Source organism: Gouania willdenowi, chromosome 5 (genome assembly GCF_900634775.1).
Source record: "Gouania willdenowi chromosome 5, fGouWil2.1, whole genome shotgun sequence".
Classification (NCBI taxonomy): Eukaryota; Metazoa; Chordata; class Actinopteri; order Blenniiformes; family Gobiesocidae; genus Gouania; species Gouania willdenowi.
In genome coordinates, this window is record NC_041048.1 from 1541770 (window position 1) to 1830127 (window position 288358).

Sequence of the window (288358 nt, forward strand, 5' to 3'; positions counted from 1 at the left end):
GTAAGGCTGTAGTAAGGCATTATTTTCAAAATATTAAAAATGAAAAAAAAATAAAAAAAATTGAGTTAAGACCAAAATAAAATCCTGAAAACTAGTGTAAATATAATGCACATACTTATAATGGCCTAAAAATGTAGTAAGGCACAAAAATGTAAATTCACCCGAAATCGGAGGTTAGGCTATAGTAAGGCATTTTTTTTCAAAAAAAAAAAAAATAAATAAATAATTGAGTTAAGACCAAAATCATATCCTAAAAACTACTGTAAATATAATGCACATACTTAAACAAGGCTAAGAAAGCAGTATGGCACAAAAAATGACAAAAATTAAAAATCACCCAAAAGGCACATTTATTAAAAATTTAAAAAGTAATGTTTCTGACTTTGTTAGACATTTATTTAATGAATTTCTCTTGGTACATAAGTGCATAGTAAAAAATCTAATGTCCATTTTGATATATGTATGAACATGATAAATCTGTTTTGTGTCCTGTTTTTAATGACTCCCCCTTTTTATTTTTTCAAAGAAAATTCAAAGCAATACATCCTGTATACAATACACATGACCTAAAATCCCTGTTATGTCACTAGGAATCAATGGACTTGAATGGTTCGCCAATAACTTTGGGAAACAAATTCAGTTTTACATGAATCACATGACGGTCAAACATTTTTGACTTCTGTTGTTGCAACTCTCTCTCTATACGACTCTGGTAAGGCATAAAAAAGGAAACATTTTGAAAAAGCTTTTATTTTGAAGGTAAGGCTATAGTAAAGCATAAAAATGGAAACATTTCTGAGTGAGTTTGTGTATTATTAAAGTTGTTTAAATTTTCATTTTGTGTAGTTATCTTGGGGACTGAGCATCACTGCTCACCCAGTGCACACTAGAGTTCAGAGTGGGACTTTATTTTGAAAAGTGACCATATTCTACTTGTGCCTTTACTGTTGGAAGTTGTTCTACTTTTTTTCTACTTTAACTTCAAATATGAGCAGAAGCACTGATGACAGAAACAAACTCACACATGGAGCAGAAGAACTTTAATAGAGCTGAACATGAAGACACAGAGCCACGTTAATCCAACAATAATCATTTATTTAATAAAGAAATGTTACCATGTGACTCCATGATGCGTGTGTGTGTGTGTGTGTGTGTGTGTGTGTGTGTGTGTGTGTCACTGCTCGTTCTGCTGTGTGTCTGTGATGGAGGAAACAGCTCCTTGGCCTTTGCTGACGTCACTGATACACGACCACTGGCCATCCATGGACTCCTTCCACAGAGTCACCTACACACACACACGCACACACACACGCACACACAGTAAATTACAAACTATTTCAGTTGTAGAAATCTCAAATATTATACAAATTCAAATAAACTCCACAATCTGGAACCATTGTCCCGTGTCAAAGGAAAGTGGGAGGAGGAACTTACAACTGTAATCCCTGAAGATGTATGGCAATCTGTGATAGATAATATATATTTTTCTTCAATTTGTTTAAGACATAGGGTAATTCAATTCAAAATTGTTCACAGATTACATTGGTCAAAAGTGAAACTGACAAAATTTAAATCTGACCTAGACTCCCATTGTGATCGCTGTGAAACTGAGCTAGCGACTTTATCTCACATGTTTTGGTCCTGCTCAAAACTGACACACTTTTGGGGATCCATATTTAGATTTCTTTCGGATGTATTTCAGATTAATGTCGAACCGGCTGCCACAACTGCAATATTTGGTATTGTACCTCAATTTTCTAAATTTAATCAAGAACAAAAAGATGTGATCGCATTTACTACACTTATTGCCCGAAGGCTTATACTGCTTAAATGGAAAGACAAACGCCCTCCATCGCTTAGAATCTGGTTTGCTGATCTTTTGTCTCATCTAACACTGGAGAAGATACGATATTCTATAAGAGGTTGTGTCAGTAAGTTTTTTACTCTCTGGCAACCCATCTTGGATGAAATCAAACAGGTGGATCCCTCACTTATTTTATCAGAATGATGTCGTATTCAAATCTCTACTCTATTGGTTAAAATTTATTTTATTTTTATTTTTTTTTCTCTTCTTTTAGGTGCAACAGGGTGGGAGTGTTCTGCGGGAGGGGGGAGGGGGGTTATATATATATATATATATATATATAAAAAAAAAAAGAGATTGTTGTATTTCCTTTTCTTCTGTTTTATATCATGCTTACAATAAAAACACTTTGAACAAATAAACTCCACAATATTATTACTAGGGCTGTACATTGCTATGAATCTGACGATATGATACATTTCAATAAATACTGTACTTTACAATATCAATAATTTCACTTTGCACCTTTTGTGAGAACAATTAAATAGTAAAAAACTGTAATTCAAGTACAAATATCAAAAACAAATGAAATGTTTAAAAAGTTTAACATTTGCTTCGACAACAGATTCTGATCCTGTTCAGTTCTTAAATTCTTAGTAATAGTAGTAATTACATCTTTCTTTTGTTAAAAAACATGATTTAAAAAAATTAATTTGGACATTTTTTTTGATGGATCTGATAATCTTGCAGTGAATCTTGTGATATATTGATGAGTATTGATAAGTATTGGTGAATGATGAGTATTGATAAATATTGATGAGTATTGATGAATGTTGATGAGTACTGATGAGTATTGATGAGTACTCATGATACTGGTGAGTATTGGTGAGTATTGACAAGTACTGATAGGTATTGGTGAGTACTGATGAGTATTGATGAGTACTAATGAGTATTGATAAGTACTGATGAGTATTGGTGAGTACTGATGAGTATTGATAAGTACTGATAGGTATTTATGAGTACTGATGAGTATTGGTGAGTATTGATGAGTACTGATGAGTATTGATAAGTACTGATAGGTATTGATGAGTACTGATGAGTATTTATGAGTACTGATGAGTATTGATGAGTATTGGTGAGTATTGGTGAGTATTGGTGAGTATTGGTGAGTACTGATGAGTACTGATGAGTACTGATGAGTATTGATAAGTACTGATAGGTATTGATGAGTACTGATGAGTATTGGTGAGTATTTATGAGTACTGATGAGTACTGATGAGTATTGATACCTTGTTGTCTCCTCCAGACACAGCCAGGATGTTTCCAGTGATGGACCAGCTCACGTGCCAAACCACGTCGTTGAACTTGTGCAGTAGTTTGGCCGTCCAGGTGTTCCCAGCGGGATCGTCACAGGTCCAGATGAAGACTCGTCCGTCCTGGAGGGGGAGGGGGAGGGGGGACACAGACACAACACTTAGTCTAGGGGTGGACGATATAGAAAAACATTCATATCGCAATTTTTTCTTTGTAAAATCACAAAAAAAAATTTTTTCAATCACATCATTTAGACCATTTTAAAGTTATTTATTAATAAAACAAACCAATTCATCGAGTTAAAATAATCGCCCCAAATGGAAAAAAGGATAAAAGTACATTTAAATCCGGGTCATAAAAATAAAAAATTAATTTAAGCAATTTATTAAACTGGTTCTAAGTACAATTAACATCAAACAAAAATGCTGATATGTTATTTTTGTCACACAGAGTTTTCACTTTGACTAAAGTAGTGTAGCATTAGCATTAGCATCGCTAGCTACATAACAAGGCAGTATATCAGTCTAGTGATTTCCTCATTTCCCACAGTTTGGACAATCATATCCTTTATGATTAAAATAATGTGACTTTTTTTCACCACAGCTGGCCTGCCATGGACCTAAAAACATCTGTTTACATATATATTTAATTATTTATTTGTATTCATTATTATGATTTTTTTTATATTTTTGCACCTCATCTTTCATTTGCACATTGTCTTTGTGTAGTTTTTCCTGCGTGTACACAATAATAATAATTATTAGTGTTGTTCTTTTTCTTTGTCATTCTCATAACCCCTGGGGGTTTAATTAAATATTTTCTGAATACAAGATAAAACGTTACTGCTTTGGTTACATTAAGCCTGGGTGATACGGACCAATATTCACATCACATTATTTTTCTTCTACATGGCAATAGACGACTTTTTTTTCTCTATGTAATTTTACATAAAAACAATAATCAGTCAAAGTCAAAAATGACACAAAAACCATTTTATTAATCACTAGCAGCTCAATATTAACACTTTTTACCACTTTTGAACTTTTCCTTCATTAAGGCTGAGATGTGTGATTACACTGTATAGTAGGAGTTAGTGAACCTCTAACGTGTCTCAGTGCTTTAACACTTAGAACTGATGGAGGTGAACACAGAACAGACTATCTAACAATCTAATATCGTCAGATCGCACACCCTAGCTAGTGTTAGCATTAGCTCTGTTCTGACCTGGGAGCAGCTCGCGATGGTGCTGGTGGGGAGGCCGATGGACGGGGCCCAGCCCACGTCTCTCACCCAATCACTGTGAGCCTCCAGCTTCTGGTCCTCCTTCCATTGGCCGTCCTCCTCTCTGCACACAGACAGGCCCCGCCAAAATAAGAGTAAGAAGGACATAAAAAAGAAAGATTGGAAATAATCCAAATAGAAATAAATAAAAAAGAAATCATGCTTAACAGAATAAGAATAAAAAGTTAAATGACGCACTTCCAGAGTTTGACAAGGTTGTCGCAGCCGCCGGAGACGAAGCGTTTCACACAGTTTGGTTTCTGAGCCGTGGGCTGATCGATCAGACTACCAGGAACTACAGCTGGAGCCCAACTGACCGCGTTACAGCCGATCTACACACACACACACACACACACACACACACATGCACACACTGATGTCATAGATTCATCAAATTATCACTGACCGTGTGTGCGCTCTAACCCAGTGGTTCTCAACCTTGGGGTCAGGACCCCATTTGGGACGCAAAACACTGGGAGGGGGTCGCCAGATGCCTTCAAGAACTCTAACAATTTGAGCACATTTTTAACCTCTTTCAATATTTAATCTATTTTCATCACTTTTTTGCCATATTTTTGCTACATTTCTCCCATTTCTGACACTTCTACATCACATTTTAATAACTTTTCTTCACATTTTTTCCACTTTCCAGACATGTTCAGCACTTATAAACTCTTTCCACCACTTTTACACCTAATGTCACATATGTTGACCCATTATTGTCACTTTTAACCTCTTTTCACCATATTTCATGATTTCTTTTTTGCCAATTTAACCACATTCACTATTTGTCATGTCCATTATTTTTATTTATTTAAACTAATTGTTCCATTATTGATACTTTGAACCTTTTTACCACTTTTTCAGTCCGTTTTTATCCACTCTAATTTACAACTTTAAACCAATTTCTGTGGTTTTTAAAATCCCACTTCACCATCTTTTCCACCATATTTGGACCCCAAAAATCTCTCCTTTATTCCCCCTTATAGATGGTCCTGTCTCCACATGACTGTTCTTCAATGTTCATGTCTGTGTTCAACCACCTTCAGCTACAGTAGGGGTCCCTGCTCTCTGGGACCTTTATTTTGGGGATTGCGGCCTGAAAAGGGTTGAGAACCACTGGTCTAACTGAACGAGTGTTTGTGTGTGTGTCTGTAACTTACCGTGTGTGCGTTGCTGATCTTCTTCACGTCCCACTGTTGATCTCCAGTGAAGGTCAGTATAGAAATGGCTCCGTCTGAGCTCCCACACGCTAAAATCAGCCCAAAGTCGTACGGACCCCAACACACTGAGTTCACTGTGGACAGACAGGCAGGACTGTTGTTATGTTGCAATATTGTTGGAAAAAAAAAAAGTCTCCGAGGTGGATTAAACTACGTTGCTATGGTAACGGGCTCTGATAACCAAAAGTGAAAGTAATGGATTCAAGTACTCATGTTACAGTAATTGAGGGTACTTGTACTTTTTTCAGTTTATTTCTAAATCAGTAATTTCACTTGTATGTAAGTACATTTAAAAAAAAAAAAAAAAAAAAGTCGTAATTTGATACATTTCTAAACCCAACCAATACTGAGTAAATGATTATTATTTATTTCCGTTTCATGGTGTTCTTAGTCGTTCCATTTCTGATCAAAGCTACTTTCTATGGTTCATGTTGTGGTTTCTACTTATTATCATGTTACTATCATGGAACATTTACCATGTTTTAGAGTTCATAAATGTATCTATACTTAAAGTCTGAGATTTTTTTTATTTTGAATTGAATTCAATGTTATTTTATATAAAAAAGAATTGTACATTTTGACAAACCTTGTATTTTATTACAGATGCCTTTGTGGTAGATTTGGTCTCTTCCTTTTTAAGTTTATACATGAGATGTTTACTGTATGTAATATAATAATAAACTACATATAACAAAAAGAAACACATAACATAAGTAAAATAAAATACATGTAATAAATATAAAATATCTTATATATGTACAGAGAACAGCTACCTTCGACGAACGAGTGCGTGTCTTCACTTCTGAAACGGAGGAACCACTCGCGTTAGTTTTTCTCCGGCACCGCCATCTTTGTTTTGGTCAGACGACGCATTGGCGCGCACATTTTGCGTCAACGTATTTTTTGCCCGGCCCTATTGATGAACAAATGATTATCACCTTAAATGCACTATTTCTGTATTTAAAGATAGCAAGAGAAAATAGCTTTGATGATCATTGATCTGCCTCAGAGCGAGTCATGAAGGAGCCTCGCTGGCTAGTTAGTTTATAGACACGCCCACTCATGAATATGCATAAGCAGGCAGCAAACAGGCCGTTGGTCAGAAAGTGACTTTTCAGAGGCTAAAACTCTGGAAAACAGACAAGTTTAGGAAAATAAACCTTAAATACTATGTTTTTGGGGTTCTTAGAACAAATGGAAATAGGTGAAAAATGCATGATATGGAACCGTTAAGTTCCAACTGTGTAAGATTTTGGTTTCTTCCTTTTTAAGTTTCTACATGAGATGTTTACTGTTTGCAAGGGAAGCGTACCAAGATTTATTACCAACAATAAACATGGGGGTGAAAGTAACTAGTAACTTTTACTTTGAGTAGTATTTCATTGAGCTCTACTTGAGCAGATGTATCAGTACTCTTTACTCCACTGCTGGTAACCGTTGCTATGGTAACCCACCTGAGGACTCGTGTCCCGTGTACTCGTACATCTTGTCCCAGGAGCCGTTCTCCTCCTTCCAGACAATGACCTTCCTGTCGTAGGAACACGAGGCCAGGATGTTTCCAAACATGGGGTGGGCCCACGCCACCTGCCACACCGGACCCTCGTGGCTGCACAGCACAAACAGCACAACACAATGCTAGCAGAGGTTTGCAGGTTCTCCCCTACCGAGGACCCTCCCACTCCTCACCCTCTGAGGTCGGCCACCAGGATCTGACCCCCGTTCCTCACGTCAAAGATCTTAACGGTGCGGTCGGACGAGCAGGTGGCGAGACGAGTGCCGTAGTAATCCATCTGAGCGTCGTGCTGAAACAGACGTGATCACATCATCTACACGTTAGAGCTCCAGTGAGAAAGGAATAGGAACGCATAATAATATTCTGTGTTTTAGTAAATATATTATTACTGCTGAATATTGTTTAACCAACAAAAGTCATATATATATATACACACACATATATACAGACAGACGGTGCCAGGAGAGATTAAGATTAAGATTAAATCGGGGTTTTCACACATTAATGGAATTCCTCCTCTGCATTTAACCCATCCGTGAGGAGCAGATGCCTTAATAAGTTAACAATTATTGACAAAAGTATCACAGTTTAAAGTGTTTCTGCTGAAACAAACTAAATCAGCTGCAGATTCTACAAAGCCTGGTTACAGCTGATGTTAATGTACTTTAAGGCTGAACTAGAAGCACATATGAGTTATAAAGCAGGCGTTTCTAATGCTAATGCTAAGAGCTAACGTTTGAGTTTAATACAACATCAGACAACTTACGATCATGTCTTCATGAGAAGTGTCCACTGTGTTGATGACGGAAACCTGACATGAGTAAACAAACACAGGTAAATAAAGGTAAACAGTGGGAGCCCGCTGCTAGTAGCGTTAGCCTCCGCGTTAGCCGCGGTGCTAACGGCTAAGCTAACAGTGAAGGCGGCTGCTGCGACTCACCATGATTCAGGTTGTTCCACCTGCACAAGAAAGACTAAAGTCCGGAGGATGTTCGTTAGTGAATAGATTAAAGAAGCTCCGAGAGCCGCGGACACGGACACGACGTGGCAACAGGAAACGGAAAAGGTCCGACACACACAGACCACCGTAGGAACTAACGCACCGTGCGAAGGTTCCGCTTCAATAACATCAAATAATATAAACTTAAAACCAAACTAATTAGACTCAACGAACACAACTTAATTTGTGAGATATAAACTGAATCAGTGAGTTCAGAACAAACCCGTAGTCTAATGTGTGGCCCCAAAAGCAAACACACAAAATGTCCCCAGAACCCCCCCCCCCCAGACACACACACACAGTTTTTTTTTATGTCCGTATTTATATTAATGCCAAATGTAGAAATATTTGTTAATTGAGTGCCAAAAATGCATAATACAAACACAAAACTATGCAAAAAACACACAAACAAAACAGAAACAGAAATAAAACCACAACAAACAGACTAAAATACAGAGGCCCTATGCTACGAAAGTAGATAATTATATCCTGGATTAAATTAGCTGGCTTCAACTAACCAAACATTCCCTGTCAGAGAGAAGCTGTCCTACGAAGGTGGATAACAACACGCTAATTTAGGCCAAGTGTTTTCAGCCTTGTTACGTGCGCATGCACATAAAACTGGTGAAGCTTGCAGCGTCTGATATTAATCCATTGGATGATGGGATATTCCATTCATTGGATAAATATCATAAATAATGTCACACTTTAATGCATTCACAGAGTCAGCTGATGAAGCCTGTGTCTTTGTATGCGCGGACGAGTGAAGTTGTATATTAATTAATTCTTATATGACTTAAACCGTCCGTACATACGGATCGAGACACAGGCTTCACCAGCTGACTATAGATCAGTTCATCAGATATATGTTTCCTATCGGCGGTCATCGCTAAATGAAAGGTTTGCATCGATGTCTAAATATTTTCTCTCCTGTCAGCATCAGATCAGATCCACACAGTGACGTGTTCACACATCACCTTTTATTGGACAACTCGCTTTCTAAGAGAAGTGATTGGTCAGGAGGCGGGACTTTAGCACTCGCTAAAATCCTAGCCAGAGTAAAACCGGCTCTCGACCAGGCTAGCCGTTTAGCCTAAGTTACCATGGTGATTTTGCTCCGTAAGACATTAGCGCTCTTCATAGTCCAGCACACACAGATTAAACCCTGGAAGTTAGCGCAATAAGAGAAAATGTCACTTTGTAACAAACCCCCAAAGTGACAAAAACATTAGAAAAAAACAACTAATAAAACATAATGACAAAAATTGTCAAAATTCGGAAAAAATATACTGGGATAATAAATCTAAACAAGATAAGTCTAATAACACAAAAACAAAAAGTAGAAGAAATGTAGAAAACAAAAACACCAAGATACTGTGTAAAACTGAGTGGCCACTAGAGGACGCCAACGCACCGTTAACGCAACTGTTCAAAAGATTCTGAAAAGTGACGGAAAAAGCCAAAGCTGGAGGTGAGTCCGTGAGAGGAGGCTGTGTGTGTGACCATAAATATCATATCAATTATAATAATGGCTTTATTATATAGATATCTATGGCTGTGACCCTGGATGAGGTTTACACACTGTGACGTCATCAAAACAGGAGGAGCGTGTGAATATTTCAGTGGGATGTATTTCTAACAGTAACATCATCAATGAGTCTCAACATTACCAGAAACAAATACAAGTTTTCAGTAAAGAAAGTCTTTTCTGACCTAATATATGTATACATATAAGAACAATGAGGTATCTCAGCTTGTTTAGGGCGGAAGATGGCGGTAAGTGTGCCCTGAGTGCTGCCTGCAGGCACAGTGGGCTGTGGCGACCTGAGGGACAGCGCGTTAGGGTGGGACGATATATCCGTATTTTAAAACAACACACGATGTATCGCTGAGGGTATGAGTGATGTCATGATATAGTGAGGTGGAAAAATTCACATGACTTCATCTATTAAAGAGTACTGATATATCTACTGAAGTAGAAGTACAAGTACGTCATACATAAAATACTCATATACAAGTAAAAAGTAGCTCATTTAAATAATACTCAGAGTAAAAGTAATACATTTTGGTATGGGTCCCTTGCATACAGTAAACATCTCATGTAGAAACTTAAAAAGGAAGTTAACTTTATTTATTTATTACAAAGACATCTGTATAAAATAAAAGGTTTGTCAAAATGTCCAATTCTTTTAAAAATAAAATAACACCAATTAATTCAATTTGAAATAAAACATTTCTCTAGGTATAGATGTATTTATGAACTCTAAAACATGATAAATGTTCCATGTGGGTAACAACATATGGATTATGTTCAATGTGCCTTCAAATGGAAATAATCTCAAAAATTATAATTTACTCAGTAACGGTTGGGTGTAGAAATATAACTAATTACTTTACTATTGTTTAATGTACTTGAGTACAAGTAAAATACTGATTTATAATTACTAGTGCAGTGCCCGTAGGAAGTATGTATTGCTATAGAAAAGTGGGAGCTTTAATATTTAGCACTGTATTATAGGCTAGCATACTGTACATCTGCAGCTTGATGAGAGGTGTGAGTGTGTGTGAGGCTAGTCGACTGTGCAGAGCATATTTAGCACTGTAATACTGACTGCATATACTGTATATAGTGAAAGCCTATTTTTGATTTAATTAAGTTATTTATTATTATTATTACTCAACTTAGTTATAAACGTTGCTCATTGAGGACACCTGCTGGTCAATATTTACAGGGTGTTTTTTTAGGATATTAGACCCACTTTAGTCATTTTTAAAAGCCCTTTGTGAGGTCACTTCTGTAGATTCTACGCAGTTTTCAACTTATCCCGAGTTACTATGACTACCGTGTAACATTGAGCTGTTATGCAAAGCTGCATTTAAGACATTTTTATGAAATAATTCATTAACAGTATCATTGCAGCAGCAGCAGCAGCAGCCATGTTGAAACTCTCAGATCAATCTGAGCCTGATTCACAGAGATATTTGAGGAAAACACACACACACACACACACACACATAGACCAGGTCATGTGACCCTACAGGATGAGTAGAGCAGCATTAGGCCTCATTAGATCAACACCTGTGGGAGATTCCTCAGCATCTCTGGGATCTGTTTACATCAGGCTGAGTGCTCACTGCTCACTCACACCACACAGTGATCACAGGAGTGCTTCTCGTCCTCATCCGTCCGTAGTTTGACTCTTCATGGACGGAGCAGCTCTGAGCTTTGTTTTCTTCTAACTCCAGTAAGTTCATTTTGACTTTTTCAAATATATATATATACAGTATATATATATATATATATATATATATATATATATATATATATATATATATATATATATATATATATATTTATATACGTTAAGGTTTTGTTTATTCAGACCAAGTTTTTTCAATAATTTTTTATCTCCTGACATGTTTCGACTGTGAGAAAATGCTTTGATGCTTTCCTTATCAGAGAACTATGAGGGACACATCAAGGCATATCACCTCTGAGGAAGACTGGCAGTTGACAATCAAAACATGTCAGGAGATAAAATTACCTGTAAAACATTGTCTGAATAAACAAAACCTTCACCAGTGACGTGCAGTCAGGGTAGGCAAGGCAGGCAGTGCCTACCCAAGGGTGAATTGATATTTTGATTATTTGTTTTAATTATAATATAATTATAAATTATTTATTTTTCAATTTCCGATAACCTACAGTACCTATAAGTTTGAAAGTGTCAGCATTTTGTGCGTTTCATAGCCCAAATTGCTAAACATTGCTGTTTTCTAACCGCTGTAAGGCAGGAGGAGGACACGCCCCTTCTCAAAGGCACGTTGCTGCTCTGCCTCTGTTCCTACAGTGTTTTTATGTGTTTGCACATGCTCAGTCAGTTCCCCAAGATAAAAACCATTTACGTCCAAAGGCAGCTCTCTACGCTGCCTTTGGACGTAACCGTGCTATGCTAAATGCTATATCTGAGTTCACAGTGCATTAGTGAATTGATATCACGTGACCACTGCCGCTATGTTCTTTAGCTAGTGTGCGGGAAAACACTACAGTCATGATGACAGCGCTAGAGATGATAAAGAAACTTTGTTTAGAAGAAAAGCAACAGTTTTTAAAAGATGGAGACCAACACCTGAGCTACCAGACCTTCAGCAAAGGTAAGGTCAGAACATTGTTGATACTTTCTACAGTGAATGGAACAAAAGGAAGGATTGACTTTGTGGATGCTCCTCACTGAGGCTGTTCTGAGTTGTTGTTGTTGTTGTTGTCATTTTCTCCATGTTTCTGTGTTTCCAACACAAACAACAGATGTGCTGTTGTGTCATGAGATATATGTTGTTGGGAGAGTTTGGAGACTATATTAAATCATTGTTTATGTTTCTTTAATGGTGTTTATGATGTTGATATTGTTAGATGATAAATACTTGTTCATGTAAATCTTGTTGGGTTTTTTCTTTATTATGAATTTTATATTTTGATTAGCGCATTGAGATTGTTGTAAATTGCGCTATACTAATAAAGTTGAATTGAATTAACACCTGCTAGTAGAAACATATGAAATTGTCATTGATGTTGACATTGGTGGTCTCGATTCGGAACGCCCTGCCTACCCAACCCTAGTGGTCACTGCACGTCACTGACCTTCACATATATTTGTTTTCTTCTGTCACTCATCAATGAGTATTGATCATGTTATCTGCCAAGCGCATAGCGGTAGGTTATCAGTGTTCATAACTTGAAAAGTTATGAACAGATTTGGATGAAATCTTTAGGAAAATTGATAAATGGGACAAGGAACAGGTGATTCAATTTTGGTGATGTTCTGGCTACCAAAAGAAAAAAAAAAAAAAGAAAAAATGTTCCAGAGGAAACCGAAATATGAGAAAAATGAATGCTTATTGAGGTAAGATATGCCCTATTCTAATGCTGACGCTAGGCTAATGCTAACGTGATGCTAATGCTAACGCTAGGCTAATGCAATTGCTGTTATTGCTAACGCTAGGCTAATTCAGTGTGACGCAGGCCAGCACTGCATCCTCACTTGCATTTTCTTCAGGAAATGCAAATATTCTATACATATATTCTTTAAGCGCGGTGGCTTATGGGTAATGTAGTAGTGGTAGGGAAGTGCATTGTGTGTATGTCCCGCTCAGTGCTCATGCTGTACTTGGTGGAGGTCTGCGCTGAGTGCTCTAGTTGATCATGTTATCTTGTTACTGATCATGTTATCTACTTGTGCAGATGAACCATGGTGAAGGAAAGTTCCTGGCTGAGCTCCAGTGTGGTCCACGTGAATGTTGGAGGTTTGAGACACAGCCTGAGCTCCAGAACTCTGAGGAGGTTCCCAGACACACGGCTCGGAAAACTGCTGTCCTGTTGTTCAGAGGAGGAGGTCCTGGAGGTGGGCAGGAATCACACTGCATGTGTCTCCTCATACGTGCACGTGTCTCCTCATACGTGCACGTGTGTCCGTGTCACCTTTTAACATTCACTTTAGAACCAAAATAAGATGAACCTGGAACGGATCCTCTTTCATTCTCAAAGGAATCAATACTGCTCTATCTAATCTGATCTAATCCAATTAAATATGATCTGATCAGATTTCATATAGCCTGATATAATCTATCATCTAATCTGATGTAATACAATATGATCTAATATGATTTGACCGAATCTAATCAAATCAATCTAATTGAATTTGATCTAATCTAGTCTAATATAAATGGATTTGATCTAGTCTGATCTAATGTAACCTAATGTAATATGATCTAATCTAATCTGATTTAGTCTAATCTAATGTACCCTAATCTAATCTGATTGAATCTATTCTAATATAATGTAACCTAGTCTGATTTTATGTAGTCTAATATAATCTAATGTCCATCTCCTCAAATCCAAAAACGTCTTTATTTTACTAAATCTGACCCTAACGTAATCAAGGGTGATGATGTGATGATGTCTGTGGATTAGTCAAGTAATGAAACAGTTATCGAACCAATGTATCCGATACTTAATTTTGAGGCCGATATTGATAACGAGCCGATAATATTGTGTATCACAAACTTTTTTAGTCTCAATATTTGAGTTTTTGAACGATTCCTTCAAACAGCTGCAGGTCGTAGAGAGATTTTATCTGACGGAGTTTCACGTGTGACCACAGGGCTGGTCAGTAACCGTGGCAATATTTTCAATCAATCAAAAAGCCTCATTCCCACCTAATGGGCGTTCTATGGAGCAGGATGAATCTCACCCGCTCATTTCCTCCTCCAGGTGTGCGACGACTATGACGTGCAGCAGCAAGAGTTTTATTTTGACAGGAACCCCGGCCTCTTCCCCTACGTGCTGCACTTTTACCAAACGGGTAAACTACACGTGATGGAGGAGCTGTGCGTGTTCTCCTTCAGGTCCGTGTCCTGATTCTCCTGCTTTCAACTAAACACAGTAGATGTCACCCTGGATCTGATGTTCTTCTAACCAAAAAAACACCTTTGATTCATCATTTCATTTAAATCAAAAAGCTTTTATTATAATTATTGTTTTCTCTTATAAATATTGTAATGAGGATAATTAGCCACCTGACTACAGCTGCAACTGTTTACTCATCAAAACCACTCCCTAAACCGCCCTCTCCTGTCCTTCTGAACCAACCCACAGCTCACATGTGACATGTTTAAAATATAAAATATGTTTCTAATGTTCATCAAAGATGTCTTAGAGATGATCCAACAGTGTTTTGTATCCGTGTCTCTGGCTCAGTCAGGAAATCGAGTACTGGGGCATCAACGAGTTCTTCCTGGACAGCTGCTGTAGTTTCCGTTTCCACGACCGAAAACTGGAGCGACGTCATCACAGCTGGGATGATGAGAGCGAGGCTAGCAGCATCGACACCTCCGAGGATGAAATATCTGACCTGAACAAGTAACACACGATTCATTCTTTATACATCTATAACTGAGGACAGGAACAGATCTATTCTGTATACGTCTGTAACAAAGAACATGAACAGATCTATTCTATGGTGGTTTACGTGTCCTCTCAGGGACCTGCAGCACTTCCATGAGGTTCGTTATGGGAACATGAGAAAGCGTCTGTGGCTGATTTTGGAGAACCCGGGTTACTCCATCCCTAGTAAGATGTTCAGTCTGCTGTCCATCAGCGTGGTGCTCACCTCTATCTCCACCATGTGCATCCAGAGCATCCCTGAGTACCAGGTGAGACCCACAGAACTAGGAGACCACAGACCAGGAGCAGATGGAGATGTGATGACCTGTCTGTGTCTCTCAGATCTTTGACTCTGACCTCCAGCCAACGTACGATCCCACTCTTCAGTCTCTAGAGATGTTCTGCACCTGTTGGTTCACCTTTGAGGTGCGACTACGATGACTCATCTACATGTTCTGTGTTTTTAATGTTCCAGAAAGCGGGTTATGTTCAGTAGTTCTGAGTTAGTTTGGGCTCAAATCAGGGAAACTCTGAGTTTCTGGTTGTATAAAGTTGAGCAGACAATCGTTGTACTCAACTTTAGCTCAAACTGTGCGACTCAACTGCAGAGTCTGAATATGCGCAGCTCACAATTCATGTTCTCACACTGTACAGACCGACACTCTTACACGATCTGACTGCTCACACTGTTCATACACGACACGTCAGGATCTTGTTTCAGGAAATGCAACGTACAAATTAGAAGAAGAAGAACTCTGAAGCTTCGTCCTTAAAACAGAAGAAGAGAAAAGACGGCGATGTGATGGACCAGGAGCTGGCTGGACAGACATGGGCAGTACGGTCCGTCAATTCTACAGCGGTCCTACGGTGTTCGCGCACGTGCAGTGTTCGCGTTTAAGGTAAGACGGTCTGTGGCTCTGCTTCAACAGTAATACCCTCACGAGGAGCAACTGGATTTATAACGTTTGATTTTCTTATGATTGTTGATTGTTGATTGGGAGGTGGTTGTGAGATGTTAATCCCTTCTCATGACCCCATGTATACTACACCATGTATACTACACCATGTGTACTACACCATGTACACTACACCATGTATATTACACCATGTATATTACATCATACTACACTATGTATATTACACCATACTACACCATGTATATTACACGATGGACAACACATGATTTAGCAGAGACTCGGCCCGATCCCAAAAATAGAAGCATGAGTTAAAAATCGGCTTAAAATGGGCCAAAAATCACAGTGTATGCCCACCTTATTGCGAGGTAAGTCACCACGGTAACATCTGGCAGGTTTTGTCTAAGAAACCCTGGGTTTCTACCTGGCTCCGCCCACCTGAACACCAGTCAGTAATGGATTGTCCATTCATTTCAAGGACAGGAGAACAGGAACAAGCCACCACTTCTTAAGGAACACTTTACCTTGACACTCTTCTCTGACCACACATTTGTAACATCGCACACCACAGACGTGCGCTCACACCGTTACTAATGTTGTGCTGCTTTATATTTTTTCTGCAAACGATAGTTTTCTTTCCAACATTGGTATCTCTTCCTCTTAGAACAGGTTCATATTCCACGAACACCTGCAGGAGAACTTCTATATCCATAGAGGTGAAATAATTTGCTCTCTTCAGGCTCGTTGCCATGGTAGCTCGTGTTATCTTTGCTCCACTGATGATGGTTTTTTATCGCGCTCATGCACGTGAGTAACTCAAGGTGTACATACTCAAGAGTTGATTGACCCACTTCATACCAGCTGTAATAGAACCGGATACTCAGAGTTTCCCATCACGGGGAATGTTAACATAAAGAGTTAATGGATAGACTTTGTTGAACCTACTTTCTGGAACACCCCCCTGGTGTTCCTGGTTCGTATAGGTGGTGATGCGGCTCCTACTCGCTCCAAACCAAAGGAAGTTCTTCTATCACCCTCTGAACATCATCGACATGGTCTCTGTGGTTCCTATCTACATTACGCTGATCTTTGACCTGTCCGTGGGTTCAGAGTCAGAGCTGGGAGAACTTGGACGACTGGTTCAGGTGAGCAGCCAATGATCTTGTTTTTATCGCTAATGAAGGTCACGTGATGAGACTCCCCCCAACACGCTCGCTCTCAGGTCTTCAGGTTAATGAGGATCTTCAGGGTTCTGAAACTGGCGAGACATTCCACTGGTCTACGCTCACTGGGAGCCACGCTCAAGGTCGGTCTCCAATCTATATACACACACATCTATAGAGTGCTACTGGGAGCTGTTTATCAGCCTGAAGGAACAAATACAGATGGTCATTAACCTTCTTTGGTTATCGTCAGATTTGCTGAAGATTCCCAGTAAAACCAGTAAAGTTTTCTTGTCTTTTAGTTGCTGGTAATTTGTGTCTTTTTAATATGTAATTACAGAACTCTCCAGGGTTGGGATCAATGGCATTTTTCAGTTACAATTACGTTCTCAATTACTAAAGTTCAATTACAATTACTGAGCCTGAAATAAATAACCTAATAAAAGTGAACCTTCCTATAGTGTTAGCTTTCTGTTAGCATCTCTAATGCTAACAGGTCCCAAATCAGATGTAAAATAAACTAAAAACAATTATCTATCATCTAATTTATTTCCTATTTCTTGGTTACCTTGTTATTCTACCTAATCAATGAAAATATAGGTTTTAATAATTTTGGTGTGGGCGTCTGGGAAAAGCTTGATCAGAATCAGAATCAACTTTATTGGCCATGTAATGTATGTTATACACACGAGGAATTTGACTTGGTGAACTAGATAACAATAACAAGATAAGATAATAATAATCAGAATCAGAAATGCTTTTAATGGCCATGTACAGTTTTAAGGACAGTACAAGGAATTTGTCTTGGTAGTTGGTGCACAAAACAAACAAAAAAACAAAAAACAAAGAACAACCCAGCAACAATAATAATAATAATGATAAATAAATAAAGGATAGATAGAGTAATAATACTAGTAATAATAATAATGTTGATATGAAACACATTTTAATAATTGTTAACTACATATGTGTAGAACTGTAAATAGAACTGTAACATGGTTCCACAGTTTTGCGTGAAATTCTAATTAAATTTTTTCATGACAATTCCAAAGTCCATTATCTGAAATCAATTACAATTTAATTACAATTACGATAGCAACAGATTTTTAAGATTACAATTCTAATTATGCCATAATTGTAAATAATGATCAATTACAATTATAATTGACTCTAACCCTGGAACTCTATCCTGGTCAGACTGCCCTAATCAGGCCAGATACCATCGTACACTGATAGCATTCACAAAGGTCTCTGCCTGAGGACGCTCTGCTATGACTACCGCTATTAGCGACATTCATAACATTGAGAAGACTGAACAGCAGCAGATTCACCAACTCACACACTGAAGGCTGGTTTACCTCTGAATTCAGACAGGTCTGTTCCCTAAACCCTTTGACATAATAAACCATGTCAGCATCTGACCAGCAACCCTAAAGCTGGTCTCATTCATCAGAGCCACTACAAGTGTTTATAGTGTCTTTCTACAGATGCATACGAAGACGTTCTCGTCCCTAACGATCGTCCTCCTCGTGTCTCCACAGCACAGCTACCGTGAGGTCGGCATCCTGCTGCTCTACCTCGCTGTGGGCGTGTCCGTCTTCTCTGGTGTCGCCTACACGGCAGAATGTGAGGAGGTAACTTCCCTCAGTGAGAAGAACATGTGTTTGGTCTTTCTGGTCCTTTTGTGTATTTATTTTGAGTATTTTTTGTTATGTTTCATATTCTTTCCAAATGTTGTCACTTTCTTAAACTTGAACCCTTTAGAGCAGTGGTTCTCAACCTTGGGGTCAGAACCCCATTTGGGGTTGCGAGACACTGGGAGGGCGTCGCCAGATGCCTTCAAGATACTACAAATATATGAACAATTTGAGCCCATTTTTGCTTATTTTTTTTACCATTTTTCCACCTAATGTCACATATCTTGACCCATTATTGTCATTTTTAAACTCTTTTCACTATATTTATACACTACAGGTAAAAGCCAGTGAATTAGAATATTTAGAAAAACTTGATTTATTTCAGTAATTGCATTCAAAAGGTGTAACTTGTACATTATATTTATTCATTGCACACAGACTGATGCATTCAAATGTTTATTTCATTTAATTTTGATGATTTGAAGTGGCAACAAATGAAAATCCAAAATTCCGTGTGTCACAAAATTAGAATATTACTTAAGGCTGATACAAAAAAGGGATTTTTAGAAATGTTGGCCAACTGAAAAGTATGAAAATGAAAAATATGAGCATGTACAATACTCAATACTTGGTTGGAGCTCCCTTTGCCTCAATTACTGCGTTAATGCGGCGTGGCATGGAGTCCATGAGTTTCTGGCACTGCTCGGGTGTTATGAGAGCCCAGGTTGCCCTGATAGTGGCCTTCAACTCCTCTGCGTTTTTGGGTCTGGCATTCTGCATCTTCCTTTTCACAATACCCCACAGATTTTCTATGGGGCTAAGGTCAGGGGAGTTGGCTGGCCAATTTAGAACAGAAATACCATGGTCCGTAAACCAGGCACGGGTAGATTTTGCGCTGTGTGCAGGCGCCAAGTCCTGTTGGAACTTGAAATCTCCATCTCCATAGAGCAGGTCAGCAGCAGGAAGCATGAAGTGCTCTAAAACTTGCTGGTATACGGCTGCGTTGACCCTGGATCTCAGGAAACAGAGTGGACCGACACCAGCAGATGACATGGCACCCCAAACCATCACTGATGGTGGAAACTTTACACTAGACTTCAGGCAACGTGGATCCTGTGCCTCTCCTGTCCTCCTCCAGACTCTGGGACCTTGATTTCCAAAGGAAATGCAAAATTTGCTTTCGTCAGAAAACATGACTTTGGACCACTCAGCAGCAGTCCAGCTCTTTTTTTCCTTAGCCCAGGTGAGACGCTTTTCGCGCTGTTTCTTGGTCAACAGTGGCTTGACACGAGGTATGCGGCAGTTGAAACCCATGTCTTTCAAGCGTCTCTTGGTGGTGGATCTTGAAGCACTGACTCCAGCAGCTGTCCACTCCTTGTGAATCTCCCCCACATTCTTGAATGGGTTTTTTTTCACAATCCTGACCAGGGCGCGGTGATCCCTATTGCTTGTACACTTTTTCTGACCACAGTTGTTCCTTCCCTTTGCCTCTCCATTAATGTGTTTGGACACAGAGCTCTGAGAACAGCCAGCCTCTTCAGCAATAACCTTTTGTGTCTTTCCCTCCTTGTGCAATGTGTCGATGGTCGCCTTTTGGACAGCTGAGTATTGTACATGCTCATATTTTTCATTTTCATACTTTTCAGTTGGCCAACATTTCTAAAAATCCCTTTTTTGTATCAGCCTTAAGTAATATTCTAATTTTGTGACACACGGAATTTTGGATTTTCATTTGTTGCCACTTCAAATCATCAAAATTAAATGAAATAAACATTTGAATGCATCAGTCTGTGTGCAATGAATAAATATAATGTACAAGTTACACCTTTTGAATGCAATTACTGAAATAAATCAAGTTTTTCTAAATATTCTAATTCACTGGCTTTTACCTGTATATTGATTATTTTTCCCAGTTTAACCACATCCGCTAATTGTTCCAATATTGACACTTTGAACCCCTTTTATTTGTGATTGAAACAAGGATTTCAATCACAAATAAATAAATGTCTCCACATGACTGCTCTTCAATGTTCATGTCTGTGTTAAACCACCTTCAGCTATCGTGGGGGTCCCCGCTCTCTGGGACCTTTATTTTTGGGGTTGCGGCCTTAAAAGGTTGAGAACCACTGCTTTAGAGAAACACACGAGTCACTCACTCAGTGTTAAACTTGTTCTCAGGACGTTGGTCTGGACACCATCCCGGCCTGCTGGTGGTGGGGAATGGTTAGCATGACCACGGTTGGTTACGGTGACGTGGTTCCCGTCACCGTGGTGGGGAAGCTGGCGGCCAGCGGCTGCATTCTTAGCGGCACCCTGGTGGTGGCGCTGCCCATCACCCTCATCTTCAACAAGTTTTCGCACTTCTACCGGAAGCAGAAAGCTCTGGAGGCGTCGGTGAGGGACAACCACCAGGGGAGCTGCGAGAACGTGGAGGGATCGGACGACGACGATGAGGTGGAATACGAGCGAGGGGGCGTGGTCAACTACAGCTACGTACATCCGTCCTACACGAGCGTCCTCAGGAGGAAGGCGCGGAGCGAAAGCGACTAATGACGATTAATGTGCAATGGATCGAAACAAATCTGAAATAAAAGCTCATGAAACAAACCTGAGTTTAACACATTAATGCTTTAAATGTTCGACATTTGACAAGTTGATCGTCAAAAATAAAATAAAAGAATGAATCCTCAGCATCACATCTAACCCAAAGTCACGCACACAAATATAAAATTCTATTTACATTTTTCATGAATCTTGATTAATTCAAGTGGTTAAAACAGTCTCGACTCTTTTACAAGATTATATAAAGAGGAATGTGAATCATTTTAAGGGTTAAATTAATTGCGATTAATTTATGTCGTTATTGAATAATTCCAAGTTAATCACATTAATAAATTAACTGTGACCAATTAAATTAAATTATGATTGATTTTTGTTATTGGAAAAACTGCATTTAGTTTATTTGATAAAATTAATCACCATTTACATTTTGAAATTAATCTATCATATAAAATAAATGATAATTCCCAAAACAATCAAAACCTCATACAAATTCATTTTGAACTTTGGCCCTTGACGGCCACAGTTCTGCATGTTGATGAAAACGTATCAGGACACACATTTGGTTTAATATTTCTTTATTTGGATAAAAAACAGAAAACAAACTGCAGCTCCTTTTAAAATCCAGTGGTTTCGACTTTTTTTCTGATTACAAAACAACATTCCTTTGAATCGTTCCTCTTTGTCTTTAAAGGCAAACCAAACGAGTGACGCTCACAGAGAAACAGTCATTGTAACATGTGGGAATTGTGCTCGTGATACCTGCAGGTTTTCAAAATAAAAGCTGGAACAGAACCGTAGCAGATTTAAAACCTGAGAGCTCGGAAACGACACAAAGCAGTGGAAACATTTCGGCCCAGATCGGATCTGAGACCGAATTCTTTTCTCGTACTCGAAAAAATGCCCAAACGTCACACCAAAGACGAAGACTCTGGTCCACTAGGTGGCATCAATGCACTGGTAATTTACTGATCCATAGAAGAAGAAGAAGCACATTGTGGATTTACATTCCAGTGGGTTAAACATCGAATTTGACCGACAAGTAGCAGCAGAACGCAAAAGTGAGACCAAAGATGTCCCTCCATCAGACCTAAACAACACAAATTATCCTCCAGAACGTTGAACGTAGAAAAACTCAGAAGTTGTGCAACCTTTAATGAAAGTAACGTCTACTTTTCTGCATCTACATCCTACAGTCCAGCAGATAGCAGTAGCATACGCACATTTGTCTTTTTTTAACCAGCTAAAAGAATCGGCTCAAAAAATTGAAAAAGCTAGTGGTGACAATTTCTTTAACCGTGATAAAGAAATTCCATAGAAGTAGAACGCTGATTATCGTAACGTCTTACTCAGATTAACACTAACACGAGAGAATGCTACGATTTACCGATTTAGCAATTTTACACAGTGCGACGTAAACCAGCAGCTAACGATGAAGCTATTGGTGAGTCTTGTCCGTGTGTTGGTGAAGGAAGTAAACAAATGTGTTTTCGTGTTTTTCTGCTGCATTTTAACAGTAATTCATCTCTGAGCATCAGTGAACGTCTCACACTGTGAAAGATCGTCGGTATCTTTTTTCGGAGACAAGAGGAACTCTCTCCATGCATGAACGAAACAGAAGAATACCAACGAATGTTTCTAGTGACGGGACTACAGCGGGCGGTTAGAAAACGGGCGAGTGCGGAGAAGTGCCATTGCTTGTCACAACACGTCAACGCTGAAAATCTGAAATCACCTTTTTCGTCATTGGGAGAAAAAAACATTTATTTGGACGTAAAATAAAAGCTAATCGAGTGAAGGAGTAATCAATGCCACCAGGTGTACACGTTAGGACCTCCTCAGGTCTCAGACTGAGGTATGAGGTATGAGGAAAACATCTGTCATTGGTCAGACCAAACGCCGTCAGGCTTCAAAATAAAAGTCATCACACCAAACGGCCTCAAATAAAACCTCCTCAGGTCGTAAAACATGACATGACGTGTTTTGAAGAAACCGGAAGTACACATGACAAAAGAATAAGTTTCTTCAAAATAAAACACTGTCGTGTTTTACGACCTGAGGACATTGAATCTGATGACTTTTATTTTGAAGCCTGAGACAATTTCATCTGACGTAGGTTTTTTTTCCTGGTACCTCACTCTGAGATCTGAGGGTCTCCTAACATGTACACATGTACAGGTGAGATCACCTTAACCAACTAAATACTAATAAAGGATGATTTCCACTTCTCTGAAAACATTCCGTCCAATCAGTGGCTAGGTTTGAGGTAGGGGCGTGACCTTAATTTTTACCAACAAATCCAAAAATAAATGTTAAAGACTGTTCTACATGTGGGTGTATCGGTTCATCTGGTGATGCATTCTTACTTTAAATTCCACAATAAAAGCACTGGCTCAGAAAAAAAACTCTCCGTTCTTGTGTGGAACATCGAGGTGGTCGTACCAATCTCAGAAGCTTGGATAAAACCTTTAGAGTGGGAACATTAAAGAATGGAGATAAAATCCAGTGAAGTTGAAGTACAGAACATCAGTGCTAGCTTTAAGCTAACAGAGGCACCAAAAGGCCAACATGTGCTAATCTCATGGACGGTACCTTCTGAAAAAGTACCGAGTGATCCAACAACGTCTGCTCTAATGAGTCCTGGCACCGTACCGTGGTCAGCGTCAGATAGCGCCTCAGTAGCTCTGCTGACGGCGTTTCTTGGCCTCGATGGCGTCTACGATGGGCTGCCTCTTGGCCTGGTACCGCTGACGAATCTCCTCGATCTCCTGCTCCATCTGTGGGTCCAGAGACGCCAGCCTCCGCCTCAGCTCCTCCACAGACCACGTGCTCACCTACACACACACGAAATCAAATCTTCAACCTTAGCTAGTTGCTACATGTTAGCATTGAGGTGCTAGCTGCTACAAGTTTATCATTAAGGTGCTAGCTGCTACATGTTTAGCATTGATGTTGATGAAGATGTTGCAAAAGCTCTGGTGATTGACAAACTCTTTCTTGCACAATTTACACACAACTGGGCTTTAGTTTTCCATCCAATTGTTTTTAGTTAAACTAAAAATTAACGCTAACATCTCTTGTTATTGTAGTCTGTGCATCAGTATTGTGGGTATACCGGGAACTCTTGTGATGAGAAAGGTTCTGCGTTGCTTAGAGTGGGAAAAAAGTGATAAACTGTTATTTTTTTTAGTGCATTATTTTTTCCTGTAATGAATCGCAATTAACGCGTTAAAATGAGAGCCCTAGAGAATCTATCACAACTCAAATTCTTCTCTAAATAGAATGTCCAAAAACATTCAGCCCGACTCAATCTTGTTATAGTCATGTCAAAAATATATCTTTTTTCGTCTGAGTCTCGACCAATAACCATCAGGTTTTCTTTGAGTCTCGTATCGTCTTCTCCAAGTCTGCAGACTCTTTGCTTTTGAGTATCAGGACTTTGAATAGAATTCTAATCCAGGTTTTTCACATCTCTGTGCTTTTCTAATGATGGCTGAGATATCTACAGCTGAAAGCTGCTGAGTCATGGTTATGGACCTTTGGTTTAAACCAAAGATCAATAGTTCTTTGTAACATTCATGAACCTTTGACCGTGTCCCAGCACCAGAGGTGACAAGGTACTGTACCTAAGTAGTTCTTCCTGGTATCTGTACATTACTTGAATATTTATTTATTTTTTGGCGACATTTTACTTTTACTAAACAAATATCTGTACTTTCTACTCCTTACATTTAAAAACTAGCTCATTACTTTTAAGACCTTTGAAGATGACGTCACAACGTAAAAAGATGCAAACCAACAACCGTGAAGCTGAAGGAGACCAAAAACGCCATGTTTCCATTTCAGAAACCTGGAGAAAAATAAAAAATGTTGGTAGTTTGAGCTTTTTTCTGTTAGGCAGGTCCCTTACTTTTATGGTTAACATTTTCAAGTTTTTAAAAATGCTAAACTCAAAGCTGCTCTAGGTTTATTTGAGCATTTACCCTTTTTTTTCTTGAAACATTTTATTTGCAAATGTTTATCTATAATGACTGAGTGCTAAATTCTCCAGGTGTTGATAAAGGGGAACAGATTGAATTGATGTCCATGTCCCAGTTTTCTACAAGATTACAAGGTTCAAAACCCTGTCTTATTTTTGAATGGACATTTGTTTTACTTTATGACTTAAGTGAGGGAGCAACTTAAACACTTTTATTAAAATATCAATACTTTTACTTGAGTACTGAGGACTAGTATTTTTACCACCTCTGTCCAGCACAGACTGAAGGTTCTCCTCAGCTTCCTGTGCTGATGGAGGAGCTGAAGATCAATAAACACTTCAGAACCATGACTCCACCTGAGAATATGTGACAGGTGGCAGCAGCTCCTGAGCTGAGTGGGTTTATTTCGGGGCGTTTCTTCGACCTTCTGCAGCTGCTCCCACAGGGACCCCCTCCCACTGGGCTCTTCCCAGCAGCCCCCGCCCCAGGGTATCCATTACATCGCTCGATCAGGATTAAATCAAACCAAGCCTGGTGTTTAAGAATAGAGCTCAGTCTCAGAATGTACACATTTCTGTTTCCTTGTCTTTCTCTGGTCAGACTCATCACAGACTAATCAATGTTATGACGATCAATAAAGCTAATTATTGGTGTTCATTTTAGATTCATATGCAGCATCGTTTGGCTGAAATCATGTGAGATAATGTAGCATGAGATGTGACACGCGTGTCTGTTTAAACCAGGGGTTCTCAACATTGGGGTCGCAAGACACTGGGAGGGGGTTGTCAGACACTAAGAATATTTTTTTTGACAGTTTGAGCCAATTTTTGGTTATTTTGACCCTTGTTCTGCAACTACACAGAACTTGTCATATTTTTGCTCCTTTTGATGCATATTTTGCTACATTACATTACATTACTCCCATCTCTGACACTTCTCCGTCACATTTTAAACACTCAAACCCTTTCCATCACCTTTCCACCTCATGCATATATTGACCCATTATTGTCACTTTAACCTCTTTTCACCATTTTTCATGATTATTTTTGCCAAATTAACCACATTCACCATTTGTCATGCCCATCATTTGCCAGTTTAAACAAATTGTTGCTACTTTTTGAATGACATTATTCCAACCCAACCCTTTCTGCCACTTTGAACTTATTTCTTTTACCACTTTCTTTTGTCCGTTTTTTCCACTTGTTACCCTAATCCCCCAAAAATGCCAACATAGCTCCAAATGTGTCATACAATAGATGACAACACATAATGACAGCTTTCATGACACCTTATTCATGCTAATGACAGGTGTCATGTCATAATAATGTCAGTACTTGGAGGTGATTGGTGCAACATAAATACTATTTAATTGTATTTTTTTAATTAACTTATAATGCATTTTTATGGAGTTTTCTTCTTTTTTTTTTACATTTAAAGTTGTGAGCTTTTGCTTATTTAAAATCCAGGCAGTGGTTTAAACACCTCAGCTCTACTCTGAGCTCCTCCCCCTCTCTCTGATCGCTTAATGCAAGAAAGCTAAGTGCTGCTCCTGCTAATGTCATGGACTGTGAGAGGCACAGCAGGAGGCCACAGGAGCTCAGGAATGAATAATAAATGTTCCCTTTGGGATCCTTTCATTTAAAGGTCACGTCATCGACTCGGCTGTCACACACACACAAATATCCTCAGGACCATTGGAGTTCAGGGAGAACATGCTAAGTACCAGAGAATAAACCATCCTAAGTTAATCTACTGCAGTATTTCTATATCAAACGCCTACAGCAGGACATGCAGGTGTGTTCTTGAGACACACCTGGTTCCTGAGCGATACGAGTTCAGATAAAAAAGCACTTACAAGGATGAGTTTATCATTCGTTTTTGAACCTCTCACTAAAGAGGCTAAAAATGCAGATGACCAACGCTAGCGTACGCCCCTGAATGTCACGCTGACTTTAGGCCTGTTTTTGTATGATTGAAACGAATGATGAAGAACATGAAGATGAGAGGAATTCTGTGATTGGTTCAAAGTGTAAGAAAGTCACTGGTTGGAGCCTCACAGAGAGAGGAAGGAGCCACATGTGGCTCCAGAGCCTGAGTCCTGATCTAGGGGGATTTTCTTCAACTCACCACTTCCAGATCTCCATCTGCAGGAAGTCTACGGTTGTCTGCGAGGTTCTCTCCTCGTCCTCCTCCATCCTGATGAAGGTTGGCCTCTTTCTCCTTCTGCTCAAAGTACTCGAGGAAGGACGGCTTGGTCGGCTGCATGGTCTCATCCCTCCCTGATGACACACAGAGGGAGGACTTCATTGTATCCGTCTGTGATTTGATTTTAATTTGGTCTCATTTTCATGTTTTCAATCTTCTTGTTTTTTGTCGTCACATTTTCTTTGTGTTTAAGTGACTTCAGTTCATATCGTTCAGCTCTGATTGTAAATTGCTGGTTGACGAGAAAACAAACACTAAATGAATAAATGTGTTCTTTTCTTTGTGTTCGTACAAACTCACTCTTCATGGTTCCGTCCTCGTCCTCCTCGTCAGAGTTGATGACCATGGTTCCCAGCATGGTTCCTGTGTCCTGGTGCTCCACCATCGTCCCTCCGATGGAGCCAACCAGCGAGCCAGCGGGACGGACAGTTCCTGAGTCGGCGTTGCCGGCTCGGACCATGGTTCCCTGATCCACCTCGTCCTCTTCCTGTGGGAGCAACGACCTCACGTCACATGGTTTATTCTGCTTTGACCAATCAGAGGCTGATTTAACCCGTTTGTCTCTCTTAAAGAACAACTTGGATTAGTTGTTATTTGAATAAACCTCCACTTTTAGGAACTTTAATTCATGATTGTTTCTTTTTATTTCTAAGTTAATCACAGTATTAGCCTTGACCTACACCATTTTGAATTATTTCTCCACTAACTTGATGCTTCTTTTCTTGGGTCAGTCCGCTCTCAGCTACGAATCTGTTCTCCTCAAACCCAGTGGTTCTCAACCTCAGGGTTAGGACCTCATTTGGGGTCGTGAGAAACTGGGAGGTGGTCGCCAGATGCCTTCAAGAAACCAAGAATGTTCTCTTAACAATTTGAGCCCTATTTTGCTTATTTTTATCTTTTTTCTGCAACTACACCAAACTTTCCATATTTTAACCTATTTTCATCATTTTTTCTTGCCGTGTTTTTGTTCATTTAAATGCATTTTTGTTACATTACATTTCAATTATTTTATGCACATTTCACTTTTAATCTTTTTTCACCATATTTCATGATTATTTTTGTTAATTGAACCACATTCGCAATTCACACATATTGCCAGTTTCAACTAATTGTTCCAATATTGACACTTTGAACCCTTTTTACCACTTTTATCAGTTTTTTGCCACTCTGATCTAATCTAACTTTTAACCTATTTGTATGGTTTTTAAAATCCCATTTCACCACCTTTTCCACCATTTTATTAGTGATTAAAACCAGGATTTCCATCTTTAAGATGACTATAATAATAATAATAAACGTTCCTGGATAACAGTGGATATTATTCAGATGAATAAATAAATGTGGTTATCACAGATTCATAGAACAATGGACCATCATTTTACTGACTTTATGGATGGACCCCAAAAATCTCTCCCCTTTATAGATGGTCCTGTCTCCACATGACTGTTCTTCAATGTTCATGTTTAGCTACAGTGGGGGTCCCCGCTCTCTGGGAACTTTATTTTGGGGGTCGCGACCTGAAAAGGTTGAGAACCACTGATCTAACTGATGTGTTTCCATCATAGCTGAATCTGACACTAGTCTGTACCGAGTTATCGTCGTCCTCGTTGTCCGGCTCCCTCTGCTCTGCCTGCTCTTGTCTCTTCAGTTTGATCTCAATGGCGTCTGTGATCAGCGCTCGCAGGACGGAGCTGGGTTTGGCCGCCTTGATGAATGGATGCTGAAAAGAAACAAACAAAATAATGAGAAAAAACCACTCTGATGTATTTTAATCCATCATTAAACCCCTAATGTTTCCTCTCTGTGTTTATGGAAGAGCAGCTGAGAGGTTGTCAGACAGGACGGAGGAGGAGGATAATGATGATGATCCAATCCAACATGACTAATAAAGCACTTTAAAAACCCAGGAAGAGGGGGACAAAGTAGTGTACAAGGTGACAACAGATATATAAAGTACACACACTATAAGACAAACAAGTGAAACTTTTTAAAGAAAGCTAAATATAAATAACAGTGTACATAAAAATGATGCATTAAAAACAATACGCCAAAGTCAAAAGGTGCGTTTTTACAAGAAGAAGATGATGATGAAGATGATGTGTCACCTGGAGAAGCTGCGTGGCCGTGGCTCTGTTCTCAGGGTTTTTCACCAAACACTGGCTGATGAAGTCGATGAAGGCCTCAGACCAGAGCTCAGGGTTCCTGAAGGTAGGAGGAGGGTTGGTGGGAATCATGAAGATGGCCTGGAAGAGGAGGAAGAGGAGGATGAAGACAGTTCAGAGACGTTAGATGTCAGGCGGCGTGAGGAGCGAGCGCGTCCTCGGTGACACTCACCCTCATGGGGTGGATGTCGGCGTACGGAGGTTTGCCCTCAGCCATCTCCAACGCCGTGATTCCCAACGACCACACGTCGGCCACACAGTTGTACCCAATCTCCTGAATGACCTCGGGAGCCATCCAGAAGGGTGTGCCGATGACCGTGTTCCTCTTCGCCATTGTGTCCTGATGACAAACACACAGTGAGAAATCAAGGGAACACTCCACTGTTGTGTTGAGCAACAATATTTCATTTATTTGGATGAAAAGCATAGATTTAATTCAGTTTTAAAGAATATCAAGTGGACAGCACTTACTTTTCTCATTGGTCTGACTTTGGACAGATCTATGTTAGCTAACTTAGCTAACCGTGTTTTAACTTGTGGTGGGACTCTATTGAAAAAAATTATCAAATTAATTAGAAACTTCGGAATTAATTAATCTAAATGAATGGCCTAACAATATTTGACACGAGAAGCAATGTTTTTCCAGTTTAAATGTATTTTGATTTATGAATCAATCAATGAAAACAATAAATGATCCCAAACAACTAAATAATGCTTATTATTTCCATCACTAAGTGCTAACATAATGTGTAACATGAATAAAGAATATTATGAATGTATTGTTCACAAAGCACTAACTTACATTTTTAGTAAACTTTCTAAAACAAACGTGTTTTTGTATTAAAATAAAAACATCACTTAGTCCAGAACATTCCAGAGAAATATAAACTGAACAGTGTAAAATATTTATAATACCTGTAAATATCATGAAATAAACAGAACAACTGATGAAGATGATGAATTTAGTCTCAAATAGTTTTTCTACATAACAGTTGATAAGTTGGGTCAGACGATGCTATCTGTAGCAGCACTTCTAGCCCCGCCCACATCCTCTACCACAGAGTGGTCGACTGTCACTACAGTCATTTATCAATGACTTTGTTCATTTGTCACTCATGGATTTATTATTGGTTCTGAACCCTGTCTGAGTGTCAGTGTGGATTGGAGACACTGTCTGCTCCACTAGGACCATTGTCCCTGCTAGCTGCTACATGGTTAGCATTGAGGTGTTAGCTGCTACATGGTTAGCATTGAGGTGTTAGCTGCTACATGGTTAGCATTGAGGTGTTAGCTGCTGCATGTTAGCATTGAGGTGTTAGCTGCTACATGTTGGCATTGAGATGTTATCTGCTACATTTTGCTGCTACTTGTTGGCATTGAGGTGCTAGCTGCTACTTGTTGACATTGAGGTGCTAGCTGCTACATGTTGGCATTGAGGTGCTAGCTGCTACATGTTGGCATTGAGGTGCTAGCTGCTACTTGTTGGCATTGAGGTGCTAGCTGCTACATGTTAGCATTAATGTGTTAACTGCTACATGTTAGCATTGAGATGCTAGCTGCTACATGTTGGCATTGAGGTGCTAGCTGCTACATGTTGAGCATTGAGGTGCTAGCTGCTACATGGTTAGCATTGAGGTGCTAGCTGCTACATGGTTAGCATTGAGGTGCTAGCTGCTACATGGTTAGCATTGAGGTGCTAGCTCCTATATATTTAGCATTGCGGAGCTAGCTGCTATATGTTTAGCATTGAGGTGCTAGCTGAAGATAAAAGATCCACAAACTATTTCTTCTTCCAGCAAGTTCATTTTGAATAATATTTTATCGTTTCATTTATTCATAGAACTTTTCTTCAGGAAATTTACTCATCAACACATCAAAGTGTTCAACAGATGCCTCCGTAGAAGACCAACAGTTGACAGTCAAAAAATATTATGAAATCAAAGTAAATTTTCTGGAAAAAAGTTGTCTGAATAAATGAAACCTTCACATAAAACTATTTCTACAATTTACACATAACTAGGCTTTATTTTTCCATCCAGTGTTTTTATTTAAACTAAAATGAACGCCCATAAAACACAGCAACGACTTCTTCTCTGGTTCTCCTGTTTCTTGTGTTGTGCTCTGTGCATCAGTTTTAGAGCATTTTGACTAATTTTAAAGACCCACAGAATATTTTGTACTATGACAATCTGAAATCTGACACCAGATTCTGAAAGAGTAAAGTCTTTACTTTCATCGGGGTTGAATAGAGTAAGTTTTACACAAATGGGCAGTTTCAGAGCAAAAAGCTGTGAAAACAGGCTTTTTCTAAACAAAAAAAAATCTCAGTGACTTAGAAGCAAATTTTTTTTTTGCTTTATTGAAAACTACAACATCTCAACATTGGTTTCCTTCAAAAGAAACAACAAAAAAAGAAAACTGAGACAAGGCTTTTGATAGAAAAAATATTATTATTTTGCTATCTGGCTCACAGTTGAATGTTTTGCTTACTGTATTTTGTATCTGCCCCACCCACCCCCCGTCAATCACACAGACATAACTTCCTCTTCCTCCTGACACGCAGAAATGACCCGTTTAGCCCGGTTAGTTGATGGTTTTATCTCACAATCGCAACATTATCAATAATCCACTCAGGTCCACACATGTTCTGTGTTAGTATGTGGTGCTGAGAGCTGCTGGATACTTTACAATGTCACTTTATAGCGCCGAAATGTCACTCGTCCCTGCTTCTTCCTCCTTAGCTAATGGTAGCATCAGTGGCTAATCTGTCATCCAAAGATGCGCTGCTGCCACCTTTAGGGCACAGTTGGTCACTACATCAACAGAGAAGCCTGATATTCACAGTAGAACTCCGTCACAGTGTATCCTAGCAACTTCCGTGAAAAAACGCAATTGATGAGTTTTCTCTTCAATGGTACTGAGTGAGTTAAAAAGGCGATCAACTGCGTTATTTTTTTTTGTCGGGCTATATTTTTTGCAATGAACGCGTAAATTAAATCCTAATTTCTACAGTCATGTATCCATTACGATGGTAGTGCTCACAGCTGAAACACAGCCTGTGTGTGTTTCTCTCCTTACCGTGAGCTGTCCGGCCACACCAAAGTCGGCCAGTTTGGCCTGACCATCGGCGCTCAGCAGGATGTTCCCGGCCTTGATGTCTCGGTGGATTTTCCTCATGAAGTGCAGATACTCCAGACCTTTGAGCGTGGACTGCAGGATGGTGGCGATCTCCTCCTCCGTCAGCTAACACACACGTCACACAATCTCACATAATTACACTTTTAACATGAGGTGATATGTTTTCACAAAACCTTTCCTATACAGAGAAAGTGAATCTATTCCAACTCATGAACAAACAATGTAAAGTTAACGTATGTGTGTGTTACCGTCTTGTTGCGTATCCTGATGATGTCAGAAACTGATCCAGCTCCACAGAACTCCATCACAATCCAAAGGTCACTGTTTTTGAAGTAGCTGCCGTAGTAACGCACCACATGTGGACTGGACACACACACACGTTAACGAACGGTGACTCTTTAAACTCCACGCTGACTTGCGTTAGTCAGATTTCAGCTCAAAGCGAACCTGTTGCACTGCTGCATGATGGAGATTTCCTTGATGATTTCCTGAAGGTCCGACTCCACGGGAACTTGTTTGATGGCCACGATCTCACCGGTTTCCTTATAATGAGCCTTAAACACACACCCGTACGACCTGCAGCCACAGCCAGGGAGGAGACAGACATACACAGAATAGATCCTTTCCTGTCTTTTGTTACAGACGTATAAAGAATAGAAATGTTCCTAAATGTACAAACGTGTTTGATTAGTTTAGCTTAGCATGTAGCAACTAGTCCCACATGTTTGGTTAGCTTAGCATGTAGCAACCAGTCCCACATGTTCGGTTTGGTTAGCTTAGCTTAGCATGTAACAACCAGTCCTACATGATTGGTTAGCTTAGCACCAAGCAACCAATCCCACGTGTTTGGTTAGCTAAGCATGTAGTGACCAGTCCCAGATGATAAGTTAGCTTAGAACGTAGCAACCACTCCTACATGTTTGGTTAGCTTAGCACATAGCAACCAGTTCTACATGTTTGGGTTAGCTTAGCACGTAGCCACCAGTTCTACGCGTTTGGATTAGCTTAGCATGTAACGCATAGCTGACGGGTCAAAGGGGCGGGGCTATGTTGTCAGGCCGATGGTAAATAATACATTTGCTGATATCAGTCGATGAGCGACATCAGCTACACACACGCACACAAAGAGAGCGTGGATAGTTTCAGAAACAGGAAGTGTATTGAGAAACAGGAAGTAGGCAACGTGCAGTGACCACAATCTGAGAGATGAGGAGCAGATGATGAAGGGGAGGAAATGTGACATTTATAAAGAGATACTAGTTTAAGAACCTCACACTTTATATCTTAGATAGTGCTTTCATTTGTTTTCTTTCTTATTCCTTCTGTAGTTCACAACATTTTTTTTAATTGGACTTCTTTGTGGATATAGGGTGAGAAAAAGTTGAATCTGAATAAAGCAGTGTAAAAAAAATATATATTTGTAGATATTGGTATGAGTGTAGATCTCTTATTAATTAAATGAATAACAACCTACTGTAATGATGATTATAGGTGTTATTAGATCATACAAGTCTAATAATTACAAATACAAATAATATATATAATTTATGAAATATAGATTAATCTAACTTCATATGTATAGAACTAATCAGGAGGAATATGAAGCGGTTGCTGCATAGTTGAACTAACACTTTGTAAGTCAGTTTTAAGTGTGAGATACTGTTTAATAGTATTATGAACAAGTTGTATGAGAAAACTATTTTAATATATACCTGAATCAGAAACACTGCTGACCAATTCAAGTCCTTTGAGGCCTGTACTATGAAGCTATATACAGTAATTATATTGTGGATTCATCTCCATTAGCTTCACCGAACTAAACATTCTCTGTCAGACAGAAGCTGTAGTATAAATACAACTCACTTAGTTAAGCGTCTTTAATTCAACCTGGCTACGTGCGAGCTCTAGTGACAGAAGAGGAGATTACAGCGTCAGACCGATCACAATCACACACAAACTGGAGAGCAGTTTACGTCACAATTGAGGAATAATTCTTAAAAAATATGAAGAATTAAAATCCTTAATTCAGACCAAAAACAACACTGTTGCTGCAGTAAAAGCAGGAACTAATAAATGCAGGAATTGATGAGTGTTAATGATTAAATTAGTGAGATTATGAATGGAGAATAAACAGACACTCTGATCAGTTTCACTTTCTCTTTTATGTTGTCCGTGTCTCTGATGCTGCGTTCATACAGATCTACATCATAAGGTGGAATATATTTATATTTATATTATCTACAGGACTGAAGCTCTCTGAGTCACCACAGAATACATTAATTAATTCATTATTTATTGGTTTGAAAGCGCCCGATGCACGCAGGTTTTATCAGCTGACTTCTTTTACTTTATCAATCTATCAGATATAAATGTATGTTTCCTACAGGATGTGATGGTAAATAAAGGATAAATATTCTCTCTCCTGTCAGCGTCACATCAAATCCACACAGTGACATGTTCACAATGATCCTCCTTTTATTGGACAGCTCGTTTTCTAAGAGATCTGAATGGTCAGGAGGCGGGGCTTTAATACTCGCTCAGATCTTATCCAATACAAAACCTGGTCCTGACCAATCACCATGGTAACTTAGACTGAACTACTAAGTTCAGTCTAAGTTACCATGGTGATTTCGCTCCGTAAGATGTTAGCTAGCTTTGTAGTCCAGCACACACAGATTAAATTCTGGAAGTTAGCGCGCAAAGAGTAAATCTAGTTTTGTAGTACAGGCCCTTGATGTATGTAAAGCTAGAACTCACCCTTCACCGAGCTTCTCCAGGACATCAAACACCTCCTCAGGCTGTTTGGTGAGGCTGTCCTCACTCAGCTTCTTCAGCTGCCTGCAACGTCAACATCAGCAGAATAGGAAGAATAAACAACAACAACTCATCTGGAGGAACATGAAACGGTCGCTGCACAGACAGGAACACTCCGTAATGCAATATACACAAAATGTAAATATTTATAAAATGACTCCAAAACAGAAAATAAAACAACACAATGAACTAAAACTATCACAATACACAAAATAGGACGAAACGATATGTTTTTTAATACAAATGTCTAACATTCACAAGTTGTTTTTAAGTTCTTTTGTTTATCAAAGTCAGTAAGTTGGGAAAAAAACAACATGTAAAAATCAGGGCTGGGACTTTAACGTGCTAATCATGATTAATAATTAATTAATGAAAAGCATGAATATAGTTTAGTTAGATTTAAGTTTGTACTTTGTGAACAATACGCATAAAAATAGTCTTTAGTCATATTACACATTATGTTAGCACTCAGTAATGGAAATAATAAACACTAGCATTTAGTTGTTTTCATTGATTCAGTCATATACCAAAATACATTTACACTGGAAAACGTTGTCAAATAATAGGCCATTAATTTAAATGAATTAATTTTAAAGTCTCTAACTAATTAGATACATTTTTTAAAATCGCGTTCCACCACTAAAATACTTAAAATGACTCCAAAACAGAAAGTAAAACAATAAACACAATAAACTAAAACTATCGCAAAACACAAAATATGACATAAGAATATAATTTTTATACAAATGTTTACCATTGATAAGTTATTTTACATTGTTATTGTTTATTATAGAGTCAATACGTTGGGAAATATTTCTATTGGTTGGCCTGTTTAAAGCAGTTGAAAACGATTGGTCGTCGGTGTTGATGATGTTAGTGCAGACAGAGGCTCAAAAAGCTTCATTTTTTTCCTGTTTCACAGTGAATTAGTGACATTTACCTCCGAGGATGGTTCCTGAGCTGCACTTTATTCTCCATGACCTCAGGCTGGGTGATGCTAACAGATGCTAGCTGATGCTAACGGCCCTCTCCGGGTCACAGCAGCTTCCCGCCGCTCACCTCCTCCACCGTACGGACCGTCACACAGTCTCCCCTGTGTCCGTCCACCATCCCAGGCCGAAGACAGCAGCAACTGCGGGGACGGAACAACTAGAACTCCTCCAGAGCAGAGAACAAACTTCCGTTTGACTGTCAGCAGGAAGAGGAGCACTGAGCATGCGCAGAGACCAGGGCAGTACCACAGACCGCCATTAGGGGTGCAAACAACTTATTGTTTTATAAAAGTACAGATAGAAACAAAAAGGCATCTTTCACATTAATACAGATTATAGACAAAATAAAACAGGGAGCTAGACAATATACTTACAAACAACTGTTGGGTTATCGAAGAACAAGTTTTTTATGAATAAAACGAGTCTAGAAGACAACTTATTTAAATTAAACAGTTTTTTAGTTTGATGTTTTTTTATTTTATAAAATTATTTGTTTTATTTAGTAATAGTTCATTCAATCCATTTATATTTTTTGATTTCATATCACTCCTTTTCTATTGAATGCATTTTTTTGCATTTCTTTTGACCTCGTGTTTTTGCAATTAATTTAATTTCAGATAAAAATATACATTTATGTAAAATGATATACTACTAATAAAACATTTTGATGCATTTTTACATTGATCTTTACTTGATGTTTTTGCGATTAATATTCATTTCAAATAACAATAAATGCAAAATAAAAAAAAAGAACGAATTGTATTTATGTAAAATAATAATATAAATACATTAACGAAATAATAATCAAATAAATAAAAGCAGAAAATTATTAAATGTCAACATATCACCATGAAGGATCATCTATAAATCACACACATTGTTTATTCAGTTGCAGTAAAAAGGCTGATAAACACCGTATTGTCATTAGAATAGTTTATTTGTGGAACAAAACATGAGAATCAAGTCAAAGGGAAAAAAGAGCGACTTCGGCGCGGGAACCTCACATCTGTAGAAGGTTAAATGGGACACGGCGTTAGTTAGAGATCCACCTCCTCTCGCTGGCTTACTCCCCGGTCGGCCGCACGCTCTCAAAGACGCCGGCTTCCCTCATGGAGTTGAACTCTTTGACGGCGTCGTAATGTTTATAGAAGTCAGCGTACGCCTTTTTTCTGGGCTCGGTCACCGTGTACTGAGCAGGACACACAAATAACAGAAATTTTAATCAATTTCTTCAGAAAACAGTTTTTAACTGCTGTAAGGAAACAAAATACTAATAAAAAAAGAAAACCATAATTAAACAAATGTGTCAAAAATAAAAATGTAATGAAAAATAATGAGTAAAATACAATAAAACGTAGATATAAGTTGTACTGACATTGATTATTCTGACTGGTCCTTTTTAAATATTCATATCATATAAAGATGTAAATGAGCAGCATTAATGTCACCCAGTGTCCCCTCAGGGATCAATATATTACTGAATCTGATCAGGTTTATTGATTAAGTTTTGATCAACCTAATTTAAATGATCCTGATGACATCATTCCAGACCGTAATGATTAAACAAAAAAAAAATGGGATGCATCAGTTATTTCAGCACTAAGGGCCAGAATAATAGACAGTATACTTATATACTATAAAGTATACTTCAGGAACACTTCAAATGTCTGAACCCACGTTTAACGCCGTCACTCGGAGCTAAAGGAAGGTTAACATCTGCTGCTACAAACTCAAATCAATCACTTTATTAAACTTTGTGTTACCAAAGTTAGTACTCTTTACTTTTATCGTCTCATATAATTCAGATATACTTATTATTCATATTTCAATCTGCTGATAAACGCAGCGAGTACCTAAATGTCACATTTTATTTTCATATTTCATTTAAAATGTTCTCAAATCTTTCCTTTTAAAGCTAAGTGTGTATTTATGTTTACTTATTTGAACAGAAACTGAACAGTTAATTAACATTAATTTTTTGGGTTTTGATCAAGGTTGGGGTAAATTATAATTATAATTGCATAATTGATAATTAATGATCAATTCCGCAGGCCTGGCCGTAGTTCATCCAAACTTGTTATTGGCAGCCGTCGTTACTACGAGTATTGATTGTGAATCGAGAGTTGTGGGAAGATTCACATCCCTCATAAAAATACTGTAAAAAAAAACAACACGAAACCCAACAAAATCAATACAAAAATAAAATGAAAAAAATACTCAGATTTAAAAATCTCACAAAACAAATTACACACAATAATCAAATCATCCAAGACAAAAAGTAGAGCTACTTTGTGTACTTGTGTGTGTTGTCTTTTCAGGTGAGGGAGGAGGACACTTCATATTTCATGTTTTGTTTTTTTTGCTATGTTTCTGGATGTTTCCATTTCCAGATTTTTGTGTATCAACGTTAAGTTGTTCAGTGTGGTTTATGAAGTGGAAAACTGTTGAAGGTGGAGCTGAACAGTGATGGAATCCTGTCAGATTGTACGGTCTTCAGAGGGTTTTACCTTGAAAGCGATGGCGGCCACCACAGACAGAGTGAAGGCGATGGGAAGGTGGAACCTCAGGCGTTTTCCCAGCAGGCCTCTCATCAGTGGCTTCGGCAGAGACATGACGATCACCTGACCCACAACCAATCACAAACATCGTTTTATTTTGGTTCTCTTCAATTATGATCATAAATACAAACAGGATTTATAAAAACCTTTTCTGGAAAATCAGATCAGAAAAGGTCATTTATAGCAGTTTAATGTTACCATGGAAACATCCAGAGCAGAAACTGACCTAATTTTGTTCAGCCCTCAAGGTAAACATACAAAATGACTCCAAAAAACAAAACACAAAAACAACATAAAATGACAGAAATATACACAAAAACAGGCAACTAAAAACATACAAAACGGATATTTACAAAAGACAAGGAAAAGAGAAAGAACTGATACAAAATATTTAAAATACACAAAATGACACCAAACTAAATTATAGATGACACAAATGAACGAATATACACATAAATTAGGGGAGGGCAATATGGGAAAAATATCACATCACAATTTTTTTAATTGTAAAACCATGATCACAATTTTATCACGATTTTTTTCGTTCAAATAATTTAGACTATTCTAAAGGTATTTACTAATAAAAACCAATTCACCTACTTAAAATAATTGCCCTAAATGAAAAAAATTAAAAAAAGATAATTTAAGACAAGGTAATTTTCAAATAGTGTGGGGAGGGAGAGCGTACTTCTGCCCTGTTTAAACGCTTAATAATTCTTCTGTGTCTGTAATGCTGACTAATAAATGGTGTGATTTGGCAGAGAAAAAAACCTTTGGATGTGCTGTGTATGGACCACAGACATGACAGACATGGCACCGCGAGGGTTAAAATGTGCACTACAGACGGTTCTACCATCTCTGTGATTTGGAAGATCGTCATCATGTTTTAATCCTTAACGATCAAATATCATCAGATTGCACACCCTTAACATGAATACACAAAAAAAAAACTCCAAAAACAAACAAAACAAGAAAATCCCAAACTCTTTGTTGCTTCCTGTGTTACTGCTCTGATTGGCTGTTATTCTAATGCTTTTCTTGTAGTTTTGTGTATATTTGAAGTCAGTGTATTTTTGTGTATTATGAGTCATTTTTGTTGCTATTTGAAATAATGTTCTGGTATTTGTGTGTACATTTGTAGCTAGGGCTGAAACGACTCATCGAGTAACTCGATTACAAATATTTCCTCGAGGCAAAAATTGTGCCTCAAAGCATCGTTACATTCCTATGATGCGCACTATACGCTCAAGGACCGCACACCACTAGCGCGTCATCAATGCGTAAGAGACAGAACGTCCTAAGTCTGGGATCATTACATCCTCAAAAATGAAGAAAACAAGGTGCAATCATGTGTTTACTGCAAACAATACCTGGCATACCACAGCAGTACGACTTCAATGATGCAGCATCTGAACCGAAAGCATCCACATAATGTTTCAACAAGCGTCGCTGAAACAAGGTCATGTAGCGCTAATTTAGACCTGGGCTGATAATCAGTACATAAATAAATTAACTGGACGATAAAGGAAAATGGAAGCAGAAGTTTTCCAGCCTCGATATATATATATATAACGTGTATTTGGCTGCGTGCCTGTCGGCTGCTGCTGCAGAGGTTAGCATTAGCAACAGATATAAAACCGCAGATAACTCAGTCAGTTCTAATCATTTATCAGTGAACCTGCAGCGTAATTACTCTAAAATAGTAGACGACCACCAGGCAATCTTAGATTTAGGTAAATCTAACAGTTATAGTCCAGTAGATGTGGCAACTCTAGCTTCGGATTGCTACAGCGGCTACACGCAGCGGCCTGTGTAGCAGCGGAGTCTTGTACCAGCGGTATCCCCCAGCGGAGGAGACGTCAGCGGTGTGATCGGAAGCACAAACAGCACGCGTTTACACACAAACCAGGATAGGTGACCTTTAAATCCTTAAAAGGGAAAGGTATTAAATTTGATGTAGCCAAATGTAAGGCCTTAAATACTGTCTCTGATCATCACTGTGACAATTCTAATAATGTGAGCAGCACAATATTTTATTATAGAATAGAAATACTTTATTAAGCCTAAGATTAATTAGTTTTCTCAGCTGCTAAAAACATAATTCCAGTGTTTGTCAAACCCATACACACAGGTTTCTAGGTTACCATAGCAAATAGGCTCACCCTAGAAATGATTATGTGTTAGTAGTTAGTTGGTTGACTTAAAGTTGTTATTTAATTGTTGGCACTAATAAACGCTACATGGTTAACTTGCAATAAATAGGCTTAGTTAGCCAAATGCTTAATCATTTTACAGCCGCGTCATTTGTTTTGATTGCTTAAAAACACATTTTTAAAAAATCCGATTTATTAATTGATCGATAGAGTGCTAGATTAATCGATTCCAAAAAGAATCGATAGCTGCAGCCCTATAGTAGTTGTTTTGTTTGTATATGCACGTACAAAAGTACACTGAACTAAAAATGTCTGATTTATTAAAGATTCCTTTTACAATAAATGTAACCAACAAGCAGAAATTTAAATCAAAACTGAAAAATGTCAACATCATGACACCTGAGATTAGTTACACATGTGCTTTACACCAGCTTTTTGATCATTATTTGATACATTTTCAGAGGACAGAAACATTTGGTTCATTCTACTCATTACACGTTGACTTTTGAAAATGATACACATGCTGCACTTTATTTATTTTTTGTAGAATATTTAGTGTGTGTTCCGTCAACCTTCAGGTTTAAGAACCGTGTTGATAATGAGGATCACACAGACGTTCACACGATATATTCTCACATTATCGATCGCATATTGACATTATTAGCACAACGGTAAACAAATAAGAAGCTCAAGTTCGAAATAATTCACTAAACAATGTTATTTCCCATTAAAAACTGACTGTCAGATAGTGGCTAACTCGCTACGAGCTAACGGCAGCTAACCCGATAGCATCTACTAGACTGCGGTAAAATAACCACGTTCCGTTGATTCATACGGGGTGAGGTTAATGTTACACATTACACTGAGTTTTAAAAACACCAAAGGAAATATAAAAACACAAACTATGTTAAATGAAGGGAGAAAACTCACCGTTTGGACTCACGACCTTCACAGTACGTGCTAATCAGAGCTCTGCAACGGGACAGATTCTACGGCAACTGCGAGAGGACAAAAGGTCCAAGAAAAAACAAGCGAAGCACGGAGTTGAGCTGAGGTCAGGGACACGCGGACGGAAATGCAACAAAATAAAAGAAACACAAGTTAAAAAAATTTAAAATAAATAATAAAAATATTAAGTTGCCAGTCACACTTTGTTTTTATTTATAAACAAGCCCAATTCACTCCACACACCACACTAATCTGAGAGCCTGGGAAATGTTCGATTTTAGATTTAATTCATTTGTGTTATTTTATTTAAAAAAATAAAATAAAATAATTAAATTAAAATAAGTTAAGTGATTACATTTCTACACCCAAGTAAGTAAATTATAATTTTTCATTTAAAATGATCAACAGACATTGTGAAACTACAAAAAAGAAATGACCAGACAACAATCAAAAACGTCACATCATAGCTGACCAATCAGATTAAACGTAATATATCACATCATAGCCGACCAATCAGATTAAACATAATGCATCACATCATAGCCGACCAATCAGATTAAACATAATGTATCACATCATAGCTGACCAATCAGATTAAACGTAATATATCACATCATAGCCAATCAATCAGATTAAACGTAATATATCACATCACAGCCGACCAATCAGATTAAACGTAATATATCACATCATAGCCAATCAATCAGATTAAACGTAATATATCACATCATAGCCGACCAATCAGTTTAAACATAATATATCACATCATAGCCGACCAATCAGATTAAACATAATATATCACATCATAGCCAACCAATCAGATTAAACATAATATATCACATCATAGTCAACCAATCAGATTAAACATAATATATCACATCATAGCCAACCAATCAGATTAAACATAATATATCACATCATAGCCAACCAATCAGATTAAAGGTACCAAAACAGCATTGAATATTTTCTGTTTTAGAGTTCATAAATGTAGCAATATTTAGAGCCTGATTTTTGTTTTTATTTAGAATTGAATTTATTGGTGTTATTTTATCTAAAAAAGAATTAAGTTTCATTTGTGCAAGATTGTGTTTCTTTCTTTTTGTTTCTTCATGAGATGTTTACTGTATGCAAGGGACCCGTACCCAGATTTATTACCAACAATAAACGTGGTGAAAGTAACTAGTAACTTTTACTTTGAATAATTGAGCCACTTTTTATTTGTACTTTAGTATTTTATGTATGACTCACTTGTACTTGTATTTGAGTACAATTTCAACTAGAACTGCAAGCAGTTATGAAAGGGGGCCAAGCCTTCCCACGTGACTCGGCCCCCAGGTTTCGTGGAGCCCGTGAAAGTACGTCACGAAAGATGACGGGCTTGGGGCGAGCGTCAAGACACAGGCCAACGTGCCATTTGCTGTGAACAAATGGATATGAAGTTTTGGAAGATGTGATTAAAAATATGAAAGTTACAGGCCAAAATGCATCTGCACCCATTATCAGAATCAGAATCAGAATCAGAATCAGAAATGTTTTATTTGCCATGTACAGTTTTGAGGACAGTACAAGGAATTTGACTTGGTGGTTGGTGCACAAAACAAGCACCACCTAAAGGTGCACATTTTGGTAATGGGTGGTCTGTGTACTCATATATATGTACCCTGTAAATTTCACAGCCCTCAACATAATAATTCAACTGAACACAGCCCCAGGAGTGACCCAAGGTCATACCCACCAAATTTGGTAAAAATCGGTCTTGCCATTTAAGAGATGTAAATTTCCCGTATTTGCAGCACCCCCTAGTGGCATAAATTATAAAAATTTTGCTCATGCCCCCACAGTCACATGCCAACCAAGGATCTCAGATTTGGTGTTGTTAGCATTTATTTTGACAAAGATATGCAACAGTTATACATTTTTATAGCTAGCTAGAAAACTTTACTCAGTAATTATTCGCGCATATTTTGAGCCAACAAAATTATTTTATCAACTTTAGATCAAGTCCAACTGAAGACTCTACGTGCCACACGGATTAGACAAAACCCCAAGGAGGAATTTGAAAAAGAAGATTTTTGATGTGTAGTGACTTACAAAGAGTAATATGCCGTGGGAGTGGGCGTGGCCTATGTCAGAAGATGCGACTCTATATAGGTACCCCCTTTGTTCGACTACAACATTTTGTATAGAAAACTATTTAAAAACAACAATATAACATAATGATGAAATGAACAAGTGAAAACACACATTTTAAAAAATCTAACTTAGTAAATAAGTGGAAAGAAACAGTATTTAATGCAGTGGTTAACAACCTTTTTTGGATCGTGACCCTATTTTGATAGTTTTCAATCATGTCTGAGGTCAGATATGTATTTATTTTTACTGCATTTTAGTTTAACTATATTCACAAAGTGAAAGTATAGAAATACAGTTGTTTAAGATTGTGTTGTTTTAATAATAAAAAATAATTACAAAAAAGTAATTACATTTTTCAGAAATTTCAGGTGACCCCACATAGGTTAAAAAATAGATTTAGTGGCTCCCGAATAGATTTATTTCTATAGTTTTTATTATTTCCAGTCATCTCATGCCTGAGGGGGGACAAAAACGGACACTTCATTTGTTATTTTTCCACTCTCTCCCTCAAGTCCCCCCTGTAGGGCCATTGCGTAACCCAAGGGGTATACGTACCCCCATTTGAGAAACCCTGCTGTAAAGTAAGCTACCCTCCAACATCTAACAGGCCCCCGCACTGAAGACTTTCAAATCCTGCTTTAAATCAACTTTTAATTCACCTGAGTTTTTATTTATTTATTTATTTATTGGTGGGGGGGGGGTTCTTAGCCCTGTTTAGATTTCTTTAATTTCATTATTTTATTGTTTGTTAATAAAGCAGCAGCAAATCATCATTTAGAATGTTGTGTTGATTGTAGCCATGGCAACAGAAATGAAAACAAACACAGGAGATGAAAGCAACATGACTTGAAAGTACCTGGATTCTTCTACAGTAGCACACACAGCTCAAAGCTCTAAGAACGACACTTTTTTTGTTGAACATTCTCTTGCTTTTGTTTCTTGAAACATTGACGATGGATCAAAAACCAGCGATGGACGTAACTTTTAGTGACTTTGGGGATTCTGAGCCCTTATTTAACAAATTCAGAGGGGCGTCATTCCACCCGCCAAAGCCACCTCGTAGGAAGAAGGTTCAGACCCAGAAGATGAAGGGAGACCAACCATCATCTCCCGGAGACAAGGGTGATGATGAACAGGTGAACCATCCACCAGCCACCGTACCAGTGAGTCCCTGTGAACCAGGCTGCACACTGGTACCTGACCAAGCACCACCAGGGTGTATCACATGTGAAGACATGAGATACAAGTCATTCTTTAAAACGTACCAGATGGAATTACTAAACAGGGACCTGGCCTATCTCATACTGGCTCTAGATGTTTCCAGAAAGGAGTTCCATGAGCAGAACATTGAAAACGATGTTCTGAGGGCCGATCTCAGGCAGGCGCAGGAGAAATTCAAAAGTCAAAGTGATCAACACGACCAACTGTTGGAGGTGAACGCCAACATGTTAGCAGTGGTGAAGTCAAAGGAGCAGGCCTACTGCAGTCTGGAGGAGCAGGTGAAAGAAAAGGTGACCATGCTGAAGAACGCCCTGGTCACAACACAGAACCTACTGAAAGCCAAAGATGTGGAATTAGAAGAAGAGCGGTCCAGACACGCTAAAAAGAAATCTCTATGGAAAAGAATCCACCAGTGGTTTACCAGGAAAACCAGACATTAGAACAATATAAACCTCAAGTTTGACTCTTTATCTCTACCCCCCCCCCCCCCCCCCATGATGATTTAAACCGTTCCTCTCTCATCTCTTTCCATTCTTTTCTCCTTTGAATGCAGGAAGAAACTTTTATTAAAAAAAGATGAAAGAACAAATAAATAAACAAAATGTTTATAAAAATAATTGCTGCGTTGAACTGAGTTATTAAGTTGGGTCAGACCATGAAAATCATAATATAATAACTTTTTTCCTCAAGAATTCTGACTTTAAATTAAGAAATCTGACATTTTTCTCAGAATTCCAACTTTAAAGTGAGAAGTCTGACTTTAAGGTAAAAAATCTGATATTTTTCTGATTTTAAATTTAGAATTCAGATTTTTTTCCTCAGAATTCCAACATAAGGGAATTGGTATTGAACTGCACACTTTTTTAGTAATCTCTCAATGAACAATTTATGTCAAATTTGTGTTTAAATTCTGTTAGCTCCATGAATTTTAATTTTCATTCCATCATTGTGCTCTATTGTTCTGTTTTCACAGTATTCTGAGCAAAATGTTGTCGATGGACAAATGGGGGCAGGGGCGCAAATCATGGTGGGGGACACAGAGGTCGTGCCCCCCCCCAAAAAAAAATCCCATTGTAAACACAAATTAAATAAATATTACAGTATAGTAACCTTATTTTACTTTAAAATACAAGTCATGCTGCTTAAAAACACATTGACGATTTTAACAATTGAAATATTATACCTCTCAATTAAAATAAACAATTTTTACATTATTTTTCAATTCTGATGCTTTTATACTGGCCATGTAGTTCATAGTGCTGTGGACTTGTAGCTACACATTCACACCAAAACATTTTTCATTGAGTAAAGTTTTGTATATTTCTAAGTTTTGTGGCATATTCAATTGTACTTTATAATTTGTATAAATGTTTGTGTATTTTGTAGATTTAGTTTAACACATATTCTGATGATAAAAAGTAGAGCCTGTATTTTCATGTCCCCAAAAAGTAAAAAGTGTGCCAAGTTTCACACTGATTGGACAAAATCCCAAGGAGTAAGGTTTTCCAGTTTTTGCGATTTTGCTCCGACAAAAGTTTAGACGGAAATGGGCGTGGCCTAGCCCAGGTGATTCAGTGCTACTCAGGGAATCTGTCCATATGAAGTTTTTGAATGTGCGACATACAGTCTGGGAGTTGTAGGCCAAAACGCATTGACCTTGGTTATAGCGCCACCTGCTGGCGGATATATGTGAATTTTTGCGTCCAAGGTCCCCTGGGGGTTTTGGACCCACCCTCCAAAAATTTCAGATAATTTGAGAAAAAAATATGTGCAGATTGTGACGGCTTTATCTTTATCACTGAAGAATATGATTAAACAAGATATAATACATTCCAAAGTTATCCCTGAATTAAAACCGCTTTATATCAAAGAAATTTTATAATAAATACATTTTTGAGTTCCTGTTACACTAACTCTGCTAAAAGTGATTATGTAGAAAAGGCTGTCTAAAGACTGGCATGCTGGCCCTTTAAGGGGCGGAGCCTAGCCCACCAGTGTGTAGGATGCAGGAAGAGAGAGAAAAGAAGGAGAAACGAGGAAGGAGACACATCAGAGTTTACAGTGCTTAGTTCTTAAGTACTTTAAGTTTAGTTCATAGTTTGTTTGTTTGTCAGTCACCCTACTTTGATGGTGTTCGTGCGTGAACTACAAGTAAGTTGTGTTTATTGCTATAAACCGAGTTTGTAGTGAAATGTAGTGTTTCCAATGTTAGTTGGTGCTATTCTCAGTTCACATGAACATTTAATGAGGAGCTACTTCTGCTGTTGTTTATTTAAAGTGTGAATATTGCTGTACCAGTAAGTTTATTGCAGTAGTATCTGTATTCATTAGAGATTGACACATTATTATTTCTGTTTTAGAACCACACATTAGCATCGAAGTGTAAAGGACAAACTACAAATTCAAGTCTGCATTAAAACCCATCTAAATCGACTACGGACTGCTTTTTGAGTTCTGACCGGACTCACCACAGTGGTTTGACCTTATCCACCAGCATTATACGTTCACTAGTTTTACAGATTACATCCCTAAAGATTTTAAAATGAACGAGAGGAAGGAGATCAGACGCAAATACTTAATTTATTTGGTTTTGCCCTTAGTGAACAAGCTTCAATTTAAGATTAATCATGAAATTTACCCCACAAAAGTATTACGGAGAGATATATTTAATTTTGATGCTGGTTATTGTGTATTTTGTGAAGTTGGGACTGAGGATTTAGATCATATTTTTCTTTTTGTGTGACATAGTGCACAGTTCTTTGAGCATTGTTCAGATTTGGTTTAAATCTAAAGGAATTCAACTTACTATATTCACTGTTTCAGATGTGTAATGTGGTTTGTTTGTTCGTGATAAGATGATTGATTTTGGTGTGAATAATAGTGTTTGGTTTGTAAAATACTGTATTTATAAATGTTGTTTCTTTAAATCCAAGCCTAACTTTACCCACTGGATAGATATAATTGGTACGAGAGAAATATATGGTGTATATAGCCCGAATTTGATCATCTATAGCAGTGTTTCTCAAATGTACCCTAGGGGTACGTGATCGCACTACTGGGGGTACTTGATACAGATATAAAGAGAGAGAGAGAAAGTAGAAAATTAAAAATGAAGTGTCAGTCTTGGTTCGGAAATGATAAAATCTATAGAAATAAATCTATTCAGGAGCCACTTAATCAGTGTCTTTCAACCTTGGGGTTGGGACCCCATGTGGGGTCACGTGGAGTTTAAATGGCTTTGCCTGAAATTTCAGAATTTTTTTAAAATAGATTTTTTTATTCTTTTTTTTTTGTATTATTTTTCTTTTTTAAATTAAACCAACACACAATCCTAAACAACTGTATTCATATACTTTCACTTTGTGAAATATAAATTGAGTTCGCTTAAAATGCAGCAAAAAAATATATAACTGAGCTCATACATGATCAAAATTTAATTCTAGAAAAACATGTCTTTGAGGTCGCCAGAAATTTTTGATATCAAAATGGGGTCAGCACTTCTATATGGTGCAGAAACCTGGACTATGTACAGGACACAAGTCACCGGGGCCGTAATGCTCCTTGTCTTGGTTGCCAACTGATGTAAAACTACACAGAAGAAGAAACTGCACAGATATATGATGTGTCAGCTAAAACACATCATGAATATCTCATGGCAGGATAGAGCACCTAACAAAGACATCCATCTATGGCAGACTTGCTAATAAAGAAGAATGTAAGATGTAGAACGAATGGATCACACAGCTGCTCTACTCTCAGTTGAGCAAAGGCATGAGAAACCAAGGAAGACCGAGGCTTAGATTTAAGGACGTGACTAAAAGAAATATGAAATGGAAAGATATAGAACTGAATAAATGGAAGCAGAATGCATTAGACAGGCGTAGATGGAGAAGTATGAACATGAAACAATCATAGTTGTTTTCAAATGATGGCTTATGATGATATGAACATTAAAAATGTCTGTATTCATGCAAATATTGTTGAGTTTAATTTACACAATGATTGAACTGGTCTGACCAGCTGACTCATGGCACTGCTATGAAACATGAAACTCACTGCTCATAAGCCGCAACCATTTCCCAGAACAGGTGAGGTGAAGCTCCGCCCCCTCACCTGGCTCAGAAAGAGCAAACACAAGAGAATCAGCTGCAGACATCATCCACCCCCAGAAGAGTCCAGCAGAGCAGCTGTGTCCCTCCAGGCTGAAGGTCAGTCCATATATACACAGAACATTAGCTTTAGCTTTATCTCTGCTCACGCAGGCACGAGAACATGAAGGAACATTAGTCTGAGCTGGTCTGTGAGCTTCTCCACCCCGTATACATTCCTGCTCAGCGTCTCAGCTGGACGTAGAAACAGAAGCTCAGATCTTTTTCTGCTAGGCTAATGCTAGGTTAGTGCTAATGTTTAGCTAATTTTATTGCTAGCCTAATGCTAGGTTAATGCTAATTCTGAGTTAATTTTATTGCTAGGCTAATGTTAATGCTAAGTTAATGTTAGGCTACTGTTATTACTAAGCTAATGTTATTGCTAGGTTAATGCTAACACTAGCTAATGTTATGCTAATGCAGTGCAGGCCAGTACCTGCATCCTCATTTGCATTTTCTTCAGGAAATGCAAATATTTGAGTTACTTTAGTGTTTAGTCTTGTTTTACGGATCTTATTTTATTGTTTCACTGTTGTTTTTTCCTGTGTACAGTATATTGTGCCAGCTGTGGATGTTTGAAAGTGCTGTATAAATAAAGTTGTGTCAGAATCAGAGTTTAGGATGCACTCACAGTGGCCAACAGTCGGATGTTGGTTTACTTCCTTTTCTATTTCTTTCCATTTAGCCTCATAGTTAGATTTGCACCAACAGTGGACAGGTCTTAGTTGGGCTGCATAGAAATACTCCTTTAATTTAGGGAAAGCCATTCCACCTTTATCTTTGATTTATCCCACCTAATGAATTGGCTCTGAGGGATCTCTACTGGTAATGATTGGAACAGGTATAAATGTCTGGGCAACAAATTCATCCTGACTATCCCAATTCTTGAATTAAAATCGAGTGGTAGGGTAGACCATCTCTCTATGTTGTTTTGTATATTTTTGTTTAGTTTTTCATAATTTTTTATTTTTTTGTAAAGTTCTTTAAGATCCTGTATAACTGACACACCCAAATATTTAATTAATTTAGGATTCCATTTGAGCTTATAGTTTTCTCTAATTTATTTTGTTAGTTAATTACCAGGATCTTAGAAATGTTTATTCTATATCCTGATAAATAGCCATATGTATCAAGAAGTTTCATCAGTATAGAAAATGTTGAGTTTGGTTGTTCGAGGAAAGCTATTAAATCATCAGCAAAAAGTCCAGTTTTGTGTTCTAACATTTTTTTTGTAATTCCCTTTATTTTGCCTAATTGCCAGAGCCAGGGGCTCGATACAGATAGTACAGAGTGCTGGTGATAGACGGCATCTGTCTGCTAGATCTTTACAGCTGAATTTTATCCATCAGATTTCTGTTTTATTTTGTTCTAGCCGTAGGTTCTTTGCATAATGATTTTAGTAACTGTATTGATTTTTTTTATTAAATCTTAGTCGTTCTAATACTTTATAAAGAAAACTCCAATTAACACAAACTCTTTTTTGGGCATCTATGCTTCCCAGGACTGTACTCTGCTTTTCTTTCATGTAATTTGATGTTGCTGCTCCAATTCCCTTAACCTTTCAGTTTGGTTTACGTATACATTTACCAAAGTGACAGGTTCATTTTCCAGTTTCCCTTTCACAATTACATATCGTCCCTCTTTATCTTTGATTTCTTTTTCACAGAGAAATTTAGTTGAGTTTGAAATTAATATGATGACTGTTTTAAGCCCTTGTTTACACGAGCCAATTTTTATTTAATTTTTTGTGTTCTGAGATAGGTGGGTCTCCTGTAGAAATATAACCTGTACCTTCTCTTTTTCTGTCTCTTTTCATTTTGTCATGACTTTTCATCTCTTTACCGGTGAATTTTAACCATTTATATTAAAGGTCCTATATCATGCAAATCAACATTTTTGAGCTTTTAACCGTGTTACATTGTTAATTCCTTATCAAAAACACCCTAAAATATTATTGGGCTTCCTTCCTGCATCTGAGAAATCCTCAGTAATCTGCTATCTGAGCTGCTCATAATGCTAGTGACGTCATTAGCATTATGAACCGCCCCCTCCAGGAAGTGCCTGCTGCCGGTGCCACGCCTCCAAGCTGAACACTGCAGTGTAGGCACCCAGTTGCAGACATCGTATCACCTTTGACTTGATCTGACGTGTTTGTGACCCAATGCGACGCAACATTTGAGATGATAAACAAATGATTATCACCTTAAATTAACTATTCCAGCGTCCTTAACCACTAGGCCACCACTCCCCAAAATATCTGCTGATACTTGCTAGCCCGGCTCCGAGGTTCTCGGTGCGGTCTGAATCAGCCTTCCCAGCTGTGTCGTCTCCAGGTTCCCCCTCACTTCAGTCTGGGAGCGGCTGCCATCACAGCTGGTTCCTGTGTTGATTTCTTGATTTTGCGGCTATTACGTTGTATATCTCCACTCATTACGAGATGTAACGCATTTGTATATTAAGTTAATTAGTTTTAGTGGGGCTATTTTACCCGACTTGATGGAGCTCCAAACAATGCAGCTACTCACGCCGCCATCTTACTGGAAGTCCTCAGCAATATTTACTTTACATTAACTTCTGGTGTTGTATATTGCTTTGGATTCAGGTATTCAGTCCTGCAGCATGACATTGTTAAGATGTATATGAATTATTTGAACAGTCTTTAAAGCATTGTTTTCTGAGCACTTGATGAAGTCGTATAGTATTTATAATCTGAAATAAATGCTTGGAAAAAAGGTTTTGAGCCAGTATAAATAAAATGTTAATTAGAAACATTTTCTCTGTCCTCTGTAATTTGAAAATACCCAATGACATAGTTGTCAAGAACTTTAATTAAATACTTAATAATAGATATTAAAGTTAAAAAAAATACTGATTAACAATAAAACTTATACATCAGTAACAAAAAAGAGAGATCAACATTTGCAGTATTTGATGTAAATAAAAAATATTTACATTAACAAATATATAAAAACTAATCTAAAAGATAAACAACAGTGATGAAAATAAACAAACCAAAATAAATCGGTAGTAACTCAAATCACTGACACACTGCCTCCTAGCTGGCTCGCCAGATCTGTAACCCTTTGTGTTATTGAGCTGTAATGAAGTAATTCATTAGAGGAAAATGTTTTACCACAGAGTCATTAATAACGTTTAGGACATTAACTCATTCACTGCCAGCCATATTCTGAGCAGCCAACCCCATACTGCCAGGCGTTTTAGATGATTTTCATTGATTTTTTTCTAAGATCCACAGAATATTTTGTACTGTGACAATCTGAATTCTACCAACCAGATTGTGAAAGATTAGACTCTCCACTTTCATCAGAACAAAACATTGTTTTGTTCTTCTGTAATCAGCAGTTGAATAAAGGCAAGTTCACACAAATCACCTGTTAGTGACAAAAAGCTGAGAAAAACGTTTTTTTCTGAAAAAAAACCATTAGTGGCTTTGAAGAAATATATATATTTTTTTTGCTTTAGTGACACCTCAACATTGGTTTCCTTCTATGAAACTACAAAACAACACTGAGACCAGGCTTTTGATGGCAGAATGATTATTATTTTACTATCTATATCAGAGTCGAATGGATTTCTTACTGTATTTTGGCCGTACTCCAAGTCTCTCCCCCGTCATTCTCTCCACACGCAACTTACTCCTCATCCCGGACATGCCGAATGTCACTGCTTGCCCTGTTTTTTGATCGTTTTCTCTCACCATCACCACACACTCAATAGTCCACTTAGTTCCACACATGCTCTGGTCTAGTGTGCTCTGCTGTGAGCTGCTGGGAACTTCAGCATCAACTCTCGTAGCACCATTTTTTGTCTCGTAAACTCCTTTCCTCTTCCTCTGAGCTCTGCCCATCACGGGTGATCTCTCATCGAAAGGTGCTCTGCTGCCACCTACATGTCACCAGGTGGTCACTACATCATTGTACAAGCTCCATATTCATGGGAGAGCTTCGTCACACTGTCTCCTAGCAACCCCAGCCAAAAAACGCAATTGACGTCTTTGACAGTCAACGTTACTAAACCAAAAGACGTCTTTGGCAGTCAATGAGTTAATAGATAGTAGATTAGTAGAATGAATTAGGGCAACAATACAAAAGTACAAACCAAAACCTAAACAAATCCAACTCAACAATAGTTAAAAAAACAAAAACAAAGTTACAGTTACTGAAAGGCAATTCCTTGACAATCTGACCAACACAGAGTAACCAAATAAAAATTAAAACCCACTGTGAAGGAAAGAAGATAAGGTCAGTCATTAGTCTGATGCATCATGTGTCTTCTACTTTTTTAGGATTCACGATGATCACTGAGTTGTTAGTTCTTGTTCTTATGATTCTTTAAAGAAATATTTTTAGAAAATGAAAGTTCAAAGTAGATATACATTTAGATCTGATGTTTGTATGAAGCCCATTCTGAGTTTTGAATGGATTTTTATCTAATTTCAGCTGCACTCTCAGACTACATGGCTTCCAGATTAAAGGAGGAACTCTGCTGCCCGGTCTGTCTGAACACCTTCAGAGATCCTGTTCTTCTGTTCTGCAGCCACAGCTTCTGTAGAGACTGTGTGAATACCTGGTGGAGAAAATCACGCTCACGTCCATGTCCACTTTGTAAGAGAAGATGCCCGAAAAAGGACCCAACTTGTGTCCTGGTCCTGAAGAACCTGTGTGAATCTTTGTTGGAGGAGGAAGCTCAAAGATCTGCAAAGGCTGTCTGTAGCCTGCACTCTGAAAAGTTCCGCCTCTTCTGTCTGGACCATCAGCAGCTGGTGTGTCTCATCTGCAGAGATTCAGAAGAACACAGTCAGCACACATTCAGACCCATCGATGAAGCTGCTCAACAGCAGAAGAATAACATCCAGCAGATGTTGGAGCCCTTAAGGGAGCAGTTAGAGCTCTGTATTAAAGTTAAGAAGCAGTTTGATCTAACAGAAGAACATCTGAAGGTCCAGGTGGAACACACAGGGAGAAAGATCAGGGAGACCTTTGAGAGGCTTCATCAATTTCTAACAGAGGAAGAGAAGATCAGGATGGCTGCACTAATGGAGGAAGAAAAGAAGAAGAATGAGATGATGAAGAAGAAGAAGGAGGCTGTGAGTCGACAGATAACAGAACTTTCAGAGACTATCCGAGCCACTGAGGAGCAGCTGAGAGCTGAAGACCTTTCCTTCCTGCTCACCTCCAAAGCTGCAGAGGAAAGAGTCCAAAACTGTCCTCTGTTGGAGCCTCCACAGCTGCCATCAGGAGCTCTGATAGAGCAGCACAAACACCTGGGAAACCTGAGCTTCAACATCTGGAACAAGATGAAGGACCTGGTCTCCTACACGCCCATCGTCCTCGACCCAAACACTGCTAACCCAATCCTGATCCTGTCTGAAGATCTGACCAGTCTGAGACCAGGAGTGAAACAGAAGCTTCCAGATAATCCAGAGAGGTTTGATGAATATTTTTCTGTCCTGAGCTCTGAGGGCTTTAACTCAGGAACTCACAGCTGGGACGTCCAGGTTGGAGACAGTGAAGCTTGGTTTGTGGGTGTGATTCCAGAATCTACTCTAAGGAAGGGAAAGATTCACTCTGGATTTTGGGTTTTAGTTTATTATGAATTTAAATATACAGCATTGTTCCCACCAGATCCAATAAATGAAGTGTCCTTCCAGAAGAAGCTCCAGAGGATCAGAGTGAATCTGGACTGGACCAGAGGGACGCTGTCCTTCTCTGATCCTGATACTAACACACACATACACACCTTTACACACACTTTCACGGACACGTTGATTCCTTATTTTTGGTCCTATGATCCTCTGAAGATTTTACCTTTGAAGGTGTCAGTGAGAACAGAGAATAGTTAAACACAGACATGAAGATGAACTTCATGTATTCTGATGTTCCTCAGACCTGAATCGTGATATGACTTTCTCTAGAACTCTGACCGTTTCTCTCCAGCTGTTTTACATCAGACATTAGTATTACAACACTGCTGGCCTGTGTCCTGACACACGCCCCAAGCCCGTCATCCTTTGTGACGTACTTCCATGGGCTCAGCAAAACCTGGGGGTCGAGTCGTGCGGGAAGGCTTGGCCCACTTTCATAACTGCTTGCAGCTCTAGTTTTAATTGTTTTTTTAAATTATTGAAATCATAGAACATACTAATTCTCCAGTCGACGGCGAGAAAGTTTTGACCTTTTTAGATTTACACCTTCAGACTGATGTCATCACCTCCATGCCAGCAGCTCTCCCTGCACTGTGGCCTCCTAATGCTCGTCTTAATAAACCAGATATTAGAAATAAAAATTGTAACAAGAATTTTGATAAAATACATTTATTTGTTAATATTTCCTTTTAATCAACTCTCCATCATTTAGCTGGGGACATTTCTCATGTTGTGTTTGTTGCAGATTTTGATGCCTTGATGACAGAGACGGGGGGCTCCCACTTAAAACACTGTGGCTCAAGGCTCGCCATCTTCACTGTCATGATGGATGATAGCGTTCCCTCAAGAGCCAAACTGTTTCTGATTTTGGTTTTGTTCAGTCCAACCACAGAGAAAAGTCGTTCTGCATCAGCATTTGAATGAGGAAGTACCAAGACCAACTTGGCAATACGAGACAGCCTGCCAAATCTGCTGATACCAGTCACCTTTAAAACATCCACATAGGAAGCTTAATTACTGTCAAGTATTTTTGTGTAGTATTAAGATGATTAAGTCAATGGTTATTACCATGAGTACAGAATAATTCTTACCTTATTGTTCATTGATGCCATATTCCCCCAAAAGCTCTCAAAGTCAAACATTGCTGGATCTTCAGGCATGGCAATGTCCATGGACTGGTAGTCCAGAAACTCCTCAATCAGTTTGTCACGCTCCTCAGGTCCATTGTACGGGAGAAGTTCAGGAAACCTAAAAAAAAACACAATGTGCACTGATCTGGTAAAGTAGTGTAACTGAAACAGGTTGTTTTTCAGATGTGGTCATTAAACAAGAAAATGTGACAACAGCCTGGTCTTAAGCCTGCTTTACTTGTAAAGCATATTGAGATAACTTGTGTTAGGATTTGACACTATAGATACAATGTACTTTACTTGATACTCCAACTAACCTGTCGACAAAGTAGAAGGCATCTTCCACTCCACACTCTGCTCTCTGCTGGACATCCAGAAACATGGCATGTTTTATCAGAGGCTCTTTCATGGGGAGTTTCTTGATGGCATACTCCACAGCCCTTTCCAGAAACGCCACTGCTGCCTGCTGGAACCTCTGCACTTGCTGCGGTGTAACGTCTCCTGCTTCAAGGAGCCTGTTGAGTGTAGCTCGAGTAGTGAAGCCAATCACCAACTTTTCTCCTACACAAGAAACAAATCAACAACTTCAAAGGTCATTAACGATGCAGTATGCACCAACATGTCAGCATGAGACGGGAATAAGACTTGTTGAGTCACTTTAGTCACCATCAAAAACCACAATAGCTAACTTGAAAGCACTACTTTAAGTATCTTCATCATATCAGTGATTGATTGAATAGTTTATTAGACACAAATACAAACAGCATCATCGGTCACACATTTGGGCAAAACAAAAAAGTCCTGGGGACTTGTTTCCATTGTGGTCCCATGTGTGTGACGTGATGACTGCAGCCCTCTAACAAACAGTGTGTTGAATGAGATCAGTGAGTCCATAGTGCATGTGCATATTCTGATGTAAAACAGTGACTAATTACCTGGTAGTTGGTTGGATGGCTCCTTAAAGCAGATTTCATGCAGTTCCCGGTGCTGCAATGCTGCAGGCTTCAGAAACTTTGAGAGCAGCTTGCGGATGAAACCCCTCATCTAAATATTTCAGAACATATTTACAAATTTACCTTTATTTCATGCTAATAAATAAGGACCAAAGATAGTACATCATACTAGCAAACTGTATCTCAACCTTCCCAATTTACCTCATCATGTAGAAGGAAGATGGACGACTTCTCTCTCTGGAGGAGGAGGTTGAAGGTGGAAAACACTGGAAACATTGCTTGATAGAAGAGCAGGTACACCTCTGTGATTGGGTCAGAAAATGCCTCCACAAGCCTCCTGAACCTTGGCTGTTTGTCATCTGTGGGAAAAAAGAGAAAAAAATGGCTGTGCTTACTACATATTACATTTATCTTTTAGTCTGTTCTAATAACCATGCATTTGGATCATTAAAATGTGATGCCTACTTAATGACTTCAAGTAGCTGGCCAGTGGTGCATACTGCTGCAGGATACGAGTCAAACACTTTTCCAGGCTCAACCATCGAACGGAAACGTGCATGAGCATTTCCATATAGTCACTTCCATGGAGCTCACAGAATTCTATGACAAGAATGTAACATATTAATGCCAATTTGATCAAAACTCTTCAGGATTTAATTTGTACTACATTGGTACTGCACATACATACCGGTCAGGTAACCTTGACGATTAGTGTTTCCTTTAAACCAATATCCGACATCCACAGCGAGATCCTCTGGATCAAATCCACACACCTGCAACACATGATTATTTATAGTCACAAGACATTGTTGTCATTGGTTCATGACACCGTACAGCATAACAACCTGTTTGACTTGACATTAAGCATAACGGATACGGTAGGTCTTAAGCACACGTGATTCAAATCACCTCCAAAAAGGCCTGGCCAGCCTGCTTAGCAGTGTTGTGGATGATGTGACAAGGACACCCATGGATGTAGATGCTGGCATGTTCTTGATGAATTCTGGATGCGATGGAGTTCTTATCTCCTGTATTGACAGGAGCATTATCAACAGACAAACTGACACAGTTTCTCCATGGTATGGCGTTTTTCTGCAAGGCCTCATCCATCTTCTTGTAGATCATTTCAGCTGTGCCACAGTTTGGTCTGCTAGTGGAGCACATATCCAGGAACCTGTGGACAACTTTGCTGAGGTCATTGTCATATACCCGCACAGTAAGCAGGTTCATCTTCTCACGTCCTGTAACGATATATATCATATATGTCAGATTAAAGGTACACATGGGACTGAAACTGTGTGTGTGTCTGTTCTGATTAATATATCTAAAACAGGTGCTGGAAAGTGTGGAAATTTTAATGACCTGTATCATTTGATTCATCTGTGATCAACGTGAAAGGATTGGTCCTCATCTTCATGACCAGTTCCTTTCTAAAGTGAGGAGCCACTGCTCCATTTATGATGCAGGACATTTTTGTGCAGGCAGACTTGAAGCTCTGTGCAGTAGGAGAATCTTTGAAGCATTCTTTTAGCAATGGGCTGAAGTGATCGGCTACTGCAAATGGCACATTGTGTTCCACCATTGACACGGCTACCTTTACCTCAGCTCTCCTTGTCTGCAACAGAAATGAGGTCATTAAAAAGCAAATCATATAAAAACATTAATAAAATATTAAGTGTTTTTTGATTGAATAAATGTCTTAGCAGCAGACTCAAGGTCTATAGAAAAACACTATTACATACAAAAATAAACAGTTCATAACACTGCTAGTAGCTGATTAGCATGTAGTACCTTGACTTCCTGAGCTGTCATGCCATCAACAGTGTCTGGGCCATGACATGGTGCAATGCTGGCTGTTGACTGTATTGCCTGTTCTTTGGTACGATGTGCTTTGCTTTTTATATGCCTTGTAACATCTGCCTTTCCTTTATGGGCACAGCTGTTCTCGTGTCGGCATATAGAGCACCAAAAGTAGGAGGAGGTTGTGCCTACAGTGATGAAGGGCCATTCTGCTGTCCACTCCCTTTTAAAAGCGCACCTGTAGATGGCTGCTCCACTTTTGGCCTTCTTCTTCTTCCCAGTGTCTATTCTCATCTTCACTGTTTTCTCTGCTGGCTCTTCTGCCTCATCCTCTGTGTTCTCAATTTGTTTCTCTTCTACATCTTCGTCCTCACTGTCTTCTGAAAAATTATCAACAATATTTGTAAAACAATGAGCTTTAAAACACAAATATACATTTGATCACAGATACAACCATACAAATGTGTGTACAGTATTTCAGCTACATCCACGCCCCGACGAGCAAAGATACACAGTTACAGAATAATCCATATCACAGCTTAGTGTGTACATTCCCCAACACTGAAACCTTTCTAAGCCATTTAGGACCAAAACAACCCAGTTCATCACATTTCACTGTTTTATACACAATAGTATTTGTTTTTGTTTATTTTAATTAAAAAAACATTTTTCTTTAAATAAAGTCAGTCAGGTCCGTTTCTGCACTGAGTCACAATGTTTACCAACGGAAATACACAAACCTGATTGGTTTAGCCATGTCAGGTGGGAAAGAGAACTCATGTGATTGGAATGAGCGTTTCCTTGTCGGCTAGAATGCTAACGTAAAGACTGTAAAAGCTGTGAAGGCTAAATATATAAGCACTACATTAAGTTTTCACTCAAGACTCCTGTTTAGTCAGTGGGTCCACATGGCGCCCCCTGTGGGTACAAACCCATGCTCAAGTGTGAATTATCATGTGTCGATTCAGGTTAGACTTGCAGTTAAATTATTTACCACACACATCACAACCAAAAGATTTCTCTCCATGTGGCCACTCGTGCTTGGAAAGATTCTTCTTAGAAGAAAATATTTTTTTCACAAACATCACATTCATAGGGTTTCTCACCTGTGTGAATTCTCATGTGATTAATCACATCACGTTTGGTAATAAATCTTTTCTGACAAACATCACAGCCATAGGGTTTCTCTCCCGTGTGAATTCTTGTGTGTCTTTCCAGATTTGATTGTCTGCTAAATTGTTTCCCACACACATTACAACCAAAGGGTTTTTCTCCTGTGTGAATTCTCGTGTGGATCTTCAGATGTGCTTTATTGCCAAATCGTGTCCCACACAGGTCACAACCAAAGCGTTTCTCTCTGTTGTGTGATGTTCCTCTGGTGTTGTTCTCAGATGTTTGAAAGTTCTCACAGCTCATGTCCATGTGTTCACTCTGAGCTTCAGACTGGGACAAAGGTTCCCTCCAATCCTCACTGTCTTCAGTGTCAGAGCAGTCTGTTTCCTCTCCATCAGTGTCTTGTGTACAAGTGTTTGCTGCTTCTGGGCCTTCACTGATGTCTCCATTTGGTTCTACTTTCATGAGTTTAGCTGAGCTGCAGGTTGCAGGTTCTCCTTTGATGTTCTCCTCACTTTGTCTCCAGTGTAGCAGAGAACACTGAGCTTCCTCCTCTTCATCTTCACTCTTCACAGTAACAGCCGTGATATCTGTCTCCTGCTTTTCCTCCAGACTTTCCCACAGTTCTTCCTCTTCCTTCTTTATGTGGAGATGATCCTGGAGCTTCAGTCCATGTTTACAGGAAACACCATCAGGAACATCTGCAGGAAACCCTGAACACAACCAGGACCATCAGAGACGTCCCTACACTCATTATTCTTTTTTTTTTTTGTCTGCACATGCTGTCGAAGGTCAACATTACCAGAATAGACAGCAATGAATGTTTTGTTATTGCAATTAAATAAATGTCATGTAATTTATTACATAATTGTGACCATCACCAGCCCTCCCTAAGGAAGGGTAAGAAAAATTTTATTAATAGGGAGGATATAAAAAAAAGGGCAGTGTTACACCGAGATGGGGGGAAGGGAACAGGGAAGAGGGAGTCCGGGTAGGAAATGGAAAGGGTGAGGAAGAGTTGACTACTTCATAGTGAGAGTGATATGTGATGTTATAGTTGTGTATATTATGCTTACTGTGTTGTGTAATCCATTTAGCCAGTCTGGTGGCAAGTGTGGAGCGTAGGTGTAATGGTGGTGACTGTGAACAGAGGAAAGGAGTGAGTGGTTATACTTTACACTGGTATTTGGGATCAACGTGTCTAAGGTTAAGCCCAGTACGAGTTTATCCCACAGCCCAAAGCCAGTCCATCCATGATAGTAATCGACCGATTCACCGACAGGCCGATTAAATCGGCCGATTTTTGTGTGTATCGGCATTGGCCAAAGTGGAATGTGCAAAAGTATCTACCCCACTAAGAACATGTGAGAGTGTAAAAAAATATATTATCTCTGCTTTAATTCATAGTATAAATGTTACTCTTTACATTACAATATAAAGGAAGGTTCTAGAGATACGTTAAACTATCAATAGCCCTCTGGGCTATGGGTACGTTTCCGGACATTTTCTACATAAACGTAATGTTACTGTGTTTTCACCGTATCAGGATAGCAGAGTGATCTAAGGTGCCTGGCTCAATGATTCTTCCATACGCTAACGTGGGTTCGAATCCCACTTTTAACATATAATTTTTTTAATTTTGACATATTTAACACAAAAAAAAATATCACACTTTTAAAAATACATATCCGACAAAAATAAACATTTTAGGGATAGGGTTAAAATAAAAGGGTTAGGGGGTAGCTAAAACAAATATGAGCTAAAATACAACTGACAGAACTTAAGTCACCGAAGTCATTCTGATGAAAAACGACATTATGGAATAAAAAAGCCATTGTGGAAATAGATATTTAAGAATAATAAAACGTATTTCATAATAATATTACCTTATTTAACCATTGAATGGCCATACCATATATTTGTCTGTTATTTATCAAAATGGTATCTATTTCAAAATGTTGTTTTTACTTATTTAATTATGACTCTTTTGGGCTTCCATATTTGTGAGCGGTGCTGCTGCTGGTGGAATACAGTATGAACTAATCACTGATAAATAAAACACAATAAAACTCCTGAAAACAATAATCAGGAATAAATATGTTGTCCCTGGTAAAGATAGTAGCTCTAACAACCGGTCCAATGCCTGTGATGCAGTACGGGGACACATTTACTCTGTCTCTGTATGTTTCCGGGTTTTAATATCACCCGATCAGATGTCCCATTGTGGGACTAACAGAGTATTATCTGATCTTATCTGATGATAAAAGTTCAAAAGTCCAAACCTGCAGAGTGTTCTTCAGCTGAAGAGTCTGTCATCATGTTGCTAAAGCTAAGCTAAAGACTGGACGGTGTAGCGGTCAATCTGGTAACCGTGTTAGCTTGTGAACGACCTTCGTTTACGTCTTTTCCCTCCAATGAAGAATGGTTCATTAAACACTCTATTGTACAGCACAGATGTGTGCTCGGTTTATCTGAACTCTTTAAACTGATCATTACAAACACACGGAGAACCGTTCATTTCTTCTTCTTCGGTGGTTTTTAATGGTGGTCAAAGCGCGCTTTACTGCCACTTAGCGGACGAGCAGCAGCTCTGACGTCAGAGCAACTTTTTCATTTATTTTCTTAATATTATAATAAAAACATCCACAGCCACAAAATATTGTGACAACAGCATCAATAATTATACAAAGACTGATTTAAACACTTTGAATAATAAATGCAAATAAAACTAAATAAACTAAGATAATCAATTCAAGAACCCAAATCTCAATAGTTTAGAAATGTGGTCGGATGGTGACTAAGAGAGGGAAGGTAGTCCACACAGAAGGGGTCTCACTCCCAGAAGGAACAATAGCAGACATTGAGGACAGTTACAAGTACCTCAGAATCCCACAAACAATTGGCAACCTCAAAGAGGTGACAAGGAAAGCGGCTACGGCCAAATACCTCCAACGAGTACGGCAGGTCCTAAGAAGCCAGCTCATTGGCAAGAACAAGTCCCGGGCAATAAACAGCTACGCCCTGCCAGTAATCAGATACCCTGCAGGAATAATAAGCTGGCCAATGGATGAGATACAGACCACAGATGTTAAGACGTGAAAGCTCCTAACCATGCACGGAGGGTTCCACCCCAAATCCAGCACTCTGAGACTGTACGCTAGCCGTAAGGAAGGAGGCCGAGGACTAGTGAGTGTGAGAACCACTATCCAGGATGAAACATCCAAGATCCATAAGTACATCAAGGACAAGGCTCCAAGAGATGACGTGCTCAGTGAATGTCTCAGACAATGGGGAACAGAAGATGAGGTGCTGGAGGTTCCATCATGGGAGGACAAGCCACTACATGGGATGTACCACCCAAACATAACTGAAGTGGTGGATATCAGGAAATGGTACCAATGTCTAGACAGAGCTGGACTAAAGGACAGCACAGAGATACTCATCATGGCTGCACAGGAGCAGGCCTTGAGCACCAGAGCAATAGAGGCCCAGATCTACCACACCAGACAAGACCCCAGGTGTAGACTGTACAAAGAGGCCAATGAGACAATCCAGCACATAACTGCAGGGTGGAAGATGCTGGCAGGGAAAGCTTACATGGAGCTCCATAACCAAGTGACTGGTATAGTGTACAGGAACATCTGTGCAGAGTATGGGCTGGAAACCCCAAGGTCAAAGTGGGAAACACCTCCAAAGGTGGTAGAGAATGACCGAGCTAAGATCCTGTGGGACTTCCAGATACAGACGGACAGAATGGTAATGAGAACCAACCAGACATTGTGGTGGTGGACAAAGAGCAGAGGAAAGCCGTTGTGGTCGACATAGCAACACCGAGTGACTGCAACATCAGGAAAAAGGAACACGAGAAACTAGAGAAATACCAGGGGCTCAGAGAAGAGTTGGAGAAAACCTGGAGGGTGAAGACATCAGTGGTGCCCGTGGTCCTCGGGGCACTCGGGGCAGTGACCCCCAAACTGGAGGAGTGGCTACAGCAGATCCCAGGAAATACATCAGACATCTCAGTCCATAAAAGTGCAGTGTTAGGAACATCAAAGATACTGAAGAACCCTCAAGCTCAGGCATCTGGTAGAGGTCCTGAGCTTGGAGGAAAAAGAGACCACCTGCGGTGGGTGAGCAAGAGTTTTATATATATATATATATATATACATATTTTCTTCCCGAGTTATTATTATAGAAATTAGTTAATTAAACATTTATATCATTTATTTCTTTAATGTCAGTGGGCTAAAAGGATGAGACTTATGGATAATTAGATTTAATATATTCTAATGGATCTCCATCACTGGTCCATCTTTTTTGCACTAGTTCTGAACCAAAATTAAAACAAAAAAACTTATATAAGTTAAATAATTTCCAAATGTAACTGAACCTTCAGCAAACACTGAGGATAAACTGGTATTTGTGGAAGAAATGTCTTTTTGAACAAGTTGATTCATTACATTTCAAGATGCTTTAATATCATTTGAATTATTGTTTATTTTGCTTTGAAAATCCTTCATTTTTCCAGATCTTAATGTATAGAGTTATTCCTGAACTTTTTGTAGATATTTAGATCAAGCAGAGTAGGATTAGAGACATATTTCTTGAACAATTTATTTTTGTTCCTTAACATTTTAAACAAGTCTGTTGTAAACCATGGTTTTTTACTTTTTTACCTCGATTTCTGGAACAATAACCAACTGGAAAAGACTCATTGAAGTGAAGTTTGATTAGTTGAATCTAATTGTTGTAGGGGTTAGATGGAGTTATTAATATTAATGACAGAGTTGATTTTGATGTAAAAACTTCATGCTAATGTGCCACTCCCCTTTTTGGGAAGAAAGAATGGTTAATTAAAATGAATCACCATTAAACTCTAATGAGCCAGGGTAGAGTTTGATCTCTATCTACTCTTTAATAACCAGACAAAACAATAACTTTAACCAAACCCAGAAATAAGGTTTACATTTATTATCAACAATTCAACAGTGCATAATGAAATCAGTGAGGTAGGTATCATGTAATTAAAACACATGTGAGAGATGAACAATTACATGATTAACTTCAAACTGAATTTAAGGTTATGAAAAAGACTATTGGATTATTAGAACACTTCTAATCTAATACTAATTATTGAATAAAGATGGACTATATATAGTGAAAAAATATATGAATCAAAATTAAGACAATGTGAAAACACAGGACAGCTCAAAGGAGCAGAATTATCATAACACATAGACAAACAAAGACATTACAAACATCACATCCAGAGGGTTTATCTCTAGTGCAGAGGTATTCAGGACGCCATCGTCCGAACCTGGACCGGGGTACACCGTTTGGTGACCCCTTCTCTAGTGTGAATTCTCATGTGTCGGCTCAGGAAACTCTTTTTAGTAAATCTTCTCTGACAAACATCACAAACATGGGGTTTCTCCTGAGTGTGGGTTTTCAAGTGTTGCTTCAGTTTAGACTTGCAGTGAAATCCTTTACTACAAACATTACAACCAAATGGTTTCTCTCCTGTGTGGCCACTCATGTGTATGGAAAAACTCATCTTATGAGTAAATCGTTTACCACAAACATTACAACTAAAGGGTTTTTCTCCTGTGTGAATTCTAGTATGGATCTTCAGATTTGTTTTATCACTAAATCGTTTCCCACAGACATCACAACAAAAGGGTTTCTCTCCTGTGTGAATTCTCAAATGTACGACAAGACTCGCCTTATGAGTGAATCGTTTAGTACAAACATCACATTCATAGGGTTTCTCTCCTGAGTGGATAAACATGTGAGGCTTCAGATGAGTCTTGTACCTAAATATTTTACCACAAACATCACAACAGAAAGGTTTCTCTCCTGTGTGAATTCTTGTGTGGAGCTTCAGATCTTTTTTGTCGCGGCATCGTTTCCCACACAAGTCACAACCAAAGGGTTTCTCCCCTGTGTGAAGTCTCATGTGGATCTTCAGATTTGATTGTCTGCTAAATCGTTTCCCACACAAGTCACAACCAAATGGTTTCTCTAATGTGTGGATGCTGGAGTGCGTGAAAAGACCCGCCTTGCGAATGAATCGTTTACCACAAATGTCACAACCAAAGGGTTTCTCTCCTGTGTGGATTCTTGTGTGATTGGAAAGATTTGACTCATGGTTAAACTTTTGACCACAAACATCACAACCAAAAGGTTTCTCTCCTGTGTGGATTCTTGTGTGTCTCTTCAGATTTGATTGTCTGCTAAATCGTTTCCCACACATGTCACAACCAAAGGGTTTGTGTGTGTTGTGTGATGTTCCTCTGGTGTTGTTCTCAGATGTTTGAAAGTTCTCACAGCTCATGTCCATGTGTTCACTCTGAGCTTCAGACTGGGACAAAGGTTCCCTCCAATCCTCACTGTCTTCAGTGTCAGAGCAGTCTGTTTCCTCTCCATCAGTGTCTTGTTGTGTACAAGTGTTTGCTGCTTCTGGGCCTTCACTGATGTCTCCATTTGGTTCTACTTTCATGAGTTTAGCTGAGCTGCAGGTTGCAGGTTCTCCTTTGATGTTCTCCTCACTTTGTCTCCAGTGTAGCAGAGAACACTGAGCTTCCTCCTCTTCATCTTCACTCTTCACAGTAACAGCCGTGATATCCGTCTCCTGCTTTTCCTCCAGACTTTCCCACAGTTCTTCCTCTTCCTTCTTTATGTGGAGATGATCCTGGAGCTTCAGTCCATGTTTACAGGAAACACCATCAGGAACATCTGCAGGAAACCCTGAACACAACCAGGACCATCAGAGACGTCCCTACACTCATTATTCACATCATTAGACTCAGCTCTACTTTACATATCAGTCTAATTATGTAATAATTATTATAAATAACATTTATAATACGTGTACGAGTGAATGGGTGTGTGCACTGATATTTATGTATGTGTGACGCTCCACAGTAAAACAAGCACAAACACTTAAGTTGATGAACATAAAGACTTTCTTCAGTTATTCACACGCTTTTGTCATTAGTTCGGTCTAATAAACTGCATGTTGAAGTAAAACATGGCTGCTTTAGCATCTATTCTGATAATGAGATGGAGCAAACATATGCAACACGTAAAACATGGTGACTATAGGGATGGCACGATACCACTTTATAGTTTCTGATACAGATATTGATGCAACAACTTTGATTATCTGCCGATACCGATAACAAACCACGACCTTTTCACTCTTAAAAAATAAAGTTGTTGAGTATTTATTTTTGAATGACTATAAAACTGACTAATACAAATACAACTCTTTGGCTCCAAATTTCAGACTGAAAAGCCTAAATAGTGCTGAGCTACACACAGACACTAAAGTGGGTCACATGCTAACATTGCTATAGGAGAGCCTGTGTCGCTTTTTGCACCAGTGACGCCAGAATTCTCATTTACCACAAACTTTAGAGAGAGAAAAAAAACATGGATTCATATTTTTATTGATATTTGAAATTCAAAAAATAAAAATCAGAGTTTGGGTCTGGAACATGTTTGGGTCTTCAGTAAACTACTTAGCATATGTCTCAGCTCCCTGTAATTTGATTATCTTAGAGCTATGAACATAGACTGTACACATCACTAATGATTAGTCACAGATATGCATTGGTTCTTGAGTGACACGCTCTGGAAATATGAAAAAATACTTTTGTGACAGATTTTTATTAGCCCATAACTGCATGTGGGAATGTGAAAAATATACATTATCTCTGTTTTAATTCATAGTATAAATGTTACTCTTTCTTGAGATATAAAACTAAGTTTCTTTGTGCGACTTCATTTTTATTTTGGACCCCAACTTTGGGTTATTTCACAACTCGCAAATATTGAAAATCCTTCACATGAGGCCATTATAGCTCGGCTCCGTCTAATAATCATTTATTGATTATTACTCTCTGGAGACCCAAGACAGAGTAAATGCACAGGCTGTAATATCACCAAGTTTATCTTTATACCAGTTGTTAGAGCTACTGTCTCTACCAGGGAGCAAATATTTATTTATTGTTGTTGTTATTGTTTTGCAGTGTTTTATTGAGCTTTATTTACCAGCTTATAGTTCCTACTGCATTTCACCAGGCAGCAGCACCGCTCGGAAGCACTTGGAAACCAGTTTTTTTTTTATTTATTCGATTTTATATTCTATATACATACAGTATATTCTATTCATTTATTTTTTAAATGATTGAAATCATAGTACATAATAGTTTTTTTTGTTATATTCAGTTTTACACTGGGGCGACCGTGGCTCAGGTGGTAGAGGGTCGTCTTCTGATCGAGAGGTTGGGGGTTCGATCCCAGTACCTGACTATGTGTCGAAGTGTCCTTGGGCAAGACACTGAACCCTAAGTTGCTCCCAGTGGTTGACTAGCGCCTTGCATGGCAATCCTGTCCCACTGGTGTGTGAATGAGCTGATATGTAAAGCGCTTTGAGACTGCTTCAGTGTGGGGATAAAGCTCTATATAAATCAAGTCCATTTACCATTTACTGTAAAGTGTCCTTGGATGGTCTGAAAGGAGCTTTTAAATAAAAAGTATTATTAGACCCGAGCGCCATGAGCTGGTGAAGGGCCTCTTGCTCTCGTAGTGGCTACACTACGAGGGAAGGGGCGGAGCCTATGCAAACGCCACGTGCCCGTCAGTGACCAGGGACCCTTGTCATGTCGTAGGCATGCACCCACGCTTTCTGAAAATGTATAGTTCATGGTACTCAGAAAGGGGGAAACATTGTTATTGGGTTGGATTATTTTTGTTTCTTCTTTGTTTCCCGGTGTTGGAACCAATTCACCTACTTTTCACCTACTGTAGAGTCTCAAAAATTCATAACAAAATTAAAATGCATGCTTCTCTAATTTCTATCTATATACAATTTTAAAAATGCAAAAATTTGACGCGCCAGCGCCCCCACATACCCCAAAACTGCATTACAAGATAGGAATTGCCAAAAAAAATTAATTCATAGTAGAATCAAGAAAATTGACACAGAAGTAGAACATGAGAAGACAAGTATAAAACATTAAGACCATGCCAAAAAATACACAGGAAGTCCAGAATCTTGAATTGAAAATTGCTATTTTCGCTCACGTTGTATTTTAACGTATTTCTCCTAGAACGTTTCACTGACGGGGTTCAAAATCACTGGAGATCATCTAGAGAAGTGAGACACCAAAACTGATCCATGGATTACACATACAAACTCCGATTTGTGTCAAATGTGAATCAGTTGTTAAACTCTCAGCCCTAAACCAGCTCAATGTAGAAAATGGACATTGGCACGTTAGCGCCCCCTACAGAGTGAAGACTATTTAATATGGGGCAAACGTATTCTAACGCACTCCTCCTAGGACGTTTCACTTAAAATCACTGAAGATCATCTACAGACGTGGGACATCAAAAGTTATCTATAGATTTTTGATAACTTGTATTTTGCCCAAAACCTTTTGGATTTTTTTTTAAAAAATGCTCCCAAATGTAAATCAGTTGTTAAACACTCGGCCCTAAACCAGCTCAATGTGGAAATACGGAGTGAAGACAATTTAAAATGGGGGAAAAAAATCTCCATTTTGTGTTAATAGGAAATTGAGAAAATCTTGAAAATTGTCAGCTCAACCTTGAACACACTGGAGCTACTATTATTACTACTATTACTACTACTATTACTACTAGTACTATTACTACTACTATTACTATTACTACTATTATTACTACTACTACTACCACTACTACTACCACTACTACTATTACTATTACTACTAGTACTATTACTATTACTACTACTACTACTACTATTACTACTACTACTACTATTACTATTACTACTACTACTGCGTCTGCAGTGATGCGGAGTCTGCACCAGTCCGTCATTGTAAAAAGGGAGCTGAGCCAAAAAGCAAAGCTCTCGATTTACAGGTCGGTCTACGTTCCAACCCTCACCTATGGTCATGAGCTTTGGGTCATGACCGAAAGAACAAGATCGCGGGTACAAGTGGCCGAAATGAGTTTCCTCCGTAGGGTGGCTGGGCTCTCCCTTAGAGATAGGGTGAGAAGCTCAGTCATTCGTGAGGGGCTCAAAGTAGAGTCGCTGCTCCTCCGCATCGAGAAGAGCCAGATGATGTGGCTCGGGCACCTAATTAGGATGCCCCCTGGACGCCTCCCTAGTGAGGCGTTCAGGGCACATCCCTCCGGAAGGAGGCCCCGGGGAAGACCCAGGACACGCTGGAGAGACAATGTCTCTCGGCTGGCCTGGGAATGTCTCAGGGTCCCCCTGGAAGAGCTGGAGGAAGTGGCCGGGGAGAGGGAAGTCTGGGCCTCCCTACTGAGGATGCTGTCCCCGCAACCCGGAAACGGCTAAGCGGAAGAAGATGGATGGATGGATGGATGGACTACTACTATTACTATTACTACTACTACCACTAATACTGCCACTACTACTACTACTAGTACTATTACTACTGCTATTACTATTACTACTACAACTTCAGTACAACAACAAATCATAAATATGTCTCAGTTTATATTAATGCATTGATTGTATAAAATTCACTGTTATATTATGTCTTTGTATGAACTTGAGGCAGCGCATTGAAGGCGGCGCAGATTGGTGAAGGTCGTTTATCGCCGCTTGCGGCTATATCTTATTATTATTATTATTATTATTATTATTATCATCTAATCAGCTAACTGGTAAATATGCTAGTTTATGGCATGAGGTTAACTTTAATCTTCAGCCACAATGTTGATAAACGCCAACTACAAATCAAACATTACAATATACAATTATAAATGTTACAGAAAAACATAATAATATGAAAAGAAATTCAGGCATTTAACTAAAAAGCTGGTTTCCAGTGTTTCTGAGCGGTGCTGCTGCTGGTGGAATGCAGTATGAACTAATCACTAGTAAATAAAACACAATAAAACTCCTGAAAACAATAATCAGGAATAAATATGTTGTCCCTGGTAAAGATAGTAGCTCTAACAACCGGTCCAATGCCTGTGATGCAGTACGGGGACACATTTACTCTGTCTCTGTATGTTTCCGGGTTTTAATATCACCCGATCAGATGTCCCATTGTGGGACTAACAGAGTATTATCTGATCTTATCTGATGATAAAAGTTCAAAAGACCAAACCTGCAGAGTGTTCTTCAGCTGAAGAGTCTGTCATCATGTTGCTAAAGCTAAGCTAAAGACTGGACGGTGTAGCGGTCAATCTGGTAACCGTGTTAGCTTGTGAACGACCTTCGTTTACGTCTTTTCCCTCCAATGAAGAATGGTTCATTAAACACTCTATTGTACAGCACAGATGTGTGCTCGGTTTATCTGAACTCTTTAAACTGATCATTACAAACACACGGAGAACCGTTCATTTCTTCTTCTTCGGTGGTTTTTAATGGTGGTCAAAGCGCGCTTTACTGCCACTTAGCGGACGAGCAGCAGCTCTGACGTCAGAGCAACTTTTTCATTTCTTATTTTCTTAATATTATAATAAAAACATCCACAAAATAATGTGACAACAGCATCAATAATTATACAAAGACTGATTTAAACACTTTGAATAACATCTGCAAATAAAACTAAATAAACTAAGATAAACAATCAATTCAGGAAACATGTGACGTATGCAATACCAAAGTAAGCGCATGCGCGCACTGACACTAATAATGACATTAAACCTCACAAAAAAATTATTTTCTCAGACACAGAGATGAACATTATTATTATTATATTGCGCATTATTTTAAATAGGGAGGAATGATACAGGTAGATGTAGCTGTGGGAAGACTGAGAAAGTGGAGAAAGTTATTTTTGAATGTGGGAAATATGAAATAGAAAAATGTATTTTGGTTAAAAATCTTGAGCGAATCAAAAGCCAGTTTAGTTTGTAGATATTAGGCATAGATCTGAAGGTAAATAGTATGATTTGTTATTTCAATATTTGAGGGAAATAGGTTTGTTTTTTCTTTCTTTTTTAGAAGTCAGGTATCGCGAGCCATACTCCACACCAGTTGGTGGCGGTAATGCACCATGAAGTTGTTTTGCCAACCGGAAAAAAAAAAAAAAAAGACAAACTCTACATAGAAGAAGAAGAATCAGAGACGTCATTGTTCTAGCATCAGCACGTGATTGAAAGACTTTTCTTTTCTTCTAAAAACAACACAATGCCATCGTGTTGTGTTGTTAGTTGCACAAAGAGGAGTACCAACAATCCAGGACTTAAGTTTTACAACATACCGGCTGGTTCACACCCTTTTCACAAGAATAGACGAGACTTATGGTTACGTGCTATTAAACGAGACAAATGGTCTGAAGCTGAGATCAAGAATGCACGTATTTGTGGTTCTCATTTTATATCTGGTAAGATTATTTTTATTTACAAAGAAACGCTGTTTGGCATGACATAAAATAATGTTATAAGAGAGTTACATTAATATAGTAATATTCCTGTTAGATGCTAAAAACAATGTTTAAATTGTGGTGCAGGTCCTACATGACTGTGTCTGCACCTCACGAAACTAAAGTTAATTCCAGTATTTAAGTAGTTACAGTTATAGCTAATGTTAGTCTGCAACATTATTGACCCAAATGTAGGTTTACATATGCAACAATCCTCTTCATTATGGACAAGATTAGGTCTAAAATATGACTTGTATGTAAATATTGTCAATTTGAGGGTTAATGGGCTACAACCTCTTATTTTCTACTTGTTTGTATATATATTATTATAGTGTGTGTATAATTATTAGTAGTGTTTTCATCTATTATAATTGTTTCTTTTATTTTTCTTTATATGCCATTCTGTGTGGCATATAAAGTTTTTTTTCTGATTCCTTGTATTTTATTTCCTAATGGCAGAATTGTATTATTTCTAGGAAAGGCATCTATGGACTTTGATAGTCCAGACTTTGTCCCTTCAATCTTTCCAGACAAAAGGAGAGAGAACAGCAGTTCTAATACAAAGAAAAAAATGGAGAGGTAAGGCTCTGTTACATTGCAATCTTTGTAAAAGTAGTCAGGCTTCTGATTAGACATTATTTTACATAAAACATTTGTACTGTGTGTAGAAATTGTACCAATTTTGAAAATAAACCCTGCAATCATTAAAAAAAAAGTTTCACTTTTTCTAAAGCCGAGGTTTCCTTTCTTTGCTCTGTCATGAAGGTACGACAGGAAGCGAAAGAGGGATGCTAACAAAAGTCATCACACCCCGAAGAACGCTAAGAGAAAGCTGGACGTTGAGACCATTCCTAATATCACCAACTCAGAAGAACCCTCTGTTGAGCAGCCAAGTAGAACAGGTATGCAACGTTTCCAGTGTTTATTAGCAGTTAATATGTGTGTAGGAATCACTTTATGCATTGATTAGACCTTGTTTATGGTGGAAAATTAAGACAAATATTGCCAGTGTTTGTATCAACTTCTGTTAAGGCAGGTTATGATTATATAATAAGATTTCATTTATTTTTGTGTGTTTCAGAAGGAGCTCCAGAGTTCATCCCTAAAGCACAGTTTGATGAGATGAAGCTGCTGTACGACCGTCTTCATACAGACCATACAAATCTGACCCAAGATTTTTTGGCACTCAGGAAAGAAAACGAAGAGCTCAAGAAAAAGCTCGGAATGTTAACGTTTGGCTATAACAGTGTTACAGTTGATAATGAAAGACTGAAATTTTTCACAGGTTTGACGAGCCTTACAGTGTTTGTTTGGCTTGTAAACATTCTTAAAAGAAATATACTTTTGGTCTCACAAAAGATGTCAGTTGAAGACCACTTGCTGTTAGTGCTAATTAAGTTAAGGTTGGGCATAAGCAATAGAGATATTGCATATAGATTTCAAATACCTGTCAGCACCGTTTCCAGAACATTACGGACCTGCCTTCCCGTATTGTCTGCTGTGTTAAAACCACTCATAAAATGGCCAAGCAAAGAGGCCGTACAGGAGAATATGCCAGTTGCGTTCAAGAGAAAATTTTGCAAGTGTCGATGTGTAATAGACTGCATGGAAATATGTATTGATCGCCCCACACATTTAACAGCTAGAGCACAAACTTGGTCCAGCTACAAGCATAACCATACAGTGAAATATCTAGTAGGTGTTACCCCTGCGGGTGCTATATCATTCTTATCGCCAGGGTGGGGAGGCAGCGTTTCGGATAAGCAAATAACTGTAGAGTCGGGATTTCTAGATTTAGTAGAAGAAGGAGATGAAGTTTTGGCAGACAGAGGTTTCTTGTTTGGGGATGAACTGGCTGCCCATGGAGCAACCTTGAAAATCCCATTTTTTACCAAAGGTGTAAAACAAATGTCTGCACAAGACGACGACTCATCAAGGCAACTTTCCCGTGTTTGCTTCCATGTAGAAAAGGTCATAGGGCGGTGGAAACGTTTCAGAATATTGCAGTCCATCATTCCAATTTCTCAAGCTGACCTTCTGGATGATATTGTGATAGTATGTGGGGGGCTGACGAACCTATGTCCTGGTGTCATTTAAAAAATAGTAAGAAACAAGTGACAGTGAAATGATTCAAACTTCATGTATTATTGAAAACATACAGAATGTACAGTAATTGTGGACAACTTTAGCATTAGTTATTTTCATTGAAAGTATTAATAAGCTTGCTTCTTTTACAATTGTATACAAAATAATAAAATTAATATGAAATCAAATTTCAACAGTTTGTTACATTGCTCTATGGTAAAAGATCACTATTTATGTCATGTTAATGCACAATGTGTACAAAATTAAACTGGATGTGTTATTTTGTTCAATCTGGGCATTTCCAATTTCTGCTGGCACAATGAATATGGTCAGACTCGTAGTAAATAATGAAAGGCACAATGTGCATTTAATGAGTTTCCTAAAATATGGGTTTTCACATTTACAACATACTTCATCTAGACTCGTACAATTGAAGTTGTGGAAGAATGTGGTCTACAAACAACTTCTCTGCTTTTTTAAGTATCCAAAAAAATTCTCATCAAATGTTATGAACCTGTAGACTGCTTCTGTTTTGGTTCGTAGGTATTGGTCACAGAACTGTAAACCACATACATACATTTGAAGTTGCACCTGATAATAATGATGTGTGTGTTTCAACTGCAGTGCTGCATCCATCCAAAATGATGGATCATCGTGACATCCAAGCCGCCCATCACAATATTTACATGGGGATTTCACTTCCAATACACCAGATCCACAGCAGGTACAGCTCACTAGTCCATCAGTCTGTAGGCTTCTGTTCCATGGCAGTGTTGTGAGCAGGAAGATCAAAGTCTTTTATTCTGTACTACATGATCATCTCTACATTTTTCAGCCTGGGGGTTGTTGTCCTGCAATGAAGCTACTCTATGAAGTACACTAACAGTTACTGTACCCATGCAGTGAACATGCCAGTCTTGACACTTAGCTTAATCCCTGGTGACCAATTCTAATTGGGCCAAAGCTTCTGCAATGGTGGAAATCTGAAAGGAATGCATAAGCCCATGTTGCACATCCTCAGGAGAAAGTGTCTTTAATGTAAGGGGTGTGGCTACAGTAAGGACCGCATCTCCTCCTCAGCTTCTGATGCAGTGTCCGTCTCACTGTTGCCACCACCGTCCAAACTCGTCAATACAGCTGCAGTGGGAAATATGGCCTTCAGCTCCAGTAGGTCTTGATCATTAACCACTGCAACATAAACATTTGATCAATTTCAGGTGAAGAGAAATTAGTCATTGGGTACTATAAATATTTAAAGAAGTCAGCAAATGGCCTAAATAAATATATTTGACACAATTATTAACAAATGTTATAAACACTGATATGTTTCATGCTTATGTTATACATAACGTAAGCATGAAGTCCACCTTACCTGTCAAATCTCTTTTAGGGCCGACTGATGGAAGGGATTGTGCATTCTGCTTGGGTCTGCTGAAATTGATTTTTGACAAGGGTGCGGGTTCCACCTCCGTTTCTGACATGTTGTTCCAGCTGCAGGATGTTGACGTACATGTTTTGTCCCTAAGTCCCATGCGAACTGCCAGCTCTACTTTTAACATCACAGCTGCTGCGTGACTGCAACATGAACCAAGTCTGATAACGGAAATATTTACACAACTTAAAGATTATAATGTTCACACCTTTACAATATACTATATACCCCATTTAAAAATAAAACAAATATTGTAGAGTGAAAGTAGCCTAGGTCTAACCCTAACATTTCTAGAAGTGGATCTATTTCTATATAACTTATTTTATATTTATATATGTAATAGATCTAGACCTATAATAGTCACATTCACTTGACAAGTTTTCCTTTATAAATGAAAGGTTTTCTACTTATGGCCTTATTTTTATTCAAATTCTTTATTTCTCCTACGCCTGGGCCTGAGAGAGAGCAAAACAGCCTACCTTTAAATACTCCATAAACGAAGAATAGGCTTATCGGTCAATCAATCACACACACTAAAGAGCTTACCCTGCTATGCATGAACAATTTGCTGTCAAAATGTATGGTTTCTGTTTGTGGATCTACACCCAGGATTCATACAACTTTGTTTTGTGACCCTGGAACACGTTTGCTTTAACGAGACCAAACTCTGCCGTTGCCGATATTGAATGACATTTGACAACTTGAACGTGTCCACATAACAAGTAGTTATAAACATCTAGAGACTGGTTTTCTTAATCAGATATGTATACACGTCTGGCCATTGAACATCGGATAACCACTATTTTTTGTGAATGCCTTCAGCTCCCAGAAAGGAGGCGTGTATGTTCACTGCGGAGGCACGGCACCAGCATCAGGCACTTCCTGGAAGGGGGGTGGTTCAGACTTCTGTGATGTCACAAAAGTTTGAACCGGAGGAAACGCTCGTTTTTCAGAAGAGGGCGGAGCAGCAGCTCAGAGAGCAGGATTAGAAAGGATTGCTCAGAGATGCAGGAAGGAAGTCCAATAATACTTTGAGGGTGTTTTTGAGAAGGAATGAACATTGTAACAAGGTTAAAAGCTCCAAAAAGTTGATTTAGGACGATATAGGACCTTTAAGATCTTACCCTTGTATGATGTCATAACGCCCGTCTTTTCCCTCTGAGTTGTGACGAAGCCGCATGGTTCCCTATAAAAAACAAACACATAAATAAAAGTTCACTTTGGTGAACAGATATGTCTATAAACTGCAGGATTGCAAACGCTAAACTTTTGATGTGTCTCTCAGGACCAAATATATCTTTGTAACTGAGCAAAAAGATTGTCGTGCCTCATATGTCAAAACAAGATGAAACGATACGACTTACACCTTACGACCTAATATTCAGGCTGAAGCAGCAGAGATAGACATCCACTTATAAAATGGATAAATCAATAATATGTTTATCTATATATAGTATAAATAAATCTATTTACCGCAATTTTAGTATTGTGCACCTGTCTCTGTCTCTTCAAATCGGAACAGTCACAGTTTGATGCTCTGGATTCCACAACTACTTCCTCCAGTGACGCCATTCTGGTCTCCATGGACTCGGCCATCTGAGTCAGCGGATGAGAAAGCCTGCTTATGACACCCAGCAGCTTCTTTTCACACACGTCACAACCAAAGGGTTTCTGTGTGTTGTGTGATGTTCCTCTGGTGTTGTTCTCAGATGTTTGAAAGTTCTCACAGCTCATGTCCATGTGTTCACTCTGAGCTTCAGACTGGGACAAAGGTTCCCTCCAATCCTCACTGTCTTCAGTGTCAGAGCAGTCTGTTTCCTCTCCATCAGTGTCTTGTTGTGTACAAGTGTTTGCTGCTTCTGGGCCTTCACTGATGTCTCCATTTGGTTCTACTTTCATGAGTTTAGCTGAGCTGCAGGTTGCAGGTTCTCCTTTGATGTTCTCCTCACTTTGTCTCCAGTGTAGCAGAGAACACTGAGCTTCCTCCTCTTCATCTTCACTCTTCACAGTAACAGCCGTGATATCCGTCTCCTGCTTTTCCTCCAGACTTTCCCACAGTTCTTCCTCTTCCTTCTTTATGTGGAGATGATCCTGGAGCTTCAGACCATCAGTAGATTCTCCTTTAGAGGAAACAAAAAAAGATTTGTTTGATTTTGTTGTCATTGTGTAGATTTTCTTATCAGTTTTGTTTATTTTAGTTGTTTTGTGTGTTTTTGGAACCAAAAGGCATGAAAAAGGTGACAAAAAAAATGAATAAAAAAAATCAGTCATGGGGGGTCTGGGAGGATCCTCCCCCAGAATTTGATTTTGATTTTAATACATAAATTATGCAATCTTTTTTTTTAAGATATCTTTATTATTTTTCAATTTAAAGACAAGCAAGAACCACTTCAAATAAAGAGTTTTTAGAATCTGATCATTGGTGTGTTTGAGTCTATTCTTGAGGTTTTTGTGACGTTATAATCTCATAATAAACTAGTTATTGTCACAAACGAAAAAGGACAGGACTCAAAAATACCAACTGAGGTCTGAAAGGCAAACTAAGGTTCAAAAACATAAAGTTCAGACACAAGAAAGGAACAAAGAACCCTGGATGTCTTGAAGCAGGGAACACTGACAGTCTGGCCCTGATACATGGGGAAAGAAACTATTATATATCATAAAAACCAAAGCAGCACAAATGATAATTCTTTCAGCACAAACCAACACTAACGCTGCACTAATGATTGAGACAATTTTTGTTCAATTTGGACGTTGTCGGGGGGCTGCGTGAACTTAGATTGACCTTTAAAATATTGTTTAATATCTTAAAAATGAAAGCATCACAAATGATATTTTTTTTGGCACAAACCAGCACTAACGGGCCTAATTCTCCCACTCAGATGTCGGGTCGGGCTTATTTATTAATAAACACAAAAACACTTCTATATTGTTATGGTATCATTTCTAAAGTGTTTCTGCTCGTAGTGTGACAGGATATTAACTGTGTTGTGTTTAGTTGTTCACATTCACTGATGATTATTTGCTGATTTTGCTCAGAGAACAAATATGATTGGTTCTTCAGTCAGGTCTGTGTTCCACACACGGACCACCTGGTCTGGTCTACATACTGTAACGGTTCTATGTTCTGGTTATGTTCCACTGTGTGTATTCAGTGGTTAACTGATAATGAGATTTCCCACGGCCATGAAGGCATCATGGTTACTGCATCTTTATCTGCCAATGTGTGTCTTTGTTTACATGTGTTCTGAGTGTTGATTGGCTGGGAGGCTGGGGAAAGGGCGGGTGTAAGCGGGAAAAGACTAGTGAACAATTCTGTTCCCACGGTAGTGTGTGTATGATGGTGTAGGACGCTTCTTTGTGTTTATTTATTTTTGGCGTGTTACTACGACCTCCATTAAATCCTGTAAAACTGTGATAACAACTCGAGTCACGTTATTAAAATACCTTTAGGGCTGTGGTGAGTGTGTGTGCATCGACAATAACTCATGCTGTTTGTAGCATTAGCTAACAAGCTAACAGGCTAATAGGTTAACTACTGAATGTGTGTCGAGCTGCTGCTGCTGGTTGGGCATTTAGGTTATTTCATTTATTTATTCAACCACATTATTATTTTTATTGAATTATATTTCATTGTATTTATTTTTTATTCAGATTTTATTTCAAACTCCTTGTTTTTCTTTTCTCTTTAGATATGGTTCTATCAATGTTCTACTGTTCACCATTCTATGAGCTTTTTCCCACAAGCTGTGATGTCTTTAAATATTAAAAACTGACTCTATTGTCTTATTTTTCTCATGGACTTTATTATGTATTGTATTTATTTATAGTATTGTACAGTATTTCTCTACTTTGTATTTTACGTGGCTGATGTTGATATTTCACTCTGAGCTCTTTGCACTTTATCTTCTAAAGTGGTTTTTATTCTGCAAATGGTTGATGAACTCAAACTGAAACAAGGACACCAGTTCCACCAAAACACCAGTAAACCTCCTTTAAAGTACCTGACTCCTGACACGCACCAAGACGCTCTCCTTCCCCACTTTCCCACAATTCCTCCTGTTCGTCCTTTATGTGTTTCAGTTCTCCCACACTGGAACCTGATTCACAGAAAACAGCATCAGTCACTGACGACACAGCAACGTCACAAACGACGAGGCCCAATCAAGCCAAGCTGGATCTTCTGGATTAACCAACATTGTTCATCTTTTAGTTTGACAAACCTTCACATTTCTATATAATCCATTTATTCCTGTTAATATCACAAACAACATGTTGATTATAGTGTTAAAGTGTGATTACCGTCAGTATGAGCTGTTTGTTGACGCGCTGCCATGAGCTCGTTCACTGACTGGAATCACACACAGAGAAAAGTGTTCACACATTAAAGTCCATCTTCAGAGAAAGCTGGAGCTCATTCCAGGAGCTTAACGGAGCTTTGTGGAGTAAAGGAATCAATCAACGGCTCGTGGAAGTGTTCCAATTTCACTCCCAGGTCGTGATGTTTGGTGTTCGTCTGCAAAGAAAGGCCTTAAAAAGGCAGAAATAAATGATGTCAGATGATGGACACTGATTAAAGTATTGTTAGAATGTTAGCTTATATGTGACCTGCTTCCTAGTTTAGGATCACTTTAGATCAGACGTAGTCTTAGACGTTTAAACATTCACAGCATCATAAAAAGGAGTCGATGACGAAAATGACAAAAAGAACCCAGGAAGTCACACCATCATGTTGTTGTTATCACAAGAATCTGCAGCATGGAGGGTCACCCCCCATTGCTTGGGCTCTGAACCATTGAAGAAACACCACATATTTGAGACCAAAAAAAAAAAAAACACTTTTTTTGTGTTCAAATCAAATTTTTGGGGTCTCAAATATTATTTTGCATAAAACTAATTTTTGATCGAAGTTAAAAAAAAATAAAAAATACTTCAATCAAAAAATGTTTGATTGAAGCAAAGAAAATTATTGAAATTCACTTCAATTAAATACGACATATTTTTCATTAAAAAAAGATTTAAACTTTTTTATTGAAAATATTTGTGGATTGATGTAGTGTTTTTTTATTCATTGTTTTTTTTTTTTTTTAATTTAAAATACTTATTGATTGAAAAGCATTTTTCAAAATAAAGACACAGGTTTACTTCCAGTTCTAAAAAAAAACAAAAACACAACAACACGAAAAAGTGATTAAAGAGAACAAACCTGATCTGTGCAGCAGCATCAGACGAAAACAAGAACTTCCTGGTAGCGGTAATTCTGGTGTCCGTGTAACCTGGTGACGGGGACCTAAATGTTTTGCTAGTAGCCGTTAGCAATGCCGGACGTTAAACATCAACAAAAATCTGCATAATTGTTAATGTCGTTACTTAGTTTTCTTCATTACGTGAGAAGCTCAGAGCAGAAACTGAAATCGAGGTAAAAACATCACATCGAGCCTAATAAACAGTATCGTGGCTTTTTAAAGCTGCTCTCCGCGTGCTCACGTTTGATCTGAGCGATCGATCATATTTCCTTACACGGTGTTTTCTCAGAGGATGTTACGTCATCATAAACCAAGGCTCGACGAAACGATCGCCGAGTGTTTAGTCAATAGTCCGACCAATAGGAAATATTGTTAAAAACAATGTGTGAAATGCATCAATATTCAAAGCAAGGCAAGGCAAATGTATTTGTATAGCGCATTTCATACACAAAGCAACTCAATGTGCTTTACACGACCAAAAAGTGCAACAAAAAACATTCAACAGTTTACAATCAATAAGATCAGCAGCAAAAACTTTTAAAATCATCAGTAAAAACATTTAAAATCATCAACAAACACATGACATCATCAACATGACCATAAATCTCTCTCAATCATATACAGTAGAGAAAAAAAGTTCCTTTAACTTTGATTTAAAAATGTTCACATGTGATGCTGACTTCAGCTCTGCTGCAGTTTGTTCCACTTCTTTGCAGCATAACAACTAAACACAGCATCACCATGGTTACTGTGAGCTCTGGGCTCCACTATCTGACCTGTGTCCATAGATCTGAGAGACCTGCTGGGTTCATACCTGACTAACATCTCACTGATGGATTCTGGATTAAAATAGTTTAAAAAGGTAAATCTGGTTAAAATAGATTTTTTTTCTCTAATTCTCATGCAATTAAAACACCACTTTTATAGTATTTTCCTGGTTCTATTGTTGGTGTAATAGCAACAAAGAACAGCAGAGGAGCAAAGTCAAAGGTCCATAAAAGCAGTGCGACACGTGCTCGTAGGCCTACCACTAAATCACAGCAAAAGCTTAAAGCTCATATCCTGAGTTTCTGATAAGTCTATGTTTATGGATTTCTATTCATCTAAATGTTGATGTGAAGAATTCTCCGTGGACACCTTGATATAAATATAACATTTTATTAATATGAAGTGAAGATCAGTGTCTGAGTCAAACCTTCCAGGGCAAGTTCTGAGAGCAGCAAAGCCAAACGCTACTTTGAACACTAGTTGGTAAGAACACATACTGTATATGAGAGCATGTGTTACCACAGGTGGTTTTAATTACATTAGCTCATAAACCTGAGAAAAAGCTTCTGCCATCCCTGCAATAGATTGGAGAAAAACCACTATCAATCATTCAGGGGGGGGGGGGGTCTTTGTCTGGACCCCTCTGGTTTAAATGAATACCAGATGGTTTAGGAGACATTTAGGTATTCTTCAACCATTATTAAAATATCATGATACACAACTAAAAAATAAAGGCCTATGTTCTTGCTTGTACGGACATAATGTATGTTTGTTCAATATAATATAAACCTTTAATAACCACAGTATTAAGTTCTTTAATACACTACATATGCAGTGCATTGTAGAGGCGTGGCTTCTGGTAAATTGGCAGAGACAGGGGGAGGAAGTGGAGCTGTTTAGGGAGGGACATCCAGACGTTGGCTTTAGAATTTTCAACAATGTTGGTCCTAAATGTAGTGAAGCAGAGCAGATGAGAAAGTGATTTATTTAAAGGTGTGAGAACACATTTCCCACTGACAGCATTCCTCCTCTGCTTCAGTGGATCAATCACATCTGAAAGGAAATGATGATTATAACTGACAACTAATGTGTTGAGAGATATGCTCTCATTTCTGTTATGAGTTATTATTATTATGCCCCTGAATATTTGTGTTTAATGTTGTCATTGGCAACCACTGTGATCGCACTGATCATGTGACGTGCAATCAGGAGATGACATGCATGTGTGTGAATAAATGAGGTGATCCCGTCGGTGCGGATGTTCACCGGAACCTGCAAAACGTGTGCTGTGTTATGTCACGTTAAACGCTGTGTAGAAGTGACTCTTCTAACATAATGAAAATCCCAAATTCAGTAACTCAGAAAATTAGAATATTACTTAAGACTGATACAAAAAAAAAAAAAGATTTGTAGAAATGTTGACCAACTGAAAAGTATAAAGATGAAAAGTATGATCATGTACAGCACTCAGTACTTAGTTGGGGCTCCTTTTGCCTGAATTACTGCAGCAATGCAGCGTGACATGTAGTGGATCACTCTTTGTGAATCTCCTCCACGTTTTTTAATGGGTTTAGTTTCACAATCCTCTCCAGGGGGCGTGGTTATCACTATTGCTTGTACACTTTTTTCTACCACATCTTTTCCTTCCCTTCACCTCTCTATTAATGTGTTTGGACACAGAGCTCTGTGAACATCCAGCCTCTTTAGCCATGACCTTTTGTATCTTGTCCTCCTTGTTCAAGGTGTCAATGGTCGTCTTTTGGACAACTGTGAGGTCAGCAGTTTTCTCCATGATTGTGTAGACCTACAGAACTAGACTGGAGACCATTTAAAGGCCTTTGCAGGACACTAGATGTCTTTAATATTGAACCTCTTCACAATATTCTAATTTTCTGAGATACTCAATTAGTTGTCAGTTATAATCATTAACATTAAAAGAAATAAACACTTGAAATATGTCAGTCTGTGTGAAATGAATGTAGACATTATACAAGTTTGACTTTTGGAATGGAATTACTGAAAATAAATCAACTTTTTCATGATATTCTAATTTTATGACCAGCACCTGTACACACGTGTAGCACTGATTCTTGAATGTTAAGACGTAAATTGGACGGCGTGTGATGTAAGATTAATATGACACATTATTACTCTATCACACTTGCTTCATCCCACTATCAGTTTAAATGTGTAGAAATGAACAAAATGGCTCCAAAGCCAAACAACACAACTCTACTGTAACAACACAGAAATACGAACAAATACAATGTGACACCTGAAGATAAATGTCTTACATTGTGTCTGAAAGTTACTTAATTAAGAGGGCTAATGTTTTTATAACAGGACAAGCCGTAAATCATTTTCTTTTATTTCTTCCAAAAAAAAAATATTCCTTCTTCCTAAAATCTCTCAACCATTGAAACAATGAGAAACATCTTTTAAAAAAAAGCCATCAAGGCTAGCAGCTTTATTCTGTCTGTTGTCATGGAGACGGAGGTGATGAGGTCTAGACCAGATGATGGAAACTTTACCTTAACTTCCTACATTCTGTTTCTCCCAGTGTCTCCTTGGTTTAAAAATCCCTTTTTGAACCTCCATGGAGGTTTGATCTTCCTGATGATACTTTTTAATTAAATTCCCCAGTATTTGGTCTCATTCTATCCATCTTGGACTTTAGTCTCTCTTCTCTTTTACTCGTGTGTGACAATTTTGTCAAATCAAAGCATCATCTTTAATGATTCCGTCACGTCTGAGTAAAATTACTGTAATAACATGATACTGGCTGTAAAGAACAACTCATTAGATTTCAGACGCTGTTGGAATTTCTCAGATGGAGAGTTAAGAAAGTGTCTATTTGTACGGTTGCCGTACGGACAACCCCCGTGCTATTGGTACCGAAGTACACGTACGTAGCGTCTTAGGGCTAGGGTTAGTCTTAGTCACGCAACCTAAACTGACTGATGACTGACCCATCTTGTCACTGCCTAATTTAAATGACCGTAAATCCACTAATATTTTCTCAGCAGTGGCTATCCGTACGATTGCCGTATCAATATACCAACATTCTATCCGTAAGCAGCGGCCCTATCATTGGCCAGTTTAGGTCACGTGACTAAGATTAAACCTAACCCTAAAAATTGTTGCGATATACGGTTATAACCTAACCCTACCCAAAGAGGAAGTAAACAAACCAATAGCACCGGGGGTTGTCCGTAGTTGTTGAGTCACATTGTTTACCAACAGTAATACACATCCCTGATTGGTTTAGCCGTGTCACGTGTTGTGGAGAACTTGCATGAGATTGTTTGAGCGTTTTCTTGTCAGCGAGAACGCTAGCGTAAAGACTGTAATAGCTGCACAGGTTAAATATAGAAAAGATACATTAAGTTTTCATATATAACTCCTGTTTAATCTGTGGGTCCAGGTCTACATGACGCACCACGTGAGTCTGGACCCAGACCGCCATTTGAGACCCCTGCTCTTTTGTGAATTCTCATATGTCGATTCAGGTCACTCATTTTAGTAAATCTTTTCTGACAAACATCACAACCAAAAGGTTTCTCTCCAGTGTGGGTTCTCATGTGTTCCTTCAGTTTATACTTGTGATTAAATCCTTTTTCACAAACATCACAACCAAAGGCTTTCCCTCCTGTGTGATTTTTTTTGTGACGTTTCAGATCAGATAATTTGCTAAATCGTTTCTCACAAACATCACAACCAAAAGGTTTCTCTCCAGTGTGAATTCTCGTATGGATCTTTACAAGACATCTGTCGCGAAATCGTTTCCCACACACATCACACCCAAAGGCTTTCTCTCCTGTGTGAATTCTTGTGTGTCTCTTCAGATCTGTTCTGTTGCTGAATTGTTTCTCACACACGTCACAACCAAAGGGTTTTTCCCCTGTGTGAATTCTCATGTGCTTAATCATTTCTTGCTTGGTAATAAATCTTTTCTGACAAACATCACAACCAAAAGGTTTCTCTCCGGTGTGAATTCTCGTGTGGTTGTTAAAATTTGTTCTGTTGCTAAATCGTTTCCCACACACATCACAACCAAAGCGTTTCTCCCCTGTGTGAATTCTCATGTGATTAATCATTTCTTGCTTGGTAATAAATCTTTTCTGACAAACATCACAACTGAAAGGTTTCTCTCCTGTGTGGATTCTCATGTGTCTCTTCAGACTTGATTGTCTGCTAAATCGTTTCCCACACACGTCACAACCAAAGCGTTTCTCTCTGTTGTGTGATGTTCCTCTGGTGTTGTTCTCAGATGTTTGAAAGTTCTCACAGCTCATGTCCATGTGTTCACTCTGAGCTTCAGACTGGGACAAAGGTTCCCTCCAATCCTCACTGTCTTCAGTGTCAGAGCAGTCTGTTTCCTCTCCATCAGTGTCTTGTTGTGTACAAGTGTTTGCTGCTTCTGGGCCTTCACTGATGTCTCCATTTGGTTCTACTTTCATGAGTTTAGCTGAGCTGCAGGTTGCAGGTTCTCCTTTGATGTTCTCCTCACTTTGTCTCCAGTGTAGCAGAGAACACTGAGCTTCCTCCTCTTCATCTTCACTCTTCACAGTAACAGCCGTGATATCCGTCTCCTGCTTTTCCTCCAGACTTTCCCACAGTTCTTCCTCTTCCTTCTTTATGTGGAGATGATCCTGGAGCTGCAGACCATGTTTACAGGAAACACCATCAGGAACATCTGCAGGAAACCCTGAACACAACCAGGACCATCAGAGACAGAATCAGTGATATTTTTATTTTCATTTGTGCTAAATATGATAGTTGAAGTCATAAAGAAAGAACTCCATGCTTCAAATAACAGTATTGGATGTTTTAAAACTAAACTTTGCTGAGCAGCTTCTGTGTTTCAGAGGAGGAGAATCCACAGCTGATGAACATAAAGACTTTCTTACGTTATTCACAAGCTTTTGTTATTAGTTCGGTCCAATAAACTGCACGTTGAAGTAAAACACATGGATACTTTAGCATCTATTCTGATTATGAGATGGAACAAACATATACAGCACGTAAAACATGGTGACTAAATATATATATATATATAGTTTATCTCTGTTACAGAACCACACACAATAGGACAACCTTGGGCTGGGCGATATTTTGCCCTTGCCTTGAGATGATGCATTGATGTTTTCCCTGTGATGTGATTGGGGTTTCCCCTAACTATTATAGCCTAGCATACCTGTTAGTTTAAGGGTTTACCTCTGAAAAAAGAAACTAAGGTAAGTAATTTAAAGCCCCATTCCAAATGTCACACAGGGACCTTTATTAAAATAAGTGTAGAGAACAATATAATAATTTATAAAAACAACTTCAGCTGACCAAAGTGCTGTACAGTTTTTTATCATTACAATTAACAATCACTTATCTATTTATTATTACTGACGTGTGAATTTATCAGACACTATTATCCAAAGTAATATAATAAAACAGTTACCACTGACACACGCACATGCTCGCACACACGCACTGTAATGATGGCCTTCTGAGGACTGTTCCTTTAAGGGCCCCCATGGTAACGTAAGATCAGAGTTGAGTCAGACCTGCTTATTTCCTGGTTTGTACTGAGCGCATGGCAGGCCTTATGCAGTTTTGCATTGTTTACTATAGAACCAGAATTTAAATTAATAGGCTTCTTCATTATTTGTATTATTCCTTTATTTATTTTATTCAAGATTTATTTTTAGTTAAATTGCATTGTTTTGAATAGTTTATCAAGGGACTATTTTGACAATGAAAAATAAAAGGAAAATAGCACTGTATTTTCTATTTTCTAGATTTTTTTCCCAAAAAATATAAAGGAATATTTTTCAGTCATTATTTGTCTACAGTCCCATTTTGTAAAATAAATCGTGAGAGAATCGTACCGTGAACCCAGTATCGTGAATTCAATCGTATCGGGAGTTGAGTGAATCGTTACATCCCTCGTCCTATGTTGTATCTCTTAAATAAATAAATCAGTATTTATAAAAGACTCGCTATATCTCCCAGCCTTAGGACAACCCCTTGTAAATATCTAATAAAGAAGACAAACTCTGAACCATCTCTACATCGCATTCTTAGCGATGCCCCCTGGCGGTCACAACATAAAACCTCGCCCCCAAAACAATTATCTAACCAGCTGATAGTGTGGGTCACATTGTTTTAATTAGAAAGTGTCTATTCGTACGGACAACCGAAGTACACGTATGTAACGTCTTAGGGTTAGATTATAACTTTATATCGCAACAATTTTTAGGGTTAGGTTTACGGTTAGGGTTTAGGCTACGTCCAAATAGTCCCTCTTATCTCCTTTTCTATCCACTGCTCTTTGACTCCCGGAAGTGTTTCAGTAGTGCCATGATAAGAGTCGAATTTTCTGGAAAAAAAAGGCGCGGCCATAGGATTATTACGTCACCTAGTGGAAGTGCGTCTGATCGTCAAAACAGACCTTTTCCTAACTCCTCTCCTAACACCTTTCCTTAACCTTGTGACGTCACGCACAAGGTTAGGGAAAAGTGGATATGGGCGCTTAGCCACTGCCTTTTACATGTTAGAAAAACGATATTTATAAACTGGTAAAAATGCTAGTTTATAGCGTGAGGTAAACTTTAACCTTCAGGCACAATGTTGATCATTGCCAACCACAAATCAAACAGACAACTATAGATGCTGAACAGAAGCAAAAACAAGCATGAACTAATCACTGGTAAATAAAACACAATAAAACTCCTGAAAACAATAATCAGGAATTTACTCTGTCTCTGTATGTTTCCGGGTTTTAATATCACCCGATCAGATGTCCCATTGTGGGACTAACAGAGTATTATCTGATCTTATCTGATGATAAAAGTTCAAAAGTCCAAACCTGCAGAGTGTTCTTCAGCTGAAGAGTCTGTCATCATGTTGCTAAAGCTAAGCTAAAGACTGGACGGTGTAGCGGTCAATCTGGTAACCGTGTTAGCTTGTGAACGACCTTCGTTTACGTCTTTTCCCTCCAATGAAGAATGGTTCATTAAACACTCTATTGTACAGCACAGATGTGTGCTCGGTTTATCTGAACTCTTTAAACTGATCATTACAAACACACGGAGAACCGTTCATTTCTTCTTCTTCGGTGGTTTTTAATGGTGGTCAAAGCGCGCTTTACTGCCACTTAGCGGACGAGCAGCAGCTCTGACGTCAGAGCAACTTTTTCATTTATTTTCTTAATAATATTATAATAAAAACATCCACAGCCACAAAATAATGTGACAACAGCATCAACAATTATACAAAAGCTAATTCAAAATGTATTTCAGGTTATTGGCAATTAAAACTAAATAAACAATCAATTCAAGAAACAAAATCTCAATAGTTTGGGAAATGTTGACAAAAGGAATCATAATCACACAAACATTTACTCACATATTAATTTATTATTGTCAAACAAAATTAATATTCTTCTTTTGTGGATGTTTAACATCTATCTCTTTGGCTCATTACCGCCCCCTTCCGCCACGGAGTGTAAAACGGTCATTAGCTCACACAAGGCAGTGGTTCTCTGATGATCAGGCTTCATAAACTGTGACCCAAACAAGAGAAAATGTTTAAAATATCATGTTTAACACAAACTTATTCTGAGATTGAAAAGACTAAGCTTGAAATAAGTTTGTGTTGAAGCCAAAATCTTTTGCGGTTAATCCGTAACTAAACGTTTAAAGTTAGGCAGCAGAATAAGAAGCATAATTTAAAAATGTATGGAAAATGTAATATTATGATTTTAAAATGGCATGCAATAAACAAACATGTACATTTAAAATATTGTAATTTAATTTGCTAGCGTGAGTTGTTAGGATGTGGTCGCATAGGGTTCTATCTTATTTGATGCCACCATCTTTTTTTAACACTGTCTGGTCAGAGGTCAGAGGTCAGAAATACACCACGGGACAGAGGGATACAAACAATCTTTATTTAATTAAGTCACTAAGGTGCTAACACAGCTCAGAGGAACTCCACAACAAGGCCCCGCCCCAGCCCCATTTAACACACAGGACCCTGATCAATAAACTACACTGCAAAAAAGCACACCACCACTTCACAGCACAATAAAACCAGGAACACACGCACACCCTACTGGACCACTACAACCAGGGTCAAACCCACACACTAGAGGGCGGCAGAGGACCACTTTTGCTTTGAGATTAACCCCGGTGGAGGTTAGATTGGGTGAAATAGGCTACAAACATATACAAAGTTCCCATATGACGTCACAGGTCACAATATACGGGCATTTCCTGACCCGGCACCATTGCTGTGGGCAACTGAAACAAGTTTAGCCTCTGTTCACAGATTTAAAAGCCTTTAACTGTTCCATAGTTAGAACAAACCAAATAGTTTAGAATGTCTATGAACATTATAACAGGAAGGTATTTGTGTTCAGCGGTATTTTGGTTTGACAAACTTTGTACGGATATATACTGATGCATTCCAACTTACTGTCATATCTGTGTCTCGTTTGTTTATCTAAACCATCTCTACACTGCTTTTTGGGTAGTTTTCTAGCCATTTGTGTTGGTTTGGTAAGACATTTTAACCGTCTTTTGTGATGTAGAATGCAGCAAAGCAGGTAAACAAGACAAGTGTGCCTCTAAGCTTGCCCTCAAAGATGGCGTCTCCGGAAAGGTCATGTGGCCTGTGAGAACTATGTATCAAGCACGTCATCAACCTGGAAGTCACCATTTTGGAGATAAGCAGCCGGTTTTCAAACAGCACACACAAGCAAATCCCGAATTTTGAGAGGAAATGATGAACTACTTAAACATTTCCGGGGGTTAAAAAACAGTGGATAGGAAAGGAGATAGGAGGGACTATTCGGACACAGCCCTGTTTAGTATGTGGGTCTGGGTCCACATGGCGCCCCCTGTTGGTCCAGAGCCCTGCTCAAGTGTGAATTATCATGTGTCGATTCAGGTTAGACTTGCGATTAAATTCTTTACCACAAACATCACAACCAAAAGGTTTATCTCCTGTGTGAATTCTCGTGTGGATCTTGAGATGTGTTTTGTTGCTAAATCGTTTCCCACACACATCACAACCAAAAGGTTTCTCTCCTGTGTGGAGTCTCAAGTGTTTTTTTAGACTTGCCTTTTGAATAAAGCTTTGATTACAAATTTCACAACCAAATGGCTTCTCTCCTGTGTGAATCATCTTGTGATGCTTCAGATGTGTGCTTTGGCTGAAACGTCGACCACAAAAATGACAGCAAAACGGTTTCTCACTTGTGTGAACAGAGATGTGACGCTTCAGATGTGTCTTGTGGCTAAAACGTCGACTACAAACATCACAGCAAAATGGTTTCTCTCCTGTGTGAACCATCATGTGACGCTTCAGAAGTGTGTTCTGGCTAAAACGTCGACTACAAACATCACAGCAGAATGGTTTCTCTCCATGGTGGATGCTTAGGTGCTTCTCCAGATACCACTTTGTAGTAAAACGTTGACTGCAAATGTCACACCCAAATCGTTTCTCCCCCGTGTGAACCCACATATGATTTATTACATGTGGCTTCTGTGAAAATTTTTGGCCACACACGTCACAGCTGAAGAGTTTCTCTCCTGTGTGAATTCTTGAGTGGATCTTCAGATAAGATCTACTGCTAAATGATTTCCCACACACATCACAACCAAAGCGTTTCTCTCTGTTGTGTGATGTTCCTCTGGTGTTGTTCTCAGATGTTTGAAAGTTCTCACAGCTCATGTCCATGTGTTCACTCTGAGCTTCAGACTGGGACAAAGGTTCCCTCCAATCCTCACTGTCTTCAGTGTCAGAGCAGTCTGTTTCCTCTCCATCAGTGTCTTGTTGTGTACAAGTGTTTGCTGCTTCTGGGCCTTCACTGATGTCTCCATTTGGTTCTACTTTCATGAGTTTAGCTGAGCTGCAGGTTGCAGGTTCTCCTTTGATGTTCTCCTCACTTTGTCTCCAGTGTAGCAGAGAACACTGAGCTTCCTCCTCTTCATCTTCACTCTTCACAGTAACAGCCGTGATATCCGTCTCCTGCTTTTCCTCCAGACTTTCCCACAGTTCTTCCTCTTCCTTCTTTATGTGGAGATGATCCTGGAGCTGCAGTCCATGTTTACAGGAAACACCATCAGGAACATCTGCAGGAAACCCTGAACACAACCAGGACCATCAGAGACATCTCTATACTCATTATTCACATCATTAGACTCAGCTCTACTTTACATATCAGTCTAGTTACATAATAATCTATCTATAAAGCAAAGAATCTCTGTCAGTGTGTGTGTTCCTCAAATATCTTTGTGAATCAGGCTCAGATTGACCCAAGACTTTCAACATGGCTGCTGCTTGGTTCAAAGGTGTGCAACGTTGGATTTGTTTGGACTGCAATGATACCGGGAACGGACAATTTTATCAAATTTTAGAAGTGATGACATCAGCACTGTGGATTGAGCCTTTGCTGGCTTTGATCACGCGGAACAGTTTGCTGGGTTAGAGGCAGCCTGTGGGTGCAGCAGCGCCAGTCACTCTCTGGGCAGCGGGTGGACGGTGTCCGGCCGGGGGGCAGTCTGTCCCGGGGCTGGGGTGCCGTCCGCATGTGTGCGCGTGTTTAATTTAGAATTAAATTTGCATTAGGAAACAAGTGTTTTCAAGGTCATTTTAAAGAGGAGTTTATTCTGAATTAAAGAGAAATTAAAACTTAACATCACACTTTTGTATAGCAAGACATACTTCCTACAGGCACTGCACTAGTTATTATAAATGACATGGCAAAACAAGCACCAACATTTTAGATTAATGAGAAAACAGTTACAATGTACAGATACATTTATGTAACTGTGATGTTTCTATATCATAAAAATGTGTTTTACTGAAGGTTACTTAACAACATTGTGTTAGAAGTTATTTCACATTCATTTCAAAATAAAAGTCAACTTAATTACCACACAGGACGTTGGCTGGAATCCTCTTGGTCTGGAACAAAGCTTTTATTTCCAGTTTCTGGGAAACAGTAAATATATTTAATCAGTTAATGATGAGCGTGAACAGCTGTAGAAATATGTAGGTTAGAGAAGTCTGCAGTAAACATGGTCATAGATCTGTGATGTTACCTCCTCAGGTTCTCTGTCAGTCTGCTTTGCCTCCTGGTTTTGCTGAGTCATGATCTCCTTTATCAACTGCAATTATTCACAGAGAAGAAGATTTAAACTAAAGGTCAACATGGAATCAAAAGATCACTGTACACATGTCAGGATAGATCAGCATAGATCTATAACAACAAGAACTAATCGCAGGTAAAGAAAACCCAATAAAACAATAATCAGGAATAAATATGTTGTCCCTGGTAAAGATAGTAGCTCTAACAACCAGTCCAATGGCTGTGATGCAGTACGGGGACACATTTACTCTGTCTCTGTATGTTTCCCCTCAATAGTAAGTAAATAAAGCAAGTAAGTAATTTATTATGTTTTTAATATCGATATCTGCCCCAAATATCCTGAATAGACAGGGCTCTAATAGCTATCATACATCTATATGAACAGTAGCACACGTATATAGTATAAATCTATATGAACAGTAGCATATATCTAATATAGATCTATATGAACAGTAGCGCTGAGCTGGTGTTACGGTCTGAGTTCACATCGTACTGAGTTCCTCTTAAAATCTCAGTACGTGACTGCTACGTACTTAGTTTTGAAATTAATTTTATCTCAGCACGACAGAAGTAGAAAAAAGCTAAGCGGAAGTAGCATAAATTAAATTTCCGGTAGTGCGCATGCTCACAACCGATCTCAGACCGATGTGAACTCAGACCGTGACAACGGTTCAACTGGTGACCGTGTTACCCTGAGGCTGGGCTGAGTGGAACCGTCAGTGTTAGGAAGATAAAAACGGTGCAGATGTTCTCCTAAAGGAGGTTTGACCGACAATAATCAGCTTTAAAGACGGAGAACAGATTCTTACCTTCTCCTCCTTGTTCTTCTTCTACGGATTTTTCCTCGTTCTTCTTCTTTGGTGTTTATCTGCTGCTTACATCCTTATTGTTGCTCTACCGCCCTCTTCTGGATCTGTTTACCTCCTACATTATCCAGGTCTTTATATTCTCTGGATCAGCCCAGTAAGCGTCTCTTTCCCAGTCCCACCACAGCCAGTCTGTCCTCTGAGTCCTCCAACATGTCCTGTTTAATGCACTTTTATTCATTTATTTAGTTAGAAAATCATTTAAAAAACACAGAAAACCCTCAGAGGATTATTTCAAAGCTTCCACTTTATATATATATATATATATATATATAAAGTTAAAAAATATATAACATCAAGAAATGGCACAATGTTACTGATGACAAGATTTGACCAATATTTTTATTTACATATTTCTTCCTGACATTATAGATGAGTTATTATAAAAATTAGTTAAACATTTATATCACTTATTTCTTTAATGTCAGCGGGCTAAAAGGATGAGACTTGTGGATAATATATTTTTCACTAGCTCTGAACCAGAATTAACTAAAAAGTTATTACATTTCTATGCGACAAAATAATTTCCAAATGTAACTGAACCTTCAACAAACACTGAGGGTAAACTGGTATCTGAGGAAGAAAATGTATTTTTGAACAAGTTGCTTTCATATTATTTGAATTATTGTTTATTTTGCTTTGAAAATCCTTAATTTTTCCAGATCTTAATGAATAGAGTTATTCCTGAACTTTTTGTAGATATTTAGATCAAGCATAGTAGGATTAGAGACATATTTCTTGAACAATTTATTTTTGTTCCTTAACATTTTTAACAAGTCTGATGTAAACCATGGTTTTTTACTTTTTTACCTCGATTTCTGGAACAATAACCAACTGGAAAAGACTCATTGAAGTGAACTTTGATTAGTTGAATCTAATTGTTTGTAGGAGTTAGATGGAGTTATTTATTAATATTAATGATTGAGCTAATTATGTTAAAACTTCATGCTAATGTGCCACTCCCCTTTTTGAAAAGAATGGTTAATTAAAATAAATCACCATTAAACTCTAATGAGCCAGGGTAGAGTTTGACCTCTATCTACTCTTTAATAACCAGACAAAACAAGAACTTTAACCAAACCCAGAAATAAGGTTTACCATTTATTATCAACAATTCAACAGTGCATAATGAAATCAGTGAGGTAGGTATCATGTAATTAAAATACATGTGAGAGATGAACAATTACATGATTCACTTCAAGCTCAATTTAAGGTCATAAAAATGACTATTGGATTATTAGAACACTTCTAATCTAATACTAATTATTGTATAAAGATGAAAAGTATATATAGTAAAAAAAGAAAAAAGTAATCAGAATTAAGACAAAGGGAAAACACAGGACAGCTCAAAGGAACAGAATTAAAACAAATTAGATCATAACAAATAGTAATACAAAGTCTGATAATTATAGCCTGGATTTATATGTTAGCTTCACTTAAACATTTACTGTCAGAGAGATGCTGTACTATGAAGCAGGATATAAATATGTTCACTAACCCAGGTGATTTCAGGTGAGAGCACATGGTTTAACTATAGTATGTTCCTGCTGATGCCGTCAGCCTCACTATAGAGCAGTGATGTTGCTCGGTACGCGTCCTGCGTCCCTGACGCATAAAAATCTAAAAGGACGCATTAAATCCACTATCCATGTGTCCCAGGGACGCACCTCATTTTTCCCATGAAAAACGACACATGGTGAACAACAACTTCTGTGTAAAATCACAGTAACTAGCAAAAGAAATCTAGCCATCAGTGGACCCCTTTACGCATTAACTTAGCACACACATGATTCCCTTGTGTACATGCTAGTTTAGCCACTACAACAACAACTAGCAAGTTAACACAGATTTCATTTCAAAATGTTTCCTGGGACCGCTTATTAAGTGCACCGCCCTCCCCCCTGAAAGCTCGGTCCGTTTTTTGTGTAGCGCCGCGGTGCTCCGTGAGAACGTGATCAGCTTTAATCATCTTCACCTGCTCAGTGTTCAAACTGTTGTGTCTGGTTAACTAAGAATAACTCAGTCCATGTTGTCATTTAGTTCTTTTTATTCCAGCCTTTTGACCGTGTCTATAGGTAAAACATTCAGTCAGCTAGCTACCTCAAGTACAACAGATTTTATGGGAACTTCCGTATACAAAATAAAAGTTAGTTTGAACAACGTTATTAGAATGTTACATTCAAACAACATCTCATCAGAGCTACAGAAGATAGGATCATTTAAAATAGGTTCATATAAACTAAGTTGATCAAAACTTAATCATTAATTAAACCTGATCAGATTCAGTAAACCATTGATCCCTGAGAGGAAATTGGGTGTCATTAATGATGTTCTCATACATCTTTATATAACATATAAATAATTAAAAAGGAGCAATTAGAATAATCCATGTCACTACAACTTATATCTACCTTTTAAATGTATCTCCCTTAATTTTTTACATAAATTTTTGTTTATGATTTTTTTTTTCATTTATTTTATTTTCTCACTGGATTTAAAAACAAATCTTTTCTTTAAAAATGATAAATATTTATTAAAAAACGGAATTAAAAAAAATTAAAGTGGAAAACACAGAATTTGGGAAAAAATAAAACGAAATTTGGAAAAAAATAAAACGGATTTCATAGGGCCCTAAGTCAAAGATACAAACTTCTTAGTAGTAAGCAGTGATGTTGCTAGGTACGATACATTGTAAACAACAACTTATGTTTAAGATCACAGTAACTAACAAAAAAAACCTAGCCGTCAGCGCGACCCCTTTACGCATTAACTCACGATCCCCTTAAGTACATATTAGTTTACCCACTACAACAACAATCAGCCAGTTAACTAGCTGCTGACAATACTCCACAGACATATCTGATCATTTTATTTTTATTAACAGATTTTGCATTGTTGTTAGTTAAGTTAAATTTTGTGCTATAAGTTTCATAGTGATTAACTCACTTCATTTGATTTAGTTGATGTTCAGACAAGAAGATTTTGTCTTATTTTGATGAGAATGTTTTGTTTGTGTTAAAATCAGCACTTTTATTGATAATTTATTTTTGTACAACAGACACCATTTTGTTTTAATTTGAAATAGTCATTTAATTTGGTGTTTTTTAATGTTGCTACAAAAGTGCAATATAACCTGTCACTGTGACAGTTATGCAATAAACTTTTCAGATTTGAAATTGTATTTGTTTAATTTCAGATACATTTTGAACATACATGAATATATCTGCTAATTATAGCCAAATCATACCACCATGAGGAGAGTTTAACACTACAATTTAAGAAATAGAAGAATATAAGAAATAGCAAAAAAAAACTTTTTTTATTGGGGACCCTTTGAATTTCCCATGGACCCACTCAAATCACCACCTGTGGGTCCCGGGGACTTACTACATTGAAAAGCTATCAACACCACTGATAGAGTATGAATTAATGAATGAGTTGATGCTTCATCAGCTGACTGTAGATCAGTCCATCAGATGTAAATCTGTGTTTCCGAAATGATGTCATCACTAAATAAAAGGATTAATTTAACCATTGATAATCTTTCTTTCCTAAACTCAGTTGTCAGATCTGTACCAACCAGGATCTTCTAACAATGGGCAGCTCATTTTACAAGAAAGCTGATTAGTCAGGAGGCGGGGCTTTAGTACTTGCTCAGATCTGATCCACTTCATAACTAGACCAGGTTGGGTGTTTAACCTAAGTTACCATGGTGATTTAGCTCGCTAAGATGTTAGCCAGCGTCGTAATACAGCACAGACAAATTAAATCCAGAAAGATACCGTGATACGAGGAAGTTCAGCTTCGTAGTGTAGGCCCTAGAAGTTTCTTGGAACTACAAGTTTTACTACAAACATCCCATCCAGAGAGTTTCTCTCTAGTGCAGAGGTATTCAGGACGCCATCGTCTGAGTCTCTCCCTTCCTTCAGCTCCGTCTGTTTCTTTTACTTTTTCTTCATAATATGATCTTCCTATTATTTTTTTCCACACATTTTAGTAAATCTTTTCTGACAAACATCACAACCAAAAGGTTTTTTTCCAGTGTGGATTATCATGTGTTCTTTCAGTGTATACTTGTGATTAAAAAGAGTTTCTCTCTTGTGTGAATTATTTTGTGACGTTTCAGATAAGATAATTTGCTAAATCGCTTCTCACAAACATCACAACCAAAAGGTTTCTCTCCAGTGTGAATTCTCGTATGGATCTTTAGAAGACATCTGTCGCTAAATCGTTCCCCACACACATCACAACCAAAGTCTTTTTCTCCCGTGTGAATTGTCGTGTGTTTCTTCAGATCTTTTCTGTCGCTAAATTCTTTCCAAGACACGTTACAAAGAATGGGTTTCTTCCCCTTGTGAATTTTCTTGTGAATAATCACTTCTTGCTTGGAAATAAATCTTTCATGACAAACATCACAGCCATAGGGTTTGTCTTCGGTGTGAATTCTCGTGTGGTTGTTAAAAGTTGTTTCGTCGCTAAATCGTTCCCCACACACATCACAACCAAAGTCTTTTTCTCCCGTGTGAATTATTGTGTGTTTCTTCAGATCTGTTCTGTTGCCAAATTGTTTCCAACACACGTTGCAAACAAAGGGTTTCTCCCCCTTGTGAATTTTCATGTGAATAATCACTTCTTGCTTGGAAATAAATCTTTTATGACAAACATCACAGCCATAGGGTTTGTCTCCGGTGTGAATTCTTGTGTGGTTGTTGAAAGTTGTTCTGTCGCTAAATCGTTTCCCACACACATCACAACCAAATTCTTTCTCTTCTGCATGCATTCTCATGTGACGTTTCAGAACAAACTTGTCTGTAAATCGTTTCTCACACACATCACAACCAAAACGTTTCTCTCCTGTGTGGATTTGTGTGTGTCTCTTCAGACTTCGTTGTCTGCTAAATCGTTTCCCACACACGTCACAAGCAATGGGTTTCTCTCCTGTGTGGCTTTTTGTGTGGCTCTTCAGACTTCGCTGTCTGTTAAATCGTTTCCCACACACATCACAACCAAATCCTTTCTCTCCTGCGTGGATTCTCATGTGAAGCTTCAGAAGACACTTGTATATAAATCGTTTCTCACATACATCACAACCAAAAGGTTTCTCTCCTGTGTGGCTTGTCATGTGGATCTTCAGATTTGATTGTCTGCAAAATTGTTTACCACACACATCACAACCATAGGGTTTCTGTGTGTTGTGTGATGTTCCTTTGGTGTTGTTCTCAGATGTTTGAAAGTTCTCACAGCTCATGTCCATGTGTTCACTCTGAGCTTCAGACTGGGACAAAGGTTCCCTCCAATCCTCACTGTCTTCAGTGTCAGAGCAGTCTGTTTCCTCTCCATCAGTGTCTTGTTGTGTACAAGTGTTTGCTGCTTCTGGGCCTTCACTGATGTCTCCATTTGGTTCTACTTTCATGAGTTTAGCTGAGCTGCAGGTTGCAGGTTCTCCTTTGATGTTCTCCTCACTTTGTCTCCAGTGTAGCAGAGAACACTGAGCTTCCTCCTCTTCATCCTCACTCTTCACAGTAACAGCCGTGATATCCGTCTCCTGCTTTTCCTCCAGACTTTCCCACAGTTCTTCCTCTTCCTTCTTTATGTGGAGATGATCCTGGAGCTTCAGTCCATGTTTACAGGAAACACCATCAGGAACATCTGCAGGAAACCCTGAACACAACCAGGACCATCAGAGACATCTCTACACTCATTATTCACATCATTAGACTCAGCTCTACTTTACATATCAGTCTAATTATGTAATAATTATTATAAATAACATTTATAATATGTGTACGAGTGAATGGGTGTGTGCACTGATATTTATGTATGTGTGACGCTCCACAGTAAAACAAGTACAAACACTTTAGATTTATGAGAATCAGTGATATTTTTATTTTCATTTGTGCTAAATATGATAGTTGAAGTCATAAAGAAAGAACTCCATGCTTCAAATAACAGTATTGTATGTTTTAAAACTGTAAACTCTGTATTGTTTTGAAGCTGAGCAGCTTCTGTGTTTCAGAGGAGGAGAATCCACAGCTGATGAACATGAAGACTTTCTTCAGTTATTCACACGCTTTTGTCATTAGTTTGGTCCAATAAACTGCACGTTGAAGTAAACACATGGCTGCTTTAGCATCTATTCTGATTATGAGATGGAACAAACATATGCAACACGTAAAACATGGTGACTATAGGGATGACACGATACCACTTTATAGTTTCTGATACAGATATTGATGCAACAACTTTGATTATCTGCCGATACCGATAACAAACGCTTAAATAGTGCTGAGCTACACACAGACACACTAAAGTGGGTCACATGCTAACATTGCTATAGGAGAGCCTGTGTCGCTTTTTGCACCAGTGACGCCAGAATTCTCATTTTGCTCAAACTTTAGAGAGAGAAAAAAATATGAATTCATACTGTCATTGATATTTGAAATTCAAAAAATAAAAATAAGAGTTTGGGTCTGGAACATGTTTGGGTCTTCAGTAAACTACTTAGCATATGTCTCAGCTCACTGTAATGTGATTAGCTTTAAGCTATGTACTGTATACATTTATACTTTTCATCATTATGATTTCTGATTTTATTTTCTTCTTCACACCAACTACCAATTTAAATTCCTTGTACTGTTTTTAAACTGTAGAAGGAACTTTTCTGATTCTGCGTAACTTTATTTTGAAGGCTTTGATACATATGAAAACACGGAAATTGACAGTAACAAAACAAGCACGGAAGTAAAGCAAGAATGTTACTGTATGATGAAAATTAGAAGTATAATAATTAGGTATGTAACGATTAATCGTATAGCAGTTAATTCATAGTTATCACGGTTCATATCGATTTTCTGAAAATCGCAGTACTTTTTTTAAACAGCAGAGGGTGCTATCTATTTATCCTCTTGTCCAAATGCTGAGGCGGCGGGCTTAATCTGCTACTACTTTCTTTCTTGCCGCCTTCTACTCTTAAACATGTTCATAAATTATTCCTTACCCCTTCAGCACCGAAAGAATATCTGTAATATTACGTGAATATCTGTAAAAGGCCCGTTTCTCTATTAGCTCTGTCTGATAGCATAGCATAGCATCTCTTCTTCACTGCACAGAAAAGCTGCATACCAACCGACCACTGGGTTACCAGCGCCCTCAGCTGGTCCAAACAATTATCTGACGTAAATACAGTGCAGACTGGTTTTTTTTTTAAAGTCCAAATTGTTAAGGCACAAAATAAATTTTTTGTTGCACTTTTAAAAAGAAAAATAACTATTATGCAGTTTTGCATTGTTTACTATAGAACCAGAATTTAAATTAATAAGCTTCTTCTTCATTTGTATTATTCCTTTATTTATTTCATTAAAGATTTATTTTTCGTTAAATTGCATTGTTTTGTATAGTTTATCAAGGGATTCTTTTGACAATGAAAAATAAAAGGAAAATAGTACAGTATTTTCTAGTTTTTTCCCCCAAAAAAATACAGGAATATTTTTAAATCATCATTTGTCTACAGTCCCATTTTGTAAAATAAATCGTGAGAGAATCGTATCGTGAACCCAGTATTGTGAATCGAATCGTATCGGGAGTTGAGTGAATCGTTACATCTTTAATAATACTGTAATAGTAATAAAGATAAACACATACAAACAAATAAAAAACAAAGATTCTATTGGTTCACCGAAAGACAAATTAAATTTCCAAGACTGGAGATCAGTTTAGAGAGCAGGATGTGGACAGAGCTTTTAGTCATTTTTTGGATACGTTCATGGTCTTGTACAACAAAAACTGTCCGTTAAAGAGGTACAGTATGTCCCTAACAAGAAGTTTGCAAAATGTCCTTGGATGACTAAAGGGTTGCAGAATGCTTGTAAAAAGAAAAAAAATCTTTACATAAAATCTATTAAACTAAAAACAAAAAAAATCCATAAATAGGTGTAAACTGTATGAGAATAAGTTGACTGATATAATGAGATCTAGTAAGAAATTATATTATAAAAAACTAAGTAACACCAAAAATGTTTGGGGAATATTAAATAGTGTAATAAAGAATGGTTGTAGATTATCCAAATTATTTTATGGACTACAATGAAGAATGTGATAATATAAACAAGGTAAACAGTTTTAACAGGTCCTAAAAATGGACCGCTCATTGACAGAAATCCAAAATCAATCTTTCTTACTCATGTAGATGAGCTAGAGATCATAACAGTCGTGAAAACATTTAAAAACAAATTTTCATTAGACTGCTTCGACATTGATAGGGCACTCGTCAAAAAAGTTATAAGTAGCATCACAAAACCTCTTGTAAACATCTAGAATTTATCATTCTCATCAGGAAAATTTCCAAGCAAAATCAAAAGTGCTAAAATCGTTCCATTATACAAAAATGGAAATAAACACATTTTTACAAATTATTGGCCAGTCTCTTTGCTCCCACAATTTTCAAAAATTCTAGAAAAATTATGTGATAGATTATAATGTTATTTTAGAAAAATGTGAATTATTAAATGAAGGTCAATACGGATTTCTGAGTCAAAGATCAACGTCTATGGCGATTATTGAAGCTATAAAAGAGATTAATAATGCATTAGATAAAAAGTATGCAGTGGCCATATTTATAGATCTAAAAAAAGCTTTTGATATGATCAATAACTCAATATTGTTAAGAAAATTAGAACTGTATGGTATAAGGGGAGTTGCTTTGGAATGGATGCAAAGTTATTTGTTGGGGAGAATACAGTTTGTAAAAATGGCTGAGCATGTATCAAAGTGTTTGGACATTTCCTGTGGAGTGCCCCAAGGTTCAATTTTAAGTGCAAAATTATTGAACTTGTATATAAATGACATATTTAAGAATTCTCAGCTGTTAAAAATGATTCTATTTGCAGATGACACTAATATGTTTTATTCAAATGAAAATTATTGTTAACTAATTAGTATCGTCAATGATGAACTAAGGAAAGTGAAAAAATAGATGGACGTAAACAAACTATCCTTAAATCTGAAAAAGACTAAAGTTATGTTTTTTGGAAACTGCAAAAATAAACCTGAAAAACAATAAATCATAGATGGTATACAAATTGAAACGGTATCTGAATGCAAATGTTTAGGTATAACAGTGGACAAACTATCATGGAAGCCACACATAAGCCTTAAACAATCTAAAGTTGCAAAAAGCATTTCAGTAATAAAGTTTAAAGCATTCTTAGTATGATGCTCTCCGCATGCTGTACTGCACGTTAATATTACCGTCTTTAACTTATTGCTTAGAAATATGGCGTAACATCTATAAAAGCTCACTACATCCTCTTTTTATTACAAAAATGTGCTATAAGAGTTATACATAAAGTTGGTTACATTGATCACAAACTGTCTATTTTTAAAATCTGGACTTCTGAAGCTCACTGATTTGGTAAAACTATATACTGTACTCCTTTTATACAAGGCAAACAATAATGTATTGCTATATAACAACCAGAAATGATTTTGTAAAAATGAAGGGCAGTAAAGCCTGAGGGGATGTGGTCACTTTAAAGTCCCATTGATGGATCCACCGGGAAAAGTTGGTGTGTGTCAGTAGGCGGAGTCCTACTCTGGAATGGTTTGGGGAACCATATAAAACACTGCACAAATATTTACAAGTTTAAAAAGAAATATAAAGGGAATATGTTGTCAGAGTATGGAAATGACAAAGAATATTGACTAATGAACGTGAATTTTGCAGGGAGTAGATCGAAAAAAAAATAAATAAAAATAATAATAATAAATGGCAATAACAGTGCTAAAAACATCATTGTGCTTGATGACGCTGAACTATAACAATAGCGCTGATTTTTGTGACTAAAAAATAAATCAAATAATAAAATATATTTATAGACTATAAAGGTAAAGGGTGTATCTGGGTGAAACATGTAGGAGGTGTTCTGAGTATTAGAATGATATTAATACATATTTAAAAAAAACTGTTACATATGAGCTTGACAGTAGATTGTGATCTAAAGTACTTAGCATTGTTAGTAACATTTCTTTTTGAATATTTATGTGTATACATATGTATGTTTCTTGCATGTAAACTGTTGATCTGTTACGTTAACTGTTTCGTCAATGTCAACTTTATTTATATAGCACATTTAAAAACAGCTACAACTGCCCAAAGTGCTGTACAACAAACATTATAAAGTACAATGTAAAAACAGTCACAAAATATACAACATAAAACAATAATAATGAAATACATGGGATCTGCTCAACTTGTGTTGAAGGCCAAAGCAAAAAGATGGGTTTTCAACAATGACTGGAAAACATGAATGGACTGGGCCATTTTGACATTCATCAGAAGGCTGTTCCAGAGACTCGGAGCCGCTACGGCTATAGCCCGGTCTCCTCTGGTTTTGCGCTTAGATTTTGGCACCACCAGAGTCATTTGATTGGATGATCTCAGTGTTCGACCTGGATCACGGATCAACAAAAGCTCCGAAAGGTAGGATGGAGCCAACCCATTCAGACTGTTGACAAAACCATCAACAGTATCTTGAACTGAATCTTAAAACTGACTGGAAGCCAGTGCAGAGAGGCCAACACAGGAGTTATGTGCTCACGTTTCCTACTTCCCATGAGCAAACGTGCCGCTGCGTTTTGAACCAACTGTAGACGCCGGATGGAAGTTTGATCGAGCCCACAGTACAGAGAGTTACAATAATCTAAGCGACACGTAATAAAAGCATGAATGACACGCTCCAGGTCGGCGTGAGGCAAATAGGGTTTGATTTTGCTGAGCAAAAGCCTCTGAAAAAAAGCTATTTTTGACGACTGAACTTATTTGTCTGTCAAACTTAAATGAACTGTCCAAAACAACTCCAAGATTCCTAGCAGACTCGTGGAAATAGATACTCAAAGGAGCAGTGACATCACATGAGTTAGCAAATACAACAATTTCAGTTTTGGAGTCATTACGTTTTAGGAAATTTTGAGCCATCCAGTCCTTTACTTCCTGTAAACAGTCAAACAAAACTTGAGCATTGTCTGTGCCTGGCTTCAAAGGCAGATAAATTTGCAGGTCGTCTGCAAAACAATGAAAGTCAATTTTATATTTTCTGAAAATTGACCCAATGGGCAACATATACATTGAAAACAATAAGGGGCCCAAAATGGAGCCCTGCGGCACACCACAGCTGAGTGGGGCAACTCCAGAAACATAAGGACCAAGGTGAACGGGAAGAGATCAATTTTCAAGGTACGATCTAAACCAACTTAAGGCAGTACCTTTAATGCCAACATGATTTTTGAGGCGTGAAAGCAATATTTCATGGTTGACAGTGTCAAATGCTGCCGTTAAATTTAAAAGTACCAAAAGAGAAGAGCAGCCTGAATCAACAGTTAAAATAAGGTCATTAAAAACTCTTAAGAGTGCAGTCTCAGTGCTGTGACGTAACTTAAAGCCAGATTGAAATTTTTCTAAAATACGATTTACATCCAGATAAGTTTGTATTTGAGCAAAAACCAGTTTTTCCAAGATTTTTGATAAGAAAGGCAATTTAGAAATTGGCCTGTAGTTTGCCAGGACTTCAGAGTCCAGGTTTTGCTTCTTAAGCAGAGGCTGAACAACAGCATGTTTAAAGGAACTTGGAACGCAGCCTGATGTCAGCGAGGAATTTATAATCGCCAGCATATGAGGCCCAATCGCCCCCAAAACATCTTTGAGCAGTTTAGGAGGGAGACAATCAAATGGACAGTTAGAAGCTCTTAATTTATGCACAACAACGGACAGGTCGCTAAGGGACACGGGTTCAAAATGCTCAAAAGCCGCACAACACACAGAAGTAACACAGGGATCAACTACTTTGAAAGAAGATGTTGAGTCCCTAATAGCAGTTATCTTGTCAACAAAAAATTTCAGAAAACTTTTGTGAAAGAAAACAACCACTGATATATGAATTATGACAATTACAGGGGTGGGAACTTATAAGTTTACTTCCTCCCACTCCTTTTCGAGTTCATGTATATATGAAAGTATGTTAGTTTGAAAAGAGTGATGTGTATATGTAATGTACAATGAACTCGGAATAAACAATCAAACTTTGGCCTGTGTTCTAAAAGCTAAGCTAACTGTTTAATTGTTTTCTTGTGGTTTATTTTCATCCAGCTCTTACGTTGATTTCGCAATAAGGAAAAGGAAATTAGAAGTCACTAAATCAGCAGTTCTGGCCCACTCATTTGACCTGACGCTACACTGCTCGTTCTCGATCCCTCACATGCACAAGCTCACACTGAAAGCGTGTCACCGCTGACAGGGTTAAAACACAGTTTTTAGTCGCGTTTTTTAACATATATAATGGTAACGTTTAGTGTTTACTTTGCGCTGAATGACAGTTTCTACATAATGAAAGGTAAAGTTTTATGCTTTAAGTCCAGATTTTTTGCTCTTCTTCATGCCATCTATAAAACAGAAAACCACCCCCTGCGATCAGATATTTTTTAGGCTCACGGATTTTGTTTATCAAATTTCGGTAAACAAAAGAGGTTTATATCGACTTTTTAAACTTTTACTGATTTTTAGATCAACCCAAAGTAGCACAAGTTGCTATTTTGATTGAAAAAGCTGCTGAAACGATCCTGAATGCTTCAACATCAATGGACTGAAAGGGACGATTAGCGTCATCAATGCCATTATTTCAACATGGCGGTGCACAGACTCTCAAACAGTAAAGTTTTCCCATTTTTAAAAGTTAATAAAACAAATATGGTGCAAAATAATGTGTTTTGTTAGGCACAGATTTTCTAATAAGGACATTTCAGAGTTCTAAGGCCACATTTGTAAAAACAGTGGAGTATCCCTTTACTAGATGAAAAAAACTAATTAAAGGAAAAAGGCCTACATAAAAACATCAAAGATGACTGTATGTGACATCTGTGTATTTGTCATAACCTTTTCTTTCAAGAAATATTTTATGTAACTGATGTTTCTACATCATAAAATGTGTTTTACAATGTGTTAGAAGTTATTTCAGATTCATTTCAAAATAAAAGTCAACTTAATTACCACACAGGACGTTGGCTGGAATCCTCTTGGTCTGGAACAAAGCTTTTATTTCCAGTTTCTGGGAAACAGTAAATATATTTAATCAGTTAATGATGAGTGTGAACAGCTGTAGAAATATGTAGGTTAGAGAAGTCTGCAGTAAACATGGTCATAGATCTGTGATGTTACCTCCTCAGGTTCTCTGTCAGTCTGCTTTGCCTCCTGGTTTTGCTGAGTCATGATCTCCTTTATCAACTGCAATTATTCACAGAGAAGAAGATTTAAACTAAAGGTCAACATGGAATCAAAAGATCACTGTACACATGTCAGGATAGATCAGCATAGATCTATATGAACAGAAATGTACGTAGTATAGATCTATATGAATTGTATATGTTTGTTGGTGTCTGCGACCCAACAGACATATACATATCTAGTATAGATTAGTGATCGACCGATTCAATAGGCCGATTTTTTGCCTGTTTTACGTGCATCGGCCAATGCGCTGCTGCATTTGCCAATCCACTTTATTAACAGAGCGGCTGCTCTGTAGCCTCCCCCCACTAGCACAGGATGAAACAAGCTCTTCAATCCCAAAGGCAGGTGTTAAACTTTCAAAGCATCTTATAACTGTTTAACTCTGTGGGTCCACGTGTTGTGTCGCATTTCTAGTTAATGATCAGCTGCTGGAGGTTTGGCTGTGTGTGTTTCTTTCCCTCCCCCAGACGTTTTTGACTTTGAGAAACAGTTTACTACTTGTTTAAATATTTATTCTCGTTAATGTTGATGAAATTCAGAACAGAAACTACAACAGTTTGTTGCTTAATGCGCATCTGACATCACGTTATTTTCCTAATTTATGTTCTGGGGTTGTGTTGGAATGGACTATAATTCATGGTTTCTTTTTATGTTTAATATTATAATTATATATCTTTATACTCAATCCTGTTAATAAAATATATCTTCAGTCAGGCCAACTTTTGTCAAAGCTATTTTAGGAAAAGGACGACCAGTTCTTTCATAATATTTCATGAGATCTCACTCTATTTATTACTTGTTCTTGTTCACCTGTTTTTATTATTTGTTAAATATTTTTTACTTGGTGTCGTTCTACCTCACGTTTGTTCATTTTAATAAATGTTCCTTTTTTAAATTGAAACTTGTAGCATATATTATCATCTTTGTGTAATTTTTATGATGTAAATTGAGGGGGAAAAAAGTAATATCGGCTCCAAGTATCGGTTCAAGAAAATCAGCAGTCTGTATCGGTCATCGGCTAAGCTGAAAAATGAGTATCGGCATCGGCCCTAAAAAACCCATATCGATCGATCCCGAGTATAGATCTATATGAACAGTAGCGCACATATCTAGTATAGATCTATATGAACACTAACACATATCTAGTATAGATCTATAGCTGCTACATCTAGCTAACACACATGCTAGCTCAGAGTTAGCTCCAGCTCCTGTCCGGTGGAAAAGGCCTAAGTGGTGCTGAGCTGGTGTTACGGTTCAACTGGTGACCGTGTTACCCTGAGGCTGGGCTGAGTGGAACGGTCAGTGTTAGGAAGATAAAAACGGTGCAGATGTTCTACTAAAGGAGGTTTGACCGACAATAATCAGCTTTAAAGACGGAGAACAGATTCTTACCTTCTCCTCCTCGTTCTTCTTCTACTGGTTTTTTCTTTGGAGTTTCTTCTTCTTCGTCTGTATTTCCGGCAGAATGGACGCTAGAAGCCGTTTTACTGCCCTCTACTGGTTTTTAGTTTAACTACTAGATCCTCCACGTGTCCCAGTGTCCTGGAGAAACTGCAGCACAGCTTTGAAGATCATCTGTTGATTCTAATTGTGACAAAGTTCAGTAAAAAAAAGAGTAAAAACCTAAACTCCTAATCCAGACGTTTGTAAATAGATGCTGCATTTCTGTGCTGTACTGATTTTATTCTAGAAACACATGTTGAACTGTTTGACACTGTCCACACTCACATAATTGTAGGGTGACCATATTAAGACATAATAAAGAGAAAGTATTCAACGTTTTTTTTTTTCTCGTTTTTTTCAAATCTACTTTGTAAAAAAATCTCTCAATCATTAAAACAATGACAAACATCTCCTCCTAAAAATAAATAAATAAAAAACTCAAAGCTTCCAGAGCATTAAATAATCTTTAAATATACATTTCTATGAATAACAGAGAAAGTTTCCATGATCACTCTGAGCTTCATTCTGTCTGTTGTCATGGAGACGGAGGTGATGAGGCCTAAACCAGATGATGGAAACTTTACCAAATTTCTATCAAGTTCCTCTCTGAACCTCCATGGAGGTTAGATCAACCAGGAGGATCTTCCTGCTGATATTTTTATTTAAATCCACCAGTATTTGGACTGTTTCAGTCCATCATAGACTTTAGTCTCTCTTCCTCATGTGACGATTTCGTCAAAACAAAGCGATAAATTTAAACACACGCATTGTTTTTAAAGACATTGGTTTTACCTTGTAGATTATATTTATGCTTAATGTGAAGTGTTTTATTAACACCTGGTGTAATAGAGTAGTCGACTAGTCGATAAGGAAACACACCACGCGTAGGTCCAACACTTGGAAAAAAGGCAGAATTATTAAAAATGGACAGATTTAAAAAAAAAAAAAAAAAATCTAAAATATTTGTAAAACAATGAGCTTTAAAATGCCAAAACAAATATTTGATCACAAATACAAATGTGTGTATTTCATCCACATTCACACCTTGACGAGCAAAGACACTGCAGCTCAGTCTGTGATTTATACAGTTACAGAATAATTCATATCACAGCTTAGAGTGTGTACATTACCCAACACTGGAACCTTTCAAAGACATTTAGGACCAAAACAACCCAGTTCATCACATTTCACTGTTTTATACACACTGACATTTGATGGTTTTTGTGATTTCTTCATTATATTAGCATAAAAGAGTCAATATTCTTTCTAATATTCACGTTTATTGCATAGGCTTCACACATGTGCCTGGTTAAACAGGAGGCTGGATACACATTAACTCATTGGTCAGAATACCACACAAATAAGAACATACCCAACTTCACAACAGTTTTTATTTATTCTAACATATTTAAAATTAAAGACTGATTGTCAATGTTAATCAATGGTAATACACAAACCTGATTGGTTTAGCCATGTCAAGTGGGAAGGAGAACTCGCACGTGATTCGTATGAGCGTTTCCTTGGCTAGAACGCTACCTGTGCAGGCTAAATAACTCATTCCCAGTCCCACCACAGCCAGTCTGTCCTCTGAATCCTCCAATAACAAACTGGAAAAGACTCATTGAAGTAAACCTTGATAACTTGCATGATATTGTTATATGCATTATTGGCATTAGTTTCAGAGTACAGTGTATCCACATTAGATATATTCATAATCCATTTTACCAGTATTTCTTTTTTAGGTTTATCGTTTTTTATATCCAGAGAGCAATACTGAAACAGAAGAAATGATCTGACAAGTCTGAATAAAAAACACCAGATTTGGTTTCATGATTATTATTTTAACAGCTTCTCTTTATTGAGGTCCCAACATTCATCATCACAATTGAGTCAAATATCAACAAACACTTTTTTCTTTTTTCTAATCAATGGAACAAGGTACTACAGTGCAGGCTATAAACAGACATAATACAAAAAAAATGTACAGAGACAAGACTAAATATACACACAACCACCTTGGCATAATGCTATCCATGTTGCTAGTATTTCCCGTAGGCATTACCATGTTGTCAATCAGATAAAACATAAGTCAGTCCATCATGGTCCACTCTCTCCAGGACCAGTTGCCATTTCATGATAAATCCCTTAACATTGACATGAAGTCAGTTTTTGCAGAAAAATAATTTTCAGTGTCGCCTAAAAGTTTTGAATGTTGATGATAAATAACCCCAATAACATGTTTCAGATGCGGCTCAACATTTTGTTAAAGTAACATCGCACCCCCGTGGGTCCGGACCCAGACCGGGGTCCGCTGTTTGAGACCCCTGCTCTTTAGTGAATTCCTATGTGTCGATTCAGGTCACTCAATTTATTAAATCTTCTCTGACAAACATCACAAACATAAGGTTTCTCCTGTGAGTGGGTTAACATGTGCACCTTCAGATTGTCCCTGCGAGAAAATGGTCTCTGACAAACATCACAACCAAAAGGTTTCTCTCCTGTGTGAATTTGCATGTGTCGACTCAAATCAGACTTATTATTAAATTCTTTACCGCAAACATCACATTTATAGGATTTCTCTCCTGTGTGGTCACTCATGTGATTGGAAAGCCTTTTCTTATAAGCAAAACTTTGACCACAAACATCACAACCAAAAGGTTTCTCTCCAGTGTGGGTTCTCATGTGTTCCTTCAATTTATACTTGCGATTAAATCTTTTTTTACAAACATCACAACTAAAGGGTTTCTCTCCTGTGTGAGTTCTCATGTGGACCTTCAAATTTGATATGTCGCTAAATTGTTTCCCACAAGCGTCACAAACACAGGGTTTCTGTCCTGTGTGAACTATTTTGTGTCGTTTCAGATCAGATATTTTGCTAAATCGTTTCTCACAAACATCACAACCAAAAGGTTTCTCTCCTGTGTGAATTCTTGTGTGGATCTTTAGAAGATATCTGTCGCGTAATTGTTTCCCACACACATCACAACCAAAGCGTTTCTCTCTTTTGTGTGATGTTCCTCTGGTGTTGTTCTCAGATGTTTGAAAGTTCTCACAGCTCATGTCCATGTGTTCACTCTGAGCTTCAGACTGGGACAAAGGTTCCCTCCAATCCTCACTGTCTTCAGTGTCAGAGCAGTCTGTTTCCTCTCCATCAGTGTCTTGTTGTGTACAAGTGTTTGCTGCTTCTGGGCCTTCACTGATGTCTCCATTTGGTTCTACTTTCATGAGTTTAGCTGAGCTGCAGGTTGCAGGTTCTCCTTTGATGTTCTCCTCACTTTGTCTCCAGTGTAGCAGAGAACACTGAGCTTCCTCCTCTTCATCTTCACTCTTCACAGTAACAGCCGTGATATCCGTCTCCTGCTTTTCCTCCAGACTTTCCCACAGTTCTTCCTGTTCTTTCTTTATGTGGAGATGATCCTGGAGCTGCAGACCATGTTTACAGGAAACACCATCAGGAACATCTGCAGGAAACCCTGAACACAACCAGGACCATCAGATACGTCACTATACTAATACATCATTTTTTCTTTATTTTTATCTCCACATGCTGTCAAAGGTCAACACTACAAGAATATATTAAAAAGTAATTTTTGTTATTGCAATTAAATAAATGTAATGTATTTTAGTGCGTAATTGTGACCATCACCAGCAATCCCAGAGGAAAGGTAAAAAACACTTTACTATTGGGAGGATATAAAAAGAGAGGGCAGTGTTACACCTAGATGGGGGAAAGGGAACAAGGAAGAGAGAGTCAGGTTTGGAAATTGAAAGGGTGGAAAGAGTTGACTGTTTTAAAGTGAGAGTGAGATGTGATGTTATAGTTGTGCATATTGTGCTTACTGTGTAATCAGTTCAACCACACTGGTGACTGAAGCTTAGCTATAATGGTGGTGGCTGTGAACAGAGGGGATGAGTGAGTGGTTTTACCTAAAACTGGTATTTGGGATCAAAGTGTCTAAAGTTAAGCCCAGTACGAGTTTATCCCACACCCCAAAGCCAGTGCATCCATGTTTGTGCAAGAATATTAATAAACTTTATTTGTAGAGCACTTTGCATTTGAAAATATCAAGGTGCTTGCGGGGTTTGGGGGGGGCACAGGGTGGTGCCCAGAGGGCTTGCTCAACATCCCACAGTGATGGCCCGGGTGAGATTTGAACCAGTGACCCTCCAATTACGAACCCACTTCCTTAACCACTAGGCCACCACTGCCCTAACTATTGTGTTTTCATATATTTGAGCTTTTAGAAAGGACACTGTAGGGAGTTGTATCACATTCCACTAATGTGAAAGTACAACTACTGGTGCCTTTCACTTTTTTTAGCCATTGAGAAAAAACAAAAACAGTAATGCAACAGCATTATATTTGAAAGTGTTTTGAAGGTTAAATCTGGTTAGATTTAAAGTGAAACGACACACTGAAGCTTACAAAACATAATTAAAATGTGTTAAACAAAAAAGAAAAAAAAAATCATCCAGATACAGTTTTCTCCTTCAGTGAAGATTGGCAGCTTTGAGGGGTTGTTGATACTGTTTCTTCTCTTTGTAATTATCTGCCCTGCTTTGGTGAAGATTCTCTCTGAGTCTCTGTGCCATCACATGTGAAAGACGTGGGTAAACTGAGGCCTGCACTTCTCTGGAAATGGGGCTCCTCAACTTTTCAGTCCGTTGGCACTGTGGTCCCTGCTAGCTCGCTCTCTCTCTCATCTCCCTCCCTCCCTCATGTTCGTCTGCTTACTGTGTGTGTAACTCCGCCCCTCCTCCCGTTGCTCAGCGCAGACAGAGACAACACACACATATTGACCAATCAATTGCTGCTTGAAGAGGAAAAAGGGCTCCCGTCGTTCACGTCAAAGAGTCGTTTCATTTGCGACCGACACATCACTACTCCTCCCGGATGTGTCAAGCAGAAAACAATCTTTGTGTAATGAGGCTAGGAGGTGGGGCATGGGGGTACGCTCTCCAGTGATTGGCTCTGACGAGCACGAAGATTCCTTGTTTTATAGATTACTATTATTATTATTATTATTATTATTATTAATAAAGATGTTGCAAAATACATGCAATTTCCTGCATTCTGGTGCATTTTAGCCTCATGAACAAAGTATTATCTGATCTTATCTGATGATAAAAGTTAAAAAGTCCAAACCTGCAGAGTGTTCTTCAGCTGAAGAGTCTGTCATCATGTTGCTAAAGCTAAGCTAAAGACTGGACGGTGTAGCGGTCAATCTGGTAACCGTGTTAGCTTGTGAACGACCTTCGTTTACGTCTTTTCCCTCCAATGAAGAATGGTTCATTAAACACTCTATTGTACAGCACAGATGTGTGCTCGGTTTATCTGAACTCTTTAAACTGATCATTACAAACACACGGAGAACCGTTCATTTCTTCTTCTTCGGTGGTTTTTAATGGTGGTCAAAGCGCGCTTTACTGCCACTTAGCGGACGAGCAGCAGCTCTGACGTCTTCATTTATTTTCTTAATAATTATATAATAAAAACATCCACAGCCACAAACTATTGTGACAACAGCATCAATAATTATACAAAGACTGATTCAAAAATACACATAAGAACATTGAAAATTAAAACTAAAAAAACTAAGATAAACAATCAATTAAGAAACAAAATCTCAAATCTTGACAGAAGGTTTAAATCTGATAAACACGACATAATTATTAATATTAGTTATTTAAGAATTGTTAAATATATATAACAATGTTTGATATACATATTCGGTAATAAAACATTGTTAAAGTATAAATTAAGTAAAGTCAACAATCATAATCACACAAAAAACAACTTATTCAAATTCAAGTTAAATGTCTGATGTAAAAATAAATATTAAAAGAGTAAAGACAATTTAATATTTTCAAACAGAATGAACATTATTCTTTTGTGGATGTTTAACATCTATCTCTTTGGCTCATTACCGCCCCCTTCCGCCACGGAGTGTAAAACGGTCATTAGCTCACACAAGGCAGTGGTTCTCTGATGATCAGGCTTCATAAACTGTGATCCAAACAATAGAAAATGTTTAAAATATCATGTTTAACACAAACTTCTTCTGAGATTGAAAATGTTAAGCTTAAATAATGTTTGTGTTGAAGCCAAAATCTTTTGCATTAAATCCATAACTAAAACGTTAAAAGTTAGGGAGCAGAATAAGAAGCATAATTTAAAATTTTATGTATAGGAAATGTAATATAATGATTTTAAAACGAAATGCAATGAACAAACATGTACATTTAAAATATGAAGCAGCTCACCAATGTTTTAATGTGGATAGTATGCACTCATTCATTAACTTCCTTCACAATAAAAGCAGAATATAGTTTATCTTCATTTGGGGCACAGGCACTGAAAATAAGTCCTGACCCACAGATTGAGAACCTGTAAACTCTCTGGGTTAGGGTTGTTCTCCTTCCGTCTCAATCCGTGCACTAACTTCTCCACAGGATCGTGATGCGTCGTTTTGTCCAACTTCATAACTTTAATTTAGTTTTAGTCAACTAAATTACAATAATATTTTAGTAAACTAATATCACGAAATTAAAATTGTATTTGTTTATAAATATATATTTTGGCATAGTTTTCATTCACGTGTATTTGTTTTAATTCGTCATGGTCTCCTTCAGGGTTAAATTAAAATTTAAATTGAGTTTTTGCCTTTATTAGTCATATATATGTTGTTACACATATATGAAACTTGTCCTCTGCATTTGAACCCATCACTGAGGAGCAGTTTGGGGTTTAGGGACTTGCTCAACATCCCACAGTGATGGCCCAGGTGTGGTCATTTATAACTGTAATTGCGTACTTGATTATATACTGTAATTATGACATAAATGTAATTGGAAAAATATGTTGCTTTTGCATTCGTAATTTTATTGTAATTGAGTTTAGATTGAAAATGGGATGGAAATTCTAATTAAAATTCTACAATTTTAATTTTTAATTCTACAATTAAAACTCAAACCTCGAGAATATGTTACAGTTCTATGGCTTACACATACGTAGCTAACAATTATCAAAATATGTTTCATATAAAGTGGAAAGTGTCTATTTGTACGGTTGCCGTACGGACAACCCCCGGTGCTATTGGTACATTTACTGAAGTATACGTACGTAGCATGTTAGTGGGTTCGGTTTACGGTTAGGTTTCGTCAGTCACATGACCTAACCTGGCCAATGACTGACCTATCATGTGACCTAAATTGGCCAATGAGGGGCGCCGTGTACAAATAGAATAAAGGTATATTGATACGGCAAACGTACAGATAGCCACTACCTATAAAATGTACCTGTCAGTTCTCTGGAGGATCATTTTACCATTTAAAATTTAAAAAAAAGGCTCATACGCCCACGACATTATTACCAATATCTTCACGAATAAAGAAGCCGAGGAAACCAAGAGATGAAAAATAAAAGACATGATTGATAATATTTTTTTAAAGTGTATTTTACAGCTGATTTAAGACATGGATCAAACTGACCCGTTATCATCAGAGATGCTAACAGAAAGCTAACACAAGTGGAAGGTTACGTTTTATGGTCTTATTTAAGATTTAGTAATAGTGATTAATTGTAATTTATCTTTAGTAATTGAGAAAGTAATTGTAATTGATTTTCAGGGGGGAAAATAATTGTAATTTGAATTGGTAAAAATGAGTCATCTTAATTGAACATGGATAATGGAAGACATAATTATAATTAATAAATGTAATTGACCCCAACCCTGGTCTCATCACTTAAAATAATGTATTTGACAGTTTGTATCTGTTCTCTTCAGAATAATCACATAAAGTAGAAATATCAAACCCAGCACGACTGATTAGTTCAAAGTTCTGTTACAGCATCGTTGGAGAAAAACACTCACTTCTCTGTAGATCTCACTTTAATTAACTGAAACACATGATTAAAAACTAAACTTTGTTACAGAAATAAAACTGACAGTCGAGTGAGATGAGTTTTGTTTTCATGAGTTTGAAGTATCTTGAAAAAGAACCAAAATGTAAACTTTTATCAATGGGTGAAAAAAACAATACAAACAAAAAACTTGCCTCAGTTGAAAAAATATTTCTAAAACATAAAAAGACTTTGGCACAAATAAAAAAGCCTCAGGTGGAAAAGTCGATAAATATTTATAGGTGGTCTTATGTCGAGCTTTAGCAAATGTTATATGTTAAGGTTCCATTTATTAAGATTAATGTTATTTTCAGGAAATTTACTTTGACCTCCTGACATGTTTCACCTGTTACCTGCCAGTCTTCTTCAGAGGCATAGGCTGATCTCTTTGATGTGTCCTTTAGCAAGTATTGCCAGAGAAACTGAAAATAATGACAATAGTTAACTTCATTAACTATATTAAGCACATTTGACATGATTTCAGAAAGTTAAAAGCCTGTAATGACATTAGAGAAAGATGAGAAAACAGAAATGTGGAACCAGTGAAACTGAATTTAATTTAGAATTTAGAAAATTAGTGGCTCTTTAAATGTTCCATTCAAACAGTTTCTCTCCTGTGTGGATTTTGCAACATTGACTTCAAATCCCACATCTAAAAGGTTTATTCCGTGTGTCTATTCATGTGAATCCTCATTTGTTTTTGGCTCTCAAATTGTTTACCACAAACGTAACAACCCAGGTATTTCTCTCCAGTGTGAACGACCATGTGGCTCTTCAGATATGCATTGCAGCAAAATCTTTCTACAAACATTACAAATAAAGGGTTTCTCTCCTGTGTGTCTCCTCATGTTTAAAGTGATTCTGGTCTTTAAAGTAAAATTTTGACCTCCCACATCACAACCAAAAGGTTTCTCTCTTCTATGGTGTTTCATGTGTACTTTTAGACTTGCCTTTACAGTAAAGCTTTGATTACAAATATCACAGCAAAACCGTTTCTCTCCTGTGTGAATTCTCATGTGCTTCCTCAGATTTGTTTTGGTAATAAATCATTTTTCACAGAAGTCCCAACCAAAGGATTTCTATCCTGTGTGAATTCTGATGTATTTCTGACCACATCTTTTGTCAAATTGTTTCCCACACACGTCACAACCAAGGGTTTCTCTCCTGTGTGAATTCTTGAGTGCCCAGAAAGATTTGCCTTACAAGTAAACCTTTGACCACAAACATCACAGCAAAACGGTTTCTCTCCTGTGTGAGTTCTCGTGTGGATCTTCAGATTTGTTGTGGTGCGAAATTCTTTCCCACACACATCACAACCAAAGGGTTTCTCCCCTGTGTGAACCATCATGTGATGCTTCAGATATTTCTTTAGGCTAAAACGTTGACTACAAACTTCACAGCAAAACGGTTTCTCTCCTGTGTGGACACTAATGTGGCTTTTGAGATCCTCCCTAAGGCGAAACCTCTTTCTGCAAACATCACAACTAAAGGGTTTCTCTCCTGTGTGAATTCTCCTGTGTTCCTTCAGTTTATACTTTTGATTAAATCCTTTTTTACAAACATCACAACTAAAGGGTTTTTCCCCTGTGTGAATTTTCGTGTGGACGTTCAAATTTGTTCTGGTGCTAAATCGTTTCCCACAGACGTCACAACCAAAAGGTTTCTCTCCTGTGTGAATAGTCGTGTGAATCTTTAGAAGATATCTGTGGCGATATCGTTTCCCACAGACGTCACAACCAAAGGGTTTGTGTGCGTTGTGTGACGTTCCTCTGGTGTTGTTCTCAGATGTTTGAAAGTTCTCACAGCTCATGTCCATGTGTTCACTCTGAGCTTCAGACTGGGACAAAGGTTCCCTCCAATCCTCACTGTCTTCAGTGTCAGAGCAGTCTGTTTCCTCTCCATCAGTGTCTTGTTGTGTACAAGTGTTTGCTGCTTCTGGGCCTTCACTGATGTCTCCATTTGGTTCTACTTTCATGAGTTTAGCTGAGCTGCAGGTTGCAGGTTCTCCTTTGATGTTCTCCTCACTTTGTCTCCAGTGTAGCAGAGAACACTGAACTTCCTCCTCTTCATCTTCACTCTTCACAGTAACAGCCGTGATATCCGTCTCCTGCTTTTCCTCCAGACTTTCCCACAGTTCTTCCTCTTCCTTCTTTATGTGGAGATGATCCTGGAGCTGCAGACCATCAGTGGATTCTCCTTTACAGGAAACAAAAAAAGGTTTGTTGTTGTTGTCATTGTATAGATTTGTATTATCTTTGCATTATTTTGTTGTTGTCTTGGGAAATATCACACATTTACACACTATTGTTCAAAGTGAACAGACGGGCAAAAAGATGGAAATGTCAGAACTCGCTTATTTTTGCCATGAAATCTCCAGATATGACTGACTTCACCTTCTGGAATGTAAACATCTATGACACAGACTAAACCCTCACCCACACATTTTTGAGTCAATATCAAACGTTCCCATCATATTTTTTAACTGTAAAACAGATTCATGCCTAGCTGAAGCAAGTGTATCAAAAACAGATGGACACGTGAAATCTCGTGCTACTAATGTTACAGGATTTCAGCACATGTCTACAGCGGAGGAAAAATAAGTTACCAATACTTATGCCATTACACATTTGAATTTTATTTAAAAGATGTTAGTAATAATCACAAAATTTATGATGACAAATAGGTAGGGATGCAACAATATCAAAATTTCATAGTACAATATGGTCACAGTACTATTATTATTGTGGGTTTGCCCAAAAAAAGACGTGGAAAAAAGCCGTAATTTGAAATATTAAGTGTCAGGAATGTTAGGGATAAACATACTTACAGTAATTGAACACAAACCTAATGCTTCAATATTTATTTATTCCCCTTGATGGCCTATTTGTGTGATTGTTGCGGCTTTAAACGCCTGAATTTGTAGAAGCTTTTGTGGCATTTTAAAACTTTAGTTTTTTGCCTGTAAGAATCTCCTCAATGCAGGATTACGCGTAACTTTTGCTCAGCGTGGCGATACCACCAGGAGGCGCAAGCACCAATGATGTTTTCCACTTCTTTCAGGCTGCGTCCGAACAGTCCCTCCTATCTCCTTTCCTATTCACTTTTCCATAACCCCGTGGATGACATCAGGGGGTTAAAAAAAGGTGTTAGGACACTTTCTAAAGGAGTTAGGAAAAGGCCATCACGTTTGTTTTGACAATCAGACGTACTTCCACTAGGTGACATCATTATCTGACGGCCGCAAAGGTTAGTGACATCTGCTGTGGTGAAAAAACTACACATTTCCAAAACTGAACTAAAAGCTCATTTCTAACACTTTCCACTGATTTAATCTTAAATATCACATGGTTTGAATGTAAATCAAAGGAAAAGAGGTTACCATGGCTACAAGGAACTTAAGTGAAACTAAAAGAACGTCACATTAAGAATGGTTGATCACGCTGACTTTCCACTCACTAATATGAATTATGGTGAATAAAACATAATGTGGCTAAAAATGTCTCTGATCATTTTTCTAGAACCACAGTGTCTGTTTTATGTCAGTTATAATCTGATCATATGTCTACCACGTAAACATTTCCAGGGGTGAAGGAACAGTGGATAGGAAAAGAGATAGGAGGGAACAGAGGATAGGAAAGGAGATAGGAGGAAACAGAGGATAGGAAAGGAGATAGGAGGGAATATTCAGAGGCAGCTCCAGACTTCTGTCCACCTATTTTCACACTCTGTCCAAAGTAAAGCCACAGTTTGATCCCTTACAAGAGGAAATAAAGAGTGAAACAAGCTGTAGACTATGCAGAGGTAGATGTGCTGCACATTAGAGGAAAGAAACCTGAACATATTTAGAAATGATGCTCGGCTTCAGGTCACATCAACTCTATGAGGCATCAGACATTTGAAATAAATCCATAAAGTAGTAAACACTGTTAGACCTCTCTGAACAATGTGTTAGAGGTAATTTCAGATTAATTTCAAAATAAAAGTCAACTTAATTACCACACAGGACGTTGGCTGGAATCCTCTTGGTCTGGAACAAAGCTTCTATTTCCAGTTTCTGGGAAACAGTAAATATATTTAATCAGTTAATGATGAGCGTGAACAGCTGTAGAAATATGTAGGTTAGAGAAGTCTGCAGTAAACATGGTCATAGATCTGTGATGTTACCTCCTCAGGTTCTCTGTCAGTCTGCTTTGCCTCCTGGTTTTGCTGAGTCATGATCTCCTTTATCAACTGCAATTATTCACAGAGAAGAAGATTTAAACTAAAGGTCAACATGGAATCAAAAGATCACTGTACACATGTCAGGATAGATCAGCATAGATCTATATGAACAGTAACGTGTGTAGCATAGATCTATATGAACAGTAACGTGTGTAGCATAGATCTATATGAACAGTAACGTGTGTAGCATAGATCTATATGAACAGGAATGTATGTAGCATAGCTCTATATGAACAGTAGCACATAACTAGTATTGATCTATATGAACAATAGCACATATCTAGTAAAGATCTATAAGAACAGTAGCACATAACTAGTATAGATCTATATGAACAGTCGTATAGATCTATACCTGCTACACAGTACAGAGACATCTGCGATGCTGAGCTGGTGTTATGGTTCAACTGGTGACCGTGTTACCCTGAGGCTGGGCTGAGTGGAACGGTCAGTGTTAGAAAGATAAAAACGGTGCAGATGTTCTCCTAAAGGAGGTTTAACGACAATAATCAGCTTTAAAGACGGAGAACAGATTCTCACCTTCTCCTCCTCGTTCTTCTCCTCCTTCTTCTTTGGAGTTTCTTCTTCGCCGTCTGTATTTCCGGCAGAGTGGACCACAAACCGCTAATGGCTGCAGCCCCGCCCACATCCGTGCTTCGTTCAGGATAAATCAGGACAGTGGGGATTTCGGGCTTCTTTGCTGCATTACGACACTTGCGAACTGTAGGACTTCGTAATTTTCTTTTTAATGTACATAAATGTTGTCATCTATAAAACTAAATGGAAAATCTGTAATTCGATAAGCCAAAAAAAAAAAAAAAAGATAAATGCAGGCCTGCCTCTCTACTTGGGTCATTTGGCATCTAAAAATCCAATATACACTACACACATATGTAACGTGAGCTGGGTTTTTAGATCGTCGTGAGACAGGTTAGTATACACCTTTTCGCGTGACGTCAGCACATGACTTAGCAATGCGCGCAGCCATTTTAAGAGTGGTAATCATTTGCCTGACAACCGTTATTTACCGCTGATATCACGGTGGAGATTTTGCAGTCTGGCTGATTTTTATCGTATAATGCCTAAATCCTGCGTAGTATTTGGCTGTCATAACCACGCCTGGCTGAAGGAACAGATAGACTTTTACATTCACTTATTTACAACATGAGAATCTTTTTCAAGTATTTTTTTTTTATTGGGTTTCATATTCTTACATATATTCTTCTCAAGGTACAGTACATACTGTACAACCCATTTTTATTTTTTCAAACACAAAAACATCACGTACTTTATACCCCACCAGCACACGCACACACACACAAAGACAAGAAATAAAGTAATAATAAAAAGAACTGATATATTTGTTGTTTTGCTATTATTATTTTTGTGTGCATATATATATATGCGCACAAAAATAATAATAGCAAAACAACATAAATATATCAGACAAACAGGTAATCAAAGATTAAGTAAAACCACTGGAATTACACAGAAATATATACATTTAGATGTACAAAGGGATTATAGTGTGTTCCAAGTTTGTCAGTACAACCCATCAATATCATGTTACACAAAACTGTCATATATACATTAGTCTTCCAAAGAAAACATATTATTGAATGAAGCCCTATTCGCACGGGATTAGTTTTACATAAGGACCACATGCGATTTAAAATAATTGCAGAGAATGTCTAATGTTAATCCCATGTGAATCGGCCATGTCAGTAATTTCTAAAGTAAAAATTCTCCCCCAAAAACTTTTGCAAAAACAATTAGTTTTTTTGAGGGCAGTAAAATGTTTATTTTGAACATTATAAATACTGCTAACGGCAACCATCAACACACAAGGAAGTTGATCACAAGAAACAAGGAGCACCAGTAGATTTATTACGCCACCTTTGGTTCCACATATCATGTGCATGTTTTTACGTAACATCTATTCTTTGGTTTTGGTTTATTTATGTATTAATAACATTTAAATTCACCAGTAATGTGACTTATGCGTTGGTTCTTTTTATGTCCGGACCGGGAGCAAAAGTCCGCCCAGTCACCAGTTTATCTGGACACTATTTGGATCGTAACACTGTTCGGTAAAATTGGCAGATATTCCCAAATTTGAACTTCCAGCATCAATAACTCTAACGAAACGTCATCGACACACAAATTACGCCTCTGCCATCGGTGAGAGGTGGACAATATGACCATTTTTTATCAAACGCAGCAGAATAAAAGTCTGTCTGTGTCCCCTCTGTGTGGTGAGATTAAAACATGACACTCTCGTTCTAGTTTCCTCGTAAATATCCAAATATCACACAAACAGAACCAAATTTAATTTCAAAACAGAAAAATGCTGCTTGTTTTTTATTTTGCTGTTTCTGGTTTTAAATTAATAAAACAAAAAAAACAATCCGTTTTTCATGTTTTTTTATTTGGTTTTAAAACAAAATAACCAAAGAACGAAGAGTACACGGATTGATCTGATGCGTGATTATGCATTGTTTTGTTTCCGGGACACATATTTATTTACCTTGGGGTAATTGTTACACAAATACGCAGCGCGTTGACAACATTACAGGGAGATGTCCGTAAATTTCAGCTAAATCTCAGGCTTTCGATATCCCGTGTGAATGCGCCACATGAAAAGCAGACGTTGGGGGGGGTCATTTATTGATTACATGTGGTCCCTAGGTAAAACTAATCCCGTGCGAATAGTGCCTACAGAGATAAAAGGGCCCCAATTCTTTTTAAAATTGTCTGAACAACATCTACTAAAGGATATGATTCAGAGATAAGAGAAAGGGGAGCTTGAGCCAAAAAGTCTGAGAACCAGTGAAATAAACAGTATGGCTAATGTATGTGTTTCTGGTTTATTCAGATTAAAAAGAGTTAGAACAACTCATGCAGGCCTGGAAGTTCCTTTTCATCCATGTGTGTACCAATTATTACAATGGTACCGATTAAAAAAGGGGGGAAATAATACAAAAAAGCCCCCTAAGCCGGTTGTAGGGGTGCTGTTGAGCCCCTACGCTCAACAGCACTGGCAAGAACCCTGGTTTTCATTCATAATTCCTGTTTAGTCTGTAGGTCTGGGTCTGCATCACGTCCCCTGTGGGATACGACCAGGCCCGGGTTCCATCATTTGGTGACATCTTCTCTAGTGTGAATTCTCATGTGATGATTCAGGTCTGACTTGCGACAAAATCCTTTATCACAAACATCACAAGCAAAGGGTTTCTCTCCTGTATGGATTCTCATGTGATTGGAAAGATTTGATTTATGGTTAAACCTTTGACTACAAACATCACAACCATAGGGTTTCTCTCCTGTGTGGATTCTCATGTGATTGGAAAGATTTGATTTATGGTTAAACTTTTGACTACAAACATCACAACCAAAAGGTTTCTCTCCTGTGTGGATTCTCATGTGTTGATTCAGTTCAGACTTATGACAAAATCCTTTATCACAAACATCACAAACATACGGTTTCTCTCCTGTGTGGATTCTCATGTGTTTGGAAAGATTTGACTTCTGGTTAAACTTTTGACTACAAACATCACAACCAAAAGGTTTCTCTCCTGTGTGGATTCTCACGTGTTGATTCAGTTCAGACTTATGACAAAATCCTTTATCACAAACATCACAACCATAGGGTTTCTCTCCTGTGTGGATTCTCATGTGTTTGGAAATATTTGACTTATGGTAAAACTTTTGACTACAAACATCACAACCATAGGGTTTCTCTCCTGTGTGAATTCTCGTGTGAAGTTTCATATAAGTCTTGGACTTAAATTTCTTCCCACACACATTACAACCAAAATAATTCTCTGCTGTGTGAACTTTCATGTGTTGGGAAAGATTTGCTTTACGAATAAATTGTTTACCACAAACATCACAACCAAAAGGTTTCTCTCCTGTGTGGATTCTCATGTGAACCTTCAAATGTGCTCTGGTGCTAAATTGTTTAACACACACATCACAACTAAAGGGTTTCTTTCCTGTGTGGATTTTCATGTGCTTAGAAAGACTCTTCTTATAAGTAAATGTTTGACCACAAACATCACAACCATAGGGTTTCTCTCCTGTGTGAATTCTCATGTGGATCTTCAGATCAGATCGGTTGCTAAATCGTTTTCCACACACGTCACAACCAAAGGATCTCTCCCCTGTGTGAATTCTCATGTGATTTTTCACTTCACGCAAGCTAAAAAATCTTTTCTGACAAACATCACAGCCATAGGGTTTCTCTCCTGAGTGGATTAACATGTGAGGCTTCAAATGAGTCTTGTACCAAAATCGTTTACCACAAACATCACAACCGAAAGGTTTCTCTCCTGAGTGTACGGTCATGTGCCTTTTCAAATACTCATGGCGGCTAAACTTTTTTCCACAAACATCACAACTAAAGGATTTCTCTCCCATGTGGATTCTCATGTGTCGCTTCAGTTCAGACTTGCGACAAAATCCTTTACCACAAACATCACAAACAAAAGGTTTCTCTCCTGTGTGAATTCTTGAGTGCATGGAAAGACTCGACTTACAAGTAAAATTTTGACCACAAACTTCACAACCATAGGGTTTCTCTCCTCTGTGAATTTTCACATGGATCTTCAGATTAGATCTGCTGCTAAATGATTTCCCACACACTTCACAACCATAGGGTTTTTCTCCTGTGTGAATTCTCATGTGGACTTTCAGCTGTGTTTTGGTGCCAAATTGTTTACCACAAACATCACAACTAAAAGGTTTCTCTCCTGTGTGGGTTCTCGTGTGGATCTTCAGATGTGTTCTGTCGCAAAATTGTTTCCCACACACATCACAACCAAAGCGTTTCTCTCTGTTGTGTGATGTTCCTTTGGTGTTGTTCTCAGATGTTTGAAAGTTCTCACAGCTCATGTCCATGTGTTCACTCTGAGCTTCAGACTGGGACAAAGGTTCCCTCCAATCCTCACTGTCTTCAGTGTCAGAGCAGTCTGTTTCCTCTCCATCAGTGTCTTGTTGTGTACAAGTGTTTGCTGCTTCTGGGCCTTCACTGATGTCTCCATTTGGTTCTACTTTCATGAGTTTAGCTGAGCTGCAGGTTGCAGGTTCTCCTTTGATGTTCTCCTCACTTTGTCTCCAGTGTAGCAGAGAACACTGAGCTTCCTCCTCTTCATCTTCACTCTTCACAGTAACAGCCGTGATATCCGTCTCCTGCTTTTCCTCCAGACTTTCCCACAGTTCTTCCTCTTCCTTCTTTATGTGGAGATGATCCTGGAGCTTCAGTCCATGTTTACAGGAAACACCAACAGGAACATCTGCAGGAAACCCTGAACACAACCAGGACCATCAAAGATGTCCCTACACTCATTATTCACATCATTAGACTCAGCTCTACTTTACCTATCAGTCTAATTATGTAATAGTTATTATAAATAACATTTATAATATGTGTATGAATGAATGGATATTTTTATTTTCATTTGTCCTAAATATGAGCGTTGAAGTCATAAAGAAAGAACTCCATGCTTCAAATAACAGTATTGTATGTTTTAAAACTGTAAACTTTGAATTGTTTTGGTGCTGAACAGCTTCTGTGTTTCAGAGGAGGAGAATCCACAGCTGAAGAACATAAAGACTTTCTTCAGCTATTCACACGCTTTTGTTATTAGTTCGGTCCAATAAACTGCATGTTGAAGTAAAACAAGGCTGCTTTAGCATCTATTCTGATTATGAGATGGAGCAAACATATGCAACATGTAAAACATGGTGACTATAGGGATGACACGATACCACTTTATAGTTTCTGATACAGATATTGATGCAACAACTTTGACTATCTGCCGATACCGATAACAAACCAAAACCTTTTTACTCTTAAAAATAGAGTTGTTGGGAATTTATTTTTTAATGACTATAAAACTTTAGATAATGGGATGTGGAAAGGGTAGAAAATTAATGGAGAGGGATGTGCAACTTTAAAAAAAAATCATTAAAATCAGGTCTCAGCGGGCGCTGCCAGGGACAAGCGCACAGCAACTGGTAAATCTCCGCCAGTCAGTTCATGGCAGGCCAATGTGGAGCCACCAGGATCAGTAGATGGCCGTGCAATATTTGTTGAACCTCTCACAGCAGCTGTTCGTCAGAATATTGTTATTAAAGGAATCCACGCATCCATCTCAGAACACAAAATTAATCTTTATGCGGATGATATTTTACTCTATCTGGAAGAACCCCAATCCTCATTAGAAGAAGTATTTAATCTAATAAACAGCTTCTCTAAATTATCAGACTATTCCATGTATTGGTCAAAATCATCAATCCTTCCATTAACTAAAAATTCATGGAACCCAGCAACCCAAAACCCACAATACCCCTCCCCCACAAATACAATTAATATATCTAGGCTTAAATACATCACCAAACCTAAATTAATTAATTAAACTGAACCTAGACCCACTGTTGGATAAAGTCACAGAAGATCTGCAGAGATGGAACAATCTCCCCATCTCACTCCTTCGCAGAATAGCCTCAGTTAAAATGAAAATCTTACCTAAAATAAACTATCTGTTCTCTATGATCCACTGAAACCACCAACGCAATGGTTCAAAAGATTAGATTCTGCAATTACAAAATTCTATGCTAGGAATAAAAAACCAAAAATAAGCCTTTCAACTCTTCAAAAAAATAAAAACGAGGGTGGGTTGGAAGCCCCTAATTTCACGCATTATTACCTAGCAAACCAAATTCTATATTTAACAGAATGGCTAAAACCAAAAGAATACCATAACACCTGACTAGAAATAGAACAGCTAGACTGTAAACATATTAAACTCTCTGATCTCCCTTTTATCACTGTGACCCTCAAACGTCATAACTGCTTTAAAAACCCACTGATTGCCTCCACCCTGACTGCGTGGTGGAAAGCCCTGGACATTACAAATGTTCAATTAAAAACTAGCATGCTGTCTCCAATCTGGCACAACCCTGACTTTAGAAACAGAAAAACACCGCTCTATCTAAAAACATGGGAAGATAGCAGGATTATTCATCTCCAAGACCTCTTCGAAAACGATAAGCTCAGGACATATAACAATCTAACCCAAACATTTAATATAAATAAAAGTAATTTTCTTCAATACCTACAAGTAACAGAGACAATTAAGAAAAATACGGCAATAGATTTAATCACCTTGCAACCTCCAGAACTGGCCATATACTGTATATGAAAAAAATCTCAACAAAAACAAAAAAACTCTCAAAAATATACAGAGCACTCTTGAACACTAACTCTAATCACTTACCAATCTCTAAATGGGAAACTGAACTCTCAATCACCACGAACACTGATTTCTGGACAGAAATTTGTTGTACTATTTTTAAGAAGACTAAAAACACAAATCTTCAGCTAATTCAATACAAGGTCCTCCACAGATCCCACATTACCCAACAGAAAATGTATAAAATGGGCTTCTCCCCAACAGACATCTGCTCTCAGTGCACCCAGGTAACAGCTGATTCATATTTACATGCCGTATGGCTTTGTTCGCCAGTTCAACAGTTTTGGTTTCTAATCACTGAAAAACTATCCTCCATTTTGGACTACAGGATTCCTTTTTCTCCAAATCTATGTCTGTTAGGAGACCTGACTATGCTTGATATTCCAGTAAACCAATCACAATCCATCCTTGCGGCACTCCCCATAGCAAAAAAAAACAATATTACTGAATTGGAAAGATAAAAAAATCATTAAGCATAAACAAATGGCGAAATCTCCTCATAGAATTTATTTCCACGGAAAAGATGTCTGCTATCATAAAAAATAAAAAAACCTGCTTTGAGCGTTGGACTCCTTTTCTAATTGCATTGAATCTCGATTTTAAATTTTTAGCCTGATGATCTAGCCTGCAAGCAAGTGCCAGCACCACTCTTTACTAACACACTGATCTAACTGCAGCCCTAGACCGCCATGGGCTTGTGGGGTGGCCTTGACCTGGGTGGCTTGAGTGGGTTGCTGGGGTGTTTTGGGTGCCTCTGCGGGGGCGTGCGTCCCTTTCGGGTGCTCTCGTGGTCCCTGTGCAGTTTGGTGTTGCTCTCCTGCCCCCTTCGTGCACGTCTGGGCGGCTCTTTGGGGCTGGGGGCCTGCGTGTTTCTCTGCCACTCTTTCCTCTTGCTCTCTGTCCCCCTGTCTCGTCCTCCCCCTCCTCCGCCTTCGCTCTGCGCCTGCTGTCCCGTTGGGTTTGGCGTGGGGGGCTCCTGTCGGCCCGGGATGCCGGTGGGGGGGCTGTGGCCTTCGCTTGGGTGGCGGGTGTGGCTGCGCCGGGTGGGTAGCTTGGGGGTTGGCTCGTCTGGGGACCTGGGGTGGTGGGGTTCATAGCTTTGGGACGGGGGGTCCGGGGTGGGGGTGGCTGCTCTTGGGGGCGGCGATTGCGTCCTGGGTGGTTGGGTGGTGGGGTGTTGTGGTGGGTTGCTCCGCCAGCCGGTCTGGGCGCCTTGGCCTGGTTCCCTGGGGCGCGCCTTCGCTGAGGGTGCCGCTGGCGTGGTGGGCCGGGCCGCCCCCTTCCACAGGGGCTCACTTAGGAGACCACAGGGACTGGCTTGTGTAGCTTCGGGGGGAGGGAAGGGTGAATTGTGGGGCCTCGCCCGCGCTGGGGCCTCCTCTGGGTCGTGCTGGGTGGGTGTGTGTGGGGGCACGGCCAGTGGCTCCTGTCCTGGCGGATCCGCGTCGGGAGTGGTTGGTCTGCTGGCTGGGGGCGCCGGGCCCCGTGGGTGCTGTGTCTGGGCGGGGGTGTCCCGGGGGTGGGTCTCGGGGCGCGCCCCCCCGCCATCTGCCTGCGGTTCAGCCCCACCCCGCCCAAGGCGGCGCGGCACCCCCACCTTGGGCGGGGTGGGGCTGGGGCCCGCTGTCCTCCGGGCTGTGCTGGCGTCGGGGGTGTCTCGTGTTGGCGCGTGGGTGATTGGGGGTGTCCTCCGTGGGAGGGGGGTGCTCTGCTGGCGACGTTGGTGTGGGGTTGTGGTGCCTGGCTGGGGGTGCATGGGTTTGCCTGCCTGTCGGTCCGTGGCTGAAGGGGCGGCCCTGCCTGGGTGGTTGGTGGCGTCCTCTCTCGTTGGGGGGCCGGGGCTGCCCACCTGTGGAGGGTGCTATGTCGTGGTGTCGTGCGGGCATGCGCTGGCCCTGGTGTGGGAGCTGGCCTCTCTCCTGCTCGGCCGCCCCCTGCTCTGGCGGGGCGGGACGCTCTGGGCCGGCTGGCGGCGGGGGTCACCTCCTGGGCTGCTGGGGGATGTGGCTGGTGCCTGGTTCCGTCTGGGGGGGGTCCCGCCGTGTTCCGTACAGCCGGCATGGTTCGGGGGGGTGCCGCGGGGGGTCTCCGGTTGTGCTGCTCGGTGCGTCCCTGGGGCCCGCAGTGCCGCATACCCGTCTGCGCCATCTACACTCTCCGGTGGCCCGCCACGCGGATGGGCCGGGCTCCTACCAGACGGGCCTCCTACATGGGCACATCACTCACTCCCAGCTGGGGGCTCTCTTTGCGGGGTTTCTCCGGGCGGTGCCGGCCTGGTGGGGCGTGGGGGTGCCCCTTCCCTACGGGTGGGGATTTTTGCTTGTCTCGTCTCCTGGTTGCCTTGAGGGCGCGCCTCTCGGCGTGTGGGTCTGGGGTGGCCTCCCGTGCCGGTGTAGGGGGTGGGCGCGCAGGGGGGTGCTGACCTCTGCGCCGGGGTTGGGGGGGTTGCTTGGCACTCCGGGATGGTGCTCTTTGCTGGGGGGCGGCTCTAGCTGTTCAGATGGTTAAGGTCGGTATTGGCCGCTTGGTAGGTCTGTCCTGCTATCTGTGGGCTGGCAGGTGGGTGGGTTCTGCGCCTTTGGCGGGGGCTGCTGCTCCGCATCAGTTGTGTGCCGTTGGGGTGCCTCGCTCCCGCGGTGGCGGCCGCCGGTCGCTTTCTAGGGCTCATCGCGTGGGCGGCATCAAGGAAAGGCAATCTGGCGCGCTCTGGGGTGCCTGGTCGGTGTGCCTGGGGGCCGGCGGGGCAACTTGCAGCAGACTATGGGCGTGGTTGCTGTCCCTGGGGGCGCTGCTCTTGGTGCTGCTTCCGTTCCGGGTCCTTCTGGCCTGGGGTCTGGTCCCTGCTGGCTCTGGGCCCGCCGGCGAGTGCCTGCTGGCTGCCCGTTCGGAGCAGCTCTGGCCGTCTGCTGGGCGTGGGCCTTGGCTCCGCTGCTGGGGTCTCGGGGGGGGGGCTCTCTGGGCCTCCCCTCGGGGGTTGGGTGCTTGGCTGTGGGTGGGTGGGATGGGATGCTGGCGGGGGGCCTTGGGGTTGGGGGTTGGGTCGGTGGCGGGATGTGCTGGGTGCTCGGCTGCTTGGGGCTTCCTCGGATGTGTGTGTGGGGAGCGGTGGCTGCCTCTCAGCCTGGGATCTTGCGGGCGTCTGAAGGGTTGCTCGGCTGTGGGGGGGTGGCCTGGGGCTCCCTGGCCCCCACTCTTTCTGCCGGCCTGGCTGCATCTGCGGGCCCGGGGCAGTTCCTGGGTTTGCGGTAGCGGTTTTTTTGCACATATACTGGTATATGATGCACTGGCACGCCTTGGGATGTGGGATAAAACTCATACTGGGCTTAACTTTAGACACGTTAATCCCAAATACGTGCTTTAGATACTACCACTCACTCATTCCCCCTGTCCATTATTAATACATCAACCGTACGGATAGCCACTGCCTTTTAATATTACCCGATCAGGAGCCTCATTTATAAAAGTTTGCCGAGGTAAGCACACTTCAGCTGGTGTACGATAAAAACCAGGAAGAGTGAACATATTTTTTTTTTCAACAATTTTTAAGGCGGCGCACGTATACGTCCCACGCCTTTTTTCATTTATAAATCACAACCAACTCACAGTTATCGCACGTGAAGAAACACCTTTCTTCACCTGAGCCACGGTGGGCGACCGTGAGCAACCGTGGCTCAGGTGGTAGAGGGTCGTCTTCTGATCGAGAGGTTGGGGGTTCGATCTCAGTACCTGACTATGTGTCGAAGTGTCCTTGGGCAAGACGCTGAACCCTAAGTTGCTCCCAGTGGTCGACTAGCGCCTTGCATGTCAGTCCTGTCCCACTGGTGTGTGAATGTGAGAGTGATTGGGTGAATGAGCTGATATGTAAAGCACTTTGAGACTGTTTCAGTGGTGATAAAGCGCTATACATTTACCATTTACCTTGCTCCGGCAATACGATGCCTATAAAAGGTCCGGTGAACGCCCTAAATGAATATTCACTAATACAAATTTCACATAGTGAACCGAGGGGGAAAACAAGCAAATAAAACAAATGTCACTCAATGTGAGGTGGAGGTATTAATTGTTGAGGTGGACACACACAGGAGAGCGTAATGTGGTGACACAGTGTGAACATTAGGAATGATAAAAAGGCAGATTGCATTGCCTCATCAGATTGTGACAGGTGAAAAATAAACGACCACACATAGAAGCAGAGGAGAAAATGTGGATCACTCTCTATAGGAAGAACGTCTGTTCAACAGGTGGAGCCTCACAAAAAGCTGGAGGATCAGTGAGGATTGGAGATGTGTAACGGAGGTGGGACGCAAACAGATGCACTATATATGCGCCAAAACATGGGATTAAACTCCGCAGCATCTCGTCTTCAAGGTGGTCCTGCCTACAGATCTTTGTAGATTCTCTCCCTCCGGTGCATCCCTCGTCCTCCAGCTGTGCCAAATAAGCCACTGTGCGTCTTTACGCATTAGAGTGTTCCTTTTTATAACAGCTACAGGTGTTGCAGCCAATTGATCAGCAGTTTTGCGCAATGATCAAGTGATTTTAATTACAAATATTATTATTATTATAAAACTGTATTTGTAGGCGCGTGCACGTCACCTACTTCCTGCGGGCGTCAGTATAATAAATGTAATGAATAATTTAATAAATTCCAACCTTTGCTTATATGTGGCGTAAGCTTTCTTTTGTACGTACGCAGCGTTTATAAATGAGGCCCCAGATGTCCCATTGTGGGACTAACAGAGTATTATCTGATCTTATCTGATGATAAAAGTTCAAAAGTCCAAACCTGCAGAGTGTTCTTCAGCTGAAGAGTCTGTCATCATGTTGCTAAAGCTAAGCTAAAGACTGGACGGTGTAGCGGTCAATCTGGTAACCGTGTTAGCTTGTGAACGACCTTCTTTTCGTCTTTTCCCTCCAATGAAGAATGGTTCATTAAACACTCTATTTTACAGCACAGATGTGTGCTCGGTTTATCTGAACTCTTTAAACTGATCATTACAAACACACGGAGAACCGTTCATTTCTTCTTCTTCGGTGGTTTTTAATGGTGGTCAAAGCGCGCTTTACTGCCACTTAGCGGACGAGCAGCAGCTCTGACGTCAGAGCAACTTTTTCATTTATTATTTTCTTATTATAATAAAAACAACCACAAAATAATGTGACAACAGCACCAACAAATATACAAAGACTGATTTAAAATACTTTGAATAATATCTTCAAATACTAAAACTAAATAAACTAAGATAAACAATCAATTCAGGAAACAAAATCTCAAGTTTGGGAAATCTTTGCAGAAGATTTAGATCTGATAAACTTATTATCAATATTAGTTAATACTATTCTTTATATAAACATATAATAAAATGAAGGAAACAATGTTTTGATTTATATTAGGTAATAAAACATTTTACAAGTATAAAATAAGTAAAGTTAAACTATAATCACAAATAGAACACTTACATTCCAGTTCAATGTCTAATCGGAAAAAAATAATACAAGAGTAAAGACAATTTAATATTTTCAAACAGAATGAACATTGTTCATTTGTGGATGTTTAACATCTATCTCTTTGGCTCATTGCCGCCCCCTTCCGCCACGGAGTGTAAAACGGTCATTAGCTCACACAAGGCAGTGGTTCTCTGATGATCAGGCTTCATAAACTGTGACCCAAACAATAGAAAATGATTAAAATATCATGTTTAACACAAACTTCTTCTGAGATTGAAAAGATGAAGCTTAAAATAGGTTTGTGTTGAAGCCAAACACTTTTGCATTAAATCCATAACTAAAACGTTAAAAGTTAGGGAGCAGAATAAGAAGCATAATTTATAACTGTAAGAATAAAAAAAAATACCTATATTATGATTTTAAACGGTATGCAATGAACAAACGTCTACATTTCAAAATATGAAGCAGCTTACCAATGTTTTAATGTGGATAGTCAACACTCTGCTGCATTCATTAACTTCCTTCACAATAAAAGCAGAATATAGTTTATCTTCATTTGGGGCACAGGCACTGAAAATAAGTCCTGACCCACAGATTGAGAACCGCCCTCCGTAGAGACGTCTCCATTCATGCGGTTACTTCTCAACAGGATAGTTTTAGTCACAGTCTCTAGACTAAAATGTAACTAGTTTTAGTCCAAATTTCGTCATCAGGATGATTTCAGTTATTGTCTAGTTTAAGTCAACTAAATGACATTAAGATTTTAGTTGACTAATGTGACAAAATGAAGTTTTTACGAGTTTATCAGTATATATTTGGATATAGTTTTTGTTCACATGTATTTTTTCAATTCTTCACTGAGGAGATACTTTGATGTTCAGCAGTCTCACAGTGTGCACAACTTATTAGTAATTCAACTCTTAACTAGATATACAAAGGATGTTTTCAGATAAATATTAAATACACAATGTTTTCACCTTGTAGATTTGTTTATACTTAATGTGAAGTGTTTTATTAAAACCTGGTGTAACAGACTAGTCGATAAGGAAACATCAAACTAGTCGTTATCAACATCCTTTTTGTAAATCAAGTCCTTTTAGCAGTAGTTCAGAAGCTGAATCCACTGCTGTCCATCAGTCCTGATTCTTAAGGAGGAATGGGAATTATGTTAAGGTGGAGTTAGATGATCTGCTTTCTTCCACAGAGAATGAAGCCTCCACATTGTTGTGCTACGTTTACAGTTGTAGATGTAACTGTGCTGGGATAGTATTCTACTGCAGTGATGAGTGGAAACAACATGAGGCAGGAAATAAAGATGTGTGAGTGAAAAGTGCATCACATCTCCATTTAGTCTCCTCAACCCACATAGTGTTGGGATCATAGTGGAATGATTCAAACTGGGTTTACAGGAACCATTAAGACACATTTACTGCTTTTAAATCCTCCATTAACATCCACACATCACACCACCAACACTGAAGATGAAAAACAATCAATATTTGTAAAACAATGAGCTTTAAAACGCTAAAACAAATATTTGATCAGATACAAATGTATTTCATCCACATTCACACCTTGACGAGCACAGACACACTGTAGCTCAGTCTGTGATTTACACACAGTTACAGAATAATCCATATCACAGCTTAGAGTGTGTACATTACCCAACACTGGAACCATTTAAAAACATTTAGGACCAAAACAACCCAGTTCATCACATTTCACTGTTTTATACACACTGACATTTGTTTATTTTAATTATTCAAACAGATAAAAAAATAAAAATAAATAAAGACTAAAGAAGAAAAGAAATTTCTAAAGATTTAAATTTAAAATAGTGAAACTAAAAGAATGAAGCTGCTTTTGCTTCATAAATGTATAATCTCAGCAGGAGATTCATGTTTCTGAAACAAAGGTTTATAAATTAGCATTAATTTATCTTTTATCCTTTGTATTTAATAAAACAAGTTCCACATTTTGTACATTTCTACACTTTAACACATAAACATCACGTGTGTCCAGTGTAGATGTTCACATATTTCTTTACAGTACAATTTGTTGTAAACCTTTCGCTGAAAACCTCACATTTGTAAGGTTTCTTCTGTGAGTGATTGTACCTGTGAGTCTTTAGAAGTTTCTTGGAACTACAAGTTTTATGGTAAATGGTAAATGGACTAGATTTATATAGTGCCTTATAACCACACTGAAGCAGTCCCAAAGCGCTGTACATATTAGCTCATTCACCCAATCACTCTCACATTCACACACCAGTGGGACAGGACTGCCATGCAAGGCGCTAGTCGACCACTGGGAGCAACTTAGGGTGCAGTGTCTTCGACACATAGTCAGGTACTGGGATCGAACCCCCAACCTCTTGATCAGAAGACGACCCTCCACCACCTGAGCCACGGTCGCCCATTTTACTACAAACATCCCATCCAGAGGGTTTATCTCTAGTGCAGAAGTATTCAGGACGCCACCGTCTGAATCTCTTTCTACCTTCAGCTCCGTCCTGTTTCCTTTACTTTTTTCCATAATGCGATCTTTCTTTTCTTTTTTCACTTTCTCGTGTGATACTCTCCTGTCCGTCTCTGCTCTGAGTCACAATGTTTACCAACAGTAATACATAAACCAGATTGATTTAGTGTCACGTGTTATGGAGAACTTGCAAGTGATTGGTTTGAGTGTTTTCTTGTTGGCGAGAAGGCTACCGTAAAGACTGTAATAGCTGCACAGGTTAAATATAGAAGAGCTACATTAAGTTTTCATTCATAACTTCTGTATAGTTTGTGGGTCCAGGTCCATATGGCGCCCCCTTTGGGTCCAGACCAGGACCAGGTTCCACCGTTTGAGACCCCAGTTTTTTAGTGAATTCCTGTGTTGATTCAGGTCACTCATTTTAGTAAATCTTTTCTGAAAAACATCACAAACATAGGGTTTCTACTGTGAGTGGGTTAACATGTGCATCTTCAAATTGCACCTGCGAGAAAACGGTCTCTGACAAACATCACAACTAAAAGGTTTCTCTCCTGTGTGAATTTGCATGTGTCGATTTAGATCAGACTTGATATTAAATGCTTTACCGCAAACATCACATTTATAGGATTTCTCTCCTGTGTGGTCACTCATGTGACAGGAAAGCATTCTCTTATAAGCAAAAGTTTGACCACAAACATCACAAGCAAAGGGTTTCTCTCCTGTGTGGATAAACATGTGAGGCTTTAGATGACACTTGTACAAAAATCGTTTCCCACACACGTCACAAGCAAAGGGTTTCTCTCCTGTGTGGATTCTCATGTGAACTTTCACATAAGTCTTGGACTTAAATTGTTTCCCACACAGATTACAACCAAAATAATTCTCTGCTGTGTGAACTTTCATGTGTTGGGAAAGATTTGCTTTACGAATAAACTGTTTATCACAAACATCACAACCAAAGGGTTTCTCTGATGTGTGAATTTTCATGTGGATCTTCAGATCAGATCGGTTGCTAAATCGTTTCCCACACATGTCACAACCAAAGGATTTCTCCCCTGTGTGAATTCTCATGTGATTTTTCACTTCACGCATGCTAAGAAATCTTTTCTGACAAACATCACAACTGAAAGGTTTCTCTCCTGAGTGTACGGTCATGTGCCTTTTCAAATACTCATGGCGGCTAAAGTTTTTTCCACAAACATCACAACTGAAGGATTTCTCTCCCATGTGGATTCTCATGTGTCGCTTCAGTTCACTCTTGCGACAAAATCCTTTACCACAAACATCACAAACAAAAGGTTTCTCTCCTGTGTGAATTCTTGAGTGCATGGAAAGACTCGACTTACAAGTTAACTTTTGACCACAAACTACACAACCATAGGGTTTCTCTCCTCTGTGAATTTTCACATGGATCTTCAGATTAGATCTGCTGCTAAATGATTTCCCACACACTTCACAACTGTAGGGTTTTTCCCTTGTGTGAATTCTCATGTGGACTTTCAGCTGTGTTTTGGTGCTAAATTGTTTACCACAAACATCACAACTAAAATATTTCTCTCCTGTGTGGGTTCTCGTGTGTCTCTTCAGATTTGATTGTCTGCTAAATTGTTTCCAACACACGTCACAACCAAAGGGTTTCTGTGTGTTGTGTGATGTTCCTCTGGTGTTGTTCTCAGATGTTTGAAAGTTCTCACAGCTCATGTCCATGTGTTCACTCTGAGCTTCAGACTGGGACAAAGGTTCCCGCCAATCCTCACTGTCTTCAGTGTCAGAGCAGTCTGTTTCCTCTCCATCAGTGTCTTGTTGTGTACAAGTGTTTGCTGCTTCTGGGCCTTCACTGATGTCTCCATTTGGTTCTACTTTCATGAGTTTAGCTGAGCTGCAGGTTGCAGGTTCTCCTTTGATGTTCTCCTCACTTTGTCTCCAGTGTAGCAGAGAACACTGAGCTTCCTCCTCTTCATCTTCACTCTTCACAGTAACAGCCGTGATATCCGTCTCCTGCTTTTCCTCCAGACTTTCCCACAGTTCTTCCTCTTCCTTCTTTATGTGGAGATGATCCTGGAGCTGCAGACCATGTTTACAGGAAACACCATCAGGAACATCTGCAGGAAACCCTGAACACAACCAGGACCATCAGAGACATCTCTACACTCATTATTCACATAATTAGACTCAGCTCTACTTTACATATCAGTCTAATTATGTAATAATTATTATAAATAACATTTATAATATGTGTACGAGTGAATTGGGTGTGTGCACTGATATTTACGGTATGTATGTGTGATGCTCCACAGCAAAACAAGCACAAACACTTTAGATTTATGAGAATCAGTGATATTTTCTTTTCATTTGTGCTAAATATGATAGTTGAAGTCATAAAGAAAGAACTCCATGCTTCAAATAACAGTATTGTATGTTTTAAAACTAAACTTTGCTGAACAGCTTCTGTGTTTCAGAGGAGGAGAATCCACAGCTGATGAACATAAAGACTTTCTTAAGTTATTCACACGCTTTTGTTATTAGTTCAGTCCAATAAACTGCATGTTGAAGTAAACACATGGCTGCTTCAGCATCTATTCTGATTATAAGATGGAACAAACATATGCAACACGTAAAACATGGTGGCTAGGGATGACACGATACCACTTTATAGTTTCTGATACAGATATTGATGCAACAACTATGATTTGTCTGCCGATACCGATAACAAACCAATACCTTTTTTACTCTTAGAAAAATAGAGTTGTTGGGAATTTATTTTTTAACAACTATAAAACTTTAGGTTATTTACATAAGCCCAGTTCTATGAATATAATGAGTGAGGTCAACGGCAGCACGTCATTCAAAATAAACACCTCTTCTAACTCGCCTAAGCAAGAAGGGTTGCCTGGTGAGACATCTCACTCATAGAACCGGGATTATTTAAATAACCTAAAGTTCTATGTCATAATGTTTTGTGAGATGTCTCACTATGGGACGTGGTAAGGTAGGAAATAAATGAAGGAGAGGGATGTGCAACTAAAAAAAAAAATCATTAAAATCAGGTCTCAGCGGGTGCTGCCAGGGACAAGCGCACAGCAACTGGTAAATCTCCTCCAGTCAGTTCATGGCAGGCCAATGTGGAGCCACCAGGATCAGTAGATGGCCGTGCCCCCTTATCCTGGACAGCAGGTCTGCACCCGTGTTCAGGACCAACGGGATATGCGTCATCCTCAGTGAGAGTATCCAACACCCTCTGTGCATCATGACGCATGGGGCTCAGCCCGTGTGAGGCCACCCATTGCTGGAATTCCCTCACGTGGAGGCATCCGAGGCAGATTACGAGGATGGAAGTAAGTAAGAAAGTAAGTACGTAAGTAATGTTTATTTGTAGAGCACCTTTCACAGACAGAGAAGTCACAAAGTGCTTCACAAAATTACAATAGAAATACAAAGTACATTTACAGTCACAAAACATGATGGTCATAAAACAACCCTTAATCCAATGGAATTAAAAAGTTTTCTAAAACAAAAAGGTTTCCAGTTTGCTTAAAAACATCAACAGAACGGTTTGTGCGAGTCAGTAACCTCGCAGCAGTGTTTTTCTCCTTTTTGTTTCGACAAGAAAATAAACTATTACAGTAGTCTAAACAAGAAGACACCAAGGTGTGAATTATCATTTCAAGATCAGCTCTGAACACAATTGTTCCAAGTTTAGAGTCCTCAGTTGGTAAAAAAAGAATTCCTTGTGAGCAGTTTTGAGTGATGCTCTAAGGACATTGCTTTGTCAAAGATAACACCAAGATTTCTAAGGCTTGTTTTAGCAGACAAACTCAGGTCACCCAAATACTGGTGAATCCCTGGAATGGGGATTGTTAACGACATCTCCTCATACTTGGCCGAGTCCTGAGTCTGTCCGAAGTCTTTGCACAGCTCAGCCTGGTAGGCTGTGAGCATGGAGAGGACATTCAGTGCTCTAACCAAGAGTATAGCCGCTCTGAAAGCCCTGCCAGACAGGTCCGACTAGAGACGATCTTCAGGGGGACACCCAGTCCCAGGCTCTCCATCGCCTTGCAGTTGAGGGATGAGGCACCAGCCACCGGAGTCCTCTTGCTGAAGGGGCGGTCCTTCCAGGAACGCGCCACCTCAACCAAAGAAGATGGAGAGGTGTTGTCTCCCTGGACGTGGGGAGTCTCTTCCCCTCATACCTGGACCTGGTGGTCTCTGTTACAACGGCGGGCCACAGGATGGCCAGCCGAGCCATAGATAGCGCCCTCTGCTGTTCAAAAAAAGTACTGCGATTCAATTTTCAGAGAATCGATGTGAACCGTGATCCCTATGAATCGATTTTTAACTGCCTTACGATTAATCGTTACATCCCTAGTTGATACAGTTTAATTTGGTTGCTGTACTGTAACTAGGTATTCAATTACAAAAATCCCCAACTGTAACTGTAAAACTGAAACTTGCTGAAATAACACTACAAACAAGTAACTCAAACTCTGGAGCAGTCATGTGACAAATCAACATTTCTTGTTGAAAAGATTACATTAAATTTGGTTGTTCTGCATGCGCGACTTAAGGCGATGATGCTCTGGTTACGACATAATCCAAGATGGCGGCAGCCCGGACTCCAGCCAACACTACATAATAAGAGCCTTAAAAGACATAAATATGATGAAAAAAAGAGTGGATGGACGAAAGCATAAAAATGCAGACTTTCACACGGACTTATTAAACACACATGGACCTCGGTAAATGCAGTAAACAAAACAGGCTTCACCGGACAGCTGGCACTAGGACCCGGAGGTGGAGTAAATGCGTCCCCATACTGCATGTACAGGCTTTTTACCAGTGATTAGCTCCTATCTCCCTTCCGCTCCGCGGTCCAAACTGAAACCCTAGCCAAACACACGCGCACAAATAGAGAAGGCCGCGGAAACAAACTAGCGTGGGCTATTAGGAATCGAAATGCAAACATCTTCATAACAGTTCTGGAACCGGACTTTAGGAACCGGTTCTCAGTGCCCAACCCTACGGCGCGGAGGCAAGGTAAGTGCTGGTTGATCTACTGTGACCAAATAAAGCAAGTGTGTCCACCTCTATCAGCGCCCGGCAACAGACGCTAAAGATAGATTCGTCTGCAGACAGGTAGAAAGACGTGAGATATGCTTAGAGTTAGAAGAGGTGTTTGAATGACGTGCTGTATAGGAGGAGGGAGTGTACCTGGCAGACGGACACGTTTCACCAGCCAATCAGGATTGGCAGATTGAGATAATGCTTCTGTGGGCTGCAGACAAGAGTATAAATCCCATAGTGAGATATTTCATGAAAAATGATGAAATAGAACTGACAAATACAAATACAACTATTCGGCTCCAAATTTCAGACTGAAAAGCTTAAATAATGCAGGCTGAGCTACACACAGACACACTAAAGTGGGTCATGTGCTAACATTGCTATAGGAAAGCCTGTGTCGCTTTTTGCACCAGTGATGCCAGAATTCTCATTTGCCACAAACATAAAAGAGAGAAAAAAATATGGATTCATATTTTTATTGATATTTGAAATACAAAATAGAAATAAGAGTTTGGGTCTGGAACATGTTTGGGCCTTCAGAAAAAAAATTAGCATATGCCTCGGCTGCCTGTAACTTGATCAACTGCATACACTGTTCACATCACTCATGATTAGTCACATATATGCATTGGTTCTTGGGTTCTTGGTTCTGCGTATGGATAGAATGTCGATATTAATACATCAACCGTACGGATAGCCACTGCCTTTTAATATTACCCGATCAGGAGCCTCATTTATAAAAGTGTGCCAAGGTAAGCACACTTCAGCTGGTGTACGTTAAAAACCAGGAAGAGTGAACACATTTTTTTTTTCAACAATTTTTAAGGTGGCGCAAGTATACGTCCCACGCCTTTTTTCATTTATAAATCACGATCAACTCACAGTTATCGCACGTGAAGAAACACCTTTCTTCACCTGAGCCACGGTGGGCAACCGTGGCTCAGGTGGTAGAGGGTCGTCTTCTGATCGAGAGGTTGGGGGTTCGATCTCAGTACCTGACTATGTGTCGAAGTGTCCTTGGGCAAGACACTGAACCCTAAGTTGCTCCCAGTGGTCAACTAGCGCCTTGCATGGCAGTCCTGTCCCACTGGTGTGTGAATGTGAGAGTGATTGGGTGAATGAGCTGATATGTAAAGCACTTTGAGACTGCTTCAGTGGTGATAAAGCGCTATACATTTACCATTTACCTTGCTCCGGCAATACGATGCCTATAAAAGGTCCGGTGAACGCCCTAAATGAATATTCACTAATACAAATTTCACATAGTGAACCGAGGGGGAAAACAAGCAAATAAAACAAATGTCACTCAATGTGAGGTGGAGGTATTAATTGTTGAGGTGGACACACACAGGAGAGCGTAATGTGGTGACACAGTGTGAACATTAGGAATGATAAAAAGGCAGATTGCATTGCCTCATCAGATTGTGACAGGTGAAAAATAAACGACCACACATAGAAGCAGAGGAGAAAATGTGGATCACTCTCTATAGGAAGAACGTCTGTTCAACAGGTGGAGCCTCACAAAAAGCTGGAGGATCAGTGAGGATTGGAGATGTGTAACGGAGGTGGGACGCAAACAGATGCACTATATATGCGCCAAAACATGGGATTAAACTCCGCAGCATCTCGTCTTCAAGGTGGTCCTGCCTACAGATCTTTGTAGATTCTCTCCCTCCGGTGCATCCCTCGTCCTCCAGCTGTGCCAAATAAGCCACTGTGCGTCTTTACGCATTAGAGTGTTCCTTTTTATAACAGCTACAGGTGTTGCAGCCAATTGATCAGCAGGTTTGCGCAATGATCAAGCGATTTTAATTACAAATATTATTATTATTATAAAACTGTATTTGTAGGCGCGTGCACGTCACCTACTTCCTGCGGGCGTCAGTATAATAAATGTAATGAATAATTTAATAAATTCCAACCTTTGCTTATATGTGGCGTAAGCTTTCTTTTGTACGTACGCAGCGTTTATAAATGAGGCCCCAGATGTCCCATTGTGGGACTAACAGAGTATTATCTGATCTTATCTGATGATAAAAGTTCAAAAGTCCAAACCTGCAGAGTGTTCTTCAGCTGAAGAGTCTGTCATCATGTTGCTAAAGCTAAGCTAAAGACTGGACGGTGTAGCGGTCAATCTGGTAACCGTGTTAGCTTGTGAACGACCTTCGTTTACGTCTTTTCCCTCCAATGAAGAATGGTTCATTAAACACTCTATTGTACAGCACAGATGTGTGCTCGGTTTATCTGAACTCTTTAAACTGATCATTACAAACACACGGAGAACCGTTCATTTCTTCTTCTTCGGTGGTTTTTAATGGTGGTCAAAGCGCGCTTTACTGCCACTTAGCGGACGAGCAGCAGCTCTGACGTCAGAGCAACTTTTTCATTTATTATTTTCCTAATATTTTTTAAAAAAACAACCACAAAATAATGTGACAACAGCATCAACAAATATACAAAGACTGATTTAAAATACTTTGAATAATATCTTCAAATACTAAAACTAAATAAACTAAGATAAACAATCAATTCAGGAAACAAAATCTCAATAGTTTGGGAAATCTTTGCAGAAGATTTAGATCTGATAAACTTATTATCAATATTAGTTAATACTATTCTTTATATAAACATATAATAAACTGTAGGAAACAATGTTTTGATTTATATCAGGTAATAGAACATTGTACAAGTATAAAATAAGTAAAGTTAAACTATAATCACAAATAGAACACTTACATTCCAGTTCAATGTCTAATCGGAAAAAAATAATACAAGAGTAAAGACAATTTAATATTTTCAAACAGAATGAACATTGTTCATTTGTGGATGTTTAACATCTATCTCTTTGGCTCATTACCGCCCCCTTCCGCCACGGAGTGTAAAACGGTCATTAGCTCACACAAGGCAGTGGTTCTCTGATGATCAGGCTTCATAAACTGTGACCCAAACAAGAGAAAATGATTAAAATATCATGTTTAACACAAACTTCTCCTGAGATTAAAAAGATGAAGCTTAAAATAAGTTTGTGTTGAAGCCAAAATCTTTTGCATTTAATCCATAACTAAAACGTTAAAAGTTAGGGAGCAGAATAAGAAGCATAATTTATAACTGTATGTATAAAAAAATTCTAATATTATGATTTTAAACGGTATGCAATGAACAAACGTCTACATTTTAGAATATGAAGCAGCTTACCAATGTTTTAATGTGGATAGTCAACACTCTGCTGCATTCATTAACTTCCTTCACAATAAAAGCAGAATATAGTTTATCTTCATTTGGGGCACAGGCACTGAAAATAAGTCCTGACCCACAGATTGAGAACCGCCCTCCGTAGAGACGTCTCCATCCGTGCGGTTACTTCTCAAAAGGATAGTTTTAGTCACAGTCTCTAGACTAAAATGTAACTAGTTTTAGTCCAAATTTCGTCATCAGGATGATTTCAGTTATTGTCTAGTTTAAGTCAACTAAATGACATTAAGATTTTAGTTGACTAATGTGACAAAATGAAGTTTTTACGAGTTTATCAGTATATATTTGGATATAGTTTTTGTTCACATGTATTTTTTCAATTCTTCACTGAGGAGATACTTTGATGTTCAGCAGTCTCACAGTGTGCACAACTTATTAGTAATTCAACTCTTAACTAGATATACAAAGGATGTTTTCAGATAAATATTAAATACACAATGTTTTCACCTTGTAGATTTGTTTATACTTAATGTGAAGTGTTTTATTAAAACCTGGTGTAACAGACTAGTCGATAAGGAAACATCAAACTAGTCGTTATCAACATCCTTTTTGTAAATCAAGTCCTTTTAGCAGTAGTTCAGAAGCTGAATCCACTGCTGTCCATCAGTCCTGATTCTTAAGGAGGAATGGGAATTATGTTAAGGTGGAGTTAGATGATCTGCTTTCTTCCACAGAGAACGAAGCCTCCACATTGTTGTGCTACGTTTACAGTTGTAGATGTAACTGTGCTGGGATAGTATTCTACTGCAGTGATGAGTGGAAACAACATGAGGCAGGAAATAAAGATGTGTGAGTGAAAAGTGCAATCACATCTCCATTTAGTCTCCTCAACCCACAAAGTGTTGGGATCATAGTGGAATGATTCAAACTGGGTTTACAGGAACCATTAAGACACATTTACTGCTTTTAAATCCTCCATTAACATCCACACACCACACCACCAACACTGAAGATGAAAAACAATCAATATTTGTAAAACAATGAGCTTTAAAATGCTAAAACAAATATTTGATCAGATACAAATGTATTTCATCCACATTCACACCTCGACGAGCACAGACACACTGTAGCTCAGTCTGTGATTTACACACAGTTACAGAATAATCCATATCACAGCTTAGAGTGTGTACATTACCCAACACTGGAACCATTTAAAAACATTTAGGACCAAAACAACCCAGTTCATCACATTTCACTGTTTTATACACACTGACATTTGTTTATTTTAATTATTCAAACAGATAAAAAAATAAAAATAAATAAAGACTAAAGAAGAAAAGAAATTTCTAAAGATTTAAATTTAAAATAGTGAAACTAAAAGAATGAAGCTGCTTTTGCTTCATAAATGTATAATCTCAGCAGGAGATTCATGTTTCTGAAACAAAGGTTTATAAATTAGCATTAATTTATCTTTTATCCTTTGTATTTAATAAAACAAGTTCCACATTTTGTACATTTCTACACTTTAACACATAAACATCATGTGTGTCCAGTGTAGATGTTCACATATTTCTTTACAGTACAATTTGTTGTAAACCTTTCGCCGAAAACCTCACATTTGTAAGGTTTCTTCTGTGAGTGATTGTACCTGTGAGTCTTTAGAAGTTTCTTGGAACTACAAGTTTTACTACAAACATCCCATCCAGAGGGTTTATTTCTAGTGCAGAAGTATTCAGGACGCCACCGTCTGAATCTCTTTCTACCTTCAGCTAAGTCCTGTTTCTTTTACTTTTTTTCATAATGCGATCTTTCTTTTCTTTTTTCACTTTCTCGTGTGATACTCTCCTGTCCGTCTCTGCTCTGAGTCACAATGTTTACCAATAGCGTTTTCTTGTTGGCAAGAAGGCTACCGTAAAGACTGTAATAGCTGCACAGGTTAAATATAGAAGAGCTACATTAAGTTTTCATTCATAACTTCTGTATAGTTTGTGGGTCCAGGTCCATATGGCGCCCCCTTTGGGTCCAGATCAGGACCAGGTTCCGCCGTTTGAGACCCCTGCTTTTTAGTGAATTCCTGTGTTGATTCAGGTGACTCATTTTAGTAAATCTTTTCTGAAAAACATCACAAACATAGGGTTGCTACTGTGAGTGGGTTAACATGTGCATCTTCAAATTGCACCTGCGAGAAAACGGTCTCTGACAAACATCACAACTAAAAGGTTTCTCTCCTGTGTGAATTTGCATGTGTCGATTTAGATCAGACTTGATATTAAATGCTTTACCGCAAACATCACATTTATAGGATTTCTCTCCTGTGTGGTCACTCATGTGATAGAAAAGCATTCTCTTATAAGCAAAAGTTTGACCACAAACATCACAAGCAAAGGGTTTCTCTCCTGTGTGGATAAACATGTGAGGCTTTAGATGACACTTGTACAAAAATCGTTTCCCACACACGTCACAAGCAAAGGGTTTCTCTCCTGTGTGGATAAACATGTGAGGCTTTAGATGACAATTGTACAAAAATCGTTTCCCACACACGTCACAAGCAAAGGGTTTCTCTCCTGTGTGGATTCTCATGTGACGCTTCAGAAGACACTTGTATATAAATCGTTTCTCACATACATCACAACCAAAAGGTTTATCTCCTGTGTGAATTCTCGTGTGGATCTTCAGATTTGATTGTCTGCTAAATTGTTTCCCACACACATCACAACCAAAGGGTTTCTCTCCTGTGTGAATTCTCGTGTGGATCTTCAGATGTGCTTTATTACCAAATTGTTTCCCACACACATCACAACCATAGGGTTTCTGTGTGTTGTGTGATGTTCCTCTGGTGTTGTTCTCAGATGTTTGAAAGTTCTCACAGCTCATGTCCATGTGTTCACTCTGAGCTTCAGACTGGGACAAAGGTTCCCTCCAATCCTCACTGTCTTCAGTGTCAGAGCAGTCTGTTTCCTCTCCATCAGTGTCTTGTTGTGTACAAGTGTTTGCTGCTTCTGGGCCTTCACTGATGTCTCCATTTGGTTCTACTTTCATGAGTTTAGCTGAGCTGCAGGTTGCAGGTTCTCCTTTGATGTTCTCCTCACTTTGTCTCCAGTGTAGCAGAGAACACTGAGCTTCCTCCTCTTCATCTTCACTCTTCACAGTAACAGCCGTGATATCCGTCTCCTGCTTTTCCTCCAGACTTTCCCACAGTTCTTCCTCTTCCTTCTTTATGTGGAGATGATCCTGGAGCTGTAGACCATCAGTAGATTCTCCTTTAGAGGAAAGAAAAAAGGGTTTGTTTGTTTTTGTCATTGTGTAAATTTTCCTATTGAGTAATTTGGGCTTTTAAATAAAAGGTGGATAAAAGAACACAATGAATAATTAAATCATACCAGGTAAGTGCAGAGGCTAATGTGCAGCTAATCATCATCAATGCTGTCTTCATGCTTAGGATTTTAAACTTTATTTATAAAGTTATTGTGTTAAAAAAGGAGCTGATCAACATGCTCAGAATTAAGTGTTCCACGCTGTGTCTGTGTTTCAAGACGAGTTGGTGTCAGACAACGTAGGGCTGGGCAATATATTTATATTCAAGATATATCAAGTTTTCTATTTTGTCGATATAGAAAATTACAATATTGTCTGTATCAATATACATAATTTAATAGCTTACTTTGTATTACAATACTTGTTTTATGAGTCGCTACTTCTCAGAACAGCATGAAAAACATATTTAGATGGATTACTGAGTGCGTCCTAAACCTAAACAAGCCTCACTACAGAACTCACTCACACATGATGTCCTGTATCGAGATATGAGTTTTGGTCCATATCACCCAGTCCTACCACATCGTCACCGACCCCTTGATCTAACTGTCGTGGGCCGGTCCCCACGACGAGGTGCACTGAGGACAGAGTGGAGAGTTAGGAGCAGAGCGGAGCTGTAAAGCTCACGGCCCGAGAGCCTCGTGCCACCTTCACCGCTTGGTCCTTCCAGGCCACAGAGTCGGTCGGACGCATCGCTCAGTACCATCGCCTCCTTCACCTGGTCCATACCTTCAGGTGTTCGGGCGACATGTGCAACTTTAACTTTTGTGTCGCGAACAGTGGTAGTGTTTCTGTCTTTAGTTATTATGAAAAACTATTGATTTTCAACATTTATGAATCGTTATTGAATAGTCGTGTGTCAAATCACGATTAATCCAATAATCGATGTATTAGCACACTTCTATTAAATACATGTTTAGATAAATTGCATTTGACTAAATATTAATGAATTGAAAAACAGTTTTAATCTAAATTAAATAGTCAAACACTATTTTATTGATGAAATGCTGATTGATGTACAACACTGAATTATGAGAGTACTCTTGCTAAATGAATGGATTGATATGCTGAGGTGTGAATCATGTATAGTAAATAATATTATTAATATCTTGGTCCTGTTTCCTAAAGGCCAGGTTTGGATGGTGAGCTAAAAGGCTACGCACACACACACAAAGCACTGGCCTCTTGTGTGTGTGAAGTGTGGACAAATGGAATAATCTGAGTTTTTGGATGTAAAGTTTTTAAACGCGTTGGAATTATTGGATATTTTTAACTAGATCGTATAACTGTATAAAATGTAAATAATTATCACTTTGTAATACAGATGTAAAGATTAATCGTGCGGCAGTAAAAAAATCGATTCAAAGTTGTCACGGTTCACATCGATATTCTGAAAAGTAAATCGTAGTACTTAAACAGCAGAGGGCGCTATCTATTCATGCTTCTCTTGTTTGAACTGAGTGACGTGAGCTTCAGCGGCTGGAGAGCCATGGGGGGCAGAGAAAGAAAAGGAGAAACAAGAGAGAGAGTGAATGAAAGCCATAGTTTGTTTATTTATATTATTTCTTTGATTTGGGATTTGTTTTAAAGTCCAATCAGGGCTCAAGATTCTACACTAAAGACAGACAAACTAAAGAAAAACAAGCAGTTACGTTACAGAGCCAAACATTGTTTTTTGTGAGGAGTGGCTCATCCCATCTTCTATATATTTGTGCTCAGAACTGTATGTACATTACCCACTGGTGAGAATATGCCACTGTTACAGGAGCTGTACAGTCAGACCTGACACCCACCCAATAAAGTGAACCAGTCCACAATCGTGGTGACAAAGAGGAACCTGCAGCAATAATTATTAACTGGAAAGAGGACTAAAGCTAACGAAACTAAGCTAACCCACCGACACATAAGACTGGGCTAAAAGCTAATGCTAACCACTTAATGAAAGGAAGAGACTAGTAGTAAAAGTTCACGTCTTACTGTTAATAAACCACAAAGGGCTTTATTAATGGTCAGATTTAACACTTGTATGAAGGATAAAAGCTAACATGTCATAATATGAACAGGTGAAGAGCAAATATTTGAACAACGTTGTGTTAGAAGTTATTTCAGATTAATTTCAAAATAAAAGTCAACTTAATTACCACACAGGACGTTGGCTGGAATCCTCTTGGTCTGGAACAAAGCTTTTATTTCCAGTTTCTGGGAAACAGTAAATATATTTAATCAGTTAATGATGAGCGTGAACAGCTGTAGAAATATGTAGGTTAGAGAAGTCTGCAGTAAACATGGTCATAGATCTGTGATGTTACCTCCTCAGGTTCTCTGTCAGTCTGCTTTGCCTCCTGGTTTTGCTGAGTCATGATCTCCTTTATCACCTGCAATTATTCACAGAGAAGAAGATTTAAACTGAAGGTCAACATGGAATCAAAAGATCACTGTACACATGTCAGGATAGATCAGCATAGCTCTATATGAACAGGAATGTACGTAGCGTAGATATATAGGAACAGGAACTAATCACTGGTAAATAAAAGTTAATAAAACTCCTGAAAACAATAATCAGGAATAAATATGTTGTCCCTGGTAAAGATAGTAGCTCTAACAACCGGTCCAATGCCTGTGATGCAGTACGGGGACACATTTACTCTGTCTCTGTATGTTTCCGGGTTTTAATATCAGCCGATTTATCAGCTTTTTAAGCCCCTCAATATCGGTATCAGCCCCAAATATCCTGAATCACCTGGGCTCTAATATCTAGTAGAAAGTGTATGGAGGTATGTTAAACGTAGCCATAGCCCCGGGACTATAAATAAATTTCTGGAGCTTTTCTACATACGTGTAATGTGCCTGTGTTACCACCGTGCCAGAATAGTCAAGTGGTCTAAAGCCTCATTTAAGATTCTGCATAAAATTCCCCACCATAGACGCACGTAGGCACAGACCCTCTCCCACGCAACCTTACGTGCGCCTCTCAAAAATCCTGACTACACGTTAAGTCGACGCCTTGACGCATAGTCAGTTAGAGCTGGGATTGGTCAGTTCCAGACTTAAGCCCCGGTCACTGCCTTTTCCAGTCACACCGCCATGTTTCAACTTTTTGCGTAGCGACACGAGAGTTGTTTCTACAGTGGATTGAGTCAAAGAGAGAACTGAGACGGACTAAAAGTACCAGTTTTATTATTTCCTTTCATGGCTGCAGCACGTGAAGCACTGCACTCACCGCTAACGTGGGTTTCGCCAACGTAGGTACGAATCCCACATTAGACCTTTTTTTTCTCCTTTCAAATCATTTAACACGGCAAATTCCACCTTTAAAAATACATTTCTGACAAAAATAAACTTTTTAGGGATAGGGATAGAGTTATAGTTAGAGTTGGAGTTAGGATTTGGGCTAAAATAAAAGGGTTAGCGGGGTAGCTAAAATAAACATGAGCTAAAATACAAATGACGGAACTTTAAGTCACGTGGTGCACCTGTCACGTGACCTAAATTGGCCAATGAGGACCGCTGTGTATCCATAGAGTAGCAGTCTACGGATACGTTTAACGTACCATAGCCACGACCTATCTAGTATAGAGCTATATGAACAGGAGCACATCTCTATTATAGATCTATATGAAGAGGAGCACATATCTAGTATAGAGCTAAATGAACAGTGGCACATATCTAGTATAGATCTATATGAACAGTCGCCCACATCTAGTATAGATCTATATGAACAGCAGCACATATCTAGTATAGATCTATATGAACAGCAGCACATATCTAGTATAGATCTATATGAACAGTAGTATAGATCTATAGCTGCTACACAGTACAGAGACATCTGTGGTGCTGAGCTGGTGTTACGGTTCAACTGGTGACCGTGTTACCCTGAGGCTGGGCTGAGTGGAACGGTCAGTGTTAGGAAGATAAAAACGGTGCAGATGTTCTCCTAAAGGAGGTTTGACCGACAATAATCAGCTTTAAAGACGGAGAACAGATTCTCACCTTCTCCTCCTTGTTCTTCTGATTTTTTTTTTTTTTTTTTCTTTCTTCTTCTTCTAATGTTCTCCGGCAGGCTGTACACTAAAAAAAAAGGGTAATACTGCCCTCTTCTGTTCAATAGAATCATTACACTTTATATTCTCAAATACAGGTTGGTAGAGAGACGATACCTCACGACTGCCTTATCAATTAACCGCAATTTTTTTTCTAGGCGAAAACATCGATTTTATTGAAAACACTGTAAACCCAAGGGTTGAAAGTTATTTAAATAACATTTATCTTTCAACAGAGTAATGGACACAGGACAGTAAAACATGTGAAATAGTCTCAAGCTGACCACACTGACAGCACATCTGGCTGCTTGCCCATTTTTTTAAATGACCCAGTCTTAATCTGGTTATTTTAACTTGATTTGATCGGCTTGTTGACCACAGGAGTCTACTGTACTGTACTGTCCTGTACAAGAGGTCGACAATTAAAATAATGCTTTCTCCTTCTTCTTCTTTGGTGTTTATCTGCTGCTTACATCCTTATTGTTGCTCTACCGCCCTCTTCTGGATCTGTTTACCTCCTACATTATCCAGGTCTGGATCAGCCCAGTAAGCGTCTCATTCCCAGTCCCACCACAGCCAGTCTGTCCTCTGAGTCCTCCAACATGTCCTGTTTAATGCACGTTCATTTATTGAGCAAATTATTAAAAAAACACAAACAAAAACAATATTTAAAAAAACACAAACAAAAACAATATTTAAAAAAACAAAAACAAAAAACAAGTAAGAACAAAAACAACAAAAATAAAACATTCAATATTTGCTGGAAGAGACAGAAAACCCACAGCGAATTATTTCAAAGCCTCCATCTAATAAAAAAAAAAGTTTAAAAATGATATTCATGTAGTCACATATTATGTATTATGATGACTATGTCCCCTACCGCCCGCCTCCAGACCCACGACCAACCCCCACCTGTCGATGTGCTACGTTTCGTGACTGTGTGTTATCTTAACTGTTTTTTTTCTTTGAAGCTGAGAGGTTTATTTTCTTGTTCTGTATTTTGTTCTCCTCTCGGGAATTCAGTTCATAATCTGCTTTTTTCCCTCACCTCTCCTCATGTGGGTTTCCCACCTTTCATGTAAATACGGGACACCCCGAATGCCCATGGCGACCACAGTTCTCCCATGTTATTTGTTTTTCTATGTTCTCTTTAGATGAGATGATATGTTTGTACAGCACTGTGTGGTTTTTACCTGTGAAAGCACTCTATAAATAAAGATTACTTACTAATTATTACAATAATGACGTAATTATAATTGTAATTGGAAAAATATTTTTGCCTTTGTATTCGTACTTGAATTGTAATTGAGTTTAGATAACTGACTGTAATTGTAATTGACATTGAAATCCTATAAAAACTGTAAAATTCAAACCTCAGGAACCATGTTACAGTATAGGGTTTACACATGTAGCTAAAAATAATCAAAATATTTTTCATATAAAGTTTACGTGTCCATTTTCTAGAGGAACATTTTAACATTTAAAAAATAAATAATTCTAGTGGTGTACTGACACAAAATACACCCACACTAAAGAAACCAAGAGATGAAAAATAAATTACATGATTGATAATATTTTTTCTGTGTATTTCACAGCTGATTTAAGACATGGGTCAAGCTGACCTGTTATTATTAGAGATGCTAACAGAAAGCTAACACAAGAGGAAGGTTATGTTTCATAGTCTTATTTATTTATTTAGGGTTAGTAGTGGTGATTAATTGTAATTGAGAACATTATTGTTGACTTTCAGGAGGGAAATAATTGCAATTTTATTTGGAAAAAATGACAGTCATCGTAATTGAACATGGCTAATTACAGACGTAGAATTAATAAATGTAATTGACCCCAACCCTGGTCTCGTTATTGTCACTTAAAAGAATGTAGTTGACATTCCCTTTGTATCTGTTCTCTTTAGAATAATCACATATTTCTTTAGTCAAATTTGTTTAGACACAAAACTCTCATTTGTAAGGTTTCTTCTGAGTCTTTGAAAGAACTACAAGTTTGACTACAAACATCCCATCCAAAGGGTTTCTCTCTAGTGTAGGGTTTATTTAGGATAGGAACGGGTACCAAATTCTGTACATTTTCAGGTACCGACCAATTTCCTGTGCAGTACCAACTAAGCTCCTGCACCAGCACCACACAGCCACTCTGCTTCGGCCAAGCTATAAAAAGGTACATTTTTGCTATTTGCACATACAGTAGGTTTTCTCTTATGTGCACAAATGCAAGTGAAATACGAGTCGTGGCACATTAAAAAAAAAACTGTGTATTTGTCGTTTTCATGATGTGGAAATTTGTGAAAAAAATGTTGCTACAATACAAACAGTTGGATGGTGGTTTTTGATATATTTTGTATATAAGTTTGTTATGATTATGAGAAATAAAAATGGTAAATTAGAACATTGAGATTTTAAATTTTAAAATTTATTACCACACAAAAGTACCAAAAAATGGCACCGCTGAGTTACGCTACCGATTCACAGGTACCGAGTATCAGTTCAAATGTGAAAGGTGCTCTCCATACGTCAGGATGCCATCGTCTGAGTCTCTCCCTTCCTTCAGCTCCATTGTCTGTTTACCAACGGTAATACACAAACCTGATTGATTTAGCCGTGTCACGTGGGAAGGAGAACTCACATGTGATTGGTTTGAGCATTTCCTCGTTGGCTAGAATGCTACTGTAAACACTGTAATAGCTGCACAGGCTAAATATAAAAGAGCTACATTAACTTTTAATTCATAACTCCTGTTTAGTCTGTGGGTCCGGGTCCACATGGTGCCCCCTGTGGGTCTGGACCTGGATCAGGGTCCTCTCGTGTGAATTTTCATGTGTCGATTCAGGTCACTTTTTTGAATAAATCTTTTCTGACAAACATCACAAACATAGGGTTTCTCCTGTGTGTGGAATAACATGTGCGTCTTCAGATGCGACATGCGAGAAAATTGTCTCTGACAAACATCACAACCAAAAGGTTTCTCTCCAATGTGAGTTTTCATGTGATTAATCACTTCAGGCTTGGTAATAAATCTTTTCTGACAAACATCACATTTGTAGGGTTTCTCTCCGGAGTGGATTAACAAGTGGCGCTTTAGATAAGTCTTCTGCCTAAATCGTTTACCACAAACATCACAACCAAAGGGTTTCTCCCCTGTGTGGATTCTTGTGTGTCCCTTCAGATTTAATTGTCTGCTAAATCGTTTACCACACACGTCACAACCAAACGGTTTCTCTAATGTGTGGATGCTTGAGTGTGTGAAAAGACCCACCTTACTAATAAATCGTTTACCACAAACATCACAACCAAAAGGTTTCTCTCCTGTGTGGATTCTCATGTGTCTTTTTACATTTGATTGTCTGCTAAACCGTTTCTCACAAATGTCACAAGCAAAAGGTTTCTCTCCTGTGTGATTTCTCATATGGATCTTTAGATGTTCTCCAAGTCCAAACTGTTTCCCACACACATCACAACCAAAGGGTTTGTGTGTGTTGTGTGATGTTCCTCTGGTGTTCTCAGATGTTTGAAAGTTCTCACAGCTCATGTCCATGTGTTCACTCTGAGCTTCAGACTGGGACAAAGGTTCCCTCCAATCCTCACTGTCTTCAGTGTCAGAGCAGTCTGTTTCCTCTCCATCAGTGTCTTGTTGTGTACAAGTGTTTGCTGCTTCTGGGCCTTCACTGATGTCTCCATTTGGTTCTACTTTCATGAGTTTAGCTGAGCTGCAGGTTGCAGGTTCTCCTTTGATGTTCTCCTCACTTTGTCTCCAGTGTAGCAGAGAACACTGAGCTTCCTCCTCTTCATCTTCACTCTTCACAGTAACAGCCGTGATATCCGTCTCCTGCTTTTCCTCCAGACTTTCCCACAGTTCTTCCTCTTCCTTCTTTATGTGGAGATGATCCTGGAGCTGCAGACCATCAGTGGATTCTCCTTTAGAGGAAAGAAAAAAGACTTTGTTTGATTTTGTTGTCATTGTGTAAATTTTCCTATTGAGGAATTTGGGCTTTTAAATAAAAGGTGGATAAAAGAACACAATGAATAATTAAATCATACCAGGTAAGTGCAGAGGCTAATGTGCAGCTAATCATCATCAATGCTGTCTTCATGCTTAGGATTTTAAACTTTATTTATAAAGTTATTGTGTTAAAAAAGGAGCTGATCAACATGCTCAGAATTAAGTGTTCCACGCTGTGTCTGTGTTTCAAGACGAGTTGGTGTCAGACAACGTAGGGCTGGTATTTTAACAGTGATAGTGTTTCTGTCTTTAGTTATTATGAAAAACTATCAATTTTCAACATTTATGAATCGTTATTGAATAGTCATGTGTCAAATCACGATTAATCCAAATATCGACGTATTAGCACACTTCTATTAAATACATGTTTAGATAAATTGCATTTGACTAAATATTAATGAATTGAAAAACAGTTTAAATCTAAATTAAATAGTCAAACACTATTTTATTGATGAAATGCTGATTGATGTACAACACTGAATTATGAGAGTACTCTTGCTAAATGAATGGATTGATATGCTGAGATGTGAATCATGTATAGTAAATAATATTAATATCTTGGTCCTGATTCCTAAAGGCCAGGTTTGGATGCTGAGCTAAAAGGCTACGCACACACACACAAAGCGCTGGCCTCTTGTGTGTGTGAAGTGTGGACAAATGGAATAATCTGAGTTTTTGGATGTAAAGTTTTTAAACGCGTTGGAATAATTGGATATTTTTAACTAGATTGTATAACTGTAGAAATTGTAATTAATTATCACCTTGTAATATAATTTACTTCAGCATATCAAACCAGTGTCTGTACTTCCTTAAACACTTCCTCTTCCCTCACAAAGCTGGACTTAAATCTAATGAACCGAGTCCATCACCATATTTTACACATTATAATATAATATTATCTATTAAACCAGTTACAGTAAATATTCAGTTGTGAAGCAGTGGAAGTTCTCATGTGTTCATCACTGCAGTGTTGGCCAACAACATAATATGAACAGGTGAAGAGCAAAGATTTGAACAACGTTGTGTTGGAAGTCATTTCAGATTCATTTCAAAATAAAAGTCAACTTAATTACCACACAGGACGTTGGCTGGAATCCTCTTGGTCTGGAACAAAGCTTTTATTTCCAGTTGCTGGGAAACAGTAAATATATTTAATCAGTTAATGATGAGTGTGAACAGCTGTAGAAATATGTAGGTTAGAGAAGTCTGCAGTAAACATGGTCATAGATCTGTGATGTTACCTCCTCAGGTTCTCTGTCAGTCTGCTTTGCCTCCTGGTTTTGCTGAGTCATGATCTCCTTTATCAACTGCAATTATTCACAGAGAAGAAGATTTAAACTAAAGGTCAACATGGAATCAAAAAATCACTGTACACATGTCAGGATAGATCAGCATAGATCTATATGAACAGGAACGTATGTAGCATAGATCTATATGAACAAGGAATGCATAGATGTATATTTCCACCCTGTATGTTTCTGGATTTTGTATCACCTGATTTATCAGCGATTTAAGCCCCTCATTATCAGTATTGGCACCAAATATCCTGAATCGCCCAGGCTCTAATATCTAGTATAGATCAAACAGTAGCCTATATCTAGTAAAGATCTTATGGGTGCTGGAAAAAAATTGATTCTGCGATTTATCGCAACATTACCTCGATCAATTCTAAATGCATCCATATCAATTTTATTTATTTATTTATTTTCCACTGCAGGAGACATTTTAATTGCACAAAGAAGTGCACTGAAACCTGTACATGTTGACCAGCTTGAGTTTTTGCAATAAAATCTAAAAAGAAAGCACTAACTTTCTGCATTTATTTGTTGTTCTAGGAATTTACCTCAGTTAAGTTACACTAAAGTCACAGTTGGTTTAGAGCCCACAGGCAGATTGTACGTTATTTTAATATTTTAAGTTCTTGGCACATGGTATGTTAAAGCTAATGTGTAAAATATGCCATGTTCCCATGAAGGTGTGCAAATGTACAGATTAGTTGTTTCTAAAGTCATATATATATATATATATATATATAGATACACACACACCCCTATTAGATCTATATGAACAGTAGCACATATCTAGTATAGATCTATATGAACAGTAGCACATCTCTAGTATAGATCTATAGCTGCTACACAGTACAGAGACATCTGTGGTGCTGAGCTGGTGTTACGGTTCAACTGGTGACCGTGTTACCCTGAGGCTGGGCTGAGTGGAACGGTCAGTGTTAGGAAGATAAAAACGGTGCAGATGTTCTCCTAAAGGAGGTTTGACCGACAATAATCAGCTTTAAAGACGGAGAACAGATTCTCACCTTCTCCTCCTCGTTCTTCTTCTACTGAATTTTCTTCCTCGTTCTTCTTCTTTGGTGTTTATCTGCTGCTTACATCCTTATTGTTGCTCTACCGCCCTCTTCTGGATCTGTTTACCTCCTACATTATCCAGGTCTTTATATTCTCTGGATCAGCCCAGTAAGCGTCTCATTCCCAGTCCCACCACAGCCAGTCTGTCCTCTGAGTCCTCCAACATGTCCTGTTTAATGCACTTTTATTCATTTATTTAGCAGATCATTCAAAAAAACACAAACAATAATAATTAACAAAAATAAAAAATACCAAGGAAGAACAACAACAAAAATAGAAAACATTCAATATTTGCAGGAAGAGGCAGAAAACCCACAGGGGATTATTTCAAAGCCTCCACCTAATAAAAAAAAAAGTTTAAAAATGACATGAATTTACAATCAGATAAATTAAAGGTGCAGTCCGCAACTATCAGATCCCTCCCTGATTGTCTTTGGTAACAAGGAAAAGAGGACTGCTGTCAGCAAGTATCTTGAGTCTCGATCTTTAAAAGCTAAAGACCAAGTCAAAAACCTTGGTGTTCTGATTGACTCAGATCTTACATTCAGCAGTCAGATCAAATCTATCACAAAAACAGCTTCTACCACCTAAAGAACATCTCCAGAGTGAAAGGTTTAATGGCTCAGAAAGATCAGGAGAAACTGGTCCATGCTTTTATCTCCAGCAGACTGGACTATTGTAATGGTCTTCTGACAGGAATCCCCCAAAAGAGCATCAAACAGCTACAGCTGGTTCAGAACGCTGCAGCTCGGGTCTGAACCAGAACAAAGAGGTCAGAACACATTACTCCAGTTTTAAAGTCTTTACACTGGCTCCCAGTCAGCCTCAGAATAGACTTTAAAGTTCTGCTGCTGGTGTATAAATCTGTGAATGGGTTTGGTCCAGAATACATCAGTGACATGTTAGTCAGGTATGAACCCAGCAGGTCTCTCAGATCTATGGACACAGATCAGATAGTGGAGCCCAGAGTTCACAGTAAACATGGTGATGCTGCTTTTAGTTGTTATGCTGCAAAGAAGTGGAACAAACTGCCAGCAGAGCTGAAGTCAGCATCCAATGTGAACATTTTTAAATCAAAGTTAAAGGCACTTTTTTTCTCTACTGCATATGATTGAGAGAGAGATTTTTGGTCATGTTGTTGATGTAATGATGATTTTACTGATGATTTTAATTGATTTTACTGATGATTTTAATTGTTCTTATTGATTTAAATGTTCTTATTGATTTTAAACAATTGAATGTTTTATCATGTAAAGCACATTGAGTTGCCTTGAGTATGAAATGCGCTATATAAATAAATTTGCCTTGCCTTGCCTTGCCTCCCTCCCCGCTGCTCTCTTGCCCTGCCTCCAAACTTTCCAAAGTCCCTCCCTCAGAGGAGATAACAAGCTAACATTAGTCCGACAGTAATAAAACATGCTCTGTTAAAAGCATATTACTGCAGCGCTTCTCTCTCTTCTCTCAGACGGAGGGGGAGGGGCTACACATCAATCTGGATCTTGTCAGGTTCACAAGACACTACAGTGCAGACTTAATACAATTCTAACTTTCAATTTCATGATAAATCCCTTAAAATTGTCATGAAGGGTGTAATGTGTAATGTGGATGGTAGATAACCCCAATAACAACATAGTGGTGTGGGAAAAGTGTTTTCCCCCTTCCTGATTTCCACACTTAAATGTTTCAGATCAAAAAAATGTAAACATTAGTCAAAGATAACATAAGTAAACACAAAATGCACTTTTTAAATGAAGGGTTTTATTGATGACAAAAAAAAAAAAAAAAAAAAAAAAAAATCCAAAGCTACATGGCCCTGCGTGAAAAAGTGTTTGCGTCTCAGCTCCTGTTAAAACTTCATCTGGCGTATGATAAAAACAAAAAGCTGGAGGATCAGTGGGGATCCCCTCTGTGTAATGGAGGTGGGGGACACACACAGATGCACTATATATGCGCCAAAAACATGAGATTAAACTCCACAGCAGCTCCTCTTCCTCCCACTGCAACCTCTCTCTGGCAGCACCTTGTCCTCATGGGTCCTAACCCTAAGCATTAGAATGTGTTCCTTTTCATAACAGCTACAGGTGTTGCAGTCAATTGATCGGCAGATTTGCGCAATGATCATGTGATTTTAATTACTATTATTAATATAAAACTGTATTTGTAGGCGCGCACGTCACTCACTCCCTGTGGGCGTCAGTATGAATTTTTCTCTTCCGTTTTTGCAAATGTAGCCTCCAAGTAAAGTGTTGTGAAATGTTCCATGTGTTCAATTATTTCTCACAAATTCTAATTATTTCACCCTTCTCCTGTTGGCGTCAGAGTTTCCCATTTCTCATGATTTTGTGAGTACGGCAAGGTCAGAGCTGCCGCAAAGGTGCACACATTATCTCGTCAGGTTTTTTTTTTTTTTATAAATCCCAAACTTTGCTTACATATAGTGTACGCTTTTTTTTTGTATGTATGCAGCATTTATAAATGAGGCCCCAGAATCTAGAAGACTTGCTGTGTTCATGACCTCAAACTGAAGCGAACTTGGGTTCTACACCAGGGCAATGAATCAAAACACACCAGTAAGTCCACCTCTGAATGGCTGAAGAAAAACAAAATGCAGACTTGGGCGTGGCTTAGTCAAAGTCCTGACCTCAGTCCGTTAGCTTCACCTCACCAACGTTCTCTGTCAGAGCAGCTGTACTATGTAGGTGGATATAAACAGTCACTTAAGCGAGGTGATTTCAGCCTGGCTAGCAACGTCAGACCAATCACAAACACAGAAACTGTGGAGATCAACTTACGTCACAATTGAGGAATATTTTTTTAGAAATATGAAAAATTAAAATCCATAATTCAGACTAAAAACAACAGAAACCATGGGATGATATACGGAAAGTGCTCTGATCACTTTCACTTTATTACAGTACATGTGTTTCTATTCAGGTAGTCCTCATTTTATCACACACAAACACTGGGATGAGAGCACATTGTTTCACTTGATCAACCTCACTATAGCATATGAATGAAGTAATGAATGAGTTGATGCTTCATCAGCAGAATGTAGATCAGTTCATCAAATATAAATCTGTATCCTTCCAAACGGATGTCATCACTAAGTTAAAAAATTAATTTATCCATTAATAATCTTTCTTTCCTAAACTCAACTGTCAATCTACACGAACCAGGATCTTCTAACAATGGTCAGCTCATTTTACAAGAGAACTGATTGGTCAGGAGGCGTGGCTTTAGCACTCACTCAGATCTGATCCACTTCATAACCTGGTCCAGGTCGGCGGCAAAAAAGTTTTGACCTTTAACATCGATTTGTCCTGTTTTAACATAGATTTACACCTTCAGACTGATGTCATCACCTCCATGCCAGCAGCTCTCCCTGCACTGTGGCCTCCTAATGCTCATTTTAATAAACCAGAAATTAGAAATAAAAATTGTAACAAGAATTTTGACAAAACACATTTATTTGTCAATATTTCCTTTTAATCAACTCTCCATCATTTAGCTGGGGACATTTCTCATGTTGTAAGTGTTTGTTGCAGATTTTGATGCCTTGATGACAGAGACGGGGGGCTCCCACTTAAAACACTGTGGCTCAAGGCTCGCCATCTTCACTGTCATGATGGATGATAGCGTTCCCTCAAGAGCCAAACTGTTTCTGATTTTGGTTTTGTTCAGTCCAACCACAGAGAAAAGTCGTTCTGCATCAGCATTTGAATGAGGAAGTACCAAGACCAACTTGGCAATACGAGACAGCCTGCCAAATCTGCTGATACCAGTCACCTTTAAAACATCCACATAGGAAGCTTAATTACTCTCAAGTATTTTTGTGCAGTATTAAGATGATTAAGTCAATGGTTATTACCATGAGTACAGAATAATTCTTACCTTATTGTTCATTGATGCCATATTCCCCCAAAAGCTCTCAAAGTCAAACATTGCTGGATCTTCGGGCATGGTAATGTCCATGGACTGGTAGTCCAGAAACTCCTCAATCAGTTTGTCACGCTCCTCAGGTCCATTGTACGGGAGAAGTTCAGGAAACCTAAAAAAAACACAATGTGCACTGATCTGGTAAAGTAGTGTAACTGAAACAGGTTGTTTTTCAGATGTGGTCATTAAACAAGAAAATGTGACAACAGCCTGGTCTTAAGCCTGCTTTACTTGTAAAGCATATTGAGATAACTTGTGTTAGGATTTGACACTATAGATACAATGTACTTTACTTGATACTCCAACTAACCTGTCGACAAAGTAGAAGGCATCTTCCACTCCACACTCTGCTCTCTGCTGGACATCCAGAAACATGGCATGTTTTATCAGAGGCTCTTTCATGGGGAGTTTCTTGATGGCATACTCCACAGCCCTTTCCAGAAACGCCACTGCTGCCTGCTGGAACCTCTGCACTTGCTGCGGTGTAACGTCTCCTGCTTCAAGGAGCCTGTTGAGTGTAGCTCGAGTAGTGAAGCCAATCACCAACTTTTCTCCTACACAAGAAACAAATCAACAACTTCAAAGGTCATTAACGATGCAGTATGCACCAACATGTCAGCATGAGACGGGAATAAGACTTGTTGAGTCACTTTAGTCACCATCAAAAACCACAATAGCGAACTTGAAAGCACTACTTTAAGTTTCTTCATCATATCAGTGATTGATTGAATAGTTTATTAGACACAAATACAAACAGCATCATCGGTCACACATTTGGGCAAAACAAAAAAGTCCTGGGGACTTGTTTCCATTGTGGTCCCATGTGTGTGACGTGATGACTGCAGCCCTCTAACAAACAGTGTGTTGAATGAGATCAGTGAGTGCATAGTGCATGTGCATATTCTGATGTAAAACAGTTACTAATTACCTGGTAGTTGGTTGGATGGCTCCTTAAAGCAGATTTCATGCAGTTCCCGGTGCTGCAATGCTGCAGGCTTCAGAAACTTTGAGAGCAGCTTGCGGATGAAACCCCTCATCTAAATATTTCAGAACATATTTACAAATTTACCTTTATTTCATGCTAATAAATAAGGACCAAAGATAGTACATCATACTAGCAAACTGTATCCCAACCTTCCCAATTTACCTCATCATGTAGAAGGAAGATGGACGACTTCTCTCTCTGGAGGAGGAGGTTGAAGGTGGAGAAGACTTGAAACATTGCTTGAAAGAAGAGCAGGTACACCTCTGTGATTGGGTCAGAAAATGCCTCCACAAGCCTCCTGAACCTTGGCTGTTTGTCATCTGTGGGAAAAAAGAGAAAAAAATGGCTGTGCTTACTACATATTACATTTATCTTTTAGTCTGTTCTAATAACCATGCATTTGGATCATTAAAATGTGATGCCTACCTAATGACTTCAAGTAGCTGGCCAGTGGCGCATACTGCTGCAGGATACGAGTCAAACACTTTTCCAGGCTCAACCATCGAACGGAAACGTGCATGAGCATTTCCATATAGTCACTTCCATGGAGCTCACAGAATTCTATGACAAGAATGTAACATATTAACGCCAATTTGATCAAAACTCTTCAGGTTTTAATTTGTACTACATTGGTACTGCACATACATACCGGTCAGGTAACCGTGACGATTAGTGTTTCCTTTAAACCAATATCCGACATCCACAGCGAGATCCTCTGGATCAAATCCACACACCTGCAACACATGATTATTTATAGTCACAAGACATTGTTGTCATTGGTTCATGACACCGTACAGCATAACAACCTGTTTGACTTGACATTAAGCATAACGGATACGGTAGGTCTTAAGCACACGATTCAAATCACCTCCAAAAAGGCCTGGCCAGCCTGCTTAGCAGTGTTGTGGATGATGTGACAAGGACACCCATGGATGTAGATGCTGGCATGTTCTTGATGAATTCTGGATGCGATGGAGTTCTTATCTCCTGTATTGACAGGAGCATTATCAACAGACAAACTGACACAGTTTCTCCATGGTATGGCGTTTTTCTGCAAGGCCTCATCCATCTTCTTGTAGATCATTTCAGCTGTGCCACAGTTTGGTCTGCTAGTGGAGCACATATCCAGGAACCTGTGGACAACTTTGCTGAGGTCATTGTCATATACCCGCACAGTGAGCAGGTTCATCTTCTCACGTCCTGTAACGATATATATCACATGTCAGATTAAAGGTACACATGGGACTGAAACTGTGTGTGTGTCTGTTCTGATTAATATATCTAAAACAGGTGCTGGAAAGTGTGGAAAATTTAATGACCTGTATCATTTGATTCATCTGTGATCAACGTGAAAGGATTGGTCCTCATCTTCATGACCAGTTCCTTTCTAAAGTGAGGAGCCACTGCTCCATTTATTATGCAGGACATTTTTGTGCAGGCAGACTTGAAGCTCTGTGCAGTAGGAGAATCTTTGAAGCATTCTTTTAGCAATGGGCTGAAGTGATCGGCTACTGCAAATGGCACATTGTGTTCCACCATTGACACGGCTACCTTTACCTCAGCTCTCCTTGTCTGCAACAGAAATGAGGTCATTAAAAAGCAAATCATATAAAAACATTAATAAAATATTAAGTGTTTTTTGATTGAATAAATGTCTTAGCAGCAGACTCAAGGTCTATAGAAAAACACTATTACATACAAAAATAAACAGTTCATAACACTGCTAGTAGCTGATTAGCATGTAGTACCTTGACTTCCTGAGCTGTCATGCCATCAACAGTGTCTGGGCCATGACATGGTGCAATGCTGGCTGTTGACTGTATTGCCTGTTCTTTGGTACGATGTGCTTTGCTTTTTATATGCCTTGTAACATCTGCCTTTCCTTGATGGGCACAGCTGTTCTCGTGTCGGCATATAGAGCACCAAAAGTAGGAGGAGGTTGTGCCTACAGTGATGAAGGGCCATTCTGCTGTCCACTCCCTTTTAAAAGCGCACCTGTAGATGGCAGCTCCACTTTTGGCCTTCTTCTTCTTCCCAGTGTCTATTCTCATCTCCACTGTTTTCTCTGCTGGCTCTTCTGCCTCATCCTCTGTGTTCTCAATTTGTTTCTCTTCTACATCTTCGTCCTTGATGTCTTCTGAAAAATAAACAATTTTTGTAAAACAATGAGCTTTAAAACAATAAAACAAATATTTGATCATAGATACAAATGTGTGTATTTCATCCACATCCAGACGAGCACAGACACACTGCAGCTCAGCCTGTGATTTACACACAGTTACAGAATAATCCATATCACAGCTTAGTGTGTACATTCCCCAACACTGAAACATTTCTAAGCCATTTAGGACCAAAACAACCCAGTTCATCACATTTCACTGTTATATACACAATAGTATTTGTTTTTGTTTATTTTAATGATCAAAACATTTTTTAAAAATAAAGACAAGGTCCGTCTCTGCAATGAGTCACAATGTTTACCAACTGTAATACACAAACCTGATTGGTTTAGCCATGTCAGGTGGGAAAGAGAACTCATGTGATTGGAATGAGCGTTTCCTTGTCGGCTAGAACACTAACGTAAAGACTGTAAAAGCTGTGAAGGCTAAATATATAAGCACTACATTAAGTTTTCACTCAAGACTCCTGTTTAGTCTGTGGGTCCACATGGCGCCCCCTGTGGGTACAAACCCATGCTCAAGTGTGAATTATGTGTCGATTCAGGTTAGACAAAAGATTTCGCTCCTGTGTGGCCACTCGTGCTTGGAAAGATTCTTCTTAGAAGAAAATCTTTTTTTCACAAACATCACAACCATAGGGTTTCTCACCTGTGTGAATTCTTGTGTGTCTCTCCAGATTTGATTGTCTGCTAAATTGTTTTCTACACACATCACAACCAAATGGTTTTTCTCCTGTGTGGCATCTCGTGTGACTTTTCAGAGGTGTAGTGGCGCTAAATCGCTTACCACAAACTTCACAACTAAAACGTTTCTCTTTTGTGTGAATTCTCATATGGACCTTCAGATGTTCTCTGCGTTCAAATTGTTTCCCACACACGTCACAACGAAAGAGTTTCTGTGTGTTGTGTGATGTTCCTCTGGTGTTGTTCTCAGATGTTTGAAAGTTCTCACAGCTCATGTCCATGTGTTCACTCTGAGCTTCAGACTGGGACAAAGGTTCCCTCCAATCCTCACTGTCTTCAGTGTCAGAGCAGTCTGTTTCCTCTCCATCAGTGTCTTGTTGTGTACAAGTGTTTGCTGCTTCTGGGCCTTCACTGATGTCTCCATTTGGTTCTACTTTCATGAGTTTAGCTGAGCTGCAGGTTGCAGGTTCTCCTTTGATGTTTCTCTTTTGTCTCCAGTGTAGCAGAGAACACTGAGCTTCCTCCTCTTCATCTTTACTCTTCACAGTAACAGCCGTGATATCCGTCTCCTGCTTTTCCTCCAGACTTTCCCACAGTTCTTCCTCTTCCTTCTTTATGTGGAGATGATCCTGGAGCTTCAGTCCATGTTTACAGGAAACACCATCAGGAACATCTGCAGGAAACCCTGAACACAACCAGGACCATCAGAAACATCTCCACATATTATTCTCTTTTTTTGTCGGCACATGCTGTCGAAGGTCAACACTACAATAATAGACAGCAATTATTTGTTTTGTTACTGCACTTAAATACAAGTCATGTAATTTACTGCATAATGTGAGGAAGTGTAAGCAACAATTTATTATAGGGAGGATATAAAAAGAGGGCAGTGTTACACTTAGGTGGGGGAAGGGAACAGGGAAGAGAAAGTCAGGGTAGGAAATTTAAAGGGTGGAAAAGAGTTGACTGGGCTCCCTGGCCCCCACTCTTTCTGCTGGCCTGGCTGCATCTGCGGGCCCGGATCAGTTCCTGGGTTTGCGGTAACGGTTTTTGCACATGTACTGGTATATGATGCACTGGCACGCCTTGAGATGTGGGATAAAACTCATACTGGGCTTAACTTTAGACATGTTAATCCCAAATACCTTCTTTAGATACTACCACTCACTCATTCCCCCTGTCCACAGCCACCACCATTATAGCTAAGCTTCACACTTGTCAGTATACTGGCTTGATTACACAACATATTCTACAACTTCACATCTCACCCTCACTGTAAAACAATCTATTCTTCCCCACCCTTTCTATTTCCTACCTTGAGTCTCTCCTCCCTGCTCCCTTTCCCTTCCCCCTCCACTTAGGTGTAACACTGCTCTCCCTTTTTATATCCTCCCTATAATAAAAGATTTCTAAAACTTCCTTAGGGAGGGCTGGTGATGGTCACAACTAAGCAATAAAATAAATCAATTTATTTTATTGCAATAACAAAACATGCATTGCTGTCTCTAATGATTGCACTTCTTGTAGTGTTGACCTTTGACAGCACGTGCAGACAAGTAAAAAAAAAAAAAAAACAATACAGTGGCGCGACATATTTTTGCGGGATGTCGTGCCAAACACGGTAAAACAGTAGAAGAAGCATTATCAGCGTGTTTCTGTTTACATCACGTGCGGCAATCATGGCGAGCCAAGGACGAGCTTCTCAGAGTGGAAATATGCGCATCATTTTTGTCTCCAAAAGATGCATCAGTGAAGCTAAGCTAACGCTGCGGCTGGATTTTAATGGACTGTGACTGTTATCCAGGGACAGGTCAGCCAAACTATTGCACGGTATGTTGTAAATATGAAGCCTGTCGCTGCTGCTGAGTAACTGCTAACGGCAGCTCATTAACCTGATATGTTTAGCATTGTGTAGCTGAGAAAAATGCTGTGAATGAGTTTTTCCACATTTATTTTTAGAAGCATTTTCAACAGCAGAATGTGCACCTGGAATATGCACAGCTTACTTTACATTACTGTGCTAAGACTGAAAAAACACTGTTTTAATTTTGGAGCAGCTGTTTTGTGCTTTATATGCACATCATTTATGGTTGTTTTATAGCAGTTGATCAACAGTGGATTATTATATTATTACAGCACTAATATGAAGCTGTATGGACACAAATGACCCAAAATAAATAATACATTCTTTAATTCTAAGTAACTCAAAAGTTACTTTTTCCAGTAACGCATTACTTTTTGGTTAAGTAATCAAAATAGTAACTGAGTTACTTTGTGAATGAAGGAACTGGTAACGGCAACTAGCACAACACTGCCAGGCACACAGGCCGAGGCCCCCAGAGTGTATATTTCAGAGACGTCTCTAGACTCATTATTCACATCATTAGACTCAGCTCTATTTTACACATCAGTTTAATTATGTAATAATTATTATAAATGACATTTAATATGTGTACAAGTGAATGGGTGTGTGCACTGATAATTATGTATGTGTGATGCTCCACAGCAAAACAAAAACAAACACTTTAGATTTTTGTGAAATCAGTGATATTTTCTTTTCATTTGTGCTAAATATGATAGTTGAAGTCATAAAGAAAGAACTCCATGCTTCAAAGAATAGTTTTAAAACTGTAAACTTTGTATTCTGTGGGTCTTGAAATATTAGTGAAAATCATCTACAACGCCTGGCAATATGGGGTTGGCTGCTCTGAAAATGGCTGGCAGTGAATGAGTTAATGGTTTAACAGGGAACTTAGGAACGTCATTTCATTCTGTGCATAATGACAATTAAAATCCTTGAGTCATTATTAACAACATGTTACTGTGATACACCAGTAGATGTTACAGAAAATCACAACATGTTGACAATGTGCGTAGAGACTTATTAATGTGTAAATATTCAGTTGTGAAGCAGTGGAAGTTCTCATGTGTTCATCACTGCAGTGTTGGCCCACAACATAATATGAACAGGTGAAGAGCAAAAATTTGAACAACGTTGTGTTGGAAGTTATTTCAGATTCATTTCAAAATAAAAGTCAACTTAATTACCACACAGGACGTTGGCTGGAATCCTCTTGGTCTGGAACAAAGCTTTTATTTCCAGTTGCTGGGAAACAGTTAATATATTTAATCAGTTAATGATGAGCGTGAACAGCTGTAGAAATATGTAGGTTAGATAACTCTGCAGTAAACATGGTCATAGATCTGTGATGTTACCTCCTCAGGTTCTCTGTCAGTCTGCTTTGCCTCCTGGTTTTGCTGAGTCATGATCTCCTTTATCAACTACAATTATTCACAGAGAAGAAGATTTAAACTAAAGGTCAACATGGAATCAAAAGATCACTGTGCACATGTCAGGATCAATCAGCATTGATCTATATGAACAGGAACATATGTAGCATAGATCTATATGAACATGTATAACGTATGAATTTTTTAATTAATTAAAAAAATAACATTTAAAGTAATTAATTAATTTAATTAATGTAGCATTAATCTATATGAACAGTACCATATGTAGCATAGCTCTATATGAACTAGGGCTGGGCAAAAAAAAAAAATTTAATTATCGAATTTCTAGATAAAAATTTTTATTTTGCAAATTTGAGTTTAAAAAAAAATATATATAATATTTACCACAGTTTTCTCTGACTTTTTTGTGTTCCGTCCTTGGGGATTATAATAGCGCGATGTGAGCTCCATCTTTGTATACATTTGTTTTCCCTTTGAGTAGGCTATATATGTGTGCCACAGACATGTTTAATGTTTTATTCTCACTATGCTAAGATGCTAAGGGAAGAGTTTATTATTTTTAATTGTAATGTTATGTTATCAAATACGTAGTTATCAGAAAATTTAAGTTACTGTGAAGTTGCTGTTGCACTTTTGGTTAAAACTGGGTTTAAGCTTGTAATTGTTGAATGACTCATTTACTTTTTATTTTGGGATTGTTCTATGCATTTTAACTCTTGCGGACAATCACAGCAATAAAGTTGCACTTTTGACAATATATCTGATGTCTGCAGTCATTTTTTAGTGGATTGAAAAAAAATAAAAAAAATATCGAATCTCAAAATTTCTTTGAAAAATGGAAGATTGTTTTTCAATCCAGGTACACAAAGCCCTGAGGAGAATTAACCCCCGCAAACCTGACAACATTCCTGGGCAGGCCCTCAGAGCATGTGGAAATGAGCTGACAGACGTTCTCACCTCCCTATTCAACCTCTCCCTGAGAAAGAGCACTGTCCCCCGCTGCTTCAAAACCACAACTATTGTCCCCCTCCCAGAAAAGAGCCCCCCCCCCCTGTTTGAAAGACTACAGGCCAGTATCACTCACTCCAATCAAAATGAAGAGATAGTGGTGCTGACCAACATTCAAAACCACACACTGGACCCCCTGCAGTCCAAACAGGTCCACCTTGGACGCCATCACTGCTGCCGTCCACACTTCCCACACTGTAGTGATGGTTTGTCTTGACATTCTCTCTTTGATTTTATATAGGTTTTTGAACATACACTATTATTTTAAGTGGGCGTTATTGGTCAGTTTTAACCCAAGATAATTTCAATATTCTACAGTAAAAACTCATGAAACTAATCACAGTGACACTAGAGTGTGTCCTCTACAACAGACATTCTGTCTTTGATTTTATATCAATTTTTTAAAATATCGGTCTCTTTGCTGCCTAGATCCATATTAATTATTTTACAGATCATTAATAAAAGAAACCAAAAACACTTTTATAAAATGTTATTTTTATCACAGTAAAGTTTAAATCGAAAAACTAAACACAAAAACATGATGGTATTCAATTTACAACATTGCAACGTATTGTATGAGTTTTACGAGTTGTTCCTGAATGCATCACCATCCCCAACAAGCATTTACCGTTCATGCTAGAATAGACGAGCAGCATAATTGTGAAGCTCGGATAGCGCGACCAGGGAAATGGGAAACCTGGATGGCGTTACCGCAATTCAATATCGGTATCGGTCACAAATATCCTGAATCGCCCGGGCTTTAATATCTAGTATAGATCTATATGATTAGTAGCACACATCTAGTATAGATCTCTATCAGGGTGACTACAGCTAGGAAGAAGTTATATTTAAGACTTTTTAATACCACCTTAAAGAAAATTTAAGATCAAACTTACAATGGAAATACAGACCAAAGGGAAAATATTATTTTACAATTAAAGGCATTGATGTCAGTTAATAATGTACAATAAGGAAAAATGAAAACAAGCTCTTGTTCAAGAACATTCTTCAAATGTGTTTATTAATGTGGAAAGAAAACAAAAATATCTACATTGTCCAAAATGATATTTATTGTAACAATTCTCAACATTTAATGTCAGTGGACAATAACCCAAAAATCTAAATTGACTAGAACCTGTGAGCAAACCAAACGCCAAAGTGCTTTTATCAAATCCTTCACTGTGTAATGCTATCTGTGGATCTTTGATCAAAAATTAGGCCTTCTAAGAAAATGTAAATAACTCGACTGAAACTGACTTTTGAAAGAAAAAATAAATGATCAATAAATACAAATAAAATATAAAATATAAAATGTGTGGTTGAGGGCAGAATGTGACCTGGATTAAAGGTGAGGATGATTGTAGTGAAGATTCATCTTCATCCATGGAAACAGACCTCATGTCAGTGATCATCATGTAGATGATGTTCTCAGTCACAGCTTCTCTCTGTGGTTACATCATGAAACCTGTCATTGTTTGATGTTTTCTGATGAAATGAGAAATATAGTATTGCATGAGTATGTATTATAGCACAATTTACATCAACTAAATTATTAACTGGTTTTATTTGCAGTATTAGGTTAAGGCATGTTAGTAACCAAAAGAGCAACACACACACATACACTAACATAAAGTACAAGTACCTTAAAACAATCAAACAAATGTGAGTAGATGTAATAAATTACTTTAATCCCAGTCTAAATGTAATTAATCCAGCCTCACTCCATTACAGACCAGACTTTATCTTTAAACTATTACCACCATTGTGTACAAGTTACGTCTATATACATATATATAAAGCACTTATAAACCTTGTTTAATCTGATGAAATTAAAATAAAAAAAAAAGTATCTCACACACACTAGCATTAGGCTAGCTATCCTAAATGCAGGATGTTGTAGTGATTTACCTGTTGTTGAGCTTCGGCCAAACTTTGTTCTCCAACTCGCTCCTCGGCAGGGGGCGTTTTTTTTTTTTTTTTTGAACAAAAACTTTATTGACTAAACTCTACAAGTGATGCAAACTGCTTCACTTCAGTGAAACACAATCGCATGAGAAGAGCGTTTAGTCCGTTCTCACCAGAAATTCGTGAGGTGACGTGACTAAAACACATTTAAGACCTATGTGTTCTGAATTTAAGACAATTTAAGACCTTTTATTAAAAAAACAAAAAACAATGACTTTTTAAGGACCCGCGGTCACCCAGTTTATGAACAGTAGCGCACATATCTAGTATAGATATATATATAAATCCTTACAGTGAGATGCTACACAGTACCGAGGCATCTAGCTAACACACATGCTAGCTCAGAGTTAGCTCCAGCTCCTGCCCGGTGTTTAAAAAGGCAAAAGTGGCGCTGAGCTGGTGTTACGGTTCAACTGGTGACCGTGTTACCCTGAGGCTGGGCTGAGTGGAACGGTCAGTGTTAGGAAGATAAAAACGGTGCAGATGTTCTCCTAAAGAAGGTTTGACCGACAATAATGAGCTTTAAAGGAGGAGAGCAGCTTCTTACCGGTTCCTTCTTCTTCTACGGGTTCTTCTTCTTTGGTGGCATCTGCTGTTTACATCCGTATTGTTGCTCTACCGCCCTCTTCTGGATCTGTTTACCTCCTACATTATCCAGGTCTTTATATTCTTTGGATCAGCCCAGTAAGCGTCTCATTGCCAGTCCCACCACAGCCAGTTTAACCAACATTCTCTGTCAGAGCAGCTGTACAATGTAGGTGGATATAAATACATTCACTTAAGTGACGTAATTTCAGCATGGCGAGCAACGTCAGACCAATCACAAACACAGAGAAACTGTGGAGAGCAACTTACGTCACAATTGAGGAATATTTTTTTTAGAAATAGGACTAAATAAAATCCGTAATTAAGACCAACAACAGAAAAAGCAGGAAGAAAAGAATACAGAGAAAGCTGCTGACACTGTAAATGAACCAACCAGGATCTTTAAACAATGGGCAGCTCATTTTACAAGAAAGCTGATTGGTCAGAAGGCGGGGCTTTAGTACTCACTCAGATTTGATCTACAAAACATATTTGTATTACTTTTTTGTAAATATCTGAATCACATTGGTATATATTATTATTATCTATCTTACTTTATTTTCTACTACTGTAATGTGTGTTTCTGATCCCTATTTTTAATAGTCTTTTACTTAATAATACACTTATTTATTGTTCTTTCTTTTGTCTTTAACATTTTTAATTCTTTTATTTGTGATTTTTTTCTGTGGCTGTAACAAAATCAATTTCCCCCTGGGATTAATAAAAGGATTCTGATTCTGATAACCTGGTCCAGGTCGGCAGCAAAAAAGTTTTGGCCTTTAACATCGATTTGTCCTGTTTTAACATAGATTTATACCTTCAGACTGATGTCATCACCTCCATGCTAGCAGCTCTCCCTGCACTGTGGCCTCCTAATGCTCGTCTTAATAAACCAGATATTAGAAATAAAAATTGTAACAAGAATTTTGATAAAATACATTTATTTCCTTTTAATCAACTCTCCATCATTTAGCTGGGGACATTTCTCATGTTGTATGTGTTTGTTGCAGATTTTGATGCCTTGATGACAGAGACGGGGGGCTCCCACTTAAAACACTGTGGCTCAAGGCTCGCCATCTTCACTGTCATGATGGATGATAGCGTTCCCTCAAGAGCCAAACTGTTTCTGATTTTGGTTTTGTTCAGTCCAACCACAGAGAAAAGTCGTTCTGCATCAGCATTTGAATGAGGAAGTACCAAGACCAACTTGGCAATACGAGACAGCCTGCCAAATCTGCTGATACCAGTCACCTTTAAAACATGTACATAGGAAGCTTAATTACTGAAGTATTTTTGTGTAGTATTAAGATGATTAAGTCAATGGTTATTACCATGAGTACAGAATAATTCTTACCTTATTGTTCATTGATGCCATATTCCCCCAAAAGCTCTCAAAGTCAAACATTGCTGGATCTTCGGGCATGGTAATGTCCATGGACTGGTAGTCCAGAAACTCCTCAATCAGTTTGTCACGCTCCTCAGGTCCATTGTACGGGAGAAGTTCAGGAAACCTAAAAAAAACACAAAGTGCACTGATCTGGTAAAGTAGTGTAACTGAAACAGGTTGTTTTTCAGATGTGGTCATTAAACAAGAAAATGTGACAACAGCCTGGTCTTAAGCCTGCTTTACTTGTAAAGCATATTGAGATAACTTGTGTTAGGATTTGACACTGTAGATACAATGTACTTTACTTGATACTCCAACTAACCTGTCGACAAAGTAGAAGGCATCTTCCACTCCACACTCTGCTCTCTGCTGGACATCCAGAAACATGGCATGTTTTATCAGAGGCTCTTTCATGGGGAGTTTCTTGATGGCATACTCCACAGCCCTTTCCAGAAACGCCACTGCTGCCTGCTGGAACCTCTGCACTTGCTGCAGTGTAACGTCTCCTGCTTCAAGGAGCCTGTTGAGTGTAGCTCGAGTAGTGAAGCCAATCACCAACTTTTCTCCTACACAAGAAACAAATCAACAACTTCAAAGGTCATTAACGATGCAGTATGCACCAACATGTCAGCATGAGACGGGAATAAGACTTGTTGAGTCACTTTAGTCACCATCAAAAACCACAATAGCTAACTTGAAAGCACTACTTTAAGTATCTTCATCATATCAGTGATTGATTGAATAGTTTATTAGACACAAATACAAACAGCATCATCGGTCACACATTTGGGCAAAACAAAAAAGTCCTGGGGACTTGTTTCCATTGTGGTCCCATGTGTGTGACGTGATGACTGCAGCCCTCTAACAAACAGTGTGTTGAATGAGATCAGTGAGTGCATAGTGCATGTGCATATTCTGATGTAAAACAGTTACTAATTACCTGGTAGTTGGTTGGATGGCTCCTTAAAGCAGATTTCATGCAGTTCGCGGTGCTGCAATGCTGCAGGCTTCAGAAACTTTGAGAGCAGCTTGTGGATGAAACCCCTCATCTAAATATTTCAGAACATATTTACAAATTTACCTTTATTTCATGCTAATAAATAAGGAACGAAGATAGTACATCATCTAGCAAACTGTATCCCAACCTTCCCAATTTACCTCATCATGTAGAAGGAAGATGGACGACTTCTCTCTCTGGAGGAGGAGGTTGAAGGTGGAGAAGACTTGAAACATTGCTTGATAGAAGAGCAGGTACACCTCTGTGATTGGGTCAGAAAATGCCTCCACAAGCCTCCTGAACCTTGGCTGTTTGTCATCTGTGGGAAAAAAGAAAAAAAAATGGCTGTGCTTACTACATATTACATTTATCTTTTAGTCTGTTCTAATAACCATGCATTTGGATCATTAAAATGTGATGCCTACCTAATGACTTCAAGTAGCTGGCCAGTGGTGCATACTGCTGCAGGATACGAGTCAAACACTTTTCCAGGCTCAACCATCGAACGGAAACGTGCATGAGCATTTCCATATAGTCACTTCCATGGAGCTCACAGAATTCTATGACAAGAATGTAACATATTAACGCCAATTTGATCAAAACTCTTCAGGTTTTAATTTGTACTACATTGGTACTGCACATACATACCGGTCAGGTAACCTTGACGATTAGTGTTTCCTTTAAACCAATATCCGACATCCACAGCGAGATCCTCTGGATCAAATCCACACACCTGCAACACATGATTATTTATAGTCACAAGACATTGTTGTCATTGGTTCATGACACCGTACAGCATAACAACCTGTTTGACTTGACATTAAGCATAACGGATACGGTAGGTCTTAAGCACACATGATTCAAATCACCTCCAAAAAGGCCTGGCCAGCCTGCTTAGCAGTGTTGTGGATGATGTGACAAGGACACCCATGGATGTAGATGCTGGCATGTTCTTGATGAATTCTGGATGCGATGGAGTTCTTATCTCCTGTATTGACACGAGCATTATCAACAGACAAACTGACACAGTTTCTCCATGGTATGGCGTTTTTCTGCAAGGCCTCATCCATCTTCTTGTAGATCATTTCAGCTGTGCCACAGTTTGGTCTGCTAGTGGAGCACATATCCAGGAACCTGTGGACAACTTTGCTGAGGTCATTGTCATATACCCGCACAGTGAGCAGGTTCATCTTCTCACGTCCTGTAACGACATATATCATATATGTCAGATTAAAGGTACACATGGGACTGAAACTGTGTGTGTGTGTCTGTTCTGATTAATATATCTAAAACAGGTGCTGGAAAGTGTGGAAAATTTAATGACCTGTATCATTTGATTCATCTGTGATCAACGTGAAAGGATTGGTCCTCATCTTCATGACCAGTTCCTTTCTAAAGTGAGGAGCCACTGCTCCATTTATTATGCAGGACATTTTTGTGCAGGCAGACTTGAAGCTCTGTGCAGTAGGAGAATCTTTGAAGCATTCTTTTAGCAATGGGCTGAAGTGATCGGCTACTGCAAATGGCACATTGTGTTCCACCATTGACACGGCTACCTTTACCTCAGCTCTCCTTGTCTGCAACAGAAATGAGGTCATTAAAAAGCAAATCATATAAAAACATTAATAAAATATTAAGTGTTTTTTGATTGAATAAATGTCTTAGCAGCAGACTCAAGGTCTATAGAAAAACACTATTACATACAAAAATAAACAGTTCATAACACTGCTAGTAGCTGATTAGCATGTAGTACCTTGACTTCCTGAGCTGTCATGCCATCAACAGTGTCTGGGCCATGACATGGTGCAATGCTGGCTGTTGACTGTATTGCCTGTTCTTTGGTACGATGTGCTTTGCTTTTTATATGCCTTGTAACATCTGCCTTTCCTTGATGGGCACAGCTGTTCTCGTGTCGGCATATAGAGCACCAAAAGTAGGAGGAGGTTGTGCCTACAGTGATGAAGGGCCATTCTGCTGTCCATTCCCTTTTAAAAGCGCACCTGTAGATGGCTGCTCCACTTTTGGCCTTCTTCTTCTTCCCAGTGTCTATTCTCATCTCCACTGTTTTCTCTGCTGGCTCTTCTGTCTCATCCTCTGTGTTCTCAATTTGTTTCTCTTCTACATCTTCGTCCTCGCTGTCTTCTGAAAAATTATCAACAATATTTGATCACAGATACAAATGTATTTCATCCACATCCAGACGAGCACAGACACACTGCAGCTCAGTCTGTGATTTACACACAGTTACAGAATAATCCATATCACAGCTTAGTGTGTACATTCCCCAACACTGAAACATTTCTAAGCTATTTAGGACCAAAACAACCCAGTTCATCACATTTCACTGTTTTAGACACAATAGTATTTGTTTTTGTTTATTTTAATGATCAAAAAATTTAAAAAAAATAAAGACAAGGTCCGTCTCTGCACTGAGTCACAATGTTTACCAACGGTAATACACAAACCTGATTGGTTTAGCCATGAAAGGTGGGATGGAAAACTCAAATATGATTGGTATTAGCAATTCCTTGTCGGCAAGAACGGTAACGTAGACTGTAATAGTTGTGCAGGCTAAATATAGAAGCACTACATTAAGTTTTCACTCAAAACTCCTGTTTCGTCTGTGGGTCCAGCATCTTCTGTGTAGGGCCCTATAAAATCCGCGTTAACGGAATTGCGGGCGGAATCATGGAATTGACCAATGAAAACGATTAAATGCGGAAATGGACAAAATCGGCATGAAACGCTGTCACTGTGGGGCAAGGAATGTTTTTTTTAAATGGGGAAATGTTTCCAGGAACTGCTTATTAGGTGCACCGCTCTCCTCCCTCCTGTCCCTGTTGCATTAAACTCTGCCTAAACCACCATAATAGTCTAAAAAAAACACAAATCATCACCTGTGCCCGTTTAACTTTGCTGTGCCTGTAAAGCTTTTTCGTGTAGCGCAGCGGTGGTCCGTGAGAACGTGATCAGCTTTAATCACCTTCCCCAGCTCAGTGTTCGAACTGTTATGTCTGGCTAACTAAGAATAATTCAGTCCGTGTTGTCGTTTAGTTCTTTTAATTCCAGCCTTTTGTCCGTGCCTCGTAGGTACACAGTCAGCATGCTACCTCAAGTACAACCGTTTCAGTGGGCACTTACTTTTACAAAATAAGTCAGTTGGAACAATGTTATTAGAATGCTACATTCAAACAACATCTCATCCGAGCTACAGAAGATAGGATCATTTAAATTAGGTTAATTTAAACTAAGTTGATCAAAACTTAATCATTAAACCTGATCGGATTCAGTAAACCATTGATTCCTGAGAGGAAATTGGGTGACATTAATGCTGCTCTCATACATCTTTATATGACATATAAATAATTAAGGAGCGGTCAGAATAATCCATGTCAGTACAATTTATATCGATCTTTTAATTGTATCTGTTATTTTTGATATACATTTTTTGTTTAATTATGAATTTTTTATATTTCTTTATTAGTATTTATTTTGTTTCCACAGCGAAGTTAAAAACTAATCTTTCTTTAAAAATTATAAATGTAAAAAAAAAAAAACAGAATTTAAAAAATTTAAGTGGAAAGCAGAATTTGGGAAAAAACAAAACGGAATTCGGAAAAAAAAAGGGATTTCATTGGGCCCGACCTGTGGGGCCAGACGCCTTCTCAAGTGTGAATCATCGTGTATCGATTCAGGTTAGACTTGGGATTAAATTATTTACCACAAACATCACAACCATAAGATTTCTCTCTCTCCTGTGTGGCCACTTGTGCTCGGAAAGATTCTTCTTAGAAGAAAATTGTTTTCACAAACATCACATTTGTATGGTTTCTCTCTTGAGTGGACTAACATGTGAGTACAAGTCTTGTTCCTAAATCGTAAACCACAAACATCACAACCATAGAGTTTCTCACCTGTGTGAATTGTCGTGTGATTAATCACTTCACGCTTTATAATGAATCTTTTCTGACGAAAATCACAGCCATAGGGTTTCTCTCTGGTGTGAATTTTCGTGTGGTTGTTAAAGTTTGTTCTGTTGCTAAATCGTTTCCAACACACGTCACAACCAAAGGGTTTCTCTCCTGTGTGAACTCTTGTGTGGACCTTTAGATTTGTTCGGTCGCTAAATCGTTTCCCACACACGTCACAACTAAAGGGTTTCTCTCCTGTGTGGCATCTCATGTGGTTTTCCAGATGTGTTCTGGCGCTAAATCGCTTTCCACAAACATCACAACTAAAACATTTCTCTTCAGTGTGAATTCTCATGTGGATCTTCAGATGTGTTCTGGTGCAAAATCGCTTCCCACACACGTCACAACTAAAAGGTTTCTCTCCTGTGTGAATTCTCGTGTGGACCGTCAGATGTTCTTTGCGTCCAAATCGTTTCCCACACAGTTCACAACAAAAGGGTTTGTGTGTGTTGTGTGATGTTCCTCTGGTGTTGTTCTCAGATGTTTGAAAGTTCTCACAGCTCATGTCCATGTGTTCACTCTGAGCTTCAGACTGGGACAAAGGTTCCCTCCAATCCTCACTGTCTTCAGTGTCAGAGCAGTCTGTTTCCTCTCCATCAGTGTCTTGTTGTGTACAAGTGTTTGCTGCTTCTGGGCCTTCACTGATGTCTCCATTTGGTTCTACTTTCATGAGTTTAGCTGAGCTGCAGGTTGTAGGTTCTCTTTTGATGTTTCTCCTTTGTCTCCAGTGTAGCAGAGAACACTGATCTTCCTCCTCTTCATCTTCACTCTTCACAGTAACAGCCGTGATATCCGTCTCCTGCTTTTCCTCCAGACTTTCCCACAGTTCTTCCTCTTCCTTCTTTATGTGGAGATGATCCTGGAGCTTCAGTCCATGTTTACAGGAAACACCATCAGGAACATCTGCAGGAAACCCTGAACACAACCAGGACCATCAGAGACGTCTCTATACTAATACATCATTTTTTTTTCTCTGCTCATGCTGTCGAAGGTCAACTCTACAAGAATATTTTAAAGAGAGAAATGCTGTTCTTGTGACCATCAGCAGCCCTCCCTGAGGAAGTGTAAGAAACACTTTAATATAGGGAGGATATAAAAGGAGGGCAGTGTTACACCTAGGTGGGGGAAAGGGAACAGGGAAGAGAAAGTTAGGGTAGGAAATTAAAAGGGTGGGGAAGAGTTGACTGTTTTAAATTGAGAGTGAAATGTGATTTTATAGTTGTGCGTATTGTGTTGTGTAATCTGTTCAAACATTTAATACATGTACGAGTGAATGGGTGCGTGCACTGATAATTATGTACGTGTGATGCTCCACAGCAAAACAAGCACAAACACTTTAGATTTAGGAAAAATTAGTGATATTTTCTTTTCATTTGTGCTAAATATGATAGTTGAAGTCATAAAGAAAGAACTCCATGCTTCAAATAACAGTTCTGGATGTTTTAAAACTGTAAACTTTGCTGAACAGCTTCTGTGTTTCAGAGGAGGAGAATCCACAGTTGATGAACATAAAGACTTTCTTCAGCTATTCACATGCTTTTGTTATTAGTTCGGCCCAATAAACTGCACGTTGAAGTAAACACATGGCTGCTTTAGCATCTATTCTGATTATGAGATGGAACAAATGTATGCAGTACGTAAAACATGGTGACAAGAGATGGCACGATACCACTTTTTAGTTTCTGATACAGATATCGAAGCAAAAAACTTTAAATAGACTTGTTGAGAATTTATTTTTGACTAATACAAATACAACTCTTCAGCTCCAAATTTCAGACTTGAAAACTTAAATAGTGCAGGCTGAGCCACACAGAAACACACTTAAATGGGTCACATGTTGCAATACGAGAGCCTGTGTCGCTTTTTGCACCTGATGCATTATCAAATTCAAGTTACTTTTTGTAGCCTCTCAAATACATTAACTAAAAAGAAAAATTCTTTATATAACATTGTGTTCATGTAAACTGAGATGTGTAAGAATTTGAAGATGCAAGACACTGTTTTATTTCTTGATGTCAATTTATTTTATTTTAAACTGTTTTTAAGTTTCCATTTACATAATCAATAAAATCGAGTGAAATTAAATCAAAGATTCTATATAATTTTAACTGTATATAATGTAATACACTGTATTGTCTTCATAGAGAAGGTATTTATGGCTCCAGGAGGACTTTAATCCAGGTGAGATGAGGTTAAATGGTTCCTTGTAGAGTAAAGGTTACAGACCCCTGACCAGGGGAAGAGGGTTAGGAGACCCCACTATCAGAGCTGGACCCTCTCAATTTAATTCATGGGGTGAAACAATGCAGATGATAAACTGGTTATGTTACTGTTAACTTAATTAAATTCCAGCATTCCTGCAAAATAAAAAACAGAATAAATGAAACCTGTTGTTATGATTTACTGTTATTTAAAACATTTTGTTACGTCTTCTTTTGACACTAAAACATTTTGCAAATATATCTTGAGTCATTGTCAGTCTTTACTTCCAGTTAACAATGTAATTAACTTTATAGAGAATATGAAAATAAAGTTAAAAAAATATATACTATACTGTTGTAAAGTGCTGCCTGATAATAATATTCTCAAACAAAAAATACATAAAATATTATCAAAATAAGCTCCTCACAGCTTGTTAGCAGCTTATCCGCTGCTATAATGACTCCGATGGCAGTTGTTATAGCTAGGGCTGGGAACCTCTGGGTACCTCACGATACGATACGCGATACAAAGCTCATGATAAAGATTATCTCACGATATGACGATACTGCGATTATCAATATATTGGTCAGAAATAAATCTACGATAATCTATGACATAAGAAAAAAAAAGATTAAGTGAAAAAATGAAATTTTTATTTTATATCTGAAAGATAATAAATTGAAAAAGTGTCCCATGAACAGTGACACTATTTTAGTGCAACATTTCTGTAAATAAGTGTCAACATACCAACATAAATGAATACAATAAGTATCTCCAATAGTGCTTTCTGTAAACAATAAATAGGGTCTTTCTTATCAGTGACATCATTATAGTGCAATATTCCAGTAAACAATATATTGGTTCCTTCAACAAACAGTGATAACATTTCTGTTAAGACCTACCTGCACATTTTAGTGAAAAAGCAGAAAAGGTTTTGAAAGAGAAAAAAAATATAATAAAAAAAATCGATACTTAGCACAAGCATATCGATAATCAAGCGTGCAAAAAAATGTTGCGATACACTGTCGTATCGAAATATAGTCACACTCCTAGTTGTAACTTTGGCCAGATCTGAATTGCTAGGCAGAGGCTGCTTGAATGCCGAAGACAGCTGCGTTTACACGAAGGCCGTTTTCTTTCTTGTCGCAGTGATATTCGCACTCGGGTGGTGACGTTTCAAGTAAGTTAGCATGTTTGTCGTGGTCCTGGAAAACATACCCAATGGTATGTTAGGACGACCAAAATACAGTGTTGGTTTTGTAGTTGTATAGAAGGAAACCAATGTTGAGGTGTCCCTATAGCAAAAAAAAGATGCTTCAAAGTCACTAACTTTTAGAAAAAAGCCTTTTTTCTTAGCTTTTTGTCAGAAATGAAAAAAAAATTCTGTTGAAAGTAGAAAGTTTCAGATTTCAGATTGTCAAAATATTCTGTGGGTCTTGAAATATTTGTGAAAATCATCTACAACGCCTGGGGTTGGCTGCTCTGAAAATGGCTGGCAGTGAATGAGTTACTTAGGAACGTCATTTCATTCTGTGCATAATGACAATTAAAATCCTTGAGTCATTATTAACAACATGTTACTGTGATACAACAGTAGATGTTACAGAAAATCACAACATGTTGACAATGTGCGTAGAGACTTATTAATGTGTAAATATTCAGTTGTGAAGCAGTGGAAGTTCTCATGTGTTCATCACTGCAGTGTTGGCCCACATAATATGAACAGGTGAAGAGCAAATATTTGAACAACGTTGTGTTAGAAGTTATTTCAGATTAATTTCAAAATAAAAGTCAACTTAATTACCACACAGGACGTTGGCTGGAATCCTCTTGGTCTGGAACAAAGCTTTTATTTCCAGTTTCTGGGAAACAGTAAATATATTAATCAGTTAATGATGAGCGTGAACAGCTGTAGAAATATGTAGGTTAGAGAAGTCTGCAGTAAACATGGTCATAGATCTGTGATGTTACCTCCTCAGGTTCTCTGTCAGTCTGCTTGGCCTCCTGGTTTTGCTGAGTCATGATCTCCTTTATCAACTGCAATTATTCACAGAGAAGAAGATTTAAACTAAAGGTCAACATGGAATCAAAAGATCACTGTACACATGTCAGGATCGATCAGCATAGATCTATATGAACAGAAACGTGTGTAGCATAGATCTATATGAACATGTATAACGTATGAATTTTTTAATTAATTAAAAAAATAACATATTTAAAGTAATTAATTAATTTAATTAATGTAGCATTAATCTATATGAACAGTACCATATGTAGCATAGCTCTATATGAACTAGGGCTGGGCAAAAAAAAAAATTGAATTATCGAATTTGTAGATAAAAAATTTTATTTTGCAAATTTGAGTTTAAAAAAAAAAATATATAATAATAAAAATTCACGCTTTGAGACCTCAGCCCCCTGCACAAAAAGAAGACACACACCCCGGCGCCCCAGACGCAGCATTGCTTCAATCCAGGCACACAAAGCCCTGAGGAGAATTAACCCCCGCAAAGAAGCAGGACCTGACAACATTCCTGGGCAGGCCCTCAGAGCATGTGGAAATGAGCTGACAGACGTTCTCACCTCCCTATTCAACCTCTCCCTGAGACAGAGCACTGTCCCCCGCTGCTTCAAAACCACAACTATTGTCCCCCTCCCAGAAAAGAGACCCCCCCCCCCCTGTTTGAAAGACTACAGGCCAGTATCACTCACTCCAATCATAATGAAGAGATAGTAGCGCTGACCAACATTCAAAACCAACAGGTCCACCTTGGACGCCATCACTGCTGCCCTCCACACTTCCCACACTGTAGTGATGGTTTGTCTTGACATTCTCTTTGATTTTATAGTGTTTTTTTTCCCTTCAATATTGGCCTGTTTGCTACCTAGATCAACAGTAATTATTTTAAAGATCGTTAAAAAAAGAAAAAGAAACAAAAACAATTTTATCAAACGTTATTTTTATCACAGTAAAGTTTAAATTGAAAACTAAACACACAAAAACATGATGGCATTCGATTTACAACTTTGAAATGTATTGTAGGAGTTTTACGAGTTGTTCCTGAATCCATCACCATCCCCAACAAACCTTTACCGTTCATGCTAAAATAGATGAGCAGCATTATTGTGAAGCTCGAATAGCGCGACCAGGGAAATAGGAAACCTGGATGGCGTTACCGCAATTCAATATCGGTATCGGCCACAAATATCCTGAATCGCCCGGGCTCTACTAGCTCCAGCTCCTGTCCGGTGGAAAAAGCTTAAGTGGTGCTGAGCTGGTGTTACGGTTCAACTGGTGACCGTGTTACCCTGAGGCTGGGCTGAGTGGAACGGTCAGTGTTAGGAAGATAAAAACGGTGCAGATGTTCTCCTAAAGGAGGTTTGACCGACAATAATCAGCTTTAAAGACGGAGAACAGATTCTCACCTTCTCCTCCTCCTTCTTCTTCTACTGATTTCTCTCATTCATCTTCTTCTTTCAGTTTAATGGCGGATTACAAACATAACTTGGAAGTTTGTACCGCCACCTATTGTACCGGAGTGAACTTTGATGAGTTGAATGCAATTGTTTGAATGGGGTTAGATGAAGTTATTTATTAAAATTAATGATTTAGTTAATTATGATGTTAAAACTTCATGCTAATGTGCCACTCCCCTTTTTGAAAAGAATGGTTAATTAAAATAAATCACCATTAAACTCTAATGAGCCAGGGTAGAGTTTGATCTCTATCTACTCTTTAATAACCAGACAAAACAATAACTTTAACCAAACCCAGAAATAAGGTTCATCATTTATTATCAACAATTCAACAGTGCATAATGAAATCAGTGAGGTAGGTATCATGTAATTAAAACACATGTAAGAGATGAACAATTACATGATTAACTTGAGGTCATGAAAATTGACTATTGGATTATTAGAACACTTCTCAATCAATCAATCAATCAATCTTTTTTTTGTATAGCACCAAATCATAACCAATGGTATCTCAAGACACTTTACAGTAGAGCAGTTTTAAGGACGGACTCTTCATTTTATGGATACACACATATGCATATATACGTATATACACACACATATGTATCCCACACCCAACATGAATTCATCATGGCGGCAAGGAAAACCTTCTGTTAAGCAGCAGGAACCTTGTGTTGATCCCATTCCTATGATGAACAGCCATCCACGTTATGCTGTGTTGGGTCCTCAAGGGCAGAATTCTAAGACTTTTAGATGTGTTCCTGCTCCAACACACCTGAATCAAATGAATGGCTCGTTATCAAGCTTCTGCTGAGCTTGATGACAACACATTGGTTTCAACCAGGTGTGTTGGAGCAGGAACACATCTAAAAGTCTTAGGAATCCAGCCCTCGAGGACTGGATGTGCCCACCCCTGCCATCAGGTATAAATCTGTATCTTTCCTGGGGGATGTCATCACTAAATGAAAAGATTAATTTATCCATTAATAATCTTTCGTTCGTAAACTCAGTTGTCAGATCTGCACCAACCAGGATCTTCTAAAAATGAGCAGCTCATTTTAGAAGAGAACTGATTGGTCAGGAGGCGGGGCTTTAGTACTCACTCAGATCTGATCCACTCCATAATCTGGTCCAAACCAGGTTAGGTGTTAAGACTAAATTACGATGGTGATTTGGCCTAAGTTACCATTGTGATTTAGCCCAGTAAGAAGTTAGCTTGCGTCGTAGTAATGCACACACCTAATAAATCCAGGAAGTTAGCGCGATAGGAGTCCCGGTCCTGGTCCTCTCTGCCTGAATCCAATAAGGTGGCCTTTTAACTTGCAAGCCGGGCACTCAGCTTCTACAAGTTGGTTTCCATTCCAAGTAAATGATCCAAAAGCAGCTCCTGCTTGCTTTTGAGTTCGCTCATCACATGAGTTTGAGTATTGAGAGCCCTACACAATTATTCAGAAATGACTAGCAGCCTTCGCAAAAAAGTTGCTAACGTAATTTGGACTTAGCAATAGGTCAGCAAGCTGCAAGCTCCAATATGCAGCATGCATGCTATACCATAATTCTAATTATATAAATGACTTCCACGTCTTCAACGAAGAGTATCGACAGACCCACAACACAACACTTGTTCCAAGGATCCAGTGCATATCCAGCCGCAAATGTCCCGCTTGGACCCACAGGCACACTACTGCCCGATCTTTTTGTCGAAAAAATGTGACTGATTGCATTTAGAAACCAACTGAACAATTCCATAATTCCAGTTTTGGATGAGATGCAAAGAGAGGCTCCTACTAGAATTAGAAGACTAGACAAAACAAAAGCAGCAGGGACAGATATAGGTGAGAAGAGAAGGCACAAAGAAAAATGCGACTGCCTTCACCAAGTAGCAGAAGAGACTACTCGGTTAGAACGCTACCCTAAAGACTGCAATAGCTGCGCAGGCTAAATATAGAAAAGCATTATTAAGTTTTTATTCAAAACTTTGGTTTAGTCCGTGGATCCATGTCAACATGGCGCCCCCTGTGGGTATGGAACCGGACTGGGGTCCACCGTTTGAAACCCCTGCTCTTTAGTGAATTCTCATGTGTCGATTCAGGTCACTCTTTTTGGTATATCTTTTCTCACAAACATCACAAACATGTGGTTTCTCCTGTGAGTGGGTTAACATGTGCACCTTCAAATTACCCCTGCGAGAAAATTGTCTCTGACAAACATCACAACCAAAAGGTTTGTCTCCAGTGTGGATTTGCATGTGTTGAATCAGATCAGACTTGCTATTAAATTCTCTACTGCAAATATCACATTTATAAGATTTTTCTCCTGTGTGGTCACTCATGTGACTGAAAAGTCTTCTCTTATAAGCAAAACTTTGACCACAAATATCACAACTAAAAGGTTTCTCTCCGGTGTGGATTCTCGTGTGGATCTTCAGATTAGACCTGTCGCTAAATCGTTTCCCACAAATGTCACAAACACAGGGTTTCTCTCCAGTGTGGATTCTAATGTGTGCGAGAATACTCCTTTTATGAGTAAACTGTTTCCCACACAGGTCACAACCAAAAGGTTTCTCTTCTTTGTGAATTCTCATGTGGTACTCAAGATGTGCTCTGGTGTTAAATCGTTTCCCACACACATCACAACCAAAGGGTTTCTCTCCCGTGTGAATTCTCGTGTGGACATTCAAATTTGTTCTGGTGCTAAATCGTTTTTCACACAGGTCACAACCAAAAGGTTTCTCTCCTGTGTGGCTTCTCCTGTGGCTTTTCAGATGTGCTTTGCAGCCAAATCTTTTTTCACACAGATCACAACCATAGGGTTGATCTCCTGTGTGAATTATCATGTGGATCTTCAGACGTGATGTGGTGCTAAATAGTTTCCCACACTTGTCACAACCAAAGGGTTTCTGTGTGTTGTGTGATGTTCCTTTGGTGTTGTTCTCAGATGTTTGAAAGTTCTCACAGCTCATGTCCATGTGTTCACTCTGAGCTTCAGACTGGGACAAAGGTTCCCTCCAATCCTCACTGTCTTCAGTGTCAGAGCAGTCTGTTTCCTCTCCATCAGTGTCTTGTTGTGTACAAGTGTTTGCTGCTTCTGGGCCTTCACTGATGTCTCCATTTGGTTCTACTTTCATGAGTTTAGCTGAGCTGCAGGTTGCAGGTTCTCCTTTGATGTTCTCCTCACTTTGTCTCCAGTGTAGCAGAGAACACTGAGCTTCCTCCTCTTCATCTTCACTCTTCACAGTAACAGCCGTGATATCCGTCTCCTGCTTTTCCTCCAGACTTTCCCACAGTTCTTCCTGTTCTTTCTTTATGTGGAGATGATTCTGGAGCTTCAGACCATCAGTAGATTCTCCTTTAGAGGAAACAAAAAAAATATATTTTTTTAAATTTGGTTGTCATTGTGTAGATTTTCCATCAATTTTGTTTGTCTTTGTTGTTTTGTGTGTTTTTGCAGTTATTTGTTTATAGTGTCATATTATTTTTGCATTATTTTGTAGTTGTCTTGGGAGTAAGCATGTGAATCTCCATCATTGACAACGATTCGATACACATCTCGATACACTACCAGCAATACAATAGCGATACATTGAATCCCCGTAGGCTCACCACCCTCAGAAGGGACTGTATGGGGCCGCTGCAAGGTGGATCAGGCAGTAGTCCAAAGCAGGAACCTTGTCGATTTGATCCCCGGCTGCAGAAGCTGGCTTTAGGGGTGTGGAATGTCACCTCTCTGGCCAGGAAGGAACCCAGGCTTGTGTGCGAGGTTGAGAAGTTCTGACTAGATATTGTCTGTCTCGCCTCGACAGATAGCAGGGGCTCTGGAACCAGCCTCCTCTATGGGGGTTGGACTCTCTTCCACTCTGGAGTTGCCAATGGTGAGAGGCGCCGGGCCGAGGTGGCTATACTTCTTACATTAGTGTTTACTCTGGTAGACGAGAGCCTCCCTCCGCCTTCGATTGGGGGGACGGATCCTGAATGATGTTTGTGCCTAAGGGCCACCCTTCTTGGATTCCTATGAGGGAGTACTGGAGAGTGCTCCTTCTGGGAATTCTCTCGTTCTACTGGGGGACTTCAATTCAATTCAACTTTATTTACATAGAGCAAATTACAACAAAGTACTTTCAAAGCGCTAAACAATATGTAAGAGATCATACCTGTGGCCTATCACAGATACCATGGCACACCCTTCTAACGACAGGAACAATGAATCTATCCCCTGCCTGTCTATACCACTCCCTGCGACAGCAGGAACTTTAAGACCATGTGCCCCCAGCCCCTTTTTTCTCCCAGACCCCCTGGGGTGAAGCACATAGAAAACTTTTCTTTGTGATGTCTCCTGTCCAAGAATTAATAAAAAAATTGGACTGAGATTTTAATAAAGTTTGAAATGTATTTTCTACACCAGGGGTCCCCAATCCTGGTCCTCAAGGGCCACTATCCAGCATGTTTTAGATGTTTTCCTCTTCCAACACACCTGATTGAAATGACCAGGATCGTTATCAGGCTTCTGCAGAGCTTGATGATGAGTTAATCATTTGAATCAGGTGTGTTGGAAGAGGGAAACATCTAAAACATGCTGGATAGTGTCCCTTGAGGACCCCTGTTCTACACAGTCATTAACATTTTATCCACAGGAAATCAAGGAAATTCTGGGAATAAGATTAACGAAAGTAAAGTAACAGCTCATTAAGAAAACAGTAAAGTTTTCTTAATGAGTGATACAAGAGTTGTTTCTCTAGTGGATTGAGTCAAAGAGAGAACCGAGACCCACTAAAAGTGCCAGAGTTTTATTATTTCCTTTCATGGCTGCAGCACGTGAAGCACCGCCAAACAAAGTCAATCACAGACAAAAGGTATGCGTTTACTGTTATCACTACTACTGCCTCGTCTCTGTACCTACAGTGTGTTTGTGTGTGTTTCATTAACAGTAAACAATGACCAACATGCTGTGGAGGCTGCCAGAGGAGCAAACATGACGTTATTTTTAAAGCGATCTTAACAGCGCTGTCCCGCTCCAACTCCCCTCTTCCCGGGGCCGTGGACCAGGTGACCTCGCTGCTCCCTCTCTGCTCGACTCCAGAATCTGGGCCCCCTCACCCCCAGCGTGACTGTTGACCGCACAAGTTAACAGTCTGCTCGATACACTTTTATACTTTGTTTATACGTTAATTATGTTTATATTGAAAAATAAAGTTCATGTTTTGAAACTGTCGTTTTAATGTTTGTGTCCAACCAAACACACAGTTAGGTACAGTAGGTCAGTAATATTCCAAAAATAAATTACATTTTAAGATGCTTAAAAAACATAAAACATGTTTTTCTGTGACCGGAAGATAAACAAGGGCATTTTAATGCTCATTTGTAACAACAACACACAGCCACACCCCCTAGCAGCAGGGCGGCCAAAGGCCAACCACCGCGTCACGTTGACGGCATGCCCCCGGCAGAGGTCCTGACGCTGAACCTTAAACCAGACGATACGGTTAAGGTTAGGATTAAGTTTTTGGTTATAGCCCAATATCGAGAGAACCAATGACTGACCTATCACGTGACCTAAACCGGCCAAATAGGGGAGCTGCATACGGATAAAATGTGCGTATATTTGATACGGTAACTGTACGAATAACCACTGCCAATAATACAACTCTGGCACTTTTAGTCTCGGTTCTCTCTGTGACTCAATCAACTAGATACTACACAGATACAAAAACTACAATATGAAAAGAAAAAAAAAAGTATTTCTGAGCGGTGCTGCTGCTGGTGGAATGAACTAATCACTGATAAATAAAACACAATAAAACAATAATCAGGAATAAATATGTTGTCCCTGGTAAAGATAGTAGCTCTAACAACCGGTCCAATGCCTGTGATGCAGTACGGGGACACATTTACTCTGTCTCCGATCAGATGTCCCATTGTGGGACTAACAGAGTATTATCTGATCTTATCTGATGATAAAAGTTCAAAAGTCCAAACCTGCAGAGTGTTCTTCAGCTGAAGAGTCTGTCATCATGTTGCTAAAGACTGGACGGTGTAGCGGTCAATCTGGTAACCGTGTTAGCTTGTGAACGACCTTCGTTTACGTCTTTTCCCTCCAATGAAGAATGGTTCATTAAACACTCTATTGTACAGCACAGATGTGTGCTCGGTTTATCTGAACTCTTTAAACTGATCATTACAAACACACGGAGAACCGTTCATTTCTTCTTCTTCGGTGGTTTTTAATGGTGGTCAAAGCGCGCTTTACTGCCACTTAGCGGACGATCAGCAGCTCTGACGTCAGAGCAACTTTTTGTAAAAATAATTATTACAAAATGAAAATAAAATACATTTTACACGAATAAAGACAATTATTATTAAATTATTATTTTCAAACGGAATTAATATTGTGATGCCGGTGAATCCAGCCTTGGTGTTGCTCTGTGTTGCCATGTCTGGGTTGCCACGTTGGGTGTTTCCCGTGTGTGTTTGCCGCCCTGGGTTGATGTATGATTGTGACGTTTCCTTTTGTTGTGTCCTCACTCTCGCGTTAGTTCGTGGCGGGCGGGAGTAGAACGAGATTTAGATAAGTGTTGGCGGGAGGAGAAGTTAGTTCATGTCTGACAGTGTGGATGGTGTGTGTAACAACATTGTGTACGATTGTCCTGCTCTATAATCAGCAATTAAAAGCGACTTCTGACAAGACTTCAGCAATCTTTATTTCACGGCTCATCCACGCTACAATATTCTTCTTTTGTGGATGTTTAACATCTATCTCTTTGGCTCATTACCGCCCCCTTCCGCCACGGAGTGTAAAACGGTCATTAGCTCACACAAGGCAGTGGTTCTCTGATGATCAGGCTTCATAAACTGTGACCCAAACAAGAGCAAATGTTTAAAATATCATGTTTAACACAAACTTCTTCTGAGATTGAAAATATTAAGCTTAAATAATGTTTGTGTTGAAGCCAAAAACTTTTACATTTAGTCCATAACTAAAACTTTTAAAGTTCGGCAGCAGAATAAGAAGCATAATTTAAAATTGTATGTATAAAAAATGTATTAATATTATCTTAAAACGATATGCAATGAACAAACGTGTACATTTAAAATATGAATCAGATTACCAATGTTTTTAATGTGGATAGTTAACACTCTGCTGCATCCATTAACTTATTTCGCAATAAAAGCAGAATATAGTTTATCTTTATTTGGAGCACAGGCACTGAAAATAAGCCCCGACCCACAGATTGAGAACCTGTGAGCTCCCAGTGTGGGTTAGGGTTGTTCTCTGTTAACTGTAATTGTGTTATTTACTACAATTATGACGTAATTATAGTTGTAATTGGTAAATAATGTACAAGAGTCAGACTGCGTGTCATCACTTAAGTACTTTATTTTACAAACAGCACCCCGTCACTCGGCTGCCACATAACATGTGACTCCACACACACACTCTATTGGTTGATCCCAACAACAGCTCCAGGTAACGTTCAACATCAACAATTAAATTGTAAAAACCATTACACCACAAATATGTTGCTTTTGTATTCGCAATTGAATTGTAATTGAGTTTAGATAATTGACTTTGTAAATGTAATTAGCATGAACATTCTATAAAAACTGTCATTTATAATTGAAATTTAAACCTCAAGAACCACATGTCACAGTTATAGGGTTTACACATACGTAGCTAACAATTATTAAAATATGTGTCACATAAAGTTTATCTGTCAGTTTACCATTTAGAAAATAATAATTCTAGGGGTAAAGTGACACAAAAAAGAATCATACTCCCACACTAACGACATTATTACCAAATATTTTTATGAATAAGGAAGCCTAGGAAACCCAAGAGATGAAAAACAAATTACATGATATATATATATATATATATATATATATAGTATTTTACAGCTGATTTAAGACATGGGTCAAACTCATTATCATTTGAGATGCTAACAGAAAGCGAACACAAGAGCAAGGTTACATTTCATGGTCCTATTTATTTAAGGTTTACTACCAGTGATTAATTGTAATTGATCTTTAGTAATTGAGAAAGTAATTGTAATTTAACATGATTAATAAAGACATAATTATAATTAATAAATGTAATTAACCCCAACCCTGGTCTCGTCACTTAAAAGAATGTAGTTGACTAATAATCACATAAAGTAGAAATATCAAACCCAGCCCGACTGAACTGATTAGTTCAAAGTTCTGTTACAGCATCGTTGGAGAGAAACACTCACTTTTCTGTAGATCTCACTTTAATGAACTGAAACACATGATTAAAAACTAAACATGAAAATACAATGCATGACAAAATTTATTTGTTACAGAAATGAAACTGACTCGAGTGAGATGAGTTTTGTTTTTCATGAGCTTTTCGCACAAATAAAGGGGCCTGTGATCAGGTGGAAAAGTCGATATGACACAAAGTAAACCCTCACATATGATTAGAGAAAGATGAGGAAACAGAAAATTAGTGGTTCTTCAATTGTTCCATTGAAACAGTTTCTCTCTTGTGTGGATTTTGCGATGTTTGTTTAGTGGACACTTAAAATCCAAACATTGACTTCAAATCCCACATCTAAAAGGTTTCTTCCCAGTGTGTCTATTTATGTGAATCTTCAGGTGTTTTTGGCTCTCAAATTGTTTACCACAAACGTAACAACCCAGGTATTTCTCTACAGTGTGAACCACCATGTGGCTCTTCAAATATGCATCGTGCTAAGTCTCTTTCTACAAACATTACAACTAAAGGGTTTCTCTCCTGTGTGTCTCCTCATGTGTAAAGTGAGACTTGTGAGCTGAAGTCAGTATCACATGTGAACATTTTTATATCATAGTTAAAGGAACTTTTTTTGAGATTGAGAGAGAGATTTTTGGTCATGTTGTTGATGTAATGTGTTTGTTGATGATTTGAATTGATTTTACTGATGGTTTTAATGTTCTTATTGATTTTAAACTGTTGAATGTTTTGTCATGTAAAGCACATTGAGTTGCCTTGTGTATGAATTGCGCTATACAAATAAATTTGCCTTGCCTTGCCTTGTCTTTTGAGTAAAATTTTGACCTCACACATCACAACCAAAAGGTTTCTCTCTTGTATGGAGTCTCATGTGACGTTTCAGATGCATCTTTTGGCTAAAACATCGACTACAAACATCACAGCAAAACGGTTTCTCTCCTGTGTGAACACTAATGTGGCTTTTGAGATCCTTGTTTTGGCGAAACCTCTTTCCACAAATATCACAACTAAAGGGTTTCTCTCCTGTGTGAGTTCTAATATGGATCTTCAGATTTGATATGTCGCTAAATCGTTTCTCACACAGGTCACAACTAAAGGGTTTCTCTCCTGTGTGAGTTCTCATGTGGTTCTTGAGATTTGATATGTCACTAAATTGTTTCTCACAAAGGTCACAACCAAACGGTTTCTCTCCTGTGTGAATTCTTGTGTGGATCTTCAGATGTGCTTTAATGCCAAATCGTTTCTCACACAGGTCACAACCAAAGGGTTTCTCTCCTGTGTGAATTCTCATGTGGATATTCAGAAGATTTGTGTCGCGAGATTGTTTCCCGCACACCTCACAAACAAAGCGTTTCTCTCCTGTGTGAATTCTCATGTGTACAACGAGACTCGCCTTATGAGTAAATCGTTTCTCACAAACATCACAACCAAAAGGTTTCTCTCCTGTGTGGATTCTTGTGTGTCTCTTCAGATTTGATTGTCTGCTAAATCGTTTCTCACAAACGTCACAAGCAAAAGGTTTCTCTCCTGTGTGATTTCTCATGTGGATCTTCAGATGTTCTCCAAATCCAAACTGTTTCCCACACACATCACAACCAAAGTGTTTCTGTGTGTTGTGTGATGTTCCTTTGGTGTTGTTCTCAGATGTTTGAAAGTTCTCACAGCTCATGTCCATGTGTTCACTCTGAGCTTCAGACTGGGACAAAGGTTCCCTCCAATCCTCACTGTCTTCAGTGTCAGAGCAGTCTGTTTCCTCTCCATCAATGTCTTGTTGTGTACAAGTGTTTGCTGCTTCTGGGCCTTCACTGATGTCTCCATTTGGTTCTACTTTCATGAGTTTAGCTGAGCTGCAGGTTGCAGGTTCTCCTTTGATGTTCTCCTCACTTTGTCTCCAGTGTAGCAGAGAACACTGAGCTTCCTCCTCTTCATCTTCACTCTTCACAGTAACAGCCGTGATATCCGTCTCCTGCTTTTCCTCCAGACTTTCCCACAGTTCTTCCTCTTCCTTCTTTATGTGGAGATGATCCTGGAGCTGCAGACCATCAGTGGATTCTCCTTTAGAGGAAACAAAAAGAGTCTGTTTGATTTTGTTGTCACTGTATATTTTCTAGAGGTGGAACTCAAAACTTTGTAAATAATTAATCTAAATTAAATGTTGGCATTAGAAGCAACTTTTTTCAATTTAAATGTATTTTGGTTTATGACGGAATCAATGAAAACAATAAATAAGGTTAAAGAGGACATATCATGCATGCTAAATCCACTTTTTTAGCCCTTAAATGCATTTTGTTGTATATTTAGAGTGCTTAGAAGTACAGAAAAAATCAAATTAGTCTCTTCAGGTGCTCCGTAGATATCTTTATATTCTGTTTTGCTCATATTTTTCAATCTGTTTAAATTTTTATATTCTCTATTACGTTTTTTGAACTATTACATCACAGTATTTGCAGCAGAACTGCCAAATTAGTACATCAACTCCAGGCCCAACACTTCGAGCAATCCGCCATTTTTATTTCTGGCTTTTATTTTGTAGTCCAAGCTCAAGGATGCCGAAGTTACGAGAGGATAAGTCAAAATGTTGGGTTGTTGGATGTAGTAACCCACACGCTCCATTACACCGTCTCCCAGCATCAGAACCTTTTCAAAGTGCCTGGTTGAGTTTTATTTTTCACGGAAATGTACCACATCTGTGGATAAGGTCATTTTTGTGTGTGTGAAGCACTTCAATGATGACTGCTTCATCAACCTCCACCAGTATAAAGAAGGATTTGCCGAAAGACTTTGTCTGATTGTGGGTTCAATTCCTTCTATCTTTGGAGACGACGAACAGAGCACTTCGGTAAGCTGTAAATAACGCTAAAAAGTGTGATGATAAGACGTCCCTGTCATTGTTTTGTTAGCATTAGCAGTTGCACCGTCTTCATATGTTAGCGCTGTGTGCTCGTTTTAGATCCTTGATGATATGGCCTACGTGATTTAATTTAAGTCTAAAGTTTTCATTAGTCATTTCATTTTGCCGTTTTTGTCTTTGAAAAGACTGTATTAAAATGCATTTCTTGATGTTAGCTTGGCGCTAGCGTTAGCCCGGTGCTTGTGTTAGCTCACTTGTTAGGGTTCTGCAGGTTCATCATCTTCATTTTCATCTCGCTCCGCTGGGTCAGACTCTGGCTCGAACATGTAAGGCTGGATGGAAAAGTCTAACGTTGTTGACATTTTGTAAATAACGTGTGAATAAAAAGTTTATGCACCACTACATAGCCGTATCTCTTCTATCAAACTACAAAAATGGCCGAGCAGGGTGGAGTTGAACAGAGTGTCACCTGAAGAGGGGGCGGGGTATGGAGTGTCTCATTTGTATTTAAAGAGACAGCACCAAAACGAGTTGCTCTCAGAAGCACATCAGAAAAGGATAGAAAAGGGGTGGAGCTATAATAATGAGGAATTCAGACCCAAGCATTGCAGTTCCGCTTTATATAGACCACAACTGTATGATTTATATGTAAAAAGGAAGGATTTAAAACCATGATATGTCCCCTTTAAACAACAACATTTTGTTTATTATTTCCATCACTGAGTGCTAGCATAATGTCCATAATAAATAATAAACATTATGATTGCATTGTTTGCAAAGCACAAACTTAAATTTAACTAAGCTATATTCATGCTTTTCAGGATTTTTGGTAAACTTCGTCATGAGGAGTGGTGAGATCAGTGCTCCTCTTGTCCACTAGATAGTCATGATGAACTGAGATTTGTGCCCCTAGAAGCTGACTTTGAATAGTTGTAGAATTTGAAAATAACAACTTGAATTTGAATTGATGTTCTCCTCACTTTGTCTCCAGTGTAGCAGAGAACACTGTGCTTCCTCCTCTTCATCTTCACTCTTCACAGTAACAGCCGTGATATCCGTCTGCTGCTTTTCCTCCAGACTTTCCCACAGTTCTTCCTCTTCCTTCTTTATGTGGAGATGATCCTGGAGCTGTAGACCATGTTTACAGGAAACACCATCAGGAACATCTGCAAGAAAAACTGAACACAACCAGGACCATCAGAGACATCTCTAAACTCATTATTCACATCATTACTCTCTTACAGTTATGAAATAATTATTATAAATGACATTTATATACAAGTATAAGTATGTTTCAAAATGGTAAACTTTGTTTTGTTTTGGTGCCCAGTAGGCTTGGGTGGTACTACGATAATACCGTTTACTGCGGGGTCATAAAATAGCAACGGGATCAGTTTCACTACCGTCATTTATATACACTTATTGCACTTACATAGGAGCTAAGCATTAAATATCATTTATTTAATACCTAAACATGATTCTATGTCCAGGAGCACTTATGCCTCCACTGAAGCGATTATATTACATTCAAGTAAATGTAAATGACGCAACCTCAAGTTATCGCCCTTCAAGTGATAAACATTTATTCATCAAACGAGTTAAACCTATTTACACAATAACTAAAAGAGCGAGTCTCCTAGCATCCAGGGCAGCGTCCCCGAGTCTCCTAGCGTCCAGGGCAGCGTCCCCGAGTCTCCTAGCGTCCAGGCCAGCGTCCCCGGGTCTCCTAGCGTCCAGGCCAGCGTCCCCGGGTCTCCTAGCGTCCAGGCCAGCGTCCCCGGGTCTCCTAGCGTCCAGGCCAGCGTCCCCGGGTCTCCTAGCGTCCAGGCCAGCCTCCCCGGGTCTCCTAGCGTCCCCGTTAGTCCTAGCGTCCAGGCTAGCGTCCCCTGGCTCCCAGGCCGGCTCTCCTGAGTCCCCTGGCTCCCAGGCTTGCTCTCCTGAGTCCCCTGGCTCCCAGGCCGGCTCTCCTGAGTCCCCTGGCTCCCAGGCCGGCTCTCCTGAGTCCCCTAGCTGTCAGGCCGGCTCTCCTGAGTCCCCTAGCTGTCAGGCCGGCTCTCCTGAGTCCCCTAGCTGTCAGGCCGCCTGCTCCTCTGCTTCGCCTGCGCCGCCTCATGGGAGGCCACCCGAGCCCTGGTCCCCGGCTTCGCCTGCGCCGCCTCATGGGAGGCCGCCTGAACTTAGTTTCGACGTTTTTTGCGGGAGCCAATGATGAAAAGCTTCTTTGGAAAAGAAAGGTGAATATAACCCCGAACACAGTTAAATTTTAACCTTCAAAGCAAGATGAGTAATCATATTTTTCTGGACAGTTTGAAACTTAACATTATATACTGCTTGATTCCTTAAAAACACTTAGACTAACTGCACTGTATATGACCTTATTATAAGAATGTCCTTGATTTCCTGTGAATAAAATTACACAGCGTAGGAAAATACATTTCAATTTGTATCACAAGCCTGTGTTCACTTTTTAAATGTTTTCCTTGTTCATTCTTAGAGAGGCACAAAGGAAAGGGTATTTCTGCCTCGGTAAATTCCTGTATTCCTGTAGTTTCCAATTCATAACCTCCCATTTCTCTCCAAAATCATTGTAAAAGTTGTCACCCAAATCCATAACCATCTACACTCACAGTCTCTACAAAAAGAACTCAGTCAGGTTCCCGTTCTGCCCACAGCACAGAGACAGCCCTGATCAGGATCACAAACAATCAGCTTGTGGCTGCTGACCAGGGCTCTCCATCCCTCCTCCTGGTCTTGGACCCCTCAGTATGTGGCCCTGGGGGAAGCCAGGTTGAAGCCTCACACAGTCAGCTCTGGAGTGTCTCATGGGTCGGTCCTTGGCCCCACCCTCTTTTCCATCTATATACTACCCCTGGGCCACATCATCAGTGAACATGGAGATGCCTTCCACTGCTATGCTGATGATACTCAGCTCTATGTCAGGTTGGACCCCACATCATCACTCCCCACTCTCACCACCTGCCTGGAGGAGACAAAGGTATGGATGACTGACAACTTCCTTCAGTTAAACAGCTCCAAAACTGATGTTCTCCTCTTCGGGACCTCACAACAACTTTGATACTCCCCCCTGACTGTTTACTCATTTGCTGACCATGACATTTCTCTCACATCCTCTGTTACAAACTTGGGAGTTTGATTTGACCCCCACCTATCATTTGACAACCACATCCAACATATCTGTAAGACTGCCTTCTTTCACCTCCTGAACATCTCCAAACTCCGCCCCTCCCTCTCCGATGCAGAGAAGCTGGTTCATGCCTATGTCTCCTCCCGGCTCAACTATTGCAATGCACTCCTCATCAGGATCCCTGGCAGGAGTCTGCAGAGATTGCAGTACATTCAGAACTGTGCTGCCAGAGTCCTGATGAGGGTAACACATAACACCCATCCTCTATAGCCTTCATTGTCCTGTTAGGTTAAGGATTGAGTATAAAATCTTCCTCCTGACCTATCAGTGTGTCTACAGCAGCTCACCAGTTTACCTCAATGAACTCATCCATAGTCACAAACCTACTCCACATCTCCTCTGACAGTCACCACCTCCATGCCCCCAAAACTAATCTCCACACTATGGGAGATAGGACCTTTCAGGTGGTGGAGTGCCCTCCCCAACCACCAGAGGGCGCCACAGTCTATTGAGTCTTTCAGAAACAAATTAAAAACCCACTTATTTTGTATTGGCGCTTTGAAGTAAAATGAATTATTATCATCATTTAACCAGCTGATAGTGTGGGTCACGTTGTTTTAATTATTAAAAAAACAAAATGTATAAACTGGTCATTAATAAGTTTATAGTGTGAGATAAACTTTAATCTTCAAGCACATGTTGATCAATGCCAACTACAAATCAAATACATTATAAAAGATGATACACAGAAACAAAAACAAGATGAAAATAAAAGCAAGTATTTCTGAGCGGTGCTGCTGCTGGTGGAATGCAGTATGAACTAATCACTAGTAAATTAAACACAATAAAACTCCTGAAAACAATAATCAGGAATAAATATGTTGTCCCTGGTAAAGATAGTAGCTCTAACAACCGGTCCAATGCCTGTGATGCAGTACGGGGACACATTTACTCTGTCTCTGTATGTTTCCGGGTTTTAATATTACCCGATCAGATGTCCCATTGTGGGACCCACAGAGTATTATCTGATCTTATCTGATGATAAAAGTTCAAAAGTCCAAACCTGCAGAGTGTTCTTCAGCTGAAGAGTCTGTCATCATGTTGCTAAAGCTAAGCTAAAGACTGGACGGTGTAGCGGTCAATCTGGTAACCGTGTTAGCTTGTGAACGACCTCCAATGAAGAATGGTTCATTAAACACTCTATTGTACAGCACAGATGTGTGCTCGGTTTATCTGAACTCTTTAAACTGATCATTACAAACACACAGAGAACCGTTCATTTCTTCTTCTTCGGTGGTTTTTAATGGTGGTCAAAGCGCGCTTTACTGCCACTTAGCGGACGAGCAGCAGCTCTGACGTCAGAGCAACTTTTTAATTTATTTTCTTAATAATATAATGAAAACATCCACAGCCACAAAATATTGTGACAACAGCATCAATAATTATACAAAGACTGATTTAAAATGTATTTAAGAATATTGGCAATTAAAACTAAATAAACAATCAATTCAGGAAACAAAATCTCAAGTTTCAGAAATCTTGACAGAAGATTTAGATCTGAGATGCTTGACATTATTAATATAAATGATTTAAAAAGTTTAATACTTTTTTAAATGTAGGAAACATTGTTTTTAATGTATATTTATGAATGAAACATTGCACAAGTTTAAAGTAGTTTAAATCATAATCACAAAAGGAACACTGACATTTAAGTTAAATGTCTGATGTAAAAATCATATATACAGTATATATATATATATATATACTGTATATAAAATAAAGGCTACCCATGCACTTTTTAAAAAACCATATCTTGCTCAATTTTCTACAGATTTTCAAATGGTTTGGTTTGTTATAAAAGTCAGAGGTGTCGTTATAACACTGCACTTATGGATAATTGTTATATTTACGGTCAAAAGTTTGAAACCACCGTCCTTATGAGGAATCGATATGTGCAATGAATACACACAAACACATGTTATTTATTTCAAATCAATATATGAGCTACTAATGCTCAGCATACAGAATGGCCACATGAGATATGTTTACTTTAATAAGAGGAATATTGCTAATGTAATAAAATAATTTTCATTATTACATGCTTAATTTAAACGAGTAATAACTCAAAATATTGTACTAGACTAGTAATATTTTATAAATGACTTATTTACAATGAAAAAAAAAAATAGGTACAAGAGTTCCCTTTACAAATATACAATTAGGAAATGGTGCTTGTGTAAATCCCTCTAGAAAGAACATAGAGTACTGTAGAGGTAAACTCAGAGAGGACAGAGATAAGAAATTACTAAAAAACAAAGTGAAAAATCACACAAAAAACTTGAAAAATTAAATTTGAAAAAATACTCAAAACAACAAAAAACACAAAGCTTTTGTTGTTTCTAGTATTAACGCTCAGATTAGTAATTAATCCAAAGGCTGACATGAACGTTGGTAATGTGACCTTTGGATCAGATTTTGTTTGTTGTGTGTTATAAAAATTAAATATTTTTTCTGTCATTAACTGCTTTTTGTTATTTCATGTTTTTATAGTAATACATTTGTTGTCCTTTTCTGGACTATTGTTGTCAATTTGAGCATTTTTGGAGTCATCTTTGTTGTTGATTTTATGAATTTAGTCATTTAGTTGATATTGTGTATGAGTCTGGTTCAGATCACAGCTTTCTCTGAAACTTTCAGCAGAGATGTCACAGACAAATTGTGGATTCTCATGTGATGTGTTAAATGCGCTTTCTGCTTAAAATGTTGACCACAAATATTACAGATATTTCCTCTCTTGAGTTTTGTCACGCGATTATTCCCACAGACGTCACGGCCGGAGCGTCTCCTTGTGTGGACAATCATGTGACGTTTGATCTGCTCAATGTCTCTAAATCGTTTCCCACAAACATGACATTCATAGGGTTTCTCTCCTGTGTGGATTCTTGTGTGTCTCTTCAGATTTGATTGTCTGCTAAATTGTTCTCCACACACGCCACAACAAAAGTGTTTCTGTGTGTTGTGTGATGTTCCTCTGGTGTTGTTCTCAGATGTTTGAAAGTTCTCACAGCTCATGTCCATGTGTTCACTCTGAGCTTCAGACTGGGACAAAGGTTCCCTCCAATCCTCACTGTCTTCAGTGTCAGAGCAGTCTGTTTCCTCTCCATCAGTGTCTTGTTGTGTACAAGTGTTTGCTGCTTCTGGGCCTTCACTGATGTCTCCATTTGGTTCTACTTTCATGAGTTTAGCTGAGCTGCAGGTTGCAGGTTCTCCTTTGATGTTCTCCTCACTTTGTCTCCAGTGTAGCAGAGAACACTGAGCTTCCTCCTCTTCATCTTCACTCTTCACAGTAACAGCCGTGATATCCGTCTCCTGCTTTTCCTCCAGACTTTCCCACAGTTCTTCCTCTTCCTTCTTTATGTGGAGATGATCCTGGAGCTTCAGTCCATGTTTACAGGAAACACCATCAGGAACATCTGCAGGAAACCCTGAACACAACCAGGACCATCAGATACGTCCCTACACTCATTATTCACATCATTAGACTCAGCTCTACGTTACATATCAGTCTAATTATGTCATAATCATTATTTGAAATCTAAATCTAAAAAAACAAAAACAAATTACTCAATGGAAGTATGAGTGCAGCAAAATTGATGTTTTTCTAACCAATAGAATAATCCTGAATCTGTAAAACTGTAGTTTTCACTTCATTACCACATGCTATTTTTTATTTATGTATTTTATTTCTAGCAATGCTTTAGTAGATACAGTAAGTGCGTGGTACAATTTTCACCAAAGAAAACATTTAACATTTTCAGAATCTGCTACATCACAGCTCCGTAACTGCTGCAGTGTATCTATATAAATGTAGCTGGAAACTCAACATGTGCATCAACATTAACTCATGCTGTTTGTAGCATTAGCAAACAAGCTAACAGGCTAATAGGTTAACTACTGAATGTGTTTCGAGCTGCTGCTGCTGGTTGGGCATTTAGGTTATCTCATTTATTTGTTCAACCACATTATTATTTTTATTGAATTAAATTTCACTGTATTTATTTTAATTTAAGTTTATTTATAACTCTGTTTTTCTTTTTTCTTTCTTTAGATATGGCTCCATCAATGATCTACTGTTCACCATTTTCGGAGCTTCTTCTCACAAGCTGTGGCTGATGTTGATATTTCACTCTGAGCTCTTTGCACTTTATCTTCTAAAGTGGTTTTTATTCTGCAAATGGTTGATGAACTCAAACTGAAACAAGGACACCAGTTCCACCAAAACACCAGTAAACCTCCTTTAAAGTACCTGACTCCTGACACGCACCAAGACGCTCTCCTTCCCCACTTTCCCACAATTCCTCCTGTTCGTCCTTTATGTGTTTCAGTTCTCCCACACTGGAACCTGATTCACAGAAAACAGCATCAGTCACTGACGACACAGCAACGTCACAAACGACGAGGCCCAATCAAGCCAAGCTGGATCTTCTGGACTAACCAACATTGTTCATCTTTTAGTTTGACAAGCCTTCACATTTCTATATAATCCATTTATTCCTGTTAATATCACAAACAACATGTTGATTATAGTGTTAAAGTGCATGTAAAGCAGAAATAAATTTGTGTCATTGACCACTGAGACAAAATTGAAAGATGAAAAAAATCGCTCAGCACTTCGCTCTGCTCTGAAACACTGGGGGCGTGTCAGTTAGAGCCAAAGCGCTGGAACGTCACCTACAGTAACAATGGAAGCTAGCACTAGCAGTGTCATTGGATAGCACTAAAAACTTGATAGCTACACATACCTCTACTGTTTCTGTTGACCAGTATTATTTTGGACAGTTGTGTGGCCACAGTCCTTTTCCCCACAAAGCGGTCCGTTTGACATCCAATTTCCCTGGTGTCTTTCTTCGTGTCTCCACACCGGCACACTGCCTCTCTGATGGTTGGAGGAGACTGCTTTGTCAAAACAGATAACAGTAAAAATTACATGTCTAAAAAATCTTGCAGTGATGTAAATACACACAAACGTAAAGCCCCAGTCTACATATAATTCCTTGTCATAGCTATATTGGTGCACATAAAATATTACCTGTGGATTATCATTGTGCTGTCATGTAATAACATTTCTTAACATTACATGGGCATGACAGGATGCATGATGTAAAATCACTTTCAGGATTTGCACCTTCAGCAAAATGCATTTAATTGCCCAAATTAACAATATTTATAAGAGAAGCACACACTTACACTCTCTGGCAGGCACGTAATGGCGGTGGCCGTGATGGTGGCACCCGCTGTCGGTGGGATGGTAGGATGCAAGCCTGGGATGGAGAGAGTCGGTTCGGCCACATTGACCAGCGTCAACGGACTCTTCAGGAATCTAGACTTTACCTGGTGATAGTTGCTGTAACTATCGGGGGTAAAGTGGACACTGCAGAGACGGGTATTGGTGGTGATCTCCAACTCTCCACAGTAGCTCCTCTTGACAAAATCAATCCACCGTTTCCTTATGTTGTCGTCCGAAGGAAACTTAAATAAGATAACGAAGCCGTTACTCTGTACACTGTGGCATCCAGGAAAGATGCACGAGCGACGTTGAGGAGACATGACTGGTTAGCTGACTGGTTAGCTAGCTGCAAACTGTCATAAAAGATGCTATCATTCACTGACTGGAATCACACACAGAGAAAAGTGTTCACACATTAAAGTCCATCTTCAGAGAAAGCTGGAGCTCATTCCAGGAGCTTAACGGAGCTTTGTGGAGTAAAGGAATCAATCAACGGCTCGTGGAAGTGTTCCAATTTCACTCCCAGGTCGTGACGTTTGGTGTTCGTCTGCAAAGAAAGGCCTTAAAAAGGCAGAAATAAATGATGTCAGATGATGGACACTGATTAAAGTATTGTTAGAATGTTAGCTTATATGTGACCTGCTTCCTAGTTTAGGATCACTTTAGATCAGACGTAGTCTTAGACGTTTAAACATTCACAGCATCATAAAAAGGAGTCAATGACGAAAATGACAAAAAGAACCCAGGAAGTCACATCATCATGTTGTTGTTATCACAAGAATCTGCAGCATGGAGGGTCACCCCCCATCACTTGGACTCTGAACCATTGAAGAAACACCACATATTTGAGACCAAAAAAAATGCATTTTTACACTTTTTTTGTGTTCAAATCAAATTTTTGGGGTCTCAAATATGTTTTCTGGCTTTCGAAAACTTTTTTTTTTGATTGAAGTAAAAATGTTTTATGTCAATCAAAAGATATTTAATTGAATTAACTCACTCACTGCCATTAACGTAAGAATACGACAATTGTATTTTTCAACGGGGGTTGCTAGGAAACACACTGGTGGAGGTTCCTCATGAAAATCGGAGCTGTAGATTGATGTAGTGACCAACTGGTGAAATTCACCTTTGGATGAGAGATCACCCACGATTATCACCATTGATGGGGAGGGACAAGCCAGGGACGTGACAGAAAATTGCACTACGAGAGAAGGCGGTGAAGCTCCCAGCAGCGCACACTCGTCCAGAGCATGTGTGGACCTAATTGGACTATTGAGAGTGTTGCAATCGTGAGAGAAAACAGTCAACAATCTGGGCCAAACGGGTCGACTCGGCATGTCCGGGAACAGCAGGAAGTTGCGTGTGTGTGAACTGGTGGGGGGAGAGACTTGGATGAAGGCCAAAATACAGTAGGAAATCCATACAACTCTGAAACAGATAACAAAACTATAACAATTTTGCCATCAAAACCCGTGTCTCAGTGTTGTTTTTGTTGTTTTATAGAAGGAATCCAATATTGAAGTGTCCCTAAAGCAGAAAAATAAAATTGCCTCAAAGTCACTGAGGTTTTTTCAGAAAAAGCCTTTTTTCTCAGAAACGGTGAAACTTGCCTCTATTCAACCGCTGATTATGGAAGAACGAAACAAGCCAAAAACATTTTTTTCTTCTTAAGAAAGTAGAGACTAATTTTTCAAATTGTCATAGTACAAAATATTCTGTGGGTTTTCAAAAATCAGTCAAAATGCTCTAAAATGGCTGGCAGTGAATGAGTTAAAGCTACGGTAGGCGATTTTCTCCAGATACACTTTTTAAGATTTTAGTTGAAATTGTCATTATGTCTTGACAGAAATTAAGATCTTATGTGCGCTGAAAAAGGAATGAAGAAAATTTGTCAACTGTAGCAGCCTTAAACCTGTAATAACTTTGACCAACGGAAAAATGTTTTTTAGTTTTTAACCAATCACGTCGCCCTGTTCGTTTCTGACCGCTCGCATGCACAAGCTCACGATGAAAGCGCGTGATGGTTTTTGGTACCCCAAGGAGGAAACACGTCACCAATCAGACACAGAAAAACGAAACAACTTCACACACCATCATTATCTATATAATATTTATTCTGATTATCTTAATACAGATATACATTTGTTTCGTAGTATTTTAAATTCATTATTATTTATGTCTCACTCAAACAACCGTGGAGGGGTGGGGCAGCGCCCTCGCGCCCTCTATTGGCCAGCCGCCACTGACTTAGTGCTTTAAGGCAGTCAGACGGAAACAGGAACTTCCATGTTGCGGTAATTCTGGTGTTCGTGTTACTTGGTGACCTAAATGTGTTGCTAGTGGCCGTTAGCAATACCGGACGTTAAACACCAACAAAAAGCTGCATAATTGTTAATGTCGTTACTTAGTTTTCTTCATTACGTGAGAAGCTCAGAGCAGAAACTGAAATCGCAGTAAAAACATCACATCGCGCCGAATAAACAGTGGGTTTTAAAACGCCCTACTTACGGTGTTTGATCATCTTACATAAATGAAATGGTCTGAAATAAAGAGGATTTACCTCCTTATTTAAGCTGCTATGACGACGCTGGATCTTTCAGGTTCTTTAAAACCAGTTCGGGCTGAAAAGTAGCCAGTGTTTCTTCTTCTTCTGGTTCTATTTCTTCTTCGTGTTTAACGGTGGTAAACGTCCACATTGGTGCACTACCGCCACCTTCTGTGTAGAAGGACGTACACCCCCCTCCCCCTTTATTTTGTTTTATTTATTTATTTTATTGACAAATACGTAGAAAAATAAACAAATATGGTAAAGAATTTGCCAAGGAACAGCAACTTATAATTTGCTCAATTCACTCAAGATTAAACAGTATGATGGTAAACAATCAGAAAAAATAGCAATAAAACAAAACAGGGAATATTGTTTATGCATATTTTTTTTTTTTAAAAATCACATGAAAAAAAATGAAAGAATAGTAAGCTAATATTAATCAAAATGTCATTCATTTAAAAAGAAGAAATAAAAGGTCAGTGGGACATTTTTTTATATATATTTTTAAGCGCTTTGAGTGTCTGTGAAAATCACCAAATAAAATCCAATGCATCATTAATATTATCATAATCCACCGGTATCCGTGAAGATGCCCGTAGTATTATAGTTGGTTGCTAATGAATTAAACCAGGACTCCAAGCTCCGAGTATGTTTTACGACGACTGTGTCCTCTTGAACTAAAGTATCTCTTTACCTGTCCGTCACTAATGTTAAAGTTGTGCCGACTGCAAATCCTTAATATCTTTATATTCTCACTCGAAAAGTTAAACTCAATAAATGGATGAATATCCAGCGCAGTGGATGACGCCATTGTGATGAACTCTGACCCGGAACCAGTCTCTGTGTTTAAAAAGAAGAAGAAGAAAAAAAAAAAAAAAAAATGACGTGATAATTTCCACAAGAAAATTCAAAAATAGAAATAAAAAATTAATTCGGAAAACGGTCACATTTTTTTTTTTTTTTAAATTCGGATAATGGATTAAAAAAAAAAAAAATTAATTTGGAAAACGTACTAAAAAAAATTAATTCGGAAAACGGATAAAAAAAATATATTAACTCGGAAAACGGATTTTAAAAAAATTCGGAAAACGGATTCAAAAAAAAAAAAATTCGGAAAACGAATTAAAAAAAAATATTAATTCGGAAAACGGATTTTTTTTTTTACTGACTACAATGCTTCATCGTAATTTTATGATTATTTTTTTGGATAAAGAATTTGGCTAAACGTAAAATTACAAATTATTGAGAAATTATAAAGTGACAGCAAAATTCCTAATTTTTATTTTGCAAGATCATACCAAAAGTTATGTCATCGCTACATGATGCTTGAATTTTATGTACTTTACATCCGAAGTGCACTTAAATCAAGCGCGCTCTTTGTGGAAGTCCGTAGGGCGTAGTATGGGTATTGGAACGCCGCCAAACAAAACGAACCGCCGCCATTATTTTTTCTTCTTCTACATTTCACTGGCAGCGTGTGCGCGCCTCTCAGTCTCACTACCGCCATCTACCTGTACACCAATCAGGATCTACAATCAGCCCAGAATAAAGAGACAATAATTTACAGTAGAATACAAGAATAAAATAAACTGCTATCATATGACGTAGGTCGAGTGTTTTGAAGTTGTGTTCTTCATTTCAAAAATTTATTTTTAAACACTCAGTTTCTGACTTTTTCCAGATCTAAAGATCTCTAAATATATCTAAACTTCATGAGAGATTGACCTTGGTATAAAATCCCGCTCACTCGTGGAATAATCAGACGATTATTTTCTTTGATTACATTTTATTGGAATTGCCACAAAAAGTTTAAATGTAAAGAAAAAATATATGTGGTAAAATCAACAACTCATGCTGGAATAATCTAGATACAGCAAAATAAAAAAACAGGAAGAGAAAGCATTGAAATATTAATACCAGTTCAATAAAAATAAAAAAGGACGTAAAAAAGCCAAAAAACTAACTGATATTTTAAACAATATACACAATACACATCCACAAGGGGAGACTGGGTGCCAAAGTTTAAGGAAACAACTTTGGGTTAATCGGCTTTCCCTGTAAAATTTTTTCCCTGCTGATATTAGAGGGTCTGACAACATTTTACTGTTTAAAAAACGACGTAAACTATGGTTAAAATCGTCTCAACATTGTAACCATACTTAAAAACCTCAGTTTGCTTATTTTGCATTATTAAATCTTACTCAGGACTAGATACTTAAAGACGCTGCTACATAACTGTTTCCACTGTGTTAAATGTTAATGTTTCCTATCACAGAAGCAGATTAGGGCCAATTTTGATAAAGAAAATAATTTTGGGCAAATCAAGAATAAAGTCAAAATGTAGAGAACAAAGTTGAAATTTCAAGAATAAGGTTGAAATATGTGCGATTAAAGTTGAAATATGTCATGAATAAAGTTGAAATTTGAGACTGAAAATACAATATTGTGTTAAAAGTCGAGGTTTGCTAATGAAGTCAAATCTACAGAAGCTGACTAGAGCCAATTCATCAAATATGACAAACAGAAGATCTTGGCCGTGTATCAATGAATGAGTTAAACTATACTACATAGTTGCGTTTAATAACAAATATATTCTTTCTCTTTTAGCTCATAAACACAGCATGGTAATATCTTTAAGGACTTTGAAGAGATATTGGCAAAAACTGTCTTGGCCAGTTTTGATGGAGACTTGTCATATATGGTGAATTGGCCCGAGTCAGCTTCTGTAGATTTGACTTCATTGACACACCTTCGACTTTTATCACGATATTGTATTGAGTTCATTTTTAAAATGTCAACTTTAATTTTGACATTTCAGCTTCTTTCTTTATACACCCAAAACAATTTTCTCATCATAATTGGCCCTAATTCACTTCTGTATCCTATGTTGCACAGATTACATTTATTATCCTGTTTGTGTATTTTTTTGTATAAATATTCAGTTTTGTGTCATTTTTATATTTTTGTTGTCATTTGGTGTATTTTCCTGTAATATGTTTTTTGAAGTCATTTTGTGTGTTTTTGGAGCCTTTTTGTATATTTTGTGCAATTCTGTTGTCGTTTTGTGTACTTTTTGTATAAATATTTAGTTTTTTGTTTTATTTTACTCAATTAGTATATTTTTATTACAAGTACCATATGTGTGTTAAGGGCGTGTTTTGAGATGTGCGTGTGAGACTCGCTACCTGTCCTCCTGTTGCTGTGTGGGACTCTCTCCATCTCCTCCATGGGTTCTCTCTCACCCACGCACGCGTGCGCATCAGCCGTACGCATGCACATACTCCGTCACAGGTTGTTGAAATGAATGTTTCATGAGAGCAAAAAAAAAAAACGGACCCAGAAGTACCACGAAAAATAAACGTTTGCAACACCAAAAATGGGCTAAAATGGGCTATATGCACAGTGAGACGTGACATATTTCCGGTTGAAAATAAGACCGATGAAGTATTTCCTGTTACCGCTTTTGGACAGTCGGAGCAGTGGAGAAGTGAGCCGTCACACTTTTGAAAAAATGTTTTTCAGTTATGTTTTATTGTGCCTGTTTGTGTGGTTGTGTCTACACAATGACATCCAAAAGGAGGAAGTTTACCTTCTAAACAAGAGGATGAGGTGCAAAATAGTAGATCATCAACATCCAGAGAGATAAACCCAAACCCCGAACCCTGACATGATGGAGCGATCAAATGCACAAGAGCGTCGGTGGAGCTGTCCCCGTTATTTTTTAATGGAATAATTACTCCCTTCCTGCTCCTCGTCCTGGTGTTTGGGGGCGAAGAGAGCGACGAGACTTTCCCTCAAAAGCTGAATAGGTTTCAATTCTGGGTAAACATGGATGTGCCGTCCGGGCGAAATAAAATTAAAATTAACGTTTTGCAACACAACATAAGTCCAAAATAACAAATGCACACACTATGGGGAAGCTGTTAAAAAGGTTTCAGGTCAAATAGACACCACATCTGGGACAACAATGTCATTTATGATGAATTAGATTTTTTTTATGCTGTCATATTTGTATTTTATTCCATTTGTCAATTGTTACTATAAACTGTCCTGTTTTCTACCTTGTTTACCTGCCCAGGGATGGCAGATGTAAATGAGCTTTTTGCTAATTCTGGTGCAATTGACTATCGCACAATGTCTCCATTAGAATAACAATACATGACATGAAATGAGGTGTGACGTCTGCTGTGTAGTATTAGTTGTCCCTTCGAATTGAAAGTTTAAGGTTCATTTTGTGGGTGTGTTCTAATGTGTCCCTTCTATTCCGCATTTCCAATAAATGCTTTAAAACTAATCTCACAACCAAAGGATTTCTCCATTGTGTGTACTCATGATGTGACTCCTTAGCTCTCTCTTCCACCTGAAACCCTTGCTACAAACATCAAAGCTAAAAGGATTTCTGCCTTGTGTGAACTATCAAGTGTCGCTTCATGTTTGCCTTTTGAACAAATGTTTTACCACAAATCTGACAACCAAAGGATTTCTCTTTTGTATGTAAAATCATGTGACTCTTTATATTTCCCTTATACCTGAATTGTTTGCTACAAACATAACAGCTAAAAGGTTTCTCTCCTGTGTGAACTATCATATGTGTCTTCAAATTGGCATTGTGGGGAAATTGTTTACCACAGATGTCACAAATAAACAGTTTCCGTCCTGTGTGAATCATCATGTGTCGCTTCAGTTTTTCCTTTTCAATAAATGTTTTACCACAAGTCTCACAACCAAAAGGTTTCTCTCCTGTGTGAATTCTCATATGAATCTTCAGATTTGTTTTGTCGCTAAATCGTTTCCCACACACGTTACAGCCAAAGCGTTTCTCTTCTGTGTGACTTCTCATGTGGGTCTTCAAATCATATTTGGTGCTACATCCTTTCCCACACATGTCACAACCAAAGGGTTTCCTTCCCGAGTGGACGATCATGTGTCTCTTTAAAGACTCATTGCGGCCAAACCTCTTTCCACAAACATCACAACTAAAAGGTTTCTCTCCTGTGTGAATTCTCGTGTGGATCTTCAGATGTGTTCTGTTGCTAAATTGTTTCCCACACACGTCACAACCAAAGTGTTTCTCTCTGTTGTGTGATGTTCCTCTGGTGTTGTTCTCAGATGTTTGAAAGTTCTCACAGCTCATGTCCATGTGTTCACTCTGAGCTTCAGACTGGGACAAAGGTTCCCTCCAATCCTCACTGTCTTCAGTGTCAGAGCAGTCTGTTTCCTCTCCATCAGTGTCTTGTTGTGTACAAGTGTTTGCTGCTTCTGGGCCTTCACTGATGTCTCCATTTGGTTCTACTTTCATGAGTTTAGCTGAGCTGCAGGTTGCAGGTTCTCCTTTGATGTTCTCCTCACTTTGTCTCCAGTGTAGCAGAGAACACTGAGCTTCCTCCTCTTCATCTTCACTCTTCACAGTAACAGCCGTGATATCCGTCTCCTGCTTTTCCTCCAGACTTTCCCACAGTTCTTCCTCTTCCTTCTTTATGTGGAGATGATCCTGGAGCTGTAGACCATCAGTGGATTCTCCTTTACAGGAAACACCATCAGGAACATCTGCAGGAAACCCTGAACACAACCAGGACCATCAGAGACGTCCCTACACTCATTATTCACATCATTAGACTCAGCTCTACTTTACATATCAGTCTAATTATGTAATAATTATTATAAATAACATTTATAATACGTGTATGAGTGAATGAATATTTTTATTTTCATTTGTGCTAAATATGATAGTTGACGTCAAAGAAAACACTCCATGCTGCAAATAACAGAATTGTATGTTTTAAAACTGTAAACTTTGTATTGTTTTGGCGCTGAACAGCTTCTGTGTTTCAGAGGAGGAGAATCCACAGCTGATGAACATAAAGACTTTCTTCAGCTATTCACACGCTTTTGTTATTGGTTTGGTCCAATAAACTGCACGTTGAAGTAAACACATGGCTGCTTTAGCATCTATTCTGATTATGAGTTGAAACAAACGTGCGCAGCACGTAAAACATGGTGACTTGGTGACACAATACCACTTTTTAGTTTCTGATACAGATACTGATGCAACAACTTTGACTATCTGCCGATACCGATAACAAACCAATACCTTTTTTACTCTTAAAAAATAGACTTGCTGGGAATTATTTTTTAATGACTGTAAAACTTTAGGTTATTTCCATAAGCCCGGTTCTATGAGTAATATGAGTGAAATGTCTCACTATGGGATGAACACACTATCTGCAGCCCTCAGAAGCATTATCTCAATCTGCCAATCCTGATTGGCTGGTGAAACATGGCAGCATCTCTTCTCACTCTCATAAGCAAGAAGGGTTGTCTGGTGAGACATCGCACTCAAATTACTCATAGAACTGTGGTTATGTAAATATCCTAAAGCTCTATTTCATAATATTTTGTGTATAGTTGCACAATACCCACGTTACCCCCAATGCCAAATTGTAACAGTTCCTACTATACTAGAAATTGTACACAACGATATGATATATCACAATATTTTTGCCCACGATAACGATGATACCACGATACAGCAATAATCGACATATCGCAGGTAATTTCATCCGCGATACATCACAATATCTGTCACTTAAGAAATTCAGAATTGATCTGCACTGAATCCATTTCACATGAATTACAAAACATTGTCAATAAATTTCACATGAATGACAGGGAAGGAAAACACAGTGTATACTGTCACAGTGACTCTTCTTAACACACACTGACCACAACTAGTCACATGTCCTTGTGTTATGTTTAAGTCTTTAAAGGAAGACTGATACAAAATAATGTTTCACCAAAATATTAGGTAACACGATGTAACGATTCACTCAACTCTCGATGCGATTCGATTCACGATACTGGGTTCACGATACGATTCTCTCACGATTTATTTTACAAAATGGGACTGGAGACAAATGACTGAAAAATCTTCCTTTATTTTTTCGGGAAAAAACTAGAAAATACTGTACTATTTTCCTTTTATTTTTAATTGTCAAAGAATCCCTTGATAAACTATTCAAAATAATGCAATTTAACTAAAAATAAATCTTGAATGAAATAAAGGAATAACACAATTGAAGAAGAAGCCTAATAAATTAAATTCTGGTTCTATAGTAAACAATGCAAAACTACATAATAGTTCTTTTTCTTTTTAAAAGTGCAACTGAAAATGTATTTTGTGCATTAACAATTGGACTTAAAAAAAATAACAACAGTCATTTCACTGTATTTACATCAGATATTTGTTTGGACCAGCAGAGGGCGCTGGTAACCCAGTGGTCGGTTGGATGCAGATATTCTAGCAGTGAAGAAGAGATGCTATGCACTAGCAGACAGAGCTAATAGAAAAACGTGACTTTTACAGATATTCACGTAATTTTACAGATATTCTTTCGGTGCTAAAGGGGTAAGGAATCATTTATGAACATGTTTTAGAGTAGAAGGCGGCCAGAGAGAGAGTAGTAGGAGATTCCGCCCGCTGCCTACGCTTCTGGACAAGAGAAGGATAAATACATAGCGCCCTCTGCTGTTTAAAAAAAAGTACTGCGATTCAATTTTCAGAGTATCGATATGATCTGTGATACCTATGAATCGATTTTTAACTGCCTTACGATTAATTGTTACATCCCGGGGAATGATGTTTGTGCAAATTAACTTTAAATCATTAAAAACAAAATGAATGCAGAAAATAGTCATTTCAGTGCAAGTATTATCAACTTCTCTGTAAACATGGACACATATCAGTGCTGAATGAAATTGCTTTATGAAAACTGGAACATTTCACTGCATATGAAAAATAAACATTTTCTGGCATCGACGGTCTCGTCCGCAACAACATGCGATTTTCTCACGGATCTTCTGTAGCTCTGATGAGACGTTAACACACACTGAGCAGGTGAAGCTGCACAGAGCGCTGCTGCACGAGAAACGGACGGAGTTTCAGAGGCACATTAAAGTTAAGCAGGCACTGGTGGGCTCTGTATTTAGGAGTCAGTGGTGATTTGCGTAGTTTTTTGGCAGTTTAAATGGGGTTTCAGGTGTTTAGGTGCTGTTTAATGAAGCCAAGACGGGAGGGAAGGGCGGTGTGCCTAATAAGCGCTCCCCAGAAACACGTATTCCCCATAAAAAAAAGGTTCCTTCCATCTCACAGTGACGCATTTCATGCCGATTCTGTCCATTTGATTTTGTCAGTGATTCCGTCGTTAACGTGGATTTTATATATATATATATATATATATATACCCTCCACTTACAATCATAAATAGACCTAGTGAAGGAGGCTCAAGCACTCAGTATAGTAAATAGTCCCACGGCTGACAGATTGAGCCACTCAAGGACCAAACCCATAGCACCAGGTGCTCCGGTTGCAGGTGGAAAATCATGCCCCATGGGAGCTGCCAAGGACGAGTGCACAGCAACTGGTAAATCTCCGCCAGCCATTGCATGGCAGGCCAATGTGGAGCCACCAGGATCAGTGCATGGCCTTGCTCCCTCACCTTTGACAGAGTGGGGGGTAACAGGGTCAGCGGGGGAAATGCGTAAAGAAGCACACACGGCCAAACGTGCGTTAGTGCATCTACGCTGAGGGAAGCATTCGTGCGGCGCAACGAGTAAAACAGTGCACACTGTGTGTGTTTTTTCCACGGCAAACAGGTCCATAATGGGCCAGTAGCTGTTCCACCACCTTCGGGTGTAACATCCAGCACCTGAACAGCAGGTCTGCGCTCGTGTTCAGGACCCCCGGGATGCGCATCACTCTCAGTGAGAGGAGACAACCACAGCTCCACAGAATCGGTTAGCGTGCCAGCATATGCAATCGACGGTCAGCCGTCGTGGTATTGTCCGTCCTCACCAGGACGGGATGTCCCATGAGAGACAGGTGGATGCGTTTCAGCGAGAGGAACACCGCAAATTCATTTTTTTTTTTTAATCTACATTTGAAATACAAAAAAATAGAACAGTTTGGGTCTGGAACATGTTTGGGCCTTCAGCAAACAACTTAGCATATGCCTCAGCTCTCTGTAATTTAATCAGCTTAGAGCTATGTACATAGACTGTTCACGTCACTAATGATTAGTCACATACAGTATATGCATATTGCCTATTGGGTGACACACTCTGGAAATATGAAAAAATACTTTTGTGACGGATTTTGTTTGTTCTATAACTGCATGTGGGAATGTAAGTGGTACTGGTAAATATGCAACTTTATAGCTTGAGGTAAACTTTAATCTTCAGTTACAATGTTGATCAGAGCCAACTACAAATTAAACACATTACAATATACAATAAAAGATGCTGCACAGAAAAAAAACAAAAAAAAAAAAACAAAAAAAAAAAAAGAAATTAAGGCCTTTAACAACATAAAAAAGCCTTGCTGCTGCCTGGTGGAATGCAGTATGAACTAATCACTGATAAATAAAACACAATAAAACTCCTGAAAGCAATCATCAGGAATAAATATGTTGTCCCTGGTAGGAATGTGCGATATTTTATAATTTATGATTTATCGTCAAAAATATTCTCACCGGTAAGAATATGTCATCCCGCGATGCAAACGATAAATTCCCATGTCGGAAATTAGCGAGGGCCACTGGCCATTTGTCCCTCAATTTAGCCAAGAATGCAAATAAAAACCATGTTCCACGAACCAAAACTGCCCGTTTGTTGTCAACTTATTATTCTCTGGAGCGGAACGCCGTTTACGGAAGCTCAGCAGCGAAGCCTACGCGGCAGCGGTGTGCACCACGCCTCCCGCCCCCAGCTCTCACATCCACAGATGGCGGTGCTTGTCACGGCTACCTGAACCTGCCGAACTGTGATACATCATGGACCACTACTTGGTTAAAACCAGATAACCATCCAACAAAGTGAACCAATCCAAGGTCCTCCGTTATGTCCACCCAAAGTTCCACAAACACGGGGACAGAGATGAACCCATAGCAACGATTATGAACTGGAAACTCAACCAAAGCAAACTATGGTAAGCTAACAAACCGACACACAGACTGGGCTAAGAGCTAATGCTAACCACTCCATATAAGGAACAGGCCAAGTAAAAAGAACACGTGTTACTGTCATAAAACCAGAGAACCACTGATTTGTTTATGGTCAGATTTAACACTTGTATGGAAGGATAAAAGCTAAACATGTCACACGTTGTGTGAAATAAATGTTAGCATAATATTAATGTCACTATGCATCCATTCAAACTTGCAAAACGCAATTTTTTTTTAATAATATTCCACGTGTTCACAGACAAAGCTGGTCCCATTGGACAAATGTACAGTAACTATTGAGATTATTACACCAAAATATACAGAATGATTAAATCATCAGCTTGATCTGGTTTGATTATAGGAAATCAGAAAAATATTTATTAACCATAACTTTATGTAATTCATAAGATTCAGCAACAGTAAAAACACTGTTGGAGTTATTTGTGCTTTTTTTTTTTGAAAATAATTACATTTTAAGTGAGGAAATGAATTAATTTTGTACAATAACACGAAGAGTGATCCGCATGCACTGATTTTTAATGTGTTAATGTATTTGTGTTTGTGAAGAACCAGTTTACACTTTAAGTTGGGAATTGTTTCATTTATTTATAGTTTTTTATTCATCGTTATCGTGATAAATACCAGAAAATATCGGGATAATTTTTTTTAGTCCATATCGCCCATCTCTAGTCCCTGGTAAAGATAGTAGCTCTAACAACCGGTCCAATGCCTGTGATGCAGTACGGGGACACATTTACTCTGTCTCTGTATGTTTCCGGGTTTTAATATCACCCGATCAGATGTCCCATTGTGGGACTAACAGAGTATTATCTGATCTTATCTGATGATAAAAGTTCAAAAGTCCAAACCTGCAGAGTGTTCTTCAGCTGAAGAGTCTGTCATCATGTTGCTAAAGCTAAAGACTGGACGGTGTAGCGGTCAATCTGGTAACCGTGTTAGCTTGTGAACGACCTTCGTTTACGTCTTTTCCCTCCAATGAAGAATGGTTCATTAAACACTCTATTGTACAGCACAGATGTGTGCTCGGTTTATCTGAACTCTTTAAACTGATCATTACAAACACACGGAGAACCGTTCATTTCTTCTTCTTCGGTGGTTTTTAATGGTGGTCAAAGCGCGCTTTACTGCCACTTTGCGGACGAGCAGCAGCTCTGACGTCAGAGCAACTTTTTCATTTATTTTCTTAATATTATAATAAAAACATCCACAGCCACAAAATATTATGACAACAGCATCAATAATTATACAAAGACTGATTAAAATACTTTGAATAACATCTGCAAATAAAACTAAAAAAACTAAGATAAACAATCAATTAGGAAATAAAATCTGTAGTTTGGGAAATCTTGACAGAGGGTTAAAATGTCTTTAAATCTTTTTTTTAATGTACGAAACAATGTTTGTATATATATATATATATATAAACATTGCACAAAATGAACACTAATTCACATTCAAGTTAAATGTCTGATGTAAACAAAAACATCACAAGAGTAAAGACAATTTAACATTCTTCTTCTGTGGGTGTTTAACATCTATCTCTTTGGTTCATTACCGCCTCCTTCCGCCACGGAGTGTAAAACGGTCATTAGCTCACACAAGGCAGTGGTTCTCTGATGATCAGGCTTCATAAACTGTGACCCAAACAAGAGCAAATGTTTAAAATATCATGTTTAACACAAACTTGTTTTGAGATTGAAAAAAAATTAAGCTTAAAAATAAGCTTAAAATAAGCTTAACAGCGGGTCCGGACTCAGACCCGCTGTTTGAGACCCCTGCTCTTTAGTGAATTCCCTTGTGTCGATTCAGGTCACTCAATTTAGTAAATCTTCTCTGACAAACATCACAAACATAAGGTTTCTCCTGTGAGTGGGTTAACATGTGCACCTTCAGATTGCACCTGCGAGAAAATTGTCTCTGACAAACATCACAACCAAAAGGTTTCTCTCCTGTGTGGATTCTTGTGTGTCGATTCAGATCAGACTTGTTATTAAATTCTTTACCGCAAACATCACATTTATAGGATTTCTCTCCTGTGTGGTCACTCATGTGATTGGAAAGCCTTCTCTTATAAGCAAAACTTTGACCACAAACATCACAACCAAAAGGTTTCTCTCCCGTGTGAATTGTCATGTGATTAATCACTTCATGCTTAGTAATAAATCTTTTCTGACATACATCACAGCCATAGGGTTTCTCTCCTGTGTGGATTCTCGTGTGTCTCTTCAGACTTGATAGTATGCTAAATCGTTTCCCACACACGTCACAACCAAAGGGTTTTTCTCCTGTGTGAATTCTGATATGTTGTTTCAGTTCAGACTGGCGACAAAACCCTTTACCACAAACATCACAAGCAAAAGGTTTCTCTCCTGTGTGAATTCTCCTGTGGATGTTCAGATTAGTTCTTTTGCTAAATTGTTTCCCACACACATCACAACCAAAGCGTTTCTCTCTGTTGTGTGATGTTCCTCTGGTGTTGTTCTCAGATGTTTCAAAGTTCTCACAGCTCATGTCCATGTGTTCACTCTGAGCTTCAGACTGGGACAAAGGTTCCCTCCAATCCTCACTGTCTTCAGTGTCAGAGCAGTCTGTTTCCTCTCCATCAGTGTCTTGTTGTGTACAAGTGTTTGCTGCTTCTGGGCCTTCACTGATGTCTCCATTTGGTTCTACTTTCATGAGTTTAGCTGAGCTGCAGGTTGCAGGTTCTCCTTTGATGTTCTCCTCACTTTGTCTCCAGTGTAGCAGAGAACACTGAGCTTCCTCCTCTTCATCTTCACTCTTCACAGTAACAGCCGTGATATCCGTCTCCTGCTTTTCCTCCAGACTTTCCCACAGTTCTTCCTCTTCCTTCTTTATGTGGAGATGATCCTGGAGCTGCAGACCATCAGTAGATTCTCCTTTAGAGGAAACAAAAAAAGTTGGTTGGTTTTTGTTGTCATTGTATGTATTTTCCATCAGTTTTGTTTATTTTTTTTGCTGCTTTGTGTGTTTTTGGAGTCATTTTGTTTTTTTTTTGTTTTTTTATAGTTTTGTATTATTTTGTAGTTGTCTTGGGAAATGGGACATTTACACACAATTGTTCAATGTAAACAGACGGGTAAAAAGACAAAAATGTCAGAACTAATTGTCGCTATAAAATCTCCTGATATGACTAACATTACCTTCTGGAATGTAAATATCCATGACGCACATTAAACCCTCATATCCATACGTTTTGAGACAATATCAAACATTTCCACCATATTTTTCACTGTAAAAAGCATGGATTCATGCGTAGCTTTAGCAAGTCTAGCAAAAACAGATGGACATGTCAAATCTACATACTGCTACGTAATCTCGCAGGATTTTAGCGCATGTCTACAGTGGAGAAAAAATACTTTACTCTAGCACATATTGAGCATGGTTCCCACACATACATCGCTACAAAAAAATCTAAGAAGAATAAACTCCAGCGGGGGTGAAAGATGGCTCATTAGCAGATAACACAGCATAATATGAACAGGTGAAGAGCAAAGATTTGAACAACATTGTGTTAGAGGTAATGTCAGATTAATTTCAAAATAAAAGTCAACTTAATTACCACACAGGACGTTGGCTGGAATCCTCTTGGTCTGGAACAAAGCTTTTATTTCCAGTTTCTGGGAAACAGTAAATATATTTAATCAGTTAATGATGAGCGTGAACAGCTGTAGAAATATGTAGGTTAGAGAAGTCTGCAGTAAACATGGTCATAGATCTGTGATGTTACCTCCTCAGGTTCTCTGTCAGTCTGCTTGGCCTCCTGGTTTTGCTGAGTCATGATCTCCTTTATCAACTGCAATTATTCACAGACCAGAAGATTTAAACTAAAGGTCAATTTTAGATATCTACAAATCCATTTTTGATATCTGAAATGTAAGAACAATTGTAGATATCAACAATTACAATTGCAACTAGTCCACATTATATTACAGATATGTGGCCTTGGAATTATAACATGTTGTAAATTAATTGTAGATATCTGAAATTAAATTTGAACTGAAGTCAATGGGACATTGTGAATAGATGTAAGGATGTTTCAGATATCTACAATGACAGCTTCTCCTCGTGAGAATATAATTGTTGATATCAATAATTGCAATTGCAACCAGACAAAATTACATTTTGAATGTGTGGACTGGGAATTACATGTCACAACTGAATTATAGATATATTCAATAACAAGTACTGCTACTTATTTAATGTTTAAAAGGTCTGTGCAGTGCAGCAATTAAAGGTCAAACAGTGTTTGTGAATAAACGCGGCAGCAGTGAATTGAAGAGTAAATTATATCTATGATTTGCTTCAAACATCCTCCGTCTGACTGTGGTCATCACTAAGCGTCACAGAACTATGAAGTCCATCGTCCAACAATTAAACAAGTAATAATTCAAAAATATTGGATTATATTAGTAATATTTGATAAATCTGACATTTATTTACAATAAAAAAAATAGGAATGGCAATTTCCCTTTACAAATATACAATCAAATGAAATGCTGGACGTGTGAATCCCTCTAGAGAGAGCTAGACTACTGTGGATACACATGGAGGACAGAGATAAGAAATGACCCAAAAAACAAATTTTTGAGCTTTTAACATTGTTACAATGTTAATTCCTTATCAAAAACACCCCCAAAATATCATTGGGCTTCCTTCCTGCATCTTCTGAGAAATCCTCAATAATCCTGCTCTCTGAGCTGCTTCTCTGCCCTCTTCTGAAAAACGAGCGGTTCAAATGCTAGTGACGTCATTAGCATTCTGAACAGCGCCCTCCAGGAAGTGCCTGCTCCCGGTGCTGCACCAAGTCTACGTGAACACTGCGGTGTAGGCACCCAGGGAGCAGACAAATGAACTTTTCATTGAAGGAAATATTTTGAAATTTGCAGATTTTTTTCAGTTAAAAATTGTCTTGACCATGTGGAAAATGAAAAACAAATGAGTTCCAGAACACATTTATAATAAATTTATATTAATCACAGATGAAAACAGCAGGAGGAAAGGAAACTCTTGTGTACCATTTGCTCGCACTTCACTCAAACAGAGGTTTTGTTGTCACTGGGATCAGGTTGTGGAATTCATTGGATGACATTTTAAAAACTTGTCATACTATTGTTCAAATTTAACATATTTATATAATGTTACTGATTGAAAACTACAGACATCTGTAAATCAAACATACGTTAAATTATTGACATCTGTAACAAACAAAATTGTTTTTGTTTTTGAAACAAACAATTGATTTGGTAACGTTGTGCCTGTTATAATGTAAAAATCTCACAGAATTGATCGGCGACCATCTACTTGGACATTCTTTTATTGAACAAAAAGGGGCGTGTATCATAAGACTCGGTCTTCAACATGCTCCTATTCTGACATGTGAAAAGTACTGACTATCAATTATAATGCAGATATTGTAAACAGGCTACATGGAAGAATAAATATGACTTGATCTGACGTGTTTGTGTCCCAATGCGATGCAAAGGTTGAGGTGATAAACAAATGATTATCACCTTAAATGCACTACTCCTGTATTTAATAAAGATGAGGAGAAGAAGAAAGAGAATTAGCAGCTTAAAACTCCTGTGATTGTTTGAAGCAGCTGCTGCTGGATGAACACAGCGCGGAGAGAGCTAAAACTCTGGCAAACAGGCGAGTTTGGGAAAATAAACCTCAAATATTATGTTTTTAGAACAAATGGAAATGAGTGAAAATGCATGATATGGGACCTTTAACTAAATATAGTCATAGTATTAATATTTAATGGAAATCAGCAGACTAGACATAAAGTTCAAAGAAGAACCACAGGCTCTGGTTTAGAGCATCCCTTGGCTAAACAAATGTCTGACATCTTCACTGATTCCTGTAGGAATCATATTATAAGATGTTTTTAACATGGTAAGATGGCCGCCTTAAGACATCTAGCCTTTATTATATGATTTCTATCGTATAGATCTATATGAACAGTAGCACAAATATCTAATATAGATCTATATGAACAGCAGTGCACCGATCTAGTATATACTGTATCTATATGAACAATAGCACATATCTGCTATACAGGGGTGGAAAGAGTACAAAAATCTAAAATCTACTTAATAAAAGTACTGTTCATAACAATCTAATCGCTAGATCGGACATGGGCTCGTCTGTAAACGGTCGCTTTTACTGGTTCAATAAACGGGAAGAGATTCAAATTGTGATGTAGCTGGTTATGATTTACAGTCCGCATAAACAGGACTGAATCATAACATAACCACTTGAGCGGACATGGGCTCGTCTGTGAACGGTTGCATTTACTGACCTTGGAGTCGCTGAGATTTGTCACCTTTATAATAAGTGCTGACTAGGCCACTGGGAGTGAGGCCCAAGGACAAAGACAGGCTGACTTGATAATAATGTATCATGTTTTTCTGCAGTCAGTGTCTTCTCCTCGTCCTCTATCTCTGCTCAGTTTCAGGTGTCGTGAAGCTGATGATGTCAGTTCCTGATCTGTGGTTCACGGCTCAACTAGTCTGAGACACTCTGATGTTCTATCTCTCTATCCAGTTCTGTTGGTCCTTCTGTCCACTAACCCCAACCAGTCGACGCAGATGGCTGCCACCTCTGAACCTGGTTCTTCTGGAGATTTATTCCTGTTAAAAGGGAGGGTAAAAGGAAGGTAAATAATAGCAAATGAGCATTTAACAACAACCTAATGCTATATAAACACAGCCACAAAATCAAAGTTAGCTCACTAACATACCTCTGACCAAGTGGTCGCTACAGACACGGGCATCAGCAGACTCTGCTCCTCCTGACCACAGACGCAGGTTTAAAATCCATTTTTTACCTTTTCTAAGACGCCTGACTCAAGGATTCTTCCTTCTGCTTCCGTGGGTTCGAATCACACTTTTGTCATATACTTTTTTCATTTTAACATATTTAACACGGCAAATTCCACCTTTAAAAATACATATACGGAAAAACAAAACAAATCATTTTTTTAGGGTATCTCCTGGGTTAGGGTTGGGCTAATATAAAAGGGTTAGCAGGGTAGCTAAAAATAAATATGAACTAAAATAACACTGACGGAACTTAGAGTCAAGTGGTGCACCTATCACGTCAAGTTAACTGGCCAATGAGGGGCGCTGCGTATGCATAGACTTGTCTTCTATTGATACGTTTCCGTATCAATAACCACGGCCTTTATTTTTCCAGGAGTTAGAAACCTTAGCTAGACAGTTGCTAGGCATCTAGCTAACACACACGCTAGCTCAGAGTTAGCTCCAGCTCATGGACAGTGGAAAAGGCCTAAGTGGTGCTGAACTGGTGTTACGGTTCAACTGGTGACCGTGTTACCCTGAGGCTGGGCTGAGTGGAACGGTCAGTGTCAGGAAGATGAAAACGGTGCAGATGTTCTCCTAAAGGAGGTTTGACCGACAATAATCAGCTTTAAAGACGGAGAACAACTCCTCACCTTCTCCTCCTTGTTCTTCTTCTACAGATTTTTTCTTTTTCCTTTTCTTCTTCTCCTTCTGTATTTCTGGCCGTACTACTGCCCCCTCTGGTCTTCTTCTTTTGGTTTAATGGCAGGTTGCAACCATAACTTATTAGGTGCATACCGCCACCTACGGGAGATGGCTATTTACTTCAGCATATGTATTTTTCTAACCTAAAAGGTATTACTATACTGTGTCCTAAAACCAAAACAAAACAAACTATAATGACCAAACTAAGTGTTCTTCAGCCTCTGACTGAGATTGGCCATTCATAACTCATGGTTGTAACCAACAGTGTTGGTATATTGATATACGGCAACCGTACAGATAGCCACTGCCATTAAAATAAACCAGTGTTTTTCAAATGGGGGTACACTATGGCACTACAGGGGGTACTTGAGAGAGAGAGGAAAATTTACAAATGAAAGCATTAAAAATATGGGTATTCATGACATTTATTTTTCTTTTAAAATGATACATATGATGGAAATTGATCTTGATTAGAACATGAACTGAAAATACAAGGACGGGTCTCAATTACACTAGGCGTGAGATGACAGGATATTGCAGGAAACTGTCAAAATAAATGTATGAATGAGACAATAAACATTGTTTCATTCACTCATTCACAACATGAAAAGTATTTTTATTGGGTTTCATATTTATGGTTACATATTGTACAACCCATTTTTGTAACCATGGTGACTAGGGATGGCACAATACCACTTTTTCATTTCTGATAGATACCGATGCAACGCACGCGCACACACACAAATGACAAATAAAGTAATTAAAAAATAACTGTATACATATGTACAAAAATAATAATCATAGCAAAACATAAAACATATTTATATCAAACAAACAGATAAACAAAGGCAAAGTAAAACCAGTGGAAATGCACAGAAATATGTACATTGAGATGTACAAAAGGATTAATATACTGTTAAACAAAACCGTCAAATATACATCAGTCTTCCAAAAATGACATTATTGACTAAGGAGAGAAAAGGGCCCCAAGTCTTGTTAAAATTGTCTGAACATCTACTATTAAATAATAAGATGTAAAAATAAAAGAAAGAGGAGCTTGAGCCAAAAAGTATGACAGCAACAGAAATAGATGGTACGGCTGATGTACTGTATGTGTTTCTGGATTATTCAGATTAAAAAGTGTTACAACAACCCATGCATGCCTGGAAGTCCATTTGTGTAACAATTATTATAAAGGTACAGATTAAAAAAGGAAAATACTACAGAAAAGCCCCCTACGCTGGTTGTGGGGGGTCAACATCACACTATATGGGCGCCTACACTCAACAGCACTGGCAAGAACCCTGATTTTCATTCATAACTCCTGTTTAGTCTGTGGGTGAGGGTCTGCATCATGTCGCCTTTTGGGTTAGGACCAGGACCAGGTTCCGTCATTTGGTGTGAATTCTCATGTGATGATTAAGTTCAGACTTGTGACAAAATCCTTTATCACAAACATCACAACCAAAAGTTTCTCTTCTGTCTAACTAAACATGTGGATCTTCAGATTATTCTGATTATAATTTTTTTCCCCACACACGTCACAAACACAAGTGTTTGCTGCTTCTCGGCCTTCACTGATGTCTCCATTTGGTTCTACTTTCATGAGTTTAGCTGAGCTGCAGGTTCTCGTTTGATGTTCTCCTCACTCTGTCTCCAGTGTAGCAGAGAACACTAAGCTTCCTCCTCTTCATCTTCACTCTTCACAGTAACAGCCGTGATATCTGTCTCCTGCTTTTCCTCCAGACTTTCCGACAGTTCTTCATCACAACCATAGGGTTTCTCTCCTGTGTGAATTCTCGTGTGAAACTTCATATCAGTCATAGACTTAAATTGTTTCCCACACACATCACAAACATAGGGTTTCTCCTGTGTGGGGACTGTTATGTTTTCCACAAGACTTGTCTTTGGCTGAGATGTTTGAGCATAAACATCGCAACCAACTGGTTTCTCCCGTGTGTGGATTTTCATGTGTTTAGACAGACCTGTCTTTTGATTAAACTTTTGACTACAAACATTACAACTATAGGGTTTCTCTCCTATGTGGATTCTCATGTGATTGGAAAGACCAGCCTTTTGATTAAACATTTGACTACAAACATCACAACTATAGGGTTTCTCTCCTGTGTGGTTTCTCATGTGTTTAGAGAGACCTGCCATTTGATTAAACTTTTGACTACAAACATTACAACTATAGGGTTTCTCTCCTGTGTGGATTCTCATGTGATTGGAAAGATTTGACTTATGGTTAAACTTTTGACTACAAACATCACATCCATAGGGTTTCTCTCCTGTGTGGATTCTCATGTGGCTCTTCAGATGTGATCTGGTGCTAAATCGCTTCCCACACACGTCACAACCAAATGGATTATCTCCTGTGTGAATTCTCGTGTGGATGTTCAGATTTGTTCTGTCGCCAAATCGTTTCCCACACACGTCACAACCAAAGAGTTTCTCTCCTGTGTGAATTCTCATGTGTGCAGAAAGACTCGCCTTTTGATTAAACTTTTGACCACACACGTCACAACCAAATGGTTTCTCTCCTGTGTGAATTCTCGTGTGGACCTTCAGATTTGTTTTGCCGCCAAATCGTTTCCCACACACATCACAACCAAAGAGTTTCTCTCCTGTGTGAATTCTCATGTGTGCAGAAAGACTCACCTTTTGATTAAACTTTTGACCACACACGTCACAACCAAAGGGTTTCTCTCCTGTGTGAATTCTTGTGTGAATCTTGAGATGTGTTATGTCGCTAAATCGTTTCCCACAGACGTCACAACCAAAGTGTTTCTGTGTCTTGTGTGATGTTCCTTTGGTGGTGTTCTCAGATGTTTGAAAGTTCTCACAGCTCATGTCCATGTGTTCACTCTGAGCTTCAGACTGGGACAAAGGTTCCCTCCAATCCTCACTGTCTTCAGTGTCAGAGCAGTCTGTTTCCTCTCCATCAGTGTCTTGTTGTGTACAAGTGTTTGCTGCTTCTGGGCCTTCACTGATGTCTCCATTTGGTTCTACTTTCATGAGTTTAGCTGAGCTGCAGGTTGCAGGTTCTCCTTTGATGTTCTCCTCATTTTGTCTCCAGTGTAGCAGAGAACACTGAGCTTCCTCCTCTTCATCTTCACTCTTCACAGTAACAGCCGTGATATCCGTCTCCTGCTTTTCCTCCAGACTTTCCCACAGTTCTTCCTCTTCCTTCTTTATGTGGAGATGATCCTGGAGCTGCAGACCATCAGTGAATTCTCCTTTACAGGAAACAAAAAAACAAACATTTTTGTTAATTTTGTTGTCATTGTGTAGATTTTCCATCAGTTTTGTTTGTCTTTGTTGTTTTGTGTGTTTTTGCAGTTGTTTGTTTATAGTGTCGTATTATTTTTGCATTATTTTGTAGTTGTCTTGGGAATAAGCATGTGAATCTCCATCAATGACAACGATTCGATACACATCTCGATACACTACCAGCAATACAATAGCGATACATTGAATCCCCGTAGGCTCACCACCCTCAGGATGGACTGTATGGGGCCGGTGCGATGTGGATCAGGCAGTAGTCCAAAGCAGGAACCTTGTCGATTTGATCCCCGGCTGCAGAAGCTGGCTTTAGGGGTGTGGAATGTCACCTCTCTGGCAGGGAAGGAACCCAGGCTTGTGTGCGAGGTTGAGAATTTCTGACTAGATATTGTCTGTCTCGCCTCGACAGATAGCAGGGGCTCTGGAACCAGCCTCCTCTATGGGGGTTGGACTCTCTTCCACTCTGGAGTTGCCAATGGTGAGAGGCGCCGGGCCGAGGTGGCTATACTTCTTACATTAGTGTTTACTCTGGTCGACGAGAGCCTGAATGATGTTTGTGCCTAAGGGCCACCCTTCTTGGATTCCTATGAGAAAGTACTGGAGAGTGCTCCTTCTGGGAATTCTCTCGTTCTACTGGGGGACTTCAATTCAATTCAACTTTATTTACATAGAGCAAATTACAACAAAGTACTCTCAAAGCGCTAAACAATATGTAAGAGATCATACCTGTGGCCTATCACAGATAATAATAATAATACATTTTATTTGTATAGCGCTTTTACAGTGCTCAAATACGCTTTACAGGGATAAACAATAAGACAAAATACAGAGGCATAGACTTAAGTAAAAACACAATGTAATAAACAATAGGTAGACTACAAGACAAAATGGCTATACATTAAAAGCAGTCCGAAATAAGTGGGTTTTGAGGTGTTTTTTGAAGGTGAGAAGGTCCGTGCAGTCTCTGAGATTTTGAGGGAGTGAGTTCCAGTGGGTGGGGGCGGCAATAGAAAAAGCTCTGTCTCCCCAGGTTCGGCGCCAAGTCCTGGAGGGAGGGGACAGGAGGTTGGCGACGGAGGAGCGGAGGGAGCGAGATGAGGTATGGCGATGAAGCAGGTCAGTGAGGTAGGAGGGGCCCAGGTTATGGAGGCCTGTGAAAGTAATGAGTAGGACCTTGAATTGTATGTGCTGAGGGATAGGAAGCCAGTGTAGATTTTGAAGAACAGGGGTGATGTGTTCACAGGAACAAATGTGTGTGAGGAGGCGAGCAGCGGAGTTCTGGATGTATTGAAGTTTATTGACTGTTTTGGATGGTAGGCCGTTGAGGATGCTGTTGTAGTAATTGAGTCTGGAGGTAATGAAAGCGTGAATGAGGGTTTCAGTGGCAGAAAAGGAAAGGGATGGACGAAGACGTGCAATGTTTTTTAGATGAAATAAAGCAGACCGGGTAATGTGATTTATGTGCTGTTGGAATGAGAGTGTTTGGTCAAAGAGAACCCCAAGGTTACGGATGAGAGGGGATGGTGATAAAGTGGTCTGGTCAAGATGAAGGGAGAAATTCTGAGAGGAGTTTATGATGTTTTGTGGGCCAGTAATGATGATGTCAGATTTTTCGGAGTTGAATTTGAGGAAATTGTGTTATATCCAGACTTTTATTTCTGATAGGCAGTGAGTGAGTGTGGAGAGGGTGGTGGGAGTGATGGATTTAGTGAAGATGTATAACTGAATGTCGTCGGCGTAGCAGTGGAAATGGAGACTGTGACAACAAATGATGGAGCCAAGGGGGAGAAGATAGAGGATGAAGAGGAGAGGACCAAGCACCGAACCTTGGGGGACGCCTTGAGACAGGGGAGCAGTAATGGAGGAGCAGTTATTGATCCGGATGAACTGTTGTCAGGTGGTGAGATAGGACTGGAGCCAGGCCAAAGCAGAGCCAGTGATGTTGAGCAAGGTTTTCAGGCGGGAGATGAGAATGAATGATTGATGGTGTCAAAGGCTGCACTGAGGTCGAGGAGGATGAGTATATTGAGATGGCCAGAGTCAGAGGAGAGCAGGAGATCGTTGGTGACTTTCAGTAGGGCTGTTTCTGTACTGTGTTGGGAACGGAATCCAGACTGGAATGGTTTGAAAAGACTGTTGGAGTTGAGGTGGGATTTTAGCTGGCTGGCTACAACGCGTTCCAGGATTTTAGACAGGAAGTTAGCAAGATTGTCCGGATCGAGACCAGGTTTTTTAAGAAGGGGGTGATAGCGGCCAGCTTGAGAGACTGAGAAACAGAACCAGTGGAGAGTGATAAGTTAATGATTCTGGAAATCAGAGGGGAAATGATGGGGAAGCTACTTCTAATGAAACCAGAGGGAACAGTGTTCAAGGAGCAGGTAGGAGGTTTATTGCCAGAAAGAATTTTTAAGAGTTCGCTTGAAGAGAGAGGGGTGAACTGAAAGAGAGGCTTGGGAAGGTGAGGAGAAGGTGGATCAGTTGGAGGCACTGAGTGACCTGTGGGGGGAGTGAGGATGCTGTAGATGGTGTTAACTTTGAATTGAAAGTAAGCAAGGAGTGAGTTGCATTTGGAGACTGTGAAGGATGCTGATGTATTATCACTGGGTTTTAGGAGGTTGTTGATTGTGGAAAAATAAGTTTTAGGGTTTTTGGAGCCAGTGTGTATGAGAATGGAGTAGAAGTGTAAGAAAAAAATTGGGCAGTGTTGAGGGCGTCTTTGTATTGCTGTATGTGTTCAGTGTACATTTGAAGATGGACAGTTAAACCAGTTTTTCTAAATAGTCTCTCAAGCCGGTGTTTGCTGGATTTTATGGAGTTCAGGAGTGAACCAGGGTGCTGAATGGGTAAAAGAGACTATTTTGGTTTTTATGGGTGCCAGTTCACTAAGACAGGTGGAGAGTGTGTTATTGTAGTGGGTTACAAGTTTGGATGGGTTTTCAGACAGTGGGGGAGGGCTGGAGGCTTGTTTGGTGGCCAATGTCGTTGAAAAAGCCAAAGGAGAAATTGAGTTTAGGTTTCGAAAAGATATAGTGCGTGTTGTTTTGGGGGTGGGGATGTCCAGTGTGATGGCCTGGTGATCAGAAATGTGGAGATTTTGGCTGGAAAGGTTATGGATAGAGAGGCCGGTAGAGAAAACCAAGTCCAGGATATGACCACGGGAGTGAGTGGGAAAATTTGGCACACCCTTCTAACTAGAGGAACAATTAATCTATCCCCTGCCTGTCTTTACCCCTCCTTGCGACTGCAGGAACATTAAGACTATGTGCCCCCACACCCTTTTTTGTTCTCACTGAGTCACAAGCACCCAGACCCCCTGGTGTGAAGCACATGGAAAACTTTTCTTTGCGATATCTCCTGTCCAAGAATGAAAAAAAACATTGAAAAATTGGACACAGATTTTGACAAAAGTTTGAAATGTATTTTCTACACTGTCATTAATGTTTTATCCACAGGAAATTAAGGAAATTCCTAGAATAAGATTACCAAAAGTAAAGTAACAGCTTAAAGTTTTCTTAATGAGTGATACAAGAGTTGTTTCTCCAGTGGATTGAGTCAAAGAGAGAACCGAGACCCACTAAAAGTGCCAGAGTTTTATTATTTCCTTTCATGGCTGCAGCACGTGAAGCACCGTCAAACGAAGTCAATCACAGACAAAAGGTGTGTGTTTACTGTTATTATCACTACTACTGCATCGTCTCTCTTGTTTTAATGTTTGTGTCCAACCAAACACACATAGTTAGGTACAGTAGGTCAGTAATAATCCAAAAATAAATTACATTTCAAGAAGCTTAAAAAACAGAACATGTTTTTCTGTGCTCATTTGTAACAACAACACACAGCCACACCCCCTAGCAGCAGGGCGACCAATCGTATAGCGAGGCGTTCCCTCCACATAGAAGTAAAAGGGCCAACCTCTGCGTCACGTTGACGGCATGCCCCAGGCAGAGGTCCTGACGCTGAACCTTAAACCAAGCTATAGGGTTAGGGTTAGGATTAAGTTTTGGTTTCGGGTTAGGTTTTTGGTTATAACCCAATATTGTGAGAATTTTTAGGTTTAGGGTAAGATTTAGTCTTAGTCACAAAACCTAAACTGACCAATGACTGACCTATCACGTGACCTAAACCGGCCAAAGGGGAGCTGTATAGGATACAATGTCCGTAAATTTGATACGGTAACTGTACGAATAACCACTGCCAATAATAAAACTTTGGCACTTTTAGTCTGTCTTTAGTTTCTCTCTGTGACTCAATCCACTGTAGAAACAACTCTCGTATCGCTCCACAAAAGGTTGAAACATGGCGGTGTGACTGGAAAAGGAAGTGACCGGGGCTGTAATTTAAAGCTGACCAATCACAGCTCTAGCTGACTACGCGTCAAGGCAATACCAGCCTGTCATTACCCGATTCTGTTAGATCTCGGAAGCTAAGCAGGTCTGGTCCTGGTTAGTAGATGATGGAGGACACTGAGAATTCCAGGTGCCACAGTGGGTGACAGTCACCCCAGTGGTATCTGTCATTGTGTCCTTGGGCAAGGCACTTCACCCACATTGCCTAGTATGAAGGTAGTGTGTGTGTGAGTGTTGGTGGTGGTTGGAGGGGCCGATGGCGCACTATGGCAGCCTTGCTTCTGTCAGTCTGCCTCAGGGCAGCTGTGGCTACAATCGTAGTTTACCACCACTAAGTGTGGAGTGAAAGAATAATCCCTTAATTCTGTAAAGCGACTTTGAGTGTCTATGAGAAAGCGCTATATAAAATTGATGCATTATTATTGTTAAGGCGTCTCCTTGACGAGTTGTCAAGATTTTTAGGAGTTGCACATAAGGGACATCTATGGCGGGGGATTTTACGCAGAATCTTAAATCAGGCTTTATGATTAGGGTTAGGTTATAACCCTATATCGCAACAATTTATAGGGTTAGGTTTACGGTGAGGTTTAGTCTTGGTAACATGAACTAAACTGGCCAATGAGGGGCGCTGCATATGGATAGAATGTCCGCATATTGATACGGCAACAAAACGGATAGCCACTACCTTTTCTTTATTTATATTTTTTTCTGAAATTATAGTATATACACTAATTCACATGATCTCCATGTTTTCTGTAATTCCGTGTTTCATCTCATTCAATAATTTCTCCTACATTGTGTTTTTTCTTTTCATTTTTTGGATTATACCGTTTTATATTGTATTGTAATGTTTTTATTATACTTTTAATTATTAATTATTATTATTATTATTATCATCATCATCTAACTCGTTGATGTGTGGGTCACATCATTTTCATTATTAGAAAACCAATATAAACTTGTTTATAGTGTGAGGTAAACTTTAATCTTCAGGCACAATGTTGATCAATGCCAACCACAAATCAAACACATTAAAATATACAATCATAGATTCTACACAGAAAGGAAGAAAAAAAAAACAAGAATATGAAAATAAAATAAATAAATAAATAAAAGCTGGTTTCCAGTATTTCTGAGCGGTGCTGCTGCTGGTGGAATGCAGTATGAACTAATCACTGATAAATAAAACACAATAAAACTCCTGAAAACAATAATCAGGAATAAATATGTTGTCCCTGGTAAAGATAGTAGCTCTAACAACCGGTCCAATGCCTGTGATGCAGTACGGGGACACATTTACTCTGTCTCTGTATGTTTCCGGGTTTTAATATCACCCGATCAGATGTCCCATTGTGGGACTAACAGAGTATTATCTGATCTTATCTGATGATAAAAGTTCAAAAGTCCAAACCTGCAGAGTGTTCTTCAGCTGAAGAGTCTGTCATCATGTTGCTAAAGCTAAGCTAAAGACTGGACGGTGTAGCGGTCAATCTGGTAACCGTGTTAGCTTGTGAACGACCTTCGTTTACGTCTTTTCCCTCCAATGAAGAATGGTTCATTAAACACTCTATTGTACAGCACAGATGTGTGCTCGGTTTATCTGAACTCTTTAAACTGATCATTACAAACACACGGAGAACCGTTCATTTCTTCTTCTTCGGTGGTTTTTAATGGTGGTCAAAGCGCGCTTTACTGCCACTTAGCGGACGAGCAGCAGCTCTGACGTCAGAGCAACTTTTTCATTTATTTTCTTAATATTATAATAAAAACATCCACAACATAATGTGACAACAGCATCAACAATTATACAAAGACTGATTTAAAATACTTTGAATAATATCTGCAAATACTAAAACTAAATAAACTAAGATAAACAATCAATTCAGGAAACAAAATCTCAATAGTTTGGGAAATCTTGACAAAAGATTTAGATCTGATAAACTTGACATTATTATTAAGGGTAGTTATTTAAAAAGCTTAAAAAATATATTTTTAAAAAATGTAGGAAACAATGTTTTGAATTGATTTTTATAAATTAAACATTGTACACGTATAAAGTAAGTATATTTACAAATGTAAATGTACTTACAATTATAAATGTCTGATATAAAAAAATAAATATTACAAGAATGAAGATTAAATATGAACATATTAGAAGGGTCACTTATTTGTTAACATTTGTATTTACTTAACTAGATCTTTAGAGTAAAATTGGGGCAACGTGAGGAAACACACAGGAATTAACCCGTCATGAAAAAAGTCCATAAAATTGTGGGTCTCCAACATAGAGAAAGTCTTACTGTTAATAATAATCTACCCTCCAAAACATAATTTTGAAAATATTTATGAGGAAAAATAAAACAAAATCCTGAATCGATTTCCACACAATCAGAAAATAAAGTCCTCAATTTTTCCTCATGACTTTTTAAAGTTTTCAAACAAAAACTCATATTACAAGAGTAAAGACAATGTAATATTTTCAAACAGAATGAACATTATTCTTTTGTGGATGTTTAACATCTATCTCTTTGGCTCATTACCGCCCCCTTCCGCCACGGAGTGTAAAACGGTCATTAGCTCACACAAGGCAGTGGTTCTCTGATGATCAGGCTTCATAAACTGTGACCCAAACAAGAGAAAATGATTAAAATATCATGTTTAACACAAACTTCTTCTGAGATTGAATATATTAAGCTTAAAATAAATTTGCGTTGAAGCCAAAAACTTTTGCATTTAATCCATAACTAAAACGTTAAAAGTTAGGGAGCAGAATAAGAAGCATAATTTATAACTATGTATAAAAAAATTCTAATATTATGATTTTAAACAGTATGCAATGAACAAACGTGTACATTTTAGAATATGAAGCAGCTTACCAATGTTTTAATGTGGATAGTCAACACTCTGCTGCATTCATTAACTTCCTTCACAATAAAAGCAGAATATAGTTTATCTTCATTTGGGGCACAGGCACTGAAAATAAGTCCTGACCCACAGATTGAGAACCGCCCTCCGTAGAGACGTCTCCATTCATGCGGTTACTTCTCAACAGGATAGTTTTAGTCACAGTCTCTAGACTAAAATGTAACTAGTTTTAGTCCAAATTTCGTCATCAGGATGATTTCAGTTATTGTCTAGTTTAAGTCAACTAAATGACATTAAGATTTTAGTTGACTAATGTGACAAAATGAAGTTTTTACGAGTTTATCAGTATATATTTGGATATAGTTTTTGTTCACATGTATTTTTTCAATTCTTCACTGAGGAGATACTTTGATGTTCAGCAGTCTCACAGTGTGCACAACTTATTAGTAATTCAACTCTTAACTAGATATACAAAGGATGTTTTCAGATAAATATTAAATACACAATGTTTTCACCTTGTAGATTTGTTTATACTTAATGTGAAGTGTTTTATTAAAACCTGGTGTAACAGACTAGTCGATAAGGAAACATCAAACTAGTCGTTATCAACATCCTTTTTGTAAATCAAGTCCTTTTAGCAGTAGTTCAGAAGCTGAATCCACTGCTGTCCATCAGTCCTGATTCTTAAGGAAAAATGGGAATTATGTTAAGGTGGAGTTAGATGATCTGCTTTCTTCCACAGAGAATGAAGCCTCCACATTGTTGTGCTACGTTTACAGTTGTAGATGTAACTGTGCTGGGATAGTATTCTACTGCAGTGATGAGTGGAAACAACATGAGGCAGGAAATAAAGATGTGTGAGTGAAAAGTGCAATCACATCTCCATTTAGTCTCCTCAACCCACAAAGTGTTGGGATCATAGTGGAATGATTCAAACTGGGTTTACAGGAACCATTAAGACACATTTACTGCTTTTAAATCCTCCATTAACATCCACACACCACACCACCAACACTGAAGATGAAAAACAATCAATATTTGTAAAACAATGAGCTTTAAAATGCTAAAACAAATATTTGATCAGATACAAATGTGTGTATTTCATCCACATTCACACCTCGACGATCACAGACACACTGTAGCTCAGTCTGTGATTTACACACAGTTACAGAATAATCCATATCACAGCTTAGAGTGTGTACATTACCCAACACTGGAACCATTTAAAACCATTTAGGACCAAAACAACCCAGTTCATCACATTACACTGTTTTATACACACTGCATTTGTTTATTTTAATTATTCAAACAGATTTAAAAACTAAAGACTGTCCTATCCGTCTCTGCACTGAGTCACACTTTTTACAAACAGTAATAAACAAACCTGATTGGTTTAGCCATGTCAAGTGGGAAGGAAAACTCACATGTGATTGGAATGAGCGTTTCCTTGTCGGCGAGAACGCAAACGTAAAGACTGTAAAAGCTGTGCAGGCTAAATACAGAAGCACTACATTATGTTTTCACTCAAAACTCCCGTTTAGTCTGTGGGTCCACATGGTGCCCCCTGTGGTTCCAAACCCCTGCTCAAGTGTGAATTATCATGTGTCGATTCAGGTTAGACTTGCAAGTAAATCCTTTACCACAAACACCACAACCAAAATGTTTATCTCCTGTGTGGCCACTCATGTGCTCGGAAAGATTCTTTTTAGTAGAAAATCTTTTCTTACAAACATCACAACCATAGGGTTTCTCTCCTGAGTGGTTAAACATGTGAGTCTTCAGATCAGTCTTGTACCTAAATCGTTTATCACAAACATGACAACCATAGGGCTTCTCTCCCGTGTGAATTGTCACGTGATTAATCACTTCACGTTTAGTAATAAATCTTTTCTGACAAAAATCACAGCCATAGGGTTTCTCTCCCGTGTGAATTCTCGTGTGGTTGTTAAAATTTGTTCTGTTGCTAAATCGTTTCCCACACACATCACAACCAAAGGGTTTATCTCCCGTGTGAATTGTCATGTGATTATTCACTTCATGTTTGGTAATAAACCTTTTCTGACAAACATCACAGCCAAAAGGTTTTTCTCCCGTGTGAATTCTTAGGTGCCTCTTCAGATTTGATTGTCTGCTAAATTGTTTCCCACACACGTCACAACGAAAGTGTTTCTGTGTCTTGTGTGATGTTCCTCTGGTGTTTTTCTCAGATGTTTGAAAGTTCTCACAGCTCATGTCCATGTGTTCACTCTGAGCTTCAGACTGGGACAAAGGTTCCCTCCAATCCTCACTGTCTTCAGTGTCAGAGCAGTCTGTTTCCTCTCCATCAGTGTCTTGTTGTGTACAAGTGTTTGCTGCTTCTGGGCCTTCACTGATGTCTCCATTTGGTTCTACTTTCATGAGTTTAGCTGAGCTGCAGGTTGCAGGTTCTCCTTTGATGTTCTCCTCACTTTGTCTCCAGTGTAGCAGAGAACACTGAGCTTCCTCCTCTTCATCTTCACTCTTCACAGTAACAGCCGTGATATCCGTCTCCTGCTTTTCCTCCAGACTTTCCCACAGTTCTTCCTCTTCCTTCTTTATGTGGAGATGATCCTGGAGCTGTAGACCATCAGTAGATTCTCCTTTAGAGGAAACAAAAAAAGATTTGTTTGATTTTGTTGTCATTGTGTAGATTTTCCTACCAGTTTTGTTTATTTTTGTGTGTTTTTGTTGAGTCATTTTGTTTGTTATTTGTTTATAGTTTTGTATTATGTTGTAGTTGTCTTAGGAAATATCACACATTTACACACTATGTTCAAAGTAAACAGACGGTGGAAAATAAGAGTGGTGAGATCAGTGCTCCTCTTGTCCACTAGATGGAGTTAAAGAGCTGAAGATGCACATCACTCTTTAGATGGTAAAAAAAATTGTTTAATAAACCAGTTTTATCCTTAGCTTTTACAGCTTTGCTGTTAAGAAAAAAAATGAGAGGTGGTTTAGTGTCTTGTGTAAATTTTCCTATTGAGGAATTTGGGCTTTTAAATAAAAGGTGGATAAAAGAACACAATGAATAATTAAATCATACCAGGTAAGTGCAGAGGCTAATGTGCAGCTAATCATCATCAATGCTGTCTTCCTGCTTAGGATTTTAAACTTTATTTATAAAGTTATTGTGTTAAAAAAGGAGCTGATCAACATGCTCAGAATTAAGTGTTCCACGCTGTGTCTGTGTTTCAAGACGAGTTGGTGTCAGACAACGTAGGGCTGGTATTTTAACAGTGATAGTGTTTCTGTCTTTAGTTATTATGAAAAACTATTGATTTTCAACATTTATGAAACGTTATTGAATAGACGTGTGTCAAATCACGATTAATCCAATAATCGATGTATTAGCACACTTCTATTAAATACATGTTTAGATAAATTGCATTTGACTAAATATTAATGAATTGAAAAACAGTTTTAATCTAAATTAAATAGTCAAACACTATTTTATTGATGAAATGCTGATTGATGTACAACACTGAATTATGAGAGTACTCTTGCTAAATGAATGGATTGATATGCTGAGATGTGAATCATGTATAGTAAATAATATTATTAATATCTTGGTCCTGTTTCCTAAAGGCCAGGTTTGGATGGTGAGCTAAAAGGCTACGCACACACACACAAAGCGCTGGCCTCTTGTGTGTGTGAAGTGTGGACAAATGGAATAATCTGAGTTTTTGGATGTAAAGTTTTTAAACGCGTTGGAATTATTGGATATTTTTAACTAGATTTTATAACTGTATAAAATGTAAATAATTATCACTTTGTAATATAATTTACTTCAGCATATCAAACCAGTGTCTGTACTTCCTTAAACACTTCCTCTTCCCTCACAAAGCTGGACTTAAATCTAATGAACCGAGTCCATCACCATATTTTACACATTATATAATATTATCTATTAAACCAGTTACAGTAAATATTCAGTTGTGAAGCAGTGGAAGTTCTCATGTGTTCATCACTGCAGTGTTGGCCCACAACATAATATGAACAGGTGAAGCAGCCAGGACGGGAGGAGGAGGGGGGTGCCCCTAATAAACGCTCCCCAGAAACACGTATTCCCCATAAAAAAGGTTCCTTCCTTCTCATAGTGACTCATTTCATGCCGATTCTGTCCATTTGATTTCGTCCACGATTCCGTCAATGTGGATTTTATAGTGCCTTACTTAATTACTTAATTTGTGTAATAAGGGGAAGGGGAATTTTTTTTCTCAATAAATAAATATCAATGTTTGGCGCCAGTGAATCGATAACGTATTGCTAGACGAAACATTGCAATATATCGTCGTATCGATATATTGTCACAATCCAAATGAACATACCCCCCCACCACTTCTATAAAGACAATATCACCTGCAGCACTTGTATATATTTATCCTCAATATTTATTGTTATTATTAATTGTGATTTTTTTCGTTTTGTTTTTGGTAACAATTTAAATTCTTTGTACTGTTACTTTGTACTTTTAATCAATGTAACTTTTAACATAATCAGAGTGTGTTAACATGAAAGTAACAATTTAAAATGAATAACAACAAAGATGACTATATGTGACATCTGTGTATTTGTCATAACCTTTTCTTTTAACATATTTATGTAACTGTGATATTTCTATTTATCATAAAAATGTGTTTTACTGAAGGTTACTTAACATTGTGTTAGAGGTCATTTCAAATTCATTTCAAAATAAAAGTCAACTTAATTACCACACAGGACGTTGGCTGGAATCCTCTTGGTCTGGAACAAAGCTTTTATTTCCAGTTTCTAGGAAACAGTAAATATATTTAATCAGTTAATGATGAGCGTGAACAGCTGTAGAAATATGTAGGTTAGAGAAGTCTGTAGTAAACATGGTCATAGATCTGTGATGTTACCTCCTCAGGTTCTCTGTCAGTCTGCTTGGCCTCCTGGTTTTGCTGAGTCATGATCTCCTTTATCAACTGCAATTATTCACAGAGAAGAAGATTTAAACTAAAGGTCAACATGGAATCAAAAGATCACTGTACACATGTCAGGATAGATCAGCATAGATCTACATGAACAGGAACTAATAGCTGGTAAATAAAACAATAATAAGGAATAAATATGTTGTCCCTGGTAAAGATAGTAGCTCTAACAACCGGTCCAATGCCTGTGATGCAGTACGGGGACACATTTACTCTGCCTCTGTATGTTTCCGGGTTTTAATATCACCCGATTTATCACCTTTTTAAACCCCTTGATATCGGCTCCAAATACACTGAATCGCCTAGACTCTAATATCTAGTATAGACCTGCATGAACAGTAGCACATATATAATATGGATCTATATAAATCCATACAGTGAGATGCTAAACAGTACCGAGGCATCTAGCTAACACACACGCTAGCTCAGAGTTAGCTCCAGCTCCTGCCCAGTGGAAAAGGCCTAAGTGGTGCTGAGCTGGTGTTACGGTTCAACTGGTGACCGTGTTACCCTGAGGCTGGGCTGAGTGGAACGGTCAGTGTTAGGAAGATAAAAACGGTGCAGATGTTCTCCTAAAGGAGGTTTGACCGACAATAATCAGCTTTAAAGACGGAGAACAGATTCTCACCTTCTCCTCCTCGTTCTTCTTCTACTAATTTTTCCTCCTCCTTCTTCTTCTTTGGTGTTTATTTGCTGCTTACATCCTTATTGTTGCTCTACCGCCCTCTTCTGGATCTGTTTACCTCCTACATTATCCAGGTCTTTATATTCTCTGGATCAGCCCAGTAAGCGTCTCATTCCCAGTCCCACCACAGCCAGTCTGTCCTCTGAGTCCTCCAACATGTCCTGTTTAATGCACTTTTATTCATTTATTTAGCAGATCATTCAAAGAACACAAACAATAACAATAATAAAAAAAATACCAAGGAAGAACAACAACAAAAATAAAACACATTCAATATTTGTAGGAAGAGGCAGAAAACCCACAGGGGATTATTTCAAAGCCTCCACCTAAAAAAAAAGTTTAAAAATGACATGAATTTACAATCAGATAAATAACATTAAGAAGTTGCACAATGTTACTGATGACAAGATTTGACCAAAAAAAAAAAAAAAAAAAAACGGATTTTTTTCTTGACCTTATAGATGAGTTATTATTATGGAAATTAGTTAAACATCTATATAACTTATTAATTTAATGTCAGCAGGCTAAAAGGACGAGACTTGTGGATAATTGGATTTAATATATTCTATTGGATCTCCATCACTGGCCCATATATTTTTCACTAGTTCTGAACAAGAATGAACAAAAAAGTTATTACATTTCTATGCTACAATAAAAAATAATATCCAAAAATAACTGAACCTTCAACAAACACTGAGGGTAAACTGGTGTCTGTGGAGGAAACATTTTTACAGTTTGCTAAACTAAAAGCATAGAAGATAAATAAATAAAAATCACACACACAAATTGGATTCAACGTCATGGCTTGATTAATGCATTTATTTTCAATATAAAACAAACTTGGATTTTCTGTTCATAACAGGAAATAAAAAAAAAAGGTTTGTTTGATTTTCATTTTAAAATTCAAATGTAAAGTTTTTGTTTCCATCATGGAAGGACAAACAAGATTTATTAAATAAATAAAAAAAACTTTAAAAACAGCAACTTGCTGTAACATTTAATTTTCTGTTTTCAGAAAAGGAAATATGAAATCAGAACCACATAGGAGTTATTCCTGAAACTTTTTGTAGATATTTAGATCAAGCAGAGTAGGATGAGAGACATATTTCTTGAACAATTTATTTTTGTTCCTTAACATTTTTAACAAGTCTGATGTAAACCATGGTTTGTTTACTTTTTTACCTCAATTTCTGGAACAAGAAGAACTTTAACCAAACCCAGAAATAAGGTTTACATTTATTATCAACAATTCAACAGTGCATAATGAAATCAGTGAGGTAGGTATCATGTAATTAAAACACACGTGAGAGATGAACAATTACATGATTAACTTCAAGCTCAATTTAAGGTCATGAAAATGTACAAGTGGTTTATTAGAACACTTCTAAACTAATACTAATTATTGAATAAAGATGAAAAGTATATATAGTAAAAAAATAAAAAATAATAAAAAAAAGGAATCAGAAATAAGACAAAGGAAAAAAACACAGGACAGCTCCAAGGAACAGAATTAAAACACATTTCATAACAAAGTAGACAAAGACATAAATTAAGAAGCGAGATAATTATATCCTGGATTAATCTCCGTTAGCGGGCGTCGTCTAACCAAATATTTATTTTTGTGTTTTCAGCCATGGTATGTGTGCGCTCACATAAAAGGGGTTGAGATTCCAGCATCTGACCAATCAATGGAGAACCTGGCAGAGCGACGTCGTTAAAATGGAGGAACAGCTTATGAACTTAAAACAAATACAATTAATTTAAATATATGATGATAGCAAAGAGCAACAGTGTTAGTGCAACGAGCACCAGGACGGAATGCTGGCAGCGAATCACTGACTAAGAATGCGTAAAAGTGTGAGATTATTTATGATATTAATCCATTGGATGAAAAACGAACAGTGCTCTGATCAGTTTCCCTTTATTATATCACACACGTTTTTCTATTCAAGTAAACCTATTTATGACACACACTGGGATGAAAGCACATGGTTTCATTGTAGTATGTTCCTGCTGATGCGGTCAACCTCAACATTTTGCATATGAATGAATGAATAATTAATAAATTCACCAGTCCACTCATACAGACACACAGGCGTCATTAGCTGACGGTAGATGAGTCCATCAGATATGAATCTATATCTTTTCTAAATTATGTCATTGGTAAAAGAAAGGATTGCATTTATCCATTACTTTTTCTTTCCTAAACACAGCTGTCAGATCTGCACCAACCAGGATCTTCTAACAATAGGCCGGTCGTTTTCTAAGAGAACAGGTCAGGTCTGAAGGCGGGGGCTTTAGTACTCGCTAAGATCCTAGCTAAAGCAAAATCTGGTGCTGACCAGGTTAGTCGTTCAGCCTAAGTTACCATGGTGATTTAGCTCCTTAAGACGTTATCTAGCTTTGTAGGGCAGCACACACTGCAATACCTGCACAAGTTAAATATACAGTAGAAGAGCTACAATATGTTTTCATTCATAACTGGTGTTTAGTCTGTGGGTCCAGGACTACATGGCGCCCCCTGGGGGCCTGGACCGGGGTCCACTGTTTGAGACCCCTGCTCTTTAGTGAATTCTCATGTGTCGTTTCAAGTCACTGTTTTGAATAAATCTTTTCTGACAAACATCACAAACATAGGGTTTCTCCTGTGTGTGTGTTAACATGTGCCTCTTCAGATGTGACATGCGAGAAAGTTGTCTCTGACAAACATCACAACCAAAAGGTTTCTCTCCAGTGTGGATTCTCATGTGTTCCTTCAGTTTATACTTGCGATTAAATCCTTCTTTACAAACATCACAACTAAAGGGTTTCTCTCCTGTGTGAATTCTTTTATGTCGTTTCAGATCAGATATTTTGCAAAATTGCTTCTCACAAGCATCACAGCAATAGGGTTTCTCTCCTGAATGGATTAACATGTGAGGCTTCAAATGAGTCTTGTGCCAAAATCGTTTACCACAAACATCACAACCGAAGGGTTTCTCTCCTGAGTGTACGGTCATGTGCTTTTTCAAATACTCATGGCGACCAAATTTCTTTCCACAAACATCACAACTAAAGGATTTCCCTCCCATGTGAATTCTCGTGTGCCGCTTGAGTTGAGACTTGCGACAAAATCCTTTACCACAAACATCACAAAGAAAGAGTTTCTCTCCTGTGTGAATTTTCATGTGGATCTTCAGATTAAATCTACTGCTAAATGATTTCCCACACACGTCACAACCATGGGGTTTTTCTCCTGTGTGAATTTTTGTATGGACTTTCAGCTGTGTTTTGGTGCCAAATTGTTTCCCACACACATCACAACCAAAGCGTTTCTCTCTGTTGTGTGATGTTCCTTTGGTGTTGTTCTCAGATGTTTGAAAGTTCTCACAGCTCATGTCCATGTGTTCACTCTGAGCTTCAGACTGGGACAAAGGTTCCCTCCAATCCTCACTGTCTTCAGTGTCAGAGCAGTCTGTTTCCTCTCCATCAGTGTCTTGTTGTGTACAAGTGTTTGCTGCTTCTGGGCCTTCACTGATGTCTCCATTTGGTTCTACTTTCATGAGTTTAGCTGAGCTGCAGGTTGCAGGTTCTCCTTTGATGTTCTCCTCACTTTGTCTCCAGTGTAGCAGAGAACACTGAGCTTCCTCCTCTTCATCTTCACTCTTCACAGTAACAGCCGTGATATCCGTCTCCTGCTTTTCCTCCAGACTTTCCCACAGTTCTTCCTCTTCCTTCTTTATGTGGAGATGATCCTGGAGCTGTAGACCATCAGTAGATTCTCCTTTAGAGGAAACAAAAAAGAGTTTTTTTTTTGTCATTGTGTAGATTTTTCTACCAGTTTTGGTTTATTTTTGTGTGTTTTTGTTGAGTCGTTTTGTTTGTTATTTGTTTGTAGTATTTTTGCATTATGTTGTAGTTGTCTTGGGAAATATCACACATTTACACACTATGTTCAAAGTAAACAGACGGTGTAAAATAAGAGTGGTGAGATCAGTGCTCCTCTTGTCCACTAGATGGAGTTAAAGAGCTGAAGATGCACATCACTCTTTAGATGGTAAAGAAAATTGTTTAATAAACCACTTTTATCCTTAGCTTTTACAGCTTTGCTGTTAAGAAAAAAAGGGGGAGTGGTGACCTAGTGGTGAAGGAAGCAGGTTTATAATCAGAGGGTCACCATTTCAAATCTCACTGTGGGATGTTGAGCAAGTCCCATAACCCCAATCCAACCGCTTTGCGGGTGCCTGCAATTGGCAGCCCACTGCTACCCCTCGGGGAAAATGGGTAACATGCAGAGAAGAATTTCACTACGGGGATGAATAAAGGTTATATTAAGAAAATATCAAAGTACAAATTAAACTCTTTCAATCAATGTAAATTTTCTAAAGTCTTTTCTGCATTTTTTAAGCCAAGTGCTGAGTTGGTAATCTGCGTCCTAACTCCTTTTTTAATGAATTTAGTTTTTTTTTTTTTTACCTTGGAATGAAAGGCTGTGGGAGTGGAGACAAGACGATGGGATTAAAGCATTCTTTTTCAGTACAGTCGCTGAGCCCAAGGACACCGCCGGAGCCGGAGCGATAACAGAGCCGTGGCAGTGACCAGCTGTCAGCTTTACACCTGGACGTGTGTGACTTTTTCAAGGACACTGAATTGGGAGACAATCCTAAACTGCTTTTTCCTTCATCGGATTTGCCTTGAGGAACATACTTCAGATCTGAACAAAGACTTCCTCAGTAATAAAGTCTCCAGTTACTGAGGATCTGGAGATGGTTTCATATTTTAAGGAAGGATTAAAATTTCTCCCCTGCAATAACAAGTGTTCAGAGCGGAGCCAGTGTGATGACGTCAATATATTCCTTTCAGCAGCTGAAGGTCCTGAAGGACACATTGTTGTGTCTAATGGAGCCTGAAGAGATTACACAGTCATGGCACAGATTAGACGTGTGCTGTGGTCTCAGCACCTGGATGTATGTGTTTTTCCACCGAGCTGTGTGTTCATCCAGTAAGAACGGGGCTGGGAGAATGTTGAAGGACAGACTCAGAACTCCAGGAGACGGAGGCTGTGTCCATCATCCTGGATCATTCCTGGCCTGTTATCTGATTCCTAGGCTGAATATTGTGGATTTTATCTTATCAGGGCTTAGAGTGAGCTAGGTTAGAACCATAGGTTTAATTCTATTTCTATTATTACTGTATATATGCTTCTTCCCTGCTATGCTATGTAAACCCTTCACTCAAATAAAGCATTTATGAAAATCCAGAAAAGACTTTTTCCCTGAATGGACTGAATGTGTTTCAAAAGTCTCCATCTGAAGGTGTCTTAAACATTATCTAGTTTAATAACAACATTGCTCACAGTGCCAAATGTAGCCTATGTGCTCTTACTATTAATCAATTTCACCAAAATCCTGTTTCCTTGAAAAAAAGGTGTATTTGGTTTTATTTTGTAATGTTTTATTTGGAGACTTATTTTGAAGGTGCCTCTACTTCCTGTGAGTTTGCGGGCTTTACCTCAGTTCTATGAAGAAGCAGACAGGAGGTAAGCAGCTGCATCAGCTCTCCTGGTTAAATGTTATAGTTTTTGACAAAGACTTTATTTATTATATAATCAAACACTGTTTATACTTTATAAGGCTTTTGCCATGATTTCTTTTAGTACTTGATGTGTGAAATAGCGTTTTTATGTTAGTACAGCACTTTGGAAAGTTTCCTGTTAGCACGTACTGTATATGTAAGCTAACTAGTGCAGTCTCACACGTCTGTGGAACCTTTTCCTTTGGTTTTTTGCAGATTTCTGTGGGATTGTAAAACATAGAGAGACTGTACTGATGTTATTTTGTGTTTCACACAGGTGTGTAGACAATATATTGTACATATTTGTTGATTATTTTGTTTTGATTTATGTGATGTAAATCTGTTGTGAATGATTCATTGTTCATGTGAAAAAAAAGTGAAATTGCTATTATTCCACCATGTTTTTAAAAAATTGATGAAAACATTTGTTCTACAAGGAAGCAGACAGGAGATTTCTGTGGGATTGTAAAACATGGAGTGACTGTACTGATGTTATTTTATGTTTCACACAGTAAACCACCTTCCTGAATGGCTAACACCTGTGTGTGGCTCAGCTCATTAACACAGAAAGTTTCTGGTCGGCCAGTGCAGACACGACGGCTACACAAAGTGCCCAGATCAGAGGAAGGCTACGTGACAAGAACATCTCTCTGGGGCCAAGAGTGTCGCCCTGAGTTTGGAATTATCTGGAGGTGGTTGAGCAAGGCGTGAAGCAACAAAGGGGAGTAGATGTCAGGCTAAGCTTCTCTATTATATCAGCTTAATTAGCCCAAAATAGTGTATCAGAGTAATACCTGTAAATCTGGGCTCCTACCTAATAGGAAGAGCATAATGAGCTAAGATGTCCATCTTTCTTTATCTGGCAAAGAAAATTGTTTAATAAACCAGTTTTTATACTTATCCTTTGCTCTTTCACTAATATATAAAGCGATCATGCAAGTAGAAATCATACTAATTTGATTGATATGTCAGTGCTGAATTAACTTGTTTTATGAAAACTAAACATTTCAGTCAGTGCATTACCCTGACATGGATGGTCTCGTCCACCACAACACACAACGTTTCCCACGGATCTTCTGTAGCTCTGATGAGATGTTAACACACACTGAGCAGGTGGAGCTTCTGCTCTACACGAGTTTCTCAGGCACATTAAAGTTAAGCAGGCACTGGTGGGATCTGTGTTTAGGAGTCACTGATGATTTGTGTAGTTTTTTGGCAGTTTAAATGTGGTTTCAGGTGGTTTAGGAGCTGTTTAATGCAGCCAGGACGGGAGGAGGAGGGGGGTGCCCCTAATAAACGCTCCCCAGAAACACGTATTCCCCATAAAAAAGGTTCCTTCCTTCTCATAGTGACTCATTTCATGCCGATTCTGTCCATTTGATTTCGTCCGCGATTCCGTCAATGTGGATTTTATAGGGCCTTACTTAATTACTTAATTTGTGTAATAAGGGGGGGGGGATTTTTTTTCTCAATAAATAAATATCAATGTTTGGCGCCAGTGAATCGATAACGTATTGCTAGACGAAACATTGCAATATATCGTTGTATCGATATATTGTCACAATCCAAATGAACATACCCCCCCACCACTTCTATAAAGACAATATCACCTGCAGCACTTGTATATATTTATCCTCAATATTTATTGTTATTATTAATTGTGATTTTTTTCGTTTTGTTTTTGGTAACAATTTAAATTCTTTGTACTGTTACTTTGTTACTTTGTACTTTTAATCAATGTAACTTTTAACATAATCAGAGTGTGTTAACATGAAAGTAACAATTTAAAATGAATAACAACAAAGATGACTATATGTGATATCTGTGCATTTGTCATAACCTTTTCTTTTAACATATTTATGTAACTGTGATATTTCTATTTATCATAAAAATGTGTTTTACTGAAGGTTACTTAACAACATTGTGTTAGAGGTAATTTCAAATTCATTTCAAAATAAAAGTCAACTTAATTACCACACAGGACGTTGGCTGGAATCCTCTTGGTCTGGAACAAAGCTTTTATTTCCAGTTTCTGGGAAACAGTAAATATATTTAATCAGTTAATGATGAGCGTGAACAGCTGTAGAAATATGTAGGTTAGAGAAGTCTGTAGTAAACATGCTCATAGATCTGTGATGTTACCTCCTCAGGTTCTCTGTCAGTCTGCTTTGCCTCCTGTTTTTGCTGAGTCATGATCTCCTTTATCAACTGCAATTATTCACAGAGAAGAAGATTTAAACTAAAGGTCAACATGGAATCAAAAGATCACTGTACACATGTCAGGATAGATCAGCATAGATCTATATGAACAGGAACGTTTGTAGCATAGATCTATATGAACAGGAACATATGTAGCATAGATCTATATGAACAGGAATCTATGTATCCATGTCTCCATCCAGGGGGTCAGTGTGGACGAGTACAAATACCAGGAAGTGGTGATTGACAATAAACTGGACAGAGGGAAAAACACTGACTCCCTCTACAGGAAGGGCCAAAGCCGACTGTTTTCTGAGACGCCTGAGGTCCGTCAACATCTGCAGAAAAATGCTGTGAATGTTCTACGAGTCTGTGGTGGCGAGTGCGATCCTCTACGCTGTTTGCTGGGGGAGCAGACTGAGGAACGCATACACCAACAGACTCATCCACAAGGTCAGTGACGTTGTGGGGATTAAACTGGACTCTCTGACAGTGGTGACAGAGAGGAGGAGCCTGCCCAAGGTGAAGACCGTCTTGGTCAATAAGTCCCACCCACTCCATGATGTGCTGGTCAGTCACAGAAGCACCTTCAGCACCTTTAGAACCTTCAGCACCAGGCTGATCCAATCACGGTGCTCCACAGAACGCCACCGGAAATCATTCCTGCCTGTAGCAATCAAACTGTACAATGTATCACTATAACCAGACAGCTTAAATCGTTGTATATATCTGTATCATATTTTCATTATTATTTATCTTATTTTTTACTACCGTAATGTGTGCACTTGTATTTAATCCTTATTAAATTAACAGTCTTTTACTAAATTATATACATTTTGTCTTCTTTCTTTTTAGGGCAACTGTGGCTCAGGTGGTAGTGGGTCGTCTTCTGATCGAGAAGTTGGGGGTTCGATCCCAGTACCTGACTATGTGTCAAAGTGTCCTTGGACAAGACACTGAACCCTAAGTTGCTCCCAGTGGTCGACTAATGCCTTGCATGTCAGTCCTGTCCCACTGGTGTGTGAATGTGAGAGTGATTGGGTGAATGAGCTGATATGTAAAGCGCTTTGAGACTGTTTCAGTGGTGATAAAGCTCTATATAAATCAAGTCCATTTACCATTTTTTTGTTTCGTGTTCATTCTTTTTTATTTGTAATATTTCTTGAGGCTGTAACATAAACAATTTCCCCCTGGGATAAATAAACACTCCTGATTCTGATGTAACATAGATAAATATGAACAGGAACGTAGCATAGATATATATTAAGAGTAGCGCACACATCCAGTATCAATTTATATCAAAAGTAGCGCACATATCTAGTATAGATCTATATGAACAGTAGCGCACATATCCAATATAGATCTATAAGAACAGTAGCGCACTGATCTAGTGTAGATCTATATGAAGAGTAGCGCACATATCCAATATAGATCTATATGAACAGTAGCGCACAGATCTATAGACGTCGTCAGGCTGTGAGCTACAACACAGTTCCGAGATATCTAGCTAGCTCAGAGTTAGCTCCAGCTCCTGTCCGGTGGAAAAGGCCTAAGTGGTGCTGAGCTGGTGTTACGGTTCAACTGGTGACCGTGTTACCCTGAGGCTGGGCTGAGTGGAACGGTCAGTGTTAGGAAGATAAAAACGGTGCAGATGTTCTCCTAAAGGAGGTTTGACCGACAATAATCAGCTTTAAAGACGGAGAACAGATTCTCACCTTCTTCTTCTTCTTCTTCTTCAGCCGTAATACTGCCCCCCACTGGTCGTTAGTTTAACATTTGTTTTTAAGAAAACAACTCCCTCAGTTATTTGACGTAAATGTAATTGGAAAAATATTTTTATTTTGTATTCGTAATTGAGTTTAAAGATAATTGATTTTATAATTGGCATGGACATTTTATAAAAACTGTCATTTACAATGACACCTTGATAACCACATGTTACAGCTCTATTATTTACACATACGTAGCTAACGATTATTAAAATACGATTCATATAAAGTTTACCTGTCAGTTCTCTCAAGGATCATTTTACTACTTAAAAAAAAGATCATTCTCAGGGTATAATGACACAAAAAAGGCTCATACACCCACACCAAAATCATTTTTAACAATAATTTTATGAATAAAGAAGCCTATGAAACCAAGAGATGAAAAACAAATTACATGATTGATATATATAATCATGCTTTAAGACTACAAGGGAACCTCAGCTTCCCCTAAAATCAGTGGTCAAATATGTAGTGTTGTGTGTACATTTCATTGACTAAATATATGACAGAACACATGTATGTTTAGTTCAGAATCAGCTTCTTATAACAGGAAACTGACAGTGACAGCGTGACGTTCTTCATTCATTACCGCAGCGTCACAGTGTTAATAAACAGTGGTGAAGTTCAGCTTCAATTGACTTCAATGGGAGAGGATTTAGGGGTTGATCCACTGCAGTCAAACTAGACACTCATTGGATAAATGCTCGGTTATGACGCACTTAGTCCCGCCCATTGGACGCCGGGCTTCACAGGAGGTCTATGGAGCAGTGGGCTGGATCTGTCTGTTCCGGACGCTGGAATAATGGATGATGATTGGATGATCTGTCTCAGGCTAATTCAATTTTGATTGACAGCGAAATGAGCCAATCGGAGAGTATGACGTTGTAAGCACACAGGCGGGTTTTTCAAATATTTCAGTCCGTTGCTCTGTGTTGACACGGAGACTTTGCTGATCCTCTCATAGCGAATCAACTTCTGACAAACCTAGTGTCTGTTTTTGGTGTTTGTGGAGACTGTTACTGCTTGTGTTGTGAGACTTTTGACCAAACACTCACACTCCAGCGCGCAGCAGCTACGCGCGTGCGTGTGTGATAATCTACAAATAGTTGTTGACAACAAAATGTGAATTCTACTAGAATTCACATTTAAATAAACAGATACATTTTCTGAAGTAGGCAGAAAATGAGCTTCCCCTGCATGAAAGACCAGCAGCCGCCACTGTAATATATATATACATATATTATTTTACAGCTGATTTAAGACATGGGTCAAAACTGACCCGTTATCATCAGAGATGCTAACAGAAAGCTAACACAAGAGGAAGGTTATGTTTTATGGTCTTATTTAAGGTTTAGTAATAGTGATTAATTGTAATTGATTTTCGGGGGGGAAAATAATTGTAATTTTAATTGTTAAAAATGACAGTCATCGTAATTGAACATGGATAATGGAAGACATAATTCTAATTAATAAATGTAATTAACCCCAACCCTGGTCTCGTCACTTAAAAGAATGTAGTTGACTAATAATCACATAAAGTAGAAATATCAAACCCAGCCCGACTGAACTGATTAGTTCAAAGTTCTGTTACAGCATCGTTGGAGAGAAACACTCACTTTTCTGTAGATCTCACTTTAATTAACTGAAACACATGATTAAAAACTAAACATGAAAATACAATGCATGACAAAATTTATTTGTTACAGAAATGAAACTGACTCGAGTGAGATGAGTTTTGTTTTCATGAGCTTGAAGAATCTTGAAAAAGAACCAAAACGTAAACTTTTATCAATGGGTGAAAAAAGAATACAAATTGAAAACAATGCTGCTGTTATATATAGTCATTGCCTCAGTTGAAAAATAATTCTAAAACATAAAAAGACTTTGGCACAAATAAAGGGGCCTGTGATCAGGTGGAAAAGTCGATATGACACAAAGTAAACCCTCACATATGATTAGAGAAATATGAGGAAACAGAAAATTAGTGGTTCTTCAAATGTTCCATTGAAACAGTTTCTCTCTTGTGTGGATTTTGCGATGTTTGTTTAGTGGACACTTAAAATCCAAACATTGACTTCAAATCCCACATCTAAAAGGTTTCTTCCCAGTGTGTCTATTTATGTGAATCTTCAGGTGTTTTTGGCTCTCAAATTGTTTACCACAAACCTAACAACCCAGGTATTTCTCTCCGGTGTGCAAGATGCATATTAGTTCTTCAAATATGCATCGTGCTAAGTCTCTTTCTACAAACATTGCAACTAAAAGGTTTCTCTCCCATGTGTAGAGTGAGACTTGTCTTTTAACTAAAATTTGAACCTCACGCATCACAACCAAAAGGTTTCTATGTTGAATGGAGTTAATGTGTATTTTTAGACTTGCCTTTCGAGTAAGGCTTTGATTACAAATTTTACAACCAAATGGTTTCTCTCCTGGGTGAACCATCATGTGATCCTTCAGATATTTCTTTTGGCTAAAACGTTGACTACAAACATCATATCTAAAGGGTTTCTCTCCTGTGTAAATTATTGTGTGCTTCCTCAGATTAGTTTTGATAATAAATTATTTCTCACAGTAGTCACAACCAAAGGGTTTCTATCCTGTGTGAATTCTGATGTGTCGTTTCAGACCAGATCTGTCCCTAAATTGTTTCTCTCACACGTCACAACCAAGGGTTTCTCTCCTGTGTGAATTCTTGAGTGCCCAGAAAGACTCGCCTTACAAGTAAACTTTTGACCACAAACATCACAGCAGAACGGTTTCTCTCCTGTGTGAGTTCTCGTGTGGATCTTCAGATTTGCTGTGGTGCGAAATTCTTTCCCACACACATCACAACCAAAGGGTTTCTCTCCAGTGTGGATACTCATGTGATCCTTCAATTTATACTTTTGATTAAATCCTTTTTTACAAACATCGCAACTAAAGGGTTTCTCTCCTGTGTGGATTCTTGTGTGGATGTTCAAATTTGCTCTGGTGCTAAATCGTTTCCCACACACATCACAACCAAAAGGTTTCTCTCCAGTATGGATTCTCATGTGATCCTTCAGTTTACACTTTTGATGAAATCTTTTTTTACAAACATCACAACCAAAGGGTTTCTCCCCTGTGTGAACCATCATGTGATCCTTCAGATATTTCTTGTGGCTAAAAAGTCGACTACAAATATCACAGCAAAACGGTTTCTCTCCTGTGTGGACCCTATTGTGGCTTTTGAGATCCTCCCTAAGGCGAAACCTATTTCCACAAACATCACAGCTAAAAGGTTTCTCTCCAGTGTGGATTCTCATGTGATCCTTCAATTTACACTTTTGATTAAATCCTTTTTTACAAACATCACAACTAAAGAGGTTTTCTCCTGTGTGAATTCTCGTGTGGAGGTTCAAATATGTGCTGGTGCTAAATCGTTTCCCACACACGTCACAATCAAAGTGTTTCTCTCTTGTGTGGCCCTTCATGTGTCTGGAATGATTTGATCTGTGAGTAAATTGTTTCCCACACACGTCACAACCAAAGTGTTTCTGTGTGTTGTGTGATGTTCCTCTGGTGTTGTTCTCAGATGTTTGAAAGTTCTCACAGCTCATGTCCATGTGTTCACTCTGAGCTTCAGACTGGGACAAAGGTTCCCTCCAATCCTCACTGTCTTCAGTGTCAGAGCAGTCTGTTTCCTCTCCATCAGTGTCTTGTTGTGTACAAGTGTTTGCTGCTTCTGGGCCTTCACTGATGTCTCCATTTGGTTCTACTTTCATGAGTTTAGCTGAGCTGCAGGTTGCAGGTTCTCCTTTGATGTTCTCCTCACTTTGTCTCCAGTGTAGCAGAGAACACTGAGCTTCCTCCTCTTCATCTTCACTCTTCACAGTAACAGCCGTGATATCCGTCTCCTGCTTTTCCTCCAGACTTTCCCACAGTTCTTCCTCTTCCTTCTTTATGTGGAGATGATCCTGGAGCTTCAGTCCATGTTTACAGGAAACACCATCAGGAACATCTGCAGGAAACCCTGAACACAACCAGGAGCATCAGATACGTCTCTACACTCATTATTATTACAGTCTAATTATGAAATGGAGATTTAAATCTAAAAAAAGGGAATAAAAACCTCGCTTGAAGTAGAAATGCAGTGAAATAACCAATAGAATTACCCAGAAGCTGTAAAATTACCACTGATACTGTATGTGATTACAGACTCTCTCCTGGTTAGTTCTGGTCAAACTACCCTAAGCAGGCCAGATACCATCGTACACTGATAACATTTACCAAGGTCTCTTCTCAGAGGCTCCGTCATTGTTATGACTAGCGCTATCAGCAGCATACAAAACCCTGAGAACACAAAACAACATTGGACACACACACACAGAAACCTTTGAATCCCAGACCGGTGTACCCCAAAACCCCTTTGACCAAATAAACACATTTCACCTATAACTGTTCAAATTGACTCTTTCTCAATTCATTCAAAGCTGCCACAAGAACCACATGCCATTATTATTATTATTAATATTATTATTACTTTCTTTCTTCATTTTTAGCAATGCTTTAGTAGATAAGTGGTACGATTTTCACCAAAGAAGACATTTAACATTTTTAGAATCTGCTCCATCACACAACTATTATTTTATTTAAGTCATTAGGCCAGAGCGCCACAAGCTGACGAAGGGCCTCGTAGTAACCACACTAGTATGCGAACGCCACGTGCCCGTCAGTGACCAGGGACCCTTGTCATGTTGTAGGCATGCCCCTGATCTTTCTGAAAATGTATAGTTCATGGTACTAAAAAAGGGGGAAAACATTGTTATTGGGTTGGATTATTATTATTCTTTCTTTCTTCCAATTCACCTACTTTTCACCCACTGAACCATTATGTAGAGTCTCAAAAATTCAATCGCGCGCTTCTATAATTTCTGTCCATTTCTAATTTTAAAAATGCAAAAATTGATGCGACAGCGCCCCCAAGTATGCCAAAAATGCATTACAAGATAAGAATTGCCAAAAAAAAATGAAAATTGACACAGACGTAGACCATGACATGACAAGTAAAAAATATTATTAAGACCATGCCAAAAAATACACAGGAAGTCAAGAATCTTGAATTGAAATATGCAAAATTGCTATTTACGCTCACGTATTTTAACGTATTTCTCCTAGAACGTTTCACTGACGAGGTTCAAAATTGCTAAAGATCATCTAGAGAAGTGGAACACCGACAGTGACATTTGGATTCTTGATAACTTTTACGGTGTTTGCAGGACGAAGCCGTGAATTTTGGGCAAAAATGACAAAATATTCACTTATTGGAAAATGCTCCCATTTGCACATACAAACTCCAATTTGCGTCAAATGTGAATCAGTTGTTAAAAAAGCAGTGCAGCAAAGGCAGCAAGAGATGTTTATTGCCACTTGCAGCTTTATTTGCATTTATTTTTGATTCAGATTTTATTTCAAACTCCATGTTTTTTTCTTTTCTTTAGACATGGTTCTATCAATGTTCTACTGTTCACCATTCTATGAGCTTTTTTTCCCACAAGCTGTGATGTCTTTACATATTAATAACTGACTCTATTGTCTTATTTTTCTTATGGACTTTATTATGTAGAGTATTGTATTTATTTATAGTATTGTACAGTATTTCTCTACTTTGTATTTTACGTGGCTGATGTTGATATTTCACTCTGAGCTCTTTGCACTTTATCTTCTAAAGTGGTTTTTATTCTGCAAATGGTTGATGAACTCAAACTGAAACAAGGACACCAGTTCCACCAAAACACCAGTAAACCTCCTTTAAAGTACCTGACTCCTGACACGCACCAAGACGCTCTCCTTCCCCACTTTCCCACAATTCCTCCTGTTCGTCCTTTATGTGTTTCAGTTCTCCCACACTGGAACCTGATTCACAGAAAACAGCATCAGTCACTGACGACACAGCAACGTCACAAACGACGAGGCCCAATCAAGCCAAGCTGGATCTTCTGGACTAACCAACATTGTTCATCTTTTAGTTTGACAAACCTTCACATTTCTATATAATCCATTTATTCCTGTTAATATCACAAACAACATGTTGATTATAGTGTTAAAGTGTGATTACCGTCAGTATGAGTTGTTTGTTGACGCGCTGCCATGAGCTCGTTCACTGACTGGAATCACACACAGAGAAAAGTGTTCACACATTAAAGTCCATCTTCAGAGAAAGCTGGAGCTCATTCCAGGAGCTTAACGGAGCTTTGTGGAGTAAAGGAATCAATCAACGGCTCGTGAAAGTGTTCCAATTTCACTCCCAGGTCATGATGTTTGGTGTTCGTCTGCAAAGAAAGGCCTTAAAAAGGCAGAAATAAATGATGTCAGATGATGGACACTGATTAAAGTATTGTTAGAATGTTAGCTTATATGTGACCTGCTTCCTAGTTTAGGATCACTTAAGATCAGACGTAGTCTTAGACGTTTAAACATTCACAGCATCATAAAAAGGAGTCGATGACGAAAATGACAAAAAGAACCCAGGAAGTCACACCATCATGTTGTTGTTATCACAAGAATCTGCAGCATGGAGGGTCACCCCCCATCACTTGGGCTCTGAACCATTGAAGAAACACCACATATTTGAGACAAAAAAATAATTCATCTGAACACTTTTTTTTGTGTTGAAATCCAATTTTTAGGGTCTCAAATATGTTTTATTGAATTTGAATTTTTTTTGCAAAAAAATAATAAAAAAATTAACTTCAATAAAAACAGATCATTTTTCAATCAAAGATATTGAAAAGGTTTTTATATATATAGGTAAAGTGATTTTTAGCCACAATTTTTCTTATTTAAGTAATTTTTCATTGAAAGGTATTATTTAAAATGAATAATAAAGACACAAATCTACCTCCATAGCCAAGCATATAATTACATTACTGCCCAAATCCTTTGATTTTTTATTTAATTTTTTTTTTTTTTTTAATCCTGCAATAAGTGGAAAATGCCTAAGCTACATGCCCTCATTGACTTTTATTTTTCACCATGTATTACTGTCACGTATATCAAAGTGACAAATGGATACTTTATTTTTTCTGAATGTTTTCAGGACAAACGTGATCTGTGCAGCAGGAATTTGTGCTTCAAGGCAGCATCAGACGGAAACAGGAACTTCCTGGTTCCGGTAATTCTGGTGTCGGTGTTACCTGGTGACAGGGACCTAAATGTGTTGCTAGTAGCCGTTAGCAATGCCGGACGTTAAACACCAACAAAAAAGCTGCAAAATTGTTAATGTCGTTACTTAGTTTTCTTCATTACGTGAGAAGCTCAGAGTAGAAACTGAAATCGAAGTAAAAACATCACATCGCGCCGAATAAACTCGTGATGTTTTATCGTCTTACATAAATGAAATGGTCTGAAATAAAGAGGATTTACCTTTTTATTTAAGCTGCTATGACGACGCTGGATCTTTCAGGTTCTTTAAAACCAGTTCGGGCTGAAAAGTAGCCAGTGTTTCTTCTTCTTCTTCTGGTTCTATTTCTTCTTCGTGTTTAACGGTGGTAAACATCCACATTGGTGCACTACCGCCACCTTCTGTTCTGGAATGTGCAGCAGGAAATACACTTTTTTTCTTCCTTTATTTTGTTTTATTTATGTATTTATTTCATTGACAAATACGTACAAAAAAAACAAACAAAAACAAATATCGTATTTTACAATTTACAACAAAATTTCAAAATTAAGAACTTGCCAAGGAACAGCAACTTATAATTTGTTCAATTCACTCAAGATTAAACAGTATGATGGTAAACAATCATAAAAAAAAAGAAATAAAACTCAACAGGGGATATCGTTATGGCATAAAGGACGAAAAAAACGACATTAAAAAAATGAATAGTAATAGAATAGTAAGCATCATTCAAGATGTTATTCATTTTGAATAAAAATGATACATAAAAATGATAAATACACAGAAGTTCAAGGCAATCCTTGACACAAGGGGAAATTCTAATCAATTTTGGCTATCGAGCTTAGTGGGAATATTTTTAGAGTATCATACTTTTTTCTTTTTCTTTCTTTTTTGTGTGCTTTTATGTTTCTAAGATATTTTAAAATACTTCATATACAAGTTAAATTTGTTTGAGAAAACAATACATTTGGGGCATGATTTTAGTACTCTATTTTTGTGGATAAGTATGTGTATATACGTATATATGCATATGTGTGTATCCATAAAATGAAGAGTCCGTCCTTAAGACTGCTCTACTGTAAAGTGTCTTGAGATACCATTGGTTATGATTTGGCGCTATACAAATAAAAGATTGATTGATTGATAAAGAATTTGGCTAAACGTAAAATTACAAATTATTGAGAAATTATAAAGTTACAGCAAAGTTGCTCATTTTTATTTTGAAAGATCATACCAAAAGTTATGCCATCGCTACATAATGCTGGAATTTTATGTACTTTACATCCTAAATGCACTTAAACCAAGCGCCCTTTGTGGAAGTCCGTAGGGCGGAGTGTGGTTTTGGGACGAAGCCAAACGAAACGAAACACCGCCATTTTTTCTTCTTCTTCTACGTTTCACTGGCAGCGTGTGAGCGCCTCTCAGTCTTGTCCATAGACATTATATTATGGAGACACTGCATCGACTGCTGCCGCCCACTAGCGCAGTGCGTCAACATGGCGGCCATCTTGGACCAGTGGCAATCGCTACTAAAGTGTATTACATCTATAGAGAAATGATGTGTTTACACTATTAAAGTAGTCATAAATCGCTCAATTCTCAAGTAATTTTCACGGGTTTTGTTTGTAACAAACGTCTGACATGATTGAGAGATAGATAGATAGATAGATAGATAGATAGATAGATAGATAGATAGATAGATAGATAGATAGATAGATAGATAGATAGATAGATAGATAGATAGATAGATAGATAGATAGATAGATAGATAGATAGAAATAGAACAAAAGGAACCTAGAAAACGTTCAGATGTGCTCAGGTTTATAATGACAACAATGTTTAAGGCTATACATTGCATTTGACAATTATGTATAATCGTACTACTACTGTATTATTGTTATTGCTATTCTTATAATTATCATTATATTTTCATATTATTGTATTTTAGTGTATTGTACATTATTAATACTTTATATTATAATTAGTGGTATTCTAATTGTAATATTATTAGTATTGCTATTATTACTATAAATAATTCTTATATTACATTATTATTATTAATAAATATTGTTTATTATTGTATTATATTTACTGGATTCTTATTATATTACTTTGTTTTTACTATTATTATTATTTTTACTATTATGCTATTTCTATTATATCATCATCATTAATTATTGTATCCAAAGAACTGAAATCTTCAAAGATGTGGGTGTGGAGATTAAGTGTTGAGTGGTATAACCAGCATTTTAAATATATCCAAATACCTTGTATTATAGCGACATCTATGACATTGTTTAAAAAATTAAACAGTTTAGAAATCGGTTCAAAATTCAACGAATAATTCTACTTAGAGTTTGAGCAATACCTCTTTCTGTCGTAATGTCTATGCACCGCTGCCTACCATCTACCTGTACATCAATCAGGATCTACAATCAGCCCAGAATAGAGACAATAATTTACAGTAGAATATAAGAATAAAATAAACTATCATAAGATGTGGCTCGAGGGTTTTGAAGTTGTGTTCTTGATTTCTAAAATTTAAAAAGACATTTTTAAACACTCATTTTCTGACTTCTTCCAGATCTAAAGATCTTTAAATATATCTAAACTTCATGAGAGATTGACCTTGGTATAATATCCCACTTACTTGTGAAATAATCATACAATTATTTTCTTTGATTACATTTTATTGGAATTGCCACAAAAAGTTTAAATGTAAAGAAAAAAATAATACATGTGGTAAAATCAACAACTCATGCTGGAATAATCTAGATACAACAAAAGAGAAAATCATTTGCATTGAAATATTAATACCAGTTCAATAAAAATAAAAAAGGACGTAAAAAAGCCAAAAAACTAACTGATATTTTAAACAATATACACAATACACATCCACAAGGGGAGACTGGGTGCCAAAGTTTAAGGAAACAACTTTGGGTTAATCGGCTTTCCCTGTAAAAGTTTTTCCCTGCTGATATCAGAGGGTCTGACAACATTTTACTGTTTAAAAAACGACGTAAACTATGGTTAAAATCGTCTCAACATTGTAACCATACTTAAAAACCTCAGTTTGCTTATTTTGCATTATTAAATCTTACTCAGGACTAGATACTTAAAGACGCTGCTACATAACTGTTCCCACTGTGTTAAATGTTAATGTTTCCTATCACAGAAGCAGATTAGGGCCAATTTTGATAAAGAAAATAATTTTGGGCAAATCAAGAATAAAGTCAAAATGTAGAGAACAAAGTTGAAATTTCAAGAATAAGGTTGAAATATGTGAGATTAAAGTTGAAATATGTCGTGATTAAAGTTGAAATTTCGACTCAAAATACAATATTATGTTAAAAGTCAAAAGTTTGCTAATGATGTCAAATCTACAGAAGCTGACTAGGGCCAATTCATCAAATATGACAAACATCAGACCTTGGCCGTGTATCAATGAATGAGTTAAACTATACTACATAGTTGTGTTTAATAATAAATATATTCTTTCTCTTTTAGCTCATAAACAATCTTTAAGGACTTTGAAGAGATATTGGCAAAAACTGTCTTGGCCAGTTTTGACAGAGACTGTTGTCATATATGGTGAATTGGCCCGAGTCAGCTTCTGTAGATTTGACTTCATTGGCACACCTTCGACTTTTATCACAATATTGTATTTTGAGTTTATTTTCAAAATTTCAACTTCATTCACCCAAAATTATTTTCTCTATTAATCCACGTCTGTACCCTATCACTATGTTGCACAGATTACATATATTTATTATCCAGTTATTCAGATTGCATTAGTATTTATAAAAATGGTGTCAATGATGAATTACATTTTTGTTCAGTGTACATTAAGTTTCCATTCATAACTAATGTTTAGTCTGTGTGTCCAGGTCTACATGGCGCCCCCCGTGGGTCTGCAGTGACTCCTGCACTAGTGTGAATTCTCATGTGTCGATACAGTTTAGACTTGCAATGAAATCCTTCACCACAAATATTACAACCAAAGGGTTTCTCTCCTGTGTGGATTCTTGTGTGCTTAGAAAGACTCTTCTTATAAGTAAATGTTTGAAAACAAACATCACAACCATATGGTTTCTCTCCTGTGTGAATTCTCATGTGGATCTTCAGATCAGATCTGTTGCTAAACTGTTTCCCACAAATGTCACAACCAAATGGTTTCTCCCCTGTGTGACTTCTCATGTGATTAATTACTTCACGCTTGGTAATAAATCTTTTCTGACAAACATCACAGCCATAGGGTTTCTCTCCGGTGTGAATTCTTGTGTGGTTATTAAAATTTGTTCTATTGCTAAATCGTTTCCCACACACATCACAACCAAATGGTTTCTCTCCCGTGTGAATTCTGGTGTGGATCTTCAGATCTGTTCTGTCGCTAAATCGTTTCCCACACACGTCACAACCAAAACGAGTCTCTCCTGTGTGGATTGTCATGTGACGCTTCAGATCACACTTGTATATAAATCGTTTCTCACAAACATCACAACCAAAATGTTTCTCTCCTGTGTGGGTTCTTGTGTGTTTGTTCAGATTTGATTGTCTGCTAAATTGTTTCCCACACACATCACAACCATAGGGTTTCTGTGTGTTGTGTGATGTTCCTTTGGTGTTGTTCTCAGATGTTTGAAAGTTCTCACAGCTCATGTCCATGTGTTCACTCTGAGCTTCAGACTGGGACAAAGGTTCCCTCCAATCCTCACTGTCTTCAGTGTCAGAGCAGTCTGTTTCCTCTCCATCAGTGTCTTGTTGTGTACAAGTGTTTGCTGCTTCTGGGCCTTCACTGATGTCTCCATTTGGTTCTACTTTCATGAGTTTAGCTGAGCTGCAGGTTGCAGGTTCTCCTTTGATGTTCTCCTCACTTTGTCTCCAGTGTAGCAGAGAACACTGAGCTTCCTCCTCTTCATCTTCACTCTTCACAGTAACAGCCGTGATATCCGTCTCCTGCTTTTCCTCCAGACTTTCCCACAGTTCTTCCTCTTCCTTCTTTATGTGGAGATGATCCTGGAGCTTCAGACCATCAGTAGATTCTCCTTTAGAGGAAACAAAAAAGGGTTTGTTTGTTTTTTGTCATTGTGTAAATTTTCCTATTGAGGAATTTGGGCTTTTAAATAAAAGGTGGATAAAAGAACACAATGAATAATTAAATCATACCAGGTAAGTGCAGAGGCTAATGTGCAGCTAATCATCATCAATGCTGTCTTCATGCTTAGGATTTTAAACTTTATTTATAAAGTTATTGTGTTAAAAAAGGAGCTGATCAACATACTCAGAATTAAGTGTGTCTGTGTTTCAAGACGAGTTGGTGTCAGACAACGTAGGGCTGGGCAATATATTTATATTCAAGACATATCAAGTTTTCTATTTTGTCGATATATAAAATTACAATATTGTCTGTATCAATATACATATTTTAATAGCTTACTTTGTATTACAATACTTGTTTTATGAGTCGCTACTTCTCAGAACAGCATGAAAAACATATTTAGATGGATTACTGAGTGCGTCCTAAACCTAAACAAGCCTGACTACAGAACTCACTCACACATGATGTCCTGTATCGAGATATGAGTTTTGGTCCATATCACCCAGTCCTACCACATCGTCACCAACCCCTTGATCTAACTGTCGTGGGTCGGTCCCCGCGACGAGGTGCACTGAGGACAGAGTGGAGAGTTAGGAGCAGAGCGGAGCTGTAAAGCTCACGGCCCGAGAGCCTCGTGCCACCTTCACCGCTTGGTCCTTCCAGGCCACGGAGTCGGTCGGACGCATCGCTCAGTACCATCGCCTCCTTCACCTGGTCCATACCTTCAGGTGTTCGGGCGACATGTGCAACTTTAACTTTTGTGTCGCGAACAGTGATAGTGTTTCTGTCTTTAGTTATTATGAAAAACTATTGATTTTCAACATTTATGAATCGTTATTGAATAGTCGTGTGTCAAATCACAATTAATCCAATAATCGATGTATTAGCACACTTCTATTAAATACATGTTTAGATAAATTGCATTTGACTAAATATTAATGAATTGAAAAACAGTTTTAATCTAAATTAAATAGTCAAACACTATTTTATTGATGAAATGCTGATTGATGTACAACACTGAATTATGAGAGTACTCTTGCTAAATGAATGGATTGATATGCTGAGATGTGAATCATGTATAGTAAATAATATTATTAATATCTTGGTCCTGTTTCCTAAAGGCCAGGTTTGGATGGTGAGCTAAAAGGCTACGCACACACACACAAAGCGCTGGCCTCTTGTGTGTGTGAAGTGTGGACAAATGGAATAATCTGAGTTTTTGGATGTAAAGTTTTTAAACGTGTTGGAATTAATGGATATTTTCAACTAGATTTTATAACTGTATAAAATGTAAATAATTATCACTTTGTAATATAATTTACTTCAGCATATCAAACCAGTGTCTGTACTTCCTTAAACACTTCCTCTTCCCTCCCAAAGCTGGACTTAAATCTAATGAACCGAGTCCATCACCATATTTTACACATTATAATATAATATTATCTATTAAACCAGTTACAGTAAATATTCAGTTGTGAAGCAGTGGAAGTTCTCATGTGTTCATCACTGCAGTGTTGGCCCACAACATAATATGAACAGGTGAAGAGCAAAGATTTGAACAACGTTGTGTTAGAAGTTATTTCAGATTAATTTCAAAATAAAAGTCAACTTAATTACCACACAGGACGTTGGCTGGAATTCTCTTGGTCTGGAACAAAGCTTTTATTTCCAGTTTCTAGGAAACAGTAAATATATTTAATCAGTTAATGATGAGTGTGAACAGCTGTAGAAATATGTAGGTTAGAGAAGTCTGCAGTAAACATGGTCATAGATCTGTGATGTTACCTCCTCAGGTTCTCTGTCAGTCTGCTTTGCCTCCTGGTTTTGCTGAGTCATGATCTCCTTTATCAACTGCAATTATTCACAGAGAAGAAGATTTAAACTAAGGGTCAACATGGAATCAAAAGATCACTGTACACATGTCAGGATAGATCAGCATAGATCTATATGAACAGGAACTAATCGCTGGTAAATAAAACAATAATCAGGAATAAATATGTTGTCCCTGGTAAAGATAGTAGCTCTAACAACCGGTCCAATGGCTGTGATGCAGTACGGGGACACATTTACTCTGTCTCTGTATGTTTCCGGGTTTAAGTATACGAACAGTAGCACATATTTAGTATAGATCTATATGAACAGTAGCACATATCTAGTATAGATCTATATGAACAGTAGCACATATCTAGTATAGATCTATATCAACAGTAGCACATATCTAGTATAGATCTATATCAACAGTAGTATAGATCTATAGCTGCTACACAGTACAGAGACATCTGTGGTGCTGAGCTGGTGTTACGGTTCAACTGGTGACCGTGTTACCCTGAGGCTGGACTGAGTGGAACGGTCAGTGTTAGGAAGATAAAAACGGTGCAGATGCTCTCCTAAAGGAGGTTTGACCGACAATAATCAGCTTTAAAGACGGAGAACAGATTCTCACCTTCTCCTCCTTGTTCTTCTTCTACTGATTTTTCCTCCTCGTTCTTCTTCTTTGGTGTTCTTCTTCTTCTTCTTCTTCTTCTTCTAATGGTTTCCGGCAGGCTGTACACTAAAAGAAGCGTAATGCTGCCCTCTTCTGTTCACTTAGAGTCACTCCATTTTAGATTCTCAAATAGAGGTTGGTAGATTGGAGATATCTCACGACTGCCTTATCTATTAAAATCGACTCTGTTCTTGATGCAAATATTGACTTTATTGAAAACACTGTCAGCCCAAGAGTTGAAAGTTCTTTAAATAACGTTCCCCTTTCAACAGAATAACATCCACAGGCCAATAGAACGTGGGAAATAGTCTCAAGTTGACCACACTGACATAATCCATCCGGATGTTTGCCTATTCGATTTAAATATGCAGCTAGTCCACAATGCCCCAGTCTTAATCTGGTTATCTTAACTTGATTTGATCGGCAAGTTGCCCACAGGAGTCTAGTGCCCTGCACACAAGGTTGACCCTTAAAATAATGCCTCCCTCTAGACTCATTCTCCCACTCCCTTTGCCATTGCTGATACACAGTAGCTTTGAAAACACTGACACACTCAGCCTTCCCCAATCGGACCACATATTCAATTTCCGTCTCGAGAAGAGCCTTCTTTGCTAGCCTATCAGCAGCTTCATTCCCCACAATACCTGAATGAGATGGGATCCAGGAAAAAAACAATACTAGACCCCATCAACTCTATTCGGTGAAGGCAACACAAAATCTCTACCACAGTATCTATCCTAGCCCCGGAGGGATGATCAGAAACTTTGGTGTTTATCTGCTGCTTACATCCTTATTGTTGCTCTACCGCCCTCTTCTGGATCTGTTTACCTCCTACATTATCCAGGTCTTTATATTCTCTGGATCAGCCCAGTAAGCGTCTCATTCCCAGTCCCACCACAGCCAGTCTGTCCTCTGAGTCCTCCAACATGTCCTGTTTAATGCACTTTTATTTATTTAGCAAATCATTTAAAAAACACAAACAATAATAATAGTAAAAAATACAACAACAGCAATAGAACACATTCAATTATTGCAGGAAGAGGCAGAAATCCCACAGGGGATTATTTTAAAGGCTCCACCTAATAAAAAAAATTAAAAAATGACATGAATTTACAATCAAATAAAAAACAAGAACTTGAACAATGTTACTGATGACATTTTTTTTTTTTTTTTACATATTATTCCATGATATAATAAATGAGTTATAATAGAAATTAGTTAAACATTTATTACATTTATTTATTTAATGTTAGTGGGCAAAAAGGATGAGACCTGTGGATAATTGGATTTAATATATTCTAATGGATCTCCATTATTGGCCCATATATTTTTCACTAGTTCTGAACAAGAATTAATAAAAACGTTATTACATTTCTATGCTACAATAAAATAATACCCAAATGTAACTGAACCTTCAACAAACACTGAGGCTAAACTGGTATCTGTGGAAAAAACCATCAGCACTCTGATCAGTTTCAATTTTTTACAGCACACGTTTCTGTTCAATTAGTCCACCTCAATTTATCACACACACACTGGGATGAGAGCACATAGTTTTACTGTAGTATGTTCCTGCTGATCCTGTCAGCCTCACTATAGCCGCACATATTTATGTATAAATGGAAGAATGAATGATGAGGGTGGCTCATTCCCGGATAGAGTGCTGGCTGGTGGGGCCTGGAAGTCGTTGATCATTCATTCATCTACAGCTGACTGTAGATCAGTTCATCAGATGTAAATTTATATCCTTCCTAAAGGATCAAAGGTCATCACTAAATAAAATTATTAATTTATCCATAATAATCTATCTTTCCTAATCTCAGCTGTCAGATCTGCACCAACCAGGATTTTCTAACAATGGGCAGCTTTTTACAAAAGAACTGATTGGTCAGGAGGCGGGGCTTTAATACTCTGATCCACTTCATAACCAGTTACCATGGTGATTTCACCAGGTAAGAAGTTAGCTAGCTCCAGTGTGAATTTTCATGTGTCGATTCAAGTTAGACTTTTGAATAAAACTTTTCTGACAAACATCACAAACATGGGGTTTCTCCCCTGTGTGGGTTAACATGTGTCGCTTCAGTTTATAATTAAAAAGAAATCCTTTTTCACAAACATCACATTTATAGGCTTTCTCTCCTGTGTGGTCACTCATGTGGCTGGAAAGACTTTCCTTATAAGTAAAAGTTTGACCACAAACATCACAACTAAAGGGTTTCTCTCCTGTGTGAGTTCTCGTGTGGATCTTCAGATTTGATATGTCGCTAAATCGTTTCCCACAAACATCACAAACACAGGGTTTCTGTCCTGTGTGGATTCTCCTGTGTACAAAAATACTCCTCTTATGAGTAAATTGTTTCCCACAAACATCACAATCAAAGGCTTTCTTTCCCGTGTGAGTTCTCATGTGATTAACCACTTCAACCTTGGTAATAAATCTTTTCTGACAAACATCACATTCATATGGTTTTTCACCTGTGTGGATTCTCGTGTGTCTCTTTAGATTTGATATTTCACTAAATTGTTTCCCACACACGTCACAAACACAGGGTTTCTGTCCTGTGTGAATTCCTTTGTGTCGTTTCAGATCAGATATTTTGCGAAATCGTTTCTTACAATTATCACAACCAAAAGGTTTCTCTCCTGTGTGGATTCTTGTGTGGTTGTTAAAATTTGTTCTGTTGCTAAATCGTTTCCCACACACATCGCAACCAAATGGTTTCTCCCCTGTGTGACTTCTCATGTGATTAATTACTTCACGCTTGGTAATAAATCTTTTCTGACAAACATCACAGCCATAGGGTTTCTCTCCGGTGTGAATTCTTGTGTGGTTGTTAAAATTTGTTCTGTTGCTAAATCGTTTCCCACACACATCACAACCAAATGGTTTCTCTCCCGTGTGAATTCTGGTGTGAATCTTCAGATCTCTTCTTTCGCTAAATCGTTTCCCACACACATCACAGCCAAAGCGTGTCTCTCCTGTGTGGATTGTCATGTGACGCTTCAGATCACACTTGTATATAAATTGTTTCTCACAATAATCACAACGAAAAGGTTTCTCTCCTGTGTGGGTTCTCGTGTGTTTGTTCAGATTTGATTGTCTGCTAAATTGTTTCCCACAGATGTCACAACCAAAGCGTTTCTCTCTGTTGTGTGATGTTCCTCTGGTGTTGTTCTCAGATGTTTGAAAGTTCTCACAGCTCATGTCCATGTGTTCACTCTGAGCTTCAGACTGGGACAAAGGTTCCCTCCAATCCTCACTGTCTTCAGTATCAGAGCAGTCTGTTTCCTCTCCATCAGTGTCTTGTTGTGTACAAGTGTTTGCTGCTTCTGGGCCTTCACTGATGTCTCCATTTGGTTCTACTTTCATGAGTTTAGCTGAGCTGCAGGTTGCAGGTTCTCCTTTGATGTTCTCCTCACTTTGTCTCCAGTGTAGCAGAGAACACTGAGCTTCCTCCTCTTCATCTTCACTCTTCACAGTAACAGCCGTGATATCCGTCTCCTGCTTTTCCTCCAGACTTTCCCACAGTTCTTCCTCTTCCTTCTTTATGTGGAGATGATCCTGGAGCTTCAGACCATCAGTGGATTCTCCTTTACAGGAAACACCATCAGGAACATCTGCAGGAAACCCTGAACACAACCAGGACCATCAAAAACAGAATCAGTGATATTTTTATTTTCATTTGTGCTAAATATGATAGTTGAAGTCATAAAGAAAGAACTGCTTCAAATAACAGTATTGTATGTTTTAAAACTGTAAACTTTGCTGAGCAGCTTCTGTGTTTCAGAGGAGGAGAATCCACAGCTGATGAACATAAAGACTTTCTTACGTTATTCACAAGCTTTTGTTATTAGTTCGGTCCAATAAACTGCACGTTGAAGTAAAACACATGGCTGCTTTAGCATCTATTCTGATTATGAACAAATGTATGCAGCATATAAAACATGGTGACTTGGGATGACACGATACCACTTTATCGTTTCTGACACACACACACACACACACACACACACACACACACACACACACACACACACACACACACACACACACACACACACACACACACACACACACACACACACACACACACGAAGCAGCAGAACTTTGGAGATAGAACAGCTGTTGAATTAACCTAACTGTGTTATTGTCGAGCTTCAAAACTACAATCAAAATTAAAGTTGTAGCCTCTGCAGAAACATGATAACAAGCCATTCATTTGATTCAGGGACAAATCTAAAAGTCTCAGGGATTCGACCCTCGAGCACTAGAGTTTCCCACATCTGCTTTACAGCGTTAGTACTGAGGATTGATGTACTCAGAAAGGAAACAACGTAACTAACAAGCAGTTTAAGAATAAAAGAACTGTAAACACAAAGGACTTTCCGACAAGAATTTGAGTCAATAAAGGTCAACGAAATATACAATTATATATGTATAATAAAAGAATATGAAAAGAAATTAAGGCATTTATCAAAAAATAAAAGCAAGTATTTCTGAGCGGTGCTGCTGCTGGTGGAATGCAGTATGAACTAATCACTAGTAAATAAAACACAATAAAACTCCTGAAAACAATAATCAGGGATAAATATGTTGTCCCTGGTAAAGATAGTAGCTCTAACAACCGGTCCAATGCCTGTGATGCAGTACGGGGACACATTTACTCTGTCTCTGTATGTTTCCGGGTTTTAATATCACCCGATCAGATGTCCCATTGTGGGACTAACAGAGTATTATCTGATCTTATCTGATGATAAAAGTTCAAAAGTCCAAACCTGCAGAGTGTTCTTCAGCTGAAGAGTCTGTCATCATGTTGCTAAAGCTAAGCTAAAGACATGACGGTGTAGCGGTCAATCTGGTAACCGTGTTAGCTTGTGAACGACCTTCGTTTACGTCTTTTCCCTCCAATGAAGAATGGTTCATTAAACACTCTATTGTACAGCACAGATGTGTGCTCGGTTTATCTGAACTCTTTAAACTGATCATTACAAACACACGGAGAACCGTTCATTTCTTCTTCTTCGGTGGTTTTTAATGGTGGTCAAAGCGCGCTTTACTGCCACTTAGCGGACGAGCAGCAGCTCTGACGTCAGAGCAACTTTTTCATTTACTTTCTTAATAATATAATAAAAACAACCACAAAATAATGTGACAACAGCATCAACAAATATACAAAGACTGATTTAAAATACTTTGAATAATATCGGCAAATACTAAAACTAAATAAACTAAGATAAACAATCAATTCAGGAAACAAAATCTCAATAGTTTGGAAAATTTTGACAGGCAGTTTAGACCTGATTAATTTGACATTAATCTTAGTCCTTTAAGAATATATATATATATATATATATATATATATATATATATTTGTAATGTAGATAATGTTTGTATATATCTTAGATAATAAAACATTGTAAGAGTATAAATGAAGTAAAGTCAAAATCATAATCACAAAAAACACTTACTCACATTTAAGTTAAATGTTTGATGTAAAAAATAAATATTACAAGAGTAAAGATTATTTAATAAGTTAAAACGGAATGAACATTGCTCTTTTCTTAATGAAAATATTAAGCCTAAAATAAGTTTGTGTTGAAGCCAAAATCTTTTGCATTTAATCCATGCCTAAAACATTCAAAGTTAGGAATCAGAATAAGAAGCATAATTTAAAATTGTACGTATAGAAAATGTATTAATATTATGATTTTAAATGGTATGCAATGAACAAACATGTACATTTAAAATATGAAGCAGCTTACCAATGTTTTAATGTGGATAGTCAACACTCTGCTGCATTCATTAACTTCCTTCACAATAAAAGCATAATATAGTTTATCTTCATTTGGGGCACAGGCACTGAAAATAAGTCCTGACCCACAGATTGAGAACCTGTAAGCTCTTTGCGTGGGTTAGGGTCGTTCTCCTTTCAGCCCTCCGTAGAGACGTCTCCATCCGTGGGCTCTCTTCTTTCATTTAGTTTTAGTCACAGTCTCTAGACTAAAATGTAACTAGTTTTAGTCCAAATTTAGTCAGCAGGACGATTTCAGTTCTATTTCATAATATGTCGTGAGATGTCTCGCATTATCTTAATCTGCCAATCCTGATTGGCTGGAGAAACGTGTCTTTCCGCCAGGGACACTCCCACTTCCTATAATAGGACGAGGCAGACGGCAGTGCGTCATTCAAACACCTCTTCTCACTCTTAGCACCGCGGGGTACCGTGGATATCGTGCAACTATACTTTTCTGCAGATCTCACTTTAATTAACTGAACACATGATTAAAAACTAAACATGAAAATACAATGCATGACAAAATTAATTTGTTACAGAAATGAAACTGACAGTCAAATGAAGTTTGATCATAGGGTGAAAAAAAAACCCAATATAAACAAACAAAAAACTCATGTGAATCTTCAGGTGTTTTTGGCTCTCAAATTGTTTACCACAAACGTAACAACCCAGTTATTTCTCTCCAGTGTAAACCAGCATGTGGCTCTTCAAACATGCATTGCAGCTAAATCTTTCTACAAACAATACAACTAAAGGGTTTCTCTCCTGTGTGAATTCTGATGTGTTGTTTCCGTTCATACTGGCGACGAAACCTTTTACCACACACATCACAGCCAAAAGGTGTCTCTCCCAGATCTGTTGCTAAATTGTTACTCACACACGTCACAACCAAGGGATTTTTCTCCTGTGTGAATTCCTAAGTGCCCAGAAAGACTCGTCTTACAAGTAAACTTTTGACCACAAACACCACAGCAAAACGGTTTCTGTCCTGTGTGTTTTCTTGTGTGCCTCCACAGATTTGCTCCATCACCAAATCTTTTCCCACACAAGTCACAGCCATAGGGTTTCTCTCTTGTGTGAGTTCTCGTGTGGACCTTCAGATTTGTTGTGGTGCGAAATTCTTTCCCACACACATCACACCCAAAGGGTTTCTCTCCTGTGTGAACCATCATGTGACCCTTCAGACATTTCTTTTGGCTAAAACGTCGGCTACAAACATGACAGCAAAATGGTTTCTCTCCTGTGTGGACATTAATGTGACTTTTGAGATCATCACTTTGGTGAAACCTCTTTCCACAAACCTCACAACTAAAGGGTTTCTCTCCAGTGTGGATTCTCATGTGGATCTTCAGTTTATACTTGTGATTAAATCCTTTTTTACAAACATCACAACTAAAGGGTTTCTCTCCTGTGTGAATTCTTGTGTGCCTACTCAGATGTGCTATGTCGCTAAATCGTTTCCCACAAACGTCACAAACACAGGGTTTCTGTCCCGTGTGGATTCTTGTGTGTGCGAAAATGCTCCTCTTATGAGTAAATCGTTTCCCACACAGGTCACAACCAAAGGGTTTCTCTCCTGTGTGAACTCTGATGTGTTGTTTCAATTCAGACTGGCGACGAAACCTTTTGCTACAAACATCACAGCCAAAAGGTTTCTCTCCCTTGTGGATTCTTGAGTGCATGGAAAGACTTGACTTATGAGTAAATTGTTTTCCACACAGGTCACAACCAAAGTGTTTCTGTGTGTTGTGTGATGTTCCTCTGGTGTTGTTCTCAGATGTTTGAAAGTTCTCACAGCTCATGTCCATGTGTTCACTCTGAGCTTCAGACTGGGACAAAGGTTCCCTCCAATCCTCACTGTCTTCAGTGTCAGAGCAGTCTGTTTCCTCTCCATCAGTGTCTTGTTGTGTACAAGTGTTTGCTGCTTCTGGGCCTTCACTGATGTCTCCATTTGGTTCTACTTTCATGAGTTTAGCTGAGCTGTAGGTTGCAGGTTCTCCTTTGATGTTCTCCTCACTTTGTCTCCAGTGTAACAGAGAACACTGAGCTTCCTCCTCTTCATCTTCACTCTTCACAGTAACAGCCGTGATATCCGTCTCCTGATTTTCCTCCAGACTTTCCCACAGTTCTTCCTGTTCTTTCTTTATGTGGAGATGATCCTGGAGCTTCAGACCATCAGTAGATTCTCCTTTAGAGGAAACAAAAAGGTTTTGTTGTCATTGTGTAAATTTTCCTACCAGTTTTGTTATTTTTTGTAATTTTGTGTGTTTTTGGAGACTTTTTTGTTATTTTTTATAGTTTTGTATTGTTTTTCCTTTTTTTTGTTAGAATATAATCCATCCTAATCTCCTTGTATTATGAAATGCTTAATACAGGCGATTAGTGTGGAAACGCACACAATGCGTTTGAGTTTGGGGGGCGGGACAAACACGCGGAGAGTAACCAATCAAACGAAGAGCGGACGTGATGACAGTGTGACAAACGGAGAGCCTGCAGAGGAAAATGGAAAAATAGATTCCAGTTAATGATTGTTGTCGTTTGTGTCAGAAAAACTTAAGATTTAAAGGCGTGATATTATGTTTGAGGCAAAATTCTTTGAAAAAAAATCACAAGGAAGCACAATAGACCTTTTTCAAGAATGTTTTTCATAGAGCTGAGGAATGTCATGGGATTTTCAGTTTGCCTAATGTAATTTACTGTTAATTTTTATCGTTCAGTTTTCAGACTCTAAAGCTCGATAAATGTGTTCACAGTAATGACATTGCAGTTCATCAAATTTTATTACTGCTCATGCGTTTCCTTTTTTTTATATATATGTATTTTGATTACAAATGCATTTTGATTGGGAGTGTGACACCTTGAAAATGTAGCTTTAAGGTTTTGGTGAGTTTTTGACATTCAATCCTAAACTCTATGACGTGCCTATATTGTGATTTACGGTACTGTTTTTACCCTCCCCCAATAAGCCTGAACATCTGTGTGTGGACACTGATTATAGTTTGGTTATTGCAGGTGTCCACAGAATATCCCAGCAAAGGTGTGGTTACTGTTTCAGCCCAATCTGAAACAGGGATAATCTGTCATTTAAGTATCAGACACTGGAAAACATCAGCAAATCTAATCTCAGAACACCAAGACCTAATGGAAGAGTTAAAACCAAAAATTATCAACATTATCCAAGACAAAAGTCAGACGCTAATAAATCAACAAAATGGCTGCATGCTGTCAACACCACTCCTTAGGATCTCAGTAAGTTCTCCAAATGGCATGATTACTTGTAGACCTTGAATGCCTTTCACCATTCTTGTGAGCAATTTTCAAAATTAGCAAAACAACTATTTCTATTTTATGTGCTGCTATAGCAATAGCATTGAGGGGAAAAGAGCTATGCTTACTACATTAAGAGTCACACTTCAGCATGGTGGAACAAAGAAAGCAGCTTTCATTAGGTATCATCACAGCATACACAAACGCAATTGTAAAGCAAAAGGAAAAAGCAGCTACATGTGGTGAAGCTCTACAGCTATTAAAAGTTAGCAATGAACTGTTCCTTGGCTCTAAAGCAGAAGTAGATTCAGGTTATTTTTATTCAATGCATAAGAACATAGAGGAGCTGTCATTATCAGGTGAGAATTTATTGTAATACTTGCCTTTTTTTTGTTAAAAAAGTAACATTTCTGAATTATTTATACGTATAGACTTATGTTTTGTTTAGTTCTGTGTGTATTTCAAACAGATGACATTTGCCCTTCATTATTATCCAATGAGGAAACCAATGAACCTACTGGAAGTGTCACAAACATTCCAATGGCCACCTTGTGCACATCTCTAACTCCACCACCCACCTACTCCATCATCTTTGACAACTTGGGACTTTTCCATGAAGACCCACCACCACTCATCCCTGTGAACCAATAGATCCTTACATTGGATTCACCACACAGCTGTCCAGGACCGGATCCCAGTCAACAATCTCTCTGATAAAGATATAAACTAATACATAAATATATAAACATAACATAAGAGAGTGTGGTTTGGCACGTTCGCTCCCTGATCAAGACACCAAAAATCACATTTGGAGTTTTGGGATCCAGAATCCTAACACAATATCTGGATTATTTAAGCCTTTGTCCAAGTTTGTGGTTCATTAATCCCACATCAATATTCAGCTGAGATCAACAAATGTGAGAAAAATAAAATGAAATGTGATGAGACCAAATAACACTTTGTGTTTGTCCCCCAGTACCGGACTTCAAAAACAAAAATATATATATATTTTTTTTCAAAAAGAGTAGGTATATGTAATATTTATTTTGATGTGAAAAAGCCATATCCTAACATTACCTTTCTCTGTTAAATTGCAAGATATATATCGAGGGGACCAGAATTGGAGGTGACTGATTGACTGAAGCAGTCTGCAGAAACCTTCAGTGGGCTTTTGCAAACGGTGCCACCAAAGAAGATGGAGTTGAGGGAATGGTCTTCATGTTTGAAGACTGGCATGCCATTCGTAATCTTACCTGAAGTGAGTAAATGTGAAACTTTGTGATTATATATTTTTTGTATCATGTTTTGTAAAAACTTAAATGCAATTTTTTTAAATCTCTTTTCAACGATACATTAACGCTTAACACTATATCAGCGTTAGCCACATTAACTCCTAAAATCATGAATCCACGGTGCTTTGTGTCGGGTTGGCCATTGCTGATGAATCAGGTTCTGCTTTGAGTGGAGATCAGACAGTGTTAGTAGCTGTTGTGGAATGTAAGGGATTATTTTTCTGTAAAAAACACGTGTTTACCTTGATGTTCCCACACTTCACATTTTTTCTTAGTGCAGTTATCTTCACTTTTGTCGTGTTAGCTTCCCGATGCTAAAAACAAACTGTCCATAGCCAATGGTAATATTATGTCATTTGAGACAGTTTTTAACAACTTCTTTGTAGCTGACCTTTATTTAAATGAATTTAATAAATTATTTTTTTGTGACACAAGAAAGTAATCCAAAAGTAATGTAACTTAGTTACTTTCTTGAGGCCGTAACTAAGTAATGTAACTAGTTAGTGTTTTTAAAATAGTTTGTTTGCTGTTGAGTATCAGTGTTAAAACATATTTCAGATTTTTTTTTTTTTTTTTTTTATTGTACCATTTGCTTTTATAGTTTTTATGTGGATTTGCAATAAATAATTTGATGTTTCAACTTTTGTTGATTATATACATTTTTTTTTTTTTTAACATTTGTCAAAACCAGTAAATAATTTGGCAAACATCAAACATTAAAACGACTTTATTCGTAAAACTTCACAGACATCTTAAATGTGTAAACATTGAACTGTAAACATATATAAAACTATTATTCTGAACATTGCAGTGGTGACACTCCTGATTCCTGACTGGTGAGAGAATATTCCTGGCTTTATTATATTATATTATTATTATATTATAGATCAGGCAGTGAGGCACTTGGAGGGTAAAAGTAGCTGGACAGTCATCAATATCCTCAAACACCACATGTATTATTTCTAAAATATTCTCAGCATGTTCCAGGGAAAAAACTGGGCGGTGGTTAAAATGTATTTCAAATAAAATATTATTAAACTACGCAGCAAAATGTTCTCTACAAGTTCAGCACTGCTTTGGTGGTGTACAGGTGTGATGATTCTGATAGTAATCTTCATCTGTAACTTCTCTACATCTAGTCGGGGTTGAAATTTCACACTCAGCTATGGGTTCTTTACATCCCTCTGGTTTACAGTAAATATTCAGTTGTGAAGCAGTGAAGTTCTCATGTGTTCATCACTGCAGTGTTGGCCCACAACATAATATGAACAGGTGAAGAGCAAAGATTTGAACAACGTTGTGTTAGAAGTTAATTCAGATTAATTTCAAAATAAAAGTCAACTTAATTACCACACAGGACGTTGGCTGGAATCCTCTTGGTCTGGAACAAAGCTTTTATTTCCAGTTTCTGGGAAACAGTAAATATATTTAATCAGTTAATGATGAGTGTGAACAGCTGTAGAAATATGTAGGTTAGAGAAGTCTGCAGTAAACATGGTCATAGATCTGTGATGTTACCTCCTCAGGTTCTCTGTCAGTCTGCTTTGCCTCCTGGTTTTGCTGAGTCATGATCTCCTTTATCAACTGCAATTATTCACAGAGAAGAAGATTTAAACTAAAGGTCAACATGGAATCAAAAGATCACTGTACACATGTCAGCATAGATCTATATGAACAGGAACTAATCGCAGGTAAATAAAACAATAATCAGGAATAAATATGTTGTCCCTGGTAAAGATAGTAGCTCTAACAACCGGTCCAATGCCTGTGATGCAGTACGGGGACACATTTACTCTGTCTCTGTATGTTTCCGGGTTTAAGTATATGAACAGTAGCACATATTTAGTATAGATCTATATGAACAGTAGTATAGATCTATAGCTGCTACAAAGTACAGAGACATCTGTGGTGCTGAGCTGGTGTTACGGTTCAACTGGTGACCGTGTTACCCTGAGGCTGGGCTGAGTGGAACGGTCAGTGTTAGGAAGATAAAAACGGTGCAGATGTTCTCCTAAAGGAGGTTTGACCGACAATAATCAGCTTTAAAGACGGAGAACAGATTCTCACCTTCTCCTCCTCGTTCTTCTTCTACTAATTTTTCCTCCTTCTTCTTCTTCTTCTTTGGTGTTTATCTGCTGCTTACATCCTTATTGTTGCTCTACCGCCCTCTTCTGGATCTGTTTACCTCCTACATTATCCAGGTCTTTATATTCTCTGGATCAGCCCAGTAAGCGTCTCATTCCCAGTCCCACCACAGCCAGTCTGTCCTCTGAGTCCTCCAACATGTCCTGTTTAATGCACTTTTATTCATTTATTTATTTAGCAGATCATTAAAAAAACACAAACAATAACATTAAATAATTAAAAAATAAATATCAAGGAAGAACAACAACAAAAATAAAAACAAATTCAATATTTGAAGGAAGAGACAGAAAACCCACAGGGGATTATTTCAAAGCCTCCACCTAAAAAAAAAAGTTTAAAAATGACATGAATTTACAATCAGATAAATAACATTAAGAAGTTGAACAATGTTACTGATGACAAGATTTGACCAATAATGTTTGTTGTTATCATGGAAATTAGTCACTAATCTTTTTAATGTCAGTGGGATAAAGGATGAGACTTGTGGATAATTGGATTTAATATATTTTAATGGATCTCCATCACTGGCCCATATATTTTTCACTAGTTCTGAACAAAAATGAACAAAAAAGTTACATTTCTGTGCTACAACCTTCAACAAACACTGAGGGGCGGATTCACAATATGTTTAGGGGTATTAAAACGTGTGTTATCAAATCTGGAACTGTTTGCGGTGATTGTTTTTGCAGTGGAAAATAGTAAGACTGACAAGCAGGTGCAAACACACACAGGCAGAGATCATCTGCTGTAAATGTTGACAGGAAAATAATTCAAATAAAACAATAGCCAATATAACAACCACTGAATGAGAAAATAAAGTGATTTAGAGATGCACCTGGTTTACCACCCTTTATTTCTGATCTTAGAGACTCCGCCTCTGAGGATAAACTGGTATTTGTGTAAGAAATGTCTTTTTGAACAAGTTGATTCATTACATTTCACGATGCTTTAATATCATTTGAATTATTGTTTATTTTGCTTTGAAAATCCTTCATTTTTTGCAGATCTTTATGTATAGAGTTATTCCTGAACTTTTTGTAGATATTTAGATCAAGCAGAGTAGGATTAGAGACATATTTCTTGAACAATTTATTTTTGTTCCTTAACATTTTTAACAAGTCTGTTGTAAACCATGGTTTGTTTACTTTTTTACCTCGATTTCTGGAACAATAACCAACTGGAAAAGACTCATTGAAGTGAACTTTGATTAGTTGAATGTAATTGTTGTAGGGGTTCGATGGAGTTATTTATTAATATTAATGACAGAGTTGATTATGATGTAAAAACTTCATGCTAAAGTGCCACTCCCCTTTTTGGGAAGAAAGAATGGTTAATTAAAATGAATCACCATTAAACTCTAATGAGCCAGGGTAGAGTTTGATCTCTATCTACTCTTTAATAACCAGACAAAACAATAACTTTAACCAAACCCAGAAATAAGGTTTACATTTATTATCAACAATTCAACAGTGCATAATAAAATCAGTGAGGTAGGTATCATGTAATTAAAACACACGTGAGAGATGAACAATTACATGATTAACTTCAAGCTCAATTTAAGGTCATAAAAATTGGTTATTGGATTATTAGAACACTTCTAATCTAATACTAATTATTGAATAAAAAGTAATATATATATATCGTATATATAGTTAAAAAAAGAAAAAGAATCAGAATTAAGACACAGGAAGGCTACAAGCAGCCTGATAATTATATCCTGGATGTATATGTTATGTTTCGCCTGTTACCTGCCAGTCTTCTTTGATGTGTCCTTTAGCAAGTGTTGCAAGAGAAAATTAAAATAATGACAATAGTTAACTTAATTAACTATATTAAGCATGTTTGACATGATTTCAGAAAGATAAAAAGCCTGTAATGACATTAGAGAAAGATGAGAAAACAGAAATGTTGAACCAGTGAAATGGAATTGAGCAAATTTTGAATTACAAAATCAGTGGCTCTTCAAATGTTCCATTGAAACAGTTTCTCTCCTGTGTGGATTTTGCGATGCTTCTTTATTGGATACTTATAATCCAAACATTGACCTCAAATCCCACATCTAAAAGGTATATTCCCAGTTTGTCTATTCATGAGAATCTTCAGGTGTTTTTGGCTCTCAACTTCTTTACCACAAATGTGACAACCCAGGTATTTCTCTCCAGTGTGAACCAGCATGTGGCTCTTCAGATATGCATTGCAGCAAAATCTATTTCTACAAACATTTCAACTAAAGGGTTTTTTACCCGTGTGTCTCCTCATGTGTAAAGTGATACTGGTCTATTAAGTAAAATTTTGACCTCACACATCGCAACCAAAAGGTTTCTCTCTAGCATGTGTGGACTTAATGTTTAGAGTAGTCTTTTACACTTGCCTTTTGGGAAAAGCTTTGATTACAAATTTCACAACCAAAAGGTTTCTCCCCTGTGTGAACCATCATGTGATGCTTCAGATATTTATTTTGGCTAAAACATTGACTACAAACATCACAGCAAAACGGTTTCTCTCCTGTGTGGACACTAATGTGGCTTTTGATATCCTCATTTTGGTGAAACCTCTTTCCACATACATCACAACTACAGGGTTTGTCTCCTGTGTGAATTATCATGTGCTTCCCCAGATTACTTAAGATAATAGTATTTCTCACAGAAGTCACAACCAATGGGACTCTCTCCTGTGTAAATTCTGATGTGTCGTTTCAGACAAGATCTGTCACCAAATTGTTTCCCACACACGTCACAACCAAGGGTTTCTCTCCTGTGTGAACTCTTGAGTGCCCAGAAAGATTTGCCTTGCAAGTAAACTTTTGACCACAAACATCACAGCAAAACAGTTTCTCTCCAGTGTGATTTCTTGTGTGCCTCCACAGGCTTGCTCCATCACGAAATCTTTTCTCACACAAGTCACAGCCATAGGGTTTCTCTCCCGTGTGAGTTCTCGTGTGGATCTTCAGATTTGCTGTGGTGCGAAATTCTTTCCCACACACATCACAACCAAAGGGTTTCTCTCCAGTGTGAACCATCATGTGATGCTTCAGACATTTCTTCAGGCTAAAACGTCGACTACAAACATCACAGCAAAATGGTTTCTCTCCTGTGTGGACACTAATGTGCCTTTTGAGATCCTCACTTTGGCAAAACCTCTTTCCACAAACATCACAACTAAATGGTTTCTCTCCAGTGTGAATTCTCATGTGGACCTTCAGTGTTGATGTGTCGCAAAATTGCTTCCCACAAACTTCACAAACACAGGGTTTCTGTCCTGTGTGAGTTATTTTGTGTCTCTTCAGTTTTGATATGTCTCCAAATTGTTTCCCACAAATGTCACAAACACAGGGTTTGTGCCCTGTATGAATTCTTTTGTGGATTTTCAGTTTTGATATGTCGCTAAATCGTTTCCCACAAATGTCACAAACACAGGGTTTACTGCCTGAGTGGACAATCATGTGTTTCTTTAAAGAATCGTTGCGGCCAAACCTCTTTCCACAGACATCACAATTGAAAGGTTTCTCTCCTGTGTGAATTCTTGTGTGGATCTTCAGATGTGATCTGTCGCTAAATGATTTCCCACACACGTCACAACCATAGGGGTTTTCTCCTGTGTGAATTCTCGTGTGAGACTTCAGCTGTGTTTTGGTGCCAAATTGTTTCCCACAAACATCACAACGAAAAGGTTTCTCTCCTGTGTGAGTTCTTGTGTGCCTCCTCAGATGTGCTGTGTCGGCAAATTGTTTCCCACACACATCACAACCAAAGGGTTTGTGTGTGTTGTGTGATGTTCCTCTGGTGTTGTTCTCAGATGTTTGAAAGTTCTCACACCTCATGTCCATGTGTTCACTCTGAGCTTCAGACTGGGACAAAGGTTCCCTCCAATCCTCACTGTCTTCAGTGTCAGAGCAGTCTGTTTCCTCTCCATCAGTGTCTTGTTGTGTACAAGTGTTTGCTGCTTCTGGGCCTTCACTGATGTCTCCATTTGGTTCTACTTTCATGAGTTTAGCTGAGCTGCAGGTTGCAGGTTCTCCTTTGATGTTCTCCTCACTTTGTCTCCAGTGTAGCAGAGAACACTGAGCTTCCTCCTCTTCATCTTCACTCTTCACAGTAACAGCCGTGATATCCGTCTCCTGCTTTTCCTCCAGACTTTCCCACAGTTCTTCCTCTTCCTTCTTTATGTGGAGATGATCCTGGAGCTTCAAACCATCAGTAGATTCTCCTTTAGAGGAAACAAAAAAGGGTTTGTTTGATTTTGTTGTCATTGTGTAGATTTTCTGGAGGTGGAACTCAAATAAAAAAATTATCTCATGAATTAGAAACTTTATAAATAATTAATCTAAATTAAATGTTGGCATAAGAAGCAACTTTTTTCAATTTAAATGTATCAATCAACGGAATCAATGAAAACAATAAATAAGCTTAAACAACAAAATAGTGTTTATTATTTCCATCACTGAGTGCTAACATAATGTGTAATGTGAATAAAGAAAGTTATGATTGCATTGTTTACAAAGCACAAACCTAAATTTAACTAATATATAATCATGCTTTTCAGGATTCTTGGTAAACTTTATAAAGAGGAGTGGTGAGATCAGTGCTCCTCTTCTCCACTAGATAGACATGATGAACTGAGATGTCCATCACGCTTTAGATGGTAAAGACTATAGTTTAATAAACCAGTTTTTAAAACTTATCCTTTGGTCTTTCAGTAAAATATAAAGAGAACATGTAAGTACGAATAAAACTATTTCAATCAATGTAACTTTAAACATAATCAGTGTTAACATATTAAAGTAATATTTTAAAGTAAAACAGCCTGCATAGAAGTATCTGAAATGCATGTACTGTATTTGAAATCAGTTTCATAACTTTGTCTTGTAAGACATGTAAGTTTTGAGTTAGTGAGATGTTTACATACATATATATATATATATATATATATATATACATATACAGTATATACATTTATTTTACTAAAGGTCATGAGAGAGAAAGTTAAAATCTCCGACCCAAGGTGAGGTTCAAGCTACTACATGTTTAGCATTGAGGTGCTAGCTGCTACATGTTTAGCATTGAGGTGCTAGCTGCTACATGTTTAGCATTGAGGTGCTAGCTGAGGCGAGAAGAACTCTGGTGATCGTCAAACTCTTTCTCGCACAATTTTCAAACAACTGGGCTTTAGTTTTCCATCCAGTGTTTTTATTTAAACTAAAGTTAACGCTCACAAAACACAGCAATGAAAGTGAAATGACAAAGGTTCTGCGCTGTTTGGATTGCTTTTTCGTGCATTTTTTTTGTAATTAATTAATCGCAATTAACGTGTTAAAGTTTTGTTTATTTGTGTTAGGGATGTTTTGTTTGTTAATTTTTTATAGTTTTGTATTATTTTGTAGTTGTCTTGGGAAATGTCACACATTTACACACTATTGGAACATCTGGCTGCATGGACCATCGACTACCTCACAGACAGACCGCAGTACGTGAGGCTGCGTAACTGTAAGTCTGATGTGGTAGTGTGCAGCACGGGGGTCCCACAGCGAGCAGTCCTCTTCACCCTGTACACGGCGGACTTCACCTACAACTCCAGCAGCTGCACCTTCACCTTCAGAAGTTCTCAGATGACTCAGTTATTGTTGGCTGTGTGTCTGAGGGGGTCGACTTTGTCAGTTGCTGTGAACTCAATCATCCGAGTCTATACACTAATAAGACAAAGGAGAAGATGATCAACTTCTGGAGAAGGTCTCCACACACCGGTGAACATCCAGGGCTCGGATATTGAGCAGGTGGACAGCTTTAACTACCTGGGTGTTCACCTCAACCATAAACTGGACTGGTCTCACCACATTGCCGCCGTGTACAGGAAGGGCCAGAGACGCCTCCACCTCCTGAGGAGACTGAGGTTGTTTGGGGTCAGCAGACCCCTCCTTCGGACATTCTATGACTCTGTGGGAGCCTCTACCATCTACTACGCTGTGGTCTGCTGGAGAGCGGGCAGCACTGACTGGGACAGGAAGAGACTGAACAAGCTGGTCAGGAGGGCCAGTAATTTTCCCACTGTGGGATAAATAAAGAATCTCTTCTCTAAGTAAACAAACGGGCAAAAAGACGGAAATGTCAGAAATAGCTTTAAATGTCACTTTGAAATCCTCTGATACTCACCCACACGTTTTGGGACAATATCAATATCTCTGTCAGTCTGCTTTGCCTCCTGGTTTTGCTGAGTCATGATCTCCTTTATCAACTGCAATTATTCACAGAAAAGAAGATTTAAACTAAAGGTCAACATGGAATCAAAAGATCACTGTACACATGTCAGGATAGATCAGCATAGATCTATATGTACAGGTACGTATGTAGCATAGATCTATATGTACAGGAATGTACGTAGCATAGATCTATATGAACAGGAATGTAAGTAGCATAGATCTATATGAACAGGAATGTACGTAGCATAGATCTATATGAACAGGAATGTATGTAGCTTAAATTTATATAAACAGGAACATATGTGGTATAGATCTATATGAACAGGAAAGTATAGAGACATACAACATTATTCAATGGTAGCACTTTTAACTTCTGATCTATTAGCATCTGGACCGATGACCAACAAAATAATTCCATCACAATCACACAACATTAACCCAAACATAGAAAATTAAACAAAGTAATAAACATAGATGTTGTCTAATCTACAGTATCTCCTCATACTTTAACAGTGGACCTTCCCAAATTTTGTCAGACTGTTTTTCTTCATTATTTAAATTCATATTTCTTGTCATTTTTAACATTTATCGAGTTGTGTTTTACATTCATTATTTTATTTAAAAAGTCATTATTACTTTTAACTGTATATAGATCTACTATTGGATTTTACTAGAGAAACACTTCTCACGTCTATGAGAGTGTTTGGTTTTGTTTCTGAGAACGACTCCATAACACCAGACCTCAGACCCACAGCTGCACGTGTGTCCTTGAACACGCGTGTGTGTGTGTGTGTGTTTTAAACAGCTTAAACAGTTTAAATTCTAATTAATAACACCAAAAGTAAATTATGTTATTCAGATCCCAACAATTACTCAGATGAATATTGATAATTTTAAGGATGTTTTCTTTCTCATGAGTTACCAATGTTCAGTGTGATCAGTGTTGGGCGGTAACGCGTTACTTCTGACAGTAAGATTATAGGTTCAGTAATATCTCTAATAAATTGAAAAGCCAATGGATGTCTTTTATTAATTGACAACAATTTAAAACTAATCCTCTTTTATAGATTATTTAATGCTGTTTTAGAAAACAAATCTACTGTTAACATATAATTAGCCCTCCCCTGAAACAAAAATCCAATCATTATTGTTTTCACTACAGAATATTTAGCTTCTCCAATCAACCAGTCATGTTTTTTTTTTTTTTTATTGTGGGAGGAGGAAACCCACACAAGCACAGGGAGAACATGCAAACTCCAAACAGAAAGGACTGACGTTTCCACCCCAAGGCAGACGTGCTAACCGCTACGCAACAATGCTTTCCTAAAGTGTGGTCTTTTGTATTGTATACCTATATTGTTTTCTTCATTTTTATCTTTATCTTATTGATTTTTCACGTCCAAAGTAAACTCTAACTAATGGTAGCTTCTCCACATTAGTTATATGTTTTATTTTCCAGAGTAAATGCTATTTTCACAGTTAACAAGGTCATGTTTAATCTCTTTCTAATTAATCTATTAATATATTTCGATGCAAACATCACCATTGCTCCTAATTAATTATTTTCCCATCTGCCTTATTTAAAATCATTTTTCTTATTTTCTCGTATCACAAAAACAAACAAACAAACAAACAAACGACAGCCATCACAGGAACAATAACAGGACCAAAGACAATAACAACAACAGACACCACAAAGACTAATAAACCCTTTTCTTTATTCATTTCTGTATTTATCTTTATTATTTATTAGTTTAGCATCATTGACCAGACTATCCATCTATTCAGGTAATATGGGAGAAAATATTATTGTGTAAGAAGTCTGCAGTACTTCGTTACACGGTTCAGAACCGGTTCCTACAAAATCTCCAGTATGAGTCGTCAATTTAACGCAACACAACGAAGAAACGCCCTAAAAACAATACGTATTACAGCAGATAATTAAGACCAAACACATTCGTACAATAATTCCTCTGTAAAAAGTCGTCTAACTGAGATCCAATTATAAACTGGGAGTGCTCTTGTCTGAGTCGTAACAGTATAACTTGGACTTATCCAGATAAAACATCCTGCAACAGTATCTCAGACTAACTGAAACCCATTCCAAACTGGGAATACTCCCATTACAGTCATTTTACAAGGTTATCTTCACTTTCTCCCCCTCAGAGCAGGAACAAAAACCTTTGTTATATACAAACCAAAGGCGGCAGCGGCCTTTAACCCTGCCTCACATTAGACAAGTTCAAACATTTTCCCACTATTTTACAACCACAATTTTAGATTTTAACGAGTTCTTTATCTAGTCAATCATTAACAGATAAGACACTGATTTCCATCTGAAATTTTAAGAAGGAAAATTCTGCACTTACCTCACTATCTAATGTATTTAGATCCCGGACGAGCCCCCAACTGTTGTGGAGGTTTTGAATAGAACGAGAAAAAGTCAAGTTTTAGGGTTGCTGGTCAGATGCCAACACAGGGTTTCTTTGATCAAAGGGTTTTTGGAAGCAGACCAGTGTGTGTGTGTGTGTGTGTGTGTGTGTGTGTGTGTGTCCCAATGAATCTGTAGCTGCTCTGTGTTCTCAGGGTTTTGTATGCTGCTGATAACGCTAGTCATAACAATGATAGAGTTAATGAGAAAAGACCTTGGTAAATGTTATCAGTGTACAATGGTATCTGGCCTGCTTATGGCAGTTTGACTAAAACTGACAAGGAGAGATTCTGTAATCACAACTCAATCTATATGAACAGAAACATACGTAGCATAGATCTATATATACATGAACATATGTAGCATAGATCTATTTGAACAGGAACATATGTGGCATAGATCTATATGAACAGGAACATATGTAACATAGATCTATTTGAACAGGAACATATGTGGCATAGATCTATATGAACAGGAACATATGTAACATAGATCTATTTGAACAGGAACATATGTAGCATAGATCTATATGAACAGGAACATATGTAAAATAGATCTATTTGAACAGGCACATATGTAGCATAGATCTATATATACATGAACATTTGTAGCATAGATCTATTTGAACAGGAACATATGTGACATAGATCTATATGAACAGGAACAAATGTAGCATAGATCTATATGAACAGGAATGTGTGTAGTATAGATATATAGGAACAGTAGCACATATCTAGTATAGATATAAATGAACAGTAGCACATCTCTAGTATAGATATATATGAATAGTAGCACATCTCTAGTATAGATATATATGAACAGTAGCACATCTCTAGTATAGATCTATAGCTGCTACACAGTACAGAGACATCTGTGGTGCTGAGCTGGTGTTACGGTTCAACTGGTGACCGTGTTACCCTGAGGCTGGGCTGAGTGGAACGGTCAGTGTTAGGAAGATAACAACGGTGCAGATGTTCTCCTAAAGGAGGTTTGACCGACAATAATCAGCTTTAAAGACGGAGAACAGATTCTCACCTTCTCCTCCTCGTTCTTCTTCTACTGATTTTTCTTCCTTCTTCTTCTTCTTTGGTGTTTATCTGCTGCTTACATCCTTATTGTTGCTCTACCGCCCTCTTCTGGATCTGTTTACCTCCTCTTTCATATCACTGTGTCATATTGTTGTGAAGTTGTGTAAGTTTATATCCTGTATCTGCACCATGGGACTGCGGATGGGAATGAGCATTTAGCAATATCTGGTGTATTTACAACTTCAGCTGTTCATTAATACACACTGTCCCACTCATAAATAAACATTTTGACAATTTATTTCAGTGAAACATTATACAGCTAAATATGTATTCAAATAAAGCCTGAGTATTCAGGCTTCACACAAACCAAAACACATAGAAGCGCTACATTAAGTTTTCATTCATAACCTGTTGAGTCTGTGGGTTCGGGTCCACATGGCGCCTCCTGTGGGTCCGTACATGGACCATGCCTTCTGTGGATTTTCATGTGCCGATTTAGATTCGTCTGGTTAGAAAATCGTTTTTGACAAACATCACAAACATAGGGTTTCTCACGTGTGTGGATTAACACGTGCTTCTTCAGATGTGACCTCTGAGGAAACCGTCTCTGACAAACATCACAACCAAAAGGTTTCTCTCCTGTGTGAATTCTCATGTGTTGCTTCAGTTCAGACTGGCGATTAAATCTTTTTATACAAACATCACATTTATGGGCTTTCTCCCCGGTGTGGCCACTCATGTGACTGGTAAAACTTTCCTTATACGTAAAAGTTTGACCACAAACATCACAACCATAGGGTTTCTCTCCTGTGTGGATTCTCGAGTGCACGGTAAGACTTCTCTTATAAGTAAAACTTTGACCACAAACGTCACAACTGAAAGGTTTCTCTCCTGTGTGGTAACTCATGTGGACGCAAAAACTTCTCTTATAAGTAAATTTTTGACCACAAACATCACATTCATATGGTTTCTCTCCCGTGTGAATTCTCGTGTGAATCTTTAGATTTGTTATGTCGGTAAATCGTTTTCCACAGATGTCACAACCAAAGCGTTTCTCTCTGTTGTGTGATGTTCCTCTGGTGTTGTTCTCAGATGTTTGAAAGTTCTCACAGCTCATGTGTTCACTCTGAGCTTCAGACTGGGACAAAGGTTCC

General features: G+C 38.5%; 20 protein-coding genes and 1 pseudogene across 71 annotated transcripts in view; 3 read left to right on the top strand and 18 right to left on the bottom strand.

The window, feature by feature from the left end:
- Positions 1-1074: 1074 nt before the first annotated feature.
- Positions 1075-8222, bottom strand: sec13 (SEC13 homolog, nuclear pore and COPII coat complex component). Its single transcript, XM_028448046.1, has 9 exons — positions 8076-8222; positions 7902-7946; positions 7309-7424; positions 7077-7228; positions 5563-5696; positions 4598-4731; positions 4343-4463; positions 3094-3240; positions 1075-1285 (listed from the first exon to the last, which is right to left on the bottom strand). The coding sequence occupies exons 1-9, from the start codon at positions 8076-8078 to the stop codon at positions 1175-1177; spliced, it is 963 nt and encodes a 320-aa protein (XP_028303847.1). The 5' UTR covers positions 8079-8222; the 3' UTR covers positions 1075-1174.
- Positions 8223-11227: 3005 nt separating this feature from the next.
- LOC114462891 (potassium voltage-gated channel subfamily S member 1) lies at positions 11228-21339 on the top strand. Its single transcript, XM_028445978.1, has 10 exons — positions 11228-11380; positions 13375-13534; positions 14404-14537; positions 14890-15051; positions 15173-15344; positions 15418-15501; positions 16973-17134; positions 17212-17295; positions 18694-18786; positions 20968-21339. The coding sequence occupies exons 2-10, from the start codon at positions 13382-13384 to the stop codon at positions 21337-21339; spliced, it is 1416 nt and encodes a 471-aa protein (XP_028301779.1). The 5' UTR covers positions 11228-11380; positions 13375-13381.
- Positions 21340-21909: 570 nt separating this feature from the next.
- Positions 21910-36872, bottom strand: LOC114463997 (serine/threonine-protein kinase 4-like). Of its 2 annotated transcripts, XM_028448018.1 has the most exons (12): positions 36588-36872; positions 35591-35671; positions 33281-33409; positions 33082-33196; positions 32774-32938; positions 29868-30035; positions 29639-29776; positions 29122-29253; positions 27834-28020; positions 27456-27607; positions 24001-24182; positions 21910-23814 (listed from the first exon to the last, which is right to left on the bottom strand). In XM_028448018.1, exons 1-11 carry the CDS (start codon positions 36623-36625, stop codon positions 24024-24026), a joined length of 1464 nt encoding a protein of 487 aa, XP_028303819.1. In that variant the 5' UTR covers positions 36626-36872; the 3' UTR covers positions 21910-23814; positions 24001-24023. The 2 variants fall into 2 exon arrangements, with proteins under 2 accessions (XP_028303819.1, XP_028303818.1); XM_028448017.1 differs by having other exon boundaries at positions 21910-24182.
- Positions 36873-37557: 685 nt separating this feature from the next.
- cox6c (cytochrome c oxidase subunit 6C) lies at positions 37558-42410 on the bottom strand. The gene is made up of 3 exons (XM_028448052.1): positions 42281-42410; positions 39147-39260; positions 37558-37828 (listed from the first exon to the last, which is right to left on the bottom strand). The coding sequence occupies exons 2-3, from the start codon at positions 39249-39251 to the stop codon at positions 37703-37705; spliced, it is 231 nt and encodes a 76-aa protein (XP_028303853.1). The 5' UTR covers positions 39252-39260; positions 42281-42410; the 3' UTR covers positions 37558-37702.
- Positions 42411-49770: 7360 nt separating this feature from the next.
- LOC114464002 (tripartite motif-containing protein 35-like) lies at positions 49771-56115 on the top strand. Its single transcript, XM_028448027.1, has 2 exons — positions 49771-49860; positions 54261-56115. The coding sequence occupies exon 2, from the start codon at positions 54278-54280 to the stop codon at positions 55661-55663; it is 1386 nt and encodes a 461-aa protein (XP_028303828.1). The 5' UTR covers positions 49771-49860; positions 54261-54277; the 3' UTR covers positions 55664-56115.
- Positions 56116-56663: 548 nt separating this feature from the next.
- On the bottom strand, positions 56664-63023 carry LOC114462892 (uncharacterized). The gene is made up of 11 exons (XM_028445979.1): positions 62744-63023; positions 60455-61174; positions 59340-59728; positions 58911-59163; positions 58458-58789; positions 58237-58321; positions 58014-58148; positions 57750-57907; positions 57531-57639; positions 56896-57156; positions 56664-56713 (listed from the first exon to the last, which is right to left on the bottom strand). The coding sequence occupies exons 1-11, from the start codon at positions 62778-62780 to the stop codon at positions 56664-56666; spliced, it is 2529 nt and encodes an 842-aa protein (XP_028301780.1). The 5' UTR covers positions 62781-63023.
- Positions 63024-65742: 2719 nt separating this feature from the next.
- Positions 65743-109122, bottom strand: LOC114463992 (zinc finger protein OZF-like). 21 transcript variants are annotated; one of them, XM_028448001.1, is made up of 8 exons: positions 109077-109122; positions 107616-107681; positions 107448-107505; positions 100017-100072; positions 77853-78470; positions 77504-77565; positions 76320-76540; positions 75281-76135 (listed from the first exon to the last, which is right to left on the bottom strand). In XM_028448001.1, exons 2-8 carry the CDS (start codon positions 107664-107666, stop codon positions 75999-76001), a joined length of 1203 nt encoding a protein of 400 aa, XP_028303802.1. In that variant the 5' UTR covers positions 107667-107681; positions 109077-109122; the 3' UTR covers positions 75281-75998. The 21 variants fall into 21 exon arrangements, with proteins under 21 accessions (XP_028303787.1, XP_028303792.1, XP_028303788.1 ...); XM_028448002.1 differs by lacking the exon at positions 76320-76540 and having other exon boundaries at positions 76114-76135; XM_028447986.1 differs by lacking the exons at positions 75281-76135; positions 76320-76540; positions 77504-77565 and adding an exon at positions 65743-66722 and having other exon boundaries at positions 78041-78470.
- Positions 72564-75075, top strand: LOC114463999 (uncharacterized). Of its 3 annotated transcripts, none has more exons than XM_028448019.1 (4): positions 72564-72823; positions 73339-73441; positions 73628-73764; positions 73944-75075. In XM_028448019.1, exons 1-4 carry the CDS (start codon positions 72628-72630, stop codon positions 74957-74959), a joined length of 1452 nt encoding a protein of 483 aa, XP_028303820.1. In that variant the 5' UTR covers positions 72564-72627; the 3' UTR covers positions 74960-75075. The 3 variants fall into 3 exon arrangements, with proteins under 3 accessions (XP_028303820.1, XP_028303821.1, XP_028303822.1); XM_028448020.1 differs by having other exon boundaries at positions 73947-75075; XM_028448021.1 differs by having other exon boundaries at positions 73393-73441.
- A 2142-nt stretch (positions 109123-111264) lies between the features above and the next one.
- Positions 111265-114550, bottom strand: LOC114464013 (gastrula zinc finger protein XlCGF8.2DB-like). The gene is made up of 2 exons (XM_028448037.1): positions 114274-114550; positions 111265-112600 (listed from the first exon to the last, which is right to left on the bottom strand). Exons 1-2 carry the CDS (start codon positions 114308-114310, stop codon positions 111459-111461), a joined length of 1179 nt encoding a protein of 392 aa, XP_028303838.1. The 5' UTR covers positions 114311-114550; the 3' UTR covers positions 111265-111458.
- A 2545-nt stretch (positions 114551-117095) lies between these two features.
- LOC114464010 (zinc finger protein OZF-like) lies at positions 117096-152018 on the bottom strand (annotated as a pseudogene).
- On the bottom strand, positions 123591-133532 carry LOC114463984 (zinc finger protein 260-like). Of its 2 annotated transcripts, none has more exons than XM_028447964.1 (2): positions 133291-133532; positions 123591-126542 (listed from the first exon to the last, which is right to left on the bottom strand). In XM_028447964.1, the coding sequence occupies exons 1-2, from the start codon at positions 133325-133327 to the stop codon at positions 124384-124386; spliced, it is 2196 nt and encodes a 731-aa protein (XP_028303765.1). In that variant the 5' UTR covers positions 133328-133532; the 3' UTR covers positions 123591-124383. The 2 variants fall into 2 exon arrangements, with proteins under 2 accessions (XP_028303765.1, XP_028303764.1); XM_028447963.1 differs by having other exon boundaries at positions 123591-126554.
- Positions 152019-154195: 2177 nt separating the features above from the next.
- LOC114464012 (oocyte zinc finger protein XlCOF6.1-like) lies at positions 154196-158416 on the bottom strand. The gene is made up of 4 exons (XM_028448036.1): positions 158373-158416; positions 157297-157362; positions 157129-157186; positions 154196-155970 (listed from the first exon to the last, which is right to left on the bottom strand). Exons 2-4 carry the CDS (start codon positions 157345-157347, stop codon positions 154847-154849), a joined length of 1233 nt encoding a protein of 410 aa, XP_028303837.1. The 5' UTR covers positions 157348-157362; positions 158373-158416; the 3' UTR covers positions 154196-154846.
- A 3493-nt stretch (positions 158417-161909) lies between these two features.
- Positions 161910-173018, bottom strand: LOC114463977 (uncharacterized). 6 transcript variants are annotated; one of them, XM_028447939.1, is made up of 15 exons: positions 172978-173013; positions 171861-171950; positions 169422-169487; positions 169254-169311; positions 166171-166890; positions 165091-165479; positions 164662-164914; positions 164211-164542; positions 163992-164076; positions 163769-163903; positions 163505-163662; positions 163286-163394; positions 162668-162911; positions 162313-162469; positions 161910-162207 (listed from the first exon to the last, which is right to left on the bottom strand). In XM_028447939.1, exons 3-15 carry the CDS (start codon positions 169470-169472, stop codon positions 161926-161928), a joined length of 2973 nt encoding a protein of 990 aa, XP_028303740.1. In that variant the 5' UTR covers positions 169473-169487; positions 171861-171950; positions 172978-173013; the 3' UTR covers positions 161910-161925. The 6 variants fall into 6 exon arrangements, with proteins under 6 accessions (XP_028303740.1, XP_028303738.1, XP_028303736.1 ...); XM_028447937.1 differs by having other exon boundaries at positions 165091-165476; positions 171803-171950; positions 172978-173003; XM_028447935.1 differs by having other exon boundaries at positions 171803-171950; positions 172978-173003.
- A 927-nt stretch (positions 173019-173945) lies between these two features.
- Positions 173946-207254, bottom strand: LOC114463975 (uncharacterized). 13 transcript variants are annotated; one of them, XM_028447922.1, is made up of 16 exons: positions 207125-207254; positions 204522-205122; positions 204077-204227; positions 203581-203676; positions 202692-202759; positions 194638-195292; positions 177153-177541; positions 176724-176976; positions 176269-176600; positions 176048-176132; positions 175825-175959; positions 175561-175718; positions 175343-175451; positions 174725-174968; positions 174370-174526; positions 173946-174266 (listed from the first exon to the last, which is right to left on the bottom strand). In XM_028447922.1, the coding sequence occupies exons 2-16, from the start codon at positions 204879-204881 to the stop codon at positions 173985-173987; spliced, it is 3474 nt and encodes a 1157-aa protein (XP_028303723.1). In that variant the 5' UTR covers positions 204882-205122; positions 207125-207254; the 3' UTR covers positions 173946-173984. The 13 variants fall into 13 exon arrangements, with proteins under 13 accessions (XP_028303723.1, XP_028303724.1, XP_028303722.1 ...); XM_028447923.1 differs by having other exon boundaries at positions 202692-202747; positions 203599-203676; positions 204077-204230; XM_028447921.1 differs by having other exon boundaries at positions 204077-204230.
- A 3370-nt stretch (positions 207255-210624) lies between these two features.
- Positions 210625-223490, bottom strand: LOC114464011 (gastrula zinc finger protein XlCGF57.1-like). The gene is made up of 4 exons (XM_028448035.1): positions 223454-223490; positions 220880-220945; positions 220712-220769; positions 210625-212632 (listed from the first exon to the last, which is right to left on the bottom strand). Exons 2-4 carry the CDS (start codon positions 220928-220930, stop codon positions 211500-211502), a joined length of 1242 nt encoding a protein of 413 aa, XP_028303836.1. The 5' UTR covers positions 220931-220945; positions 223454-223490; the 3' UTR covers positions 210625-211499.
- Positions 223491-223763: 273 nt separating this feature from the next.
- On the bottom strand, positions 223764-233982 carry LOC114463995 (zinc finger protein OZF-like). Of its 2 annotated transcripts, XM_028448013.1 has the most exons (3): positions 233703-233979; positions 227322-227899; positions 223764-223784 (listed from the first exon to the last, which is right to left on the bottom strand). In XM_028448013.1, exons 1-3 carry the CDS (start codon positions 233737-233739, stop codon positions 223779-223781), a joined length of 621 nt encoding a protein of 206 aa, XP_028303814.1. In that variant the 5' UTR covers positions 233740-233979; the 3' UTR covers positions 223764-223778. The 2 variants fall into 2 exon arrangements, with proteins under 2 accessions (XP_028303814.1, XP_028303813.1); XM_028448012.1 differs by lacking the exon at positions 223764-223784 and having other exon boundaries at positions 225162-227899; positions 233703-233982.
- Positions 233983-236193: 2211 nt separating this feature from the next.
- Positions 236194-240797, bottom strand: LOC114464015 (gastrula zinc finger protein XlCGF8.2DB-like). Its single transcript, XM_028448039.1, has 4 exons — positions 240755-240797; positions 240055-240120; positions 239887-239944; positions 236194-237774 (listed from the first exon to the last, which is right to left on the bottom strand). Exons 2-4 carry the CDS (start codon positions 240103-240105, stop codon positions 236741-236743), a joined length of 1143 nt encoding a protein of 380 aa, XP_028303840.1. The 5' UTR covers positions 240106-240120; positions 240755-240797; the 3' UTR covers positions 236194-236740.
- Positions 240798-242513: 1716 nt separating this feature from the next.
- LOC114464004 (zinc finger protein OZF-like) lies at positions 242514-250307 on the bottom strand. The gene is made up of 4 exons (XM_028448029.1): positions 250279-250307; positions 248507-248572; positions 248339-248396; positions 242514-244574 (listed from the first exon to the last, which is right to left on the bottom strand). Exons 2-4 carry the CDS (start codon positions 248555-248557, stop codon positions 243376-243378), a joined length of 1308 nt encoding a protein of 435 aa, XP_028303830.1. The 5' UTR covers positions 248558-248572; positions 250279-250307; the 3' UTR covers positions 242514-243375.
- Positions 250308-252171: 1864 nt separating this feature from the next.
- LOC114463996 (zinc finger protein OZF-like) lies at positions 252172-257852 on the bottom strand. Of its 3 annotated transcripts, none has more exons than XM_028448016.1 (4): positions 257716-257852; positions 256409-256636; positions 256129-256206; positions 252172-254323 (listed from the first exon to the last, which is right to left on the bottom strand). In XM_028448016.1, exons 2-4 carry the CDS (start codon positions 256440-256442, stop codon positions 252954-252956), a joined length of 1482 nt encoding a protein of 493 aa, XP_028303817.1. In that variant the 5' UTR covers positions 256443-256636; positions 257716-257852; the 3' UTR covers positions 252172-252953. The 3 variants fall into 3 exon arrangements, with proteins under 3 accessions (XP_028303817.1, XP_028303816.1, XP_028303815.1); XM_028448015.1 differs by having other exon boundaries at positions 256111-256206; positions 256409-256457; positions 257716-257798; XM_028448014.1 differs by having other exon boundaries at positions 252173-254323; positions 256111-256206.
- Positions 257853-260743: 2891 nt separating this feature from the next.
- Positions 260744-277526, bottom strand: LOC114462893 (zinc finger protein 271-like). Its single transcript, XM_028445980.1, has 8 exons — positions 277475-277526; positions 276926-276991; positions 276758-276815; positions 267023-268644; positions 265012-265032; positions 264354-264419; positions 264186-264243; positions 260744-262515 (listed from the first exon to the last, which is right to left on the bottom strand). Exons 2-8 carry the CDS (start codon positions 276974-276976, stop codon positions 261341-261343), a joined length of 3051 nt encoding a protein of 1016 aa, XP_028301781.1. The 5' UTR covers positions 276977-276991; positions 277475-277526; the 3' UTR covers positions 260744-261340.
- Positions 277527-279122: 1596 nt separating this feature from the next.
- LOC114463994 (zinc finger protein OZF-like) overlaps positions 279123-288358 on the bottom strand; it is an 11766-nt gene continuing 2530 nt past the window's right edge. For 2 of the 8 annotated variants that reach the window (XM_028448005.1, XM_028448003.1), the window contains exon 5: positions 279154-281729. In XM_028448005.1, the coding sequence (XP_028303806.1) occupies positions 280248-281729 (1482 nt within the window). In that variant the 3' untranslated portion in view covers positions 279154-280247. Of the gene's footprint in view, positions 281759-282998; positions 283239-283340; positions 283628-283698; positions 283781-286114; positions 286320-287211; positions 287265-287485 lie in introns of those variants that run through there. The other 6 variants (XM_028448011.1, XM_028448010.1, XM_028448008.1 and 3 more) reach the window with 5 other exon arrangements.

Excerpts from the sequence above, each read along its gene's own strand:
- LOC114464015 (XM_028448039.1), bottom strand. The coding sequence starts at position 240,105 with ATGACTCAGCAAAACCAGGAGGCCAAGCAGACTGACAGAGAACCTGAG. Across the intron at positions 239,945-240,054 it reads CTGACAGAGAACCTGAGGAG|AAACTGGAAATAAAAGCTTT; the intron begins GTAACATCACAG and ends ACTGTTTCCTAG. Across the intron at positions 237,775-239,886 it reads TCCAGCCAACGTCCTGTGTG|GAGAATCTACTGATGGTCTA; the intron begins GTAATTAAGTTG and ends TTTCCTCTAAAG.
- LOC114462891 (XM_028445978.1), top strand. The coding sequence starts at position 13,382 with ATGGTGAAGGAAAGTTCCTGGCTGAGCTCCAGTGTGGTCCACGTGAAT. Across the intron at positions 17,135-17,211 it reads AACTTGGACGACTGGTTCAG|GTCTTCAGGTTAATGAGGAT; the intron begins GTGAGCAGCCAA and ends GCTCGCTCTCAG. Across the intron at positions 18,787-20,967 it reads ACACGGCAGAATGTGAGGAG|GACGTTGGTCTGGACACCAT; the intron begins GTAACTTCCCTC and ends ACTTGTTCTCAG.
- LOC114463984 (XM_028447963.1), bottom strand. The coding sequence starts at position 133,327 with ATGATGACAGACTCTTCAGCTGAAGAACACTCTGCAG. Across the intron at positions 126,555-133,290 it reads AGCTGAAGAACACTCTGCAG|GGTTTCCTGCAGATGTTCCT; the intron begins GTTTGGACTTTT and ends GGTTGTGTTCAG.
- LOC114463975 (XM_028447921.1), bottom strand. The coding sequence starts at position 204,881 with ATGTCTCCTCAACGTCGCTCGTGCATCTTTCCTGGATGCCACAGTGTA. Across the intron at positions 204,231-204,521 it reads TTACGTGCCTGCCAGAGAGT|CAGTCTCCTCCAACCATCAG; the intron begins GTAAGTGTGTGC and ends GTTTTGACAAAG. Across the intron at positions 175,960-176,047 it reads TCGTCAAGGTTACCTGACCG|AATTCTGTGAGCTCCATGGA; the intron begins GTATGTATGTGC and ends TTCTTGTCATAG.
- LOC114464011 (XM_028448035.1), bottom strand. The coding sequence starts at position 220,930 with ATGACTCAGCAAAACCAGGAGGCCAAGCAGACTGACAGAGAACCTGAG. Across the intron at positions 220,770-220,879 it reads CTGACAGAGAACCTGAGGAG|AAACTGGAAATAAAAGCTTT; the intron begins GTAACATCACAG and ends ACTGTTTCCCAG. Across the intron at positions 212,633-220,711 it reads TCCAGCCAACGTCCTGTGTG|GAGAATCCACTGATGGTCTA; the intron begins GTAATTAAGTTG and ends TTTCCTGTAAAG.
- LOC114462892 (XM_028445979.1), bottom strand. The coding sequence starts at position 62,780 with ATGATGACAGACTCTTCAGCTGAAGAACACTCTGCAG. Across the intron at positions 58,322-58,457 it reads CTGGCCAGGCCTTTTTGGAG|GTGTGTGGATTTGATCCAGA; the intron begins GTGATTTGAATC and ends CATGTGTTGCAG. Across the intron at positions 57,640-57,749 it reads TCTTCCTTCTACATGATGAG|ATGAGGGGTTTCATCCGCAA; the intron begins GTAAATTGGGAA and ends TGAAATATTTAG.
- LOC114463992 (XM_028447978.1), bottom strand. The coding sequence starts at position 107,666 with ATGACTCAGCAAAACCAGGAGGCAAAGCAGACTGACAGAGAACCTGAG. Across the intron at positions 107,506-107,615 it reads CTGACAGAGAACCTGAGGAG|AAACTGGAAATAAAAGCTTT; the intron begins GTAACATCACAG and ends ACTGTTTCCCAG. Across the intron at positions 100,073-107,447 it reads TCCAGCCAACGTCCTGTGTG|GGTTTCCTGCAGATGTTCCT; the intron begins GTAATTAAGTTG and ends GGTTGTGTTCAG.
- LOC114464002 (XM_028448027.1), top strand. The coding sequence starts at position 54,278 with ATGGCTTCCAGATTAAAGGAGGAACTCTGCTGCCCGGTCTGTCTGAAC.
- LOC114462893 (XM_028445980.1), bottom strand. The coding sequence starts at position 276,976 with ATGACTCAGCAAAACCAGGAGGCAAAGCAGACTGACAGAGAACCTGAG. Across the intron at positions 268,645-276,757 it reads TCCAGCCAACGTCCTGTGTG|GAGAATCCACTGATGGTCTG; the intron begins GTAATTAAGTTG and ends TTTCCTGTAAAG. Across the intron at positions 265,033-267,022 it reads ACATGAAAATTCACACTGGA|AAGAAGAACAAGGAGGAGAA; the intron begins GCTAGCTAACTT and ends AAAAATCAGTAG.
- sec13 (XM_028448046.1), bottom strand. Across the intron at positions 7,425-7,901 it reads CTTCTCATGAAGACATGATC|CACGACGCTCAGATGGATTA; the intron begins GTAAGTTGTCTG and ends CGTCTGTTTCAG. Across the intron at positions 4,464-4,597 it reads AACCTTGTCAAACTCTGGAA|AGAGGAGGACGGCCAATGGA; the intron begins GTGCGTCATTTA and ends GTCTGTGTGCAG.
- LOC114464013 (XM_028448037.1), bottom strand. The coding sequence starts at position 114,310 with ATGATGACAGACTCTTCAGCTGAAGAACACTCTGCAG. Across the intron at positions 112,601-114,273 it reads AGCTGAAGAACACTCTGCAG|GGTTTCCTGCAGATGTTCCT; the intron begins GTTTGGACTTTT and ends GGTTGTGTTCAG.
- LOC114463996 (XM_028448015.1), bottom strand. The coding sequence starts at position 256,442 with ATGGCAGCGCGTCAACAAACAACTCATACTGACG. Across the intron at positions 256,207-256,408 it reads ACAAACAACTCATACTGACG|GTTCCAGTGTGGGAGAACTG; the intron begins GTAATCACACTT and ends TCTGTGAATCAG. Across the intron at positions 254,324-256,110 it reads TGGTGCGTGTCAGGAGTCAG|GGTTTCCTGCAGATGTTCCT; the intron begins GTACTTTAAAGG and ends GGTTGTGTTCAG.
- cox6c (XM_028448052.1), bottom strand. The coding sequence starts at position 39,251 with ATGTCTCTGCCGAAGCCACTGATGAGAGGCCTGCTGGGAAAACGCCTG. Across the intron at positions 37,829-39,146 it reads TGGCCGCCATCGCTTTCAAG|TACACGGTGACCGAGCCCAG; the intron begins GTAAAACCCTCT and ends TGTCCTGCTCAG.
- LOC114463995 (XM_028448012.1), bottom strand. The coding sequence starts at position 233,739 with ATGATGACAGACTCTTCAGCTGAAGAACACTCTGCAG. Across the intron at positions 227,900-233,702 it reads AGCTGAAGAACACTCTGCAG|GAGAATTCACTGATGGTCTG; the intron begins GTTTGGACTTTT and ends TTTCCTGTAAAG.
- LOC114464012 (XM_028448036.1), bottom strand. The coding sequence starts at position 157,347 with ATGACTCAGCAAAACCAGGAGGCAAAGCAGACTGACAGAGAACCTGAG. Across the intron at positions 157,187-157,296 it reads CTGACAGAGAACCTGAGGAG|CAACTGGAAATAAAAGCTTT; the intron begins GTAACATCACAG and ends ACTGTTTCCCAG. Across the intron at positions 155,971-157,128 it reads TCCAGCCAACGTCCTGTGTG|GAGAATCCACTGATGGTCTG; the intron begins GTAATTAAGTTG and ends TTTCCTCTAAAG.
- LOC114463999 (XM_028448019.1), top strand. The coding sequence starts at position 72,628 with ATGCCATCGTGTTGTGTTGTTAGTTGCACAAAGAGGAGTACCAACAAT. Across the intron at positions 72,824-73,338 it reads TGGTTCTCATTTTATATCTG|GAAAGGCATCTATGGACTTT; the intron begins GTAAGATTATTT and ends TATTATTTCTAG. Across the intron at positions 73,765-73,943 it reads TGAGCAGCCAAGTAGAACAG|AAGGAGCTCCAGAGTTCATC; the intron begins GTATGCAACGTT and ends TGTGTGTTTCAG.
- LOC114463997 (XM_028448018.1), bottom strand. The coding sequence starts at position 36,625 with ATGGAGAATAAAGTGCAGCTCAGGAACCATCCTCGGAG. Across the intron at positions 35,672-36,587 it reads CTCAGGAACCATCCTCGGAG|GCAGCTGAAGAAGCTGAGTG; the intron begins GTAAATGTCACT and ends TTGACGTTGCAG. Across the intron at positions 28,021-29,121 it reads ACGAGGACGACGATAACTCG|GAAGAGGACGAGGTGGATCA; the intron begins GTACAGACTAGT and ends TTGCTCCCACAG.
- LOC114463977 (XM_028447935.1), bottom strand. The coding sequence starts at position 171,880 with ATGATGATCACTGACATGAGGTCTGTTTCCATGGATGAAGATGAATCT. Across the intron at positions 166,891-169,253 it reads TCCAGCCAACGTCCTGTGTG|GGTTTCCTGCAGATGTTCCT; the intron begins GTAATTAAGTTG and ends GGTTGTGTTCAG. Across the intron at positions 163,663-163,768 it reads CAGCTACTTGAAGTCATTAG|ATGACAAACAGCCAAGGTTC; the intron begins GTAGGCATCACA and ends TTTTTCCCACAG.
- LOC114464004 (XM_028448029.1), bottom strand. The coding sequence starts at position 248,557 with ATGACTCAGCAAAAACAGGAGGCAAAGCAGACTGACAGAGAACCTGAG. Across the intron at positions 248,397-248,506 it reads CTGACAGAGAACCTGAGGAG|AAACTGGAAATAAAAGCTTT; the intron begins GTAACATCACAG and ends ACTGTTTCCCAG. Across the intron at positions 244,575-248,338 it reads TCCAGCCAACGTCCTGTGTG|GAGAATCTACTGATGGTCTA; the intron begins GTAATTAAGTTG and ends TTTCCTCTAAAG.